Source organism: Saccopteryx bilineata, chromosome 10 (genome assembly GCF_036850765.1).
Source record: "Saccopteryx bilineata isolate mSacBil1 chromosome 10, mSacBil1_pri_phased_curated, whole genome shotgun sequence".
Classification (NCBI taxonomy): domain Eukaryota; kingdom Metazoa; phylum Chordata; class Mammalia; order Chiroptera; family Emballonuridae; genus Saccopteryx; species Saccopteryx bilineata.
This window is the reverse complement of record NC_089499.1, coordinates 34,301,498-34,589,855: the sequence shown is the minus strand read 5'-3', so window position 1 is coordinate 34,589,855 and position 288,358 is coordinate 34,301,498. Positions and strand designations below refer to the sequence as shown.

The 288,358-nt window shown below is 40.1% G+C and overlaps 2 protein-coding genes and 1 pseudogene across 3 annotated transcripts; 1 reads left to right on the top strand and 2 right to left on the bottom strand.

The window, feature by feature from the left end:
* Positions 1–57,033: 57,033 nt before the first annotated feature.
* Positions 57,034–129,657, top strand: PIK3R4 (phosphoinositide-3-kinase regulatory subunit 4). Of its 2 annotated transcripts, none has more exons than XM_066244899.1 (20): positions 57,034–57,503; positions 58,600–59,376; positions 70,743–70,876; positions 73,880–74,462; positions 77,985–78,119; positions 79,730–79,951; positions 85,862–86,035; positions 89,623–89,768; positions 91,625–91,828; positions 101,920–102,121; positions 103,889–104,076; positions 104,860–105,070; positions 108,635–108,800; positions 117,943–118,107; positions 121,229–121,440; positions 123,080–123,211; positions 126,311–126,411; positions 127,379–127,467; positions 127,787–127,895; positions 129,105–129,657. In XM_066244899.1, exons 2-20 carry the CDS (start codon positions 58,644–58,646, stop codon positions 129,273–129,275), a joined length of 4,077 nt encoding a protein of 1,358 aa, XP_066100996.1. In that variant the 5' UTR covers positions 57,034–57,503; positions 58,600–58,643; the 3' UTR covers positions 129,276–129,657. The 2 variants fall into 2 exon arrangements, with proteins under 2 accessions (XP_066100996.1, XP_066100995.1); XM_066244898.1 differs by having other exon boundaries at positions 57,034–57,545.
* Positions 129,658–130,738: 1,081 nt separating this feature from the next.
* On the bottom strand, positions 130,739–258,630 carry COL6A6 (collagen type VI alpha 6 chain). Its single transcript, XM_066244667.1, has 38 exons — positions 258,542–258,630; positions 258,300–258,397; positions 255,216–255,812; positions 253,336–253,956; positions 251,697–252,257; positions 250,359–250,916; positions 246,436–247,011; positions 243,625–244,194; positions 235,963–236,306; positions 235,804–235,882; positions 232,038–232,192; positions 228,181–228,273; positions 226,893–226,946; positions 224,671–224,742; positions 224,557–224,583; positions 224,179–224,223; positions 224,033–224,086; positions 222,253–222,315; positions 217,821–217,886; positions 215,717–215,770; positions 197,588–197,623; positions 195,947–196,009; positions 194,175–194,237; positions 186,137–186,199; positions 182,289–182,351; positions 181,485–181,535; positions 179,345–179,380; positions 178,627–178,689; positions 174,057–174,119; positions 172,281–172,316; positions 172,120–172,156; positions 169,962–169,973; positions 165,240–165,733; positions 154,485–154,581; positions 150,552–151,223; positions 147,269–147,362; positions 137,891–138,416; positions 130,739–130,873 (listed from the first exon to the last, which is right to left on the bottom strand). The coding sequence occupies exons 2-37, from the start codon at positions 258,358–258,360 to the stop codon at positions 138,227–138,229; spliced, it is 6,783 nt and encodes a 2,260-aa protein (XP_066100764.1). The 5' UTR covers positions 258,361–258,397; positions 258,542–258,630; the 3' UTR covers positions 130,739–130,873; positions 137,891–138,226.
* Positions 258,631–266,688: 8,058 nt separating this feature from the next.
* LOC136314432 (26S proteasome complex subunit SEM1-like) lies at positions 266,689–267,011 on the bottom strand (annotated as a pseudogene).
* Between the last annotated feature and the right edge of the window lie 21,347 nt (positions 267,012–288,358).

Here is a 288,358-nt window from a genome sequence, read left to right as displayed (position 1 = left end):
TCTCCGTGTTCCTGTCTATCCCTATCTATTACTCTCTCTGACTCTTGCTCTTTGTAGAAAAACAAAACAAAACAAAAACTCCCAGAACTCTTGGAAAATGAATATTTTAATTCTCCTGTATGCATGCCTTGCTCCTGCAATATTACTTATAAGAGAAGAATAGAACTGTTAACTAATTCTCCTCCAAATAGCACATGGTGTTAGCATTTGAAATATGTCTATGGTAGGAAAAATTATGCTTGAAATAAATGTGATGAGCATAGTTCATCACATGCCATAGGCTTCACAGATCAGTGTTGAGTGAATGTCAAATCCTCATCCTGTGTACGATCCTACAATGTCCTGCTATTCCCAAATGTTTGGGCATCCCGGTCATTGTTAATGTTTCTTCCAAACAGTCTTCTTATATAGCTAAAGTCACAGGAATGCTTTCTTTTTTCTCCTCCCACATAAAAGCTAGTGACCAAAAGCTTTTGTAATTAATTTATGCACACATGTAATAATAATTTTTTTTTTCATTTTTCTGAAGCTGGAAACAGGGAGAGACAGTCAGACTCCCGCATGCGCCCGACCGGGATCCACCCGGCACGCCTACCAGGGGCGACGCTCTGCCCACCAGGGGGCGATGCTCTGCCCATCCTGGGCGTCGCCATGTTGCGACCAGAGCCACTCTAGTGCCTGGGGCAGAGGCCACAGAGCCATCCCCAGCGCCCGGGCCATCTCTGCTCCAATAGAGCCCTGGCTGCAGGAGGGGAAGAGAGAGACAGAGAGGGAAAGCGCGGCGGAGGGGTGGAGAAGCAAATGGGCGCTTCTCCTGTGTGCCTTGGCCGGGAATCGAACCCGGGTCCTCCGCACGCTAGGCCGACGCTCTACCGCTGAGCCAACCGGCCAGGGCTGTAATAATAATTTAGCTAACTCTTTTCATTCTCTGAATCCACTTTGACATAAAGAGAGTTATCTCCATCACTTTTCATTGTAAAAGACAAACACAATTTAAATAACAGTTCCATCCTTTCCCCTGACTGGGATTCATATCTAATTCTAGGTGGGAAGTTGTAGGACTCAGGACAAGTTACAGGAAATGGTTTGTAGGACACCTTTTGTTAATAGAATTGGAGTTCTCTGTGTTTGCACAGAGCAAATAAAGAGCAAGGGCTGACAAAGGGCAGGCTTGTTTCCAAGTTCCTGACCTTTTAAAGACTTGCAAAAATGGTAATGTGTTCTCAGCATAGTGAGGATTTGAGGCCACAGGGGAAAAGAAACTCCAATTACGACAATAATTTTTCCTCAGTGTTCACAGTCCCTTTCTGAAGCCATCTTACAGCCTTCAGTAAGATACTAAATTAATTAAGTTCTTAAGCTTTTCTCCTAGCTCCCCATTTGTAATAATCAGCCTGGTTTCCTGGTCACACGGCCCCTCCCCCCATACCAGTTGCAGCCTCCACCTTAAATTAGCAGTTGACACTTGCACCACGTTTACCATGTATGAACCACTCCTCTAGCCACTTTGCATTTATTAACTCAATCCTCCTAATAACCCTACAAAGTATATACCATTATTAGCCCCTAATTTGCAGATTGGGGAACTGATGCACAGAAAAAGTGTCCAAAATAATATACCAAGCAAGTGGTACAACCAGGATTTGAACCCAGGCAGATTAGATCTAAGAGTATATATCTTTAACCATTACGCTCCACAGTCTTACACCTGACTTCAGGTTCTGAGATCAAACTGACCAACAAATAGAAAAAATTATAAGGTTAGATTAGCAACCCGTCAGACCTGCAGGTCAGACTTGGTCCGATTTCCCTTGGAACTCCGTTTCCATGATTAAGTCGGTACCTCAACATTGCCTCTTGCTCTCCCGAGGCATACTCCATGCCCACTATAGTTAATTCTTTGGAACTAATGTCTGGGATGGAATCCCAAGGACCAGATGTTGGAGCTGCCTGATTCTCGCTTGCTAAGTACTCTGCCTCCTTACCAGCTGTGGACTCTGCCGCTTGCTTCTGCCTTTTGTTCATCACCTGACCTCCTTGTGCCTGACTCGGCCCAGTCTTTGCTGTTTTTTAGTTATCTGCCTTTCCCAGGGCTGACAGGACAGCTCTCTGAACTTCTTTCATTACTTACATTACATTACATTACATTACATTACATTACATTACATTACATGACTTCCTTCCTGTCCATTACAGAGATATTGTAAGAGTCGCATAAGATCCTGTATTGCAAAGCACTTTGTAGACCGCATTACATTAAAAAAAATGTTAGGTATTATTAGTACAAAGAATACTATAGAGTCTCTAAAATATGAAAAGAATAAGTGATTTCTACTCTGTATCATAAACCAGCCCAAGAATTAATCCTTCTGTTCCTGTCCCCTTATCTTTATAGCAGGTTTGTTTATATAGAGAGCAGAAAGAACCGAATACACTAGGAAAACTAAGAGCTGGTAGCAGTCATAGGCATTAGATATACAGGTCTCTGGAGTCTTTCAACATGTTTTCAAATTCTTCGGCATCCTCTTTAGATCTCTGCTTTCTTCACTAGACTGGGAAAAAAGCTTTTTATTATATTAAGCCAGAAATTGCAAACCGGTGGTTTACTCACTAAATTTGTTTTTCTGATATACTTTGTTCAACAGAAAAATAACTATTTTAAAAAATTGCTGATGAGGTCCTGGCCAGCTGGTTCAGTGGATAGAATATTGTCCTGGCATGCTGAAATCACAGTTGGGGGCAGGGCACGCAGAAGAAGCAATCAATGAGTGCCCAACTAAATGGAACAACTAAGTGAAATGAGTTGATGCCTTTCCCTCTCTCTCTCTCTCTCTAATTAATGGAAAAAAATGTAAACATTTGCAAATGAATACATTCAGATAGTATTATAGTTTGGGTTCTCTCAGAAACAGTCTTGAGCCAAGGATTTGGTTGGGAGTGATTTATTAAAGTTCTTCCAACAGAAATCAATAAAGGGGTCTTGAAGCAGAATAAAGCAAGAAGAAAAGCCAAGTAAGGATTGATTTCAGGTGATATCCCAGACCCAGCCTGGTCCCACAGGGAGCACTAGAACGTTAACTGATACCTCAGAGTTTATCCTACCTCGAGGTAAAGGAGCCAGGCTTTTATACCCTTACTCCATTGGCTGTGGACGGCAGGAAGAGGGGAGGGCATAACTTCAGGCACTCCTCCTGTCCTTATCACGGATTAACTCTAAGGCCCATGAACAAGCCTTTAATGGTCACGGTGGCGAAACACTAGCAGCAAAGCAAGAGGAGCTGAAAAATGGGCACACACAGAGGTGGTAAAGGTGATCTGAGGGCTCCTGTTGGGGTACCAACAGGGTCAACTGCAGCTGGGATACATGCTCTCCAGATAGCCACAGCCTGAGCATTCCCAGTGCTTGCCCTTGACTGGCTGAAGCTCCAGGGTTTCTATAATGGAAGGGTGTGGGTATGACTCTATGGTTGGAAGGGAGTTGCTAGTACAGAAGCCCTGTCTTGAGGCTGTGTTTACTTAGCACTATATACAAGATGAAAAAACAACAGTTGTCCATATCTGAGAATGGGGAATGTAATGAAGATTGTGGAAGTTGGTGTTAAAGTCCTGCTTTCCTGAGACCCTCCCCACCCCCCACTGTCTTCATCACCATATTTAGCCACTTCATTTATTTGGCCTGGCCCCAAAGGTATTTCAGTTTGGTGATGTATAACTCGTGTGATGGAGGATTAGTGGGGTCATGAAATGTCAAATCTGGAAAGGTTTAGAGGTTTGGACCTCTCTATTAACGTTACAGATTGCAAAAGGAGGCTCCAAGAAGTTGTGACTCTCATAACAGCACAGAGTTAGTCATGGGAGAAACCACAGTACACCTGTGTCCTCTGACTCCCGTGGGGTTGCTTGGTCTGGATACCAGTGCCATCCTGTGCCTCCACACGTGAATTACAGGGTTGACTTTACAGAGAAATCAAGTTGAATGAGTTTATTAAATCGAACAGTGCAATGTAAATGTTTAAGTGTGTTTATAACCTTAAGAAATATCTTCTCCTGCTGAAACTTATGAGTTTTAAGGGGTAGCAGCTATAGGTTATTACACAGAAAATGGATGACACTAAACCTAATTCTCTCTATGATGCCTTCCTAATGTCTCTTAAATGTGTTTTATATCCTTAACGTTTCCCACAAACTCATCTCTAAAGATCTTGCTTGATTTTTGTCCACTAGAGATAATAACTGAGGCAGCTCAGGAAATTGGCTTATATAAGTATTTCACATTTTTTAGATGTAAATAATTTTATAACTCTAGCCTTCTGAACTCTTCCAAGCATTAGCTTATTGAAGATATATCCCTGGAAACATGGATATGCCAGTTCTATAAAATAATACCCAAACTAACATTTAGCACTGTGGTTGGCATTAAGAAAGCAACCACTAAAAATTTTAAGCAATAGCAAAAATTATGAAAGTAACTATATACCACCAATTTAGGTTGGAGGAATATCTTCTTGAGATGGTTTTCATTTTAATATTTTTGAACATCTGCATGGGAAATTTGAGTTGGATGATTATTGAGACAATTCTTTTTAAATTTTTTAAAAATAGATTTTAGAGCCTGACCAGGTGGTGGCGCAGTGGATAGAGCGTCGGACTGGGATACGAAAGGACCCAGGTTCGAGACCCCGAGGTCACCAGCTTGAGTGTGGGCTCATCTGGCTTGAGCAAAGAGCTCACCAGCTTGGACCCACGGTCGCTGGCTCCAGCAGGGGGTTACTCGGTCTGCTGAAGGCCCACGGTCAAGGCACATGTGAGAAAGCAATCAATGAACAACTAAGAAGTCGCAACGCGCAACGAGAAACTGATGATTGATGCTTCTCATCTCTCTCTGTTCCTGTCTGTCTGTCCCTATCTATCTCTGCCTCTGTAAAAAAAAAAAAAAAAAAAAAAAAAAGAAGATTTTAGAGAGATAGAAAGGGAGATAGAAATATCAATTTGTAGTTCCACTTATTGGTACATTTATTGGTGACTCTTGTACGTGTTCTGACTGGGAATTGAACCCACAATTTTGGTGCTCTACTCAACTCAGTTACCTGGCCACGGTCAGACAATTCTTGAAAGGTGATCTAGGGAGGTCAGGCTGGACAGTAGACAGTCTTAGAACCTGAAACCAGAACAAAGAGTGAGAATGAGCTAGACAACAAATCTGTGTGTTGAAATAGGAGATCTAGGGGGACTGAAGCTGGAGATGGGTACAGTACAGCGGGAACCTGGAAAGGCATTGCAGGGGATCAGAGAATGAGAGGCAGAGTAGAGATTTGAGGTGGAGGTTTAGGACTCTCAATTCAACGATCTTATAGCCTGGGGGAGCTGTCCTGCTCTGGGGAGAGGGCTAAAAGCAGCAGGATCTGGCCTGAATGATTCAGGATCACACACTTTAAAAGCCTGAAAGTCAAGTGCTGCCTGCAAACTCTGCATTTATTCTGGGCAGCTAACAATTAGCCTGATGAAAACAGCTCTCTCATTTATCTCTCTTCACAATTGACATCTGATGGGGTCATTCATTCACATCAAGCTCCTTGACAAATGATGATGGGTACGATTTATTTGACTCTTAAACAATGCAAGTTCAACCCAGATGGGTGGTCTCCCTCCCTTCCACTTTTAGCTATAGGGACAAGCAGAAGATTCTGTACTGCCACAGCTGCCCCGGATCCTGGCTCTCCTTCTGTTCCATTAGCCATCCTCCTCCTTCTGTGGGCAGTGCTTCTGTCTCTGAGGTTCAGTACACAGGATGGCTGAGCCAGCACGAGGATGATGCGGTTCAAGCCCCCTTTCTTCCATGGATCGTTCAGTTGTCCAGAGATCATCATATAACACCAAGCAGGTATAAGGTTAAGCCATTTCAGCACAAGTTTATAAGGAAGGAAGGTAAAGAGTCAACTTCTCACTTCCCTGGTGACTGGGTAATGGTAAGAAGTGGCTTTCTTTTCACAATTCTCTGTGTGAGGTATGGACAGACTACTTCTGTTTGTTAATAAGCCTATTATACTGAGTACAGATATACCTCCCAAACACAGACATTCTCTTTCCAGGCTGGAAAAAAAAAATTACTCCTTCTGGGGAAGGAAATTTTCCTTCAATTTGTAGTCTTTTCCATCCCTTGGTGTTAGTGGGCCCCATTGATGGTGTGTGTTTAATTTTTCTTCTGTTCTGTTCCTCTACCTACTATACTAATACAGAAACTATATTTGTTTTTTGTTTGTTTGTTTGTTTGTTTATGCAGGAGGTGGGGAGGCAGAACGATAGATTCCGGCTAGTGCCCATAATGATGAGGATCCATTGGGCAAGCCCTCTATGGGGCGATGCTCTGCCCATCTGGGGTTTGCTCAGTTGCTTGGTTCTGATTGTCCTATTCCTCTCCAGCAAAACTTGTTTTTGGTTATCTGTTATAGGGTTAATAAGAACTTACAGTTCCTTTCCAATTCTATGAATAGAATAGAGGCTACCAACTAAAATTCCCAGTGGAGTAGACAGAGGTAAATGAGCTCCTAGTCAAGTCCTGACAACTGTGAAAATGAATGAATGCTGACCTGATATTGCCAAGGCTTTCAGTCTTTCAAGAAAAGCTGGAAAGTTTGATTTTATGTGAAATCTCCAAATTTTTACAGTGTGATATGTAACATGATACCATTTAGGTAAATTAGAATACAAGCACACGATCCCATTCTAGGCTATCTACCAAAGAGAATTGAGAGAATATATTTATTAAAATAATCATGTACAAGAATGTTCACAGCAGCTTTATTTATGAAAGCCAAATTTGAGAAACAAGCCAATACCTTTATTGAATTCTGGTTCTGTGAAATCATCTGTTGATAAGACAAAGTCAAATCAAGAATTACCTTGACAAAGTCTTCTTAGTGAGTATCTCAGATTGGGAAGGGCAACATTAAGATATTTATAGAGTTCTGAGGCTGGCTTTAACGTAAGTCTTTCAATATGGAATAGGTCTTGGTTAAAACTGGGTAAGGGTAATGATATCATAACTTACGATTGATGGACACAGCAAGCCAAGGAAAAGGTTTAAGGAGAGCATGAGTGTAAATTATTGTTTGGCACTTTGTGTTGACGAGTTTCTTTCAGGAAGTTTCTAGAGTGAATAAAAAAGTGGTTTGCAACTTTTATCTTTCTAGGCAAGAGTTTCCTACAATTATATGGATGATGCCAGTGGAATAGTAAAGTCATGTTAATGTTTGAAGCAAGATGTATGAAAGTAGGTGGCTTGGCTTTTCACCTTCAACAAGAGAATGGATGAATTGTGGTATATTTATAAAAGGAATACTACTCAGCAATAAAAAATGAATAAACTAAACACAGTAGCATGGATAAATTTCACAGGCATAATGATAAGTAAAATAAGGCAGATGCAGAAGAGAACATACTGCATTATATGCTCAAGAACATATATGAAGTTCAAGAACAGGCAAAACTAATAATTAGAGATAGAAGCCAGAATAATGGTTAGCTCTGAAGAAGAGCGGTGATCATTGTGGTATTACTTGGGAAGGGAACAAAGAAATTTCACATGGTGTTGGAAATATTCTCTATCTGGGTGGTGATTACAAGGAGATATATAAAATATACAATCATTGAGCTCTAGATCTAAGATTGATACACTTTGTGTACTTTAATATATTTGTCTTCTCTCAATTAAAAAAAGACACAAATCCACCCAAAGAAAAAAATATGTATTGTGCACATTAAAATAGTTGTTCATGGTAGGGATAGAGAGAGAATGGGAGTGAGGTATGGGGGTAAAAGGAAAGTATGGAAACAAACAAGCAAGAAAGGTACCTTGCAAGAATCAAAGGTGACAATGTGTCACGAACTACAGTAGTATAACAATTCACCCAACTGTCTCCTCTTGAGATCCAAAATTGTGTATATTGGTTTATTTTTTAATTGAATTTATTGGGTGACACTGGTTCACAAAACCATACCAGTTTTAAGGGTACACCTCAATCGACCATCACTGCACACTGCTTGTGCACCCCTTGCACCAAGCAAAGTCTTTCCGTTCCCATTCCTCCTCCTCCCCACACCGCCTTCCCCAGCTCCACTTGGTTCCCACCCCCTTTCCCTCTATCACCACATTGTTGTCCGTAACTATGTTTTATGTATATATGTTCAAAATGGTGTATAGTCAAAAGATAATTTTTTAAAAAGGTACAACAGCTATAAAGGGTACATGTGCCAAATATTTTCTTTAACTCATTGTTAAGTGTGGTAGGCAGCAAGATGTTACAACCAGTTCAAAGGGGAGTTTAATGAGCACACTTTCAAGGGATAAAGAATTCTGGAATGGGCCTGACCTGTGGTGGCACAGTGGATAAAGCGTCGACCTGGAAATGCTGAGGGTGCCGGTTTGAAACCCTGGGCTTGCCTGGTCAAGGCACATATGGGAGTTGATGCTTCCAGCTCCTCCCCCCCTTCTCTCTCTCTGTCTCTCCTCTCTCTCTCTCTCTCTCTCTCTCTCTCTCTCTCTCTCCCTCTCCTCTCTAAAATGAATAAAATAAAAAGAATTCTGGAATGCATTTTAAATAGATGCAAAATGGATCTATCTATCCATTATGCAATAATTGATTGCATTTCTTTGGACACAATTAATTTGAATTTCTCTGGACAGAAATCCTTTATTTTATCAGTTTTCTATAACCAATAGAATTATAACAAAGACTAATGATAATGAAAGAACAGGGTAACTTAAATGGATCAGCTAGAGAGTATATCACCATTCAGTTTTTATACTTCTGTACATACATGTTCAGAAAAAATACACACACACATTTAACACTTGACATATATACAGGTGTGTTTTAACCCATGAACCCAAGTCTTCAAGTGCTGGTTTGCAAAGGTCATCTATTTTTTAAAAATGTCTCAAGATACAGGAATAGCACTTTGTGGCAGAGCCTTGGCCACCGGTCAGCCGGAGGGATACATTTTCAGAGAGAGCCCGTTTCTTCCAAATGTCCAGAAATTACCTCCCCTCGGCCACCAATCTTCACGCTGCTGTGGTTGGCCCCGATTCTGAAATCTGGTTTCAGTGTGGATTTCTGACAGAATACCACAATGTCATGTTCATGGTCATTTGTTAGGTTTCTATCTCAGGCAGCAGGAGAAGATGCAGCCCAATTCTTCCTCGTGATGAGCGGGAGGAAAAGCAGAGAGCTCTCAGTTTCACAAAGGGAACAAAGCTTCCTTTTCAGCACTCCACTGCGCAGGGTAGAATTTCACAAGTCAGTCGATAAGATAATTAAACAGTGTAGGTCAAGGACTAGACACAATCATTCAACCTCCTGAAAACCCATTAGGCAAAAGCTTGAGAAGCATTACTTAAAAGCTTCAATAGTTAATTGTTTGTGCATTAGTGCTTTGCTGCTGCTAAACAATGATGAGAAAATTATAAAGCCCAAATTCTTAGTAACGTTACTTTGTCAGGAAAAAAAAATCAACTCTAAAACATAGTCATCTTTTTTTTTTTCTTCCACTGCGTGAATGTCCTACTCTGATGCTTTGCTCCTGTGGTTTCCTCTCCCTGGGCTGGCTTCTCTCTTCTTTAGAAGTCCTTGGTCCAGGCGTTAAAATCCTCTCTGGGTACCTCAACATGTTAAAATTTTTTTCTCCGTCCTGAATCCTGAGTCCTTTTAGCGCTTTTAATACAAAGCTTCTTCAAGTAGTCTTAAAAATATCAACTTTATTGATCTATAATTAAACATATAGAAATGTTAAATGTAAGTTGGATGGGTTTTGACAAACATTTATACACCGTTATAACTACCACTATAATCACAGTAGGGAATATTCACATCACTTCAAAAAGCTTCTTCATGCCCTTTGCAGTTAATTCCCATGCCCCATATCTGTCCCCCGGCAACTGCTGATCTGCTCTCTGTCACTGTGCATTCGTTTGGTCTGTCTGGAGTTCCACATAAATGGAATTATATAGTATCTACTATCATGTCCAGCTTATTAGACTCAGCATAATGTTCTTGAGATTTATTTGTGTTGTTGTGTGTATCGGTATTTTGTTCCTTTGATTTCTAGGATGTATTCCGTTGTACAAATATACCACAATTAGTTGATCCATTTCCCTATTCTTGGAGATTTGAGCTATTTGCAGTGAGTTGTTGCTATCAGTAAAGCTAATATGAATGTTTGTATGCAGTCTTTGTATGGGCATATATTTTCACTTCTCCTTGCTATACACACACACACACACACACACACAATTGTATGATACATATATGGTTCAAGAAAACTGCTGAACCGTTTTCAAAGTGGTTATATCATGTTCCATTCCTGCCAGCTGTGCATGAGATTGTCAGTTCTTCCACATCCTCATCAGTACTTGCTAGTGTCATACTTTTTGATTTTTGTTACACTAGTGCAAATGTGGTGATATCTCATTGCAGTCTTAATTTGCATTTACCTGAATGCTAATGATGGTAAGCATGTTTTCATATGCATATATTTTTGTGTATGTGTGACACTCAAGTGCTATTTGAATTGAAGTTTGAGGCCTTTTGCTACTTCTCACGCTAGTTCCTCCTCACAGTTGTTGACTTGGTATTCCTCTCTTTCATGTTCTTTCTCTGTCTGTAAGGCTGGTGACCATGGCCATACAAGTTCACATTGGATTCAGGCAGACAGTAGAGAAACTGTGGAGCCAGAGGATGGTGGGCCATTCTGTTTATTAGAGTCTCTCAACGGTGGATGAACAAGCAGGCAAGGAAACCCGCTTCTCTCTCTCTCTCAGGACTCACAAGCAAAACAGGCAGGGGGGATGGGGGGACCCCTTTTCCGGCAAACGATGGTCCCTCCCAACTGCAACTGCCAATCCACAATCTACAATCTGCAGCCCTGAGGGCAAGCACCTGTAGCCTTACATAGACTATACATGTGAGATGCTGCCCCATGCTCATGCACCAATCAAGCAAAGTGCAAGCAAGCAAGCCTAACATACTTGTTTGCCCAACATTGTCACAGGCAGGCTCCTTCCCCTCAGTAAGCTCTTGTCTCAACTGCTGCCTCCTCACAGAAGCTTTTAATTGCTCTACTACATCATCTTACCCTGTTTGGTTGCTTTCATAACACTTTTACGACTGTCTGAAGCCATCTTATTTACATATTTGTTTACTTCTGTCTATCTCCACTAAAATCCTCAAGAACAGGGTCTCTGTTTAGTTTGTGGACAATCAGGACAATTAAACAGTATAGATCACAGACTAGATAAAACTATTCAACCTCCTGAAAACCCATTCTTCAAAAGCCTGGGGAACATTATTTAAAAGCTGCAATATTAGATTGTTGGTGCATATTTAAAAATGCTTTATTGCTGCTATTAGGATAGTGTATGGAACACTGGAAATGCTCAATAGGTATTTTCTGAATCAATAGAAGTGTAGACATCACAAAGTGCTCTCATAAGAGTCTCACTTCAATCATTCATTTATTCAATGCACATTTCATGAAAAGAATGGAAATATAACAAGTGTTATGAGGATATAAAGAAGAATACTTATTCCTACTCTCAAGTTACTTATGATCTTCCTTATTTTAATTTTTTAAATTTATTGATTGATTGGGTTTTTTTAGAGAAAAGAAAGAGGGAGAGAGAGAGAGAGAGAGAGAGAGAGAGATAAACATTGATTTTTTTTCCCACTTAGTTGCGCGTTCATTGGCTGCTTCTTCTCTGGGACCTGACCAGGGATTGAACCTGCAACCTTGACATATTGGGATAATGCTCCAACTAACTGAGCTACCAGGCCAGGCCCAAGTTATGTATGATCTTATGGTGGAGACCAGGGTTGCCAGATTTAAGAAATAAAAATATGGAAGCCCAGTTCAGTTGGAAATTCAGATGAACAACAAATAAAAAATTTTGGTATAAATACATCCCAAATATTGCATGGAATATATTTCTACCAAAAAGTTATTTGTTTCTTTTTTAAAGAAAGATTTTATTTATTTATTTTAGAGAGGAAGAGGAGAGAAAAAGAGAGAGAAGGTAGGAAGGAGCAGGAAGCATCAACTTCCATATGTGTCTTGACCAGGCAAGCCCAGGATTTCGAACTGGCGACCTCAGCATTGCAGGTCGATGCTTTATCCACTGTGGCACCACAGGTCAGGCCAAAAATTATTTGTTTCTTAGCTGAAATTCAAGTTGAACTGAGCACCCTGTATTTTATCTGACAACCCTTGGTGGAGACAGATGTTCAAAATGGTGAAGTTACAATACGGTACTGTACTTGCAGTCACAGAACTCAAGTCACAGGTTAAGGGACCACAGAATGAGTAATTCTTTGGGACAAAATCAGGAGAAGCTTATAAAGAAACATTTGCACTGGGACCCAATATATGAATAGGAGATTGTCATTGGAATTAGAGAAAAATGGCAGGAAAGAGAATATGCACAGGACAGAGTTGTGGCAAGACTGGGTGAATTTGGAAAATATTATGACATTTAATGCCATAAAGGTTTTAGTGTCCAAGATGTTTGTGGGGATAAAATAACTGGAATAAGAAGAAACTGGAGGATAGGTGGGGTCAGATTATAAAGGATCCTATGCATGAACTGAGGAGGAAAGTTATTCTCCTCTAGTCCAGCATTTGCCAGACTCCTCCTATTTCTGCCTTTAAAAGAGAAATTCTGGAATCTTTTTTACAAAAGTATGTAATCTTACAAATCCTTTTTTAGATTTATTTTTTAAATATTGTTTTATTTATTTTTAAATATACTTTTAATTTTAGACCAGATTTAATTTTATTTATTTATTTATTCACTTTATAGAGGAGAGGGAGAGACAGGGAGAGAAGGGGGGAGGAGCTGGAAGCATCAACTCCCATATGTGCCCTGACCAGGCAAGCCCAGGGTTTCGAACCGGCGACCTCAGCATTTCCAGGTCGACGCTTTATCCACTGCGCCACCACAGGTCAGGCCTAGATTTATTTTTTAAAAACATTTTATGGCCCTGGCCGGTTGGCTCAGCAGTAGAGCGTCGGCCTAGCGTGCGGAGGACCCGGGTTCGATTCTCGGCCAGGGCACACAGGAGAAGCGCCCATTTGCTTCTCCACCCCTCCGCCGCGCTTTCCTCTCTGTCTCTCTTCCCCTCCCGCAGCCAAGGCTCCATTGGAGCAAAGATGGCCGGGGCGCTGGGGATGGCTCTGTGGCCTCTGCCTCAGGTGCTAGAGTGGCTCTGGTCGCAACATGGCGACACCCAGGATGGGCAGAGCATCGCCCCTGGTGGGCGTGCCGGGTGGATCCCGGTCGGGTGCATGCGGAAGTCTGTCTGACTGTCTCTCCCTGTTTCCAGCTTCAGAAAAATGGAAAAAAAAAAAAATTAAAAAAAACAAAAAACATTTTATGGTGTATTATAATTGAATATTGAGGCAAAATATATAACTATTGTGTTATAGTTTATTTTAAATACACTTCTTAATGTCAGTAATATATGAAGACAATATATGACTATTCCCTAATTAACAATGAATGCACACTGTTTTAATTTACTTTTAACTCTGTAATAAGTGTGATTTATTAATTCTGTAATAAATTAGGATGTGACATATTATATTGGGTCTGACTTTGAGGCAAAATATGATACATACTGACATGTGGAAATTAAATTAAATTTTGTTCTATGGCATACAAAAGAGTTCAAATTCTTTTTCTGACCTGATGCTTGGAATTTGTGCATTTTTTTCAGATTAAGATATTTATAGGCTATGTTCATCATTTTATGTTTTACCTCTTAATGATATGATAGGAGACAAGGTTTCAGACTGCTCTTGATAAATAACATGGCATTTATGCATGGTATTTACATACAGCAAATTAATTACATCCCAGCCAATGGATTATAATTGCCACTCTATTCCTCCTTTTAACACTCTTTTTATAATTACTTGATATGCTCTCAAAGCTTTTGATAAGAATCATGTGATTCTATGCAGGTTCCACTTGAGGCAGATTAACATATTATTATTTTTTTCCTCATCATCTTGTTACCCTTCAATATTTACTGTCTTTAACCAATGGGCCATACAGCTTAATACAGGCTAATGTCTTTGAAACCCCCATTTATGTCAGAAGGCGGATTTTCTTTTTTTGGGTTTTTTTTTTTTTTTTTGTATTTTTCTGAAGCTGGAAATGGGGAGAGACAGTCAGACAGACTCCCGCACGCGCCGGACCGGGATCCACCCAGCACGCCCACCAGGGGCAATGCTCTGCCCACCAGGGGGCAATGCTCTGCCCCTCCAGGGCGTCTCTCTGCCGCGACCAGAGCCACTGTAGCGCCTGGGGCAGAGGCCAAGGAGCCATCCCCAGCGCCCGGGCCATCTTTGCTCCAATGGGGCCTTGGCTGCGGGAGGGGAAGAGAGAGACAGAGAGGAAGAGGGGGGTGGAGAAGCAAATGGGCGCTTCTCCTATGTGCCCTGGTCGGGAATTGAACCCGGGTCCCCCCGCACGCCAGGCCGACGCTCTACTGCTGAGCCAACCGGCCAGGGCCAGAAGGCGGATTTTCTAACACATGTCCTGTCCCAGTCTGAGTTCACCCATCCCTCAAGAGTAAACACTATCTTGACTTTCTGTTACTTGCTTTATAGTGTCATAATCCAAATGTGCTAACTCTAAACTAAACCCTGTAATTTACTTTTGCCTGTTTTTTTTATTTTTTCAAGATTTGCCTTGAGAGTCTCTTAATTGACAGATTTCCTCTTCACCCCTCCTTTTTTACCCCTTGTGACTATTCACTGTAGAAACACAATCTCAGGTAGTTGACTACGGCTGGGATTTGCTGGTTTTATTTCCTTTCACGCGTGTTCCTCTGTTCTTTGTGTTCTTCTAAATTGGTATGTGGATCTTGAGCTTTGTCAGAATCAGATTTGATTTTTTTCAGCAAGATTATTCCATAGGTAGTGGGACATTTTTCATCAGGTGGCACACAGTGTCGGATTATCCCTCTTTTTTTGCCTTGAGTAGCTGCGGATGTTTAATGTTCAGATGGCTTAATTTTTTAGGGGTTGCAAAATGGCAATAGTTGCATTCTCACTTTCCTTTTTCCTTCTTCATTTATTTGTTGGAAATCGCTTATAAAGAGAAACTATGCCTCACATATTATTGGATTTTACAGTGATGTAGTTCATATAGGGAAGGCTGAATAAAGAATTCTTTCCTTTTATTAACCCATTTTCAAAATGAATAACATCTTCAAGGTGACCAACTAAGCTGTGTGTGTGTGTCTGGGTATGAGAGAGAGAGAGGGGAATGAATTCATGGATTTAAATCCTATTTGATGCGTTGGCCCTCCTGCAGATATATATTACCCTTACTTATAATAAAATTGCCCCATCTTTGGAACAGCTCTTCAACTTGGCTCCCAAATCCTAGAAAAAAACAACAACAGCCAACAACAAAACTGTCAAGTTATTTTAACAAGATGTAAGAAAAGATCACAAAGGAAATAAGCATTTTGCACCCAAAGGATTTGGTTTGGCTCATTTAAAGAATTTTGTTTTGTAGTCACACAATCTCTTAGTGGAAATTGAATTTTGCTTTAATATTGTTCCTCTCCTGCCTGTGTGGGTGGCAAGATTTACCAAAGACAAGCAATATTAGAATGTGAATCACAGAAACATCACCTGACTTGAAGAGAAATAAGCGGTTGTCTGACAGCTCTAAACTATCTTTCTTGCTCGGAAATAACCATGGCTGCCCTTGAAGAAGAGCCACCCTCCATTTAGGTGATGCATAGCTGGGCTTTGACAATAATTCACCGTCTCTGGAGCATTGGAGCTGTCTGGGTCCATTTATGCCCCCAAGCCTCTTTGTCCTTAATTGCAGCCTCTCTTACTAGACTCTATGTTTAACTCTTTTGAAACTGGAGTGTTTTGGGGTTTTTTACTGAAATATATTAAACATACAGAAAACAAAGAGTGACATTAATAACCTCCAAATAGTGACTAGAATTCACAAATTTTATTTTCTCATATTTATTTCAAACTTTTTTTGAGAGGGAGGGGGGGAGATAGAGAGAGAGAGGGACAGACGGGGACAGACAGGAAAGGAGAGAGATGAGAAGCATCAACTCATAGCTGTGACACGTTAGTTGTTCATTGATTGCTTTCTCATATGTGCCTTGACCAAGGGGCTCCAGCCAAGCCAATGACCCCTTGCTCAAGCCAGCAACCATGGGGTCATGTCTATGATCCCACACTCAAGCCAGCAACCCTGCGCTCAAGCTGGTGAACCTGTGCTCAAACCAGATGAGCCTGCACTCAAGCCAGGGACCTTGAGATTTCGAACCTGGGTCCTCAGCATACCAGGTCGATGCTCTATCACTGTGCCTTCTCCTAGTCAGGCTGTTTCAAACTATTTTTAACAAGAAGGAAAATGTTAAAGCTATGGTCCGTTTTGTTCTGTACACTGGTCCTATTTATCTCTCTCATTGCAGAGCAGCCAGCCACTATGCCAATGTTGATGTATGTCCTTACTGGGCATACTTTTATGCTTATGTTCTACAGGTACATGTCTATGAAAAACTATGTAGAATTGTGTGTTTTCCAATTTTATATAAATGTTATCATCCTGTATGGCATCTCATCTACTAACTTGCTTTTCTCACTGAACATTTTTTTGTAGAATGTAACCACATGCATATACTGTATCACTTATCGACTTGACTGCTACATAGTAGACTATCATTTAAACATATATGAATTTATTCATTCTATATTAATATACATTTATATTTCTAATTTTCTTCCTATTACAATATAATGCTCCAAATAACATCTGTGAATATGAATATGGAAGAGTTCCTCTAGGAGTATGTGTAGAAGCAGAATTTCTGGGGTACAGAGTATCATAAGTCTTCTTCATTAGATACTGTGAGAAAACTCTCTGATGTGATTATGTTAATTTACATGTCTACCAGCAGGAGTTGACAGTTCCTGTTTCCCCATGCTCAGTGTTACTAGACTTTAAAATTTTTGCCAATCTGACAGATATGATATGGTATCTCACTGATTTTTTTTAATTTGCCTGATTACTAATGAAGTTGAATATCTCTGCATGTACTTATTGGCCATTCTTTTATTTTCTTCTGTGAGTTGTATGGCAGTGCTCTTCAAATTGTCAGAGGTGGTGACTGCCCTAGTGACAGGTGTAGGAAGTACATTCTGGCGGTGCTTCCTATCCTCCTATTCAACTTATATCTTTACCTTAAATTGATGTATCTCCCCATTCTACCGTAAATTTTTTGTCAAGTATCTGAGAGAACAATATAAGGCAGATGAACTAGAATAAAGAGGAAAAATCAAAAACTAAGCTCAAGATTAACAATAAAAAGAAAGATAATAGAGACACTGGGATCTACTTGGACTTAAAAGCATTATAAGATTCTCTCACTCCCCAGTTTGTCCATTGCATCGAGAAGACCACTGGTACCATGTTTAGCTAAGGAACTAGCTAGGGAATCATAGAATTCAGATTTTAGGCTTTGCCCTTACACTTCATAACTTTGCCATCTGGGGTCTTCACTTCTCTCTTTACAGTCTTTGAAGGAATGTCTTCATTGTCTGGTGTTTCAGGTAGAAGAACAGATTATTCTGAGGGGTTATGTTGTGGGTAAGCAGGAGCTCTGGAATCAGGTACTAGGTTGATTCCTGGTTCTGTCACTTAACTAGCTTTGTGAACTTGGAAAAGTTTCTCAACTGTCCTAGATTTACTTTCTTCAAGGGAATAGTTCCTACTTCATAAGATTGTAGTAATCATTTATGGAGGCAATATATATAAGTACTAAGAATAGTGCCTAGGTCCCAGTTCAATTCTTAACGTCAATTATAATTATTGATCTAAAAAAATAACATATAAATGAAAATCTAGTATATGAATTCAACATTATTATCTTGAGTAGAGGACTGTGAAAGTTCATAGGACATTCCTAGAAGTAGATGCGATATTTTCCATGAGTGATAGACGTGCTAGTAACTTTAGGGTGATTTAAGTGGAAATAATTCAACTGCTAATAGAACTTCAGCCTTATGTTGGAGAAAAGATGTTTATATTATATAAGCATTCATTCATTCATTCATTCAGCATTTATCGAAGACTTACAATGTGCCATGAAGGCCCTGTGCAAGACAATGGGAAAATAAGAAAGTTACAAGATAACTTAAGATCTGTCATTAAGAACCCGACTAGGGGAAATGGACACATAAACAAATTAATTCAACAAATTTTAAAAGGGCGCAGAGGGAGCACAAAGGGGGGAGTTGTCAATTCTACATGAACATGTTAGGAAAGCTTCCACAAAGAAACAAGCAATAAGGAAGGAGCCCTGGCCAGGTAGTTCAGTTGGTTAGAGAGTGCTGTCCTGATACACCAAGGCTGCAGGTTCTACCCACGGTCAGGACACATACAAGACTCAACCAATGAATGTATAAATAAGTGGAACAACAAATCAATATTTCTCTCTCTCTCTCTCCACTGTCCCCTCTCTCTAAAATCAATCAATAATTTTTTTTTTAACTAATAAGGAAGGTGACCTCCCAAATGCCTTTCAAATTCCAACAGGTAGTTGCTGTTGGGTAGAGTTGATGGAGAACTCTATGGTGAAGGACGATATTGGGAGGAGAGGCCTGGGAACATAGTCAAGCTAGGAGGCTTCTTGAACTAGGTGGTCTGGGGATTCATTGCTAGACCAGGGAAGCTGGGTCGTCATTGGTCGGACCCAAAGTCATATGAGTGGGAATGTAAAAGCATGGTCAAGTTCAAGGCAGGGCCAAGGCCTATTTGGAAATAATCAGTGGAGTTAGAGGTCCAGCCTAGAGAGATAAGAGGAGGTTTGTTACTCGGATCTCCCTGGAGATTCAGGCTCATTCCAACAACAAGCCTCCCGGCTGTACTGAGTGCCAGCCTCGAGATAGTGTGAAGTTACTTCAGGGAACCCTGCCAAGTCAAACAGATGCCGCCTGATTTGCATCTCCTGCGCCTGGTTTTCTGGTTATTTTTCCTTTTTATTCTAGTTCATGTGGGTACTCATGTCCTTAGCACAATTTTTGCTAATAAAAAAGAAAATCCTGCTTAAAAAGCGTCTCATTTCCATTGAGCCATCTTCAGGCAGTAAACAACATGACTTATCCATATCACGTGAAATGTGTCCTATGGAAATTGTGACAGTGAGTGAGAGATAAAATTACATCATTCTATTTAAGAGCTTAATGAGGGATTCCAAGGGAAGGTGACTGAACTGTAATGATTTAATGTGGAGGGTGACCCAAAGGGGAGAGTTTCTTGATGACCCAGTACTGGATTAATGTGTCAAATTTAAAGGCTGTAAGCACGTCCAGAGCTGATATCTATCACAAAATGCATGCCAGGACAATGGCCTACTTGGCAAATAACCCACATCATATGCCTTGCCCTCCTACTTGTACTATTAATTTGCTGTCCATGAATCAATGACTGTAAAGGGTGATGAGAATTCTGGCCAGATCAAGTGTGATTAATCAGTCTCTACTGGAATAGCCAGCTTACTGGTAGGGCAGTAGCACTTCTGTAATTTTGCCAAAGTTCCCAACATGGGAGAGATAATTAAACCCAGGCATAAAGCTCAGAAATCTTTGAAAGCTTCCTGTAAGGTTATGTTCTGCTTTGGGATTTGAAGCTAACTTCAAAGGTCGTCCTCGGAAAAATCAGACACCATTCGAATGGGCACATTAAAAATGCTACTCATAACCTCCCAGACAGCTTTATTATTATTAATTCAAAGAACACCTGTCTGTCTCCCTTCACATCTTCTCAATAAATTATTTTTGCCCCAAGACAAAGATATCCTCTGTCACTCTGCCAAGCCCTTACCCACACACTGGATACGCAGTAATAGAAGAATACAGATGGGTGTTAATTGCTGCCATAAGTGAACTTAGCCTTCCTGGACATGAGAAAAGTAACTTCTTTGTGGTTTAGACCTTTCCTGAAATCTATAGTCAGACGTAATACAAAACTACCCTGAATCTAAGGTATTAAACTGTGCAGGAAGAACCTTGCTCACACACTAAGCATAGTCTTAGAATTCCACAGACTCTATTTCCTACCTGCAGCGGAAAAGCTTAGGAGGGAAGAGTAAGGCTACCCCAATTTGTTTAAGTCCTTATGACCTAACGGATAAAAGCAAGTGGTGTGTGTGAGGTGGGGTAGGTAGTGGGAGGACATGCTGTGGTACTCAATGTAGTTGAGAGAAAACACAGAACAAAAGAGGAAGATCTAAGTAAATGTCACAAAGACATGTGTTGAGGACATTGAGGCAAATCATGAGCTATGCTGTTGCCAGTTGTGTGCATTCCTTTGTCCTCTGTGGGACATTTGCATCTATTTAAAGGGACAGCCTGGGATGTGTTTCCTTTGAGTCCCTCTGATCATCTAGCCTTCTATGATCTGTTGTATTCTGTTTCCAAGGTGAAGGGCAGAATTCCATGATTGTTCTTTCACTCATTCCCTTCCTAGCCAACCAAGTTCCAGATGAAGCTTTGAGGTCCTCGGGAGCCTACTACACCTTCACAATCTTGGTTCCCTGAGGCTTTCCAGTGAAGCAGATGATAGGCTTTTCATGGCCAGTAGAAAATAGTGCCATTTTGGTGGAGGCACATGGAACAGAAGTGATGGGATACAGGTGAGGGGGAAGACTTTTTCTGTTATCCAAAAGTGTTCTTAGCAGAGGCCCTCTGGTCTTTGGCATAGGTGGGGGTATGAGCAGTGGCAGAGGGGTCACATGGTAGCTACCACTTTGAGTTTCTCTGTGCCTGCTGGCATGTCCTTTAGCATTCAGGTCTTCTTGTACTGTAGGTGTCTCACTTGGCACAGACCAGCTCCTAGTTGTTGTGGAAGATAAAATTCTGGGTAGAGGTTGCTGCAAATTGCATCAAAATGCCATGGTAACTATGTAAGCTGTTAACTCTAGAAGTGCTGTCTCAGCAACTATAGAAATGGAGCAATCTGAATCCACATTTTGTGCACTATTAGGTAAATGGTTAATAAAGGGTGGGAAGTGGGAAGGCGGATGAAATTCTTTGAGATCTTTGAGTAGTACCCTACAAAATAAAAATAAAAAGAGGTTGCTAGAATCAGAGATTGTGTGGTTCACTCTTCCATAGAAAGGGATGATTTCTTTAATGATTAAAGAAGTAGCTGATACACATGACGGAGGAGGACCGTGGTGGAGATAGGACATATCTATTTTTTTTTTTTAATAGTCACAAGTAGAAGCGTCCTTATATGGGGAGAGGCAGTCTGAAATGAAGTCTATTGCCAGAATGTTCCCATTTATATTGAGAAGTGGGAAAAGATATATCAGATCCTTCTATCACCTTAGCCTATTCCAAACTCCCAACGTCTTTGATGATTAAGGTTTTAAATAGAGTCATCTAGAGTAGTTCTTGGATGTGAGTTTCTCAAGCTATGAATCAGAGCAGATCATCCTAGAAGGTTAGAGGCCTCTAAAATCTTTTACCCCTGGGTCTCCTTTGCATAGCACTGGAGCTCTGATAGGAGCTACTGCAACTTTTTGGTCAGATGAAAACCAGGGTTGTATGGCCAAAGATTTCTTGCACCAACAATTTTTCAGGTCCTAGTGCCTTCTCATTATCATCCATTTTATTTTAATTTGAAATTTTTTTATTAATTTTAATTTATTGTGTTAACATGGATTCAAGCATCTCACTGAATATAGCACCCTTACCCCCCCCACTCCTGTGTCCCTATTTATACTCCTTTTGTCCCCTTCCCTCTGGGATTTGCTGTCCTGTTTTCTGTATCTCTGTGTTATGTATATATAATTTCACTAATCCCTTCACCTTCTCTGATCCCATTCCCTCATCCCCCTTCCCTCTGACAGCTGTCTCTCTGATCCCTGTGGCCCTGCCTCTGCCTGTATCTTGTTCCTCAGTTCACTTTGTTCCTTAGATTCCATATATAAGTGAGATCATATAATATTTGTCTTTCTCTGCCTGGCTTATTTCACTTAGCATAATAGTCTCCAGGTCCACCCATGCCATCGCAAAAAGTAAGATTTCCTTCTTTTTCATGACCACGTAGTATTCCATTGTGTATATGTACCACAGATTTTTAATCCACTCATCCAGTGATAGACACTTGATCTGTTTCAGATCTTGGCTATTATTGTAAACAATGCTGCAATAAACATGGGGGTGCATATCTTCTTTAGAATCAGTGATTTGTTATTCTTAGGATATATTCCTAACAGTGGGATAGCTGGGTCAAAAGGCAGTTCTATTTTTAATTTTTTGAAGAAATGCCATACTATTTTCCACAGTGGCTGCACAAGTGTGCATTTCCACCAGTAGTGCAGGAGAGTTTTCTTTTCTCCACATATCATTTATTTTAGATTGAACTTTCTGCCTGGTGGGGCTAGAGTTGGGCAAGGAGGAAACAGAGATTCCATCTTAGGCTTTCAAAGATTTCTTATTCTGGCTCCATAGTGGTCCTATTGTCATCAAAGAATACTCAGGTCAGATTGAAGAGATGATATCTATGTCCTGTGGTGCTCAAGCATAGAAGGTCATCACAATCACCTGGAGAAGTTTTTAAATTATAGAATTCCAATCTTCCAAAACTTGTTTTTTATTTTTTTGGGTTTTTTTTTATTTTTTTTATTTTTTTCAAAACTTGTTTTTGGAAACAAAAATATTAGCCTGGGCCCTGGCCAGTTGGCTCAGTGATAGAGCATCGGCCTGGCGTGCAGAAGTCCCAGGTTCGATTCCCGGCCAGGGCACACAGGAGAGGCGCCCATCTGCTTCTCCACCCCTCCCCCTCTCCTCCCTCTGTCTCTCTCTTCCCCTCCCGCAGCCAAGGCTCCATTGGAGCAAAGATGGCCCGGGCGCTGGGGATGGCTCCTTGGCCTCTGCCCCAGGCGCTAGAGTGGCTCTGGTCACAACAGAGAGACGCCCCGGAGGGGCAGAGCATCGCCCCCTGGTGGGCAGAGCATCGCCCCTGGTGGACGTGCCGGGTGGATCCCGGTCTGGCGCATGCGGGAGTCTGTCTGACTGTCTCTCCCCATTTCCAGCTTCAGAAAAATACAAAAAAATATATATATATATATTAGCCTTCCTCAGGTGGTTCTTATTATCAGCCAGGTTTTAGAAAACCACTGTATGGAATAACTTTTGGACTCAGAGTATTGAACAGAATCCTGTAATTCAGCAAACTATTGCTCTGGCTAACTGGTCATGATTGTTGGTACCCTGAATGTCCAGCTTTATGTAGGTCAGGGTCACCAGAAGGGCAAAGATCAGAGGGTAATTAAGTTGAAGCCAATGTCATATTTTATACAGTGTATCAAGTTTCTTATTCTTCCTTATACTTATGGAAGCCATTGTTTCTGAAATACTCTCTAGTGATAAGAACTTGCCCTGGCATCCACCAAAGCACATTTGTGATGACTAGTAGACTGGAGGACAGCTCTTCAGCTTTCTGGTATCATGATATTTCCTATGGTCATTATAAGCCTGATATTTCAAGAATCTATCCTGGTTTAGATATGGAGCTGATTACCTGCCATTCTTAGTTTCATAAAAATATATTTCCATTTATACCTGAGGTTAAAATACAGTAAGGGGAGATTCCAAGATGGCAGCAGAGTAGGCAGACATACAAACTGCCACCTGATGGAACCAAACTGGATTACAAATTAATTTAAGAACAATCATGTGAAAAAACCAGCTTTGGACTAAAAGAATAGGACTCAAAAACCAAGGAGCACAGAAGAAACCACACCAAGCCTGGTAGGAAATGCGGGGATGCAGAGAGGGCTCCCCCTCTCCCAGGAGCAAGGAGTGGCTGAGGTTTCAGAAAGTTTCTCATTGTGGGGAGAGAGACACTGAGAGGCAGGGGTCCTCAGTCCCAGGACTGGAGCCTAGAAACCCAGAGACTGGAAGAGACAGCCTGACAACATTGAGTGGGGAGAAGAGCAGAATTTCTGTCTGTGGAAAATGACTGGTGAATAAGTTGCAGCCTTAAAGGTCCAGCACAGAAAATACTGCTAAAAGCCACTGGTCTGGGGTTCTGGGGGCTAAGAGGGTTGAGAGGACTGGTCTTGCATGAGGAGAGTGGGGGAGATTGAGACACGGGGACACAAATAGTGATGGGGAGAAGAATACCTGAGCTGAGTCATTCTCCAATACCGAGGCAGCCATAGCTAGGGGGAGGGCCACTCCCTTTGTACAGCATAACCCTAGCGTAAAGCCAATTGACCCACCTCCAAAAAGCTCTTCAGCTCCAATCAACGCAAAAGGCTGTTTGGAAAGGAGAAGTAAAGGGGAGGGGCAGTGATTCAGGTTTCCAGGGAGACCTGAGCTACACCTCCCCCTTCTGATACAGAGAACACAGCCCACCACCAGAGAGTAACTGGGCAGACCATACCATATGGTTCTCAGAGGTCACACCCTCTGCATTTCTGGATAGAGTTTCAACTGGAGCCCAAGAGCAAGATATACCCACTACCCTTGTCCTAAACACAGAAGTTCCCTGCTGGGCTCAGCAAACAAACAGCAGGGAAATTAAGACTTTTAAATAGTTCAACTTGTTAAGGAGAATTAAAATCCAAGCAATAGGCAGAGGCTGAGGGATAAAGCCCTGGAGGAGGGGCCACATTCCATATACCAACCTCAGATGCACAACCGCAACAAACTTGCAAACCACAAACAGAAAAAATGGGAAGACAGAGAAATGTAATTCATATGAATCAACAAGAGAAATCCCCAGAAAAAGAACTGAATGAGATGGCAGTAATCAAATTACACAGAAACAGAGCAGCAAAAAGAAAAGAGGCTCAAAAAGTCTGAGGAAACTATAAGAGAACTCTGTGACAATATGAAGAGAAATAACATCTGCATCAAAGGGGTTCTTGAAAAAGAAGAGAAAGAACAAGGGATAGAGAAGCTGTTTGAAGAAATTATACCTGAAAACTTTCCTAAATTGACGAAGGAAAAAGTCACACAAGTTCAAGAAGCAAAGAGAGTTCCGGTAAAGAGAAACCCAGTGAGACCTACATCAAGACACATCATAATTAAAATAGCAAAGTTAAGAGATAAAGAAAAAATACTAAAAGCAGCAAGAGAAAACAAGTCAATTACCTATAGAGGAGCCCCATAAGGATGACATCCAACTTCTCAACAGAAACACTTGAGGCCAGACGGGAATGGCAAGAAATATTCAATGTAATGCAACACAAGAGCCTATAACCAAGACTTCTTTATCCAGCAAGATTATCATTTAAAATTGAAGGAGAAATAAAAAGCTTCCCAGACCAAAAAAAAAAAAAAACCCTCAAGGAATTCATTCCAACAAAACCACTACTGCAGGAAATGTTAAGGGGCTTGCTGTAAAAGGAGCAAAGGAAAAAAGAAATCTAGAAAAAGAGGATTATAGATTTAAAGAATAAAATGGCAATAAACAACTACATATCAATAATAACTTAAAATGTAAATGGATTAAATGCTCCAATCAAAAGACAAGGTAGCTGCATGGATAAGAAAACAGGACCTGTACATATGCTTTCTAGAAGAGACTACCTCAGAACAAAAGATACATATAGACTAAGAATAAAGGGACAAAAAAATATTTCACAAAAATGGAAAGAAAAAAAGCTGGGGTAGCAATACTAATATCTGACAAAATAAACTTTAAAACAAAGGCTATAGTAAGAGATAAAGAAGGCCACTACATAATGGTAAAAGGAGCATTACAACAGGAAGATATAACTATTATAAATATATATGCACTTAATATAAGAAAGAGCACCTAAATATATAAAACAGATTTTAATGGACAAAAAGGGTGAGATCAACAGCAATACTATAATAGTAGGGGATATTAATACCCCACTAACATCAATGGATAGAACCTCTAGACCAGGGGCCTCAAACTCAACTCAGCATGTGGGCCGCAGAGCAAGATCACAGCCATTCGGCGGGCCGCACTAGGTCTATAAAAGGCAACTGTTACGCAACACTTTTCTCACTGCAGTTGAAAACAAAAAAAAATCAGTACAACAAGCACAATCGTACATGCAGTTTACTCAGTGTCACAAAACGACCAGAAACTGTAGTTCGCATCACAACTGCTGTTAACTAAGCTAATATCTAGCTAGGATGCTAGAGAAATGAAAAATACAAGTAGGCCCCTAGGCTTACTTAATTTTATCCAAAATATTTTGAACTTCGTGGATTAGTCTGCGGGCCGCACAAAATTGTTCGGCGGGCCGCATGCGGCCCGCGGGCCACAAGTTTGAGACCCCTGTTTTACCCCAAAGCAGCAGAATATACATTCTTTCCAGTGCTCACAGTACATTCTCTAGGATAGACCACATGTTAGGACACAAAACAAGTCTCAATAAATTTAAGAAGATTGAAATCACATCAAGCATCTTCTCTGAATACAATGGCATGAAATTAGAAATCAACTACAATAGAAAAACTGAAAAACATTCAAACACCTGGAAACTAAATAGCATGCTATTAAATAATGAATGGGTTAACAATGAGATCAAAGAAGAAATAAAAAACTTCCCTGAAACAATAAAAATGAACATACAACAACTCAAAATTTATGGGACACAGCAAAAGCAGTCCTGAGAGGGAATTTCACAGCATTACAGGCATACTTTAAAAAGTAAGAAAAAGCTCAAATTAACAACTTAACCCTGCAACTAAAAGAACTATAAAAAGAATGGCAAGTAAAGTCCAGAGGAAGTAGAAGGAAGAAAGTAATAAAGATCAGAGCAGAAATAAATGACACAGAGGAAAAAAGAAAAAAAAAACCCACAGAAGATCAATGAAACCTAGAGCTAGTTCTTTAAAAAGGTAAACAGCCTGACCAGGTGGTGGCGCAGTGGATAGAGCGTCAGACTGGGATGCGGAAGGACCCAGGTTCGAGACCCCGAGGTCGCCAGCTTGAGCGCGGGCTCATCTGGCTTGAGAAAAGAGCTCACCAGCTTGGACCCAAGGTCGCTGGCTCCAGCAGGGGATTACTCGGTCTGCTGAAGGCCCGTGGTCAAGGCACATGTGAGAAAGCAATTAATGAACAACTAAGAAGTCGCAACTTGCAACGAGAAACTGATGATTGATGCTTCTCATCTCTCTCCGTTCCTGTCTGTCTGTCCCTGTCTATCTCTGCCTCTGTAAAAAAAAAAATAAAAAAAAAAAAATAAAAAAGGTAAACAAGCCCTGGCCGGTTGGCTCAGTGGTAGAGCATCGGCCTGGCGTGCAGGAGTCCTGGGTTTGATTCCCAGCCAGGACACACAGGAGAAGCGCTCATCTGCTTCTCCACCCCTCTCCCTCTCCTTCCTCTCTGTCTCTCACTTCCTCTCCCACAGCCAAGGCTCCATTGGAGCAAAGTTGGCCCTGTGCTGAGGATGGCTCTGTGGTCTCTGCCTCAGGCACTAGAATGGCTCTGGTTGCAACAGAGCAACGCCCCAGATGGGGAGAGCATCGCCCCCTGGTGGGCATGCCTGGTGGATCCCGGTCGGGTGCATGTGGGAGTCTGTCTGACTGCCTCCCCATTTTCAACTTCAGAAAAATACAAAAAAAAATTTTTTTTGAAAAACAAAAATAAAAAGGTAAACAAAATTGATGAACCTTTAACCAGACTCACCAAGAAAAAAAGAGAAAGGGCTCAAATAAATAAAATTAGAAATGAGGCCCTGGCCGTTTGGCTCAGTGGTAGAGTGTCGGCCTGGCGTGCAGGAGTCTCAGGTTCGATTCCCGGCCAGGGCACACAGGAGAAGCGCCCATCTTTTTCTCCACCCCTCCCCCTCTCCTTCCTCTCTATCTCTCTCTTCCCCTCCCACAGCTAAAGCTCCATTGGAGCAAAAAATTGGCCTGGGCGCTGAGGATGGCTCCATGGCCTCTGCCTCAGGCACTAGAATGGCTCTGGTTGCAACAGAGCAACGCCCCAGATGGGCAGAGCATCGCCCCCTGGTGGGCATGCCGGGTGGATCCTGGTCAGGCGCATGTGGGAGTCTGTCTGACTGCCTCCCTGTTTCCAACATCAGAAAAATACAAAAAATAATAATAATAAAATAAAATAAAATTAGAAATGAGAGTGGAGATGTAACAACTGACAGAGCAGAAATTCAAAGGATTGTAAGAAAATACTATGAAGAACTGTATGCACAAAAATGGGACAATGTAAATGAAATGGATCAATTCCTGGAAAAATATAATTATTTAAAAATTAATCTGGAAGAATCAGAAAACCTAAACAGACTGATTAAACCAGTGGTTCTCAAAGTGTGTACCAGGGCACACTGGTGTGCCCTATAAGATTTCCAGGTGCATCCTATAGTATTCCAGAGAAATATGTGCCTGTTGGGGACCAAAAAACCATCAGGGTTTTGGAGTTTAGAGTTTTGGAGGACAGAGGTGTGAGGAATTGGCTATAAGCTGACAGTCTGCCCAACCCCCACCTCACTTGCCTGATTATGTTGCAAGAGGTGTTAAGCTGTGGTGCTGGATTGTTTACACTACCCCCCATGTTCCCCAGAAAGACTAGAGGCAAGTTTTTTCTTCTATCCTTTGTTTGGTGTAAAGTTAAGATGATATTATGGTGGGGGTTTTCTGCACTCAACACAATTAAGAGTAAAAAGAGAGAAATTCTTCAATGTATTGATGAGGAAATGAGAGTTTGCCTTTCAAATATATGCCCAAACATTGAAGAAATCGCTAGGAAACATCAGGCTCATGTTTCTCATAAACACAAGAATGAAAAAACTTAACACGTTTGCGCTGGGACCTGTCAAATTTACTGAATGTTACCAAGAATGTATCTATATATATATAAAGATAAGTTTTTGTCATTTTTTATTTCTTAACCCCTCTTTTTTACAAATTCTAGAAAGCATAACTCAGAAAATGTCATAGAAAAACATTTTTTAATGTCAGAATAAATTTAATTTTGTCATATTTATTTTTTTATTACCATAAAAGTACACTTGGACTTTATATTTTTTCTTTAATATTTGATTTAATTATTATAACATACTTCTCAGAAATTTGTTTATTGTGTGCCTACAATTATTTGTAGGATTTTAAATGTACCCCAACTTCAAAAAGTTTGAGAATCACTGAATTACACCAAAAGAGATTGAAACAGTTATCAAAAAACTCCCAACAAAGTCCTGGGCCTGATGGCTTCACAGGCAAATTTTACCAAATATTCAAAGAAGAACTAACTCCAACCCTTCTCAAGCTATTTCAAGAGGAGGGAAAACTTCTAATCTCCTTTTATTAGGCAAACATAATCCTCATTCCAAAACCAGGCAAAGACACTACAAAGAAAGAAAACTATAGGCCAATATCTCTGATGAACTTAGATGCTAAAATCTTCAACAAAATATTAGCAAATCGGATATAGCAATACATGAAAAAAATCATACATCATGATCAAGTGGGGTTTATACTGAGGAGGCAAGGCTGGTACAATATTCGCAAATCAATCAATGTGATTCATCACATAAACAAAAGAAAGGGTAAAACCACATGATAATATCAATAGATGCAGAAAAAGCATTTGATAAAATCTAGCACACATTTTGATTAAAACTCTCAGCAAAGTAGGAATACAGGGAACATGCCTCAACATGATAAAGGCCATCTATGACAAACCCACAGCCAACATCATACTCAATGGGCAAAAGTTGTAAGGAATCCCCTTAAGACAGTGGTTCTTAACCTGTGGGTCGTGACCCTGGCGGGGTTGAATGACCAAAACACAGGGGTCGCCTAAAGCCAATAAATATGTATTTTCCGATGGCTTTAGGTGACCCCTGTGTTTTGGTCGTTCGACCCCCGCCGGGGTCTCGACCCACAGGTTGAGAACCGCTGCCTTAAGATCAGGAAAAAGGCAGGGGTGTCCCCTTTCACTATTCTTATATTCAGCATAGTTCTGGAAGTCCTAGCTTCCAGCAATCAGACAAAAAGAAGAAATAAAAGGCATCCAAATTGGAAAAGAAGTAAAACTTTTATTATTTGCTGAGGACTTGATACTGTACATAGAAAACCCTAAAGTCTCAGTCAAAAAACTACTGGAACTGATAAAAGAATTCAGCAAGGTGGCAGGATATAAAATCAATATTCAGAAATCAGTGGCATTTATATTCACCAACAATGAACTGTCAGAAAGAGAAATTAAGGAAACAATTCCCTTCACTGGTGCAACCAAAAAAATAAAATATCTAGGAGTCAATTTAACCAAGGAGGTTAAAGACTTGTACTCAGAAAATTATAAAACATTGATAAAAGAAATCAAGAAAGATACAAACAAATGGAAGCGTATACTGTGTTCATGGATAGAAGAATAAACATCATTAAAATGTCTATATTACCTAAAGCAATCTCTAAATTCAATGCAATTCCTATTAAAATACCAATGTCGTACTTCAAAGATATAGAACAAATATTCCAAAAATTTATATGGAACCAAAAAAGAACACGAATAGCTTCAGCAACCTTGAAAAAGAAAAATAAAGCGAGGGTATCACACTTCCTGATATCAAGCTATACTACAAGGCCATTGTACTCAAAACAGCTTGGTACCAGCATAAGAACAGGCATATAGATCAATGGAACAGAGCAGAGAACCCAGAAATAAACCCACACCTTTATGGCCAGTTGATATTTGACAAAGGAGGGAAGAGCATAAAATGGAGTAAAAACAGCCTCTTTAACAAATGGTGCTGGGAAAATTGGGTAAATACATGCAAAAAAATGAAACTAGACCACCAACTTACACCATTCTCAAAAATAAACTCAAAATGGATAAAAGACTTGAATGTAAGTCGTGAAACCATGATCATCTTCGAAGAAAACATAGGCTATAAGCTCTCCCACATCTCCCGCAGCAATATATTTGCTGATTTAACTCCACTGGCAAGTGAAATAAAGGACAGAATAAACACATGGGACTACATCAAACTAGAAAGCTTTTGCACAGCTAAAGACAATATAAACAAAATAAAAAGACAACCCAGACAATGGGAAAACAATATTCACCAAGAAGTCTGATAAGGGGTTAATAACCAAAGTATATAGAGAACTTGTAAAACTCAACACCAGGAAAGTAAAAAACCCAATCAAAAAATGGGCAAAAGAAATGAATAGACACTTCTGCAAAGAAGACATACAGACGGCCAATAGGCAGATGAAAAAATGCTCATCATTAATCATTAGAGAAATGCAAATTAAAACCAAAATGAGATACCAGCTCACACTTGTCATAATGGTACTCATTAACAAAACAACACATAACAAGTGCTGACGGGGGTGTGGAGAAAAGGGAACCCTCCTGCACTGCTGGTGGGAATGCAGTCTGGTGCAGCCACTGTGGAAAACAGTATAGAGATTCCTCAAAAAATTAGAAATCGAACTGCCTTTTTACCCAGCTATCCCACTTCTAGGAATATATCCTAAGAATAACAAATCACTGATTCAAAAGAAGAAATGCACCTCCATGTTTATTGCAGCATTGTTTACAATAGCCAAGATCTGGAAACAGCCCAAGTGTCCATCAATAGATAAGTGGATTAAAAAGCATTAGTACATATACACAATGGAATACTACACAGTCACGAAAAAGAAGGAAATCTTACCCTTTGCAACAACATGGATGGACCTGGAGTCTATTATGCTAAGCAAAATAAGCCAGACAGAGAAAGAAAAATATCATATGACCTCACTAATATGAGGAATCCAATGAACAATGTGAACTGAGGAACGTAAGAGAGACAGAGAAGGGGGTCAAAGAGTCCAGAGGGAAAGCAGTCAGAGGGAAAGGGGATGAAAGGAAGGGATCAAAGAAAGGAAAGACATTAGTGCAAGTATATCCACATAACACAGAGAGATAGAGGGCAGGATAGTAAATTATGGAGGCAAGGGGTAAGGAAGAGGGGAGAGGGCAAAGAGGGTATCAAGGAGAACATGGTGGGGGGAGGGAGGGAGATATATTTGGGGGAACACTATGTAAACACAACAAATTAAAGTCAATAAAAATACTATGAGGAGATTTTATTGGAGATCAAAAAAAATACAGTAAGTTACAAAAAATCCTTAATCAATTTCCTTCTTCTCTATTAAACTGGCCAGATGGTATCAAATAAATAGGGAGATGAAAAAACATGTACAATGAGTTAATCAAAGAGGAAGAATTAATAGTGATGGTGATGGTGATGTTGGTGATGGTGGAAATAGTGGTCATCTTAGTGACCTTGGTAATGGTTACAGTGTAGGAATGATGGTAATAATGTAGGCAAAGGCCTGAGATGGTACCTACTGCCTGGAACTGGCTTTTATTTGATCTTTTTCGTATGATGGATGGTGGTGAGCTGGCTACTTTTAAAAGACTGAGAACAGAGTGAACAATGTATAAATCAAAGTTTCATAAATTAAACATTTCCAGTTGGACTCATGCTATAATTTCAGAGGCATTAAATCTTTATTTCTGTATGAACTTTCGTGGCAGTGATGGACTATTTTAGCCTTATGTTGCTCTGCCATATTTGCCTCTGTAAAGGAACTTCTAAATGATTACCAGAACTCACATGTAAAAAATCACTTTGTAATGAGTTGTTGGCATATATTACAATCTAGTAAATATTTCTATGTTTCAGCAGATAATTTTTTACACTGAGGTTCCAAGAGAAATACACTGTACCCTCCCTGAGGCTACATAGCTTTTGCAGAATAACATTTAGAAGCATTAAAAGACAAATTATGTTTATGTTCCATTTTTTCTTTGGGATGTTGACAGAATATTCAGTTAGAAAATGAAAATAAATAGCAAAAATGTGATAATGCTATTCTAAGCATTAAAATGACTAACATTTTGTAGCAACATGAAAAATTTTGTCTCTGAAGTTTAAGAATGCTGAAGAAAGGGTATTAGGAAAAAAACCAGAATATTTATCAAAGAGAATAATTTCATTTAAATTTAATTAAAAATATGTTCCACCACGAACACTCCAATGTAATTTTAAATAAAATAAGACAAGTCAATAAACCTATAAACAACTCAGTCCAATAACTAAAATTATTTCAGTTTTCCTATGCTCCTTTTTATTATTTGTTTTTTCATTACCCTCATCATCCTATTTTTTTTTTTTTTTTGGACCACTATTATATGCTTGGCAACACGCTGGGCATTTTACACATAGGATCCCTTTTAATGCTCAAAACAGCCCTATTTGGTATTTGTAATCATCCCCCTTTTACAGATTAAAAATTGAGGCTCAGAGATTTTGAAGCAGTTTATCCAAGGACACATAGTGGTAAAGACAGGGATGAATTGAAGATCTGATTAAGACCAAAATTAAGTTCTTAACTATGATTCTTGTCCATAAGCATACATAATTTTTACAGAGTATTAGAATACTAATTTTTTCTCACTTAACATTATATCACATTTTCTATGTTCCACAGTCTTCTTAATTCAACATCCTGGGACATTGGCCCTGATCCTCCACTGGGATGCACTGCCCTCTAGTGGAATTATGTTTATAAAGAGCTTTTCACCTTCTCCCCAGACCCAGAGTGTAAAGCAGTTTTCTATTGTATAACTATTGTTATCTTTTTATCTTAAACATGATAAAATGTGGAGGTCGCCTGACCAGGCGGTGGCGCAATGGATAGAACGTCGGACTGGGACGTGGAGGACCCAGGTTCGAGACCCCAAGGTCGCCAGCTTGAGCGCGGGCTCATCTGGTTTGAGCAAAGCTCACCAACTTGGACCCAAGGTCGCTGGCTTGAGCAAGGGGTTACTCAGTCTGCTGAAGGCCCGCGGTTAAGGCACATATGAGAAAGCAATCAATGAACTACTAAGGTGTCGCAATGAAGAACCGATGATTGATGCTTCTCATCTCTCTCCGTTCCTGTCTGCCTGTCCCTGTCTTTCCCTCTCTCTGACTCTCTCTCTCTGTAAAAAAAAAAAAAAAAAAAAAAAAAAAGTGGAGGCCTTTTTTTCTGTCTCCTGTCTCCTTTAATGTAGGGAGATACAGTTATTTCCAATTTTGGGGGGTGCTGGATGAAAAAATAAAGTGAACCCCAGATAAATTCATAAATGCACTACAAGGAATGAGATAAGATTTTTTGTGTGTGCGTGTGTTGAAGTCAACATGGCTGCTTTGTTCTCTGAAGTAACAGGACATTTCAAGCATCTTCCTTCAAATTACATTTAAAGGCTTGAGAATATGTCAAATTGGATTAGGACTAGCACTGAAAGACAAAGTAGACTTTCCTGGGATCCATAAAGGACCTGGAAATATATTTAAAACACAGGCAATTCAAACAGATCAGGATATGTTTTCCTCTGAGCTCATGTTAATTCCTCAGTTTAAACATTTCTCTAACTTCCTTCACTTTGATAGTATTAAAATGCATAATTGGATAACCTTGGCTTAATTAGAAAGAACTTTGGTTAATATTGGATTGTTTTAGAGAAAACAAATAGGGGTTTAAAGTGAATTAAGCCATTATTTCTGCTACTGTTGATCAAAAAAAGAAGCCCTGAGCAAAATTGCTGATGCTATTACATGAAAAAGAGCTGACTAGTGAGTTGTAATTGTTTTGTGTGTAGCCAGTGGGGCACACTGTGGAGAGGAGGGGGAACCGGCCAGTTTCATCTTTATTAGAGAACTGGCTCTTAAAAATTAGATTCCTTTTTTTTTTTTTTTTTTCTGAAGCTGGAAACAGGGAGAGACAGTCAGACAGACTCCCGCATGCGCCCGACCGGGATCCACCCGGCACGCCCACCAGGGGCGGTGCTCTGCCCCCCAGGGGGCGATGCTCTGCCCATCCTGGGCGTTGCCATATTGCGACCAGAGCCACTCTAGCGCCTGAGGCAGAGGCCACAGAGCCATGCCCAGCGCCCGGGCCATCTTTGCTCCAATGGAGCCTTGGCTGCGGGAGGGGAAGAGAGAGACAGAGAGGAAAGCGCGGCGGAGGGGTGGAGAAGCAAATGCGCGCTTCTCCTGTGTGCCCTGGCCGGGAATCGAACCCGGGTCCTCCGCACGCTAGGCCGACGCTCTACCGCTGAGCCAACCGGCCAGGGCCAGATTCCTTTTTATGCTTAGTGAATGACCAATATGAAAAGGAGAAGCAGCAAAAAAAAAAAAAAAGGCTTACATGGCATGTATAACATTTAATAAAAGAGCTGTCCATAAGTTTTTAAGGAAATTACATCTCTTCATGACCTACATTAAAATTGTTGATTTCCTCTAAGCTTAGATGTCAGAATAGGGGAGAAGGTGATCAAAACCTAATGCAAAAACAATTTTTAAGAAAAATATTGTTCCAAGTAATACACAAATAAATTTCCCACGCAAAGGGTATAAAGGTCCATGACAAAATGCTCTTTAAGTATAGAGCTATAACATAAGTAAATATCATGGAATAGACATTTAATAAACTCCTTTTGTTCACTGAGAAGTCTTTTTCTTTTTCAGCTTTTTAAAGATATATTTGACATGCAGTATTATGTGGTGTAAGTGTACAACATGTTGATTTGATACATATATATTGCAAAATGATTACCTTCATTGTGTTAGCCAACACCTCATCACCTCACATAATTATCATTTCCTTTTCATGGTGAAAACATTTAAGATCTTCTCTCTTAGTAACTTTCAAGTATATAATACAGTAGTATTGTTAACTGTAATCACCATGCTGTGCTATACATTAGATCCCCAAAACTTATTCATCCTATAACCAAAAAGTTTTTACCCTTTGACTAAAATCTCCGTTTTCTCCACCTCTAAGCCCCTGATAATCACCACTCTACTCTTTTTTTGAGTTCAGCTTTTTTAGATTCCACATACAAGTGATATGACACAATACTTGTCTTTCTCTCTCTTATTTCACTTAGCTCAATGCCCACAAGGTCCATCCATATTGCCACAAATGGCAGGATTTCCTTTTTTCTCAAGGCTGCATTGTGCATATATACCACATCTTCTTTATTTACTCATCTGTTGATGGACACTTAGGTTGTTTCCATACGTTGGCTATTGTGACTAATGCTACAATGAGATCCTGACTTCATTCCTTTTGAATCTATACCCCAGAAGTAGGGTTGCTGGATCATATGGTAGTTCATTTTTCTCCTTAAGTGAGAAATGGGGAGGCAGAGAGCAGACTCCCACATGTACCCCATCCAGGATCTACCTGGCAAGCCCCTTATGGGGTGATGCTCTGCCCATCTGGGGCTGTTGCTCCATTGCTGGGCAACCAAGCTATTTTAGTGCCTGAGGGGAAGCCATAAAGCCATCCTCAGTGCCTGGGGCCAACTTGCCCCAAAAGAGCCATGGCTGTGGGAGGGGAAGAGAAAGATATATAGAGAGAAGTGGGAGAGGGAGGGGTGAAGAAGCAGATGGTTGCTTCTCCTGTGTGCCCTGATCGGGAATTGAACCTGGGACATCCACATGCCGGGCTGACACTCTACCACTTAGCCAACTGACCAGGCCCCCCCCTTTTTTTGAGAACTCAATTTACATTATCACCAATAGTACAAGTTTCCTTTTCTCCACATCCTCACCAACATTTGTCATTTGTCATCTCTTGCCTTTTTGATGATAGCCATTCTGACATGTATGAGGTGATAACTCCTTGTGATTTTGATTTGCATTTCCCTGATGATTAGTGATGTTGGGCATTTGTTCATGTACCTGTTGTCATTTTTATGTCTTCTATGGAAAAGTGTCTATTCAGTTTCTCTGCTCATTTTATAATTGGATCAATTTATTGCTATTGAATTGTATGTTATTTATATATATTGGATATTAACCCTTTACCAAATATATAATTTGCAAATATTTTCTCTAATTCTGTATATTGTCATTTTCTTTTCTTTCTTTTTTTTTTTTTTTGTATTTTTCTGAAGTTGGAAACGGGGAAGCAGTCAGACTCCTGCATGCGCCCAACCAGGATTCACCCGGCATGCCCACCAGGGGGCGATGCTCTGCCCATCTGGGGCGTTGCTCTGTTGCAACCAGATGGGTGGAGAAGCAGATGGGCGCTTCTCCTGTGTGCCCTGGCCGGGAATCGAGCCGGGGACTCCTGTACGCCAGGCCAACACTCTACCACTGAGCCAACCGGCCAGGGTTCATTTTATTTTCTTGATTGTTTTTTCTGTGCTGAAAATTTTAGTTTAACATAGTCCTGTTCATTAATTTTTGCTTTTGTTGCCTGTGCTTTTTTCTGTTTCTGTGAAAAATGTCATTGGCATTTTGATAAGGATTGCATTGACTTTTCAGATGACTTTAGGTAGTATGAACATTTTAATAATATTCTTGTGATCCGTGAATAGGAATATATTTTCATTTATATGTGCTCAGTGAGAGTTGATATTCAATGTATCATATTTGGAATCAAAATTTGCCTAAGTAAAGGCATTTGTTATTTGTACACCATAAATCTTACATAATACCAAATCTTAAATAGAACATTTCAGTTGGAAGACTTTTAGAATTTTGTTGTTTTCTCTAGATCCCTGTACCCTCTAATTATTCTAAATACTTGTAGAGTATTAATACTCTCATACAAATTTTATTTCTTTCCTTCTTTTAAAAGATTTTTTTTATTGATTTTAGAGAGAGGAGAAAGAGAGAAAGGCAGGGATAGTGGGAAGTATCAGTTCGTGTAGTTGTTTCTCAAATGTGCCTTGACCAGGCAAGCCCAGGGTTTCAAACTGGCAACCTCAGCATTCCAGGCTGATGTTTTTTTATCCACTGTGTTACCACAGGTCAGCTCTAGTACAGATTTTCTCAACCTCTATTAAAGCAAATTCTCTCTGTGTGTGTATGTGTGTGTGGCTGAATTGTGTATAGTAGGATGTTTAGCAACATCCCTCTAACTACTAGATGCCAGTTGCAACCTCTGCCCTCCCCCTCGAATTGTGGACATTGTCAATATTTTGAAAACATTTGTACATATGGCATGGCTGTTCATTAAGAAGGTGAGGTAATAGCACAATATGGCAGATTGTGTTTTCCAAAGATGCTTGCTCATATATACATACTTCCCATTCCACTTGCTCTTCTTATAATGTGACCCTGACATACCTCACCTCTCAATGGAGGTGCATGGGCAAGGGAGGGAGATCTATGTTCCTTTTCCTTGGACCTGGGTGGACTTTTGTAACTGCCTCACCTAACATAAGGTGGCAGATGTGACACTGTGTCACTGGGGCTAGATTATAAATGGCAGTACAGCTTCCCCTTGGCTTGGCTCTCTCTCTGGATGGTTTCTGTTGAAACCTATTTACTATGTTGTAAGGAAGCGCAGGTCACACGGAGAGCCTATGTGTGAGTATTGCTGCTGATGGCGGCAACTATGCCTCTACCACAGCCCACACTGACCTCCACGCATGGGAATAAAAGAGCCTTCAGATGACTTCAACTTCATGCCTTCAAGCCTTCAGCTGAGGTCTCAGACATTGTAGAGCAGAGACAAACTTTTTCCGTTCGAATTCCAGATCCGCAGAAACCATGAGAGATAGTAATTAAAAATTTTTTTTAATTTATTTTTTTCTGAAGTGAGAAGTGGGGCAGCAGAGAGACAGATTCTTGCTTGCACCCCACCGGGATCCATTCAGCGTGCCCACTAGGGGGTGATGTTCTACCCATCTGGTGCATTGTTCCGTTACAATGGGAGCCATTCTAGCGTGGAGGCATAGGCCATGGAGCCATCCTCAGCACTCGGGCCAACTTTTCTCCACTGGAACCTTGGCTGCAGGAGAGGAAGAGAGAGATAGAGAGAAAGGAGAGGAGGAGGGGTGGAGAAGCAGATGGGTGCTTCTCCTGTGTGCCCTGACTGGGAATGGAACCCGGGACATCCACACGCTGGGCTGACGCTCTACCACTGAATAGTAAATTGGAAAAAATTTTAAGCCTCTATGATTTTTTGTTTTGGGTTTTTTTTTCCCCCCAGAGAGGCTCAAGGGAAAGGGGATGGAGGTCATCATCTTCTGTAACTTCTTCTTGCTGAGTAGGGGAAGAGAAGGTATATGGCCTCTCTTTTTTTTTTTAACAGCACTTTAAAAAAAATTATTTATTCATTTTAGACAGAGGGGAGAGAGAGAGAGAGAGAAAGAGAAAGCGGGGAGGAGCAGGAAGCATCAACTCCCATATGTGCCTTGACCAAGCAAGCCCAGGATATCGAACCGGCAACCTCAGCATTCCAGGCTGACGCTTTATCCACTGCGCCACCACAGATCAGGCTAAGCCTCTATGTTTTGAGATAATTTCTTACAAAGCAACAGATAACTAAAACATGTAGATTAAATCAGATCCCTCTCCCAATATATATAACACATATAAATAAATAATAAAGGGAGTCTAATATTACTTGATGAGGATTAAAATTAGCCTATAATACTGATGTGACCCTGTCCTTTCCCTCAGTGCACAGATATTCCAAAAAAGAAAGGAATCTCAATCTTCCTGAGTTCCATTAAAAGCAAAACAACCATGTCTATCCCATAACTACCAGATTATTCCTTTTCTACCACGTTCATCACTAGTTCACAGAAACACTATCATACTGATTGATGATATGGCAAGCACTGTCGAACTGAATCAATTAACATTTCAGGAGAATTTTCATTTCTGTAAGCAAACCACATTCAGTTGCTGGAAAACACATGAACTAAAGGCCATGAGTTTAGTTTTATTTTTCAAGCCCCATGGGCATACCCACGTGCTACAAACAAGAGACCTTGTGAAGGTCAGACTGTAATATAAAAGTCATCTCCAGCACAATTGCAAAGTCTGAACAGTGATGTTCCCTGGAATTAAGTGACTTTAAAATATTAGAGCAAGATAAGTTAGTTAACTTTTTACAGTACTTTATCAGTTAAGAAAGATTTTTGGTTTCAAGTAACAGAAATCCATCCCAATAGTGGTTTAAATAAATGCTTATTTTTCTTTTTTTTTTTTAAAAAATAATTTTATTTTTTTAATGGGGTGACATCAATAAATCAGGATACATATATTCAAAGATAACAAGACCAGGGTATCTTGTCGTTCAATTATGATGCATACCCGTCACCCAATGTCAGATTGTCCTCTGTCACCTTCTATCTTGTTTTCTTTGTGCCCCTCCCCCTCCCCCTTTCCCTCTCCCATTCCCCCCTCCCCCCCGTAACCACCACACTCTTATCAATGTCTCTTAGTTTCACTTTTATGTCCCACCTACGTATGGAATAATGCAGTTCCTGGTTTTTTCTGATTTACTTATTTCGCTTCGTATCATGTTATCTAGATCCTACCATTTTGCTGTAAATGTTCCGATGTCATCATTTCTTATGGCTGAGTAGTATTCCATAGTGTATATGTACCACATCTTCTTTATCCAGTCATCTATTGACGGGCTTTTTGGTTGTTTCCATGTCCTGGCCACTGTGAACAATGCTGCAATAAACATGGGGCTGCATGTGTCTTTACATATCAATGTTTCTGAGTTTTTGGGGTATATACCCAGTAGAGGGATTGCTGGGTCATAAGGTAGTTCTATTTTCAGTTTTTTGAGGAACCACCGTACTTTCTTCCATAATGGTTGTACTACTTTACATTCCCACCAACAGTGGATGAGGGTTCCTTTTTCTCCACAGCCTCTCCAACATTTGCTATTACCTGTCTTGCTAATAATAGCTACTCGAACAGGTGTGAGGTGGTATCTCATTGCCGTTTTGATTTGCATTTCTCTAATAGCTAAAGAAGATGAGCATCTTTTCATATATCTGTTGGCCATTTGTATTTCTTCCTGGGAGAAGTGTCTGTTCATATCCTCTTCCCATTTTTTTATGGGATTGTTTGTTTGTTTGTTGTTGAGTTTTATGAGTTCTTTGTATATTTTGGATATTAGGCCCTTATCTGAGCTGTTGTTTGAAAATATCATTTCCCATTTAGTTGGCTTTCTGTTTATTTTGTTATCAGTTTCTCTTGCTGAGCAAAAACTTCTTAGTCTGATGTAGTCCCATTCATTAATTTTTGCCTTCACTTCTCTTGCCATTGGAGTCAAATTCATAAAATGCTCTTTAAAACCCAGGTCCATGAGTTGAGTACCTATGTCTTCTTGTATGTACTTAATTGTTTCAGGTCTTATGTTTAGATCTTTGATCCATTTTGAGTTAATTTTAGTACAGGGGGACAAACTGTAGTCCAGTTTCATTCTTTTGCATGTGGCTTTCCAGTTTTCCCAGCACCATTTATTGAAGAGGCTTTCTTTTCTCCATTGTGTGTTGTTGGCCCCTTTATCAAAAATTATTTGACTATATATATGTGGTTTTATTTCTGGACTTTCTATTCTGTTCCATTGGTCTGAGTGTCTATTTTTCTGCCAATACCATGCTGTTTTGATTGTCGTGGCCCTATAATAGAGTTTGAAGTCAGGTATTGTAATGCCCCCAGCTTCATTCTTTTTCTTTAGGATTGCTTTGGCTATTCGGGGTTTTTTATAGTTCCATATAAATCTGATGATTTTTTGCTCTATTTCTTTAAAAAACGTCATTGGAAGTTTGATGGGAATTGCATTGAATTTGTATATTGCTTTGGGTAATATAGCCATCTTGATTATATTTATTCTTCCTAGCCAAGAACAAGGTATATTCTTCCATCTCATTATATCTTTTTCAATTTCCCTTAACAATGGTTTATAGTTTTCATTATATAAGTCCTTTACATTCTTTGTTATGTTTATTCCTAAGTATTTTATTTTTTTTGTTGCAATCGTGAAGGGGATTATTCTTTTGAGTTCATTCTCAGTTGTTTCATTGTTGGCATATAGAAAGGCTATTGACTTCTGAATGTTAATTTTGTATCCTGCGACCTTGCTGTATTGGCTTATTGTTTCTAGTAGTCTTTTTGTGGATTCTTTGGGTTTTTCGATGTATAGGATCATATCATCTGCAAAAAGTGATACCTTTACTTCTTCTTTTCTGATATGGATGCCTTTTATTTCTTTGTCTTGTCTGATTGCTGTGGCGAGAACCTCTAGTACCACATTAAATAAGAATGGAGAGAGTGGACAACCCTGTCTTGTTCCTGATTTAAGGGGGAAAGCCTTCAGTTTAGTGCCATTTAATATGATGTTAGCTGATGGTTTATCATATATGGCCTTTATCATGTTGAGATATTTTCCTTCTATACCCATTTTGTTGAGAGTCTTAAACATAAAATTGTGTTGTATTTTATCGAAAGCCTTTTCTGCGTCTATTGATAAGATCATGTGGTTTTTGTTCTTTGTTTTGTTGATATGGTGTATTACGTTAACCGTTTTACGTATGTTGAACCATCCTTGAGATTCTGGGATGAATCCCACTTGATCATGATGTATTATTTTTTTAATATGTTGTTGTATTCGATTTGCTAGTATTTTGTTTAGTATTTTAGCATCTGTATTCATTAGAGATATTGGTCTGTAGTTTTCTTTTTTTGTGCCATCCTTGCCTGGTTTTGGTATGAGGGTTATGTTGGCCTCATAAAATGTGTTTGGAAGTATTGCTTCTTCTTCAATTTTTTGGAAGACTTTGAGTAGAATAGGAACCAAGTCTTCTTTGAATGTTTGATAAAATTCGCTGGTATAGCCGTCAGGGCCTGGACTTTTATTTTTGGGGAGGTTTTTAATGGTTTTTTCTATTTCTTCTCTACTGATAGGTCTGTTTAGGCTTTCTGCTTCTTCTTGACTCAGTCTAGGAAGGTTGTATTGTTCTAGGAATTTATCCATTTCTTCTAGGTTGTTGAATTTAGTGGCATAAAGTTTTTCATAGTATTCTACAATAATTCTTTGTATATCTACGATGTCCGTGGTGATTTCTCCTCTTTCATTTTGGATTTTGTTTATATGAGTTCTTTCTCTTTTTTCCTTGGTAAGTCTTGCCAAGGGTTTGTCAATTTTGTTGATCTTTTCAAAGAACCAGCTCCTTGTTCTATTAATTTTTTCTATAGTTTTTCTGTTCTCTAATTCATTTATTTCTGCTCTGATTTTTATTATCTCCTTTCTTCGGCTAGTTTTGGGTTGTCTTTGTTCTTCTTTTTCTAGTTCCTTAAGGTGAGAAGTTAAGTGGTTCACTTGGGCTCTCTCTTGTTTGTTCATATAGGCCTGAAGTGATATGAACTTCCATCTTATCACTGCTTTTGCTGCATCCCATAGATTCTGATATGTCGTATTGTCATTTTCATTAGTCTGTATAAATCTTTTGATCTCTGCACTTATTTCTTCTTTGACCCATTCATTTTTTAAAAGTATGTTGTTTAGTTTTTACATTTTTGTGGGATTTTTTCCCTCTTTTTTGCAGTTGAATTCTAGTTTCAAGGCTTTATGATCAGAAAATATGCTTGGTACAACTTCAATTTTTCTGAATTTGCTGATGTTGTTTTTGTGGCCCAACATATGGTCAATTCTTGAGAATGATCCATGTACACTGGAGAAAAATGTATACTCAGTCACTTTGGGATGAAATGTCCTGTAGATGTCTATCATATCCAGGTGCTCTAGTGTTTTGTTTAAGGCCACTATGTCTTTGTTGATTCTCTGTTTGGATGACCGATCTAGAGCCGTCAGCGGTGTATTGAGGTCTCCAAGTATGATTGTATTTTTGTCAGTTTTTGTTTTAAGATCAATAAGTAGCTGTCTTATATATTTTGGTGCTCCTTGGTTTGGTGCATATATATTAAGAATTGTTATGTCTTCTTGATTCAGTGTCCCCTTAGCCATTATGAAATGGCCATTTTTATCTCTGAGTACTTTTCCTGTCTTGTAGTCAGCATTATCCGATATGAGTATTGCTACACCTGCTTTTTTTTGGATGTTATTTGCTTGGAGTATTGTTTTCCAGCCTTTCACTTTGAATTTGTTTTTATCCTTGTTACTTAGATGAGTTTCCTGTAGGCAGCATATAGTTGGATTTTCTTTTTTAATCCATTCTGCTACTCTGTGCCTTTTTATTGGTGAGTTTAATCCGTTTACATTTAGTGTAATAATTGATACTTGTGAGTTCCCTATTGCCATTTTATATCTTGCTTTCTGTTAGTTTTGTGTCTTGTTTGATCCTTCTCTTTCGTTTTTCTATCTTTTGTTTTTATTTGGTTGTATTCCATACATCTTTCCTCTGTTGCTATCTTTTTTATCTCATGTGCTTCTGTGGTGGTTTTTTCAATGGTGGTTACCTTTGAGTAATGAAAAGGGTCCCTACCCTGTTCATTGTAGCGAACTATTTTGTGAGTACTTTTGCACTCCATCGTCCTTTGCTACTGTTAATCTCCATCTTCTCCCCCTCTTTCTTTTTGTTGTTGTCACAGTTTAAATTTGGTTTTATTGTGTTCTTCTTGGAGCTTTTACTTGTGGCTCTGTTTTTTTTTTTTTCTTTGTATCTGATTGGAGAACCCCCTTTAGTAATTCCTGGAGTGGGGGTTTTCTGATGATAAATTCCCTCATCTTTTCTGTATCTGTGAATGTTTTTATTTCTCCTTCATATTTGAAGGATAGCTTTGATGGGTATAGTATTCGTGGCTGAAAGTTTCTCTCTTTCAGGACTTTAAATATTGGGGTCCACTCTCTTCTAGCTTGTAGAGTTTCTGCTGAGAAATCTGATGATAATCTAATGGGCCTTCCTTTATATGTTGTATTCTTCTTTGCCCTGGCTGCCTTGAGAATTTTTTCTTTGCTGTTGGTTTGTGTCAATTTCATTATGATATGCCTTGGAGTAGGTTTGTTGGGGTTAAGAAAACTCGGTGTTCTGTTTGCTTCTTGAATTTGAGGCTTTAGTTCTTTCCACAGGCTTGGGAAGTTCTCATCTATTATTTGTTTGAGTATGTTCTCCATTCCATTTTCTCTCTCTTCTCCCTCTGATATACCTATTATTCTTATGTTATTCTTTTTGATGGAGTCAGATAATTCTTGTAGGGCTATCTCATTTTTTTTAATTTTTGAGTCTCTTTCTTCTTCTCTCTGTTGTGCCTCAAGTTGCTTGTCTTCTATTTCACTAATCCTCTCTTCTATCTGACCTGTTCTATTAGCTAAGCTTGTTACTTCGTTTTTCAGCTCGTGAATTGAGTTTTTCATCTCTGTTTGATTTGTTTTTATAGTTTCAATTTCTTTGGACATATATTCTTTGTGTTCATTGAGTTGTTTTCTGAGCTCCCTAAATTGCCTTTCTGTGTTTTCTTGTATATCTCGGAGGATTTTTAGGATTTCTATCTTGAATTCTCTGTGATTTAGCTCCAAGGTTTCCAATATATTAAATTTTTTCTCCATAGATTTTTCCTCATCTAGCTGTGTTACCTCTCTTTCTTTTGTATCCATGATATTCGATTTTCTCTTCCTTAATGGCATCTGAGGGTGGTTTTGTTGATAGTATTAATGAGATTTAATAAAGAATAAAAAGTTTAAAAAAAAATCAAAAAGAGTTGTTTTTTTTTAAAAAAAATTAATAATGAAATAAAGAAAAATAAAATAATAATTTTTTAAAAAAGGAAATTATTCCCCCCCTCCTTTTTTCCTCTCCTCTCCCCTTTTTCTTGAGAAAATCTTGTGGTGAACTGTGAATTATAACAAACAATGCCTGTGATGGAGGTCCTGAATTGGGGAAAAGTAATAAAGGGGCAAAAAAAAAAAAAAAAAAAGAACAAAAAAGGAAAAAAGAAAGGGGCGGTATGGACCCACAAAAAGCAAATAAGGAAAAAATTTGGGTCAAGAATAAAATGATTTGCTTTTAGGTGTTGGTGTTGTCTAAGAGTTATGATGAGAGGAATAAGAGAACAGAAAAATGGGGGGACAAATTAAAAAAATACTATTGTATTTAGTGGAACAAGAACTAGATAAAATGGAGAGCCAGGGATGGGAGCACTGCTAGTGAGTTAAAAAGGTGAAGTAAAAAACCCCCAAAATGCCACAAACATAAGTTTGAGTCCCAGATAAGATAATTTGTTTGTTATTGAGGTTTGAATGAGAGGAGATGTAAAGGAGAAAGGAAGAAACTAATATAGAGGGAGAAAAGAAAGAGAGAGAGAGAGAAAAAAAGAGGGAACCACTAAAAGAAGAAAAAAGAAAGGAGAGAGAGAGAGAGAGAGAGTTAAGGGTTTTGGAGTGCAACCCTCATAGAGAGAAAGGAAGAGGAGAAAAAAGATAATGGGAGATGTAACACTTATGGGTAGTGTAGTTCAAGGAGAGGAGAGAGTAAGACCGGCAGAGAGTTAATCGGCCAAATTGGAGGAGGAAAAAAAGTCTCAAGAATGAAGATAAGAGAAACAAACGAACAAATATAAGAAAATGGGATAGGTTATAAAGTCTGCAGATTATTCTTGATTTTGAGAGGTTATCTTCTTGCTTTTTCTTTTCTCTCCCTCTTCCTGGTCGGTGACTCTATACCCCGGGTTCTGCCCCTTTGGCACGCTCAGGTAGAGGTTTGCAGTTGATAAGTCTCCATGGCAATGTCATGTATTGTGCTTTAGTCTCGTTGGCAGTCGAGGCTCATTAGCATTTATAGGCTCCAACAGTGAGAGAGTCCGTGTTCCTGGAGCCTTTCTCCTAGTCTTTCCTTCCTCAATTAGTAGCCTGATAATCCAGCTATGGGGTTGCTGCTGCCTCTGCCTGGATAGTAAGAGGCTCAAAGAGCTGGCAACTCCCCACTCTATTTCCACTCAGCACAGGGCTCTGGGTAAGGCTCAGTCAGTCAGAGCTGCTAGCATAATCAGGCGGGCTTTCCGCCCACTCAAAGACCTCTGGCTCTGCCACTCTGTCCGGTAACACAGGCGGGCACCCACTTCCGGGGTGCTTGGAGGAAACTCTCATTCACTATCTACGTGCGCAGACCAGGATATCCAGCCAGCAGTCTCACGCTCTGAGTGAAACCCCCAACCGCATGGAATTTTGCAGCGCTGGAATTCGCTCTCACTCCGTCCCCGTGCGCAGCTTTTGCAAGGCGCTGGGGCGGCCCGAGATTCCGCTTTTGCCCACACAAAGGTCCCTGACTCTGCCCCTCTGTGCGATAACACGGGCGCGCACTGCCGAGGCACTCGGAGGAATCGCTCACTACCTATCTGCGTGCGCACACCAGGATATGAGGCCGGCCGCGTTTCCCTGAGTGAAACCCTCACCAGCACGGAAAATTTCCACCCTTGGAATTAGTTCTCGCTCCCTCCCGTGCGCGGCTTTCCCAGGGTGCTGGGGCTGCCCAGAGATTCTGCTTTCGGCCCACAGAAAGGCCTCTGACCCTGCCTCTCTGTGGGGCAACATGGACACCCACTTCTGGGGCTTAGGAAGAGATCTCTCGCCCACTAACTGCGCACCAACCAGGAGAACGGGTAAAATGGCTGCCCCGCTTGTCTTTCTTTGTTTGGGTTTGGTGCGAGTGTTAGCTTGTATTGCCCGGCTTGCCACAGGAACAGTTTTTCCTCCGCTAGGATCTCCGTGCCACAGCCTGGTTCGGCCTTTTGTGCGCGGCCTGGATGTATTCACCCCCTTTGCCCGCCTCAGTTTCTATATTCACAGTTACCAGAGAAAGCCGCCCTGTTTAGGTTAGTGAGGAAGGCGGAGCATTTCTTACTCCCTATTTCCTTCAGGATTTGGTTATATATTTAGCCAATTTTTCACTCGACCATACCTTCGGGTGTATTGTGAAGCATCTGGAGGCTCCAAGTATAGGTTTTTCTGTTTCTGGTTGAAGATCTTGTTGAGTTTTGGGGGAGATTTATCGGTATCGCTTCCTACTCCGCCATTACTCTGACGTCATCTCTATTTTTCTCATGTAATAAGAAATTTAGAGATCGAGGCTATTGACATTGGTTCAGAGGCTTGACCATTATCTGGCCAGCATTTCTGTGGTTACCTTTCCCTTATGCCTCTTGAATTGTGGTCACATTATGGCTACTGTAGCTCTGGACATTGCATCTATGGTCATGGTTAGAAGAAGGTCAAAGGTAAAAAGGTGGGCCCTGGCCGGTTGGCTCAGTGGTAGAGTGTCGGCCTGGCGTACGGAAGTCCCGGGTTCGGTTCCGGTCAGGGCACACAGGAGAAGCGCCCATCTACTTCTCCACCCCTCCCCCTCTCCTTCCTCTCTGTCTCTCTCTTCCCATCCTGCAGCCAAGGTTCCATTGGAGCAAAGATGGCCCGGGTGCTGGGGATGGCTCCATGGCCTCTGCCTCAGGTGCTAGAGTGGCTCTGGTCGCAACAGAGTGATGCCCCAGATGGGCAGAGCATCGCCCAACTGGTGGGCGTGCCAGGTGGATCCCGGTCGGGCGCATGCGGGAGTCTGTCTGACTGCCTCCCCATTTCCAGCTTCAGAAAAATACAAAAAGAAAAAAAGAAGGTAAAAAGATACTGATAGATTTCTCTTTAAATCTCATTGGGAAAAGCATCCCAAGTGTAAGTGTGTATGTGTGTGTGTGTGTGTGTGTGTGTATGTGTGTGTGTGTGTGTTCATCAACAGATGAATGGATAAAAAAGATGTGGTATATACACACAATGGAATATTATTCAATATTAAAAAGAAGGAAGTCCTGCCATTTGTGACAACTGGGATTGACCTTGAAGGCATTGTGCTAAGTAAAATAAGTCAGACAGAGAAAGACAAATACTGTGTAATGTTTCTAATATGTGGAATCTAAAAATGTGTTTGGCTTTCATAGACTCTATAGTAGAGGCAGACAAGAGAAAAGTTGGTTGGAATGGGGTGTTGAATGAACTTGCACTGTCTGAAATTACTATTTAAATGACATTTTGCCATGGTCAAATACTCATAAAATCATTGACCACTAGGCTATACAGATATATAAGGCCTCTATATATATACATGAACTCATCCATGTGATTATAACCTATATATATACATAGACATATCAGGTTCCAAAACTGTGGGTTTTTCATTGGTCAATGAGTATGTACAGTATATTCTGATTTTTGTGAAAAGTAAGTATGAACAATTAGGCATTCAAAACAATGTTGTAGAATAGATACTAAAATATTCCTGAAATTATGTGTCTTCCCCTTTTTTACATCTTTTCTCTTTTCTACAATAAAACGTACTAACCATGAATTAGAAAAAAGAGTAATACATATAGAGAATTAGCATTCAAATATTTTAATTTTTAAAAAGAAATCAATGAGATAATTTCTGTTAACATTGCTATATGGCCTTTCAAATCGATACACACATATATTTGAACATTTAATATGTTTCAAAGTCCTAATATATGTTAATATTATCTTACTTAATTCAAAGTCACATGATAAAGTTAATACAGAAAATCTTCATTTCCCATGTATTTATTATATAATACCCAAACTTATATATTGAACATGAAAATAATAATCAAACACATTCAGTTACTAATGAACAGATGACCAACAAATTTAAACTTAAACTGGTCAAATATTTTTCTCTACTCAGAAATGACACATATTCTTGTAAACACATCAATGTTTTTATGTTTCTCATTTCTTATTTTTGACTTAATAAGAATATGATCTCCAGAAAAAAACAGGAACTGCATTATTCCATACGTAGGTGGGACATAAAAGTGAAACTAAGAGACATTAATAAGAGTGTGGTGGTTACAGGGGGAGGGGGGAAAGGGAGAGGGAAAGGGGGAGGGGGAGGGGCACAAAGAAAACTAGATAGAAGGTGACAGAGGACAATCTGACTTTGGGTGATGGGTATGCAACATAATTGAAAGACAAGATAACCTGGACTTGTTGATCTTTGAATATATGTATCCTCATTTATTGATGTTGCCCCATTAAAAAAATAAAATTATTAAAAAAAAGAATATGATCTCTGTGCCTCTATTATTTATTTGAAAAATGGGGATGTAAATATATCTACTTCATGGAATTCATAAGCAGTTTATATGAAAAAAATTGGCACATTTTAAGCCATATATTTAAAGGTGGTAGCTTTTAAAATTATTAGTACATACTCATGTATAAAGGTGGAATAGATATTTCATACATGAGCTCTGGGGCTTTGTACAGGTTTGAGAGAAAAAAAAATAACATTATCAGGACATTGATGATATTTAAAGCCACAGAACTTTTAGAAAAAGTCACCTAGAATGGGACTTTTTGATCAAGTATCTAGAAAAACGAAAGCTGTGATAAGCACATTATTGAATTGGTCTCCAGTGTTAGGCATCTTATTTGCTGAACCACTGACCTAACTCTACAGAAAAACTTTGCTCATGATGCTTACTTAACATGTTAGAATGTTTTTTTTTTCTGTAAGGAGTCAAAGGAAACATTTCAATTTGAAGTTGGTCTAGTGAAAAGGTTTTGTTTTCATGTTAATTAGCTTATTTTCCTTTACTGGACAAGGGGAACTATGTGAACCACAAATCTCCTTTTTGGGATTAGTTGCCACAATTTTAAATGTAAATTGAAAATTCATCTGAAGTGCAGTTCACCAATTTCAAGTACTATTTTTCTGATCCTTTTAATAAATAGTTATTCTTTCTATTTTCATTGTCTGATTTAATTCTGTAAAGTCACTTCAAATTCTTTGTAAAAGAAAATTGGTAGGAAAACAGTGGCAGAGTAGAGGAATACTCAGGCTTGAATATATGGCTTCTGTTTATTCACTTCCCCCACTGGAGTTGGCATCACTCACTGTCCTGCTCAGCTGGCCTTCTCTTTGTCCCTAACCTGTCAAACTTTTCTCCACCACCAGGCCTTTGCATTCACTTTTCCTCTGCTTAGAACAGTGGTAGTCAACCTGCTCCCTACCACCCACTAGTGGGCGTTCCAGCTTTCATGTTGGGTGGTAGCAGAGCAACCAAAGTATAAATCAAAAGATAGATTTAACTATAGTAAGTTGTTTTAGAAAGAGTTATTCTGCCAAACTTAGTGAAAATCTGACATAAAGTACTTGGTAAGTAATTATTATTATATGCTTTAACTTGCTGTAACTCTGCTTTATAAATTTTATCAAGTAAAGTTACTTCCCTACTTTATAAATCACCATTACTGTGGAACCGGTGGGTGGTTAGAAAATTTTACTACTAACAGAGACACAACAGTGGGCAGTAAGTATAAAAAGGTTGACTACCCCTGGCTTAGAACACTCCTGGCCCTACTCTTTATGTAGCCAAAACCTGCTCATCTTTCAAGTCCCAGATTAAACGCCAACACTTGAGGAGGGTCTTTCATTTTTTTCCCCATGGCACTTATCATTAAAATTATTTATTTATTTTTTGGATAACCATCATCTTCTTCTAAAAACTTTCTTTAGCTCTTTTGTTCCCATTTATTCAAGAACAAAGTCTCACCCAGTATTACACATTCAGAATTAACTGGAGTCTAGCTCCCTCTCCTCTATGTTCACCAGGTCCTTGGTGTGCAATGGTGAAATAGCTATAGGTCAGGCAACTTAAGTATTTTAAAATAAGATCCTGAGAAGCAACAATGGAATGACACAAATATCAATTTAAAACACATTTTTGTCATTTTTTTCTCTCTGAAATACTGAGTCCATATTCAAATTTCCCCAGTTATACATGGAATGCCTTTTGTAGCTGTTTCTAATCCTAGATCTGGTTGAGATTTACACATTGCATTTGAATTTTATGTCTCTTTAGAGTCTTTTATGCTAAAAAAAAATCTTTTCATGTCTTTCGTAGTATTGACTTTGAGGAATCTGGCCTAATGTTCCATTTTCTAGATTTGTCACATTGTTTCCTGATGGTGTTGCTTAAATTATTCCTCTATCTCTTTTATTATTTTTTTAAGCTGGAAGTTAGATCGAGAACAGGGCTATCTAATAAAAATATAGCATGAGCCACATATGTAATTTAAAGTGATCTAGTAGCCACATTTAAAAAAGTAAAAATAAACATTAAATTAATTTTAAAAGATGTTTAGTTAACCTAATATATCCAAAATATGATTTCAAAATATAATCACTATTAAAAAGATATCAATGAGACATTAAAAAAAATTTTTTTTTCTTCTACATTCTTTAAATTCTGTGTTTTTTACACTTAGAGCACTTCTCAATTTGGAGTGGCTACATTTCAAGTGCTCAGTAGTCAAAAGTAGTTAGTGCCTAGCTATCACATTGGACAGTGAGGACTGGAGGCTTGACTCGATTCAGGTTAAATATTTTTGGTAAGAATGCTTCATGGGTAATCTTGTGGACTTCTGTTACATTGTATCAGGAGCCTCATAATACCTGTGTCCTACTATTTGTGATGTTAAATTTGATCACTTGGATGAAGGGTTTGTTCTCAGAGTTCTCTACTATAAGAGATTCATTTTTCCCCCCTTTCTAAAGTGGAAACTAATCTATAGGTATTCCTTAGCACAATGAGCCTATCTTGTTGTCTCACAACCTTTCACTCAATGATCTTAGGATTCATTGGTAATCCTTGTGGGAACCAATTATTATAATGCCAGTTATATAATGGTAATTTCCTATAATTCCATTCACATCATTAGCTGGCAATCTTCTACAAAAAGAGAAAATATTTAATATTAACTGGAAGGTATTGTTTACATTAGGGATTCTCTTTACTTTTTTTTCTTAGGCTGCAAGAGTTGCAGAGAGTCTGTGTGGACACCTCACAGGATTGGAAGTGTACTGCTGAGATAAGCAGCCCAAGAAAGGTAGGGAATACATAGAGATTAGGAAGATGAGTGTTAGGGTAAGGCTAGCTGCTTTTCTTTCTTCTCTATATAAATAAAAATGTAAATGTTTGTTCAAAATCTTAAATCTTCGAAAATTCTTCACCGATTGCTTTGAAATTTTGACACAATGTTGCATTTGAAAATGCGTGTTTTTATATACCTACTATTATATAGATGTTACACCTGTGACAGGTAAAAACATGCTTTTTTAAAAAACAGCGCCATCTGTTGGACGTAAAAGCCACTGCTGTATTCGGAAGTGCCTACATATTACATATGGAATGCAAGTAGAAAATCATTTGAACAATGCAAACAAGGAGAACGAGTCGCTGGACAACCTGGCATATTCAAAGGAACTACGATAGGCAGACTGTACACCGTGCGTCCCAATCAAGATGAATGCTTCTTTCTTCACATACTGTTGGTAAATGTGCCCAGTCCAACGTCTTTCCAGCAATTGAGGATTGTCAACAGCGTTACACATGCCACTTTCCACAGCGCATGTCAAGCTCTGAATTTATTGGAGAACGACTGACACTGGGATGTTTGCATTAATGACGTGTGCAACACGTCACATCCAAATCAAATTTGTGCATTGTTTGCAATCATATTGACCACCTGCTCTCCTTCATCTCCAACAGAGCTATGGGAGAAATACTAATCGCACATGGCTGAAGATATTTTCCGTCAAATAGCAAGGAAAATTCAAATATGAACATGGATTTCACAGCAGAAATCTACAACAAAGCGTTGATAATGCTTAAAGATTTGTGCTGAGAAATCACGAACAAAGTTCTCAATCAATTGGGAATGCCATCACTGAATCGATCTGCTGCTGCTTTGTTTGATGTAGAATTGCGTCGTGAACAAAATTACAACACAGGTGATCTTTTGTCGTATGTGCAATCAAATATTCCTAAGCTAACGCTTGATCAAAAGGCATTTACGATCAAATAATGCAAACTGTCAATATCAGGGTTGGAGAAATCTTCTTAGATGCGCCAGGAGGAACTGGTAAAACGTTCCTAACTAGATTGATTCTGGCAGCAATTCGATCCCAAAATGACATAGCCTTAGCTCTGTGTTATCTGGAATAGCTGCTCATTCCACTTTGAAATTGCCATTGAACATGCAATTCATTGAAACTCCCATATCTGCACAGACAATGGAACAACAAAAAATATTGTATACCCACAAGCATTGTGAAATTAAACATATTAGAAACGTGTGCTTTCTCTTTTCTTTCTTTTCCATTTAACCAGACTGAGCCACAGCAATGTGTGGCCGGGTACAGCTAGTAGCAAATAAATGTCAACATTTCACTGGCTTCACATATAATTGTTTACTTTTGCTTATGGAAGAGTCCTATGTGGGTGATCCTGGTTTAACAGAAGGCCTTTTTCTAGGTTGTGTGATTCAGGGACACAGGCTTCTACCATCTTGAGCTCTGGCATTACTTAAGGCTTTGAAGTCCTTGCATCTAGGCCCGTGATGGCGAACCTTTTTATAAAAACTGCCCACTTTTGCAGTGCTGGTCAACCTGGTGGGTGGTAGCAGAGCAACCAAATGCGCAGTGATTGGCCCACCATGAAAGCTGGACTGCCCACTAGTGGGCAGGAGGGACCAGGTTGACCAGCACTGCAAAAGTGGGCAGTTTTTATAAAAAGGTTCACCATCAAGGATCTCTAGGCTAAAGGGCAAGAAAGTTAAGCAGGTCATTCACTTCTTAACTGCCTTCGCCTGGAACTGAAACAATTTTCACTTGTACTTCATAGTGGGAATTTTTTAAATGGCTGCACTGATATGCAAGATGTGGGGTGGGGCTGGAAAATATAGTTCCTAAAGTGCTGCTACTTTCCAAAAACATTTATTTTCTGTAAAAGGGACAGTTAGCCATCAATGCTACAATAGAGTGGAGAGGCCATTAGCCAAAGGGTAGAACACTAGCTTTTTCTTCTTTTTACTCCACCAGTGGCAAGCACATTTTATTTTTTTAATTTACTCTGAGGAAAAATACTTCAGAAATTTAAGGACGTAAAATGATGTCATAAATGACCCAGTGGACATTATGGGATAAGTATAAAAACAATATATAGTGGCTGTGGAATGCCTTTTCTGAGTAGATTTTAACATCTAGACATCTTAATGATGGTGAGTTGGCCTTAGCCCTGGAGAGATAGCAGTGGATGGCTTTAAGGCATATTTTGAAGGTAGAATCAGCAGGGGCAGGTGATTATTGAATGGGGGCAAATGAAAGAGTGAGAGAATAGAAAGATCTCAAGGATGACTTAATGACTTTCATATTTGTAGTTTGAGGAACCAGTGGGTAGAAGTGCTCCTTAGAGAGACTGGAGTATAGGGAGCAGGGGATGTTGCAGCAATGGTAAAACAATTCAGCTTTGAATTTAAAACATTTTGTGCTTTAAAGGACACCAACAAGAAGGTGAGCCCTGGCCGGTTGGCTCAGCGGTAGAGCGTCGGCCTGGCGTGCGGGGGACCTGGGATCGATTCCCGGCCAGGGCACATAGGAGAAGTGCCCATTTGCTTCTCCAACCCCCCCCTCCTTCCTCTCTGTCTCTCTCTTCCCCTCCTGCAGCCGAGGCTCCATTGGAGCAAAGATGGCCCGGGCGCTGGGGATGGCTCCTTGGCCCCTCCCTGCCCCAGGCGCTGGAGTGGCTCTGGTCGCGGCAGAGTGAGGCCCTGGAGGGGCAGAGCATCGCCCCCTGGTGGGCAGAGCATTGCCCCTGGTGGGCGTGCTGGGTGGATCCCAGTCGGCGCATGCGGGAGTCTGACTGTCTCTCCCCGTTTCCAGCTTCAGAAAAATACAAAAAAAAAAAAAAAGGTGAAAAGGCACAGAAAAATTATCTGCAAATCTGATAAGAGACTTATACTATTTAGAGCGGTGGTTTTTAACCTTTTTACACTTGGGTACTGCTGAAAATAGGAGAATTATTTCAGAGACTGCTAAGGCAGAAATCACCCGGAGCATAAGTAAATTCAACTAAGATCACCGGGTGTATAATCTTCATACAGCAATCAGGGTGGTTAACTCTTTTGTGAACTGGCATGAAATTTCTGGCAGTGAAAAACACTGCTCTAAAGTATAAAAAGAACACTTAAAACTCAATAATAAAAAGACAAGTAACCCTATTTAAAAATAGCAAAATATTTGAATAGACATTTCTCCAAAGAAGATATATGAATGGCCAGTAAACACGAGAAGATACTCAACATCATTAGTTGTTAGGTAAATGGAAATAAAACTACAATAAGATACTACTTCATACCCATGAGGGTGGCAATAAGTAAAAGGGTAGATAATAAATGTCAGTAAGGATGTGGAGAAATTGGACCTCTCATACTTTGCTAGTATGAATGTAAAATAGTGCAGTACTTTGGTCATTTTTTAATATGTTAAACATAGAGTTACTACATGACTTCACAATTCCACTCCCAGGTGTTTACCCAAGAGAAATGAAAACATGGCTTCACATAGCCTTGTACACAGATGTTTATAACAGCGTTATTCATAATAACCACAAAATAGAAACAACCCAAATGTCCCTCAGCTAATGAATGGATAATAAATGTAAAGTATTCATACAATGGAATATTTGGTAATAAAAAGAAATGAAATACTAATACTGATATAAGCTACAACAGAGGTAATCCTCAAAAATGTGAAGTGAAATTAGTCAGTTACAACGACCATATATTGTGTTTTTAAAAAAGAGAGCCAGAGCACATTTTGTGTACCATCTGTATGAAATGTTCAGAATAGGCAAGTAGAAACAGAAAGAAGATTAGAGATTGTTTAGGACTAAGAGGGGGAGGAGGAATGGGGAGAAGAGAGAGTGACTACTAATAGTTACAGGGTTTCGTTTTGAGGGTCACGAAATGTTCCAAAATTAGATTATAGGGACAATTGAACAATTCTGTAAATATATATATATTAATCTGTGTATTTTAAATAGGTGAACTTTATAGTATGTAAATTACATACTTTCCTAATATAAGTCTGTGAATTCTCTTTAAAAACTATGTTCTTGTGTACTTGCGGTAAAGCGGTGTCTGAATACGTTCTGGGGAATTTCAGAAGCCCCAGAGTTTAGGCAACGATAGGGAGAAGAGAAGAACCCAGGGGACTACACGTTATCAAAGCATCTTACTTTCTTCCTCTAAACTCGCGGGGCGAGACCACGCCCCTTCCCGGTCTCCTAGCAACCAGCGCCCTTAAAGCTCTCTTCCTCAAGCTTCACTGTCACGTAACTTCCGCTCCGCGGCAGGAAGTGACGCCATAGAGGCCGGCTTTCCCGGGAGTTCGGCGTTTGTTGTGCTGCAGCCTCTGAAGAAGTGCTTTCCTGGAACTAGTGGTCTCTCGCTCTTCCGAATTCCACCGTCCTGCCCGGTGGTGAGGGCCTCGAGGAGTACGGAGGGCCTCGAGGGTCCAGAAGTCCGCGCGAGAGGAAGGCGAGCCCCGAGATCGCGCGGCCCGTAGGGCAGAGTAGGGGGCTGGCGGGGGCATCTGCCTGGGTATCTGTGCAATCGCTTCAGCCTGGCTGCTTCTGTCTGCTGCGACCCCGAGAGCTTCCCCAGTTCTCCCCGGCGGACAGCTGGGGTTTCTGGAGATTGGGACATTGCTGCGTCCCTTCTCCCAACATCCCACCTCTTGCTTTTGAAGGAAGACCCCCCTCATAGAGAAGACGCACCCGGCTGCCGACTCCCTTCCCCGCCTAGACCCTGAAATGACCCACCATGACCTTAGTGTGAGCTAATGACCGACTTGTGACACTTTCCAGAGTCCTAGGGTAAATGTTTATATGTGCGCATGGCCGTGCGTATGTCCCTTATTTCCTGCAAAACCTGAGCTAGGAGAAAACCCTGGGCTGTGTTTGGCAAGTGTGTATTTTGGTTTACCTTTTTTCTTTAACATCTTTGTCAAGGTTTCTCCCCAGTGGTTATTGCAAACCAAGACAACTTCCTGCCTGCTATTAGCTGGGTGGGAAAGCACCCTGAAATTAGGCTTGAAAGGCCCGGGAGATAGCCATTTTTTAGGTCTTAGCCTGACCTTTGAGAAGTTCAGTGACCTATCTGTATTAGCCGATTCTTAGTTTTAAGTTTTTAATGTGTTTGTGCTTTATGTCCAAGATTACATATAGTTCTTGGACAAAGACTGTATTGTATAGTACTCTTGTGACCCTCATAGCTCCAAACACAATTCTGAATATACAGTAAAGGTTTGGTAATTTTTTTTTTTTTTTTTTGTATTTCTCCGAAGCTGGAAACGGGGAGAGACAGACAGACTCCCGCATGCGCCCGACCGGGATCCACCCGGCACGCCCACCAGGGGCGACGCTCTGCCCACCAGGAGGCGACGCTCCGCCCCTCTGTGGCGTCGCTCTGTGGCGACCAGAGCCACTCCAGCGCCTGGGTCAAATCAGAGAGAGACAGAGAGGAAGGAGGGGGGTGTGTGTGGAGAAGCAAATGGGCGCCTCTCCCATGTGCCCTGGCCGGGAATCGAACCCGGGTCCCCCACACGTCAGGCCGACGCTCTACCGCTGAGCCAACCGGCCAGGGCCAAGGTTTGGTAATTTTAAAAATCAGAAAATACACATTTTGACACTTCCAACTTAACATTGAAGGGGCTAATTGAAAAACAATTCAGCTCCTGGAAAGAACATAAAATAGCAGCTCTTTAGATAAATATGTCTGAAATTTAGAAGCTGCCTGGAAGGGGAATGAGGTCAGGGAAGGGAAATATGGTGCATCACTGGAATCATGGCCCAGTTTAATGTGGTCTGGGAGGAGACCAAATAAATAATGGTGTTTCATTGCTCCTTTTCTTTTTTCTTTGTTTAATAGGTGGATTATCCTAAGTTACTGATCCAGGGGTACTTGGTGCCATTATGGGAAATCAGCTGGCTGGCATCGCTCCTTCCCAGATCCTTTCTGTGGAGAGCTATTTTTCAGACATCCATGACTTTGAATATGATAAGAGCCTGGGGAGTACTCGTTTTTTCAAAGTCGCTAGAGCAAAGCACCGAGAAGGCCTGGTGGTTGTGAAGGTCTTTGCAATTCAGGATCCCACATTGCCTCTCACCAGCTATAAACAAGAGCTGGAGGAACTGAAAATTCGGCTTCATTCTGCACAAAACTGTCTCCCTTTCCAGAAAGCAGCAGAAAAAGCATCTGAGAAAGCAGCCATGCTCTTCAGGCAGTATGTGCGAGACAACCTGTATGATCGCATCAGTACCCGTCCGTTCTTAAATAACATTGAGAAGCGTTGGATTGCTTTCCAGATCCTGACAGCTGTGGACCAAGCACACAAGTCTGGCGTCCGTCACGGAGACATCAAGACTGAGAATGTAATGGTCACCAGTTGGAACTGGGTCCTTCTAACTGATTTTGCCAGTTTTAAACCCACTTACCTTCCAGAGGACAATCCGGCAGATTTCAACTATTTCTTTGACACTTCACGGAGGAGAACTTGTTATATTGCTCCTGAACGTTTTGTTGATGGTGGATTGTTTGCCACTGAGTTAGAATATATGAGAGATCCTTCAACTCCACTTGTAGACTTAAATAGCAATCAGAGAACAAGAGGAGAGTTGAAGCGAGCAATGGACATCTTTTCAGCAGGTATTTTGAGTTGGCTAAATTTGCTAAGAGGGGATGTGCACATAATTTAACAAAAATAGAAATGCACCTTGAAAAAAATTCCTATGTATTGAAAAATTAATTTGTTCTCATATACGGTATTAGATAGGTGCAGTGTTCTTTTGTTGGATATATTTAATTGCCCCCAAACTGCAAGAGCTGTTCATTCAAACATTTAAGAAATACTTAGATTCTTCTTCATGTGTTGAGTACTATCTTATATACTAGAGACATAGATAGGTAATTATGTCCCCCTTTTTTAAGGAGCTTATACTTTAATGGGGAGATAGATAGGGTTGAAAAAGGACATTTCAGTGTAATGTGGCCTTGCTATGATGGTAATAAGCATAGGGTATTCTTTTTTTTATTTTTGACAGAGAGAGGGACAGCAAGAGACAAACAGAAAGGGAGAGAGATGAGAAGCATCAATTCTTTGTCTCAGCTCTTTAGTTGTTCAGTGTTTGCTTTCTCATACGTGCCTTGACCAGGGGCCTACAGCAGAGCAAGTGACCCCTTACTCAAGCCAGCGACCATAGGGTCATGACTATGATCCTGTGCTCAAGCCAGCGACCCCGCACTCAAGCTGGTGAGCCTTGTACTCAAGCCACGACCTGGGGGTTTTGAACATGGATCCTCTGCGTACCAGTCCAATGCTCTTACCTACTGCGCCTCCACCTGGTCAGGCAAGCATAGGGTATTCTTATAGGAACATGTAGGTACTTATATTAGTCTCCACTGTGGTGATGGGTAGAGAGGCAGGATCAAGAAAGTCTTTATTGAAAGTATGACATTTAAACTGAGACTTAAAAGATGATTGGGAGCTAGCTATGGTAAAGAGAAGTTTGTTTCAGGCAAAGGGTGTTGCTTACACAAACACTTGAAGACCAGAGTGTGATGCACTGCTTTATTAGGGCACTTTAATTAGTATAGTATATCTGGAATATAGAATGTTAGGTAAGCAAGTCCCCAATCAGAAAGGGTCTCACATGCCTATGCTCGTCCTGAGAGACATTATATGTTTTAGATAAAACACTGATTATAGCCTGGAGAGTGGATTGCAGGGGTGCTACATGGGAGATGGGAAAATCAGTTAGTAAACTACCACAGTCCAGGCAAGGCGTGGGCCTGCCCTGGCTTAAAGTTGTGACAAAATTGGAAACGGAACAGAGAGAGCTACAGTTGACCTTTGAGCAACTCAGGGGTTAGGGGTACCAATCCCCAGCACAGTTGAAAATCCACATAAAACATTATTTTTTAATTTTTTTTAATTTTTTTATTTTTCTGAAGCTGGAAACGGGGAGAGACAGTCAGACAGACTTCCGCATGCTCCCAACTGGGATCCACCCGGCACGCCCACCAGGGGGCGACGCTCTGCCCCTCCGGGGCGTCGCTCTGTTGTGACCAGAGCCACTCTAGCGCCTGGGGCAGAGGCCTAGGAGCCATCCCCAGCGCCCGGGCCATCTTTGCTCCAATGGAGCCTCGCTGCAGGAGGGGAAGAGAGTCAGAGAGGAAGGAGAGGGGGAGGGGTGGAGAAGCAGATGGACGCTTCTCCTGTGTGCCCTGGCCGGGAATTGAACCTGGGACTTCTGCACGCCAGGCCGACTCTCTACCACTGAGCCAACCAGCCAGGGCCCACATAAAACATTTGATGCCCCCAAAACTTAACTACTAATAACCTACTGTTAACTGATAACAAAACAGTCATTAACATTTTTTATGTCACATTATTATGTGCTATATTCTTATAATAAAGCTAGAGAAAGAAAATGATTAGAAAACTATGATTCAAGTGAGTTTTTAAAAATTGTAGGTCTCAAAAAAAAATTGTAGGTCTCTAAAATTATTTTCATTATATTTATTGAAAAAATCTGTATGTAAGTGGGCCCATGTAATTCATTGACTTGTGTTGTTCAAAGATCAGCTGTAAAGCTTAAGAGAGAATTAGTAGGTAGATTGTTTTGACTTGGTGGTTGATTGGAAAATGGAGTCAAGAGCAGCCCTGTCTCCCAACGCCTTCCCTCTACCCCTCGCCCTTGGGAAACCTGGTAGGTGGTGAGGCTGGTCACTGGGATAGGAGATAGGAGGAGGAGCAAGTACGGGTGGGAAGGTGATGAGGCCTGTATTAGATATGTTGTTGAGTTGAAGGTGTTTGGGGAATATCCAGGAGAAGATGTACAACAGGCAATTTATAAAGGTTTTATGCATAGAGATTTGGGGTGGAGATGGAGATTTGGTAGTTATCAGGAAATGCAAGTAGTAATCGGGAGTGAGTTTGTAAAGAAGTGATTCTTAAGCTTTTTTGGATCTCCTTAAGGAATTTGATGAAATTAGTGACATCCTTCCCTGGAAAAAAGTACCATGCATTCATGTACATTATTTCACATCTACAGACCACATTAAACTGGGCCATGATTCCAGATTGTGAACTTCTGGAAGGAGAAGTGTGCTGAGGATGGTATCCCTGAGGAATACTTTGTAAACTCTAGCATCAGGGCCATTTTTATGTAAATTTTGGAAAGGTTGGATTTAATCATTTTCTCAAATGTAGGTTTACTACAAAGAAAACAAGTATTTTAGATTACTTAGGAAAAGTAACATACCGTATTTCCCCATGTATAAAACGCACCTTAATTTGGAGGCCTGAAATTTGAAAAAAAATGTATTACATAAAGTTATTGAACTCAAGTTTTAGTCATAAAATTCATACAACTCATCACTGTCAAAACTCTCTTCCATTAGCTTGTTCTCATCTGTGTCTGATGACGAATCACTATATTCATATATTGCCTTGTCCTCAGTTCCATCTATGGCATTTGAAATGCCACACTTCTACAACCACTGTATAAGACGCACCGTTTTTAGACCCCAATTAAAAAAAAAGGTGCGTCTTACACATGGTGAATTAAGAAAGGCCAGTATTTCATCTAGGGGGAACGAATAATTGTTACGGAAGATTGGACTTCAGTTGGTCCATTCAGCTCACTGATCTGTGTCCCATGATAATACTGAGGGCTGTTTTGATAAGATAGGGTCAGATTCTATGCTGTAGATATAACGATATTAAAAATATAATTCATCAAAGTCCCAACTTTCTTGATCAGTGAATTTATCTAAATTTTTCCTGAACCATTTTTACATTTTAAACTTACTGTTTTGTAAACAGGACTCCTTTAGCTTAGAAATGGAGCCACTTTAGCTTTAGGGAGTCATTTATAGGTTTTTGTTGGTGTTGAAGTATAATTGACATGTAATGTTGAATTAGTTTCAGTTGTACAACATAACAATTTGATTTGTGGATACTGGGAAATGATGTCCATGTTAGTATAGTTAACATCTGTCACCATATGTAGTTATAAAATTATTTTTCCTTATTATGAGAACTTTAAAAATCTACTCTCTTAGCAACTTTCAATTATGCAATACAGTATTATTAACTGTGGTTACCATGCTGTGTATTACATCCCATGGCTTAGTTGTAACTGGAAGTTTGTTACAGTTTTAGAATTTCAGGGGTTGATGAAAGATTATATTTATCTTTTTTGTGCACATTGTAGTTTTGTAAATTTCAAGAAAAATTTATTTATTTTTTGTGACAGAGAGACATAGAGGGACAGACAGACAGGAAGGGAGAGAGATGAGAAGCATCAATTCTTCATTGTGGCACCTTAGTTGTTCATTGATTGCTTTCTCATATGTGCCTTGACCAGGGGACTGTAGCAGAGCAAGTGACCCCTTGCTCAAGCCAGCAACCTTGGGCTCAAGCTGGTGAGCGTTGGTCTAATCAGATGAGCCCAGGCTCAAGCCAGCGACCTCGGGGTTTCGAACCTGGGTCTTTTGTGTTCCAGTCTGACGCTGTATCCACTGCGCCACCGCCTGGTCAGGCCTAAGAAAATTCTTACTCAGCATTTGTTTTTTCAGACTAAAGAGCCCTACATTGTTTTGGCTGCAGATAGGCCCTTTGATTCCTTTGAAAGAAGTGGGTGGGGTGTGTCCAACTCCCAAGGCTCCCAAATTTTTTTATTTAGGCTCTTTGGGTTTTGAATGTTATATTTCCCCATCCTGATGCGTAGCCATGGTTCTGGTTTTTTGGGAGAAGTATATACATTCTCTGTGTCTGGCCATCTCTATGGGCAGCACTTATTTTGCTGGAGATCTTCCATGAATTTGCTTGATAAGCATTTGAGTGTATTTTATGTGTGAGACACTGTGTTGTGTAGATGTTGTGAACACAGCTGTGAATATAAGCCAGACAAGGTTTTTGCCGTCATGGAGCTTGCATTTTTCGTGGGGAAGAGATAGAATAAACAAGTAAAAAAATAAGCAAGTTCATTTTGGCTAGTGATAAGTGCGGTGACAAAGTGCTGTGACTTGTAAGTGCTATAATAAAGGCTGATAGGAATTACTTTAGATAAAATGGTCAGATAAGGCCTCTCTGAGAAATTAACATATGGGTGGACATCTTAATAAGAAGGACTCTGATGATGGAGACAACTTGAACAAGTTGTTCCATAGGGAAATACCACCCAATAACACCTCTTCCAGAATAACATTCTAAGGTTGCAAAGGAAAAAACATCCTGTATTTCACCTGTGTATGAGCTGTCTGTAGCTGCCACAACAAAATACCCCAGACTGGATAGTCTAAAAAATTTATTTCCCCCATTTCTGGAGGCTGAAAATTGAAGATCAAGGAATCAACAGTGTTGCTTTCTCCTGAGGCTACTTCTTGGTTGTAGATGGCCACCTTCTCTCTGTTCTCACATGGCCTTTTTCCCAGGCGTTCCTTCTTACAAGGACACCAGTCTTAATGGATTAGGGCCATGAATGGATAAGGCCATTAGGCTTTATAACCTTATTTAACCTTAGTTATCTCTTTAAAGTTCTATCTTCAAATGAAGTCACATTCTAAGCTACTAGTTTCAACATATGAATGTGGAAGAAGGGGAATGATACCACAATTTAGTTCATAACAACTTCTATTTAGTTGTAAATAGTCATATGTAGATATGTTTCTTTCTGGATTTTTATTTGGAAATAATTTCAAATTTGTGAACTTAAAATATCTGCAAACTTGCAAAAGAAAAATAGTATATAGAACACCCATATAGTTTTTTACTCAGATTTGACAAAGGAACCCAAGAGTTAGAAATTTGGCTTCAGTAAGGGTAGCTTTTAGTTGTAATCAATAGGAAATTATGTAAGGGTTAGGAATTCGTTAATTAGTACATTCGCTTTTTATTCTCTCTTGATTTCTCTATAGCCGTTCTCTTTGAAATATGGTGAGAAGCATATCTTTCATGCAGCTGCCGGGAAGCACCTGGGATGAACCCAGAGATTAAGAAAGGGGACAGACAGTAGACATATTTCCAGTATATTAACCTTACATGCTATATTGTAGATTTGTCTGACTTGTTTATTTCAGGCGTAGGGATGCTAGTTAAATTGCTTCCCTAGGCTGAATAGCAGGCCTTGAAAACCAGATAAAATACAGGAGTTCACAGCCCTTGCGGCAAGTGCTTGGACCTGATCCAAGTCCTTGAGGAAAGTAACAAGGCCAGAAACCTATCTCCAAGGAAGGGGACATGCCATGGCCAATGAAGAATAGGATCCAGACCTGAGAAAGGACACTCACCCACATTCCTTTCCCATCCCTAACTAGCCCTGATCACACTATATAGAAGAGGCCTGCAAACTGAGGATATTAAGGCGGTTCTTTGAACTCAAAGTCTGCTGCCTTCACAGGTTGCTGGCAATTTGATTAAATGCACTCATATTCCACTTGGTCCTCGTCACTCTGTATTGGCTCTGGGGTGACGGGCAGCTTGAACCCCAGCATGTTCTGGTAACCGATTTCACCCGTTAATATTTTGCTCTGATTGCTTTTGACTTGTACCTTTTCTCTGCACTCCTGCCCCACTCCGCTCCCACTCTCCCGACTCTCCCCCGACTCTCCCCATCTCCCCTCACTCTCCCATTCATGGTTTTTTTCCTTAATAAGCTACATACATCATGGTCCTTTACTTCTAAATACTTAAGTATATATTTTCTAAGAGGGATAGGCTTTTACATACTATTTTTTATGTAATTGTGTGTTACAGTGATCAGCTACAGCAAATTTAACATTGATATAATACTTTTTAAAAAAAATTTTATTTATTCATTTGAGATGAGAGAGAGTTAGAATGAGAGAGAGAGAGAGAGAGAAAGAGAGAGAGAGAGAAAGAAAGAAAGGGGGGAGGAGCAGGAAGCATCAACTCCCATATGTGCCTTGGACCAGGCAAGCCCAGGGTTTTGAACCGGTGACCTCAGTGTTACAGGTCAACGCGTTATCCACTGCGCCACCACAGGTCAGGCTGATATGATACTTTTAATTTACACTTTTTATTATAATTTTGTATTTGACCCAGTAATGTGTCTTATAGCATTTTTCCTGCTCCAGGTCAGAACCTATAGTCTAGGGTCAGATATTGCATTTAGATGTCGTGTCTCTTTAGCCTCCTTTAATCTGTAACATTTCCACAACCTTTGTCATTATGACATTGACAGTTGTGAAGAATACTTCTCCCCTTAAATTTTAAGAAATTATTTTTATACTTTTTATTTTTTAAATGGTAGACTTGAAGAAAGTTGCAAAAATTGTGAAGAAACCTTTCCCCAATTTCCTCCAGTGGTGACATCTTATATGGCCGGTGTAGTGTCGAAATCAGGACTCGACACTGGTGCATTACTGTTAACTAGAGACTAGTATAGACCGTCTGCAGTTTTCACCAGCTTTCACATGTACTCTGTACGTGCCACCCCGCCCTTTTGTTTTCCATTTTGGGTTAGTCCGCAGTTTCCTTGAGATTAGGTTCAGATTATTTATTCTCAGTAGGATAGTGCATAGCTGATGGTATTTTTACAGTATCACCTCTGCAGGCAAATGGTGTCTGATGGTCAAGGTGTTGCCTTTATTAGTTAATTTTTTTAAATCCCTTGCAACTATAAGCAATCTGTGGGAAGAAACTTTTAAGATCATGCAAATATCCTGCCAATGATCACAAATTCTTTCTTGATTATTCCTTTTGATGATTCTAGCTTACTCCAGTCTTAACTATGATAGTTCAGCACTTTTTCCACATTTCCCAGTAGGCCCTCAGCATTCTATTATAGTAAGATGTTCTCTTTCTCCTCATTTATTATTGGTATGGACTTCTACACTTAGTTTGTTCATACTTTTTTTGGAGAAGGTTTAACATCTATATTCAACAGGAATATTGGTCTGTAGTTTTCTTGTGATTACTTTATCTGGTTTGGTACAGGGCTAATATTGGCATCATAGAGTGATTTGGTAGATGTTCCCTCTTCTGTTTTTTGGGAGAATTTGGGTGAGTGTTAAGTCCTTCAACATTTGATGGAATTCACCTGTTAAGCTATCTTGGTTTAGGCTTTTTTTTTTGTAGAAAGTTTTTCATAACTAATTCAATCTCTTATAATGCTCATTCAGATTTTCTATTGCTTTTTAAGGCAGCTTTGGTAATCTATTTCTAGGAATCTGTTCATTTCTTTTTTCTTTTTTACAGAGACAGAGTCAGAGAGAGGGATAGATCAGGACAGACACAGGAACAGAGAGGAATGAGAAGCATCAATTATCAGTTTTTCATTGGGACTCCTTAGTTGTTCATTGATTGCTTTCTCATATGTGCCTTGACCGCGGGCCTTCCCCAGACCGAGTAACCCCTTGCTCGAGCCAGCGACCTTGGGTCCAAGCTGGTGAGTTTTGCTCAAACCAGATGAGCCTGCACTCAAGCTGGCGACCTCGGGGTCTTGAACCTGGGTCCTCCGCATCCCAGTCCGACACTATCCACTGCACCACCGCCTGGTCAGGCGGAATCTGTCCATTTCATTTAGATTATCTAATTTGTTGGTATATAGTTGTTCAGAGTACCCTCATAATATTTTTCATTTTTATATGGTTGGTAATAATGTGCCTTTCCCCCTCAATCTTTGTTGTTCCCTTCCTCCTCTGTACTTTGGTTTGAGTTTACTCTTGTTTCTTAAAGTGAAGGTTAGGTAATTGTTTTGAGTTCCTCTTTTTAAATAGAGGTGTTTATAGTTACACATTTTCTCTAAACACTGCCTTCGTTACAACCCATAATTTTTTGAATGTTGTGTTTTCATTTTCATTCATCTCAAAGTATTTCATAATTTCTCTTTGATCCACTGGTTATTTAGAGTATGATTAATTTCTACATATTTGAAGTTTTCAAAAATTTTTTTCTGTTGCAGATTTCATATTTCATTCTGTTGTGATTTGAAGAACATAATTTGTATGATTTCAGTTCTTTTAAACCTTTGGAGGCTTGTGTAATGGCCTCGCACACAGTTTAACCTGGGAAGTGTTCCATGGGTACTTGAGAAGAGTTTTGTGTTCTGTTGTTGGGTGGAGTGTACCTTTGATGACTGTTAGATCTAATTGGTTCATAGTGTTGTTCAATTCTCTGTCTTTTCTGGTTGTGATGTTTGTAATAGTTATTTTTAGTCTTTTATTCTAAAACTTGACACTGTTTAGGTGCAAGTTAATGGAATAAATTTATTGAGTGTTTATTATGTGCAGGAATTGTCTTAGTTGCTAGAGATTTTTCAGTGAACAAAATAGACAAAAATCTCTTCCTCATGGAATTTGCATTCTAATGGATATATAGACAATGCAGAAATAAATGCATAAAATACATAATTTGGCAGTTGATGCTGTGGGGTAAAACAGCAGGAAGGGGGAAAGGGAATGAAAATGCCAGGTGAGGAGTAGGGGGTAGTTGTGCTTGTGCAGCTTACAGTTGTAAACTGGGCAATCAAGAAAGGACTGACAGCTAAATGACATTTGAGTAAAGATCTGAAGAAGGTGGAGGTATAAGCGTGAGGATACTTGGAATAGTGTTGGAGGCGGAAGGACCAGCAAATGCAAAGGGGTGAGCTAAGGCTATTTAAGGATCTCTGTAAGAATTGTTAAATACAGGCCTGACTTGTGGTGGCACAGTGGATAAAGCATCAACCTGGAAATGCTGAGGTCGCCGGTTCAAAACCCTGGGCTTGCCTGGTCAAGGCACATATGGGAGTTGATGCTTCCAGCTCCTCCCCCCTTCTCTCTCTCTGTCTCTCTCTCCCTCTCTGTCTCTCTCTCCTCTCTCTCCCTCTCTGTCTCTCTCTCCTCTCTAAAAATGAATTAAAAAAAAAAAGAATTGTTAAATGCATGTCAAATAATGATTCAGTGAAACTACTCTGTCCTTTCCATGATGTAGCTAGGTTCTTTTTTTATTCCTGCTGAAGATCATGTAAGCGCAAATGATTGGATTATCACTTTCCCCTTTCTAATCAGATAGCCACACTTCTTAGCACTTTTTATTTTATAAATGTGCGTGCGCTCTGGTTTATTTTATGTCTTCCTATAATGATAGCTTTATGAGGGCAGGGATTTTATCTATTTCATGCGCTATGAGAGCCTAATGTATAGTTAACACCTAATAATTTTTTGTTTAATGATGAATAAATGAATTGTCAGCTATGATTTCTTTGTAATTCCTTATGAACTTAATTTCTATAAATTCATTCTTTAAAAACCAGTGTATTTCTTGTGGCTTTTAATCTATCTCTAAATGTATGGTGTGTATATTTTATATAGCGTATGCACACATTTCTTTTAAATTATAGAACTAAGAAGTAATTTTTTTTTTTCCAAAGTGAGAAGTAGGGGGTGGCAGACAGACTCCCACTTGCACCTGACCGGGATCCACCTGGCGTGCCCACCAGAGGGCGATGCTCTGCCCATCTGGGGCATTGCTCTGTTGCAACCAGAGCCATTCTAGCACCTGAGGTGGAGGCCATGGAGCCATTCTCAGTGCCTGGGCCAACTTAGCTCCTATGGAGCCTTGCTGTGGGAGTGAAAGAGAATGGTGGAAGGAAAGCAGAGGGGGAAGAGTGGATAAGCAGATGGGCACTTCTCCTGTGTGCCCTGGCCGGGAATTGAATCCAGGACATCCACACACCAAGCCAATGCTCTACTGCTGAGCCAACTGGCCAGGGCCTGAACTAAGAAGTAATTTTAAGGTTGTTTTTTTTTTTTTTTTTTAAAGGGGCGGAAAATAGAATGGGCCTTTTTGACTTTACACTGAGAAACTGATGATTAGGCAGTAAACATTTTCCCTATCTTGACTAATTGTAGTTACCACATTGCCCCATGTATAAGACACTCTTATGTATAAGACACACCTTAATTTTGGGGCCCGAAATTTGAAAAAAAATGTATTACGTAAAGTTATTGAACTAAAGTTTTTATTCATCGTAAAATTCATACAACTCTTCCTCACTGTCAAAACTCCCATCCATTAGCTTGTCCTCATCTGTGTCTGATGATAAATCTCTGTCTTCAACAATGAGCACAAAAACAAGTGCGAAAAAGCGGGAAATGCAAGTAAAAAAACTATAACCACAGTATAAGATGCACCCAGTTTTTAGACCCCAAATTTTTCGAAAAAAGGTGTCTTATACATGGGGAAATACAGTATATATTGCATTAAAATTTTTATTCAGTTTACTTGGTTTCTTTTTTTTTTTTTTTTTTACAGAGACAGAGAGAGGGATAGGTAGGAACAGACAGACAGGAATGGAGAGAGATGAGAAGCATCAATCATCAGTTTTTTGTTGCCAACCTTAGTTGTTCATTGATTGCTTTCTCATATGTGCCATGACCATGGGCCTTCAGCGGACCGAGTAACCCAGGGGTACCCAAACTTTTTACACAGGGGGCCAGTTCACACTGTTCCTGAGACTGTTAGAGGGCCGGACTATAAAAAAAACTATGAACACATCCCTATGCACACTGCACATATCTTACTTTAAAGTAAAAAACCCAAACGGGAACAAATACAATATTTAAAATAAAGAACAAGTAAATTTAAATCAACAAATTGACCAGTTTTTCAATGAGAACTATGCTCCTCTCACTGACCACCAATGAAAGAGGTGCCCCTTCCGGAAGTGCGGCAGGGGCCAGATAAATAGCCTCAGGGGGTCGCATGCGGCCCGCGGGCAGTAGTTTGGGGACCCCTGGAGCAACCCCTGCTCAAGCCAGTGACCTTGGGCTCAAGCTGGTGAGCTTTGCTCAAACCAGATGAGCCCGCGCTCAAGCTGGTGACCTCGGGGTCTCGGACCCGGGTCCTCCCCATCCCAGTCCGACGCTCTATCCACTGCAGCACCACCTAATCAGGCAACTTGGTTTCATATTTTGAGTTTTATGACTTCTCTGAATTCTTGATCTATACTAATGATATCTTGTATTTTATTTTTAATGGAATTATATCTGCTGTTTTTCAGGTTGCGTGATAGCTGAGCTTTTTACAGAAGGTGTACCATTGTTTGATCTTTCTCAACTTTTGGCTTATAGAAATGGACAATTTTTCCCTGAACAAGTGCTAAATAAAATTGAAGATCGCAGCATCAGAGATTTGGTAACTACTATAAATATTTGCCATAAAGAATGTAGTAGGATTGTGTTCTTACTTTTTGTATTAGTCTGCTCTATAGAATGTTATAAATTTGTAATAAAGCAATGAAGCTCCAGAGACTGATACAAACACCTTATTGTTTTTACTTTGTTAGGGAGAATTGTACTATTCTGCCCCTCCCCTTCCAGACACAGAGCTCGTTTGACTTAATATTCACACACACACACCCCTACACACCCCTTTTCATTATTTTTAGCTCTGCTTTGATAGATTTACAAGGAGGTAAGGAGATGCCAGGGGGTTAAAGAATTTGTCCAGGATAGTTTGCTAGTAAGAAACGAAGAAGACATTGAAAATGAAGGAGGCAGGAAACAACTTGAATATAATGCAGCAGTGTAAGGGCGTTTCACAAGGAAGCAAGTAGCTTTGCACACCTCCCTTGACCCTGAGGGTGGCTCTGGAAGGGGAGCTATAGAATTATTAATTAGTATAGCAGAACAGATACAAGGAATTCTGTGTAAAGCAGTGGTTCTCAACCTTTCTAATGCCGTGACCCCACAATACACTTCCTCATGTTGCCAAAAAAATAATTTTGGTGGCTACTTCATAACTGCAATTTTGCTACAGTTATGATTCGGAATGTAAATACCTAATATGCATTATGTATTTTCCGATGGCTTTAGGTGACCCCTCTGGGGTCGCAACCCACAGGTTGAGAACTGCTGGTGTAAAGTCATGTAGCCATATATCCACATTACTGTTTGATGGGGATCTTATTTTTTGTTATTTTAATTTTTTTAGAGGGGGAGAGAACGGGAAAGAGAGAGAGAGAGAGAGAAGCATCAACTTATTGTTCCACTTCTGTTGTGCCAGTGATGTCTTCTCATATGTGCTCTTCTTGGGGCTCGAACTGTTTACCTTGAGGATCAAGCCTGTGCTCTTAGGGTTGAGCCCTGACCTGGGCTTGAATTGGCAACCCCAGACTTGAACCAGCAACCTCGGTGCTCCAGGGCAGTGGAGTGTGCCAGATGAGGAGTATGGGGTAGTTGTGCTTGTGCTGCCAGGGTGAGGGGATGGTTTTTTGTTTTTTGTTTTTGTGAGAGAAAGAGAGAGAGAGAGAGCAGAGAGAGAGGGACAGACAGACAAGAAGGGAGAGAGATGAGAAGCATCAATTCTTCGTTGTGGCACCTTAGTTATTCATTGACAGCTTTCTTATATGTGCCTTGACCAGGAGGCTACAGCAGAGCGAGTGACCCCTTGCTCAAGCCAGTGACCATGGGGTCTTGTCTATGATCCCATGCTCAAGCCAGCAACCCCACACTTAAGCTGGTGACCCCATACTCAAGCCGGTGACCTCGGGGTTTTGAACCTGGGTCCTCTGCATCCCAGTCCAACACTTTATCCACTGTTCCACTGCCTGGTCAGGCAAGGGGGCATTATTTTTTCTTTTTTTGGGGGGGGTATTTTTCTGAAGTGAGCAGGGAGGCAAAGAGACAGACTTCCTCTTATGCCCGACTGAGATCCATCTGGCATGCCCACCAGGAGGAGATGCTCTGCTCATCTGGGACGTTGCTCCATTGCGGCCAGAGCTATTCTGTGCCTCAGATGGAGGCCATAGAGCCATCCTCAGCGCCCGGGCCAACTTTGCTCTAGTGGAGCCTTGGCTGTGGGAGGGGAAGAGAGAGTTAGAGAGGAAGGAGAGAGAGAAGGGTGGAGAAGCAGATGGGCGCTTCTCCTGTGTGCCCTGGCCGGGAATCAAACCAGGTACTTCCACATGCTGAGTTGATGACGCTCTACCGCTGAGCCAACCGGCCAGGGCCAAGGGACCATCTTTTTAAAGTCAGTCAGTATAGGATCTGATGCTTATCATGAAGATGACTCTGAGTCATGGAAAAGATTTGGTATATTTAAAATATCAGTAAGGTAGAGGAATACATACTTTCTCTTATAAATGGCAAATGTTAAAAAATATGCTTCAGAGGAAGCCAATTGAGCTCATTTTCAAAGAACAAGTACACTGAATTAGTTGGCATATTTGGCTGCTGTGTCTTTGGGTATGGTACTCATCATGTTACATTGGCATGAGTTTGGGGCTGCATTTTCTTAACCGCAGAAGGAGTGAATTTGACTAGTCTTTAAGGCTTAATCCAAATGTAAAAGTAATTCTGTTAAGTCACTTTTCCTTATTTATAATACATTTCCCCAAAGTTCAATGTGAGGCTCTTACTTAGAATGTAAACAGAAAGTTCAAATAACTAGATATGTTTATAATATTTTGAATATTTAAATAATATATACTGTGAGGACCTAGGAAAGATTAAACCATACTCAGTATATTGCAAAAAATTATTTCCTTATGATGCTAGAAAACATAAGATAAATTTAAATCAGGTATGTCATTTCTAGTGTTTTCAGGATTTAACATCTCTTTTACACTACTTGAAAAGTTTAAACCACGATTCTCTTTTTGAACAGGTCCTAGAGATACATTTAAACCATGCATTTACTTGGGCTTGTGAAAATAAGTCTGTGAGTCAGAACTCTGATATGTAAAAGATTTCATGGGATCTGTGATTCTTTTCAGAATTGTGTGTAATTTTGTTTGCAAAAATTGTGTGTATACATTTTTCTCTGGAGAAAATCTCATTGCTTTCTTCAGATTCTCAGTGGCATCTCCTGCTCAAAAAGTTTAAGAATCCTTGAGTTGTGGGCAGGGATAGTACTCCTCTTTCTTAGTTAATGGGGAATGTTGATCAGGGTACACCTTCTCTTTATTTGTCTGGGCCACCCGTAATACTTTAGTATGGAATTTCTTGTTGTTCTTTAGAACAATAGTAGAGTCACATATTACTCAGGAGTTAGGTTGTGAGAGTAGTTTGAATGATAAAGATTGAGAAGAGTGAGAATTTCCTCGGAAATCCTTTAAATCATGCCCTTGTAGCTTTCCTCTGTTTTAATTTGCTGTTCTCAAATCTATTGTTTACTCCTTTTCTTCCCTTGGTATAGGTAACTCAGATGATTCACCGTGAGCCGGATAAACGGTTAGAGGCAGAAGATTACTTAAAGCAGCAGCGTGGCAATGCCTTTCCTGAGATATTTTATACTTTCCTTCAGCCCTACATGGCCCAGTTTGCCAAGGAAACATTTCTTTCTGCAGATGAGCGTATTCTGGTTATACGGAAGGATTTGGGCAATATTATTCACAATCTCTGTGGACACGATCTGCCAGAAAAAGCAGAAGGAGAGCCTAAGGAAAATGGGCTGGTTATCTTGGTGTCTGTTATAACCTCCTGTCTACAGACCCTTAAATACTGCGATTCCAAACTGGCTGCTTTGGAACTTATTCTCCATTTGGCTCCCCGCTTAAGTGTAGAAATTCTTTTGGATCGTATTACCCCATATCTGTTGCATTTTAGCAATGACTCTGTTCCTAGAGTGAGGGCTGAAGCCTTGAGGACGTTGACCAAAGTTCTAGCTCTTGTCAAAGAGGTTCCTCGCAATGATGTCAATATCTACCCAGAATACATTCTGCCGGGCATAGCCCACTTAGCCCAAGATGATGCTACTATTGTCAGACTAGCCTATGCTGGTAAGAAATTGTTGTCCATGTAAAAGTCACTCATGTTTTTGGAGGTAGTGACTATAATACCTCTTGTTTCCTGATTTCTTTGGGACTTCCAAGAATGGACTTGGGTCCTAGAACTATTTGTGTACATTTGAGTAATATTTATAGCTATCTTGTTCCTGGGACTAAACTATTGTGTGTACTCTCATTTTCAAAGTGATCAGAATTATTGAGTAAAAAGTCTATAATACAGAATCTTATAATTTCACTGAGAGTATTACATTTAATTTGAATTACATTTAATTTAATGTTTACAAGTATTTGCTTCTGAGTCAGTGTCTTTAGGCCTTTATAAAGTTTCTCTGAACGTATAAGCTTGTTTGAATGTCAATTTTTTAGATATTCAACGATTTGTTACCCAGCAAATTACCTGGCAAAATAACACTTTATTGTTGTTGAAAAAGATTTATTTTGCGGATAATTTGGGATTAAAAGAACCTAGCCTATGAGCTTACTGAACTCTATCGTCCTTTCAGTTACTACAGTGCATAGGGTGGGTGGCTTCCCTGTGTGAGCTGGGTGTGTCACGGAACACACCTGCATGTTCTACTTGTAACTCTCAGTTATAAAATCAAGTGATACAGATTCATGTTTTTAGCTCCCAAAATTAATTCTGAATGCTTATTTCTACATGCAGATGTCATTGAAACATTTATGTAATTCCATAATTTCTAAAATTTAATCTAATGGAACTCAGGGAGTCTTTTTTGAAGTATTATATATAATGTGTAGTGATGATATTGTCACTTTTTTGTAAGCTACTTGCTTAAGTTTCTTCTAAGATTTGCCTATCAGTATTTTCATGAAATGTGAAAATGGTCTTTGGAGGTTGATGGGTTTCTTTTTCTATGTGTGTATTTTTATATTTATCCATCTCCCTATTTACTTATGTATGGTTTCTGGTTTCCTTAACTGTATAGAGGCAAGCTTCAGAAAATCCAGGGTTTCTCTATGATAGATCTGAGTTTATTATTTGTAACAAAGCATATTTACAATTTACTTGGTAAATATAAATAATTGAGCCAGATAAAATTAAACAAACATTTTTAGGTTTTAAAAACAAGCTGTATCTTTAGAGTTTCTTGTTGGCCCAGGGTATCTTAGTCCGTTCTTGATTGTGTTAAATAGGTGAGGCTCTGATGTGTAGGTGCCATACGAACATACTGATGTTTAGTTACTAATAGTCGTAGCATAAAAATAATGTTCTTCTTTATTGGAAAACGCTCTACATCAGAACATTTATTGCTGAAGGTTGTTGGCAAGGGTTAGTTGCAAAAGATACATAGATTCTAAAATAAATTCTAGATTTTAAGATTGTAAGATCTATGTTTCTTTCACAACTAACCCTTGCAAGAACCCTGAGCAGTGATTGGTATGTTACCTTCGTTTTACCGGTAAGGAAACTGGGAATGAGATAATCTAAAGAACGTGACCCAAATGTACCTGGTCTAATTCTGTCTCAGTTCTCAGAGCTACTGGTTTAGACTTTGACTTTGAAACAATCTTGCTTTTCTTTGGTCTTCTGGGCCTTTAGATGAGAGTCCATGATAAGCCAGGGTCAGTGCTGGGACCTTACAGTGTCTCTTCGTGCATGATAAAGGTGCCTTTTATAATAGAGCCAGAAGTGTGTTTGAACTTGTATGATTAAGTTTTCATTAAACCATATGTCAGTAATTGTAAAAGTTTAAAATCAATTTGTAAATTTCTTTTACATTTTATTTTAACTCAGAGATGTTGGTACAGATTTATATCTTTTCTAAACTTTGAAGTACATTGTGGTTTACAGACTTAAACGGGGAAATAAGCATAGATCTACTTAGACTTTGGAGGTTCAGAAAGTAAGAGACTTTTCTTAATAAAGACATGTTTATTCAAGTGGGGTTATTCATCTAGAATTTTGACTTATCAGAGAATAGCCAAAAATTTTCCTATCATGAGGGTGAGCAGGTATTAATATCTTGCTTACTTAGAGGTAAATATTTGTTCTATTCAGAACAATTTTAAATGGGGAAAGGTAGAAGGAGTCACTGCTTTTGATAGACAGAATAATCTCAGATTTTGTGAGATGTATCTCAATTTTGGAGATGGGAAAAGTAAAGAAAAAGTGAGTCTTAGAATTAATAAAAGGGCCCTGGCCAGTTTGCTCAGTAGTAGAGCATCAGGTGTGTGGATGTCCCAAGGTTTGATTCCTGGTCAGGGCACACAGGAGAGGTGACCATCTGTTTCTTCCCACTCCCTCTTCTCCTTTCTCCCTCATCCTCCTTCCCTCCCTCCCTCCCCCCTCCCCCTCCCCTCCCCCTCCCTTCCCCCCCTCCCCTCCCCTCCCCTTCCCTCCCCTCCCCTCCTCTCTCCTGCCCTTAGCTCTGCAGCCATGGCTATATTGGTTAGAGTTCACTGGTTCTGAGATGGCTCCATGGAGCCTCCACCTCAAGCACTAAAAATAGCTCAGTTACCAGAGGCTCAAGATGGTCAGCTCATCGGCGTCAGACAGGGTTCCTGGGTGGATCCCAGTCAGGGTGCATGTGTTAGTCTGCCTCTCTGTCTCCCCTCCTCTCACCTGGAAAAGAAAAAAAAGAATCAATAAAATAAAGTAGTTAAAATTTATTATTAGTGCTGTTAACTGCTAAGAAGGAAAGGAGTGCAGTCTTTGGCTAAGCAGAGGAGGAGGAGGGAAAGGGGTAGAGACAGGAATAGATAAACATGGAAGGAAGAAGAATGTATAAGTAATAGAGTAGATAGAATTAATAGCAAATGTGACAGCAGAATTTAGACACTTTCACAGTGGTGGAAGTATCAGTTTCATGAGATTATCAGAAGGAGAAAGGAAAAAATACAACTTGCGGAAGTGTTGCAAACAGTCTCACTCTTGGGTTCCTTGAGAACTTCAGAGTATCACCTGTAAAGCAGCCCAGCAATGGTTGGTTCAGTTTGGTAATGGCTCTTTGAAGTTTGGTTCCTTAAGCACTTCAAAGTATCACTTGTAGAGCAACCCAGCATTGGTTGATTCAGTCTGGTAATAGCTCTCCACAGTAGATGTGACTCATTTATGTGTGAAGAAACTGGAGTTCAGACTGGTTCAGCAGCCAGCTAGTCTGCAGGGTAGAGCTGAGCCAGGATATGTGCGATTCCAAAGCCCAGCTTGATTGATTATTGTTTTTTTCTCATGTGAATATTTATTAGTCTAATATCAAGATACTGCTTAAAGGGTAAGACTCAGGAGATTTTTTTTTTTCTCTCAATAGATTTAGGTTATTTTTGTCTTTTTAAAAGATACTTAGGTTTTATTATTAAAGTTGGTAGTTTGGGGGTAGTTGTAGATTATGAAATTAGTTACTAAAATATAGTATCATTAGGTTAAGTGCTGAATTTAAAAGTTCTGCTTTTCCTCCTTGGTTTTACAGTTATTTTTATGTATAAAGAGGTAAGAAAAGCTGTAAGCATTATAGATATTTAAGAAGAGAATTAAAATTTTTCTTCCTTTTATAGAAAACATAGCTCTGCTGGCAGAAACAGCTTTGAGATTCCTGGAACTAGTACAGTTAAAAAATCTCAATATGGAAAATGATCCAAATAGTGAAGAAATAGATGAAGTTACTCATCCCAATGGAAACTACGACACAGGTAGTGTGATTTTCTGTTCCAGATTTCCTGTTACGTAGAATGAATTGCTAGTGTGAACAAATCATCATTTCTATTTTTCATGTAAGATGTAATAATACTGGATGTATAGATTGGAAGGGTCCTTGGTTTCTGATTCTTCTACTCTTGAACACTTATCTAGCCAGAGAATGATCAGCTTGTGGCCACAGATTCCAAGCTCAGTTGTTTTTCAGCCCGAATTGATTTGTGTCAACAGTAAAGCTAACTAAATTGTATCATTCTTATGATAAAAGAAAAAAATCATTGAAAATATTGTAGCTAAAGAATATAAACCTTTTCTCCTTATGTGAGTATATTCTGTGTATCGTCAACCATAAACTTGTGTTTTCTTCATAGTATCTGTGGTTTACATATTAAAGCCTACACATTTTACTGTAAAAGGACAAAGGTGATGGTGAATTCTTTGAGGTCAGAGTTCCTGTCTTAAGTTTCTTAACATCCATACCACTTTTAACAGGTTTGTAGTTAATATTTATTAAGTTAGAGAATTGAAAGTGGAATAATATGCTTAGGTCTGGTCTAAGATGTTTCTAGTTGACAAAAACTAAAGAAGTTTAGTTTTCAGATTTTTACGCTGTGGATAGCCGCAATGACTCTGTTGAAATGCGATCACTTTTAGGCACCATAATTATCTGGAGTTGAAGACAATGAAATAATTTTGAACTTACAGAAGGATAGATCAGAAAGGAAATACTTTTTCCATGAATTACTTAGAAAATAATACTGTTTCAACCTTCTATAACCATGTACTTGGATCTTTTTAAGATATTGAAATTAGGTGTTAAAATTTTGGGGACGTTAAAGTTTTTCTTAATGTGAACGTTGTAATTTTGTGTGTCAGACTTTCTTTTCCCTTAACGGTGGCTGCACCAGGAGTGGCCTCTGCCCTCATTCATTTAGCCAACAGATAATTGTTAAAGATAGCTTCATCAGGCAATTCTGTGCCTGCTCTAAGCACTAGGGATACAGTGATGAATAAGACAGAAAAGATCCCTGCTCTTGAGCTTACATTTGAGAAAGGGAAAGGCAGGTAACTAAGTAAATTAAAAGGGGAGGGTAGATAGATAAAGTCAGGGAAGGGAAGGTGGCAGTGACCAGATCATGAGAAGCCTTGACAGGACTTGCAGTGATTTCCTGGCTTTCTGAAATATGATAATCCAGCCTTTAAAAATACTTTCTAAAAGTATTGCCCTGCACCATTTGATTATATCCTGAACCAGTCTAGTGTTTTCAATTCTTGATTAAGTTGATCTTATTGGAGCAGTATGATCTCCCTCGGTGCTTTCCCACACTTTTCTTCTTAAACCTCATAAATAGAGCTATTTACTTAGTGAGATAGTAATAACCATGCTTGTGAAATCAACTTATTAGGATGTCTTTCAGTTTTATACTTCAGCTTCCCATCTATCCTTTAGACTAAACTTGGAATAATGGAAAAACTTAGTGATTATAGACTTTCTATAGTAGCCTCTGTAATCATTCCATTTCTCTGAGGAATAAGAAGGAAGACTGAGTATATATATTTATGGAAAAAAATTGAACCTATTTTTACTTTTTTTTTTTTTTTTTAGAGCTCCAAGCCTTGCATGAAATGGTCCAGCAGAAGGTTGTCACTTTGCTAAGTGACCCAGAAAATATCGTGAAACAAACCTTAATGGAAAATGGAATAACACGGCTGTGTGTCTTCTTTGGACGTCAGAAAGCCAATGATGTTTTATTGTCCCACATGATTACTTTCCTAAATGATAAGAATGATTGGCATCTGCGTGGAGCTTTTTTTGATAGTATAGTTGGTATGTTTTTTATTTTTGATTCATCTTTAAGATTTTGAATTATCTTTTCAAAGAAATACAATCTGAAAGGTGACAATACTACCTAATTATATTAATAATGAAATGAATTCTTAGTATTTCTGTCTGTCTTCATGCTGCTTTTGGATGTTAAGAATATCTTAGTTGATCAAGGGATTGGTTAATTTAACTGTTATAGATCCATATCAACTAATACCACATGGTCATTAAAAATTATGTTTTAAAAGAATAATGATCTGGGAAAGTATCATGAAATATTAAAGTGACTAAAGTAGACTGTATATCAACTTTATAGTTGTATAAAGGTAACAATAATAAATCATGTATTTATAAAAAAGTTTGGGATATATATGCTAAGGTGTAAATAGTGGTTAACTTTGGGACTGGGATTGTAGGTGATTGTTTCCATATTTGTCAAATTTTTTAGAGTAAACATACATTACTTTTGCAATGAGAAATAACAGTTAAAGTGTAATTATGATTGTAAATCAGTATAATCAGAAAATTTAGATTTGGTCAATTATGAAATAGTATATGTTAAAGCCATGTTGTTTTTACCCACTAACTGTCTTTATATTATTTTGGACATGACTATAACAGCTTGTCTGTCTGTTAACTCAGAAGGTTTAAAAACTCTTTTACACTTTGGAAGGCTTTGCTGGTACTCAAACTTTCTCATATTGTAGCAGGAAGTTGTAGGGTTTAGATTTTGTTTCCCAGTAATTTGGGAAAGCAACTGTGAAAAAGCTTGCTGTGGAATGGATTTTCCTAAAAATTAAGAGAAGGAAAGAAACTCGTGTGGCAGTGGTATTAATGCTCCTGCAAATGCTACCATACAATGTTTTGCAGAAAAGGGTACTTCCCGTTTTTCAATTGCCTGCTCTTCTTCCTTTGTTATTATTGAAGATTACTGTACCTCCTCTTTTCAGACATCTTTAGTTTGTTTTTTCATTTATCGATTCATCTCAGTTTTGCATCTGACTCCACCTTATTCAGTTTCTGAATACAGTAATACTTTGCTCCTCACATCTTTCTGTCCTCTTGCTCTCTTTTTTCAAATAGTTTATTTTTATTTTCTTGAGTAAAGATGGTCCTTAGAACTTTCTCATCTATTGGTCAGTTCATGTGTATTTTGAAACATGGCATTATATTACTTTTTTTCAATTAAAAACAATTTCCATTGATTTTTTGTTTGTTTATCAAAGTAATACATGCTTGTATAAAATTTGAAAAATCGAGAAACCAAGGAGAAAACACTCTCTAATCTTAACCTCTATGAAAGTTTTGGTGTTTCTTTTCTATAGGCTCTTTCCTTCTCTTTCCATCCCGTCTATCCCATTCTGTCATACATGCTGAGAGGCACTACTGTGTACTAGTTAAGAGTGGGCATTACAGTGCCACATTGTTGAGTTTAAGTTGTGACTCTTTCACTTACTAGTTGTGGTTTTTAGAGAAATCATTTACTCTTTTTTTAAAAAAGATTTTTATTTGTTGATTTTAAAGAGAGGAGAGAGAAGAAAGGAGGGGGGAGGAACAGGAAGCATCAGCTTGTAATAATTGCGTATCGTATGTGCCTTGACCAGGCAAGCCTGGGTTTCAGATGGGCGATCTCAGCATTTCAGGTTGATGCTTCATCCACTGTGCCCCCACAGGTCAGCCTCATTTACACTTTTGTGTCTTAGTTTCCCTGCCTGTTAAATGGAAACAATAACAATACCTATCTATTGGTTGTTCACTGGTTGTTTTGAAGATGAGATGAATTAACATGTACATAAGCCTGATAATGCCTGGTACATAAGTGCTATGCATATGTTATATTACTTCTTTTTATTTTGTTACTTTATTGTTTTTTTCTTTTCTTTTAAATTTTTTATTAATTTTTAATGGGGTGACATTGATCAATCAGGGTACATAAGTTCAGAGAAAACATCTCCAGGTTATTTTGACATTTGATTATGTTGCATACCCATCACCCAAAGTCAAATTATCTTCTGTCACCTTCTATTTGGTTTTCTTTGTACCCCCCCCATAACTACTACACTCTTGTCCATGTCCCTGAGTCTCATTTTTATGTCCCACCTATGTATGGAATCATATAGTTCTTAGTTTTTTCTGATTTACTTATTTCACTCAGTATAATGTTATCAAGGTCTATCCATGTTGTTGTAAATGATCTGATGTCATCATTTCTTATGGCTGAGTAGTATTCCATAGTAAATATGTACCACATCTTCTTTATCCAATCATCTATTGAAGGGCTTTTTGGTTGTTTCCATGTCTTGGCCACTGTGAACAATGCTGCAGTGAACATGGGGCTGCATGTGTTTTTATGTACCAATGTTTTTGAGTTTGGGGGTATATACCCAGTAGAGGGATTGCTGGGTCATATGGTAGTTCTATTTTTAATTTTTTGAGGAACCAACGTACTTTCTTCCATAATGGTTGTACTACTTTACATTCCCATCAACAATGGATGAGGGTTTCTTTTTCTCCACAGCCTCTCCAACACTTATTGTTACCTGTCTTGTTGATAATAGCTAACCTAACAAGTGTGAGGTGGTATCTCATTGTAGTTTTGATTTGCATTTCTCTAATAGCTAATGAAGATGAGCATCTTTTCATATATCTTCTTAAACCTTTTTCTAGTAATGTATGTCATAAGCATTTTGGTTCAAAATTGTTTGAACCATAATTTAATATATCAAAGTATTTCATTATATAGTTTAACCAAAATTTATTTAACTCTTCTGTTGTATATTTAAAATTTTCCTATCCTATATTATACAGGTAGTCTTGCATATACATTTTGTTTCTGATTATTTTTTCAGTCTAGAATCTGGTATTTAAACTAAGGGTTAAAGAAGAATATATTTTTAAAATTCTTGACACATTTTATATGCTTTTAAAAAAGGTTATATTTTCCACTTTCATCAGCATTGTTTGATAGTACTCCACACTTACAGTATAGAATAGGTTTCAGTTAATCTTTGCCAGTTGGTAGGGTAAAATGATAACTTATTTCAATATAGTATATTTCTTTGCTTATTAGTGAAGATGAAAAACTTGTGTGAGTTTTGTTAACACTTAAAACAAAGTTAATCTTCCTCCTTTGGTATATCCATCATCTTGTCTTCTGTGTCTATGTGTCTGTTTCTATTTTTTTTCTATTATTTTTATTTTTTATTCTTTGTTTTGTTTTGTTTTTAGATTCCACCTATAAAAGAAATGATGGTATTTGTCAACTTTGTCATGTTGATTACTTATATTTCTTACTGTGAATTTTTATTTCGGCCAATTTTTTTTTTGGGGGGGTGGTACTATGCTTGTTGATATCTTTAAGCTTTTTATATATCTACATTAAGGACATTAAATAACTTTTTATCATTTGCATGGCAAAATTTTTTCTCTATTTGATTATTACTTTTTATGTTCTAAGTAATTTTTATATAGTCACTTTATTTGATCTTTGCCTTGTGATTTTTTTTAACTTTTGTGCTTACAGTTTTTCTTGTTCCAGAATTAGGTTAATATTCTGGGTATATGTCTTCTGTTTCTTTTTTAAATGTTTTATTATTCACACCACACTTAACTGTTTAATTGATCTTTATTTTGAGCTGTGGATGTGAAATCTAAATTTTTCTCAGAAATATAAGTAAGTTTTCTAACACTATTAAACATTGTATTTTTTTCCACATTGATTTGCAAAGTTTCTGTTATCTGTTGTATGTTTATGTTTTTTAGGTTCAATTTTCCTACTGGTGATGCTCTTTCCATCTGGGGCCACTGTTCCGTTGTTTGGTAACCGAGCTATTTTAGTGCCTGAGGTAAGGCCATGGAGCCATCCTCAGTGCCCAGGGCCAACTTGCTTGAACCATTTGAGCAATGGCTGCAGGAGGAGAACAGAGAGAGAAAAAGAGAGAGAGAGAGAAGGAGGGAGGAGTGGAGAAGCAGATGGTCACTTTTCCTGTGTGCCCTGACCAGAAATCGAACCCAGGACTACCAGGGACAGTGGTCTACTGCTGAGCCAACTGGCCAGGGCTGTACTCTCTATTCCAGGGGTCCCCAAACTTTTTACACAGGGGCCAGTTCACTGTCCCTCAGACCATTGGAGGTCCGCCACATACAGTGCTCCTCTCACTGACCACCAATGAAAGAGGTGCCCCTTCTAGCAGTGCAGCGAGGGCTGGATAAATGGCCTCAGGGGGCCGCAGTTTGGGGATGCCTGCTCTATTCATATAGCTATATAATATTTTAATTATTATATCTTCATAACTAGTTTTAGTATTATTTAGATAAGTTCCTCAGTTCTCACTCTTATTTTCCAAAATATTTTGAGCTGTCTTAGCTATTATACATTTCAGTTTGTGAAGTTTCTAAATATAATCCACTGGAATTTTAGATAGTATTTTTACTTCTATTACAGAAAAAGAATTTCTATATTATAGGAAAAAATATGTTTTTAGAAATTACTTAAAATTCTAAATTCATAAAGTAATGTATGAAAAGCGATAGTTGCACTTTCTAGAGGCATCTGTTCTGGTTTGTGGTTTTGGTTTGACATCCTCAGATGATCATTGCCATACCTCTCAATAATACTTTCATATTACTGTTTTATAATAATCAACTTTAGATTTTATTTCTTTACTTTTTTCTATACCAGATCCCTCTTCCCCCCCATTTTTGAAATACAGATCACTATTTTTAGTGCTTTAGTTTGTTACTCTTATAACTTTAAATAATTAGACCTATTTCTTATTGATTGCCTTCTGATTTGCACTACAAGAATATCGTCCCCCTTTCTTTCTCTCTACCTTTCCTTTTTTTTTTTTTGGTTGATAATTCAGGTACCAATTGCGTTGTCGTAGTTGGCAATATTAACATTATGCTCTGTAATCATAATAGTCTTTTGTGCTTTGTATACAGATTATAAAATTGCAAAACAAAATTTACGATTATGAATGTGTAATTTATTGACTGTAGAGCCAAGTAGTGTATTATTTATATTTGATTCACCACAATTCTAATGCTATGACTTCTTTATCCTTTATGAGAATGTTTATAGCGTCAGAGTCAATGGATTCGCCTTTCTCTCCTCTGTCAATTACTAAATACATTGCATATTTTAATTTATCTTATATGTATTCCATGACTTTCTTGACAAATTTGTTTGTCGTAGAGTTTCATATTCCTTTGTTTTCCTTTTATAGAGGGAAGTAATATACCTTCTTCACTTTATCTATAACATCTAGCCTCTTTCTTACCTATTTTATTTATTATTTGTAATTCCACTTTTTCTTCTTAATATTTAAAGATTTTATTGGCTTTTAGCTCTAATTTTGGCTGATTTCTAGATCTTTGCTAGGTATTATCCTTTTTCCCCCTTGAATTTTTGGGTTATAGCTACCATTTTGTACATTCTACATTTTCTTTATTTTGCTGGAGTATATCTTCAAGTAACTTTCTTAGAGTTGGTAGCATGGGAGGCAAACCTATACAGTTCTTGCCTGTCTCAAAATGATTTATTTTTGTTCTATTATTTTATTGACAGTTTGGGTATATTTGTTTCATAACCTTGAAGGTCTTGCTCTGTTGTATTCTAGCTCCATTGTTTCTGAAGATAATGTGATGCTAGTCATTCTTCTTCATTTTTAGGGGACTTAGATATTTCTTTCGGTAAGTTCCTAGGATTTTTTTCCCCTTGGTGTTTCAGAATTTCTTGATGATTTCCTTTGGTGTGGGTCTTCTCATTTATTGTGTTGGGTATGAAGTGTGATGTCTCCCCGATTATTGTTTAATATACTTGATTTTTGAATAATTTTATTGTTGTACTTAATGGCATTTGTACTTTCAGGTAAAAATATGTAATTATGTAACACTGCTTCTCTTTTTCAGGTGTTGCTGCCTATGTTGGCTGGCAGAGCTCCTCAATTCTTAAACCCCTGCTGCAACAAGGTCTTAGTGATGCTGAGGAATTTGTTATTGTGAAAGCTCTTAACGCCCTTACCTGTATGTGCCAGTTAGGGCTGCTACAAAAACCACATGTCTATGAATTCGCTAGTGATATTGGTAAGTTTCTCTTTCTCAATATTAGGATGGGAAATTAGGATGTGGCCAGAGAAATAACGATTGATAGAGCATTGCAAAACTTCTAGGCAATAGAGAGTCAGGTTTTCCACATTATTGTTCCCATATAATGCATGTGTTTGTGTGCACACACTTGTGCATGCTAATGCATGCGTATATGTGAGAGACAGGCAGGCAGCCAGGCGAACAGGATCATTTAGATCTCCAGCCCAGATTGGGAAATAGCTCTTAATTTTTATTTGTAGTTAAGTCTTTGTGGTCTTTGAAAAATGAAGATTTTGCTTTTGTTTGTTTTTGATACAATATAGAGAAAGTCTCACTGCTTTGAAGAGTCAATTTAATTTTTTGGACACTGGAGCACTAGTCAAGTTGAACTGGATGTAAAGGATTGTCTGTGATTTGCGTCATTGTGCTCATTGCCAGTTAAGAACTCTTAGTGTTGAAGTTACTGCTGTTAGTAATTTTATTAGCCAGTGAAAGGAATTAATCCTTTGACCTTTATAGCAATCACCAATTTACCTCAACTTAAAATTCAGAAGAAACGCCGACAAGTCAGTACAACACATTGTAAAATAAAGAATATTTGGAACTTTTAGTCTTCTTACCACTGTACTTTAAGAAGGTTAGCAAACTAAGATTACAAGTAGGCCTTGTCCAGAGAGAACATGAAATTTTAGAATATTGACTTCTAGACAAAATACTTAATTACTACTAAAGACTTTGCCAAGGAAAATTAATAGAAAATTATAATTCATTGATAGTTGTTTTTTTTTGAGGCACGCCTCAGAAAAAAGACAAAGGAGTTATTATTTATTTTGATTGTTGGGAAGCTAGATAGTAGCTAGTAGAGATGTTTGAAATTTCTGGAAATTTATAAAGCATAAATGTAGCTTTCTGAAATTTATTATGGAAAATTTAAGTATATGCAAGGTTTCTTATTTTTTACCCTTATATATATAATCATTCTTTTAGTATATATCTTTAATTTGATTTGAATGTTTTGGTGATTAAAAATAATTGAAAATTTAATAGAAAATTGTTGAGTTTTGGCAGTACAATCGTGATAAAATTGCCATTTCATTGATATGTTTTTGATTTTTCATATGAGCTAAAGTGTTGAACCTTGAGGGATTCATTATCTATTCTTTCCCATTTTAAAAAACTAATAATAGAACCAAAAATTATTAATATATAATAAAGCAAAAGATGTTAGAATTGATTTTGAATTTCTCTGTAGTGTAAGGCAGATACAGAAAGCACCCATTTTCATAATAATATTAATGGGAAAGTGTATTGTGTAACATGCACATCTTGCTACCTGGAATGTTTTCCTGCTTGTTCTTAGTTTCTGAGTTCTCGTATCAGTGCTTGCTTTTTTTTCCTGTAAGAGTGGCGTTACTTCCCAAAGATCGACTTTTTCTTGCTTTTGACTTTGGTTCTCTTTATTTTAATTAATACCTTCTAGGTACTCATAATACAGTCCAATTTCACATAATACATTCTGTTGACTAATTATTTGGAAATTACTTTTGATATTTAATGTTGCTTATAATTGGCATTTTATTTATCTGAGAAATGGATGATTTTTAAGCAAAAGTCATCATAAAGACAGTTCTTTACCCTTTCTCTTAAATTTTGTGGAGGTTTTTCTGGGCCCTGCTGTTTCTAGTCATTGATCACAGGATGAACACATGAAGTACTCAGGTAGCTTTAATTTAGCACCAAAATAAATTACTGTCTCTAGGTATAGAATAAATTCAGTGTGGTGCAACTTCTGGGCTGGGGAACTCCCTCAGAACTGGAACTGAATTTAGGTCCAGCATGGGGAAAAAGAAGAAACCTTGCTGAGAAAAATTAAGTAGACAATCATTTGTTGTCATTTTAAACTGTTTAAAAAAACCAGTTTTTAGTAACTTAGAAACACCTAAATGATAAACTGTACACATCTCTCTGTTAGCATAGTTAGTAGTGTTCGGTAGTGATTCTTAAAGGGCTGGTGGTGGTTGTGATGGTGATTATCATAATTTTTTTGGTAGTTCCTTCAAAAACTATTCTTTTCCCACTTAGGTATTCTGAGTACTCACCTTACCCTTGCTTGTCTTTAGATAATTATAATGTGTTGGGTGGAGAACAGATTGAGTACACTGTTTTATAAGACATCCTCTTCATTCTGGTTTCTTGTTTTCTTTGTATCTATTAGCTACTTATTGATAAAATAATGCTAGGTAACAGTCAACTACAAAATCTCAGTAAATGCCCAGTAAATTTCTTGTAATGCATCTGGAAGCCTTATGTGTAAGGCTTTGCATCTCTAGACTGTGTCGTGATGGATCCATCCGTCTCATTCGGGGGTAGTGTTCTGGGGGATGGCAGAGGCATGAGAGAGCAAGCCTCACTCTCCAGGCCTTTGTTTTGCTTTAACATCACACTGGCCAGAGCAGGTAATATGAGTGCGACAGCGGCATGAATACAAGGCAAGAGTATGGTTGGATAATACAGATAATGTAAAGAATTGGGACCAATAGTTCGGCCTCATACAGTGCCCAACTCGTGTCAAGTCATTCTGGGTTTACTTTTTGGAGGTTTTTCAGTCTTCATTTTCCCTGTTGTCACAGGGAAATTAGAGCCCTCCCTTGTCAGAGGTATCAGAGGCTGCAGGATGTCTATGTAATAATCAAAACCCTTTCTGTGTGTAGGTAAGAGAATTGGAATGAGAGAGCTTTGGAGACATATTTTGAACAATTTTTTTTCTCCTCCCTCTTTTTATACCATAATATTAGCATGTGACATTGTTCTTATTTCTCTGTTGGCATGAATTTTTTACACAAATAATATCCTCTAAATGCTGATGTTGTTAAGCATGCTCAGAACTAATGTAAATATTTTTTTTAGGAGTTTGAATTTTATTCTGAATCCTTGTTTAGTTGAAATCACTGATTTTAGGTATAATACACAAAGTAATTTAAAAAGGGTGAAAAGACATTTAATTTTCTGGTTTAATCTTATATTTTAAACTCTTTAGGAGTGGCATCATGTTTTCTGCTTTTTAGTTTTCATTTATATAATGCCTTGTGATGTAGTAAATTTGATTAAACTTTTATATTAAAAAGAATGTCAAGTGAAATGATTTCCTTAATCTTGATGCTATGGCTTGGAGAAGAGAAACTTACTTGTTTCTTTGTTTCTTAAGTTGAATAAGTAGATGTGTCCTTGGACTTCTTCAGGGAAGTGGGAGGGGCACTAATAGTTTGTTGAATAGTGCTGGGACTTTATATGTCTCTGTGTCTAATAGCTTCTGATCCAGACCTGTAAATGAGGAGATGCCCACCCATCTTCAGCCATGACTAAAAACTATAAATTCACATTCTCAGAAGGGAGGTAGCTGCATTTATTCTTGTATGGTAGGGAATAGTATATCAGTATCTTCACTTGGTTGACTTTACACCTCAGGTATAATCTTTGTTTTGTCACGTTACTATCAGGCGCCTGCACATAAAAATTTGTTCATCCCGGTAGTTTGAAACTATTTATGAACATGGTTTAATGCGTACCTTTATTTTCTTCTTTAGCCCCCTTTCTGTGTCATCCCAATCTTTGGATACGCTATGGTGCTGTAGGATTTATCACAGTGGTAGCTCATCAAATAAGCACAGCTGATGTGTATTGTAAACTGATGCCTTACCTTGATCCATATATTACTCAACCAATAATACAGGTAAATATGTTTCATCTTGGAATCAATCCTCCCTCCAAACTGTGCCATTTAAAGAAAGGTTTAGTCTTATTTTTATTTAAATATTTAAAGATTTAAATTGGGCAGAGCATTTTCAGATTCAAGCTAGTTTAATGTTAATGGAACAAACACTTTTGAAGATGAGGAACGTTCAAGAGACTAGTATGTTATGTGTCATGTTATGCATAATATAGCACCCAGTGGTTCATACTTTATTCCTTTATGTGTAATGTAAAAAATCTGCTGTTTAAGTGAAATATAGCAGAAAAGCATATTCACAGGCCTCTGATTTTATTTTTAAAAGTATGACACATTTCAGTTCAACTCGGCATTTATAATAAACTAGAAAGAAACCTTTCTCAAGTGTTTTTTTTTTTAATCTAATGATTACCCCGCACCCCCAGCCTCCAGCAGTATAGCACTGGATATAAACTTTGGGTCATTGGTGTGTACAAGGCAGTTGTTTACCCAGTTTGTTAATATTTATACCCTTTAGCTTGCTGGACAGCCAACTGTCAAAATAGATGTTTAAATCAAATGGACTGTTGAGATTTGATTCTGGTTGTTAAAACATCTTGAAATATTCTATTTTTACTAAAACTTTATTTCTCTTTTGCAAATTGACATGATTCTGGCTTTTTCCTGCTTTTATATCACAATGCACCTTCCCTTTTGTTGGAGAAGGTGGTGGTGGATATCCTCTGGAAATGAGAATTTGGTTGTGCCTTCAGCCCTTACTTTTCCCGTAGTCATCCATTTCTGGGGATCATTCTTCTTTATTTCATAGTTTGTAGAATTTTTAATTTTTACCCTAAGAATAAATTATTTATACATGAAGGATGAATAATATTACTAGAAAATATGCCCCCCTTTTTTGAAGTTTATTAGTTTCCTAGAAAATCAGGTCTAGAGATTCCTACTACTTTTGACCACTTATTCTGTTGAGAAGTTTGTTTATAAAATGTTTTAATTATACAATGTGAAATACCTCTGTGATTTAAAAATTGCATGCATTTTTTGTAATAACTTAGTTGTGGAATAAATATGACATATAAGTGGTTTGTTAGAAATCTGTACCATTCTGTTTTCTCAAAAATTATTTGTTTTGCTTTTAGCATTGTTTTACATTTTGAAAGGCCAGGATCAGTAGTTGAGGCTAATTATCCATATGTTTCATAAATCATACCTTCCTACAGTTTTCATTAGACAAAAGATAACCCCTTTGTGCTGATTTCCACTGGCCAATTCACCAGGTAGTTAAATGTATCTAAAGAAAGTCCTCTTGATTACTGTTGGTGCTCATCCTTTTTACTACAAATGCATTGACAAGGAGAGTGTTCTTGGGGATAAGAAGAGAAGGTTTTATGAACTTCATGGAGAGTAGTGTTTTCCAGAAGTGGTTGAAGCTACTGAGAAATCATGGTGGCTAAAGAGGAGCCCTTTGACAAATGAGCACCTTTTCTGGATCAAAACCTTTTGGCTGTTAAACCTGTGAACTATAGGTATTTTTTAGATTTAAGAAGTGATCTGACATTTTGGGATCTAGAAAATTCTTTTTTATTTTCTAAACTTTTAGCCCAGGTATTTATTAATAGTCTTTCAGTATCATAGACACAGATGTGTACTCAGATGTTAACAATAATAAGAAGAAATACCATAGCTCCTTTATTGTCACTAATATTCTTTTTTCTTCTAAGCAAAAATTGCAGATGAACATATCTTGCATTTTTTAAAGAAAATAAACACCTATGTTAACTTTACACAAGTTGCATCATATTTGACAATAACTGTATAAAATGTTGTATTCTTGGCTGATTCTTTTTATTTTTTTGATATAGATTGAAAGAAAACTTGTTCTACTCAGTGTTTTAAAAGAGCCAGTCAGTCGTTCTATATTTGATTATGCTTTGAGGTCGAAGGACATTACCAGCTTGTTCAGACACCTTCACCTGCGTCAGAAGAAACGGAACGGGTCTCTTCCTGACTGCCCCCCGCCTGAGGACCCTGCCATAGCACAGCTCCTGAAGAAACTGCTCTCACAGGTGGGTCACCTTTCTGAAATCTGACATGTAAATGTCCATTTCACCGAGACATGACAGCATTTGTTTGCTATGAAAACTCTATTTTGTTGATTAGGTTGCATCAGAATAAATAAGTAAATAAACCTGGCAGCTGTTTTACGCCTTTGCAGGGTCCTTGGAGATGGAGGGTAATGAGAAGTCGTTGAGTTGAACTGAGTGAGGAATCCTGGGAGACCTAACAAGTTTTTGTCATTATTGGTTATGTAAATGAAAGAAAGAGTAGAATTAAACTTCGATTTTTTAAAATATATGTATTTTGAACATGATCATTAAACAGTTATTTTATTTAGAAAATTAAAATTAACGGGGGGCCATTGATCAATAAGAGTACCTAGGTTTCAGGTAAACATTTCTGTAGCATTTGAACTGCTGATTGTGTTGTGTGCCCATTACAAAACAGCTTAAATTTAAGTAATGGTCTTGATTCAGTTCCATATTTCACTGAAAATATAATGAAATTTAATTAGAAGAAACATTGCAAAGCACAGATGCAATCCAGAAAATTCCTAGTTTATCTCGTTCTAAATTCACAGAGTTCTCACTGCATGCAAACAGCTGCAATAACGGATTTATAATGTAGCTTAAATTGAATATACCGGCAGTTTACTGCTATGTCTTAAATGCCTCTGAATTTGGATCAGTTAACAAATCTTATTAGAACTAGGGAGTAATCTTTTTATTATACATGGCATTAGAAGGGCCTCTTTAGAAATATTAAGTCTAGGTTCAGCATCTTGTTTTAAGAGAATTCAGGAAGGGGGAAAAAATAATTCGAAATAAAGAGTAACAAGTTCTGAATAAGTGCTCCATGAGCCGTAGAGCAAATTCTGAAGGACAACTTTAATGATTGTCCTTAAGTCTGCAGGATGTTTCGGTTCAGAGAATGCTTGTCAGTTATGTCTTGTCTAATGTGAAAAGATGATGAGGAAATGCTTCAATTGCAGAGAGAATTTGGTCAGTTTTAGGGTGTAAATCCTTTCATGTATTGTACCTGTCACTGAATATCTAGTACTGTTTGATGCTTAAACATTGGTTTGGGTGATTGAATGGATCAGGCTCCCAGGGAAGACCAGTCAGTGACCATTTTGGTTCTTTTAGTTCTAAGTTTTGCTGGAGGCCAGTGCTGCCTCTGTGTCCCTTCCAGGCCAGCGGTTCTGTTTCCTGTATATTAGGAGGCTTAATTTGATGTGACTTGAATTGCTAAAGAGCCTTTTCTTTGGGCTTTCTGTTAACCTTGGCTCCTTACAGTAGATTTATTTTATATTTTAGAAAGCAAAATATGGAAAATTTGGATAGAGAATCACATTTTTCTGTTGTTTCTCCTGAGTAAGTAATTCTTATTAAAAAGATTTCAGCATGCAATAGAACCCATCCCAATTTAGATGTTTCTTTGGGTGTGGATTGTGATGTCTTTGTATTTCTCTCTTTCCTGCAAATCCTCTATATTAAATTAAAAGCCTCTGTACTGAAATTTGCTTTTCATTGTAAGTCACTAGTTACTTCACGGAGCCACTCTGGCCTCTAGTTCTAGCTTGAAACTTGCTGTGGGTATAGATTTTTGCCACTGACACGGGTAAAAGGAGGGAGAGGGAAGGAGCGTTTCTATAGCCTCATTACTTCCTGCTGTTCTTCTCCCAAGCCCACCATTGCTGCTCCCTCAGCCTCCATGATGAAATCACTAAAACTCACTGACTTCTGTCCCTCTAAATGTTTGCTTGATGTATTCATTTATCTGTCATTATCCCCTTGTTTGTATGAGTGGGGAAAGAGGAACATGTAATCCCCTGTTTCATGTTTCTGTTAGTAATTATTTTAGGAAACTCCTAAGTGTTGAGTACTCGGTTTTAAGAGACAGGTTCTGCTAGTTTAAGGAAGAGCAGGCCAGAATCTCAGAGGCCCTTGGAAGGAGTAACAGCAGAAAAAACACAAGCTTTCATTTTTTGAGGACCTATGAGTTTACCATTATAGTTGGTATTTTCTGTAGTTTGTGACTGTTCTTAAAATGAGCTTGAACAACTGGTGTTATCCCCACTTTATAGATAAAGATACTAAGAATCAGTGAGGATAGATAAAGATACTAAGAATCAGTGAGGGTAGTTAACTTGACTGTGCTCACAGAGTAAGTTACAAAGCTGAAATTAAAACCTAAACTTGCCTATCTCCGAAGCCCATGCTCCTACACTGCACCATCTTGCTTCTCAAGTCAACAAAGGACAGGGATCCGAGACTGAGAAGCTAGCGTTGGTTTTGTGTGGACTTAGGAAGAAGTCCATGTGTAGCTTATCTCTTCCACTACCTGCTAGTCTTCTCTGTCTCCGCTCCTTCTGGTCCTTGTCTGCCTGAGTTGTTTGGGATTACTGGTAGAATGAAGTCCTTGTTCCTAAAGTCAGGACTGCAGAGGGAAAAGACTTGTTTATAACCTCCACAAGTGGGAAATCTGAACACTCCTACAGATTTTTATTTTACTTGGGGTTCTGCAGGGCTCTTTTGTATAGAACTACACTTGAGATATGTCATGTGTAAAATAGGTCTTTCTAGACCAGGATGCCATTGTTTCTATGTTCAGAGTTCCAGATAATAGACTTAAAGTATACTTTTGGAACCTTACCCGTATGGAAGTTGGAATCTGTCTGTACTCCACTTTTTCAGTAGGGCTTAGCATCTGGAGATGACACATGGCAGGGCCATTTTAGATAGATGTTGTCTACAAGAGCTGCCTGTTCTATTCATAGCCATTTGATCAGGCACTAACAGAATACAAAATGATTCCACTCCTTATTTTAAAAGTGACCAATACTTTATATTTTTAACTTTTTAAAGATTTTTATTTTGATATTTGACTGTATAGTATATATACAAGGTGTAAAATTGAAAAAGGTATAAGAATATGTGTAATTTGTAAGTTCTCCTCCAGTCTCTGACCCTTAGCCACCCAGTTTCTTTCTCTGTTGATTGTGAATTTTATATTACTGGGTGCTGAATTCCTTAATATAGTGTTAGATTTGTTCTGTTGTACTGTTAAGTTACTTGGAATCAGTTTGGTCCCTTTAAGCCTTGCCTTTAAGCTTTGTGAGGGCAGATTTAGAGCAACCTTTGGCTGATGGCCAGTTTAGTCCAATTATTAAGGACTTCTGAGGACCTGATGCTCTGTGTAGTAAGAAGTCCTTCTTTTCTTACTGGTGGGAATGTGAATGAGCCCCACCCCTATGTGAGGTCTGGGAATTTTTTGGCTTATTGCTTTCTTGTTGCTCTTTCTCGGCCTCAGGTAATTGTTTTGTAGTTCAGTACAGGCATACCTGGGAGACGCTGTGGATACAGTCCAGACCACTGCAGTAAAGCAAATACTGCAATAAAACCAGTCACATGAGTTTTTTGGTTTCCCAGTGCATGTGAAATTTATGTTTCTACTACAATGTAACCTATTAAATGTGCAATAATAGCATTATGTCTTAAAAAATATACTGTGTACACCTTAATTAAAAAATGCTTCATTGCTAGAAATGCTAAGCATGATTAGAACCTCAGTGAGTTGTAACCATTTTGCTGGTGGAGGGTCTTGTCTCCATGTTGACTGCTGTTGACTGATCAGGGTGGTGGTTGTTGAAGGTTGATGCTGGCTGTGGCATTTTCTTAAAATAAGACGACAATGAAGTCTGACACACTGGGTAACTCTTCCTTCCACAAACGATTTCTCTGTGGCATGTGATGCCATTGGATAGTGTTTTACCCACAGCAGACCTTCTTTCAAGATTGGAGTCAGTCCTCTTATACCCTGCTGCTTCTTTGTCAACTAAATTTATGTAATATTCTAAATCCTTTGTCATCATTTCAACAACCTCCACAGCACCTTCACCAGGGGTAGATTCTAGCTCAGAAAAGCACTTTCTTTGCTCATCCGGAAGAAACAACTTCTCACCTGTTCAAGTTTTATTGTGAGATTGCAGCAATTCAGCCACATCCCCAGGCTCCACTTTAATTCTAGTTCTCTTGCTACTTCCACCGCATCTGCAGTTACTTCCTCCACTGAACTCTGGAATCTCTCAGCGTCATCCATGAGTGTTCAAATCAGCTTCTTCCAAACTCCTGCTAATGTCGATATTTTGATCTGTTCTTATTTAAAAACACTAATGTTTGTAATGGCATCTAGAATGTTGAAATCTGACCTGGAAATGCTGAGGTCGCCGGTTCAAAACCCTGGGCTTGCCTGGTCAAGGCACATATCGGAGTTGATGCTTCCAGCTCCTCCCCCCCCCCCCCCGTCTCTCCTCTCTAAAATGAATAATAAAAAAAATAGAATGTTGAAATCTTTCAAGAAGGTTTTTAATTGACCTTGTCTAAATCCATCAGAGCAGTCACTTCTATGGCAGCTGTAGCCTTCCAAAATAATGTACCGGTATTTCCTAAATTGTAAGACTTGAAAGTTAAACTTAGTGTTTGATCATGGGCTGTAGAGTGGATGTTGTGTTAGCAGTCACAAAAACAACATTAATCTCGTGCATCTCCATTAGAGCTCTTGGGTTACCAGGTACCTTGTCAGTGAGCAGGAATATTTTGAAAGGAATCTTTTTTACTGAGCAGTATTCTCAACAGTGGGCTTACATATTCAGTAAAGCATGTTGTAAACAGATGTGCTGTCATCAGGCTTTGCTCCAGTTTTAGAGCACAAGCAGAGTAGATGTAGCATAATTCTTAAGGGCCCTGTGGTTTTCAGAATGGCAAATGAGCTCTGCCTTCAGCTTAGAGTCAGCAGCTGCATTAACCCCAAGCAAGAGAGTCAGCCTGTTCTATGAAACTTTGAAGCCAAGTATTGACTTTTCTTCTCCAGCTGTGAAAGTCCTAGATGGCATCTTCCAATAGAAGGCCGTTTCATCTGTATTGAAAATCTATTGTTTAGTGGATCCACCTTTATTATCTTAGCCAGATCTTCTGGATGACTTGCTGCAACTTCTGTATCGGCACTTGCTGCTTTACCTTGCACTGTATGTTATGGAGACAGCTTTTTCCTTAAACCTCATTTCTGCCAGCTTCAAACTTTTCGTCTAGCTTTCTTTCCTCTCTAAGAATTGAAGAGAGTTAGAGCTTTACTCTGGATTAGGCTTTGGCTTAAGGGAATTGTGGTTGGTTTGATCTTCTAGTCAGACCATTAAAACTTCCTTCATATCAGCAATAAAGCTGTTTCACTTTCTTATCATTTGTGTGTTCACTGGAGTAGCACTTTTCATTTCCGTCAGAAACTTTTTCTGTGCATTTGTAAGTTGGCTGTTTGGCGCAGGAGGCCTGGCTTTTGGTCTCAGCTTTGGACATGCCTTCCTTCTGAAGCTTAATCATTCCTAGGTTTTGATATAAAGTGAGAGACATGAGACTCTTCCGTTCACTTGAACACTTAGGAGCCATGCAGAGTTATTAATTGGCCTAATATCAATATTGTTGTGCCTCGGGGAGGAGAGGTAGAGAGACAGGGAACAGCAGGTCAGTGGAGCGGTCAGAACACACACAACGTCTAGCCATTAAGTTTGCCATTTTATGTGGTCACCGATTTGTGGTGCCCTGAAACAATTACAATAGTAACATCAGAAATCATTGATAACAACACCATAAGGAATATAGTAATGGAAAAAATTGGAATATTGTGAAAATTACCAAAATGGGACACAGAGACACAAAATAAGCCAATGCTATTAGAAAAATGGCACCAATAGACTTGTTGCCACAGGGCTGCCACACCTTTCAATTTGTAAAGAAGGCAGTGTTTGCAAAGTGCAGTGGAAGGAGGTCTGCCTGTACTAAGTCCGAGACTGGTGGAGATGCCTCTGTAGTTCTTGCTCTCTGCCAGATCCATCCTCTTGTCCAGCTCTTGGCCTCTCACATTTAACCTTCATGGCTTCCTTGAACTCTGTCTTTTGGACTCTGCTCTACTGAACTGAGTTTTCTCTCCTTGTTCCATGGCCTGGTGACCGTCTCTGGGACAGTTATAGGACTTAGCCTTATTTTGGAGATCACAGCCCTGTGCTGCCTGTTTTCCAGTGCCTGGAAAGTGTTGTTTCATATTTTTTGTCCAGTTTGAAAGTTGTTTAAAGTGGGAAGGTAAATCTAGTCTCTGTTATTACATCATAGCCAGAGCAGAATTGTTGGGTATATATTATATATGGGCTTATATACATAGAATTGCACTTTCATCTGACCAGGTGGTGCTGCAGTGGATAGTGTTGACCTGAGGCACTGAGGACCCAGATTCGAAACTTGGAGGTTGCCAGCTTGAGCACAGGCTCACCAGTTGGATCACGGGATCACTGGCTTGAGCATGGGATCATAGATATGACCCCATGGTTGCTGGCTTGAGTATGGATCATCGACATGACCAATGGTCACTGGCTTGAGACCAAAGGTCACTGGCTTGAAGCCCAAAGTTGCTGGCTTGAGCCCAAGGTTGTTGGCTTGAACCAAGGTCTCTGGCTTGAGCAAGGGGTCACTGGCTCAGCTAGTGCTCTATCGTTAAGAGATGTATGAGAAACAATCAATGAACAACTGAAGTGCTGCAAGTACAAGTTGATACTTCTCATCTCCTTCCCTTCTTGTCTGTCTCTGTCTCTCTCTCTCTGCCTTGTGCTTAAAAAATGAAACAAAACAAAACAAAAAAAACCCCTTTCTTAGACTTGATCTCTGGTTAGAGCAAAATCTCCCTGTTTATTTTTCTTTGTCAAGATTGCCTTGGCTGTCCTTAGTCCTTTGCATTTCCATATCTATTTTTCATATGATATTTCCAAATCAGCTTGTCACTTTAGACAAAAAATAAATTGTTGGTATATTGAGATTGTATTGGAATTGACAATATTGAGTCTTCTAGTTGATGAACATGCTATATGTCTTTAATTAGCTGTGTTTCAGTAAGGTTTTATGGTTTACTTTGTAGAATTTTATACATTTGGGTATTTTATTTTTTAATGCTATGATTGATATATTTAAAAAACTTTCTGTAGCTGAAAAATTTTTTATACTGGTTTTGTATCCAGCAACTCTGTAAAACTTATCACTTCTAATAACTTGCTGGTATGTTTCTTTTGAATTTGTACATTTATAGTCATACTATGTGTGAATAGTAACAGTATTATTTATTTTTCCAATCTAAATATAAATACTTTTTTTTCTGCTGCCTTACTTAAATAGGATTTTCAGTATAGTTTTAAATAGAATTGGTGAAAATGGGCATCTTTGTCTTGTTTTCTGTCTCATTGGGACAACTCTCAACATTACACCAATTTGGGTTATGTTTATACAATCTTTTTATCAGATTAGGGAAATTCCCTTTCATTTCTAGCTTGCTAAGAGGATTATTATGGAAGAATGTTAAGTTTTATCAGTCTTTTCTTTTAAAAGTCTTTTCTTTATTCAGATCATTGTATGGTTTTTCTCTTCTGATGTGAATTACACTGATTGATTTTCCTGTTATAACCTATTATTCCTGGATATTTGGACTAAATACAACTATCTATATATTCAAATATATTTTTGTTATAAAATGCATAAATATATAATAAATGTAAATATAAGTATATAAATAGTATTTTATGCAAAATGAATTTTAAATAGGCTGGATTGCTTTATTGATACTTTAGTGAATATTTATGCATGTACTTTTATGAACAATTTATCCTTCAGTTTTCCTTTTTTATAGTGTCCTTGTCAGATTTTTTTTTTGTATGGTGCATGCCTAACATTTTATTGAGATATAATTCACATACAATGAAATTCACTCTTTAGAATAGTGGTAGTCAGCCTGGTCCCTACTGCCCACTAGTGGGCGTTCCAGTTTTCATGGTGGGTGGTAGCAGAGCAACCAAAGTATAAATTAAAAAATAGATTTAACTATAGTAAGTTATTTTATAAAGATTTGTTCTGCCAAACTTAGTGAAAATCCGACATAAAGTACTCGGTAAGTAATTATTATTATATGCTTTAACTTGCTATAACTTTGCTTTATAAATTTTATAACGTAAAGTTACTTTCCTACTTTATAAATCACCATTACTGTGGAACTGGTGGGCGGTTAGAAAATTTTACTACTAGGCCCTGTCCGGTTGGCTCAGCGGTAGAGCGTTGGCCTAGCGTGAGGAGGACCCGGGTTCGATTCCCGGCCAGGGCACACAGGAGAAGCGCCTATTTGCTTTTCCACCCCTCCGCCGTGCTTTCCTCTCTGTCTCTCTCTTCCCCTCCCGCAGCCAAGGCTCCATTGGAGCAAAGATGGCCCGGGCGCTGGGGATGGCTCCTAGGCCTCTGCCCCAGGCGCTAGAGTGGCTCTGGTTGCAACATGGCGACGCCCAGGATGGGCAGAGTATCGCCCCATGGTGGGCGTGCGGGGTGGATCCCGGTCGGGTGCATGCGGGAGTCTGTCTGACTGTCTCTCCCTGTTTCCAGCTTCAGAAAAATGAAAAAAAAAAAAATTGAAAAAAAAAAGAAGAAAATTTTACTACTAACAGAGATACAAAAGTGGGCAGTAGGTAAAAAAAGGTTGACTAACTCTGCTTTAGAAGAATGGATTTTACTGTATGTGAATTGTATCTCAATAAAAAGTTTTACAGTTCAGTGTTTAGTATGCTCACACAGTTGTGAAACCAGAGCAACTATCTAATTTCAGAACATTTTTATCATCCCCAAAAGAATCCCTGTGTCCATTAGCAATCATTCCTCATTCTTTTGGCTCTCCCTCCAGCCACTAAATTTACTTTTTGTCTCTACAAACTTGCCTATTTTGGATGTTATATGAGTGGAATCATATATGGTCTTTTTTATCTGGCTGCTTGCACTTAGCAAAATATTTTTAAGGCTTCCCCATGTTGTGGCATATATCAGTGGTCTGAAACAGAGCTCCCTTGCTCTGTAAACTGAAATAGAGATTAGCAGAAAGACTGGAACTCTGACTATAGGTAACAAATTGTTTTATGAGAAGTGAAAATAAGTAAATTTCAAGTTAATATTAAAAGACCGTCGAGATTCTCTCTGTGATTATTATACTTTAATGCAATTTTCCTATTTTCTAGTTTTCTAACTTACTAGGGTTTGTTTGTCTTACTGTGACTCTGGGTTGTGAACATTGTTTTAAACTCTAATGGGATCTAGATTGAGGCCTTGGGAATTTCCATTTCCATTTTATTAAGTTTTTATTTGTATAATAGAAATATTCTAGAGGATATTGTGCATGGTTGGAAAGTTAAAAAGAAAACGCAGAACTCGGTTCCATTTACCATAATTTTTAAGTTGCACATTAAATTATTTAAGTTAATTATTTAGTATTTATTAGCTCTTCATTTCAAGCATTCTAAGTGTCTTGGGTGGATTAAATTATAAAAAATTCACAATAACTTTGTAAGATGGGCTCTAGCAATTACCCTCATTTTATAGATAAATAAATAGGGGTGCATAGAAATTGAGTATCTTAACCATGGTCACAGGTAGGAAGTAATGGATCTGGGATTTGAACCTAGGCAGTCTGACTCCAATCATAGTGGGTCTTGCTCACATTCGCAGTTTAGCCACCATGCCTATCCATTCCTAAGATGTAGAATGTTTTCTATATCACAGCACGCTTTCACATACAGTGTTTCATGTAATATTCTCAACACTTCTAGGAGCAAGGTGGAAGTAGGTATACATTCTTTTGCCTAATACTGTTTTTCTAGAATTTTGGTTTAGATGTTAAATGTTTATTAAAAGTTATATATTAAAGATCTACTAGATACCAGGTACTGCATTAAGTTCTTTGAAGAAAAATGAGTTATACTTGATTACCCCCATTTAGAAAAGAAGTTAACATGTAAATCTTGATATAAAGGAGAAGGTGCCCCAGTGGAGCGGGTATGTTTTGGGAGATCAGGGTAGGGAGAGGTTGTTCTCTGTTGATACCTTCTTTTTCTTTTGCTGTTGCTTGCTTCCTTTTACCATGCTGACTCTTAGAATTTTAAATTGGGTGGTTTGACCCTTCAGTTGTTAGTCATTCTAAGGCCAATTGTTATTACTGGCAAAAATAACCTAGAACATATGGTTTTATTTGGTTTTAGGGAATGACAGAGGAAGAGGAAGACAAACTTCTGGCACTAAAAGACTTCATGATGAAATCTAACAAAGCGAAGGCCAATATAGTGGACCAGAGCCATCTTCATGACAGTAGTCAGAAAGGTGTAATTGACTTGGGAGCCTTGGGCATAACGGGGAGACAAGTAGATCTTGTTAAAACCAAACAGGAACCAGATGACAAGCGAGGTTAGTACATTTATTTGTGCGTGTGTATTTAGCTTGTGTTATTAGTTATTACATAAAGCTAGTTTTAGCTAAATAGTAATAAAATAAAAGTCACATATCCCAGATATAGAACTTTCATATACAGTGAGTGACTCCGTTATGTAGCAGGAGATTTGGGGAAGAAGAAGTGGAGAAGTGAACTAACAGTTAAGAAAGTAAGTAACCTGCCAAAATCATGCTCTGTATGTTTCTCAGAATCAGGATTCAAATCAAAACCTGACACCAGAACTCTACTCTTGTAATAAAATTATGTTGCCTCTGTGGAGGTGTATGATGAAGATGAAATTCTATTTTTTTAATCTTATAAACACTAACACAAATTCAAAAGTTTATGCAAAATGAGATAGCTTTCTAGTTTATTATTAGTAAGAAATGTCCAGTGAATTAGAAATAGTCTTGTTATTAATAATGAAATACAAGCGAGTAGAGATCAGAGAAGCCTTAACCATTTGAAGGCTCGAGATTTAGAATTGCCAGCTCTTATAATGAAGATATTGATATTAATTGTATGAGGTTTTAAGATCTCTGTCCTTTTCCCCTTAACTCTTTTTTGAGATGTACTCACTTCCAAGTATGTGCCTTTAAAAATCCCTCTATTCAAGTATCAGCTTATGAAGGGAGCTGATGAATTATATTTAAAATAAACCTCTACTTGCCAAATTTGGGATAAAGTATTTGCGACTTAATTATCAGTGGCTTGCATCCATAATAGGTAAAGCATTCATATAGAGTAATAAGAAAAATGCAAGCATCCCCACAGAAAAATTAGTGAAGGATTTGAACATACAACTGATAGAAGAATAGAAATGCATATGTTTGAAAAGGTAAATAAGGAAATGTGAATGAAAACAATGAGGTACCATTTTCTGCCTATGTCATTAGCTGAGACTGAGGCCCAGGGTTGGTAAGGGTGTAGGGAAATAAGCATTTCATGCACTGTAGATGACAGTATACATTGTACATATTCTTGTTAGAGGGCAGTGTCCTTACTCTTTGATAGTTTTCAGTTTGGGAAATTTCTAAGAAAAAACGGATGTGCATGTGAAGAAATATGTATAAGAATGTTCCCAGTGAAAAAAATGGAAATAATTGAAATGTCCATTAGTAGAGGAATGGTGAAATAAATGTTCAGCATATATTGTTCAGTAGACACAAAAGCAAGTTGTAAACAGTATGTATTATTTCTGTAAAATAATATGGCATATATCATTAAACTATGTCATTTATGATGTATACAAACTTATGGGGGTAATTCACGTTAAATTTTGGTAATACTAGAACTTGACTTTTTGTAATTGAACAAAGTTTAAAAAAATGAGGAATTTCTCATCTATTTATGGTCAGGAGGTAGCTGTATATCAGTTGATTTTTTAATTCTCTTTTTACTTTGTTTTCCTAAGTAACTGATACTAGAAACAGAGAAGTCATATTTAGCAGTGTGGAAAAAGATTTTATTACTGGTTTTTCAGATGACGTGGTTACTTGAAATTGAGCTAGCCTTGTGAAAGTAGGAAGCAGGTGGGTCTAATTATTAACCCCACTGAAAGTGCATCTGCTTCGTCTGCCCTAGGGATGAAGCGAGAGTTAATGAGTTGTTATATAAATATAAATAAATTGGAGATCATAAAGGATAAATGGGAAGTCCATTGTTGTCCCTCCTCCAACAAGCAATAAAAGCGCGTGCTGGTTTTGGAACTTCCTTCATCTGTTCTGACTCTGTTTTTGTAGCTAGAAAGCACGTGAAACAAGACTCCACTGTAAATGAAGAGTGGAAGAGCATGTTTGGGTCACTGGAGCCACCTAACCTCCCGCAGGCCCTGCCTAAGGGGAGTGACCAGGAGGTGGTTCAGGCTGGGAAGCCGCCTCGTTCTGAGTCCTCTGCTGGCGTGTGTGTCCCCTTGTCAACTTCTCCGCAGGTACTGTCACTAGGCAGTAATCTTCCTTTTGTCTTTCATCCCATTCTGCCGTTTTGGATGTTTAAAGGCTGTGTGCTGTACTGGGAAAATCAATATAGTGACTTGTCCTGTAGGAGGACATGTTTCTTTTTAAGACAGGTTTATGTTTAATTTTATAGCCGCATGGAAATCTAGCTACTGAAAGCATCAGAAAGGTCTTGTTGTAGTGCACTCACTGTAAAATGATCTGAGATTTTGGATTGAAGACGTCATTATGAACTGTGATTTTAATTAGTCTGCCGTGAACCTTTTAAATCTCCTTTTGTTCTTCTTCTAATATAACATGATTATGTCTATAAAATATCAAAAATACTTCTGGGAAGAAAAGTTCCAGATTTGCCTTGTGTAAGAATGTCATGGTGATTTTGAAATATTTGAAATAAATGTGTCATTTAAGGTAACTCCTTCCTAACCAGTCATAGTTTAAGTGAAAATATTAACTGAACAAAGTGGTAATATTCTATTTCTTCTTTTCAGTTTACTTAGTGAGTATTTTAGTTTAATGTTATTGCTTCACTGATAATTTTTTCTTTTAATGTAGAAGTTTGGAAATGTAATGTTTTAAACTTCATTTTAACTAGGTTTTCATCAAAAACATGTCATTGTATTTAAATGAACTTAAAAACTGGTACATTAATAAGGACAGAAAGCTGGTATAATGAATAAAGAGAACATAGGTCCCCTGTTATCATCAAATATATTTTGCTGATGACCTAAATACCTATAAGTCTGTTTGTTTTGCAGGTTCCCGAAGTGACAAATGTCCAAAGTAGAAAACCAACAATACAGGTTTTAAGTAGTACGATTTTACCGTCCACCTACCAGATTCGGATCACAACTTGTAAGACGGAGCTTCAGCAGCTCATCCAGCAGAAGCGGGAGCAGTGTAACGCTGAGCGGGTAGCGAAGCAGATGATGGAGAATGCTGAGTGGGAGAGTAAACCGCCGCCCCCGGGTAAGGTGCCCCTGCCTGGGCGTGTGTGCAGCCTGGGTGCCGGAGCCTGGAGCCTGTGCAGGGTACTGACAGTGAACTGCCAGGCAAAGGAAGGACAGACTCACTTTGGAAGCCTAAAGGAAGAAGCAATAAAGTGAGAAATCTCAAGTCATTATTTGTGGAGTTTGGCTTTTCATAGCCGGAGGGGCAACTGCAGTGTCTTGTTTTGGCCACTTACTGTTTCACCCTGTGTGTGGTCCATTTTCCCCATTTATTGTGTTAGGTTTCACCTGCCTGCTATAATGCCATGCCACTTGCTCAATGAATGTCAGGCTTCTGGGAGTAAACGTCAGCTTTTAATTTCTGAAGGGTTTGACATCTTAATTTTCTTTTAAAAAAGGTAAAAAAAAAATTAGAAAAATTATGAACGCTCTGAAAAGGAAACCAAATCTCCTATATCCCTACCATAATTCAGCAATTATCAACATTAAGATTTTAAGGAAACACTCCTATATTCTGAGAAGACTTACAAAAAATTTAGATATATTTCAGGTGACAGTGTAGCTCAGTTATGTTGACAGACTTGCCCAGTTTAATGTGGTAAAGCTAGTCTTTGATATTGGATTTGCCCATTTTGAAAAACATTTTTTAGTGAGCATGTATAGAAACTGGGGGAAATGCATAGTGTGCTTATGCGTAGAGATTTAAAAATTATGTGAATTTCCATGGGTTCTATTGTGAACTCAAAGAAAACGCTGGTAGAGATAAATGATTTAAAGATTTAGAAAATGGTGTTGAGTGGTAAGTGGCATCTGAAGTCGCATAAATTTTATTTTTAGAATAAATATCCTGAAATATTTAAGTTGTTTCTGTAACATAGTTCAATATCATTTACAACCTGTTTCAAAAGAAAAAATTGACCCCAAACTATCTACTTTATTTTATGGTAGAATCTGTCCTTTAAAGTGGCATTTTATACTTAGCGGAGCTATACATTTTATACAGCAGTCACAGAAATGGTGTCAAATTTTGTGGTTTAAGAAATGTGCTGTGACTGTTGGGTTCTTAATTGCTTTCTTTCTTCACTTGAGTGGTTGTGTGAAATTTTCTCTATAGAAAAATATTTCACCTAGCCTGGGAGATTATCTAGACTTCATGGCAAGGTGTTTTTGATCATTTTCAAATCCAGTATGCCCTCCTGAAAAACTGTATCCAGCTGTTTTTCCCACTCATGTGGGCCAGCGATCCAAGGGGAAGCACTGTCAGCCAGCTTTGGAAGTAGTATTGTTTCATTTTATGTCTTGGTAAAAAATAATTTTATTCTAAAATGATACCATTATTAATTAAGCACAGTGCTAACTCCTAATATAGTATGATCTTAAGCATACTTTGTTTTATTTTATTTTAAAATTTTAAATATTTAAAATTAATACTAAATATGATTACATGTCACGCTTAACATAGAATTTTATTCATTAAACCTTAAAGATGCTTATGCGTGAGGACATGCTAGGTTCTGTGAATGATTCAGAGTGGCTAAGCATGGTCTCTTGGCCTCAGGGAACTCACAATTTATTAGAGGAAATTAATCTTACACAAAAAATATATAATAAAACAAAAGGGTATAGATGTCATAAAGAAAGTACTAGATAGCCTGACCAGGCGGTGGCGCAGTGGATAGAGCATCGGACTGGGACGTGGAGGACCCGGGTTCGAGACCCCGAGGTGCCAGCTTGAGCGCGGGCTCATCGGGTTTGAGCAGTGCTCACCAGCTTGGACCGAAGGATGCTGACTCGACCAAGGGGTCACTTGGTCTGCTATAGCCCCCCCAGTCAAGGCACATATGAGAAATCAGTCAATGGACACCTAAAGAACCACAATGAAGAATTGATGTTTCTCATCTCTCTCCGTTCCTGTCTGTCTGTCCCTATCTGTCCCTCTCTCTGACTTTCTCTGTCTCTGCCACAAAAAAAAAAGGTACTAGATCAGAGGTAGTCAACCTTTTTATACCTACCGCCCACTTTTGTATCTCTGTTAGTAAAAATTTTTTAAAGATGTTATTTATTCATTTTAGAGAGAAGAGAAAGAGAATGAGAGAAAGAGAGGAGAGAGAGAAGGGGAGAGGAGCAGGAAGCATCAACTCCCATATGTGCCATAACCAGGCAAGCCTGGGGTTTTGAACTGGCAATTTCAGAGTTCCAGGTTGACACTTTATCCACTGTGCCACCACAGGTCAAGCACTAGTAAAATTTTCTAATCGCCCACTAGTTCCACAGTAATGGTGATTTATAAAGTAGGGAAGTAATTTTGCTTTATAAAATTTATAAAGCAGCCTGACCAGGCGGTGGCGCAGTGGATAGAGCATCGGACTGGGATGCAGAGGACCCGGGTTCACGACCCCAAGGTCGCCAGCTTGAATGCGGGCTCATCTGGTTTGAGGAAAGGCCCACCGGCTTGAACCCAAGGTCACTGGCTCCAGCAAGGGGTTGCTTAGTCTGTTGAAGGCCCGTGGTCAAGGCACATATGAGAAAGCAATCAATGAACAACTAAGGTGTTGCAACGCGCAATGAAAAACTAATGATTGATGCTTCTCATCTCTCTCCATTCCTGTCTGTCTGTCCCTGTCTATCCCTCTCTGTGACTCACTCTCTGTCTCTCTAAAAAATAAATAAATAAATAAATAAATAAAAATTAAAAAAAATTTATAAAGCAGAGTTACAGCAAGTTAAAGCATATAATAATAATTACTTACCAAGTACTTTATGTCGAATTTTCTCTAAGTTTGGCAGAATAAATCTTTATAAAACAACTTACTATATAAATTTAACTACTATAGTTAAATTTATCTTTTTATTTCTACTTTGGTGCTCCGCTACCGCCCACCATGATGAAAGCTGGAACGCCCACTAGTGGCAGTAGGGACCAGGTTGACTACCACTGTGCTAGATAATACTGAGGGCATTCTGAGGCTGTAATTTATAGTACCATTTGTGCTAACATGCTGTACCATGGAATATGTGATTGCAGGTAGAGAGGAAATCAGCATTGGGTGTTTACCATGGGCCTGGGACAGTGTTAAACTCTTTATACATCTCATTTATTCATGTTGGACTTTTGGTTTAAGTAATAGTCCCCTCACTTTACATTCGAGAAAATTGAAGCTCAGAGAGTTTAAATAAGTGCCCTCAGGGTAGGCATTTATGGTTGGTGGATTTGGGTATTTGAGACTCTCAGTCTCAGGCTGCCTTCCTACCACCCAATTTCTCTAGGTCAGGATAGTCATTACCTCTTGCTACTGAGCAAGTAGTCAGGAGTTTTCTGGGTAGCTAGTTACTATTGTGCCTTCTCAGACACTAGTGAAGGACTCGAGTCTTTCTAAGGCTGCTTGAGTAACACTCGCTATCTTGGATTTCTTAATAGTATCAGTCATGGTCCAGTAGACCACTCTGTACTGGCTGGCTGTTGGTATTCGGTTAGTTCTTATCATTGTTCTCATGCTGGTTGTTGGTGATTGTAATGGGGGTTGAGGGAAAGATTGTATTTATAAAGTATAGTTAAAGACAATACTCCTTTGCTTTTCCTTAGGGTGGCGTCCTAAAGGGCTACTAGTTGCGCATCTTCATGAACACAAATCTGCTGTGAATCGAATTAGAGTCTCTGATGAGCACTCACTTTTTGCAACGTCTTCAAATGACGGTACTGTGAAAATCTGGAATAGTCAAAAGATGGAGGGCAAGACCACTACCACCAGGTAAAACGTGCTTAGGAGGAGAGTCAGTTCATTAACTCAGTTAACACCTATTTATTGATTGCTTACACTCTGTGTAACAGGCATCTTAGGTGCCAGGGATACAGCAGTGATAACTGGAGAGAATACTTTTCATATAGGAGGTGATAGACATTTAACAGTATAAATAAAACGTATAGTATGCTAGATGGTAAAAAATGTTACGGAGAAAAATATAGCAGAGAAGAGGGAATGCAGTAGCATAGAATTGTAAATAAATTGCCCAAAGAGAACACCTTACAGAGAGAATATATCATTTGAGGAAAGACCTATAAAAGGTGAGGAAGAGAGCCATGTCGATATCTTGGGGAAGAGCATTTCGGGCAGAGGAAACGGATTTCAAAGGCCCTGAGGTGGAGGGGTGTTTGGCATGTTTGAGGAACAACAGAATGGTCTGTGTGGCGGGAGCAGAGTGAACAAGAGGGAGGACCAGGAGGGGCCAGATTACATAGGGCCTTGTAGGCTGCTGTAAAGGACTTGGACTTCTACTCTGAGTGAGATGGGGAGCCTTCGGAGGGTTCCGAGCAGAGGAGGGACAGGACCTGAATTAGATGGTTGAGTATAGACTGAAGAGGGATAGGACAGAAGCTGTTAGGCCTCTACAGTAATTCAAGCTAGAGGTGGAGGTATTGGGAAATGATCAGATTCTGGATATGTGATATTTTGATGGTAGAGCCAAACTGATTGGCTGAACGGATTAGATGGAGTATGAGCAAGAGAAAAGTAAAAAATGATGAAATGGTTAGCTGTGCAAGGGAAACACATACTACCATTGCTCCACTGTTATGGTCAAAATGGAGATACTTTATGACTTGAAATACTGAAAACGTTAAGTGTGCATGAAGTGATTTTGGTAAGTATAATTATAGAAATATTTTAGATTTGTGCTACTTTATAGTGATGTTCCCACTTGATACGCAATGTGTTTGCCACCCCATCTTCTTTCCCCGCTCCCCCGTCCCCATCAGTTCTACCATGTTCATATTCTGTGCTTAGTTTACTCTGGGTCTGAGAAGAAAACAAGTAGAAATGAAAGTTGAGGCATATGTGCATGACGTGGGGAATCTCTGGGGCTTCCTTGCTGTCTGTTCATTGACCATAGTTAACCACAAAATAATCAAACAGCAAAATATTTTAATAAGGAAAAGTTTACTCCTTACCAATCTGATATAGTTTTATGCTGTTTATTTTTTAAAAAGAACTATATTTTTACACCATGCTTAATTATTGTTTTCATACTCATTCTCTATTGGCATTTCATACTCATTCTCATCACATTGGTCAGAACATAAGTCAAAAACTGATAAAAGAATCCTGGCTCCAGGTAGCAATTTTTTGTCAATATTTTATAATGAAATTTTCAAATGTATAAGAAAAGTTGAAAGAGTCTCACGGTGAACATCTATGTACTTGCCACACAGATTTTATAATTAATAATTTTGCTATGTCATAATTATCCAGCTTTCTATCAATGCCTCTTTTTAAAATGTATTCAGATAAGTTGCAAATATCAGTACACTCCCCCTAAAAACGTCAGCATGCCTGTCATTAACTAGAGCTCAATTATTTGGTTTTGGTTTTGTTTTGTGAGAGAGAAAGAGAGGGATATCGAGAGAGAGATAGGAAGGGAGAGAGATGAGAAGCATCAACTTGTAGTTGTGTCATTTTAGGTGTTCATTGATTGATTCTCCTATGTGCCTTGACTGGGAGACTCCTGCTGAGTCAATGATCCCTTGCTCAAGCCAGTGACCTTGGGCTCAAGCCAGCGACCTTGGGATCATGTCTATGATGAGCCCGCATTCAAGCCAGTGACCTCAGGGTTTTGAACCTGGGGCCTCAGTGTCCCAGCTTGACTATCCACTGTGCCACAGCTGGTCATCCTCAATTATTTGTTTATAGTTTTTTTTTTCTTTTTTCTTTTTGGCATCAAATTCATTTTATGAAGCACATAGGTCTTAAGTGAAACATACTACAAGTTTTAACAAATACACCTGTGCAACTTAAACTGCTCTAAAGATACAGAACATACGCATCACTCTGGAATGTTCCCTCATATTCTTCCACATACAGTCCTTGTCTCTTTCCTAGTTACAACCATTTAAAAAATTTTTACCCACTGATTAGCATTTTTATAAGTAGTTTAAGCATCTCTTCTTTTTCTTTTTTTAAATTTTAGTGAGAGGAGAAGAGGCAGAGACAGACTCCCACATGTGCCTCCACTGGGATCCACTGCACAAGCCCACTAGAGGGCGATGCTCTGCCTATCTGGGGCCCTTGCTCCATTGCAGCTGGAGCCATTTTTTAGCGTGTAAGGTGGAGGCCATGGAGCCATCCTCAGTTCCCAGGGCCAACTCACTCCAATCAGGCCATGGCTGCAGGAGGGGAGGAAAAGAGAGAGAAACAAGAGGGGGAGGGGTGGAGAAACAGATGGGCGCTTCTCCTGTGTGCCCTGGCTGGGAATTGAACCCAGGACATCCATATGCTAGGCCAGCGCTTTATTGCTGAGCCCACCAGCTAGGGCAAGCATCTCTTCTAATAATAGCTTTCCAAACGTTCATCTGCATTCATTGTCCCTTTTATTAGGAGGGTAAGTCTAATTGACATGAGTAAACTTCTCAAGAACTTGGAACCATCTGTTAGCTTTGCAAAGCCCCACTTGCTAATTCCCCAAAGACTTTTTATCAAGAGATAGATGCCTTCTGTATCCCAGTGTCTTATTTTAGGCAGTGGTATCCAAGTGTCATATTCCAGACTGTTTTCCCAGAAATGGAGCAGTTTAGCTGACTGTGTAGTCTTAGGGAAGTTTGTATGATGGTTAGGAGATTGGACTTCACCTGGAGGCATCGCTCTCTGGCCGTTAACACTGCCCTTGCTGAGTGCGACAGGCCTTGGCTTGGAGGCGCTTCAGTCCAGGTCCGGGGGTGGGGAAGAGAAGACGGGAACAGAATGTGTTGCTCTGGTCACATGCCTCCCTGAACTGATGAGGGAGGAGGAGGCCATTATTATTGGCAGAAGCAAGTGGGAAACAGCTGGTGGCAAGGATAGAGCAATAAAACTGAAGTGTTTTCTTAGGAAATGTTCCTGGTACATTCTGACTACTGAGGCTTTTCTCCTCTGTATTATGTTGGCTGACTGACTTCCCAGTCCTACCTTTCTAATTGAATTATGTTTGGTGATTTAGGCCACCTGCCATTTTCTTCTTGAGTTGTACTTTTAGAGTGTCCCTTGAGGACTACTTCTTGAAAAATTGCTGTTTTTTAAACTTTCGCATAGATATTTTCAACTTAATCCTTTATAGTGTTTTCGATTATATTTTTCATATATGCTTCTTTTATCTTATTTTTGACTCATTTGGTTTCTCAATTTTAGGGAGTTTGGTGCATTTGGTACTTGTTGAATTTGATGGTAAAACATCTAAGTGGAGTTTTGGCCCTATGAGGAATTGAAACAATTGAGGGATGTGCAAGAAAGTTGCCAGTTTTAGGGTTACATATTTTAGATTCACTGGTAGTGTTGAAAGTTGAAGTTTACGAATTGTACAGCTACTTTGAAGAAAATGGAGTATGAAGGATTATAAAGACCTGAGAAGACCTGAGACCTGAGTCTTAGGAAATTGAATTTTGGGGATGGGAAGAGAGGGATCAGAAAAGGAGAGAGAAGAAACCATTGAAGTTGTATTAGACTGCAACAGAAGAGAGTTTTAAGAAAGGAACTTATAGGCAGCTTTCAAATGCAATAAAAAAGCCAACTAACATGTAAACCTAGTAAGACAGTTGGGCATTTCCTTCCTTCCTTCCTTCTTTCTTCCTTTTTCCCTTCCCTTCCCTTCCTTTCCCTCCCCTTTTCTTTTCTTTTCTTTTCTTTTCTTTTCTTTTCTTTTCTTTTCTTTTCTTTTCTTTTCTTTTCTTTTCTTTTCTTTTCCCTTCCCTTCCCTTCCCTTCCCTTCCCTTCCCTTCTCTTTTTTCTTTTCTCTTCTCTTCTTTTCTTTTCTTTCTCTCTCTTTCTCTTTCATGAGAGGTGGGGAGGCAGAGATAGACTCTTACATATGCCTCAACCAGGATCCACCTGGCAAGCCTCTATCAGGCAATACTCTGCCTGGCTGGGCTGCAGCAGCTCCATTGCTTGGCAACTGAGCTTTTCTCAGTGCCTGAGGCTGAGACCAGGGAGTTATTCTCAGCACCTGACTTTTGCTTTAACCACCAGAGAAAGGGAGGGGTGGAGAAGCAGATGGTTGCTTATTCTTTGTGCCCTGACTGGGAATCGAACCCAGGACATCCACACCCGGCTGACACTACCACTGAGCCAACCGTCCAGGGCCAGTTGGGCATTTTCATACAGCACCTTTGGTGGAATATAGTTGATACATTTATTATTCCTAAAGGACTTTTTGACAGTATGTATCATAGCCTTTATAATGTCATTATTCTAAGGAAATAACTAAGAACCAACTCAGAAATTTAGTTTTAAGGCTATTTAAATTGTCCATCTTTATAATAGAAGAAAATTAGGCCCTGGCTGGTTGGCTCAGTGGTAGAGTGTCGGCCTGGTGTGTGTGGATGTCCCAGGTTAGATTCCTGGTCAGGGCACACAGGAGAAGATCCCATCTGCTTCTCCACCCCTTCCCCCTCTTGCCTCTCTCTCTCTCTCTCTCTCTCTCTCTCTTTCTCTTCTCCTCCCCTCCTACAGCCATGACTTGATTAGAGTGAGATGGCCCAGGTGCTGCCTCAGGAGCTAAAAAAAATGACTGCCTTGCTGAGCAACGGAGCATCGCCCCCGAGTGGGTTTGTTGGGTGGATCCCGCTCGGGGTGCATGTGGGAGTCTGTCTCTCTGCCTCCCCTCCTCTAAGGAAAAAAAAAAAGGCAAACTAAAGGTTTAGTAGTAGGAGTAGGAGTGAAATTGGATAAATAACTGATGGTGCACATATAAAACAGATGTGGAAATAAATTTTTTGAAATGAAATATAAAATGTAGGTTTAAGAAGAGCATGTAGGGTTTCTATGTTTGGAATGACAGTAAGGACTTACAAAAATCTGCTCCAGCACAAACACAATGAATACACTAGCAGAAACTATCCCAGTCAACATTTTCAGAACTCTGTAAATTAGCTTAAGTCCTGCATCAACCCAAAGAGTGTTGTTATTCAATAAAAACAGCCGATTTTTTAGAACAGTGAGCCATGTGGTCTCAAATTTCATCCCCTTCTCCCAAGCTCTGCAGTAGCTTTTGAAGACAGTCCCACAACTACAGTAGTCATGAAAAGAAGCAGCTTAATAGCCACTCAGTGGGTGGGAAGGTCTTGAAACTCCCCAGAAACTCCATTTCCAGAGAATTGTCATTAATTGACCTTTCTGACAGTTTGCTAAATAAATAGCTCCATTCTCAGGGCGTATCTTTATTTTATCTGACCCCTACCTTGTTCTTTGAGGAAGACTCTGTCCACAGGACATTTGTTGAAATTATCAGTGCTATTTGTTTAGCCGTGCACCTGCTTGAGATAGCATTACCAGTTGTAGCTAACAAGACAACAATTTTTAAAAAGAAGAATTAGGGAATGAGATTTCCACAGGGGCCTTTGAAAAGTTTCGATGTATTCGTAGTTGTCTATACAGCCGTGTGCACATGCAGAGTACAGCCGTGTGCACATGCAGAGTTGTGCACGTGCCCAAGAAAGAACTGAGAAGACCCGGAGTTCTCACCTCCGGTTGATCTTGAGACTCTGCAAGCAGCAAGTGAAGGATAAGGCAGAGTTGTAAGCTGCTTTATTAAAACACAGAGAGCCTCAGCAAAGGCACACCCAGTTCAGGTCATGAAAGGAAACAAATGTCCGGTCATTTGCTGACAACTAAACTATCTGAACAACAGAGACTTCAGAGGCCACACATTAGAGAGAATATGGACTTTGTAGACTCAGTACAGGGAAGGCACAAGATGAATAGCAACAGCATTGGATTTTATTTCCAAAGTTGACACATATTAACTAGAATGTGCAGTTTTGAACAGAAAATTACAAGCAAGGCAAAGGAACAGAAAAGTATGGGCCACATTGGGGGGGGCAGTGGAAACTGTATCTCAGTAATCCCAGACATTGGATTTACTACATAAAGATTTAAATTAGCCATTAAAATATATTCAAAGAAAACATATATTCAAAGAATTAAGAGAAACCCTGTCTAAAGAATTAAAAGGAAAATGAGAAAAGTGTCTCACCAAATAGTATCCATAAGGACATAGAAATGATAAATAGAAATTCTAGAGTTGAAAAGTATAACTGAAATGAAAAAATCACTTATGAGGCTTCACAGCAGATTTCAACTGGAAAGAAAAAAGCAAGGACTTGAAGATAGATTAGTTGACATTATCTAGTCATAGGTACAAAAACTGAAAAAGAATAAAGAAAAATGAACAGAGCTTCAAAGACCTGTTGAACACTATCAAATGTACCAACATACATATATAATAGGAGTCCCAACAGAAAAAGAAAGAGGAGCAGAAGATTATTTGAAGAAGTATGGCTGATATACACAAGATACACACTTTAGATTCAAAGACACAAATAAGTTGTAAGAGAAAAAGCTGAAAAAAGTTACCCCATACAGATGGTATGGTGAGACTGTAATAATAAAAGACAAGATAAACCTTAACATAAAAATTGCTACCAGAGACAAGAACATTTAGAATGATAAAAGGGCCAGTGCCTCAGGAAAACATAACAATTACAAACAAATGCAGCTAACTTTTTAAACTCGATAAAAGGCGATAAAAAAATAAACGATTCAAATAAAATTTTCTCCAAATAGGATCAAAAAGTATATGAAAAGATGCTCTACATCATTAGTCACTAGGGCAAGGCAAACCAAAACGAAAATGAGATACCACTTCATACCCAATAGAACGGCTATAATCAAAAAGACAATAACAAGTATTGTAGAGAATATGGAGAAATTGGGACGTGTATACATTGTTGGTGGGAATATAAAATGGTGCGTTAACTTTGGAAAACAGTTTGGCAGTTTCTCAAAATGCTAAACCTAGGTTTACCTCATGACCCTGCTATTTTACTCGTAGGTATAAACCCAAGACAGGTGAAAACATTCACACAGAAATCTATACATTAGTCTTTATAGCATTTTTCATAATAGCCAGAAAGTGGAAACCACAATGCCTACAAACTGTTGGATGGGTAAACCAAATATGGCATAGCCATACAATGGAATATTATGTAGCAATAATTCATGCTGCAGCATAGATAAATCTTGAAAACATTATGCCAAGCAAAAGAAGCCTGATTCAAAGGCCAGCTAGCATATTATCTGATTCCACTTATATGAAATGTCTAGAAGGCACATCTAGAGAAAGTAGATTGGCAGTTGCCAGGATCTGGGAGGAAGGAGCATTGAGGAATGACCGGTAATGGGTACAGGGTGTCTTTTCGGGGTAGTGAAAATGTTCTGGAATTAGATAGTGGTAGTGGTAGCCAAACATAGACTATATTATAAATCCCTTTAAGAAGAGTGAATTTTATGGTATGTACGTTATACTTCAGTATTGAGGGAGGGAGGGAGAGGAGAGAGAAGGAGAGAGAAAGAGAGAGAGAGAAAGAGAGAGATATTGAGCATACTGGCATTTTTATCTCCCATTACCTTGTTCCTGGCTCTCTTTACTCATCTACCATGCTGGGCCCTTGTAGACACCGGTTTAAGACATATCCACACAAAGACTTATACACTAATGTTTCTAGTAGCATTATTCATAGTAGCTAAAAGTGGAAACAGCACAAGTGTTCATAGCTGATGAGCGGATAAACAAAATGTGTACAAACAAGGGAAAATAATATTTGGCCGTAAAGAGGAATGGATGAACCTTTGAAAACATTAAGAAGCCAGGAACAAAAGGTCACATAATGACTGACTGTATTTATATGAAATATTCAAAATAGGCAAATTCATACAAAATATAAGGGGTATGGGAAAGGGGGGTGTGAATGCTTGTGGGTGTGATGTGACTTTTTTTCGGGATTTCTTAGGAATGATGGCAATATTCTGGTTAGATACTGATGATGTATGAAGCATTCTGTTGTTATACTTTATGGTGCATGAATTGTATCTCAACAAAGCTGTTAAGAAGAAATGAACTAGAGAGATATGATTAATAAAATATATAAAATATAACTATTTATATAGAACACTATTTGGAAGGATATAACACAAAATGTTAATGGTGTTTTTTTCTGGGTAGTAGAATTATAATTGTTTTTACTTTTCTGTATTTCAATAATTTTTGTACATTTAATATGTAATAACTTGTATAGTAAAATGAAATAGAAAATATAGAGGTGAATAAATTTGGTGATCAGGGGCTGGTGACCTTTTAAAGTATGGCCCCTTAGAAGGGTGAGTATGCCCCCTATGTGTAGGGTAATGAAGGAGGGAGTCAGTAGTAATGGCAGGCACCCTCTGTAGAGCAGATATTTAAGAACTTTGGCAGTGAATATAAAGAAGTAGGGCAGACAGCTTGAGAGGTCAGCATGTGTATGGGAGAGACGGAATATTATAGTATTTTGCATTTATGAATGTTTCGTAGTTTGAGCTCCACTATGTCCCAGTTAGGTAACTGGGCAGCTCTTGTTTTGTAGATTAAGGAAGCTGAGACACAGAGTAGGTTAGTGGCTTGACCAAGATCATGTGGGTGGTCAGCAGTGGGACTCAGCTCTTTGCTTCCATGCCAGTGGTTGTCCTGCTGTGCCAGGAGGCATCTTAGCGATTATAGAGTAACTGCAGGGTATATGAGTAGGGTTTAAGGTATTGCAGGAATGGAAGGGGGACTGCATCAGGATCACAAGTATGGGAGCTCCAGTTGGAAAGGAGGATGGACAGTCCTATGAGAGAGAAGTGGGTAGGGATGGCTATTTGAAAATATCAGAAGAAAAGGTGATTTTGTCCAGTGCTATTGAGGAGGATTTTTGTTTTTGTTATGAGATCAAGGAGATGCACTGAACCTCAAAGTAGTAATTTTTTGTTAATAGTCGTGTGGATATTTATTTACTATAAGCAATAATAATGCTCTCGTGGCCCTTCAGAAATGCAACCTTATTTTTCTTTTGTGCAGATCTATTCTTACATATAGCCGAATTGGAGGACGTGTCAAGACTCTCACGTTCTGCCAGGGTTCTCATTACTTGGCCATAGCCTCTGATAATGGTGCTGTTCAGCTTCTTGGAATCGAGGCTTCTAAGCTGCCCAAGTCTCCTAAAATTCACCCTCTACAAAGCAGGTATCTATCTTTTGTGCTTTTAAACTCCATTTAATGCATTAGGGTAATTTAACTGTGCCTTCCCACTGTAGTTGGGATCAACTGAGGACTTATTGCATTGCACTTCTTTTTTTAAGCACATGAAATATAACTGTTTCCAACTCAGATCTATTACATGTAGTTAGTTTTAGAAAACTATGTCTGCATCTTTTATTTTTTGCCAATTTGTCAAGAGCTCAGAAGGGCAACTTTGAATTTGGGGCTCATCCCAATCTGGAATGTGTCTGAATGATCTCATTATCAGTTACATCTTCTGTCTCAACTACTAAAAGCCAGTACTCTGGCTGGCTGACTGAGAATATGGGTGTTCTTCATTAAAGAAGACTCAAATGTTGTCAGTAGTTTGTCACTTGGCATTAAAACCTCTGAAATTGATGGGAATATGGAGTGTAGCTTCAGATGATTAGCTTACCATTGTAAAACAAAATATTGCCTGGTTTTTATTTAAGAATTTCTTTCACTAACAAATTGTGGTTGTCTACAGAGTCAACACTTGCAAGGTAAGACATTTAAAGATAAAGCAGAACAATTTTTCAACTGACCAGTATGCTCTACACTGAGGGTTCCAAAGACAAGTGAAGTACGTTAAGCTCTCCAGAGAACCACAGTCTAGCGGGAGAAACAGACCAGTGGACAGATGATTTCAGTGCAGTTTGATCTGTGCCATGTTACAGGGATGGGGAAGACAGCTTGTAGGGAATAGGGAGGAAGGCCTGAAGGAGGTGTGGCCAGGTGTAACTACACTAGCCAGCCAGAGGAGGGATGGCAGGCAGAGGGGCTGGGCCCGTGAGCAGATGCTTACAGTGAAGTGCATTGTAAGTCATGGCCAGTGAGGTAGCTAAGGCAGGAAGAGATGTTTGTTGAATAACCTAGGTTTTTATTATTTGTTTTGTTTTGCCCTTGCAGTTAAAAATATGTTATTTTCGTCATACTCATTAAACAGATTTGGGCAGCTTTTGTCCAGGACATAATGATATGTATGACCTTGAACTAAAAACCCATTATCTGCCATTTTCTTTATTGGCAGAGGATGACTGTACAGCAGCATACCTGTTGAGTTCCATGTAAATGAACAAAGAGCCACGGGCAGTGTGTGTTGGGTGGTGCTGTGGCAGGACACACACCGGCAGGCTCACGCTGGGCACACATACTCTCAGAGCTGTTCCCTGTGAACGCGCTGTCCTTCCCTCAGCGAGCACTGGCATTCAGGTTGGGAGGCTGTGCCAGGGTGGTAGATTTCACTCTGTCTGACAGCCTGTCTTCCAAAGAAACCTTTCCCTGAGACCTGCTTTACTGTGTTTTTTTTTCTTTTTGTTTGCTTCATTCAATCAGACCAACTGTTGTCTTAGCTCTTAATAATTAGAATTTGTGATACCTTTTTACATTTTATTTGGCATTGGGCTTGCGTCATTACTTTAAGGGGAATATAGTTTGTATTGGAATGTTTGTGAATATAATTATTTATCTGGGACAGGGGTCAGCAAGCTACAGCCTACAGTATGGCCCATGAACTAAGAATGATTTTTGCATTTTCAAAGGGTTGTAAAAAAAAAAGACCACGCATAGAGACGTATATGACTTGCAAAGCCTAAAATATTTACTGTCTGGCTCCTTACAGAAAATGTTTGCTGACTCTTGACCTAAAAGATAAAACTAAATTAGTGTGTGTAAAAGCATGGTATGTACTGATGAAGAAGGCTGGGCAGTAGGATATTCTTTTTAGTTTAAAAATGCTGAAGCTTAAAAAAGCAGTTTACCCATACAATGGACTAGTACATAAAAAGGAATAAAAAGGAATCAGTAGTATTTTATTGCTTTTATTATCAGTAATAAAAATGAGTAAACTGTTGAATTCATGCAACAACATCGATGAATCTTAAAGTCCTTTTTTGTAATGAAAGAAGTCAGATGTAAAAGGCTGTATATTATTGTTGTTTCCATTATACAGCAGTCTGGAAAACATAAAATTGTAAGGGGGACAGCAGATCAGTGGGTTGCCACAGGATGGGGTAGGGGCTGACGACAAAGGGGCTGCACAGGATCGTTTCTGGGGTGTGAAATTGTTCTCTATGGTTCTCTGGTAGAAGATAAATGGCTGTTCATTTGCTATTAAAATTTTTTTTTGCATGTATATTTGCATAGGATGGCTATACATAGAACTGTATACCACAGAAAGTGAATTTTACTATACCTAAGTTAAAAAAAATAAATCACAATAGTATTAGGTAATAACTCAAAAAATAATGTAAATGTCCATGAGTCTGTACTATATAAATAAGTAAATGAACAAGTTAAATTTTTGTAGAAGTGACAGCTTTTCCTTATAGAAGAATTCTAATCTATGACTGTAGAAGGAATGAGGGAAATAGAAAGTTACCATTAGAACACCACAGGCATTTCCCCTAAATAATAGTTATATATGGAAAAATAGGAAGCTACAGTGGAGATTCCTGGCAAACACCACCTTAGCCAAATGATCAAGCTCAACACCACTAATATCAGGTATTCCCTCAAATAAGCACTGAGAAGGGCCAGCCACTTTGGTGGCCTCCTTCCCAATAAAGCATAAACTCAGTACTTGTGAGAACACTGGAGGCACACCCAGATTGAGGGACAGTCTATAAAGTAACCCACTACTCTCCCAAAAGGTCATGAGAGAAGCGGAAAGACTGAGGAGCTGTCAAATTGGAAGAGACTAAGGAGACACGACAACTAAATTCCATGTGGTATTTTGGATCCTGGAATAGTTAAAGGACACTAGTGGAAAAACTGATGAAACCCTTGTATGTCTGCACTTTACTAGCATTGTACCAACATCAATTTCTTAGTTTTGATAAAAGTTCTGTGGTTTTTATAAGGTATTATTAACAGGGGAAGCTGGATGAAGGATATACAGGAATTCTATGTACCATTTGTATTTCTTCTTCAAGTCTAAAATAATTTTTTAAAAAAATTTCTCAGCTGTCGTCCTGATGGGTCCGAGTTTTTATTCTTGACCATGATTAGGATATAAATTCATCTTAATGGAGACTGGTATGTTTTCAGTGACTGGGAAGTCTTTGCCTTTTGTGTATTTCTTTAGAATTCTAGACCAAAAGGAGGACGGCTGTGTCGTGGACATGCATCACTTCAACTCTGGGGCGCAGTCTGTTCTGGCCTACGCCACTGTGAATGGCTCTCTGGTTGGCTGGGACCTCCGGTCTTCCAGCAACGCGTGGATGTTGAAGCACGACTTGAAGTCGGGTCTCATAACTTCCTTTGCTGTGGACATCCACCAGTGCTGGCTCTGCATTGGTGAGCTTACTCTCAAGCCACTGAGTTTTGAATGCCACTAATGTCTGGAATTGTGTTCTTATGAAAGCATTTTCCTTTTTCTTTCTATCTTTTTTTATATATAATTTTTATAATCACTTGCAATTTAATTTCTTATTCATTAAAAAGCAAATTTGAAAGAGTGAAATTAGTATACCAGTGCATAAGACAATTTATTTCTCTTTGTTCTGGAATGAGCCTTGTTATAATCAGTGTAGTGATCAGATTTGCTGGCATTGCCTCATTCTGCCGGGGAAGCAGCAGGCCTGGTTTATGAATGAGAGTGTTTCAGTTTAGGTGAACTCGTTTTAAATCCCAGTAACCACAGGCAGGTTACTTCACTCCTCTGAGTTCTTCATCTTTAAACGGGGCTGATCCTTCAAGGGCAGCTGGGAGCTTTGATGAGGTGAGAGCATCTCTCCTGGGCCTGGTGCAGGAGGAGAGCTGCAGGCTGATCCTGCCTTACTCTTCCTCCGGACCCCGACCTCAGGGCCGAGATGTGCCAGGCGATCTTGCTTCTTTTCCTGTTTTAGTTTCACATTTCCCCCATAGGGCTTTGAACCTGCCCCTCGAGAAGGTACCGCATCTTTTCTTTCCCTACCTGACACTCTTTTTCAAAAGAACCTGCTGTGCTTAAATTTTGGTTTTTAAATTTCCCAACTTGCATTTATGATTGTGAAATAGCTACCCTTTCTTTTATTCCTTTTTTATAGAGTTTATATGGAATGCATGATTTTTGCCTTTTGTGTGAAGAAACTGCACAGGTGCAGGAAGATGCAGGCCAGGCCAAGAAGAGTAGCCACTGAAGGCTTAGTGATGCAGTAGACGGCGGGGTTGGCTCTGTGGCACCCTGGCCAGCTGTGAGGAGGGCAGCCAGTGCCACCTGTGCTATTTGAGCTGTTGTCCTGGAGTGGGCCTGGGTGACGAACAGAGGGACCCTGCTGCCCCTTTTGTTATTACCCATCCCGTCTCCGCTGGAATCAGAGACCAAGCTGCGAATGTGCTGTGCCTTTGTCACAGCTAGCCAAGTGTTAGGGTAGACGGTCTTCTAGGATGGGGCATTCTTTCGGTGGGATTTGAGTTGTGGTCAGATGTGCAGGAACTCACTCCAGTTTCTGCTGTGATTGGACACCCATGCCTATCTCCAGAATGTTTTGTAGAAAAGAACCTGTGAAAGTGATTGAAATCTGAGGATAGCTACAGAGCTCTTTGTCACTTTGGGGTTGATAGAATGATCATTACGTGCCAGTAAACCCCTCTGGTGATTTAGGGCTTCTGAACAGTTTGAGTATCAAATTCATTTTGTCTCTTCTCTAGATTTTCTGTTTCTTTGTGACCGCCTTTGTTAGTTAATAGCAGTGCCAGTAATTAATGAATTATTCATTTTCAATGTACATGTGTTAGACATTTCTGTAGTAGTATTGTGATGAGCACTTTATATCTTTAGTTATTAAATAACAAGTATTATTTGAACCTGGGAGACAGCTGCATGAGAAAAAAGCTTTTCTAAGTGACTAAGTCAGTTTTAAAACTGTAAATACATACAAAGCTAATGTTACTATTTCTGTAAATTAACCTGATATGCTTTAATCATTAGATGGTAATCCTTTTTCTCTTTAAGGTACAAGCAGTGGTACCATGGCTTGTTGGGACATGAGGTTCCAGTTGCCAATTTCCAGCCACTGTCACCCTTCCAGGGCGCGGATCAGACGCCTGTCGATGCACCCTCTGTACCAGTCCTGGGTGATCGCAGGTAAGTGGCGGCTGCCTTTCAGGTGTGGGGGCTTCTTAGTGCATAGGACCTGCTGCCAAGGCTCCTGTGCTTCCAGAGTGTTTCTTTTACATGTGAACAGGTATTGCTGTGCTTTCAATATCTCACTATCATTTCACAGTTATGTTAAAAAATAGTCTGATCAGTTACATCACCTTCCATTCCTGTCTGCACTGTTTCCCCTCCATTTGTTTTCTCTTACAGCCCATGTTTTTTTAATTGATTTTAACTTACTGTGTTTACATAGATTCAGGTGCCCCCTCCCCCCTCCCCTCCAGGACTTGCTTTTCTGCTCTCTATAACGCTGTTGTTAAAGCTGCCGCCATGTTTCTAGAAATCCCAGACACCGTGGCTCTTCCTTGTCAGTTGTCATTTCTTATCGATCTGTTTCTGCTGTAATTCTTGCAAACTTCCTTTCCCTTCCCTCCCCTTACAGGGCATTCAGATTTTCTTGTATGGATTCTTGGGCAGGACACTTGGGCATGTCTTTGAAACTCACTTTCCTCATCTGTAAAATGTGATTAAAAATATTTACCTCACAGAGTTGTACGAATTTGAGATAACACATATAAAGCACATAGCCTGGGGCAGAATTCGTGCTTAATAAATAAGGTCTTGTTGTTGTTTCCTCACTGGACCTCTTGCATCTAGGCTCTCTCTGGTCCCTCTCACACACACAGACCGTCTCATACCAAGTGTAGTGGCCATGGACTTATCATTTGGTCAGTTGTTTTCTTTTCTGAAATATTTCCCTTGCCTGAATTCAAGGACATCTGTCTCTCAGTTCTCCTAGTCATTGATTTGCTGGTTCTCCATCTTTCTATCTGTCTATTTAAAATGTTTTCTAAGGGTTCTAGCCCTGGGCAGGAGCTCAGTCAGTTGGAGCGTGGTCCCAGAGCACAGAGGTGGCCGGTTTGATTCCTGGTCAGGGTACATACAGGAATAGCTCGATGTTCCTGTCTCTTTCTCCCTGCCTCTTTCTCCAAAAAAAAAAAAAAAAAATTCCCTAAGAGTTCTAATAACCATCTCAATGAAAACCTGATATGTCCAAATGGAACACTTGTGCGCTCACTGGCTCCTCCTCCACTGTCCTCTCAGTAAGTGGCAGCTCTTTCAGGCTGGGTGCTCGGAAAGAAGCCTTGAGTCGTGCTAGAGTCTTGTCTCTCTTATGCCACCTCTAGTCTATCTGCCAATCAAATGTTCTATCTTAAAAGATATTCAGAATCTGACCACCTCGATCACTCTCCCTAGTCCAGACCACCATAATAATCTCTTGTCCTATTCAAGCAATATCCTTGTAACTCCGTCCTTTTATCCTTACCTCTGAAGACTGTTCTTTCCTCTGCTCCGTACCTCTTAGGACTGTTCTTCTGCTGAATACCCACCAGTGGCTTCTCATTCTGAGTAACAGCCACACTCCTCCCGTGGCCCACAGGCTCTATGAGATCTGCCACTGCTACTCCCTCTGACCTTTACCAGTCAGGGTTTCAACTGGAAACAGGTGGTAACCCCAAGGGTAGGATAATTTGAGGATTTATTTTCAAAGGAACTACTTACAAAGATGTGTGTGTGTGTGTAGGTGCATCCTGACAGGCCATGTAGTAAAATAGGGCTGGTACCAGCAGATCAGCAGTGGAAGGCAGGAGGGGAGGGGATGGTTAGTTTCCTGTGACTACTATAAGAAATGACCACAAACTGCTAGCTTGAAACACAGGTTTATTCTCTAACAGTTCTGGAGGCCAGAGTTCAAAATGTGTTTTCGCTGAGCCCAAATCAGGTGATGGTCAGGCCACATTCCCCACGGAGGCTCTAGGGGAGGATTCACTGACCGCTTCTTCCCTCCTCAGAGCTAGCACCGTAGCATTGTGCTTCATTGTCACACCTGCCTCCCTCTTCTAAGGACACTTGTGTTTCTATTCATGGCACACCTGGACAATCCAGGTTAAAGCCCTCTCCCATTGCAAGGTACTTAATCACATCTGCAAAGTCACTTTTCCATATAAAGTAACATCCACAGGCTCCAGAGACTAGAGACTAGAACCTGGTTATTTTGAGGGGCCGTTTAGCTTACTGCAGGCCCAAACCATCTAGAATCTAGGTCACAGGAGCCTGCTCGTGTGGCTCACGGGGGCCAGCCTAGCACGGTGGGTGGGCAGTGCCCAGCACTACCGCCCTTTTCCTGCCACCTCCCGGCTCAGTCTGCTCCAGCCACTGGCTGCCTGGCCTTTCCTGGAGCTGAAAGCACGTTCCTGCTTCAAGGCGTCCCAATGGTTTTGGTTCTTGTCTCCATTAGCATGTAGGTGCCATGGAACAGGGCGTTACTGGGAATTGTTTGCCTTCTTTTCCTCAGTGCCTAGGACAATGACTAGCTCATAATAAGTATTGTTGGTTCAGGTAATAATAATGCAGCTGGGGTATCCTCACTCCCTCTGCTCAAAAACACCTAGAGAATGATGGCCGTTCCTCAGGCCAGCAGTGTCCTTTTCTGTACTCGCCCTTCCGCCTTCTGTCCCGTCTCTGCCTTCACCTCCCCCTCTTCGCTGTCACACTGTGCTGCCGCAGCCCCGCTTCCTGCTCCCCCAGAGCGCACCCACACCGGGGTTTTGTCTTTGCTCAGTCCACTCTTTCTGCCTGAAGTGACTTACCCTAGGGAAGCCCCGGCGGCTGTACTTGTTCCTTCAGTCCCAGCGCATCTCCACGGGCCCGACTCTTGCCCCCTGGGTGTGACCTTTGCTTTCCTTGAGTTCAGGTGGAACTCAGTGCTTTTCTTTTTCCTGTTTCTAGACTGGAGGTTTTTTTGAGGGAAGACTGTTTTATGATTTGACTTTTCACCTCACAATTCTTTCCACTTGGTTAGACAAGACACCAGTAAATATTCACTGGTAGGCTATTAAAAACATCTTTTTGCATTCCAGTCTGGTGTGATAGAGTCACGAAGTTCTTTACTAGTGAACATTTTTTGCTGGATGGGAAAAAAGGGAAATGGGTACAGGCTGACTTGGGTTATTTATTTACCGAGATGTGATTGTTATGAGTGCAGAGTTCTCGTCTGAGTAATGGTCTGGCCTTTGTTTCCCTCAGCTGTTCAGGGTAACAATGAAGTGTCCATGTGGGACATGGAAACTGGTGACAGAAGATTCACTCTCTGGGCCAGCAGTGCACCACCACTTTCTGAGTTACAGGTTTGGCTCCAGTTTTTATTGTAAAGGCTAATATAATTTCCCATATCCCAGGTACTCCCAGACATTTTAGCAAACATGGTATCAGTTGGGCTTTTAGGTTCCATTTTAAGGAAGTATTAGGTGTCCGCTGCTGCTTGGGTGCTTTCATTGCCTTAGGCCATGTCCCTCATTGGGTATTTTGGTTGCTAGCTCTGTAAGGTTTGTGATACTTTAGAACCCCACTAAAAATCTGGGTTAAATAGGAAAAGCCTAGAGTGATGTTTAGATCATTAAAAAAATAGAACATGACCCTCTTACACACACTTTTGTTTGTAATTGTCATGTTGCCAAGACAGGTAGGAAAGATTTTCTTTTTCTTTGCTTGTTGGGGTCCTTTTTATCCAACACAGAAAATTTTTAGAAGCTGAACAGTCTGCCTCCTTATTTAGAATGGTACAAAGCAAATGCATTTTGGCCCTGGCCAGTTTGCCCAGTGGTAGAGCATCAGCTCAGTGTGTGGATGTCCTGGGATCAATTCCTGGTCAGGGCACAGAGGAGAAGCACCCATCTGCTTCTCTACCACCACCCCCTCTCGCTTCTTTCTCCCTTCCCCTCCCATCGCCATAACTCAATTGGAGTGAGTTGGCCCCAGGCGCCGAGGATGGCTCCATGGCCTCTGCCTCAGGTGCTAAGAACAGCTCGGTTGCTGAGCAATGGAGCATCGTCCCCAGTGGGCTTTCCCAGTGGATCTCAGACACGGCACAGTGGGAGTCTGTCTCCCTCCCTTCCTCTCACTTTAAAAATGCATTTGGTTTTTTTTTTACGTCCTAAAGAAAGAACTATATCAGACATACATATCAGTCTCTTATTTCTTTCATTAGGCAGGTGCTTATAAAGCCACTGACAACTGATTTAGCTCTGGGACTGGCATTGTCATTAATGGAACACACTAGTACCTTTTATTTGACTCATATTTCTTCCATTAAAGCCTTCTCCTCACAGTGTTCATGGTATCTACTGTAGTCCTGCAGATGGAAATCCTATCCTGTTAACAGCTGGCTCAGACATGAAAATAAGGTAGAGTATCTGGTAAAGACTATTTTATGCAACAATTAAAAAAGATCATAAAATGTGGATGGATGCTATGGTTAACACTGGTGTGTTATTTATTATGTATATTAACAATATAGTAATGTTCAAAGTCATCCATATCTTGCAAGGACAGCTGTTAATATTTCATGTGTAACTTATTTTGTAACTAATTTTATGCTGTTCTAGAAAACTTACTTTTCCTAATGCAAAAGAAAATAAGCAGTGAATCAATAATGTAAGCCCATGATCATTAGTTCCTCTCTTTTCCTTCAGAGGTGCTCACCATTCATTTGCTCTTCACTAGGTTTTGGGACTTGGCTTACCCAGAGCGGTCCTATGTTGTTGCAGGAAGCACTAGTTCCCCGTCTGTGTCCTACTACAGGAAGATCATTGAAGGCACTGAAGTTGTCCAGGTACAAGTAGTCTTTCTTCAACTTCTTTCTGTAGGTATAAAAATGGCTTTCACAAACATTGAGTTAAATAAGGGGCTTTGGCCAAGAGTGGCAGCGTTTCCTCAAGTTTAAGAAATACATATTTATTTTCTGTTGGCTTTTATGTATTTTTTAAAGTTAAATTTTATTGAGGTATAAAAACATATCAAAAGTGCGTATATAGGCCCTGGCCGGTTGGCTCAGCGGTAGAGCGTCGGCCTGGCGTGCGGGGGACCCGGGTTCGATTCCCAGCCAGGGCACATAGGAGAAGCGCCCATTTGCTTCTCCATCCCCCTCTCCTGCAGCCAAGGCTCCATTGGAGCAAAGATGGCCCGGGTGCTGGGGATGGCTCCTTGGCCTCTGCCCCAGGCGCTAGAGTGGCTCTGGTCGCGGCAGAGCGACGCCCCGGAGGGGCAGAGCATCGCCCCCTGGTGGGCAGAGCTTCGCCCCTGGTGGGCAGAGCTTCGCCCCTGGTGGGCATGCCGGGTGGATCCCGGTCGGCACATGCGGGAGTCTGTCTGACTGTCTCTCCCCGTTTCCAGCTTCAGAAAAATACAAAAAAAAAAAAAAAAAAAAGTGCATATATAAGTATACCACTTGAAGTAAGCACTTTATACCTTGCTCAGTCCTTCAAGGTACTTCCTTATAAAGTTATCTTATTATTTTCCTTAAGATCATCAGCTAGCAAGCAGTGAAGCTGAGATTCAAACCTGGCTGTTGGGGCTCTAAAACTTGTCTTCAAGTTAGACAAAGACTTCACATGAGATAACATACCTGAGAGTGCCCGGGCCCGAGTCAGTGCCAGTAAGTGAAAGTGCTTCCTTCAGGGCAGGTGGTAATGAGCTCTAGAAATGCTGAACATCTGATATTTACTTCTCTGTTCTGGTCATTTTTACCTCTTAATTATATGCTTCCCCTTTTGACTTTGACAAAGGAAATATGTACAGTTTAGCCTGTTTATAAGTTTCCCATATTTGTAAGTGGCTCCTCGTGGAATCTAATGACTGGAGATCTCGAATGTCAGGTTGGACTCTTCCTGCTTTTGCTCAATGTATCTATGAAAGCATGGCTACTCCATAAGAGGTATTAGCTTCAACAGCACATCCCCAAAGCAGGAATACTTACAAGAGGCAGAATGTGGTACAGGCTTTTGATTTCTGGCTTTCTCCTTGATTTTTAACCATGAAACAGGAAATTCAGAATAAGCAGAAGGCAGGACCAAGTGATGACACCCCTCGGAGGGGCCCGGAGTCTCTGCCTGTGGGACATCACGACATCATCACAGATGTTGCCACGTTCCAGACAACACAGGGCTTTATTGTAACTGCTTCTAGAGATGGGATTGTTAAGGTGTGGAAATGAAAACCTAGTGAAATGTATAATTTGTATAAATATACTGTAACTTTAAAGGTATATTTAGAGACAGATAGTGAGAATTGATCCCTTTGCTTAATTTTCAAAATCATGTCTCTATAGTCATGTTTCATGATAAAAGAAATCCCACCCAAGGTGGTTAAAGAGGTTGCATGTGACTAGTACACGTGTACATACCTCTGAGAATCAGCGGACAGTTTCGGGACTTTTATTGTATATGTCAGAGGTGAGGGATCTAGAATGCTAAGACTTACATGATCTCAGTTTACTTTGTATTGAAAAATATGGTTGTAAGCTATTAAAATGTAAACACATTTTGCTATTAAAAATGCTATTCAAAGCAGCTAATAAAACTATTCAAGCATTTTAAGGGTTTTCATTTCTTTTTGGTGGTGCTTTTACCAGTAAATCTTAGCAGAAGAATAAACTCTGTAGCAGCATTTGTTCAGAAGAAATGTTCTCAGTGTCACAAAGAATCAGTGACAGAACCAGGCCTTCTACTCAAATCTCTGGATAGCCGGTATTCTGCTCTGTCTGCTCCAGTCTTTCTTCCTGTGTTTTATAGTCTGCCTGGTTAGTTATTTAGTGCTGGAGAATTGATCTCCTGTGGATCAGCTCCCGAAAAACGTGCCTCTTCTTAGCCATCATTCTGGTTTATAGGCTCTACCATAAATTCTAACACTTGGCTCAACAGCTTGCTTTCATCCAGTATAGATTATGTATTAAATGTATGGAAAAGAAAGAAAAATAGAAGGATTAAACTTTGGCATGTTAACATGCCAAAAATTTATATTTTTAAAAGACCGAAATTGGCCTTTCCCAGTAAAATATAGGTTCAAGGTTGTTGATTATTGTTAGTACATGAACCTGATTCTCTCTCCACATTTAATTGTCACCCTAATTTGCAAAAGAGTTTATGGTATTCAAAATATTTTAGTTTGGAATTAGTTCCATGAATCTGTAAAACTAAAAATTGGAATAGAAAACCTGAGTCTGGGGAAAATACTACTTGTTTAAGAAATGCTTCAAAAATTTAAATTGCTATAATTATATAATATAGTTATGGTACATGGCAATTTTATGAATATGTCTGGGTTCATGATTCAATACACTTAGTGTTTATTTATTTATTTATTTATTTTGGGGGGGGGGAGAGAGAGAGAGAGAGAGAGAGAGAGAGAAGGGGGGAGGAGCAGGAATGTTCAACTCCCATATGTGCCTTGACCAGGCAAGGCCAGGGTTTTGAACCGGCGACCTCAGCATTCCAGGTTGACGCTTTATCCACTGCGCCACCACAGGTCAGGCTACACTTAGTGTTTAAACAGGTAAACAACTAAAGCATCGGAAAATCCTGTTACTCAGAATGGTCAGGAATGAAGAGGTTCCTAGACGGTAGCCTAGGAACACCCCAGACTCACCTGTGTAGAGAAGTTTCTCCTAAGGAACTGAGGGCCGACTAACAGCTGCTTCACAATGAGAGCAGGACCACATGGAGAAGGTAGGAGAGACAGGAGCCCTACCCCACAGGCTGACTTGCAGCAGGGAGGGATAATCCTGAGGGGCCCGCATGGGCAGACTTGCCTGCGCTGAGACAGTGATAAAACGGTGATAAAACTATACATGAAAAAAATCTATTTACTTACCCCAGGGTGCCTGCTAAACAGAACTGTGAGAACTGTCTGGAATCAGAGGTACCGATTTCAATAGGGGCGTTTTTGTTTACGTTCCCCCTCCACCTAGAGCGTGCAGGAGGGAGCTAGGTCCAAGCACCCTAGCTGGCCTGTAATGCCTCCAGAGCTTTCCTGACCCACTCGGCCAGCACATGCTGCGGCTCTGGCCAGTGGCCTCCCAGCAAATGCCTGCTACATCCTTGGGTGGCCAGCCCTTGAGTCCCGGGCCCTGAGCCTCCTCAGCCAGCACCCAGGGCACCACACCCACCCACACAGCTCCAGCTAGCCTGGCAAAATCACCCAGCTCATGCCGTTTACATAGAGGTTGCTCCTATTCAAGGCCACTCCTTCAGGATCAGGAGAGAGCTGTTTTGTCTCATTCATAGCAACAAACACAAAGTCAGATTGAAAAGACAGAAGAATATGTTTCAAATGAAGGAATAAGAAAAAATACAGGTTAAAAACTCAAATGAAACAGAGGTAAGGAGTGGGGAAGGTACCAGACTTCGGGTCCAGGAAGTACGGAGCATTCCAAAATGAACCTAACGAGAGCCAAGACATTGTCACAGACAAAGGAAATCCCATAAGGCTATCAACTGATTTCTCAGCAGAAGCTTTACAGGCCAGAAGGGAGTGGCAGGATATACAGATATTTAAAACTGCTGAAAGGAAAGAAACTACAATGTAGAATATTCTACCTGGAAAGGTTAGCATTCAGAATTGAAAAAGAGATACAATTTCCCAGACCAGCAAAAACTAAAGGAGTTCCTCACTGGCTTTACAAGAAATAATAAAGGGTCTTTTTTAAGCAGAAAAATAAAGGCCATAACCAGAGATTTAAAATAAATATATATATATATATATATTTATTTATTTTAAATCTCTGGTATATATGAAAATAAATTACATGGGTAAACAAATATATAGTAAAGGCACTAAATTAGTTACTTAAAAAGTTGTTATGAAGGTTAACGCCTGACCTGTGATGGTGCAGTGGATAGAGCGTAGGCCTGGGTTACCGGTTCAAAGCGTGGGTCTTGCCCGATCAGGGCACGAACGAGAAGCAACTACGACTTAATGTTTCTCACTCCTCCCCCTGCCCTTCTCTCTCTCTCTCAAATCAATAATTGAAATCTTTAAAAAAAAGTTATGAAAGTTAAAAGACAAAAAATCAGAAAATCAACTATAATTACAATACTTAAGGGGCACACAACAAAAAGATGTAAACTATGACAGCAGATAACTGTAGGGGGAAGTAAAAATAGCATTTTTAGAATGCATTCAAACTTAGGCTCCTATCAGTTTAAACTGCACTGCTATACAGACTGATATAGATGAATCTCATGGTAGTGAGAAAACAAAAGGTACACAGAAAATAAAGAGAAAGGAACTCAAACGTAACTTTAGTTAAACCCCAGCAAACCACAAAAGAAGAAAGGAACAGAGAACAACTACAGAAACTACCAAAAAAAAAAAAAAAAAATGAACAGAACAGCAGTTAGTATTTATCTATTATTCCTTTAAGTGTAAATGGAATAAGTGTTCCAATAAAAAGCTATAGGGTGGCTGAATGGATGATAAAATAAGACCCATATATATGCTGCCTACAAGAGACTAACAGATTGAGAGGCACACACACTGACTGAAAGTGAAGGGACTGAAAAAAGATATTTCATGCAAATAGAAACAGAGAGGTCATATAAGACAAAATAGACTTTAAAACACACTGTAAAAAGAGATTAAGAAGAGCATTACACAGCGTTAATGGGGTGAATCCTAGAAGGGGGATATAACAATCATAAATATTTACAATTGCAATATAGGAGCACCTAAATATAATATTAACAACCATAAAGGACATTGAGTCAATACAAATTGACAGTAATACAATAATAGTAGAGGACTTTCATCAATGGCTAGCTCATCAACAAGGAAACAGTGGCCTTAAATGACATATTAGACAAGAAGGATATTAGAACAGAAGTAGATATTTATAGAACATTTCATCCCTAAACTGCAGAATACAAGTGGACATGGAACTTTTTCCGGGACTGATTGCAGTAGGCCACAAAATAAGTCTCAATAAACTCATCTTCATGACTTAAATCGTGTCAACTATATTTTATGCACAACGTGTTGGAACTAGAAATCAGCAAGAAGGAAACAAACACATGGAGATTATACAAAGTGCTATTTAACACAAGTGGGTCAAAGAAGAAATAAATATCTTGAGACATACGAAAATGGAAACAAAACTTTCTAAAAACCTATGGGATGCAGCAAAAGCAGTTATAAGAAGGAAATTTATAGCAATACAGGCTGGACTTTAAAAACAAGGAAAATCCCAGATAAACAATCTAACTTGACACCAAAAGGAACTAGAAAAAGAACAAAGCCCAAAGTGAGTAGAAGAAAGAAGATAATAAATAATAGAGTAGAAATAAAATAGACTAAAAGAAACGATCAATGAAACTGAGCTAATTCTTTAAAAAGATACATGAAATTGACAAACTGTTAGCCAGACTTAGTAAGAAAATAACAGAGGACTCAAATAAATGGAATCAGAAATGAAAGAGATGTTACAACTGACATCACAGAAATACAAAGGATTATAAAAGAATACCATACCAACAAATGGGACACTGTAGAAGAAATGGAAAATATTTCTAGAAAAATGCAACCTTCTGAGAATGAACAAGGGAAAAAATAGAAAATCTCAACAGACCGACCTTTCATAACAAAATTGAATCAGGAATCTAACACCCAGCAAAAAAAAAGTTCAGGACCAGATGGCTTCACAGATAAATTCTACCAGACATTTAAAGGAAAAGTTAATACCTGTACCTTTCAAACTATTCCAAAAAATGCAAGAGGAAGCAATACTTCTGAATCAGTTTTATAAAGCCAGCATTACCCTGAGACTGAAACCAGACAAGGATACTCAAAAATAACCCCCCAAAACAAACAAACAAAAAGAAATGACAATGTCCTTGATGGACATAGATGCAAAAATTCTCAACAAAAGGATCATACACCATGATCAAGTGGGATTTATTCCAGGGATGCAAGGATGGTTCAACATTCTAAACCAGTACACAATATACAATGTTAACAAAACCAAGAATAAAAATAGGGATAAAAATCATGATCATCCCAATAGATAAAAAGCATTTGACAAAATTGAACATCCATTTATAATAAAAGTCCTTAACAAAGTGGTTATAGAAGGCACATACCTCTACATAAAACTGAAAAATTAAAATCAGAAATCTGTTGTATTTCTGTACATTAGTAACAAGCTATCAGGAAGAGAGATTAAGGAAAAAATCCCATAATATATCCAAAGAAACCTGAAATACTAATTTGAAAGAATATACGCACCCCTATGTTCACTGCAGTGTTAGTTACAACAGCCAAGATTTGGAAGCAGCCCAAGTGTGACCACCAGTAGATGAATGGATAAAAAGCTGTGGTACATATACACAATGGAATACTAAGCCATAAATAAGAAGGAAGTCTTACCTTTTGCAACGGCATGATGGACCCAGAGATTATTATGCTAAGTGAAATAAGCCAGTCAGAGAAAAAAAGGAACATATAATTTCACTTATATGTGGAATCTAATGAACAAAATAAACTAACAAATTAGAAACAGACTCATAGATAACAGAACAAATTGAAAGCTATCAGAAGGGATAGGAATTGGGGATAGGGGACTGAGTAAAAAAGGTGAAGAAATTAAGCAAAGAAAAAAAATATACACACAGACAATACTTTGGGGATTGTAGGAGGGAAAAGGGTGAGGGAGGTGGAAGAGGGGAGGGGGATAGATGGTGATGGAGGGAGACTTGGGGTGATGAACACACAGGGCAGTACAGATGACGCAGAATGGTGCACCCAAAACCTGTATAATTTTATTAACCAGTGTTACCCCAATAAATTCAATAAAAATGTAAAGTACAAAAGTTAAGAAAAATCCTATTTACAATTTCATCCAAAAGTATAAAAGGCCTAGGAATAAATTTAACCAATGAGCTGAAAGAACTGTACTCTGAAAAACTATAAGACATTGATGAAAGAAATGGAATATAACGCAAATAAATGGAAAGATATGCCATGTTCATGGATTGGAAGGATTAATACTGTAAAAATGTAGTCTACAGAGTCAATGCAATCCAAGTCAAAATACAATGTCATTTTCACAGAAGTGTAACAGATAATCCTAAAGTTTATATAAAACCATGAAAGATCCTGAATTGCCAAAGCAATCTTGAGAAAGAAAAATGATGTTGTAGGTATCATGCCCCTCAATTTCAAACTGTACTACAAGCTGTAGAAATAAAAACAGTATGGTACTGGCACAAAACCAGACACATAGATCAATGGAACAGAATTGAGAACCCATGTATACACGGTGAATCTGTGACAAGGGAGGCAAGAATACACAACAGGGAAATAAATGACAGTCTCTTTAGTGAATGTTGTTGGGAAAACTATACATACATGCAAAAAAAAAAAATAATAATAATCTGGACCACTTTCTTGCATATACAAAAATGGACTCAAAATGGATTAAAGACTTAAATGTATGACCTGAAACCATACAACTAGAAGAAAACAGGCAGTAAACTCTTTGACATTGATTTTAGCAACATTTTTTTGGCTGTGCCTCCCTGGGCAAGGGCAACAAAAGCAAGAACAAACAAATGGGACTACATCAAACTGAAAAGCTTTTGCATTGTTATGTTGCGTTGCCTTTGACTCCTGTCAAGTCTGCTAGGACCTTATTTACAGTTTCTAGCTACTAAGTCAGATTTTGAGTCTGCTCAGTTTAGGGGAGAACTTTTTTTTTTGGAGACAAAACTGTTACACAAAACTGTTACACTGAAGATGGGCTTCGAGCCTGGAGCTATTGAATTATCCAGGACTGATCAACCTGGGAAATGCTGAGGAAAATGGAGTGAGCTGCCGGAGCTAGAATTCTTTTCTCACTTGACCTTCTTATCATCCATTCTTCTCCCTCTTACACCTTCCCCCATTTTAAAAGAGGACATTTGGTTGAGTTGTTACTAAGTGTTACAATCTGATGCTGTGTTGAGTTGCATTTCTTTTCGACCTCTACATTTTTTTCTTCAACACGTTTAACGCATAACTCAGCACGGAGATAATAGGAGGCATGTACTTTACAATCAATTCATTTACACGTTAAATCAGGAAACATCACTGCTTTTTGTGTGCTTCTTTGTTGAATTAGGGTTTTATTTAACTTACACTTATCTTTTGCAGTGTTCCCCATTTAGGAGAAAGAGATAAATCATGAAAAAATGCTAACATTAGGGATTTATTTTTTAGAGGAACTTAATATTTGCGGTATGTTTCAGATCCTTCACTTATTAATGATTATAAACATGAGCCAAAATGCTAAAATAATCTCGATCACCAAGGGACTGTATGTTTGGTGTACTTTCCTTATCGATGTAGAAGACAAATACATTTTAAAAGTATTTCTAGCAATAAGCAGAAGAAAGGAGTTTTTGCTTAATCCAAAGTGAACTAGCCTTGGCTGGATAGCTCGGTTGCTTAGAGCGTTGTCCTAATTCACAAAGTTAACCAGACAAATCCCTTTTATTAAAATCTCTCTTAAATATTGCTCATTAATTTCCTGTACTTGGAACATAATTTTTTCCTAAAGCTTTAAGTCCACTCAGGATATGAAGAAACCTGATGTGCTCTATTTTTCTGTATTACCTGAGTATGAATATGACATTTAATTAAACTCCTTGCCTCCCCCCGAAGACACTGGGAGCTATCTCTGTGGAGTTGCCTTAGTAAGGATGGCAGGACACTGCAGAATGCCCTCCTTTCCCAGGTTTTATGAACAGCGGTATAGAAAAGAAAGACCGTACCCACTGGCGTTAGGTGTCAGAACCATCCGCCCCATGTTTCCAAACAGGGGCTCTCTCCCTTTCCGAATAGAGTGATACCCTGCCTCGCAGGGCAACTGCTAACAACTGTGGAGCCACTCTCACATTTGAGGTAAGGTCTGAACATTGTGTCTAGATTAAATAATGCTACTTTGGTGTTTCGGTGAAAATATCAGCCCCGTCGTAAGATTAACAATTAGTTATAAGATCTGGCTGGGGGAAGGAGAGAGCTGTCAGAAGGTGCTGGGTGAGGTGAGGCACATTGAAGACTTTCCCGATTTAACTCGCTCTGACCTCTTTTGCATCTCTGCAACCCCCATATATATTTAAAGATGAAACATTAACAACTTCTCTATCTTTCCACAGTTGGTGTGCTTTTATTTAAGGCTCTTTGCAGCGCTCTGCCACTCCTGCTTCTTGCTGTTTACTAAGTAGCTACCTGATGGGTAAAAGTAACTCAGAGCTCACCTGTGACAAGTTGTGTCTTTATTCTCCTTGTCTACAGAATATATAGATGAATAAAAAGTAATAAATGACCATAATGAGGAAAAAAAGGATAAAAGTTCATGAAAATAGCCAGGCAGGAGGCTCTATATAATGAAGAGGGAATTTACAGCTCAAAAGCAGTTAATTTATATTCTGGGGCATTAATGAGTTTCTCAGTGAGTTAGAGAGGATTTGGAGCTGGGGGAAAAATTACCCTCTGCTTCCCACCTGTCCAAGCTAACAACCACAGAAGATGGGAAGAAATCTTCCAGCACAAAGCTAGTGGAGGACTACTCAGTGATGTGTTTAAATGGACTCTTTGTGCAAGGCCAAACTTTCAAAATTATGATACACCACAGCATCAATTTCTAAGGTAAATGTTGGGGTCTTTCAAAACAATCTTTGATTCAACAGCACCAAACTGAGAAAGACAGCTCCATTTACAGGAATTGGACAGCGACCAGTAATCAAAAGAACTATCAATAGCACTAGCCCATGTACACACATGTAATACACTATTTACCTCCAATTATAATTCATCTTCATTAGACCTTTCAAAATTCTTCTTCACTCTTCCATCTTTTAATGATAACAGCTCTTGAATATATCCGTCTTAGCATGCTGGAATTCTCAGGAGTGGTCAGATAAATGGACATGATATATCTTAATACCAATAAGTGCAGGAGGTCGAGTTGCCTCGTATTCTACGACCTGAGGTTGTCCAGCCCTCCAGAGTGGAGCTCCGGAGATAGGCAGATATCTAACAGTTACCCAGAGTTTGGCAGTCAGTTTAGTTATGCAGGCCCAGAGTCTTACCATGCTTCTTCCTAAGGTTACGTTCTTCAAGCACTTGATCATGTCATTTGGGAACAGTTTTTATCACCTTTTTTCCAGTTTTAAAGGTACGGTATGTATTTCTGGTAAAATTTCGAACAGCATTAGCTCTGCTGTCTCTTGCTACTCTTGATGCATATTTTTTATCTTGAAAGAATTTTGCCTTTTGTAATGCATCTTCTTTAAGGGCAGCTTTATGTGGTCCAGTAACAGCGCTACACAACAACACAAAAAAACAACAAAGATAAATGCCATTTCAACTTTAATAAGACTATATCAGGGGTCGGGAACCTTTTTGGCTGAGAGAGCCATGAACGCCACATATTTTAAAATGTAATTCTGTGAGAGCCATACAACGACCCGTGTACGTTATGCATTACCCAATAAAAATTTGGTGTTGTCCCGGAGGACAGCTGTGATTGGCTCCAGCCGCCCGCAACCATGAACATGAGCAGTAGGAAATGAATGGATTGTAATACATGAGAATGTTTTATATTTTTAACATTATTTTTTTTAATTAAAGATTTGCGAGCCAGATGCAGCCATCAAAAGAGCCACATCTGGCTCGCAAGCCATAGGTTCCTGACCCCTGGACTATATTAATCTTCCTTATTAAATCAGTTGTTGTACCCACCTCTTATTGCATCTTTCTTTCAGGGTAATTTTATTAGGATTACTAAAGTGGGCATTATTAACCTGGCAGGTGTATCAGAAGCTGATAATACATCTTGTCAGAGTGTACAGAAGTATAATTCTAACAGCAAAGTTTCTTCTTCATGGGACATGTCCCACTCAGAACTTCCTATGGTGGGCTCTTGCTTATTCAGATTTGGTTCAAATAGTACCTCATCAGAGACCACCAAGTCTGACTCCCTCTTCTAGTCACTCAGTATATCATGCTCTTGTTTTTTCATAACAGTACTACCTACATTTTAATTTACTTGTAGCCTTCTCTGTGATCCGTTCTCTACCCTTTCGCCCTCCCAGACAGAAATTAAGTTTCACAAGCTCATATCTGGCCACCACAGTAATCCCAGAAACTAAGAAGTTTCTGAGCACCTAGTACACATTTAGTATTTGTCTAACGAAAGCATAAATGAATGTGATCTCTTTCTTTCCTCCCTCCTGTCCTTTCACCTATTTATCCATCCATCTCTCACACACACCACATACCTTCTTTCGTCTATAACGATAGGGGTGAAGGAGACATCAAGACATCAAGCCAACAAAGAAAACCTTGCCATTCACGTTCCACAGACCCTGAAGCCTCCATTGCATCATCTACTACATGTCTAGGCTTCTGAAGCTCAAATCCCAAAGTGTTCCTCAGTTCCTTTCCATCAAGGCTATCAGGAACGCCCTAAATTGATCAACAAACTTCTCCCAGTTACCAAGAAAAGCAGTCGTGGCTAAATTTCAGTACGAATACAATTTCCTCACACCCTCCCACATTTTTGCTCTTCTCTGTATTCTTTATTAATTTCAAGACTCAATATTTTGAACTCAAATTCCCCAAAGTCCTAATTGTCTTTCTGCATCAAACATGGCTCTGCTGATCATGGAGATTGCATCTTTTTAAGTCTTGAACACACTGTTTCCATGGCTTGAGTTTATCTTATCTGCATTGGTAAGTTTAGTTATCTTGGCTATATTCCTTCCTCTTTGTTAAGAAAAAGTTGTTAAAATGGTAAGTGCTTCTTTACTATATATAGCATTGCTATCTCCCCCCTCCCAATCATTTATATTCTTTAGGGTTGAACGTGATAAATATCATATCTCTGAATTCATTCCCCCCCCACTCTGTTGTATATCGGAGCTTGTACTGGTTAAACATGTGATAAGAATCATTTGATCACCTTGTTTGGGAATCAAATAGGCTTTATATATTTCTTTCTACTGCTCTATATTGTTCAGATACTTCTTTACTGATCGGTAACTCCAACAGAAGGTAGTCAAAATAAAGAAATAAAGATGAGCCCTGGCCGGTTGGCTCAGCGGTAGAGCGTCGGCCTAGCGTGCGGAGGACCCGGGTTCGATTCCCGGCCAGGGCACATAGGAGAAGCGCCCGTTTGCTTCTCCACCCCTCCGCCGCGCTTTCCTCTCTGTCTCTCTCTTCCCCTCCCGCAGCCAAGGCTCCATTGGAGCAAAGATGGCCCGGGCGCTGGGGATGGCTCTGTGGCCTCTGCCTCAGGCGCTAGAGTGGCTCTGGTCGCAATATGGCGACGCCCAGGATGGGCAGAGCATCGCCCCCTGGGGGGCAGAGCACCGCCCCTGGTGGGCGTGCCGGGTGGATCCCGGTCGGGCGCATGCGGGAGTCTGTCTGACTGTCTCTCCCTGTTTCCAGCTTCAGAAAAATGAAAAAAAAAATAAAATAAAAAAATAAAAAAAAAAAAAAGAAATAAAGATGAAGTACTCCATTCATTTTGCAACCTGTGCCCACTTCCAGCGAAGCCTGTGGAAAGATGTGGCAACTAGATAAAATGAGGTGGATGGCACTCATAGTAGATTTCGGTTCTCTGTGATCACAGATTCCTCCGTCTATGCAGGTCATCTGGGGTCAGCCACACTGCACTTACTAGTTGACTGGATGCACTACAGTAGAAAATGCAGACAAGATGGCTTCTATTTTGACAATTCTTTTTTTATTTTAACATACATATTTTGTGTCCCCAAAAACATACTTTGGAAGCAGAATTACAACAGATGTATTATTCATATGGCATTGGTGACGGTGTCCATTTTTACAGTTGAGTTGTTCTGGCTCTGGTCTGCCAACGCCTTCAAGTCTGGAGCAAGCACTTCCCTGACTGACTGAAGCAATAAGCAGGTGGCTTTTATTGCCTCCGAGCAGATCTAAGTTATGCTTACAGAGAGGCTGCCCTGCAATCCCACTCTCACTGGCCATCTGTGTCCTCGGCTGATTGTGCATCGGTCCCATTCCTTTCTTTTCTGTCTGGTAAGAACCAGCTTCTACCTAAATTTCTTACAGTCTCCCAGCAGAACCATCCCATCCTATGCAGGTCATTCTGAGGACTTGGCAGGTCATCTCTCTGACCGGACCTCCTGCCTAGCAAGCACGCTCAGCTTCCTCATTTCCATATGCCAGTTCGGCTTCACTTCCCGGGAAGGGCTCAGGCAGGGAGTTTCAGAAGCAGCTGTGTGGCTTGTTACCTTTCATTTCAGTCTTCGGTCATTTAGAGAAGTCCTGGGAAGTCCCGGCCTAACACAGCAAGCACCAGGGAGTTAGTTCATCAACAGAGATATGGGTTTCATGTCTTAATTCCTGACGCCCCTGTCAGTTCCTAACACTTCACCCATTTTGGATACAGAGGGGAAGCTGAGCCTCCAGGTTTATCTAAGGCAGTGTGGAGATGGGAAAAGAAACTTTCTGTCCAAAAGCACTGCACTGTGAATCCCCTCTCTTACTCATATTGCTCTTCAAACACAAGGTGGGAGCCGTTTCCAAAAATGCCTTTTAATTTTTACAAACTGTCTACTGTGTGGGCCCTCGCAGTTATGGCCAACTGCATATTGTGTGGAACCCAATGCAAATGCAAATGCAAAGCCCTTTCCCACACTTCCAGGCACCTGCAGCAGGGGGAGCCCCGCTCTTGGTGGACTGACCACGCAGGCGTGTTTTAGGCCTGACTTCAGAAAGCATTTGCTGCTGGACAGTTCCCGTTCTCCCAGCAAAGTGAGGAGAGCCATGGCAGGCGGAGGCTTCACTCTGGAGCGGGAGCTCCTCTGGCTCTGCTCACCACGCAGAAATGCACAAACTGCACAAGTAAAAGTCGGCACACTGCAGAAGGCCTCTGCCTGTATGTGATCCCCAGCGGCTGGTGCACGCACATCTGATTGCAGTCCGATGTGGGCAGGTGTGTGCGTGCTAGGACAGCATGATTTACCACGGAAACAAAGAAACCTCCTTCTACTTGATTTAAATTATTTCTAATTTTAAAATATGCAAGTAGTATTCATACAGGCAAAAGACGTGTTTATTAATTTTTAAAAGGACTAGTTTTTTCCTTTGTTGACACTTTTCTTTTTTAAATTTATATATTGATTTTAGAGAGAGGGGAAGAGATAGAGAGACAGGAACATCAATCTGTTCCTGTATGTGCCCTGACTGGGGATTGAACCGGCAACCTTTTCTTATCAGGAAGATACTCTAACCAACTGAGCTACCCAGCCAGGGGTGCCTTTGTTGACACTTTTTAAAATATCTTAAAAGTATTAAGTTCTACTTGATTCCTATCTTAGTGTATATTCCATTCTATAACATCTTAAGAGCAATGTTTAACTCGTTAATTTGTAGGGCTAAAAATTTTCCCTAATATAACAATTAAGACTATAAACTTCCCTAAATTATGAATTCTGATGTATCCCACAGTTTTTTAAATTAATTTTAATTTATTGTGTTAACATGGATTCAAGTGTCCCACTGAATATAGCATCCTCACCCCCCACCCCCTTGTCCCTATTTACACCCCTTTTGCCCCCCTCCCCCTAACTCCCTCTCCCCTTCCCTCTGGGATTTGCTGTCCTGTTATCTGTATCTCTGTGTTATGTATATATAATTTACTAATCCCTTCAGCTTCTCTGATCCCATCCCCTCATCCCCCTTCCCTCTGACAGCTGTGTCTCCGGTCCCTGTGACCAAACCCCTGCCTCTATTCTGTTCCTCAGTTCACTTTGTTCATTAGATTCCACATATAAGTGAAATCATATATTGGTTTTTCTCTGCCTGTTATTCACTATTATTTCACTTAGCATAATAGTCTCCAGGTCCATCCATGTTGTCACAAAAGGTAAGATTTCCTTCTTTTGCATGGCCATGTAGTATTTTATTGTGTGTGTATATCACAGCTTTTTAATCCACTCGTCCACTGATGGACACTTGGGCTGTTTCCAGATCTCGGCTATTGTAAACAATGCTGCTATAAACATGGGGGTGCATTTCTCTTTTTGAAACAGTGCTGTGGTGTTCTTAGGATATATTCCTAATAGTGGGATAGCTGGGTCAAAAGGCAGTTCCATTTTTAATTTTTTGAGGAAACTCCATATGGCTTCCCACAGTGGCTGCACCAATCTGCATTCCCACCAGCAGTGCAGGAGGGTTCCCTTTTCTCCACATCCTCGCCAGCACTTATTCTGTGTTGTTTTGTTGATGAGCGCCATTCTGACTGGTGTGAAGTGATATCTCATTGTGGTTTTAATTTGCATTTCTCTAATGATTAGTGATGTTGAAGATTTTTTCATATGTCCATTGGCCATCTGTATGTCCTGTTTGGAGAAGTGTCTATTCAGTTCTTTGACCCTTTTTTTTTTTTTTTTTTTGCATTTTTCTGAAGCTGGAAACAGGGAGAGACAGTCAGACAGACTCCCGCATGCGCCCGACCGGGATCCACCCGGCACGCCCGCCAGGGGCGACGCTCTGTCCACCAGGGGGCGATGCTCTGCCCATCCTGGGCGTCGCCATGTTGCGACCAGAGCCACTCTAGCGCCTGAGGCAGAGGCCACAGAGCCATCCCCAGCGCCCGGACCGTCCTTGCTCCAATGGAGCCTTGGCTGCGGGAGGGGAAGAGAGAGACAGAGAGGAAGGCGCGGCGGAGGGGTGGAGAAGCAAATGGGTGCTTCTCCTGTGTGCCCTGGCCGGTAATCGAACCCGGGTCCTCCGCACGCTAGGCTGACGCTCTACCGCTGAGCCAACCGGCCAGGGCTTTGACCCATTTTTTGATTGGATTATTTACCTTCCTGGTGTTGAGTTTTACAAATTCTTTATAAATTTTGGTTATCAATCCCTTATCAGATGTATTGGCGAATATGTTCTCCCATTGTGTGGGTTGTCTTTTTATTTTGTTAATGGTGTCTTTTGTTGTATAAAAACTTTTTAGTTTGATATAGTCAGTCCCATTTGTTTATTTTGTCCTTTATTTTACTTGCCCATGGAGATATATTGGCTAAAATATTGCTACGAGAGATTATCCCACAAGTTTTGACACATAATACTTTATTATACAGTTCTAAGTGTGTTTACATTTTCATTATTTTTAACCCATTATTTAGATTGTGACTTTAATTAAAAAATATATGGTCTTTAAAAATACCGTTCTTATTCATTTCTAACTTAATTGCAGTGTGATTAGATCATTTGGATGGATGGCACCAATTCTTACAGGTGTGCTGACACTTAGTTGGTAAGTTCAAAATTGCACAATGAGCACCGTAAACTCTACCTTGATTCAACAGCTGTTTGTGTTCCATGTGTTCTTCAGAAGAATGTCTCATTTTTCTGTGCAGGGTTCTAAATGAGTCTATTAAGTCAAGTCTGTCACTGATAATTAAATCCTTTACTTCTTCGCTAAGTTTTGTCTGCTTCTTTACTTCTCAACATTCAAACTGCTATACTGAAATCTCCCGCTTTGATAGTTCTGTGACAATTTCTCCGTGTAGTTTTTCAATTTCCACTTTGTGTATTTTGAGGTTTTATTACCCTCTTATAAATTTAGAATTGTTCTAACTTCTTCAGGATTGAACACTTTGTCATGTAGTAACCCTCTTTATTCCCACAAAATGGTGTTGTTTAAAAGTATATTTTGTCCGATATTAATATAGCTATTCCAGCTTTTTTTTAAAAACATTTGTCTGATATATTTCTTCCCATAATGTTTTTTTGAACTTTTCCATTTCTTATTTTGTAGCTATGTCTCTCGAAAACAGTTATAGCTGGATTTTATTTTGTTTCTTAAACCCATCAATCTCTGGTAGTAACTGACGTGTTTTGCCTATGTATTTGTGTCATTTTTTTTTAATCTTTGTTTTTTTCAGAGAGAGAGAGAGAGATAGTTAGGGACAGACAGACGGGAACGGAGAGAGATGAGAAGCATCATTAGATTTTCGTTGTGACACCTTAGCTGTTCATTGATTGCTTTCTCACACGTGTCTTGCCCGCAGGCCTTCAGCAAACCAAGTAACTCCTTGCTCGAGCCAACGACCTTGGGTCCAAGCTGGCGAGCCTTGCTCCAGATGAGCCCACGCTCAAGCTGGCGACCTCGGGGTCTCGAACCTGGGTCCTTCCGCATCCCATTCTGATGCTCTATCCACTGCGCCACCGCCTGGTCAGGCTGTATTTGTGTTTTGATTACTGATATATTTAAACGGATTTGATGCTGCTATCTTACTTTGTGCTTTCTCCTTGTCCTTTTCTCCCTTTCCTGCCTTTTCATTAAAATATTTTATATTTATTATGTTTGTTTGTTTCTAATAACCAAAGATGATTTTATTGTTTAATGCCTTTTCTCATGTTTAGGCAATATGTAATTAAGTATTTACTAACATACATAGTCCTAGTACAATTATTTTTTTCTGTTAAAATCAGGAGGTACCCAGTATTTCCAGAGCTTTGTTAACAAGTACAGCCATTTTGTAACCCCACAAATTAGATTCTGCTATTATTTAAAACTATAGCATTTGTTTATATTCATTGAAATATTGACAGATTTTTTTTAGCATTTATCCTTCTTGCACCTCAGCCTTTCATTCTGTGGTCATTTTTATTTTCCTTGAAACACATACTTTAGAAGTTCCCTCAGCAAGTATGTGGTAAACTATTGTTTTTTTTGTTTTGTTTCATTTGTCTGTTTACCCAAGTTGTCTTTGCTTTGCCATTATTTTTGAAAGATAGTTTTTCTAAGTTGAAAAATATTTTCTCCCATTACTTTAAAGGTTCTCAATAGCATTGTGCCTTCCACTATTGCTACTGATAATTCCTCTGCCAGCTTCATGGCGGTTTCTTTGTAGATGATCTTCCTAGCTGCTTTTAAGTGTCTTTTGGGCTTGGTGTTCTGCATTCCTCTACTTCATCTAATTGCTATTTCTTTTTATTTATCGTGCTTATTACAGCTTGTCTTTTCTTCATCTTTTAATTCATGTCTTTCATATTCTTGAGCGTGATCATCTCTTTGTCTTTCAATAGTCCCTCATTCATTATTTCTATTTTATCTTTCTAGAATTCTAATTAGATAGGTTAAATCTTTTTATCTGTACTGTCTGTAAACTTCTTACATTTGTCTTTTCTGTATTCTGAGTAATTTCTTCATCTTTATTTTCCAGCCCATTGCTTTTTCTTCAGATGTGTCTATTACTCTTTTTAATCCATCCATTGAGTTTTATAATTTATTTTTTATTTTGAAAATAGTCAAGTTCATGGAATATTATAAAGAGCAGAACCATGAATAAATACCTGTATACCTTTCACCTAAATGATTTTTCACTGTTACCATCTTGCTATTCTGCATGCACACACACACACATACATGCACACACATGTATATCTATATATACACATACTATATGCATACACAAACATACACACACACCTTTCTACTTCCCCTTAGGAGAACTGCCTGACAGAAGGCTGCAGACATCATGCATGTTACTCTTAAATACTTTAGCATACCTCTCTTAAGAATGAGGACATTCTTACACTGACATGCTGCCATTACCACACATAAGGAAATCCACGTGAATCAATATCATCAAGCATATTGTTCATATTCAAATTTCCCCAAATGTCTCCCACATATCATTTACATAAGGAGGAAGGAAAGGAGGGGGAAGAGGGGGAGATGGGGGGGAGAGGGAGAAAGGGAAGGAAGGGAGAAAGAAGGGAGAAGGAGGAAGAAGGGAGAAGGAGGGGAGGGGAGGAGGAGGGGGAGGGGGAGGGGGAGCAGGAGGAAGAAGAGGAGGAAGAAGAAGGAGAAGGGGAAGTGGAGGGGAAGGGGAAGAAGACGAAGAAAGAAGAAGAAGGTGGTGGAGAAGGAGGGGAAGGGGAAGAGGAAGAAAAGAAGGAGGAGGAGGAGAAGAAGAGGAGGAGGAGGAGAAGAGGAAGAGGAGGAGAAGGAAGAGGAAGGAGAAAGGAGGAGGAAGAGGAGGAGGAGGAGAAGAAGAAGAGGAAGAGGAAGAGGAGAAGGAGGAGGAGGAGGAAGAGGAGGAGGAGGAGGAAGAGGAGGAGGAGCAGGAAGAGGAGGGTGCATTCATTTATCAAGTAATACCAAGCAGACAGTACCTTCGCAACTGCTGTGGGGGCTCCTTCAGAATTGTAGAGCTGAGTCTGTTGCACTTTGTTTTGAAGTTTATTGGTGGATATTTGTTGATGGCACCTAGGAAGAGAAAAACTTGTGATGAGTCTCTTATTCATGGTTATTACCACACAACAAAATGCTCTGTATGCAAAGTGTCACTTCACTGTTTTCACCGTTCATGAGATGAGGGTCGATTTCTCAGAGGAGTGTCTAAAACTGGGTTCTGAAAATTCATCTCTGCCAAATTTATAGATGGAGAAAATTAGACTTACTTTTCAATAAGATGCCCTTAGCTTCTTAAATTGGTCAAAAATTAGAGGAGTTATTATGAGCTAGTTCTAAGAGTCTGTCCTCTAATTGACATGAATCAATCAGAATAGTTATTTTTATTTGCTCCTTTGAAATATTAAAATGCAAAGGGAAGACAATATTCCCTTTATGGTCTCTGTATCAATAACAACAACAGACACAGTAGTGCCATCTTGGGTTTAATTCATTAGTGACTCTTTTTTTGGGAGTATATTAATTTTTCATGATTAACAAAAGCATTCCTCTCACCACACCGTTTAAACATTTAAAAGCCATTTTTGATGGGAAACTTAAAAAAATGTATTACTTATTTATTTGAAGCATTAAGTTGAACAGACTTGTTAAAAATGATTAAATCTCTTCCCAGTGATCCAGGGTCATCAGAAATGGCAAGTTTGTCCTGGGCTGTGAGACCACTCTATTATAGACTGGGCTGTGTGCTTCTAGACTGAGTGACCCGAGGCTGTGAGGTTTCCCCTATTGTGCACCTGAATATTAATATTTTACCTGTCTTAACTCTAGGCATCAGATTTTTGGTCATTTTGTTTCTCTTAGAAAAATGTGTTGATTCTGATGTGGGCTGTGCTTCAATAGCCGACTCTATCACAGCAGTGTGTTCAGTAAGTCACACCTGAGAGAGGGAGCCAGACTAGAACTCAGGAGGGCAGCGACCACATCTGCATCGGTCACTCCTTGTTACTCGACACCTGCGTGAGGAGCTCCCATCTAACAAATACGTGTTAATATTGAATGGGTGTGAGTCTACGGGCCTGTTACGGAATTAAGTATGCAGGCTCGAATATGAGTATGTCAAAGCCTTTTTCAACTTCTTGTACTTTTACAGCTATATTTTAAAAATTGAAGATGTCTAGCCTGACCAGGCGGTGGCGCAGTGGATAGAGTGTCGGACTGGGATGCAGAGGACCCAGGTTCGAGACCCTGAGGTCGCCAGCTTGAGCGCAGGCTCATCTGGTTTGAGCAAAAGCTCACCAGCTTGGATCCAAGGTCGCTGGCTCAAGCAAGGGGTTACTCGGTCTGCTGAAGGCCCGCAGTCAAGGCACATATGAGAAAGCAATCAATGAACAACTAAGGTGTCGCAACGAAAAATTGATGATTGATGCTTCTCATCTCTTTCCGTTCCTGTCTGTCCCTATCTATCCCTCTCTCTGACTCTCTCTCTGTCCCTGTAAAAAAATAAAAAAAAAAAATAAATAAATAAAATTGAAGATTTCTAGATACTTAATTTCTAGAAAAGTGCTGTATAACTATGTCATGGTTATAGTTTTTCCCAAAAAGCTCTTTCTACCTCTCTCACCTACCCCAAGTCATTCTTAAAGCGTATCTTCCCCTTTCTCTGGGTGGTGGTGGGGTGTCATTAATCTAATCACACACAGGCATACCTCATTTATTGTGCAGCACAGATGTTGCATATTTCATAAACTGAAGGCAAGACCTTCCACAAACAAAATGACTGACTCACTTTATTGCAATAAATATAACTTTATTGCAGTAGTCTGGAACCAAACCCACAATAGCTCCAAGGTATGCCAGTAGTTGGACTATTGACCATGAAACACCAGGAAGAATTATGGGGGTCTGGGGAATTTCCTAAGAAGGAAATTCCATCTTAGACTTTCTTTCAGCTTTTTTGCCTCATGAGGAGTTTCTTTACAAATTTCTGTCTTTCACGGTATTCTTTTATTTTAGCCTTACAAATAGGTTCTGATTACTTCCTCCAGAGTGACCCTGAGCCCTCATTTTTTCATATTTTTTCTACCTCCTCTTTCTGGTTCCTATTCCAGAACACATCCATGTTAATTCCATTCTGGGAGCATACTGTTCCCACATCTGTGTTTCTACAATCAAGTGTGCACATGAGTCACCTGGGGAGCTGGATAAAGTGCCAGTTCCGGTTCGGAATGTCTGGCCAGGGTCTGAGAGTCTGTATTTGTCACAAGCTCCCAGGTGATGCCAATGACGTTGGTCCTAGACTCATATCATTCTTGGGAGTAGCAGAGTCCCATCAGCAATTTCCCGAGGCTCCTCAGACCTCACCTGCATGATCTAGTTGGTATCTTTGCAGCCTTAAACTGCTCTCACCATGTAGGGTCAGTGACAAGTTTGAGACACAGTCGGAACCTCCCAACACAAGGTACTCTTTTACCTGTGTGTTCACTTTTATTTATTGGAACTCCAAGGGTTCATTTACCATGAAAACATTCAGAAGTTCAACCAACTGCTTTTCAACCTCCAGAATCACCCATTATCAAGACACGGCTTCTTGTTATGCCTCCTGTTGCATTCGCAAATGAATTACATACTTTCGAGGCAAGCTCATCCCAAGAAATACAGCCATGTTTTTATTTCATTTTGTTTTTTATGGGCACTGTTACACCAATTACTGGCATCATCCTTAACAAAGCTGAGAAAGCTTTGCAAATATGTAGCTTTCATTCTGACAGGTAAAATTTTATCTCCTAATACTTCAAACTCTGCCTTTTGACCTTATAGAAGCAAAGCCAAGAATTGTTGCATTTTTCTTTGGCTCTCTTTTTTGATGTGTTAACTGATGAATCTTTCCATCCAAGGGTAGTGTGTGAATGTTACATGGCAAGGGTATCTATCGATACTTTGTTACTTTGTTGTTAAAGTCCAAGCTGAGTGTTCCCACCTGCAGACTATACTGCTCCATTCAGAAAGATATGTGAGCAACTGCCTGTTATGATTGCCTCTCCATAGGAACCAGAAACAAAAAAGAGGAGCCAGGAAATTAAATGCTTAGGAATCAGAGGCTTCCACTCTCCACCATTCATCATGACACAGTTTCCTTTCTGACCCTGCAGTACCCTTGAAGACATGAGACAGGCTTCCAAGAATCCATATCAGCTCATCCACCCTTCCTCTGGGAATACCAAGTACATGCTAAATGTATAAGAAAGAACGGATTTCATGACTTACGCCTGATTGAGTTGATAAAAGACTTCGTAAACTTCACACCGTATCTGTGGTCAGGTTTGTGAATTCGACCAAGCTGGACCAAGTGGTGATCGAGAGGGTGGCTGGCTAGATCTTCCAGTTCCTTGTCATTCCAAGTAGGGCCGAAGGAAAACACAAACAGGGCATAACCTTGACATTTGGCTTTCAAAGATTCTTTCTTTAAGGTGGCTCTGTCCAAGTGACTGGTTTCCCCAGCAGAGATCACAAATATGACTCTGTTTCTTCTCAGATTCGGTGCACTCAGAAAGACATTGTCCAGAGTCCACTGTAAGGCATGACCGATAAAGGCATCCCCATTTAGTTGTTGGACGGATTCCTCCACGTGCCTCTTCATCTGGCGCCTGCTGTTATAGGTGGTAAGGTTGAACTCCATTCTAACGGGACTCTCCTGAGTGTTGGGTAGGAAGTTGGGGGGAGCGTGGATTAACAGCGCCACCCGGTCTCCAGTGACAGAGGTCTCAGGCTCCGGGGTGATTTCGAAGTGATCTAACAGTGCTCCTAGGAAGTCTCTGAGGTCTTCAAAGTCAGCACTCCCCACATGCCGGGAGCCGTCCAGCAGGAAAGCCGCATCCATGTAAGACTGCACAGGGGGTGGTCTGGCCTGATCGCAGGAAGCATCTGGCTTGCACACATCTGCAGATCCAAAGTCGCTTAGGGTTACTAAACAGACACGGACAGGAAAGATAGCATCTCAACTATTGCAACATTTGGAAGGGGCACGATCTTGGATCTTAAAATAGCTACTCAGTGACTTTGCTATCAACACCCGGAAGATTTCCTAGTACTTGGTTTGCATCTATCAACAAAAAGCACAGATTTTATACCCAGCCTGTGTTTTAAATTCCACTCACTAACACTATCTGGCTTGTAAAACTTAAGCTGCTTTCAACAGAAGTTTCTTCTTAGCTGTTTTTCAAGTTTATAAAGATCGAAGTAGACAACTAGCCTCAGGCTTGTACGAGTATACTGTATCATGACATAAAAGCTAATATCTCTCCAGTTGACAATATACAGGTTACACCAATGACTGTTATCATCATGCTCACACAGTTTTTTGAAAAGTAATCTGCTTAACAAGTACGATTAAAGAAGCCTGGCTGGTTGGCTCAGTGGTAGAGTGTCGGCCCAGCATGTAGAAGTCCTGGGTTTGATTCCCAGGCCAGGGCACACGGGAGAAGCACCCATCTGCTTCTCCACCCCTCCCCCTCTTGTTTCTCTCTATCTCTCTCTTCCCATCCCACAGACAAAGCTCTATTGGAGCAAAGTTGGCCCGGGCGCTGAGGATGACTCCATGACCTCTACCTCAGGCACTAGAATGGCTCTGGTTGCAATGGAGAAATGCCTCAGATGGGCAGAGCATTGCCCCCTGGTGGGCATGCCGGGTGGATCCTGGTCAGGTGCATGTGGGAGTCTGTCTCTCTGCCTCCCTGCTTCTCACTTCAGAAAAATACCAAAAAAAAAAAAAAAAAAAGTGACGAATCCTTTTACTTCAATTTGAATAAAGGGTTATAATTTAGTGTCTGTATATAGGCATTAAGGACAAAGCTACTGCTTATGTTTGTATCTCCATAGTGATTATTAGTTGAAAGCCCAATATGTGTTTGTTAGTTAAATAAATATAAATATTGCATGTTAGGAGACTTTCATAGCATGAGATCATTTTAATAAATATGCATATCATAAAAAAGAATGTGTAGTAAAAACAGTAAATTTTACTGACTTTGACCACGTGAGTATTCAGAGAAAATTTTTTACAAATGCAAAGATCTTAAAGGTCACCTAATCTTCTAATTTTACAGATGACACTGAGGGCAGGAGAGGAAGATAATTTTGTCAAAGGATAGAGCAGTATTTCTAGAAGTTTCTCCATAGGAAGTCTGTGTTCTTTTGTTAAGAGACAGGCCATGGGAACAGTGGTGGGGTGGCCCCTTGGCCCGAGGACTGGGATACCTGGCTTTGGTGTCACTGCACCCAGTCACATGCTCTGTGACTCTATCCACGTCACCACTGGGCCCCAGTGCTGCACAACTCCTGTGCACAATTAGGTTGCTGGATCAGAGCCACCCAGGGACTTTTTCCAGGACAGATATTCTATAATCCTTGGTTTTCAGTCATAGTAATGGCTAAGGATGAGAATGGCCTCTTTAAAAACTGAAGAGAAGAAAGAGAATGGAATAACATGTGTGTGGACAGCTGGTACTTGGGTATAGGCCCGGACCACAAATAAAAGCAATTAGATGAAAGGTTAACAACCAGAATGCAGATCCTGAGGGATGCAGCCAACTTCCTAACTTTAATTCTTGTTCATGGACTTGATGTGACTCTGGACACACTATAGTTCCCTTACTAAAACTTAGTTAAAATTTCATGACCATATTTAATGGTCAGATGGCAGAAATGTCACCTGTGTGCAAGGCAGTTTCTAAAATCAGGGACAGCAGGCTGCCCATTTGCTCGATTTTGTGGGATTTTTAATTGCAGGAAACGACAGCCAAAATGTCTTTGCTTGTAGGCCTCCGAGACAAAACAAGGGTTCACGCCAAGAAACAAAGCCAAAATCTGTCCCCAGTCACATGTGTGCAACTTCTGACTGCAACATACCAGCACACTGCTGTAACTGACATGTTGGAAGGCCAACTGAGAACGGAAAGCGTGGAAGATACCTCCCCACAGAACGGTTAGTGCTTTACGTGCTTTGAGTAAGAAGGTCTGCGCGCAACCCTCTCTGCAACTGAGAGGGGCCAGAAGGAGGAGAGGCCAAGGGGGAGAAGGGGGGGAGTGAGAGGTGGAGAGGGAGAGAGGTGAGGGAGGAGGGGCAGAGACTGATTAGAGGGAAGCAGAGAAGACAGGAAGAAGAGAGGGTTATTTGGAAGAAATCCTGCTTCTCCCTCAGAGTCGCCACCTCCCTGTGAGGTCAGTTAGATGGCAAACGTTAGCATCTCATTGAGCAACATGGAGAAGAGAGGAAGTAAGCATTTTCTTCAAGGCCAAATACTATTTCAAGGAGCAGAATAATGGGATCTCTGTTACTCATAAAGTGCAAGTTTTGGAAAGCTAGTTTTCGTGGGTTTGATCTGGCTACAAGGCCATGAGCAAATTATTTCATCTCTCTAAGCCTCACCTTCCTCATCTGTATTGTGGAGCCAATAATAGTTCAAACATTTTAGGGATTATATTATATAGCGATTGAATGAAACAATTAGAAAAGTGCTTGGGACACAATAGACACAATAGCTGAAGTATCAGTGATCATCACCACCATCATCAGTGCACGGGAAAGCAGTTAGAACAGTGCCTGGTTTCTAGTAAGGGCTTGGTAACTGTTAGCGTATCACACCCACTAGTAATCCCAGTGGTTTTCACTCATTGCATAATTACTAGAACACTCAAATTATCAGAATACTCACATATAGATAGGTCTGGCCAATTCTCCACAAGAACATACAAACCAGCCCCGCAAATCATTTTGATGTTTAACAACATTTGGGAGTCCATGAAGCGTCGTTCCAATGAGAGATGCACGAATTTATGCTAATTTCCACTTTCACTTGAAACCATTTCTTTGGGGTTGTGAACATTTGAGATTTAGAAGACACATGAATAAACTTTATAGCATGAAACACTGGCTATATTTTTCTAAAAACCACTGCTGGCTCTGGAAGTTGCACGCAGCCCAGAGCCTGGAGTGCAATCCTCCTGCTGTGACACCGAGCAGGGTCGCGGCTGAAAGGTTCCATCTGCAGCCACCGCAGTGCGATGAGGCGAGCCCCGAGCCCCGGGAAAATTCTCCCGAGGCCACACGAGTCCTTGCTGTCAAGTTGCAGCGCTCCTGCCAAGGGTGACTCAGTGTGCTTAACAGCCCTGATCAAATTATGTTCTCCCTGTGGGTCTTACCATAGCAGAACGTGCACCTCTGCAGATCCTCTAATGCTGGCCTGTAGTCAGCCCCAGATGGAACCATTATTACTTGGAATGTGCCCGTGTCGTCGATCTGCAAGAAGCAGAAGCCAGAGAAAGAACAGCTTAGTGTGTGTGTGTGTGTGTGGGGGGGGGGGGGGCTGCGAGGACTTCCTGGGACTGTTCAAAGAACTGAGATGTGGAGAGCGCATCCCTGCTGCTGCTGCTGAGAGCACTGCCTGGCAGGAAACCCCGAAGCCCCCTCAGCTGTATGTATGGCAGTTACTGCTCTCCGTTTCCTCCTCTGTAAAATGGAATCGTCATACTACCAGCTAACAGGGCTACTGAATGAGCTCATAATTGAAAAGCATTTACTGGCACAGGGTGGGTGCCACATGAGTCATTAGGGACCATGAAGCTCTTTTCTATCCATTATATCAACAACCTAGTGAGTTGTTTCTTATGTTCACCATCCCTGTTTTACAGATGAGGCAAGTGAAGCTCAAAGAATGTTTAAAGTGTTAGGACAAAGGTCTCAAGGTCTGGGCGGTTCTTAACTAAATGCTAGTCTTGCTAAATGTTAGAATGTAGCACAGTACCGTATTTTGCAGACACAGCTGTAACAGGGCGAGCTTGAATGGAAACCCAACTGGATCAGTGTAGCCAACAGCAAAGAAGAAACCATCATATAATTAACCAAATAGGATACACAGTGCTTTGGATGTGAATCCCCAGTCTCCTTTACTTGCTGCAAGTAAATAAAACTACCTAAGGACAGTCACAACCACGTCTTGTTCTTGAATAGAATAACAGAAGGACTGATGAACTAACAATGGATACAGAAACCATTTAAGGAGGATCAGAGACACCCCCAGCTCTCTGCCATGCCCCAATCACCGAGAACCAAGTGAAATCACAGTACACACAACTGTCTGAGTCCTCACTATGAACCAGGCATTAAACCTGGATTTTCTTTTTTCCTTTTATTTTTAACTAGCTGTACCCGGCCACACATTGCTGTGGCTCAGTCTGGTTAAATGGAAAAGAAAGAAAAGAGAGCACGTTTCTAATATGTTTAATTTCACAAATCTTGTGGGTACAATATTTTTTGTTGTTCCATTGTCTGTGCAGATATAGAGATTGTTTGGTTTGCCGACTCTAGAACATGGAACATATAATTGTTCATGTGAGAAGCAATCCATGACTAGATCTAAACCACACAATTCTAAAGATTGGCCCTAAGCTTTGTTGATGGTGATTGCAAATGCCAATCAAATTGGGAACTGCAGTCTCTTAAATTGAAATGGCATATCTGTTGGAATCATAGGAATGTGAGAAATGAGGACATCTTCACCTTTGAAAGGTCCTGTCAAGTTGTTGCTTCTACGATGTTGCTCATTAATTTTTTTACTGCAAGCCGCACGCCGTTGCAAAGCTCTGTCTGGTTAGTATTTCGCAACATGATAATTGGCACGCCGATTTTCAATTGCAGTACATGCGGTGGCATCTCTGGCAGATCGAGTGAATTCAAAAATTCTGTTGGGTAATTAACCGCTTCATCTGCTTCTACAACAGTGTCGACGAACTTGTATGTGACCGCCTCGCTTTGAATGTTAGACTGAATAATATTGTTAAGTTCGTAGATGTCTTTGTTCTTGGCCACAAGAATAGCTCGTTCACTCAGCCAATCATGATTCTTATAATTGGTTTGAATATTGGGAAATACTTTTTCAACCAATTCTTCTTTTGACGTCACTAAATTGTAGAAGTTATGAGGCAATGAAATTTTTCCTGAGGTCAGATCACCTGGCACCTTTCCCAACTTCCAGCAATTGATGTGAGAATATCTCAGCTGATTGATCGTTTTGCAGCTGGACATGCATATTTGTAGTTAATTTTAATGTCTTTATGTGTCACCACAAAGTAGAGTATTTCAGGCAAGCATTTATTTCATCCACTGGTGTTGATCGAGGAATTACAGGTAATGTTTGCCTGAAATCTCCTGCAAGCAATATTAATGCGTTCCCAAATGGTCTGATGTTTTCACGCAAATCTTGCAATGATCGATCAAGAGCCTCAAGCAATTTTTTGTGCGCCATTGTGCATTCATCCCAAACAGTAAGTTTGCGTTTCTGCAATACTTTTCCCGTGCCAGATGCTTTGGAAATGTTGCACATGGGAGTTTCAATGAATTGTACGTTCAATGGCAATTTCAAAGCGAAATGAGCAGTTCTTCCACCTGGTAGCAATGTCGCAGCTATTGTGGACGACGCAAGAGCTAAGGCTTTGTCATTTTGGAATCAAATTGCTGCCAGAATCAATCTAATTAGGAACTTTTTACCAGTTCCTCCTGGTGCATCTAAGAAGATTTCTCCAACCCCGTTATTGACAGTTTGCATTATTTGATCATAAGTGCCTTTTTGCTCAAGTGTTAGCTTAGGAATATTTGATTGCACATATGACAAAAGATCACCCGTGTTGTAATTTTGTTCACGACGCAATTCTACATTGAACGAAGCAGTGATGGCATTCCCAATTGATTGAGAACTTTGTTCACAATTTCTAAGCATAAATCTTCAATCATTATCAATGCTTCGTTGTAGATTTCTGCTGTGAAATCCATGTTCATATTTGAATTTTCCTTGCATATTCAACAGAAAATATCTTCAGCCATGTGCGATTTATATTTCTCCCATAACATTGAAATGGAATCGTAAAATATTTAGTATAGCGTGTGTTGCTTTTATTTTATTTTATTTATTTTATTTTATTTTTTTCTTTATCATTTTTCTGAAGCTGGAAACGGGGAGAGACAGTCAGACAGACTCCCGCATGCGCCCGACCGGGATCCACCCGGCACGATGCTCTGCCCACCAGGGGGCGATGCTCTGCCCATCCTGGGCGTTGCCATATTGCGACCAGAGCCACTCTAGCGCCTGAGGCAAAGGCCACAGAGCCATCCCCAGTGCCCGGGCCATCTTTGCTCCAGTGGAGCCTTGGCTGCAGGAGGGGAAGAGAGAGACAGAGAGGAAAGCGTGGCGGAGGGGTGGAGAAGCAAATGGGCGCTTCTCCTATGTGCCCTGGCCGGGAATTGAACCCGGGTCCTCTGCACGCTAGGCCGACGCTCTACCGCTGAGCCAACCGGCCAGGGCTGTGTGTTGCTTTTATGTCCAACAAATGGCGCTGTTTTTCAAAAAAGCATGTTTTTACCTGTCACAGGTGTGACATCTATATAATAGTAGGTATATAAAAACATAAAAATACGTGCATATTTGAATGCAATGTTGTGTCAAAATTTCAAAGCAATTGGTGAAGAACTTTCAGAGATTTAAGATTTTGAACAAATGAACATTTACATTTTTATTTATATAGATTTATTTATTAATTTTAGAAAGAGGAAGAGAGAGAAAAAGCAAAAATATTGATCAGTTTTTGTATGTGCTCTGACTGGGGATCAAACAAGCAATCTCTGCACATCAAGACAATGCTCTAACCAACTGAGCTATTCAACCAAGGCTAAACCTGGCTTTTCAATGCAAACCCAGATCCACATCCAAGCAGCTCTCCTCTGGACAACTCCCACCCCTTCCCAATTTGGCTCCAATGTCAGTAACCTACTTGGGGAGTTTGAGGCTGGAGAGCAAGGAGAAGATAAGGAGGCTCCATATGATAAAGAATTATTAGCTTGTCAGTTAAGTGACTCAGAGATCACGGATAGTTGAAGGAACACAGTAGACATGATCCTTTCTAATGCCTAAGAGGACAGTTGGCATTTAGTGTCCCCTGTGAAATCTACTGGCTCATTACACTTTTTCTAAGGGAAGCTGCCTTCCCATATTTTATCCATGGGGTCGGTTGGGGGGAGTTTGGCAGCCATGTTCACACTGGGGGCTCCATCTCTCTATGCTGAGCAGTTGTGCCAGGGTGGACAGCTGAGCCCGCCAGATCCATTCTCTCAGGAATATGGACCTGGGGTCCTGCAGGCAGCAGTCTCTCCGTGCTCATAAACGCTAACAGAGCTGTAGACTGGTCATCTTCTATCTTGTGGACTGAGGAGCATGGGAAATGGGAAGAGGTGAGGGCCAGGGGCTTTCCCTGAGGCTCATCTCTGTTTCTGTCCATCATTTACTCGGTGCTCACAGAATTCCTCCCTGAGGGATCACCATGTTTGTCTTCCTGTGCTGTCTGGGTTAGAGAGGGAGACTCAGAATATGTGGTACCTAAAGCTATTAGCTAAGTTTCTAGGCACAAACTTGCAGAGAAAGGAATGGGAAAGACTGGGAGAGGAGTCACAGTAGTAAGGGTGAGCTCACACTGCGTGGAATGAGAGAAGAGAAACATAGAAAAGGCACTGTGACGGTAGGGCAGTGAAGAAGAGACAGCGTGGTGGTGACATAGTGGGGAGGTTTTGTAGGGGAATGCAGCACTCTGCACAATGCTACGTCCTGGTGACTCACTACCTTCTGTAAAATCTGCATTGCCCACTGATTCTCTGTACAAATGAATCCTTGGTAGAAATGCTGCATCATGTATCCAGGTGAGCACAGGGTGAAAGCAGGCTGCTTACCTGACTCAGAGGCAGAGGACCCGTGAGTTATACCCGGATCCTTATAATAAATTCCACCTGGGGCATATGCTTGTGTGTACTTAACTAGCGTAAAACTGGTTTTGGTGATCTATGAACAGAGTCTTGACTAATACACCAGCAATTAATACATTAATTGCATCTGAATTGTTAAAGGCTGTTAATAGGTCTCTGAGCACTGTTTGGAGTGAACCATGCCTTCACTTCACCGGGACTGGTGAGCACTGGGGAAACCAAGCCCAGAAAGCATGGGCTGACCATGTGGTGGGGGCAAAGTGCTTCCTTATTACCATCTATCAGAATCCAGAAAAAAGAAATCACAGAATGTCTGAGATAGAAGAAATCTCAGAAACCATGTGATCTAATCCCACCAGTTTACAGATGAGGAAAGGGAGCCCAGAGAGGGGTGGAATGCGGAAAGTTCCAGTTTCAGTTTTGCTCTCCCCAAATGAGACCGACCTTCCACCCTCCGCATGAGCTACCTTTATGACTGCAGTCTTGTGTCAGGGGGTTCTACTCTAATTTAGAGCAGTGTTCTCGCGATGTCGTCCAGGGATGGCTGCCATTTAACTGGTTTGTGTTCTGCGTGCCTACAATGTGACAACTTCCGTACTTCTGGTGGTGGCACTAGTTGATAATTTACGCTTCATATTTAATTGCATATCAACACGTTGGCGTCAATCTAAAACATCATTCTTTTCATTGATTTTGGTGCATTGCTTTACTGGGGGAGCCCATGGGGGAGTCTGTTCTCCCTGCACCCCTCCCCACTCCAAGTAATCACCTAGTCAAGAAAGCTCGCCAGATGTGGTTTTAGAGATCACTCACCCTCCCACACATCCCTGGAGCATCTGGTTAGCCTATACTGTATTACAGAAAATTCCTTGAACTGAATGTGGGTTGGGAATTTAAATAAAAGGGCCATATTTAAAAAGGGTCCTACTTAAAATTATTTAAAATAAAAAGATCCAGCCTGACCAGGCAGTGGCACAGTGGATAGGGCATTGACTGGGATGCAGAGGACCCAGGTTTGAAACCCTGAGGTTGCCAGCTTGAGCACGGGCTCATCTGGTTTGAGCACAGGGTCACTGGCTTGAGCAAGGGGTTACTCAGTCTGCTGAAGACCCACGGTCAAGGCCCATATGAGAAAGCAACCAATGAACAACTAAGGAGCTGCAACGAAGAATTGATGCTTCTCATCTCTCTCTGTTCCTGTCTGTCTGTCCCTATCTGTCCCTCTCTCTGACTCTCTTTCTGTCTCTGTCACAAAAAATAAATAAAAGAAAAAAATAATAAAAGGGTCCACTTTTCTTTTCACTTTCCTGTGGATTCAAAGAAGCACCAGCTTGGATGAAAGTACAGCTGTGAAGTCCACAGAAGGGCACAATGAGGCATTCTGTGTATGGTTCTGGGTGGTGCTCTGTTCTTTCTTATTTAAATATTATGGGGCTCCATAAATTGGTGAATTCAAGAAAAAATACAATTATAGGCAGTCCTGGGTTATAAATAAGATAGGTTCTGTAGGTTTGAACATGTTTAGGTACCTATATGCACAGAAAGATAAAAACAAGTACTCTATTAGGACAAATGACGAACATCTGTCTCAGTTGCATTTCATAGGTAAATGTACCCATTTCAACTTACATATAAATTCAACTTAAGAACAAACCTACAGACCCTATCTCGTTCATTACCCAGGGATTGCTTGTAACGTGTAATATTTTTTCTCTCCAGCTAATTCTATGTCAATGCAGAAAATCCTTTTAAAAATAAAAAGTTGGGTGCTCAAAGTGCTGACGTTTTCCATTAAAAATCCTACCGTATCCATTTCATCTCTATCTTCAATCACAAGAATAATCTGTAATGTCAAATATGACTCTTAATTTTTCTCTCATCTGCAATACTAAACAGCAGAGTCAAGAAAAAAAATAGGCTAGCTAAAAAAACTCAGATATTTCTTATAAGTATATTAGAAAGGGAGATCCACTCTATATTAAAATTCTTAATGCACAGCAAGTATAATAATTTCACCAGAAGAGGCAATTGCCAAGAAAATTTAGAGGAAAAACCCTAGTGACCAAACAAAAGCCGAGACTGAAGTTTTCCTAGTCAAAAAATGGCCTTCTAGCCTGACCTGTGGTGGCGCAGTAGATAAAGCGTCGACCTGGAACGCTGAGGTTGCCGGTTCAAAACCCTGGGCTTGCCTGGTCAAGGCACATATGGAAGTTGATGCTTCCTGCTCCTCCCCCTGTTCTATCTCTTTCCTCTCTCTCTCTATCTCTCTCCAATAAAAATGGATAAATAAAATCTTTAAAAAAAAAGGCCATCTATGTCAGCAGGGGTGAACAGCTGGTCACTGAGCTTCATACCAGCAGGAAAGATTACCAGAGGGTGATCCCAAGTCCGTTTGCTGAGGAACATGTTGCAATCAGCCTGCTGTCAGAGCAGCTGCCGCGGGCCCTGCCGCATGTCCTGTCTGCGCAGGTCCCACAGTCTGCACTGGACTACTGAACTCTCAGGTCAGTGCAGACTTAGAAGAGTCATGATATTTATAAAATAAACTCAGGTTTTAAAACATGGCCCCCCAAATAAAAATTCATTGTCATGAAATTTCTGAGTCCTATCCTTGAAATAATAATCAACCCAAGTTTAAGTGTAGGTAAGCGGAATGGAAGATGAATAAAAGAAGAAAAGAAGAAGAGGGCAGATGAACAACTAGTAATGTCATTTCCCTACTGTAATGTCACCTACTTGTGTGCACGCCTCTGTTTTTAGCCTTTCTAGACAGCCCTGTGTAGTTCCATCTTCCATGAGTCTGGGTACCCTGTATCTCTACTTCACTCTTGTGTCCCCAGAGCCTAGAACAGCATCTGGTATATATGAAATGCTTTCCCAACATTTCTTGGGTGAATGAACCTTGGAACCAGTTCTGATTTCTGTATGCACTTCTCACTCTTCTACCCAATGGGTGTTTGGAGCCAATTCTGCTTAGATTTTATGAGGGTCTCTGTCAAGAATGTGAATGTTCATTGGTGCCCTTTTGAGATAAACTCTTTAAAGAAAAGAGCAGAGAGTTTCTAGGTGATTTGCGTAAAGTCTTTAAGTGAGATTGTTAACACACCCAAAGGTTTAAAATACACCAACAAAATATGTTTGTTTGTTTTTTTACTTTGAGCAATGGACTTGTGTCAGTTTGTTTATATGACATGTACTCTCAATTATTTATTTGCTTTAGGATCTTGTTACCTCTTGTTTAGTGACTTGATCAAGCCAAGGGACAACAGGGGCCCTCAATAAACCGAGGGAATTATGAGGATACTGTGAGTGACCAAATCCACTTACAGAATTAGGAGCTCCTGCATCTCACGGCAGTGCCATTTGCATAGCCTGGCCCCAGGCTTTTCTAATTTATGTGCATTTTCTTTTTCAAGACTGATGATCAGCATGTGTATTTGCATAATTCTGAGTTAGTTCAGTGATGCTAAAGCAGTTTCAGTCACTTTAGACCAGTAGACTTCAATATTGTTTAACAGATTTTAGTTTAGTATTAAGCAAATGAAGGATAATAAAGCAAAAACTACCTCCTTGGGTGTTTATTCTGTACTAAGCACTGATGCACAGCGTTACATTGTTTCATCTTCATAACAACTCTAGGAGACAGGCACTGCTTTCTCCAGTTCAGTGGTTTTCTAAGCAGGTCATTGGGTCTATAATCTTCATACAGCATCAGGGTGGTTGACTCTTTCACGAACAGCACAAAATTTCTGGGGCACTGGCAGTGGTCCACGGACTGGCGGTTGGAAATCACTGCTCTATTTTATAGACAAGTACTCTATTTCAACTCAGTTCTTTGAGCACCTTCACAGAAAATTTTGAAGCTAGAAAGGTCAAAAGCCCAGTTAACCCTAGGCGTCAGGCTCCAGGAAAGAGAGATAGAAGTTACTGACGGGTGAGTGCCCCTGTAAAAGGCTTTCAGAAACAGATGACATCCTGACTACCTACATTTAGCCATTTTGTCCAAGCCAACAGTAAATCAATCTTGCCTTCAGAAAAGTCTTACTTAACTCTAATCTGAAGTTTCTTACTGCGATTGATCCCAGTTTCTCCAATATGAAATTTTGCTAAGTTGGAGTTCAGCCTGCTAATTTTCTCCAGTGGTAATTTTTCACATCACTTGATGACAAGTGATTCAGTTGCTTCTTACTTTCCTTCCTCCAAATCAGCGGTTCTCAACCTGTGGGTCGTGACCCCGGCGGGGTCGAACGACCAAAACACAGGGGTCGCCTAAAGCCATCTGAAACCTGTGGGTCGCGACCTCGGCGGGGGTCTAACGACCAAAACACAGGGGTTGCCTAAAGCCATCTGAAAATACATATGTATTATACAATACATTTTTAAATAAAATATGTATTTCCGATGGCTTTAGGCGACCCCTGTGTTTTGGTTGTTCGACCCCCACCGGGGTCGCGACCCACAGGTTGAGAACCGCTGCTCCAAATGAAATAATTTTTAAATGCTTGGCGTTTTTGTTCTGGTTGCATGTTCCAAGACCCTTTTGCTGCTGTGTGGGGCCCCTCATCACGGTTTCCACATGATGGAGAACAAAACACCATGTAGGGTCAACACAGATGAGTGGAAGGACACTGTTGGGTCCAGTGGGCCTTTTAAAAGAGCACTGCCACTGAGCCACTATTGGCACAGTGTTTTAAAGGTTAGAATGGCTATTGTCAAAAAAGACAAGAAGTAACAAGTGCTGGCGAGGATATGGAGAAAAGGGAACCCTTGTGCACTGTTGGTGGGAATGTAAATTGGTACAGCCACTATGGAAAACAGCCTGGAGGTTCCTCAAATAACTAAAACTAGAACTACCACATGAGCTAGCAATCCCACTTCTGGGTATATATCCTAAACAAAACACAACACAATACTAACTTGGAAAGATATTTGCACCTTCATGTTCGTTTCAGCATTATTTACAATAGCCAAGACATGGAAACAATTTGTGTCCAATAATGGATAAATGGATAAAGAAGATGTCACATACACACACACACACACACACACACACACACACACACACAATGGAATGTTATTCAGTCATAAAGAAAATAATACAATCTTGCCATTTGTGACAACATAGATGGAATTTGAGGGCATTATGCTGAGTAAAACAAATCAGAGAAAAACAAATGTCATGTGATCTCACTTAGGTGTAGAATCTAAAACCAAAAACAAAACCTGAACTCAGAGAACAGACTGATGGCTGCCAGAGATGTGGGGTGGGGGTGGGGTGGGTGAAATGAGTAAAGGGAGTCTACAAGGTACAAATTCCCAGTTATAAAAGAAGTGAGTCATGGGGATGGATGGTACCTCGTGATTATAGTTCATACTGTACTTCACATTTGAAAGTGGCCAAATAGCAAATTTTAAAACGGTCTCATCACCAGAAGAAACAAATTTTGTAAGTATGTATGGTGACAAATGTTAACTATGCTTTTTTTGTGGGGACCATCTTATAATATATACAAATATTGAATCGTTGTGCTGTACACCTGAAACTAATAATGTTATACGTCAATTATACTACAATTAAAAAAATAAAAAAAGGTCATCTTGACCCCAGGTTTATTTAGGAATGTTACACAGTAAGAATTTAATCCTTAACCTAAGAAGCTAGAACTAGAATGGCGTTTCCCTCACAATATTTGGATAATTACATGATTGGTGAAGTTACAAAATAAGTCCATTGGTTTTCATCATAGAGTACCAATTACTACTCTGGCCAGGAAGTGACATTCAGAAATGTTTATTGGCCTTCCTGATTGAGTATCTTTACACCCAGAGGCAACAAAGAGAGTACCTTGCAGAAGCACTGGAATAGCAAATCTGAGTTCGAGTCTTGACATTGCCACCTGTTAGCTGTGTGACCCTGGGCATATAGGTTAACTTCGCCAGACTCAGTCTTCTCATGATACAATGGGAATAACAGTGGTACCTATGTCATACACAGTACCTTTGAGACTCAAACAGGATAATGCATATGAAAGATTTCGCATGTTCCTGTAACAGTAATACACAGTATAATTCTACATTTTCTTATAAAGGCTTCTGAATATAGTCCTCCTTCTCCCCCCAAAAAAGTCACATGAAGGGCTTAACCCTCTTACCGTAAATGCACGCTTGATGGAGGGCACGTTGCTGAAGGCGATCACCACTGGAACGATGTCAAGGGCACTGAATTCCATGGTGGCCGTGGCGATGTTTTGGGCATCCGCAGATTGGCCGCTGCTGAAAAACGTGGCAATCTTTCTCGTGTGAGTCCCTGGGAGGGTCCGCTTGAAGATGTTTCTGGAAATAAACCTCATGACTTTGCCGATCTCCCTGCCATCTGAGGAACTCTTGTAAGGGATTGCTTCTATTTCCCTGAGGAGTCGGTTCTTCTTGAAGGCGTCCGAGAAGCGGATAAGGTGCTGGGGGTGGGAGTTGTAGGAGAGGACAGCCACGCGCATGCCCACGGGGCAGCTGTTCTCCCGGACTCGCAGGCCGCTCACCAGGGCAGACACCATCTTCTTCATCTGCTCGAATTCCTGCTCCGTCACATCCCGCGACTGGTCTAAGGCAAACACCAACTCGGTTGGGTGCATGGGGCATTCAGGTTTTCCTGAAAGGCAAGAACATGCCCCTGATCATGTAGCATTAAAAAAAAAGGCACAGAGAAGGCAATTTAAAATGTTACATATTCAAATATTTAAACATTACATAGGTATTAGTAATGTAAGTATTTTAAAAAGCATTTGAAATATTAAATTTTTAAATCTTGGCCCTGGTCAGTTGGCTCAGTGGTAGAGCATCAGCCCAGTGTGTGGAAGTCCCAGGTTCTATTCCCTGGTCAAGGCACACAGGAGAAGCAACCATCTGTTTCTCCATTTCTCTCCCTCCCCTTCTCTCTCTCTCTCTCTCTCTCTCTCTCTCTCTCTCTCTGTCTCTCTCTTCCTCCCTCCTATAGCTATGGCTCATTTGAGCAAGTTGGCCCCAGGCACCAAGGATGACACTGAGGATGGCATCATGGCCTCACTTCAAGCATTAAAATAGCTTGGTTGCCGAGCAATGGAGTGACACCCCAGATGGGCACAGCATCGCTCCCTAGTGGGCTTGCCAGGTGGATCTAGGTTGAGGTGCATGTGGGAGTCTGACTCTCTGCCTCCCAGCCTCTCGAAAGAAAGAAAGAAAGAAAGAAAGAAAGAAAGAAAGAAAGGTTAAATATTTAAATCTCGATTTCTTAAAACTACTACTCTAAAATCTGAATGTACTTTTTAAAATAAACCACAGGGAAAAGTCTATAATTCTAGGGTTAATGGCATTTATAAGTTAATTACCAAATTTCTTCTAAATGATAAAGAGCTCATGGGTATACCTTTTCTTTTATCTGCAGAGATTTGACCAATGGCATCATGGTTGTTATTGAGACTTCACTCACTTAAAGAAACTAAAACATATTTTACTTCATAAGGAAATGTAATGGGGTAAAAAGGAATGAATGCGAAAGCTCTGCTGATAATTTCAGAAAGATTGGAAGAGAACTGACATACCTTATACAGAAGAGACTCTTAGATGTAGACAGTAGGCACTCTAGGGAAGTATGCAGAGCCCTGGCCTAACTACTTACTAGCAAAGGGACCTTGTCCAAGTGACTTATCCTCCGTAGGCCTGTTTGCTCATCTATAAAATGTCAGTCTTGATATTACCCACCACATAGTCCTGTGTTGAGGATTAAATGAATCAACATAGGTAAAACACCTAGGATAACAGCTCCTGGCACATAGTAAGCGCTCAATTAATGCTAGCCATTACTATTATAATTATTATCCAGACATTTTCACTGTGAGAACTCTATTGTTTAAAAGAATGAGAAAAACTTTTAACTGGTTTTTTTTTTATGTAACAGCTAATATTCAAGTTTAATCAATCAATGTCTTATCACCTAGAGGAACTTTGAATTATGATTATTAAACTCAAATGTAAGCATTACTTTCAGATTTATTCAATGATCTCAATTCATTCATTCTAATCCTGGCTCCCTGTATTTATCACAGTTGGCCATTTCTACTTGTCTGATTATCTGATTAATGTTTGCCTCTCCTACTAATTTAGGAAGTGTGGAGACAGGGATTGTATCTTCTTGATCTGCCAGGTGATTAGTCCCAGCCATATATCAAGGATATAATAAAAGTTGACTGAACAAAGGGCAGTTCTTTGCAGCAGGTACTGGAAGAAGAACAAAACATTAATCACGGGGGAGAAGCCTGGCGTTGAGATGTGGTTGGTAAAAGGAAATCTCAGTGATGTGCTCTTGGAAGGGCGTCTCCTCTCCTTCAGATGCCAGCAAGTTCTACTCAGAGACAACAAACACGGCACGAGGCCCACCAGCTCTCACAGGGAGCTCAGCGACGCAGACCTGCTGGGTCCCGCCCAGGCTGGCCAAGGAGGGAGCCCCTTCACCCTGGCCGGCTGGGTCTCACCCTCCACTGTCAGTGCTAGGTTATCTCCTTCTGGCCCCAGACTCCATGACCTTCCCAGGCAAAAGGACGAGTAAGAATAAACATCCAATCCCAAATAAAACAGTGCATCTCACTGGAGAGAAGACAGAATTGATTAGCCTCCAAGTCTAATTTAGTGGGCTTAGCAGATTTTTAAAAATTAAGGCCGTGTCAATTTTACAATAAAACACGAGTAGAATTATGACCGAACATAAAAGTGGTCCTGCCAGCTTTATGTTTGGCCTGTTACTTGCCGGCGGGAATGACAACAAGGTAGCTTTAGATGTAAGTTAGAGATAAAGAGAAGAAAGATTCACAGCACTGGCGCTGGAGATAGAAACAAATGCAAGTTTTCTGGAAAAACACCAAAGGGCTAATTCAACTTGCCAAATACATCCTCTGAAATCCAGCAGGCTGCCAGGAACCGGAGGATACTGACGAACGCTGGGCTGGACTGCGGTGGCACCGAGGAGGCCTCCTCCAGGCCTCAGGGCCACACACCGGGACCAGCATGGCTCTGTGGCTACACACTGTATACTGATGGTGGCTGCTTGACACTGAGGAGGTGACAACTGAGGACAGAAGGAGGCAAACTAAACCACCTCTGTGCAACTAACACATAACTAACACCATCATCTTTGCCTGAAATGCCTCTGACTTTGACACTTATCCCATAGCAGCTCCAGTAAAGCTTCAAAAAATTGTCCATCAGTTCAGGCTCCATGTTTCATATAAGCTCTTTAATACTGTAGCTCCCAGTACAATGCAAGTAAAATGCAGCTGCCTCATTGTAACCTGCAAAGCTCAGCTTGACCTGCCCTTGCTTACTTCTCCATTTTTCCAAGTGCCATTCTCCCCTTCCTCACTGCGTTGAGCTCAGTCACTCAGGGTTTCCACCAGTTCCTAGAAAATGCCTAGGTCCGTCTTGGCTCATGGCCTCCGCCCTTGCACTCCACTCTGCCTGGCTCTTACAGACCTGCTTGTTTTTACTCTTCAGTGGCTTCAATGTCACTGCCTCAGAGAGGAGCCCTCCATCCAAAAGGGTTTCTCCCCGCTCCTCACGTTATTCAGGGACAGAGAATCCTGTGCTTTACCTCTTTCATAGCAACTACAGGAATCTGTAATTGTTTTTGTTTATTACGTGGATCCGTTACTGGAATGGAAACTTCTAAAGACCAGAATCACGTCCATCTTATTCAGTCCTGTGCCCTTAGCTCTGGGGATAGACTGGCACATAATAGGCTTTCAATAAATGTTTGTTGAATGAGTAAACAAGCAATCAGAGGGCATGGATTGGTGGGTTTACTTAAAAGGTATAAGGGAATAAAGGTTTAAGAGGGGCGTGATGGCTATATACAAAAACATGTAATAGGTATTTGCAAAAGACTTAAAAACTAGCACTGAAAGATATTAAACCAACTTGGCAATTACCATCAGCATGAACTCCATGGATTTTAGCATTATCTGAGCTGCACATCGTTAACTTGCTATCTGATCGCCTCTACTTTTATTATTATTATTATCTAAGTGAGAGGAGGGGAGATAGACAGACTCCCACATGCACCGCAACCAGGATCCACCCGGCAACCCCCATCTGGGGCCAATGCTCGAGTCAACTGAGCTATCCTCACCACCCAGGGCCACATTCAAACCAATAGAGCCAGTGGCTGTGAGAGGGAAAGAGAGATAAAAGGGGGAGAGGAAGGGGAAGAGAAGCAGATGGTTGCTTTTCATGTGTGCCCTGACCAGGGATTGAACCTGGGACATCCGCACGCTGGGCCAATGCTCTATCCACTGAGCCAACCAGCCAGGGCCTCTCTACTCTTATTTTCCACATTTCCTCCTCTATATCTTTTAAAAATTGATTTTGGAGAAGAAAAAAGAGAGAGACAGAAACATCGATTTGTTCTACTTATTTATGCATTCATCAGTTGATTCTTCTATGTGCCCTGACAGGGGATCGAATCCTATAACCTTGGCAACTGAGCTAACTGGCCAGGGCTCTCCACTGCATCATAATTCCTAACTTCTAAGATACAGAGACATTATGACAAATAGAAAACAAAGGGCAGGGGATATTATTACAAAAATAAAACAACAGTAAGATGAATGGTAACATATATTAGTCATTAAGATATTAATAATAAAAAAAAATCAAACCAATTGGTTGAGAAATAGCTGTTGAGACTCAGCTAACACGGAGAGACTACTGGAGGCAGGTCTTTGCTACCAGTATGAGGCAGCAAAGGCAGCCCAGGTGAAATTTGTATCTTTTTGCAGGCCACACTCATCTTTCCAGACATATGACATTTTGCGCTTGATTATAACACACTGTAAATAAAGATTACTCACCGTGTCCGCCAGCTGGGGAAGAAGAACAAAGGAGAGGAGGTTATTATTTGGTAGGAGAACAGAGTTCTGTACTGTGTAAGAAAATCATGGCAGCTGAGATTCTGCACTGTGTGCTTTTTGTAGATGACTCAGAAATCAAAGCAACAGATCGAGTTTGGAGAAAATGCAGACGCATCCCCGCATCTTGGTATAAGCACTACTCCTTCCGTCGGGGAATGGGAACGGAGGGGTGGGAAAATACACAGCCATCAATCAGCAGCTTGCAGCCGGGGGTCAGAGGACACGAACTGTTGCCTGGGAGAGAACATTATGCTGCAGAGAGGTACACTGAATTTGGAAAGTGAAAAGATCCTAACCTCTCTCTATTTTAAATTTTCCCCATGTAGATTTCTGTAGCTATCAATTATACACACACACACACACACACACACGTATGTGCATAAAATTAGAGATACATTTATTCTGAAGCAAATTAAGCTTAAGTGTTAGGTCTACACTGTTCAATATGGAAGCCGCTAGCCACATGTGACTTTAAATGTGAATTAAAATGAAAGAAAATTAAAAAATTAAAAATTCAACTTTTCAACTACTTCAAGTCATGTGGATAGTCAGAGGCAGATTAAGGTTGGTTGAGGCCCCGGGCACAGAAGAAAATATTGGGACCCTTAAAAAAAAAGAGAGAGATAGGGAAAATAAAAATACATGTTAACCATATTTTTAAATAAAAAAAAAATGTTATGTATTATTAATGTTAAAATTGCACATATGAAACCAAACTTGGTGTCTTTAGAAAAAAGTGTCAAGTTGAGGTTTTTCGGGGCCCTTCAGAAGTCGGGGCCCAAGGCACATGCTCAGTGTGCCCGCCGTTAAATACGCCTCTGTGCCTAGTGGCTACCATATTGGACGCTGCATCGGAACACTTCTGTCATTGCAGAAAGTAGTACTGGTGGCACTGCTTTTCATGTGTCACCTGCCAGGGCTCCTTGCAAGGCGCTGGGAGGCTCCCTAGACATGTGTTCATATGAACACATACTTTTATAACATGCAGAAATCATTGGCTGTGATTTCCTTTCTTGTTGTAGAGAACACTTACTTTTGAAATAATTTTGTACCCACCTTTGGATTTGTAATTTAGTATCACGCCCCTCAAATTTTAAAAGATCAGACCTCCTCACACTCAGGTCTAGCCTTGAGCTCACATGGCTGCCGCATCAGAACGCCTACTGTGCTAATTCAGACCCAAAACAGCCAGTCCTCATGACCCAATGTACATATTTTAACTCCCATCATGGATGGTTCCATTCTGCTACTTAAAGGCAGAGTCAAGATCAACTCTGCATTCAAAACTTTTAAGGTTGTGTTATTGAGACCACTCCTCTATATAGAAATGGGCTCTAATTTATCTAATTTACTCCCCCAAAATTCCTCCAGGGAAATTTTGACTCTTCCTGTCAGTCATAGAGTTTATTTGGAAAGTCGAGCATTTGTAGATGAATATTAAATAGTCAACTTTCTCTTTCCCTTGTACATGCAATTCCTTTGATGGTACTAACAGCTATTGTGACAGAACAGGCTACCACGAGGTTCTTCAAGCAAATTCAAAAGAGCATTTACCAAATCAAAATACCTTTTTGCTTTTAAAATTTTGATAGGAAAAAATATCGTCAGAATGAGTAATTTTACAAATAAATCAACCAGTCTGACTAAAAGTAATCAAACGTACTTTTCCATGTATTTCCAGTTTATAAACCAAATTCAGCGCTCCCAACCACCCAGACACCCTATTATCATGGTTGTCTCTGTCACACCAGGTGAATTCCATCTCGTTAATAATCACTTTAAAGAGTGTTCACTGTGATTGTACATTGATTGATTTCACCACCAAGAGAGTTCTGATCTCATATCTCAATTTCCCCTAGGTTAAAAGCACTAGATATATTATTCCCTAGGGCTTGAAACAGGTTCCATTAGGCATGTTGACAGCAAGAGAGGGAGTTAGTTAACAGTCCCAAGTCTATGCTGATTCAAAATATATGCAGTGACATCCCTAATTTTGAGAAATTGGCTGGTAAATTGTCTCAATTTTGAGGGCAGAAATTGCTGCCTTTCTTCTATGAATGCTGACAACTTGCATGATCATTTTAAGCAGGGTACTTACGACTGTGGTCCCGCACATACTGAATGAGCTCACATATCTACAGTCCAGAAAAAAAAAATAAAACAGGAAGGATTAACCAACATACTGCCAGTCCTGAAGTTTAAAAATAAAATAAATTTAATAGAGTGCTTAGAACACTGTCGGAGCCAGGAGATACATACGGAAAATGAAGCCAGTCCTTTGGCGCCTTTCACACCCTAGGGAAACAAAAAGAATGGTTCCATTGTTTTTTTAAAGTTTTGATTCTTATTAAGTCGGTGGGCAAAAAAGAACACATGTAGATTATTAACCTGATTTACAACATTCTAAGGGGAATAATGATAAGCAGCAACTTTGATGAACAAAACCCCCCAAAGTCCACTTTCCTCCAGCTTTAAGTCCAGATAAGGGTCGTCTGGAATCTAAGGGTGGAGCTGACCACTTGACACTGGCGAGCAAAGCGTGGGAGCCAGCCTACGGCTGAGAACTAGATAAGGCTGGACCATCCGTGTGCCTGCCCTCCTTAAGACAGAGGCTGAGAGTTCCTTGATTCCATGTTTTGCCTTGAAATCTGAATCTCTTCCTGTCATCGGCTGGATGTCAAAGGGACCAGACTCAATCTGAACATCTGAAAAAGTAATCCCAACTGTCTTATAAAAATGTTCTCTGGGTGAGAACAGAAGGAACAAAGTGGAATTGGTTGGAATTTCACGGGCTCAATCCCATCTTTGGAAGTGGAAGTCTGGCTAAGAGAAGACACCCAAAGACGAATGCAATGGTGCCCACCCAAATCCCTGAAGAAAGTAAGTCCTGGCCCTGGCCGGTTGGCTCAGCGGTAGAGCGTCGGCCTGGCGTGCAGGAGTCCCGGGTTTGATTCCCGGCCAGGGCACACAGGAGAAGCGCCCATCTGCTTCTCCACCCCTCCCCCTCTCCTTCCTCTCTGTCTCTCTCTTCCCCTCCCGCAGCCAAGGCTCCATTGGAGCAAAGATGGCCCAGGCGCTGGGGATGGCTCTGTGGCCTCTGCCTCAGGCGCTAGAATGGCTCTGGATGCAACAGAGCGATACCCCAGAGGGGCAAAGCATTGCCCCCTGGTGGGCATGCCGGGTGGATCCGGTCGGGTGCATGCAGGAGTCTGTCTGACTGTCTCTCCCCGTTTCCAGCTTCGGAAAAATGAAAAAAAAAGAAAAGAAAGTAAGTCCCATGTGAATGCAACTTCGATCATTTACTCACGATTTATTAATTTCCTCTTACCTTGCTTTTTTTGCTGACAGAGACAGAGAGAGGAACAGATAGGAACAGACAGACAGGAAAGGAGAGAGATGAGAAGCATCAATTCTTCTTTGTGGCTCTTTGGTCTCCTTATGGTCTCCTTAGTTGTTAATTGATTGCATTCTCATATATGCCTTGACAGAGTGTGTGTGGGGGGGTTTACAGCAGAGCTAGTGATCCCTTGCTCAAGCCAGCGGCCTTGGAGTCATATCTATGATCCCATGCCCAAGCCAGTGACCCTGCGCTCAAGCTGGTGAGCCAGTGCTCAAGCCAGATGAGCCTGCGTTTAAGCTGGCAACCTTGGGGTTTCGAACCTGGGTCCTCTGCTTCCCAGTTCAACGCTCTATCCACTGCACCACTACCTGGTCAGGATTACCTTGCTTTATTTACTGATCATTTATTGAATGTGTGAAGAGGACAAGGATTGGACAAGTAAAATTTACTAACTGAGAAATCTCATTTCAGTCTTAATACTTTCCATTTCCTCCCTCAGTTCCTTCCACCTCCCAAGAAACGGTAATTGATAGTTAACTGGCATTTTATTTCACTTCCTCCGAGCATGTAACAGTGAACAAATAGCTGCCAAGTTGCAGACACAGAAAGCATGTACATTTGGACAATGAAGACCCCATGTACTGACTTTTTATTTGAAAAAAGGATGTGATGTGATTTACGGCTTTTCAGCTTACCTTGCGTCCAGGAGGTCCCAGCGCCCCAGGGGATCCCGGTTCTCCTGGAAGCCCAGCGGATATCTCAAAGCAGAATTTATTGACTTTAAAATTATGTTTATACATAATTTTATACATAAGCATACATATGTGTGCTTTCATTTTCAAAGGCAATACACTTTTACTTTAGAAAATTTGAGAGATTTCCAAAAAGGCCCAGAAGAAAAAAATGGTCCTTAGCAATCCCTTCTCCCCCAAATAAGGCTTGCTAACATTTTGGTGTCTTTTATTTACTCTTTAGGTGTAAATCTGTATGTTCTTAATATAATTTTCTACCTTTCTCCTGTTGCCTTTTAAACTAAATATATATCTCTGACACTTTTCGTGTGTGTGTGTGTGTATGTATATATTGTATAAACATATATGTATATATATAAAACCAAATATATATACACACGTGTGTATATATATTTTCCCCATGTATAAGACACACCCTTTTTTGAAAAATTAGGGGTCTAAAAACTGGGTGCATCTTATAGAGTGGTTGTAGTTTTATTTTTAGTTGCATTTCCCACTTTTTCACGTGGATGAGGAGTTGAATGAATTTTATGATGAATAAAAACTTGAGTTTAATAACTTTATGTAATACATTTTTTTTTTTCAAATTTCAGGCCCCCAAATTAAGGTGCATCTTATACATGGGGATATACGGTATATATTATATGTTTTGCAAAATCACTTTTCCTGGCTGGATAGTATTCTAATCCTCGGATTACTATGATTTATTTAATCAGTCTCTTACTAATGGCATTTTGGCTTGCTGTTTCTGTAATAAGCAATGTCACTATAGAGTTATATGTGCAATTCTGATTATTTCCTTGGAGAAAATTCCTTGAACTGAAATTGATGGGTTAAGGGAGAAATTTTTATTGGAATGAAATTTTATCTAAATTTAATTAAATTTAATTCATCACTAACATGAAAAACAAATGAACAAACCCCCCATAAAAACAAAACCAAAAAAATTTAAATATAAAAGCCCTTGAAACAACAGGAAGAAACATTTAACAGTTGGCCTGACATATTTGTAGTGAAATGGGGAATAGCAGCAGTCATAAAAACAACAGTTGTTCAATCTCAGTGATGAGAGCAATAAAGGCATCTTCTTATGCTAAATACAAAGAAACAGTGGTCGACACTCACTGTATGCCAGAATTTTTCCCATGTTCATGCAACAGTTTATCACAAAGAAAGCTAGAATTCAGTTTTAAAATTAGAACAATAATCCTCTATTTATTCCAAATGCCACAGGAATAAAAAATGAAGTTGTCTAAAATCAATTTCCTTTGTAAAGGCATTTCCCATGGAATAGAAAATAATTATTGATGTCCTTTGTGTACTCCAATGAGATTCACAGCATGCTGGGTTAGTGGGACACACACACGCACACACACACACACACACACACATTGATCATCTTGTATAAGGAAGATATAGATTAATCTCCCAGGGGAAAGTGGTAGATTAAGCATACGTATTTACTTTTAAGCCCTCCCAATGTCTTACTAAAATAATAGTGACTTTAAAAAAAATAAAAGAAGGAAAAACAATACCCTGACAAGCACGAGGAGAATGAGGAAGGAGATAACAGCCATCAAACTTTGGAGGCTGGAAAGCAGATGTGTAAGTGTTAAACAACTTAGCAGATCTGAAAAAACAGAATCCTAAACCAGCAGCAGGGAAAGCCAAGAATTCGTGTGTTTTATAACACATTCCCAGAAGGCCCAGGAATTGTTAGCACCAGGTGTCTCTAGAAGGAGAAGTAAAGGGGAGAGGCTGAATGAAGAGGACTGGGTGAAAACCATTTTTGGAATCCACCCATCTCCTCCCTATTCTCTCCAGCTGGGTGAATGTCCTGCTTCTACCCTAACACCAGACAGAAGTAAAACGGAGGGTTCTACACTAGGGACCTCCAGAGGAGGTGAAGGCCAATGGAGCCATCCCGAGAACAGAGAGATCAAATGAAGGTATGTGAAACAGGCGTGAGACCCCTTGGCTCTCCTTCTCCATGTGGTTCCTGGAAAGCTGGCAGTCAGACCTCCGCCCTCAGGCAGGAAAGGAAGTGGAATCTTCTCAGGAGAATCTGACTAGACAAAAAAAAAAGAAGAAAGACCAGAGGTGCTGGTATTGGAGGGTTGCTAGAAACTCAGCCAGTTCAGTGAAACTGGTGGTTAAACCACTCCAATGTCCTTGAGGCCTCAATCAGCCTTTTCAACCTCAATTCTTAATTAGGAAGAGATAGCCCATTCTCCAAACATGTGAGGAATATAGAGAAAAGCAGGAAAAAAACCCCTGCAGAAAACAGACTATAGTATTTGGGCAAAGAAGACTTCAAAATACTGATTTATATCCTCAAGAGGGGTAGGAGAAGCCATTTCAGCCATAAAAAAAGGACAGGATAGTATAAGAAAGGAATATTCAAGAGAGGGGAAAAAATGAGCTCTTGAAAATTAAAATATGAAAAGAACATTATGAAATAAAGTCAAAGAACTCTCCCAGAAAGCAGAGCAAAAAAGACAGCTTGAGAAATAGGAGAGAGGAGGCAAGGGGTAGAGAGATTGTCCTTCTATCTGAACAAATCTTGTGAAATTACTTGACACTTTCAACCTGTGTTGAAAGAATTTTGTACCCTCCTCACCTCCTGCAGGGGCCATTTGACAATGTCTGGGGACATATTTGGCTGTCATGGGGGGAGGGAGACAATGGTGGTGGTTGTGGCATCTAGTGGGTAGAGGCCAGGATGCTGCTAACTATAGTACCAAGCACAGGACAGTCTCCACGACAAGGATTATCCAGCTAAATATGTCACTACACAGGTTGGGAAAACCCCACCTTAAAGTAGGTGCATGTGTGAAGTTAATAAAAAATATATATACATACAAACAAACACACACGACTACACAAAATAAGACAGGTTAAAAATCATGGCAAATTAAAAATAAAATTCTTCAGTTGGTAAAAAAAAAAAAAAAGCCAAGGTGAAGACTTAGGATACTTAAACTAGGAATGTAAGCGTGTCAAGAGAGCTGAAGAGGCACTCAACATCTAAGACAAAGCTTTACCAAAATCTTCCAATAGAAACATCAACCCTTTGAGAGGGAAAACCTGGAAGTTTTCAGTGACTAAACTCCAACTTCAAATTCAACAAGACTCACGTAGATGAAAAGCCAGCTTGGCAGGTGAAATAAGCAAGTTCCAAACAGTGATAAATTGTCCAGTGTGGGAGGAAAAAAAAAAGAAATTCAAGGAACTGAAGGCCAAGAGAAAGAGCTTATATATTACCCACTAGTTTATTGTTTTTAAAAATGATTAATGTGCCAGGCGGGAAGGGATTCCAACAGGCAGCCGAACTTGTTAGCAGGTTTCTGATGTTCAAGGGTAAACGGCTTCATTAACAAGCCAGGGGAAAGAGGGTCCAGAGATCCTTCGATTCAACTGACATCTAGATGAATATGAGTCTTTTCCAATCATCTTTCTAATTATATCAGCCTTCATTTCTTTTTAAAGCGCATAATCTTAAAGGATAGTCATTCAAAAATATGTATGAAGAGAAGAATTATAGCTGGGAAGCAGTTCTATTGGAAGAAGCAGGATGAAGAAAAAGAGCAGTTTCTTTATTTTGTACCACAAAGCTCACATAAATAATCCCTAAAATTCTTGCTATATTTTGTAAAAAAAAAAAAAAAATCTAGAATAAAATGAACTCTGATGATAAAACTGAAAAACCATCTCAAGTATCAGGTTCTACCAGATTTTGTGCTTTTATTTTCCTGCTCGAGATGGTAGTAAGATCAGTTTACCTGATCAGTAGACAAAGAATGTCTCTGGAGACAATTATCATAAGCTTGTCTCTGTTATAGAACAGCCATGTCCTACTACATCTAAGATACATAAAGAGTCAGCAAATGCAAAATCCATTCTTAAGCCACGGAACCCAAAAAGGCAGATAGATGCCTGTGAGATGTTCTGGAGACGCGTGTGTTAGTCTAATGATTCATACCATTGGGCAAGGTTAAACCCTTCCATGGAATACTGGAGACATATTCAGTTACATAATAAATGGAAACTCTCTCAGTAAAGAGAAGGTCTTTTAGGGTACACATCTCATTCAAGTAGTTTAACAAACCCTTCGTTTGAAGATAAAATGCCTTTGGACATTAGGTTGCACTAAATCTGCTGGGGAGATGTGCTTAAACTGGCCATATTTTGGCAGTACAGATCCTGTTTTGATCCACTAGAATTCCATTAAAAAAACAACAACACCAAAAAACAAAAATCTTATTTCCAGTGTTAGGGATGGTAGGTTGGCAGCCAGAACAGGTGAATGTGTTCACTGAAAGCAGTCATTGCCTTCTAGCTGGCATAGAAGGATGAGCAATATATCCACTTCCCTTCCCCAAGTTTGCCTTAAAAAAAAATACACTTTACATTTTACAAGGCTTTGGGAACAAGTGACAAACTCAAATGATTGGAAAAACATTGAAAAGGACTTCCCAAAGTAGCCAAGATTGTAAGCAGCGAAGAAACTTACCATCTGGCCTCTAGCTCCCTGGGGTCCAATTTCTCCTGGACCACCGGGGTCTCCAATCTCACCCTAAATAAGTTTGGAAAAATAGTTATTAGAATCAGAGATATCTGATTTTAAACTAATTACAACATGAAGACATTCTCATATACAGTTTTATCTTTAACAGTCTTCTGTGAGGTGTCCCCCACTCCATTTTTATAGCTCCCTGCACAGCCTCTGGTGCTCATTGTCCACGCCCCCCAACCCCCCTGTCAGAACACAGCCTCTTTGGAGACACGGACAGTGCTCTTGATGTTGTCCTCGGATCTGATCACGGGACTTGGCATTACCGAGCTCAGTCCATGTTTCTGGCAACAGTGAAAGCCTGAAGGTAGAGGACAGCATTGGTAACTTACTTAAAGGTGATTTATAAACACATGGGGAAAATTGGGCCAGGTGAGATCAGGTAATGTTAGTTTTCCTTACATTTTACTTTCCTTTGAACAAAGAAGAAAATAGACATGATAGAGGAAGAGGAGAACACGTGCAAAGGAAAATAAATAAGGATAATTTCTCCCTTTACCTATGAAATCAAATATGAATAGAATGTCTGCTGTCTTCCCTCCTTACCCCCATAAAGGTTTTTTTAATTCATTTATAACTGTCCTCCTATTGTCTCTGGTCCATTTCATACCCAGAAGTGGTTCTGTCTGGTTTCTGGTTAATACAAAGCACACAGTACCTTAGATCCACTTTCTCCGGGGAATCCTTCTTGTCCCTACAATTGACAGTATGGAAAATTAACATAGCATCTATCACCAAGATAGGTTTATACTGATTTTAATTTTATCCACTGCCTTATTTTGTTTTAGTGTCTCCAACCAAGGAAGAACCAAAACAAATGAAAAGAAAACTGTACGGTACTATTTGAGAAACCATCCTCAGCTTCTAAATTGAACTATTGACTGATGCCTCCAGAATATCACGCGACCTAAGAAAAGTGGGTAGCCGCACACTACTGAGGAATCACAAACCAGCTGTGCCACTACTGGAGGCGTATCACAGCTTGGAAGCTGCTTCCTTGGCCATGTGTCTCTGAAGGTCTTCTCAGAATGGATTTCAGTGGAGACATGTGGGAAGCCTAGAGTCTAAACTTGATCCTTCATTTTCTGGCTCTCTGCTCACCTTACTTTAGACACAGACTATAGCTGAAGAAGTATGATAATCCCCAGTTGATGAAAAATCAATTTTTTTAAAAAACCAAGTTTATTTTCTGATGATTAAACATAGTATCATCTCTTCAAACATATATAAAGTAGAAAAGAATAAAGAAAAGTCATCCAACTCTCATTACTCATTATAAATACTTTGTTATATTTTCTTTTAGCTTTTTAAATTGCATTTGAGAAAAATTGGGATTTTTTTTTCCCTGATCATATTTAGATTATTTTTTTACTTGACATGTCACATAATGAAGTCTTTGCATAATAATAAACTTCAAATACATTCATTATAAAGAGTGGCTAATATTTATATTTCAATGCTATAGATAGAGTACTCAATATTTCCCTTTTTACGAGATAATAATGTTGTTTTCAATTATTCTTTATTGTAAAGACTATTTCACTGAAAATCACTCATTCAACAGTTTCTTTTGCAAAGAAATTTTAGCCTTTGTTTATTCTTCCAGACAGCCTCCTGCATCATTCCCACTAGGATTTCACTTGGAATGACACTGATTCCTTACAATGCTTTAGACTTTTCAACATGAACTTGGTATGTCTCTTTATTCACCAATGTTTCTCTCTCTCTCTCTCTTTTTTTTTTTTTTGTATTTTTCTGAAGCTGGAAACGGGGAGAGACAGTCAGACAGACTCCCGCATGCGCCCGACAGGGATCCACCCGGCACGCCCACCAGGGGCCATGCTCTGCCCACCAGGGGGCGATGCTCTGCCCTTCTGGGGCATCGCTCTGCCGCGACCAGAGCCACTCTAGCACCTGGGGCAGAGGCCAAGGAGCCATCCCCAGCGCCCGGGCCATCTTTGCTCCAATGGAGCCTCGGTTGCGGAAGGGGAAGAGAGAGACAGAGAGGAAGGAGGGGGGTGGGGGTGGAGAAGCAAATGGGCGCTTCTCCTATGTGCCCTGGCCGGGAATCGAACCCGGGTCTCCCGCACACCAGGCCAACGCTCTACCGCTGAGCCAACCGGCCAGGGCTAATGTTTCTCTTTTATAGCTCAGTAATTCTTCATCACGTCTCACATATTTTACATAAAGGCTATTCTGTATTGTTTTCATGGATATTATTATGATTTCTAAGTAGGTACTATAAATATATATAAATCACTGGTTTTGATAAACTTATGTAGTTTACTTCCAGATACTTAAATATTCAGTGACAATATGAAACTATCTTCCTGCTATAGTTAGAAGTTTTAAAGTTACAACTCGGCCCACAGGCATTTTTAAAATCCCTGTGCAACCTCTCACTAATGGCTAAAGTAAACAGAGTAAGAGGGGGACACATTTTGGAATGCCTCCCTTAGGACATTAAGCAGCTCAGAGCTGGCTGGATTCAACACTGTGCGGGCTGGAACAAGTCAGGCCTCTGCAAGTCACATCTCTGCAAAGACCAGAACATTCATTTCCAAATTTCAAGTGCTGCCTACACCTTAAAACCACCAAATTTTTCTTCTACCACATTCCCCACAGGATATCAGCAAATGCATTAAAGAACCTTTCTCCAAAACTGCCTTGTTCACTGCTTTCTTTTTTCTCTTAAATGTGGCAAATAAAACACAAAAACAAAACAAAAAAACACCACCCCAAAACCAAGCATCAGAAGATCCATGGAAAACGTCCAGCTTGCCGTCGACAAGTCCTACCTTTGCTCCTTTACTTCCGATGCTACCGTACCCTGGGTTGCCATCGTCACCCTGTAAATGAAGCAATTAATTACAAACATCCCAGACTACAGACAGAGACAGGCTTATTCACAAGAGCCCAAGACAGCCAACTTTTGGGTTTGATTAGGAGAAATTAGGAAGCAAGATTCTCTGGGGCAGGCCACTGACAATTGGTGATGGCGGTACTAAAGACAATTCTCAATGGAACCTACAGCACTGTCCCTTATTCTCACTGTCTCATCTACAGAGTGGGAATAATAATTATATTCACTCATGGGGTTATCATAAGAATTAAATGAGAGATTTTCCGGCATGCAGTGATCCCAGTGAAAGGAAGAGTGGTGTGATCTCTTCCAGATAACACTTGCATTTTAATACCTTAATACTTATCCATTTTCACTTTGCTAGATAAAAATAAGACTTCTGAAATGCCTAAGCACTGGCTACTGTTGGCCCCTTGTGGAAGGTCTTAGTGAGAAGTTCTGAGCTGGGGAGGCATGGGTTGGGCTTCTGATGATAGGGTTCTGATGAGAGGAACACGTCGAAGAAGGACAAGTTCTGTCCACTTTTTAATTTGTCTTCAAGAGCACCCTGGCCAAGATGTTTGGGACCTGGGAAGTTGCCAACCTTGGAAAAGCTGGCCAAGGAACTAAGATAATATCTCAATTTCTAGGAAGATTTGGATATCTTTAACACTCTCTTCAGAGAACCACGCCAGATATCACTGAACTCAACTTGCAATCTTTTTATTTAGAAGATAGAAAGTATTGATGGAACACAAACCGGTAAGCCTCGAGGACCAGGAAGGCCAACCGCTCCTTTTTCTCCCGGGTCCCCGGGTTCTCCCTGGGAAAGGGAACAATGAAATGTATCCTCGTTAGGTTGTTTTTGTAAATGAAATTTAAAAATGAGGGCTCTAAGATCACACTTCCCAGCTGCACCCATGTGTATATATCACACAGTCACAATGTATTTGTTGCCAGGACTATAAGTCGTGCAACCAATACCCCAGCAACTGCTATTACTGCCTCCTGAGGACTTTCTATTCGTAAATGGAGCCTCCAGATAAACACCCTGGTGTACCATTTACTGCAAGTTGCTATCTTAGCCACTCAGTGCCATGAGCCACACCCTTGGCGATGCCTTGTCATGAGTCAAAGAGAGAGCTCTGTACTATTTAAGGAAATGAACAAAACTGTTTTCCATGGTGATGTATGCAAATCACCTGGCTGCTGCAAACACAACAGACTTATTAATTGAATTTTAAGGTTTGAAGTGTCAATCAATATCACCAAAGTAGCAGGATATCCCACGCAATGGCTTCTGACTTCTAACTACCAGAACACCCACTGTGGGTTCTAAATCAATTTCAGTGTCATGTTGAGGAAAGTCCAGCTACCTAGGAAAGTCAGCATAGCTTTACAAAAGAAGGTTAATTCCTTTTTTTAAAAACAAAACAAACAAACAAAAACTTTTCAAGTTTTAGATTTGAGATTTACAGAAACGTGAAGACGGTACCTAAAGTTCCTATACGTCCCACACCTATCGTATTTCCCCATGCATAAAATGCTCCCATATGTAAGATGCACCTTAATTTTGGGACTTGAAATTTGAAAAAAAAATGTATTACATGAAGTTATTGAACTCAAGTGTTATTCTTCATAAAATTCATACAACTCCTCAACAAGCGTGAAAAAGTGATAAGCCTACAAGTTAAAAGTCTACAACCACTGTATAAGACACATCCGGTTTTTAAATTTTCTGGAAATGGGTGCATCTTATACATGGGGAAATATGGTATTTTCCCCCATTGGCCATTTCACCAGTTACATCAGTAGAGCACATTCCTCACATCTATTCATGATCATCAACAAAAGCCCATACTTTATTTAGCTTTCCTTACTTTTTACCAAATAGTCTTTTATTATTATTATTCCAGGATCTCATGTTATATCTCCTTAGGCTCCTCTGGACTATGACAGAATGTCAAATATCCCTTGTCTCTGATGAACTTGACAGTTTTGAGGAGTACTGGTCAGGTGTTTTATAGGCCATCCCTCAATATGGGTTTCTCTGATGTTTGTCCTCATGATTATGTTGGGTTTTAGAGATAAAGGCCACAGAGGGAAAGTGCCCTTCTCATTACATCACATCAAGAGTATAGCCTGTCCACGTGGCTGTCACTATGGACACTCACCATAACCATCTGGCTGAGGGAGTGCCGGGAGAGTTTATGCGCTGTCTAGTTATGCCCCCCTGCCCTCTGCAGAACGTAGTAACGTAGTCTTTGGAAGAAACAGTGTGGAAGTGGTGTAGCCCACATTGAGAAGGAGTGGTTAACTTATTTTTAAGGCTAAAAGGCAACGCAGTACGTGTGGGAAATGCAAAGGAACAGAAGTCCACCGGCACTGAGCTCTGGGGTGAAACAGAAGAGGATTCCACGGAGGGAAGCAGATCATTGTCCTGACGCCCTTCCTCTGGGCAGTGGCTCTCGAAGTGAAGTGCGTACCAGCTGATACTCTTGGCCTCTCCTGAATGCTTCTCCTCAGCATCCAGTATGCTTTTCTGTTGCCTCCCCCTCCTTTCTAGTACTGTATTTCCCCATATATCAGATGCACCCCTTTTCAAAAACTTTGGTGTCTAAAAACTGGGTGCGTCTTATCCAGGGGTTGTAGATTTTTCACTTGCATTTCCCGCTTTTCCACGCTTGCTGTCTTTGCGCTCATTGTTTCACATTTGTTACTGGTATATTATGGTAGGTTACGTTTTGCCACGTTCTGCCCAGAAATGGCTCAGAAAAGATTTTCGTACAGTGCTGAATTCAAGTTAAAAATGATCCAACTTTGCAAAAGTGAATGGAAATTGTGAAAATATTCTGGGATAGTATCAAGATTAAGATCGTTGTCAAGTCATTTAAGAAGTGTGGCATCTCAAATGCCATGGATGGAACTGAGGGCGAGGCAATATATGAAGAGAGTGATTCGTCATCAGACACAGATGAGGACAATCAAATGGATGGGAGTTTTGACAGTGATGAGCTGTATGAATTTTATGACTAAAACTTAGGTTCAATAACTTTATGTAGTACATTTTTTTTTTCAAATTTCGGGCCCCCAAATTAAGGTGCCTTATACATGGGGAAATATGGTAATGGTCTGTCTTCTTTTCCCCTTCTTACAAACAGACGACATCCCCAAGAGTGCAAGTGACCCTGAAATCTGCATCTTCATCTAACCTGAGACCCCTTTTCTCTCCCCCCCCCCCCCCACACCGAGTTTCTTCACTCTCACGTCTACTCTCCCTCACAACTTCTCTACTTCAGTGGTAGTGTTGGCACTCACGTTGGAAGCCCGTGAGTTACCCAGCCCTCTTCCCTCTGATTCAGTTTCCTACTGTAAGAGTCCCATAACATCATCATGAGCTGCTGCTGTCCTCACACTGTTAAGTCACTCAGTTACTTGGAAACTGTGAGCATACCGACTAGTCTCCTAGCTTCTGATCTCTCAGTCTTCAAAATATTTCTACCCTGAGTTGCTTATTTCAAATCTTCCAAAGTCTGGCTGTGATCATACACTCCATTCAAAAATTGTAAGTAGCACTATACTGGATACCTAATAAAGTCAGTCACCACAAACTTTCTTACTCTTTATGTGCCCACCAGACAGGATCATTGTTTACTCCCCAGTTACCCGTTCCCAGATTTTCCAACCCAGTGCTTTTCTTCACCCTATTTCTTTCACCTGAAGTATCCCACGCTCCCTCTCTCTGCTGACCAAGGTCCTTCTTATCCTCTCGGGTCCATTCAAAGTCTTCAGCCTCTATGATGCCTCCTTTCCCAGTCCAGAAATAAATACTTCTTTGAATGCTATATTTAAACCTCCACTCAGTCCCCTATTTCTGCCTACTTTATGACATCGACTGTTGTCCTGAAAATATTCTAAATTCTGTGGGGTTAATTCCGTGTCATATTTATCCTTATACAACCCAGAAACTCTCTCAGGAAACAAATATTTACTAAGCACTTATGTGCTGGGTACTGTTCTAAGGACTAGAGATGCATCTGTGAGCAAAACAGACAAAGATCTGTACTTTCCTGGAGCTGACTTTCTCGTCCAGCTGAATGCCAGCCAGTCCAATGTCTCTGTCTTAAAAGGTGTTCAGCAAAGGTTTCTATGAATGGAGGGGAAAAAAATGACAGAAGAAACAAAGATGTGTGTGAATGGAGAAAAAGAGGGAAAATGGAGGGAGGAAGGAAAGGAGGGAAGGAGAGAGGGAGGAAAAGAGGGAGGAAAGAAAGGAGGGAGGGGGAAGGTGGGAGGGAGAAAAGGAGGGAAGGAGGGAGAAAGGGAGAAAGGAAAGAGCATTCCCAGAGGAGGCCCCCTTCCCTGAGGTTCCTCAGCTCAAATTGGGAGTAGCCCCTGGTAAGATTACGCTGAGCTGGAATCCCTGACCTCATTCTGGTCCACACCCATGTCCTTAGATGTTGCTGGCTCTTTAAGAATCAAGCCAGGGTATAGGGGCAATGAAATATGTTCGCTTTTCTGTTGAAAGGACCCTGGCTAATACAACCAGAAACTTTTCCTTTGAGGAGAAAATCCTTGACTTTGGTGGGTATAAAGAATGTGACCTACTTTATTTCCTTGGCTTCCCAAATGGCCTTGACTCCCTGCCTTTCCTTCTGGTCCTGGAAGTCCCTGAAACAAAACAAGAATTGTAAATATAACAGAACGTAAAGCAACTTTCCTTGAAACCATTTGTGTCTCTACTAAGTGGAAAATGAGCCCCAGATGTGAGAAGACTTGCAGCTTTATTAATTTCTTCTCTCTGGAAAGTATCGCAGCTGTCAAATAAAACTAGTAAATAAAGGAAAATTAATAAAGCAATTCATGCCAGATGTTGTCTAAATGATTGTGCTTCCTTGTGAATCTTCTCTTCCAAAGAGATATTAGGTTCTCACTGTTTTGCTGTTAGAGCAGATGTTGCTAAAATGTCAAACATTTAAAGTGGGCATTCCAAATGACATTTGCCTTGAATACGTTCTTCCTGGCCCCTTGCTTTGGTGGAAAGCATGTGTGTGCGTGTGTACACGTTTTAAGGTAAACATCTTTATTTACAAATAATATTATTTGTACAATAGGAAGATCAAGAAACTTTACTAAAATAATTTGCAGTAACAAGATACGTTCAGGTAGCACAACCTGCTGAAATAGGGTTCTCTTTCCTAACAATAAGTTAGAAAAGTAAATGAATATCCACTTACCAATGGGGAAAATACTGTAAAATTCTTAGAATTAACTTAACAGGAAAGACCTTAAGAAAACTTGAAGATCTTATTGAGGAAAATAACAGAACTTAAACGATGGATAAACATACCAGGCATCTATATGGAAAATCTATTTGATATACTAGAAGCCTCTCCCATATTCTAAAAGAATGCTTTATTGGAACAGCTTTAGAGCCGAACATTGAAACAGCCCAATCCAGAGACAGCCCAAATGCCTTCTCCTGTTGTTCACTCTTGGGATCAGATTTTTCCTTTGGGTTATCAACACATATGGCAACAGAAATCTCTTTTGATTAAACTGTTTATAAGTACTTGTAAATAATCCCAATATAAGTGAATTAAAATCACTTTCACAATTCTTTTATTTTTTTTACCATGGTTACTATAATTTAAAAATAAATAAGCCAAATCTGTGTAATAAACATAATACTTAGCAAATTGTGTCCAAAAGAAAAAAAAAAAGATGACATTAGTTTTTTCATTTAATTAAAAAAATTAAAACTGTAATAAGTTGAATATAAGAAAATTTCCTAACAGGAAAGATTGCTGAACAATGAATTGGTTACTAAGAAAGATCACGTGCTATTTCCACAGCCTGCCATCTTCCCCCTCCCTTCTTTGTCTTATGAGTTACAATGTTGTCCTTCTCCATAGATCTCAACCATTTTCCTTCTTCCACGTCCACCGCTGCATGGAGCTATTGCCCATGACCTTTGTGTTCAGTCCGGTTGCCGTTTGTCATCTTACCTTACTTGAATTTGATTATGCATTCGTTGGGACTTCTCCATGAACTCTGTAACACCAAGTTGCCAAGGTCTTCTTGGTCCCTCTGGTCTCTTCTCAAGAACCTTAGAAATGCTCCTTCTTCTATTTGCATCTTATGTCTCCACGTGCCCTGGGGCTCCATTCTCTGACCTTATGTTCTTACTTCATCTACTCTTCCTGAGTGACAGTGCCACGGATTCACATTCTCCTTCTACAAAATGACTTTTAGGTACATGGATCTCCAGTCCAAACCACTCAACTGAACACCAGACTCATACATTAAAATACCTACTGGCTCCCCCATAGTAATTGATTACCAAAGATAATCATATTTACCATAAGTCATGCTTTGTCTCATTTTTTTTTCCCATTAGGAAATAGTGCCACTTTTACTTCCCCAGAAACCTAAGACTCATCTAGATGCCGCTAAGACTCACTAGACACCTCCCTCCACCTCATCTCTCAAAACCAATCAGCTATTAGCTACAATTCATACAGACTGTATCCCTTTTCTGTATCCATCTCTCTTCCACTCCCACTGCCGTCACCTACCTTCTGGCTCTTGTATTCTGTCTGAACTCCTGGCTTCCCCAACTGTAGCCTAGCTTCCTTCTAACTTGTTCTCCACTCCTTTCTCCTTTTGATTTAAAACATCAGGCTGATGCTGCCACTTTGTCTGAACTTCTGAATTCTGAGTAGCTTTCAGAATAAAGTTTTAGTACTTTATTAATATGTAAAATTCCTCAAACTGTGGGCACTGTATGCCTCTGTAGACATTTGTGACTACTTCAGTCATTCTATGTTCATGCTCATCAAATCATCCGAAGTCACCAAATACTTCCTGTCTTACATCTCCACATTGTTCAAGTTGGTCCTTTAGAGTAGGTCCATTTGTTTTTTCCCATCCAGGGAGAAGAATATTCGCCCTCTTCTGGAAAATCTTACTTTTAGCATCACTGTCACAAGAATACTAACCCTCCAGCCATGCTGGATCTTACAGTTGTCCCACAGACTCCTCTACTCTGTATGTATAATTGTTCACTTGTTTCTCTCTCTCATCCATTAGGTAATAGCTTCTATACTTCTTAAAGGAAGGGCCATTCCAGCTGCCTTCTTATCCTTATCCCTGGAACTTTGTATAGTACCTAGAACCCATCAGTTCACCTATCTTTTATTACTTATCCAACCCCCTCTCCAGGAATTGTTCTCAGGAGATAAAATCATGTGTTTAATTTGTTGGTTTTCCACATGAAATTGTCATGTACATCACAGAAGAAAGAAGGAGAGAGATTTTAAGTGTTCTTGACAATAAGGGATAAACTGGAAGTCTTGCCTCAGGGTCAAATTCTGTGCTTTTTTTTTCAAACATAATGAGTTCCATGAGATGAAGAATATTTCTGGGAGATTACTTCATATGTAGTCGCCTTGAGCGCGCATGAGCACAAGGGGAGTTTCCTGTTTGGGAGCAGGCCAAAATAAAAGATTTCCTGGCTGGAGGAAACAGGGCCTTTTCGTTAGAACATCAGAAAACCTGATTTTATTTCCTGTGTAGGACTATACAAAGCACCAAACTGGGGACTGTGGCTGCTTGAATGGGGCTCGGGCTTCTGAATTGTTGCCCAGATAAATCACCTATCAAATACTGCTTGTTGGAGAAGTAACCAGGTTTCTAAAGGAAAGAAGAAAAATTCCCTGCCACCCCCAAAAGACCAAAGACTCAAAAAGCTGCCTTGATCCAAGATCAAAGGTAGCTGTGAATTAAAATAGAAGCTTAGGGCATTTAAAGGGAAAGGGCATCAGCTAGAGGTCAAATCTCCACTGGCTTTGTCATGGTGTCCTTTCATCAAACACTAATTTTGTGCAAGGCACTGTGACAGGAGGTATGTATTATACCAGGGGTCCCCAAACTACGGCCCGCGGGCCACATGCGGCCCCCTGAGGCCATTTATCCGGCCCCCACCGCACTTCCGGAAGGGGCACCTCTTTCATTGGTGGTCAGTGAGAGGAGCATAGTTCCCATTGAAATATTGGTCAGTTTGTTGATTTAAATTTACTTGTTCTTTATTCTAAATATTGTATTTGTTCCCGTTTTGTTTTTTTACTTTAAAATATGTGCAGTGTGCATAGGAATTTGTTCATAGTTTTTTTTATAGTCCGGCCCTCCAACGGTCTGAGGGACAGTGAACTGGCCCCCTGTGTAAAAAGTTTGGGGACCCCTGTATTATACTTAAACTTCAATCCTTACAACAACACAATGCGATACACATTGTTAACACCATTTTACCAATCAAAAACAGATTCTCAAAGTGTTTAACCCCAAATCACTCAGTTGATGAGAGGATGAGATAAGAACCAAACCTGATTCTGACTCTAAAGACTGAGCTCCCAGCCACTCTGTCTCCTGCTCTGAGGCCCCTGTCTCGGGCAGGATTCCCTCACTCTTACCATCCATGCAACAGTTTAAGACCGGAGTTTTAAAAAGGTGAATCTCCAAACTGGACGTAAGAGGCGGGGGCCAGCTCTAACCTCCAATAAGGTGACTTGGGCTGGGGGAGTTTTTTTCATTCTCAGACTCTGTCACAGAGTTCTTGGCACTTACAACTACTTTAATGTTAAGCGAGGACAGAAGGGTGTTTAGAATTTAATTGTTTTTTAAAAAAAATATTGTCCTTAGATTGCATTTTATCAGGTGGGATGGAATTAGGTGTTTGAAATGAATGTCTGGGGCATTGCCAAGGACAAGTTAATTTTGGATGGAATACACCAGGGCAAGGAAAGGGATGCAGATTCATCTCGCCTTTAAAAGGAATCCTATTCATTATTATAGTCATGGGGATAAAACCTTGCCTACACTCACAACCAGCAAGTGTCAGGCTGGGATGAAACCACCCAAGGAAGTTAAATGCTCAGCCTCTGTAAGTCTGAGAAAAAAAAAATCCAGAGGCCAGCAAGGGGTGGGCTGACTCAAGAACAGAGCCCCAACACAGCTGAGAAGACGTTGACCTCGACACTGCCAGTCTAGCCTATGTTCCACACACATTGGACCATGTGCGGTTCCCCAGGTTCACCTTAATCTCTCTTTTCATCTAACCTGGTTCCTTTCCTTGGGTGCTTGCCTTTCTCCTCTGGTCACCAGGAAAACACCTCCTTACCCTACAAAGCTAAGCCATTCTTCTCATCCTTTAACTCCATTCTTCTCCAGCCACTCCACCTTACGTATAATTCTATTTCAATATTTAACTCATCACATCTCAATTGTCTGTCTGCTAGAGTCTCCTTTATGAGACTGGGAGCACGTGAGGCTAGGGTCTGTGTCTCATTCATTTTATCCTACTACAGGACCTGACAGCAGAAAACACTCAGTCAACACTTGCCAAATGAGTAAAAGGAATGATTGATAGATCATCTAATCCAGTGGTGGTCAACCTGGTCCCTACCACCCACTAGAGGGCGTTCCAGCTTTTATGGTGGGCTATAGAGGAGCAACCAAAGTATAAATAAAAAGATAGATTTAACTATAGTAAGTTGTTTTATAAAGATTTATTCTGCCAAACTTAGCAAAAATCTGACATAAAGTACTTGGTAAGCAATTATTATTATATGCTTTAACTCTGCTTTATAAATTTTATAAAGTGACTTCCCTACTTTATAAATCACCATTACTGTGGAACCAGTGGGCGGTTAGAAAATTTTACTACTAACAGAGATACAAAAGTGGGCAGTAGGTATAAAAAGGTTGACTACCCCTGATATAACCTAATACAGACTAATAAAAATCAAAGATTAAAATACAGGTTATATATTATATTGTTATTATTATTCTGGCTTTCCTGGGATTGGTTACAAGTATGCTTTGAGTATAAAATATCCCTGTCAAATCAGGTAACATTGATGCAATCTAGCAGTAATAAACATTTATACAGTGCTTACCATATTCCAAAAACTGTTCTAAGCACTTAGTATATTAAACCATTTCATTTTCACAACACTCCGATGAGACAGCTACTATTACTATTCCTATTTTACAGCAGAGAAAATTGAGGCACAGAGAGGTTAAATAAATTACTGAAGGCCACATAGTTATGAAGACACAAGGCTGGCCATCACACTCAGGGGCCCTGGCTTCAGACTCTATGCCAGGGGTCGGGAACCTTTTTGGCTGAGAGAGCCATGAACGCCATATATTTTAAAATGTAATTCCATGAGAGCCATACAACGACCCATGTACGTTCTGCATTATCCAATAAAAATGTGGTGTTGTCCTGGAGGACAGCTGTGATTGGCTCCAGCCACCCGCAACCATGAACATGAGTGGTAGGAAATGAATGGATTGTAATACATGAGAATGTTTTATATTTTTAACGTTATTATTTTTTTTATTAAAGATTTGTCTGCGAGCCAGATGCAACCATCAAAAGAGCCACATCTGGCTAACAAGCCATAGGTTTCTGACCCCTGCATGCCCTTGACCACTATTCTATGCTTTGTAAAGACGAAATTCTACTTTGTATCCCAAATTTCCACTGAATAGTTTCAACCTTCTTTGATGTTGCATACGATACTAGTAATTATTTCACCGAACACCCTGCGTATTTAAAGATAATTCTAGCTCAAGCTGGAATTAATATTTTGAGCCTGATTTTCCATTCCTTTTCAAGGCCTTGGTTATATGACTGGAGGACCTTTAGCTAAACCAGAAAGAAAGGGACAAAGGAAGAAACAAAAGAATATGCCATGACTTTCAAAGTTCCTTCTTCCTTTTCATGGTGCCATGGGTCACTTTTCCTTTATATCACAGCCATCTACTTGGCTGAATTAGCACAGGCTAGATTTATGCAAAATGCTCCAGCACTCCACAAATTAACAAGCCTTCAGAATACCGTCAACAGACATCACAGCCCTTTTGCTAAATGTACATCCTCAGAACAACTTTCAAGTTTGCAATTAGAAAAACACTCCTGTGATTGCACCCGAGTGGCTGGTCCTTGCGTGCTACAAGCAAATACAGAGACTGAGTCAGTGGACTTAGAGCCAACAAAGAAGAACACCCTTTTGTATACCTGATTGCGTTTGTCTCCGTGGTTTTCCCTCATTGAGAATCTCATTCATCATGTCCCGAACATAGAAAATTCTACACATCTTTGAAATAGTACTTTCACTGTGGTGACAAGGGTATTTAAAGAAAAGCAAGCAAAGAGAGAAAACCACGCTTTCCAGCCAGATAAATGGAAGAGCTAGAACAGGGAGCAGTGGTGCCTTTGACTGCCTCTGGCAGTGCCGAGAGGTTGAATGATTTATGAGTATGGCCGATCTTGCCAAGGAAAGATTAAAGGGGACTCACTCAGAAGTACACTACAGGGCAAATGAAATAATTTATTGGAGTAACAGCCATTTGGATACAATTTTGTATTCTAGAGCAAGGGAATTACTAAGCTCTTTGAATTTCAACCTCTCTACATCTCAATATTTTATATAAACAGATGAGATAATCACCCAATATATGTTTCCCTTGACATTTACTTTATTTTTAAATCCCAATTGGTGGTGCCAGCAAGCTTTTAATGATTCAAGGATGTGAATACAAAAATAGTTACTTCTCATCAATTTAATCCTATCATAAAATTTTAAATTTTTCATGGTTTTTGAAGGAGTACATTCATCAAAAGATGGGAAAAATGTTCTCATGAGCAATAATTAATGTGCTTTAAAATATTGTGTCATGAGATACAAGTTTATGCAAATATCCTCTTACATATTTTGATGGTGGCCACATCCACTTATGTGTTGGACCACTGCCCAGTTTAATTAATAGATACAAAGTAATGGATTCCCTTTATCCTCCTGTTATCCCAGAGTACAAGTCCCAACTATGTCTCATTCATTCGTTTGCTAATCAATTCATTATACAAATATGCATTGAGCTCTAGTGTGTAGCAGCACTGTTGTTCTGGGCTCTGGAATATAGTATAAGCAAGACAATGATGTGACCTTTGCTAAGCTTACAATCTAGGAGATGGGACAAAACCCAACAAACCAAAAAACAAAAATGGCTAAACAAACAGATGTATATTATGATATCAGGTAGACCAGGGCCAAATCATGTAGGGCCTCATTGGGTATGTATATCAGAATCACCTGGAGAGAATTAAAGTTACTGAGACCCCGGCCTCACCTCCACACAGAGAGTCTGATGTCAGTGGTCTGGGGAGGGTCCCAAGGGGTGGAGTGTTCTACAGTCTGTCTGAGAGACTCACAGGTGTGGCTAGGTCAAGGACCACTGGAACAGGTTGTATTTGGGATGCATGGGGAGCTCCCACCGGTTGAGATAAAGGAAGTGATGTGACCTGATTTATACAGAAGAGGAATCCCAAACCTAACAACAATGGCTGAGCTGCCGAGGAAAAGGGTTAGAAACCAGCTCTGTGTGGGACAGAATGACAGCCTGCTTAGCCAGGTAGGGACCAGGGTGTGGTGTGGCCCTATCGAGCAGTGAAGCCACACCTAACACACTTTTCCTACTTCACAGACAATATAATCTGTCTGTAAGGAAGAAACCAGAAGGACATACAAATTAAAGCCAAGGTCAAAGCCGGATGTGGTCGCCTCCCCTCATTACATACCTGGGGACCTCTACTTCCCAGACCTCCTTTTTCTCCTTTCACACCGGCCTCTCCTCTCGAGCCCTAGGCGCAGAGAATTAAAGCATTATTTTCTCCTAAAAGAGAACACTCGAATATTCACCTGAATATTAAAATGGAAATGCTAAGTCAGTGACATGGACAGAAATTGGAAAGAGAAGCCCACTCATGTCTTTGGTTCTGTCTTGATCTGTCAAGCTCTCCCTCTGGGCCGGGACACACATGTCCAATCTGACATTTAGACAGTTGGGCATTTGCAACCCAAGTGAAGAAATACTGAACAGGTGCGTTTTTTCAGTATTGCTTTCTAATTATCCTAAGCATCTTCATACTCCAATTGCATGCATTATGTTAAAAGAAGATAACCCTAAAAAAAAAAAAAAGAAAATAATGCTTCATTATATAAGCTTGAAACTGAAATATTTAAATAGATGTTTTATTCAAGAACCACACTGAAGACCAGTCATGAATAAGACATGGCACGCGCTAAGATGACATTTGGATGTTTCTACTTCTGTAATATTATACTGCTTATTAACTGTGGCCTCCGGAGGTTATGCAGAGAAACTTCCAGGCTGGTTTGGTTTTTGCATCTCTCTCTCTCTCTTGAAACTGTCATGAAACAAGGATCTACAAAATGGAAGAAGGGGTGTAATAGTGGCATTGCTTGTTTAGCACGAAATAAAGCCAGCCAATCTATTGAACTGCTTCCCCAAAGCCCTAGTGGCAAATAATTCTCACTTGAAGGTGGGAAAAATGGACTTTCCTCAGCTGGAAGCAAAACAAAGAAAAGCAATCAAGCTGGAAAGAGATCGAGGTCCAAGGGGCAGACTATCTACTGCGCTGAAACCTCGTAACATGTGAACGGAGTTTCTCTTCTGACGTCTAAGGATAGTTTGCCCAACTTCCATGCACCAAGCAGCCAGAATATAATAGTTACTTTAGTTTTTTTCTTTTTTTTAACCATGTGGGTTAAAACTTTGAAAAACTGCAGAACTGTTGATTGTCTTACATTTGCCAAACAGCAAAATTATTTCTCAAGATTTCAAAACTAATAATTGAGAGGAAGAGAAAAATATTCTCAAGTCCTGTTGTCGGACTTTTTTTTTTTTCTTTCCTCTCAGCCTGTTCTAGGACTTCCCTTCCCTGCTCACTGTTTCAGGCCACATTTGCCCCATCTGGCACCGCGCTGCCCTTCTCCTCATGTGACCAGGGCGAGTGCCAGCCACAGCGTGTCCCTTGTGAAGGGGAACGTGCCGGAGGCAGCTCCCAGGAGAAGTGAACTAGAAAGCACAGGCTGAGTGCCACGCTACAGATCACCCTGCTGAAGACTCAGCTGTATTTGGAATAATTGTTTCCTAGAGGGGAGCCAGTTTTTCTACAGCACAGGCGTCCAGATATGTAACACTAAGCGCTTACTGCGCTCAACTGACCCAAATTCCCAGGTCTGAGGCTCAGTGTTTTCTTTAGCTCAAGGTCTCTTTAGAATACCTTAGATGAGAGCCAGAACCATCGCTCAGGGACCGTGGCTTGGCATGGTCAGTCTCGTTTCACCTCCTGAGGAGGACGTAGCTTATGTGAAGGAGACCAAATACTGTACAAGTCAAGACTGTGGCGCTTCCCTACTCTATAGCCCTGAAAATACTGTAAACAACTATGATTCTGCAAGGGGGAGCTCGGTCAAGGATCCAGGGAATTCTATGAAAGGCTTCAGATTCTTGAAGTTTCACATCATGATTCATCTTAATGCCTACCTGAGGGCCGTTAGGTCCCAGTGAGCCTTCGGTTCCATCAGGGCCTGGGGGGCCTGGTGTCCCCTGTGGTGAGAGAGAACCTGTTAACACTGTTTCCTGAGAATTTTGTCACCTTTCAGCGTATGATTATAAGTATTTTTTTTCAATAAAGGAAAATACAAAGGAGGCAAAAAAATTTTTCTATAATCTCATCAAGCAGAAATAACCACAGCTGATCTGTTGGCGTATTTGCTTTGAGTCTCTCTTTCTCTCTCTCTCTCTCTTTCTCTCTCTCCCTTATTATCCTGTCACACTTATAATATGCCATCTCAAACTTGGGTATTTGACCTGAAAAACCTCACAATTTACTTGGCATTTTCTTCAAAAATCTCTAGGCATCCTCCAGCTTTGTATTTACATTCAAACAGCTCAAATATCTAAGAATCAAGCTCAGCATTCTCCTCCCATTGCCCTTGAACTCTGCCACAGATAAGAATTCCAAGAAGAGTAAGAAAGGATTAAGGAAAGTTCAATTTAGGTGACTACGAGGACAGACCAAACATATCTCAGTTGTTAGACAGTTGGATGTGATTAAATGTCCCTCACTGATGCCTTTCTCCAGGACAGAGAAAGGACATTTCCCAACACTTCATTTTCCCAGTCTCATTTCATTGATTTCATGACATTTTTCTGGATTTGCTTTTTTGTTGGTGGTGGTGTTGAAGACCCACCTTGAAGTGTGTGTGGATGGAGTAATCTCTATGGATGGTAAATACATGTAAGTCTTTATCTATCTGAAAATGTCGATTTTCCTTACTTACAGTCTACCTGTATACAGAATTCTAGGTTAATGGCTATTTTCCTTCTGCACCTGCAAGATATTAATTTGTTGTCTTTTGGCCTGTATTCTTTGTGAATGGAAGTCTGTTGCAATCTAAATTGTTATTCCTTTCCTGGGTAAAGCTGCCTTCTCTTGGCTGGTGGTGCTAAGATGTTTTCCTTAACATTCTAGAGTTTCATCATGATGTGATTAAGAGTGGATTTATTATTTATCCTCATTGTATATATTATTAATACGAGGAAGTGTGTTTCCTCAATTTTGAAAAATCCTAAGTCATAACTGCTCTTTCATAAGTGCTGTAGGCTTATGAGGCATGTATAATGTATCACCAATGTTTACAATAGGATGTGATTAGGATATTTGCTGTAGTCCACTTTTAAATAAAACATTCAGAAATTCCATTTATATTAGGGTTTTATTGTACTCTCTTGGCTTAAAAGGAGTTAATGTAAATCTAAATAAAGTGGCAGAGTTAATTAAGGAAAAATCTAAAGGAAAATCACCCACTGAGTTACCACAGTTTGCATGTGTCATCCAATCAAAGTTCAATTTAACAATAATTGGGCCAAGTAATGTCTCTTATCATTAATTTTTATGATTTTGAATAAAGTGTCCCAAATTTCATTTTCTTTTAAGATTTGAGTTTTTAAAATTGTAGCCTAACAGTTTTCTAACGTTTTATTCCACAACCAGTATCATCAAAAAGAAAAGAACTTCTGGCCTGGAAGGGACTTTACTGAGCGTTTATTCCGGCTCTTTGATTAGACAGAATATTTATCATTTAAAGTTAAGAAAGAAAGAAAAAAAAAGAACCACTGTACCTGTGGGCCTATATGTCCCCTTTGGCCATGAGCTGCCTAGAACAAGAGGAAAAGGTATATATCAGTAATGGGGGAAAAATGCTTGTTACAATTCATTTAAATTAGTAATGGGCACCTTAAGGCACTGACATTAAAAAAAAAGTTTCCATATATTGTCCAAAATATTACACTACCCACTGAACCATGAAAGCAAAATTCTGCCCATTCTGAATTTCTATCAAGGCAATAGTTAGTAATTAAAATCATAGACAACTGAAAGCTATAGATGCTTATGAGAACAGATTATGGTCAATAATTCATCCTTCACTAAACTGTTACTAGAGTTGTTCACACGAGCTCCAAAAAGGACTGATTTGAATTTTACTTCCTTTCATTTTTTCCAAAGTACTACCACGTAAGTCAGAAATCAGGAACAGAGTGGCCAACAGGCAGGAAGCCAGAAGAAAAACTGGAAGAATTGACTTCATGAACTTTATCATAGGTTAATTTCAGAAGCTAAAGATAGCCTAATTTTCCCCATTCTCGACTCCAAAGCCAAATGTCTGTCAAAGATGAAAGTGACCACAATCATTTAAGTTACTCAATTCAGTTTGCTAATAAAAACCCATTCAAAATAATGGTGCTACAAAATCAAGTGGGTTTTTCCCTGTTACCCTCATATGTAAGATTAGTTTCCAGATTTATGCCAGATCAAAACTTCATAGATCTGGAAATCAAGAGACAAAGGCATGTTATTTTCTAACTTAGATCTCTTGGTAAAGTAATAGCAGTACTGACGTCCAGGATTTGCAGAATTCAGTAACTATCATACAATATTTTCTTGATGGAAATTTGAGATATTTATGTCACATTGAGAGGCCAGGATTGCAGACTTTAAATTCTACTAATCTTATTTGAGTCAGAATTTATTATTTTCTAGGAAATAGACTGCATCTGGGGAAATGGTTGAAGGCCTACTTCTTGAAAACCCTGCTGATTAATCTGCTGGAGATGAAAGTCCATATCCTTTCTATCAGAGAGAAGGAAAGGAAGATTTCTCTACTCCTTTGGCACAAGGGCTTATCTGCTCTGAATCAGTTCATTTAAGTTCCATTAAGAAAAATATCTACCAAGGATTTACTACCCAGAAGGCACACTGGATGGGAAGCAGAGGAACATAAAGATGACACACATGTGTACACATACACAGAGTCCTTATTTCAGGGTGCCCCCGCTCTTTGGGTCTGTGGGGTGTGGGAGAGAAATATTTACAAGGCAGAGTAGGCAAAAGCCACAGGAAAGGAGAACAGCAGAAATATGGGTTTGGAAGAAAGCAATAACTTCCAGTTGGTCAAATCAAGAAAATCTTCCTGGAGAAGGGATTTTTAAAGATGGGCTTTGGAGGATGAGTAGGAGTTTTAAGGGAGAAGATATAAGAAGTTCTTTTTCTAGTAGAGCCTGAGTCAGGCGTGGCCAACAGTTTTTGCCCCCGGGCCAGATTAGAAAAGAACTTTTTCACAGGCCGGACAAAATATTAAAATTAAAAAATGTTAAATACAAAAACAATTTGTTTAAGTAAACAAAATTTTATTATGTAATTTGTTTATGAATAAATGTAAGTAATTTAGTACAACAAATTAACAAAAAAACTAATGTGACGTGTTGAGGCGCTTTGCATTGCCTATTATTTTTTTAGTATCTGGCTCTGTACTTGTAGTAGCTATTCTTTCTTTACTTATTTTTTTTCATTTTTCTGAAGCTGGAAACAGGGAGAGACAGTCAAACAGACTCCTGCATGCGCCCCACCGGGATCCACCCAGCACGCCCACCAGGGGAGAGGCTCTGCCCACTAGGGGGCGATGCTCTGCCCATCCTGGGCGTCGCCATGTTGCGACCAGAGCCACTCTAGCACCTGAGGCAGAGGCCACAGAGCCATCCCCAGCGCCCGGGCCATCTTTGCTCCAATGGAGCCTTAGCTGCAGGACGGGAAGAGAGAGACAGAGAGGAAAGCGTGGCGGAGGGGTGGAGAAGCAAATGGGTGCTTCTCCTGTGTGCCCTGGCTGGGAATCGAACCCGGGTCCTCCGCACGCTAGGCCGATGCTCTACCGCTGAGCCAACCGGCCAGGGCTGTAGTAGCTATTCTTAACACAGCCTCCAAATGTAACTCATTCAATCTTGATCTTGTACTTTATTTAGAGTCATTAAATAAAAAGTTAAGTTCACAAATATAAGTTGAGCTGAAGATTACTAAATATTCCTTGGAAAGTTTTTTTTAAATTTCCATATTTTTCATTATTCAATTGCTTATAAAAATTGCACAGATGAGTACAAAAGTTGTAAAACTTTATAATGGAATTTTTTTAAAAAAATAAAGAAGTGGAGGGATGACGTCAGAGTAATGGCGGAGTAGAAAGCGATACCGATAAATCTCCCCCAAAACTCAACAAGATCTTCAACCAGAAACAGAAAAACCTATACTTGGAGCCTCCAGATGCTTCGCAATACACCCGAAGGTATGGTCGAGTGAAAAATTGGCTAAATATATAACCAAACACCGAAGGAAATAGGGAGTAAGAAATGCTCCGCCTTCCTCACTAACCTAAACAGGGCGGCTTTCTCTGGTAACTGTGAATATAGAAACTGAGGCGGGCAAAGGGGGTGAATACATCCAGGCTGCGGCATAAAAGGCCAAACCAGGCTGTGGCACGGAGATCCTAGCCGAGGAAAAACTGATCCTGTGGCAAGCCGGGCAATACAAGCTAACACTCGCGCCAAACCCAAACAAAGAAAGACAAGCGGGGCAGCCATTTTACCCGTTCTCCTGGTTGGTGCGCAGTTAGTGGGCGAGAGATTTCTTCCTAAGCCCTGGAAGTGGGTGTCCGTGTTACCCCACAGAGAGGCAGGGTCAGAGGCCTTTCTGTGGGCTGAAAGCAGAATCTCTGGGCAGCCCTAGCGCCTTGGGAAAGCCGCGCATGGGAGGGAGCAAGAACTAATTCCAACGGTGGAAATTTTCCGTGCTGGTGAGGGTTTCACTCAGAGGGAAACGCGGCCGGCCTCATACCCTGGTGTGCGCGCGCAGATAGGAAGTGAGCGATTCCTCGAGTGCCTCGGCAGTGCGTGCCCGTGTTATCGCACAGAGGGGCAGAGTCAGGGGCCTTTGTGTGGGCAAAAGTGGAATCTTGGGCCGCCCCAGTGCCTTGCAAAAGCCGCACACGGGGATGGAGCGAGAGCGAATTCCAACGCTGCAACTTTTCCATGCGGTTGGGGGTTTCACTCAGAGCGTGAGACTGCTGGCCGGATATCCTGGTCTGTGCGTGCAGATAGTGAATGAGAGTTTCCTCCAAGCACCCCGGAAGTGGGCGCCCGCCTGTGTTATCGGACAGAGTGGCAGAGCCAGAGGTCTTTGAGTGGGCGGAAAGCCTGCCTGATTATGCTAGCAGCTCTGACTGACTGAGCCTTACCCAGAGCCCTGTGCTGAGTGGGAATAGAGTGGGGAGTTGCCAGCTCTTTGAACCTCTTACTATCTAGGCAGAGGCAGCAGCAACCCCATAGCTGGATTATCAGGCTACTAATTGAGGAAGGAAAGACTAGGAGAAAGGCTCCAGGAACACAGACTCTCTCACTGTCGGAGCCTATAAATGCTAATGAGCCTCGACTCCCAAAGAGACTAAAGCACAATACATGACATTGCCATAGAGACTTATCAACTGCAAACCTCTACCTGAGTGTGCCAAAGGGGCAGAACCCGGGGTACAGAGTCACCGACCAGGAAGAGGGAGAGAAAAGAAAAAGCAAGAAGATAACCTCTCAAAATCAAGAATAATCTGCTGACTTTATAACCTATCCCATTTTATTATATTTGTTCGTTTGTTTCTCTTATCTTCATTCTTGATACTTTTTTTCCTCCTCCAATTTGGCCGATTAACTCTCTGCTGGTCTTACTCTCTCCTCTCCTTGAACTACACTACCCATAAGTGTTACATCTCCCATTATCTTTTTTCTCCTCTTCCTTTCTCTCTATGAGGGTTGCACTCCAAAACCCTTAACTCTCTCTCTCTCCTTTCTTTTTTCTTCTTTTAGTGGTTCCTTCTTTTTTTTTCTCTCTCTCTTTCTTTTCTCTCTCTATATTAGTTTCTTCCTTTCTCCTTTACATCTCCTCTCATTCAAACCTCAATAACAAACAAATTATCTTATCTGGGACTCAAACTTATGTTTGTGGCATTTTGGGGGTTTTTTACTTCACCTTTTTAACTCACTAGCAGTGCTCCCATCCCTGGCTCTCCATTTTATCTAGTTCTTGTTCCACTAAATACAATAGTATTTTTTTAAATTTGTCCCCCCATTTTTCTGTTTTCCTCTTATTCCTCTCATCATAACTCTTAGACAACCAACACTTAAAAGTAAATCATTTTATTCTTGACCCAAATTTTCTCCTTATTTGCTTTTTGTGGGTCCATACCCCTCCCTTTTTTTTTTTTTGCCCCTTTATTACTTTTCCCCAATTCAGGCCCTCCATCACAGGCATTGTTTGTTATAATTCACAGTTCACCACAAGATTTTCTCAAGAAAAAGGGGAGAGGAGAGGAAAAAAGGAGGAGGGGAATAATTTCCTTTTTTAAAAAATTATTATTTTATTTTATTTTTATTTCATTATTAATTTTTTTTTAAAAAACAACTCTTTTTTATTTTTTATTTTTTTTTAAACTTTTTATTCTTTATTAAATCTCATTAATACTATCAACAAAACCACCCTCAGATGCCATTAAGGAAGAGAAAATCGAATATCATGGATACAAAAGAAAGAGAGGTAACACAGCTAGATGAGGAAAAATCTATGGAGAAAAAATTTAATATATTGGAAACCTTGGAGCTAAATGACAGAGAATTCAAGATAGAAATCCTAAAAATCCTCCGAGATATACAAGAAAACACAGAAAGGCAATTTAGGGAGCTCAGAAAACAACTCAATGAACACAAAGAATATATGTCCAAAGAAATTGAAACTATAAAAACAAATCAAACAGAGATGAAAAACTCAATTCACGAGCTGAAAAATGAAGTAACAAGCTTAGCTAATAGAACAGGTCAGATAGAAGAGAGGATTAGTGAAATAGAAGACAAGCAACTTGAGGCACAACAGAGAGAAGAAGAAAGAGACTCAAAAATTAAAAAAAATGAGATAGCCCTACAAGAATTATCTGACTCCATCAAAAAGAATAACATAAGAATAATAGGTATATCAGAGGGAGAAGAGAGAGAAAATGGAATGGAGAACATACTCAAACAAATAATAGATGAGAACTTCCCAAGCCTGTGGAAAGAACTAAAGCCCCAAATTCAAGAAGCAAACAGAACACCGAGTTTTCTTAACCCCAACAAACCTACTCCAAGGCATATCATAATGAAATTGACACCAACAGCAAAGAAAAAATTCTCAAGGCAGCCAGGGAAAAGAAGAATACAACATATAAAGGAAGGACTATTAGATTATCATCAGATTTCTCAGCAGAAACTCTACAAGCTAGAAGAGAGTGGACCCCAATATTTAAAGTCATGAAAGAGAGGAACTTTCAGCCACGAATACTATACCCATCAAAGCTATCCTTCAAATATGAAGGAGAAATAAAAACATTCACAGATACAGAAAAGATGAGGGAATTTATCATCAGAAAACCCCCACTCCAGGAATTACTAAAGGGGGTTCTCCAATCAGATACAAAGAACAAAGAAAAACAGAGCCACAAGTAAAAGCTCCAAGAAGAACACAATAAAACCAAATTTAAACTGTGACAACAACAAAAAGAAAGAGGGGGAGAAGATGGAGATTAACAGTAGCAAAGGATGATGGAGTGCAAAAGTACTCACAAAATAGTTCGCTACAATGAACAGGGTAGGGACCCTTTTCATTACTCAAAGGTAACCACCATTGAAAAAACCACCACAGAAGCACATGAGATAAAAAAGATAGCAACAGAGGAAAGATGTATGGAATACAACCAAATAAAAACAAAAGATAGAAAAATGAAAGAGAAGGATCAAACAAGACACAAAACTAACAGAAAGCAAGATATAAAATGGCAATAGGGAACTCACAAGTATCAATAATTACACTAAATGTAAATGGATTAAACTCACCAATAAAAAGGCACAGAGTAGCAGAATGGATTAAAAAAGAAAATCCAACTGTATGCTGCCTACAGGAAACTCATCTAAGTAACAAGGATAAAAAGAAATTCAAAGTGAAAGGCTGGAAAACAATACTCCAAGCAAATAACATCCAAAAAAAAAAGCAGGTGTAGCAATACTCATATCGGATAATGCTGACTACAAGACAGGAAAAGTACTCAGAGACAAAAATGGCCATTTCATAATGGCTAAGGGGACACTGAATCAAGAAGACATAACAATTCTTAATATATATGCACCAAACCAAGGAGCACCAAAATATATAAGACAGCTACTTATTGATCTTAAAACAAAAACTGACAAAAATACAATCATACTTGGAGACCTCAATACACCGCTGACGGCTCTAGATCAGTCATCCAAACAGAGAATCAACAAAGACATAGTGGCCTTAAACAAAACACTAGAGCACCTGGATATGATAGACATCTACAGGACATTTCATCCCAAAGTGACTGAGTATACATTTTTCTCCAGTGTACATGGATCATTCTCAAGAATTGACCATATGTTGGGCCACAAAAACAACATCAGCAAATTCAGAAAAATTGAAGTTGTACCAAGCATATTTTCTGATCATAAAGCCTTGAAACTAGAATTCAACTGCAAAAAAGAGGAAAAAAATCCCACAAAAATGTGGAAACTAAACAACATACTTTTAAAAAATGAATGGGTCAAAGAAGAAATAAGTGCAGAGATCAAAAGATATATACAGACTAATGAAAATGACAATACGACATATCAGAATCTATGGGATGCAGCAAAAGCAGTGATAAGAGGGAAGTTCATATCACTTCAGGCATATATGAACAAACAAGAGAGAGCCCAAGTGAACCACTTAACTTCCCACCTTAAGGAACTAGAAAAAGAAGAACAAAGACAACCCAAAACTAGCCGAAGAAAGGAGATAATAAAAATCAGAGCAGAAATAAATGATTTAGAGAACAGAAAAACTATAGAAGAAATTAATAAAACAAGGAGCTGGTTCTTTGAAAAGATCAACAAAATTGACAAACCCTTGGCAAGACTTACCAAGGAAAAAAGAGAAAGAACTCATATAAACAAAATCCAAAATGAAAGAGGGGAAATCACCACGGACACCGTAGGTATACAAAGAATTATTGTAGAATACTATGAAAAACTTTATGCCACTAAATTCAACAACCTAGAAGAAATGGATAAATTCCTAGAACAATACAACCTTCCTAGACTGAGTCAAGAAGAAGCAGAAAGCCTAAACAGACCTATCAGTAGAGAAGAAATAGAAAAAACCATTAAAAACCTCCCCAAAAATAAAAGTCCAGGCCCTGACGGCTATACCAGCGAATTTTATCAAACATTCAAAGAAGTCTTGGTTCCTATTCTACTCAAAGTCTTCCAAAAAATTGAAGAAGAAGCAATACTTCCAAACACATTTTATGAGGCCAACATAACCCTCATCCCAAAACCAGGCAAGGATGGCACAAAAAAAGAAAACTACAGACCAATATCTCTAATGAATACAGATGCTAAAATACTAAACAAAATACTAGCAAATCGAATACAACAACATATTAAAAAAATAATACATCATGATCAAGTGGGATTCATCCCAGAATCTCAAGGATGGTTCAACATACGTAAAACGGTTAACGTAATACACCATATCAACAAAACAAAGAACAAAAACCACATGATCTTATCAATAGACGCAGAAAAGGCTTTCGATAAAATACAACACAATTTTATGTTTAAGACTCTCAACAAAATGGGTATAGAAGGAAAATATCTCAACATGATAAAGGGCATATATGATAAACCATCAGCTAACATCATATTAAATGGCACTAAACTGAAGGCTTTCCCCCTTAAATCAGGAACAAGACAGGGTTGTCCACTCTCTCCACTCTTATTTAATGTGGTACTAGAGGTTCTAGCCAGAGCAGTCAGACAAGACAAAGAAATAAAAGGCATCCATATCGGAAAAGACGAAGTGAAGGTATCACTTTTTGCAGATGATATGATCCTATACATCGAAAACCCCAAAGAATCCACAAAAAGACTACTAGAAACAATAAGCCAATATAGTAAGGTCGCAGGATACAAAATTAACATACAGAAGTCAATAGCCTTTCTATATGCCAACAATGAAAAAATTGAGAATGAACTCAAAAGAATAATCCCCTTCACGATTGCAATAAAAAAAATAAAATACTTAGGAATAAACATAACAAAGAATGTAAAGGACTTATATAATGAAAACTATAAACCACTTTTAAGGGAAATCGAAAAAGATATAATGAGTGGAAGAATATACCTTGTTCTTGGCTAGGAAGAATAAATATAATCAAGATGGCTATATTACCCAAAGCAATATACAAATTTAATGCAATTCCCATCAAACTTCCAATGACATTTTTTAAAGAAATAGAGCAAAAAATCATCAGATTTATATGGAACTATAAAAACCCTGAATAGCCAAAGCAATCCTAAAGAAAAAGAATGAAGCTGGGGGCATTACAATACCTGACTTCAAACTATATTATAGGGCCACAACAATCAAAACAGCATGGTATTGGTAGAAAAATAGACACTCAGACCAATGGAACAGAATAGAAAGTCCAGAAATAAAACCACATATATATAGTGAAATAATTTTTGATAAAGGGGCCAAGAACACACAATGGAGAAAAGAAAGCCTCTTCAATAAATGGTGCTGGGAAAACTGGAAAGCCACATGCAAAAGAATGAAACTGGACTACAGTCTCTCCCCCTGTACAAAAATTAACTCAAAATGGATCAAAGATCTAAACATAAGACCTGAAACAATTAAGTACATAGAAGAAGACATAGGTACTCAACTCATGGACCTGGGTTTTAAAGAGCATTTTATGAATTTGACTCCACAGGCAAGAGAAGTGAAGGCAAAAATTAATGAATGGGACTACATCAGACTAAGAAGTTTTTGCTCAGCAAGAGAAACTGATAACAAAATAAACAGAAAGCCAACTAAATGGGAAATGATATTTTCAAACAACAGCTCAGATAAGGGCCTAATAACCAAAATATACAAAGAACTCATAAAACTCAACAACAAACAAACAAACAATCCAATAAAAAAATGGGAAGAGGATATGAACAGACACTTCTCCCAGGAAGAAATACAAATGGCCAACAGATATATGAAAAGATGCTCATCTTCTTTAGCTATTAGAGAAATGCAAATCAAAACTGCAATGAGATACCACCTCACACCTGTTCGATTAGCTATTATTAGCAAGACAGGTAATAGCAAATGTTGGAGAGGCTGTGGAGAAAAAGGAACCCTCATCCACTGTTGGTGGGAATGTAAAGTAGTACAACCATTATGGAAGAAAGTATGGTGGTTCCTCAAAAAACTGAAAATAGAACTACCTTATGACCCAGCAATCCCTCTACTGGGTATATACCCCCAAAACTCAGAAACATTGATACGTAAAGACACATGCAGCCCCATGTTTATTGCAGCATTGTTCACAGTGGCCAGGACATGGAAACAACCAAAAAGCCCGTCAATAGATGACTGGATAAAGAAGATGTGGCACATATACACTATGGAATACTACTCAGCCATAAGAAATGATGACATTGGAACATTTACAGCAAAATGGTGGGATCTTTGATAACATGATACAAAGCGAAATAAGTAAATCAGAAAAAACCAGGAACTGCATTATTCCATACGTAGGTGGGACATAAAAGTGAAACTGAGAGACATTGATAAGAGTGTGGTGGTTACGGGGGGGGGGGAGGGGGGAATGGGAGAGGGAAAGGGGGAGGGGGAGGGGCACAGAGAGAACAAGATAGAGGGTGACGGAGGACAATCTGACTTTGGGTGATGGGTATGCAACATGATTGAACGACAAGATACCCTGGACTTGTTATCTTTGAATATATGTATCCTGATTGATGTCACCCCATTAAAAAAATAAAATTATATAAAAAAAAAATAAAGAGGTATCGCAAATCCATTCGACCAATTATTGGAAGTTAACCCTAGATTAGTCACATGCGGAATTCTTTTCCGTGTTTCACTATCTTCTTAAATCTCTCGATTTCCAATAATCAAAGACGCTTCTGCTTCTGAGTAGCTGACATTTTAACTTTCATTGTTGTATAATGGTTAGATATCATAGTTTACGTATAACGATTTAAAAGTACCACTTATTTCCACAGTGCGTCGTGTGGAGAATATTAAAAATTTAATTGCAGGCCCTGGCTGGTTGGCTCAGTGGTAGAGCGTCGGTCTGGCGTGCGGGGGACCCGGGTTCGATTCCCGGCCAGGGTACACAGGAGAAGCGCCCATTTGCTTCTCCACCCCCCCTCCTTCCTCTCTGTCTCTCTCTTCCCCTCCTGCAGCCAAGGCTCCATTGGAGCAAAGATGGCCCGGGCGCTGGGGATGGCTCCTTGGCCTCTGCCCCAGGTGCTAGAGTGGCTCTGGTTGCAGCAGAGCGACGCCCTGGAGGGGCGAAGCATCGCCCCCTGGTGGGCAGAGCTTCACCCCTGGTGGGCGTGCCGGGTGGATCCCGGTCGGGCGCATGCGGGAGTCTGTCTGACTGTCTCTCCCCGTTTCCAGCTTCAGAAAAATACAAAAAAAAAAAAAATTAATTGCAGACAGCATCAACTCATTCTGTCGGCCAGATCTGGCCCACGGACCATATGTTGGCCATGCCTGGGTAATAAAAGCAGGAAAATAGGAAGTGTGTTTGACGGTGGAAATTTTGGGTCAAAGACATGAGAAGAAAGGTAAGAAGCAGGATTACTAAGGCTAAAAGTTATAAAGGAAGGGTTCATACTTCACTGAGCAGAAACCACTGGGGTTCCTGCAGCAGAAAATATAGATAGCTAGACTGGGGTTTAGGTGGATACACTTGGTTGTGGTGGAAACAATAAATTGGAACTTCATATTGAGGCAAAATAAAGAGTTTCCAGTATGATAAAGGGCATGAAACAGGTCTCCACGTCCAAAAGCTGGTCCTCTGTCAGTGTTTGGAACATCATTAATAAACACTGGTTCTGTCTTGAAGGTTTGACTTCAAAGAGTTTCATTAAAAATCTTATCTTAAGACATTATTTGTTGAGCTCCTGCTTCCTATGAGGTACTTATCTATGCAGTGGTGAGGACAACCTGACCCCTGTCCCTCCATAGAAGTTTATAAGCCTAGAGGAGGAGACAGATCTTAATCTACCATTCACACAGATAACGGAAATATCTCCAGAAGTAATCAGCTGGCACTATCATCAACAGCATCTGGGGACTGAAACTTGAAAGTCATGGTTTTAAATGCCCTGGGTAGGTGAGAGAGAAAGAAAAGCAAACAAGGAAATAGGGGAGATGACTTTTACAGTTTTGCCTCAAACCGTCAAATGTTTTAGATGGTTTACCTAAAGGTTTACAGTTGTCTGGTAACACATCCAGACAGCCTTACTCATCTGTGAAAGGGTGTGTGAATGGGCACAGCAAGAAAAAAACTCCCTGAAGAAGATCTGAGCATAAGAAGACCCAGAAGAGTCCTCAGTCTCTTGGTCCCTCATAGCCTGGCTTTCTGGTGGGTTACCATGACCCACTTTCCCAGAGAGGTATGGACTAATTTGGGACACAGAATCCCCAAGAAAATAAAGAAAGGTAATCTTAATGGTGAAGTATCCCAATTGTAAAGCCAGTGGCCAGGGCCACCATACACCCGGCCCATGCAAGTTCGCGTTGGATTCGGACAGTCGGTAGAGAAACAACGGAGCCAAAAACTGATGGGCTGTCATTTTTAATTCTAGCTTGCACCCAGCAGGCAAGTAAAAACACACACTGGGCTCCAAAACCCACTCACATTCAGTGCTCACAAAGCTACTGACTTATCCGAGTTTCCTAGAATCAAAGGTTCCTAGCTCACCAGACTTATTCACCTCTGTTCCCCATCTCCTTCCTTCTTCCTGCACAAACTCTGCCCAAACTGGCTTCTCACTTAACACTCCGCCATCTTGGCTGCTTCTCCTGGCCACATGGCTTCTTTCTGCTCTCCCTTCTGCTCTCTCCTCTACTCATAATCTCAGGAACCAAGAGAGCAAGCTCCCGTTCTGCCTCTATTTTATAGTGTAGAAATCCAAACCTTTAATCCAATATCCAAAATAGGGAAGTCTCTAATACAAAGTCACTTCTCTGAGGCATGATTGGATTGTATGGCCCCACATCAAAAAGGGTGGGAAAGGCTTAATCCCAAAACCAAGCCCCAGGCTACAAGGATTCTGCCTGCCCACAGCCTGCCCCCAAGACACATTAATATCACCTGGGCAACGGCCTCCACGTGGGCAGTACCATCTTTAACAAAGTGAGCGTAATACATTTTATCCGCCCAACACCAATCATATAGAATCTTAACCACAAACTCATTCACAGTGATAAATGATTGTCCTAGAGCACTTCAAGCTATCCCTAAAACAGTGCCAAGAGAGAGGAGAGGGGCAAAGTATAACTAACAAACCCTCAGGATTTAATAGGACTGAAGACCATTCTTTAGTGTGAGGCTAGTTTCTTCTCACTAGCCATGGCACAAGGATCTATTCTTATTTTTGGTAGAGTTTGGATCAGAAAGAGCCAACCTCCCATTCCCATCCCCACCCCACACTCAGCGCTGCAGCTTTCTGGCCTCGAGTCTCCCTCCTCCCAACCACTCGATCCATTACAGACTCCTGGCACATTGCTCGTTATCCCTACAGCTCTGTCCCCCTCTGTAACAGTGGTTCTTAACCACAGAAGATGTTTCCCCCTCTTTCCTTGAAAACATCTGGCAATATCTGGAGATATTTTTCTGTTGTCACATGTCAGGGGTGCTACTGGCACCAAGTGGGTGTAGATCAGGGACGATACTCAACGTCCTACAATGCACAAGACAGCGTACCACAACAAAAAAATTATTCAGCCCAAATGTCAATAGTAGGTTGAAACACAGGGTTCTACAGCATAATTCTAAGTTCCTTGAGAGCAAATGATATGTTTTATTTGAGTTGGTAGCTCTAGTAGTTAGTAGAGTTACTGGTACAGAAGAGGTGTTCAATAAATGTTGACCAAATGAATAAAGGTCAGATTTGGTCAACTGCTGGAATTTCCCTGTATGCCACACCCTACCACTGGCCACCCTTCGATCTCTGATCAACTCAGCAGAATCTTGTTGCACTGAGGAGTTCTTGATGCTCATTATCTCTACCTACGTTTTAGAATTCCTCACTTAGTGAGATAGATTTTCCTTCTTTCTGAAAGGAAAATGACTTTACTGTTATTATGAAAATGATACATGTTAATTTAAAAATATTCAAATGGAGAAAATATGCAGAATAAAAATTTACAAGTCACCGCACAACTTCCATCTAAAAATAACTATCATTAACATTTTGTAATCATGATTCCTGCATCTTTTTATGCATGTTTACAGATGGAGTTCTAAATAGTGGTACTTTTGATTAAAAAGGGATCATGCTGTCCATGCTGTTTTGAAATTAAAATATTACACTGAATTTTATTTGAATTTAATAGAGGAAACAAGATGAATCAGAAATGTTAGGTGGTAACATTTCTTGACAATGAGAAATTAAATATATCCCTAAAAGAGGAAAGAATGATTATGGAAAAAAAATTAGGACATTAAGGTATCTTTGTAATATGTATTGTAGCTTAAAATGATGCTTAAACATTGACTCTCTACAATAAACAACGAAGACATAGTATATTGGCACTTTCTCCACACCTTTTCCTACTTTTTAATTTTCATATAATTTTTAGATTGTCAGATGTCTAAAATTTACACTTTGTTGTGTAATCATAATTTCTATGGTTTTGTCTTATTGCTACACTTAAAGGGATTCAAATTTATTATTGTAAAATTGTAAAGAAAGGAACATGAGGGCTATATTGTCTGAGATTATGAAGGCTTAATCATATTGAGTACTTACATGCTTGAAGTACAAGTTGGGTGAGAATACAAATCTTGGAACGCTTTATTTCAGAACTCTGTAGCCATTCTAATGTTATTACCTTTTGTCCCTGGAGTGTTGGGAAGAAAGCTGAAGGCAGACTGAGTTTTCTATATTTTTCTACCTGGAAATTCTCATAATTCTTTCTTTACATGATAAGTTTGGTAATTTCAATAGGATGTGACTCAGTGGTGATATATTTGTATTTTTTTTCTAAGTCAGACGATGTCTTTTCTATCTGCATATTTGAGCTTTTGCTTCAAGATGTTATATTTTATTACATTTCTGAATTATTTTATACTGCATTTGATTTGTGTAATTTAGTAATGCAAATTCTACATTTGTTGGCTCTTCACTGTTGATAGTCTATCTCCATTACTGCTTTTGTGGCTTCTTGTTTACAAGATGCCTCTGTATATTTTTCAGTTATATGAATTCTAATTTTTTTTTCTCTAATATAACTTACATTCTGCATTTTTTCCCCTTCCCATTGCTCTGCAAGCACTACCAGCTTGTTTTAAATTCACTTTCTATTGTCTTATCAGTTCTTTAACTCTTTTAAGAGCAGCCATGTTGTCTTAATTTTTTTGAGACTTTGGAGAACTACTTGCCATAGTTATTTTACCTTTTCAATAAGTAGTTCCTCTTCTAATGAGGGTTTATCTACTCTGTGCTCATGTAGTTTTCTTGCAATTTCTATGCATAGGTCCTGATTAGTAGTTATCTGATTAATAATGAAGATTATTAATTTTTTTTCATAAATGAATTTTTATTTTAATGGGGTGACATCAATAAATCAGTGTACATATATTCCAGGTTATAAGAAAACATGTCCAGGTTATCTTGTCATTCATTTCTGTTGCATACCCATCACCCAAAGTCAGATTGTCCTCCGTCACCTTCTATCTAGTTTGATTATTAATATTTTTCATTATTAATCACCTTTGAAATGGGCCATCTATTTACTGAATAACTGTCAGTGCAGTATATAGCTAGACTTGGGTCAATAGCTTTGATATAGGAATGTTGTCTCAAACACTTTCTCATCAGAAATAATTTTACCTTATGGCTTCCTCTTCCTTCAAATGTTGGCATTTATGAGATGCATGGAATCACACAAAACCCTGTAAGTCAGGGGTCCCCAAACTACGGCCTGCGGGCCACATGCGGCCCCTGAGGCCATTTATCCAGCCCCCCGCTGCACTTCCGGAAGGGGCACCTCTTTCATTGGTGGTCAGTGAGAGGAGCATAGTTCCCACTGAAATACTGGTCAGTTTGTTGATTTAAATTTACTTGTTCTTTATTTTAAATATTGTATTTGTTCCCGTTTTGTTTTTTTACTTTAAAATAAGATATGTGCAGTGTGCATAGGGATTTGTTCATAGTTTTTTTTATAGTCTGGCCCTCCAATGGTCTGAGGGACAGTGAACTGGCCCCCTGTGTAAAAAGTTTGGGGACCTCTGCTGTAAGTCATTGTTTCTCTTCCTGTCTTTCCAGCCTTCATAGCCTACACTGCTAAACTGTGTATATAAAAATAGAACAGGCTTCAGTTTCTCACTTCTGTCCCCTCTGCTGAACTATGTTTCTATCAGCATCTTCCCTGGTCCTCTCAAAATTTATAGCACCCCTACATTTTGTTGACCAGCTTTTTCAGGAATATGGCAGCTCCTTTTTGAAAAATCTGATCCCTGCTTGAGGTCTGGGATGATATGTGTCAGCTCTCCAAAGCCTCCCTCATTAGGATCCAGGTTTTAAAATAACCAGTCCATAGTTGTCCTGTGTAACTTAAAGTTGTGGCCATCCTGTGTTAAACTATTCTAAATTTCAATTGTTATTTTGGTGATTTGCACAAAAGGGGAATAGTATTCAAAAAAATGCCTTGACTTTGCCATCTTCAGCTGGAAGTCCTACTTTTACTCATGAATGACCCTGCTGAATCTAAAACCCAGGAAGGCACCATATTTTTCAGGAGTTGTGCTGTTTAAATAACACGTGGTGATACTGTATTAGCCTCTAGGGAGACTATTGCCTCTGTAAAATAATAAAAGTATACCTCTCATGCCAGGATTTCTTGGGTGGTGTTCCATATGTTCAAAATATGTTCTCGGGGTATGTAAGCTGGTTACACCCTTTTAGAAGGTGAAATGAATAGCAAATGTATTTTTTTTTAAAAAATCTTTAGATGCATTAAAATAGCAGAAGTGCTTTCCTAGCAATCAAATTCTGCACAATTTAAACATAATCTCTTTTTATTCTATTTCTCTGCCTTGCAAAGAAAGGAGTGTATTCCAAGATAGAAAAATATTTTTTGATGGAGTATAATAGCTATTTCTATGAACTTTAGCTCAGAAAATATAATGCATAATAAATGCAATATATTAAACTAGTTCTTATTTGTGCTCAAATTTAAAACATTCTATATTTTGGGAGCGGGGAGATGAAGGAAGTTAGAGGCTAGAAAACTAAAGAAAGAACAAAAATGGTGCAACATAAGAATCCAATGCTGGTATTTAAGTCTATTTTTTCAAAGTTATTTCTTTTGATTGGATAAAGATTTTTTTTTTTTACAATCTATGTTTTTCCAAGAAGTCAAGCACAGAATCTTTTGTTTAAAGTACTCACTAAACAAACAAACAAAAAGATCCCAGAAGGTTTGTTCCACAAGTAACCTAATTTCATTCTCAGGTATATATGTTTATGTCCCTAAAAATATATGTTTTCAACAGTACAGGGGGTCCTAAAAAATTAAAAATAGAACTACCATATGATCTGGCAATTCCACTTCTGGGTGTTTATCAAATGAAAATGAAAACACTAACTCAGAAAGATACCGCCAAGTTCACTGCAGCACTATTTACAACAGCCAAGACATGGAAGCCACCTAAGTGTCCACTGATGAATGGATTAAAAAAAATATGGTGCATATATGCATAGTGGATTTCTTTACACAATAAATAGTACTCAGCTATTAAGAAAGAATGAAATCTAGCCATTTGCAACAACATGGATGGACCTTGGGGGCATTATGCTAATTGAAATAAGTCAGACAAAGACAAACATTGTATGATCTCACTCATATGTGGTATCTTGAAAAAGATTCATAGATACAGAGAAAAGACTGGTGGTTGCCACAGGCAGTGGGTACAGGGAGAACAAGATGGGTGAAAGTGGTCAAAGGTACAATTTCCCAGTTATAAAAGAAATCAGTCATGGGATGTAATGGGCAGCGTGGTGACTATAGTTAACAATACTGTATTATATATTGGAAAGTTGCTAAGAAGAGTAAATCTTAAAAGTTTTCATCACAAGAAAAAAAATCTAACTATGCATGGTGATAGATGTTAACTAGATTTATCGTAGTGATCACCTTGCAAAATAGACACATATCCAATTATGATATTATGTTGAACACCCGGAATTAATACAATATAATATCTCAGTAAAAATAATGTTTTTAAATTGAGCACAATTAAAAACTAGTTTAAGATATCATATTTTTATGCATTGTATTTTATGGGCAGAAGTTCAGAGAACCTGCCATTATATTCCCTCAAAAAAATTATGTACAAGTTGAAAAAAAATGGAAGAACAGAGAGAGGACTTACACCAGGACTTGCTTTTCTAAGTACATAGTTATAGTTTGGCAGAGAAATGGAGCTTTGCACTTGAAATGGCATCACTGGCCACCTCAGTCAGCCTAGTGAGTAGGCCAAACTCTGACAACTCTTCCTCTAGATGGCCGCTTCTTTGTTCTCTTTGCCCAGCTCACTTTCCTTGGTAATGTTCCTGCAGCCAGCACTTTCCTGCCTGAGCTTGAGGGGCTTTTCCAAATCCTTTCCTAGCTGTGTTCTCAGAGATGTCCCAGGTCAGCTTCCCCCAGGTACTGAGCCAGCAGAACCATCCCTCCCCTCGCCACAATCAGCCATCTTGATCACAGTTTAGGCTACCGGAGCAGTGGGTCTCCTTGTCTAGAAAGGCTCTTACTGTCTCTCTTCTGGATCCTGGTGTTCCAGGGGGGCCTGGCCAGCCTCTTCTACCCTGTCAAATAAATAAACAGATGTCTGACAGTCATTACACAGCATCAACACATTTTTGCTTCAACCTCAGCATGTTTGCTCCAGGGAGGCAGGATGGGTACCCACCAACTGGAGAGTTATTCTCCCTTTGGAATGCAACAGTACTTCCACTGGTCATCAGTCACATCTCTATGTGGGTAATAAAGAACTACAGGACAAAATGCTAATAACATGGCTTCATCACCATTGTCAAACTTGCAATTATGGTGTAGAGCAGTGGTAGTCAACCTGGTTCCTACCGCCCACTAGTGGGCATTCCAGCTTTCATAGTGGGCGGTAGTAGAGCAACCAAAGTATAAATAAAAAGATAGATTTAACTACAGTAAGTTGTTTTATAAATATTTATTCTGCCAAACTTAGAAAAAATCTGACATAAAGTACTTGGTAAGTAATTATTATTATATGCTTTAACTTGCTATAACTCTGCTTTATACATTTTATAAAGTAAAGTTACTTCCCTACTTTATAAATCACCATTACTGTGGAATCGGTGGGCGGTTAGAAAATTTTACTACTAACAGAGATACAAAAGTGGGTGGTAGGTATAAAAAGGTTGACTACCCCTGGTGTAGAGTATTTAAATCAAAGTATCCCCACCGAGTGGCTAATTAAAGCATGACATGTATCTAGTATAGATACTACTGGTTTGTGGATTTTACCTTTGGACTTCTTGTTCAGTTTGGCTAACCTGTATAGATTACACCCTAGTTGGAATAAAATCTCACAATACTCACATGTCTTCCCAAGATAATGAAGGAAGGAATAATTGTGAGTTAACAATGGGACTTACACATGACACTTTATCAAAATGGCAGGTACATTTCCTGAAGGTTTCTGATGTGGTATGGTTAGTCATTGAATTCCCACCAGGAACTGTCAAAAGTAGGCTTTTGGTCCTATTTTGCAGATAAGAAAACTGAGGTTGACAGGAAGTGACCCCAGGCCACAGGGATGATGAGGGACATTGTCTGAAACAGGAACCAGCCTGTCCCCAAAACAAAGTCCTCCCACCACCGTCAGACCTCTCCCCCAGGTGGAATCACCAAGAAAACTTTCTCATCAAGAAGATCCAGCCCTGGCCGGTTGGCTCAGCGGTAGAGCGTTGGCCTGGCGTGCGGGGGACCCGGGTTCGATTCCCGGCCAGGGCACACAGGAGAAGCGTCCATTTGCTTCTCCACCCCCCTTCCTCTCTGTCTCTATCCTCCCCTCCCGCAGCCAAGGCTCCACTGGAGCAAAGATGGCCTGGGCGCTGGGGCTGGCTCCTTGGCCTCTGCCCCAGGCGCTAGAGTGGCTCTGGTCGCAGCAGAGCGACGCCCCGGAGGGGCAGAGCATCACCCCCTGGTGGGCAGAGCGTCGCCCCTGGTGGGCGTGCCGGGTGGATCCCGGTCGGGCGCATGTGGGAGTCTGTCTGACTGTCTCTCCCCATTTCCAGCTTCAGAAAAATACAAAAAAAAAAAAAAAAAAAAAGAAGATCCAGAAACACACATTATCCAGATAATAATTTTTTTTTTTTAATTTTAAAAAACAAGTTAGGATAATCAAATTGTTACTTGGGAAATTTCAGAAGATGAATCCCAGGAGACTTGCCTTGAGGGTGCACAAAGGCTGTATAGATTTACCAGAGCCTGTAGCGTGTACTTGGAAGAGTATGATGCTGTTTTAGGGTATGTGTCGTCTGGATCCTGGGCAGGCCAACAACAACTCTTTGGCTAGTTCTATTAGCTAGCGCTACACTTTCAGTGAGAGTTTAGATGTTTACATTCATAAATAATAACCTCAAAGGGGATGGCTTAGTGAATCAAGTCACCCCCAATTCAGAAGAAAATCTTCCTTAGACCCTAGAGTAGTAGATAAGGAGTAAAAGAGCCTTTTGCTCCAAAATATAATTTTTATATGAAGTCTATCCCCTCTATTTCAAATTGTTTATATGTAGTTCATATTCGACCACTAAGAACTCAAGTTTCACAGTTGTGACATTATTACAGGTTAATTTTCAAATGCCCCATAATTACCTGTCTTCCACGTTCTCCTTTCAAGCCCTTGGATCCTTCTATGTTGTTATCAAGTCCAGGAACTCCCTAAAAATTAGGGGGGAAAAAGAAAAATTAGATTTTGAACATTACTCCTTAAAAATGTGACTTGTGTATAACATATTTAGCTGCTACCAAAAAGTAGACAGGAGAAGTCCAACCCAATTGAAAGTAGAAGAAATAGGTTTAAGATTGTTAATGGCTTACAAGTGTGTTCTTTCTGTGCTTTGTATTATCAGAAGGGAGTGGAAACCCAAGGTGTGGGGGGTGGGGGTGGGAATCCAGAGTCACCATAGAAGGCATAGGCAAGGGAAAAAAGGGTGAGATGACTTGTGCTCATGACAACTCTTATCCTGGGTCTGGAGTTACCCCTTCTTGATACTGCTATCCTTTCTTGACTTTTGTTCTTTTTTCTTGGGGGGCCTAGGCAAATTTATCCTTGAGGGCTGGTAGACTTTACTCTCCCTGATCACTGGGGGAAGGCAGATGCTCGTAATAAGCTCTACCCCAAGTAAGTGCACCGCACAGTGCTGAGGACTGCCTCTGCCACCCACTCACCCCCTCCTCTGCTTGGATGCTGGCTGCTTTCTTCCTGCATGTGCTTCACCCCTGCTTTTCTGGTTTTCAGAAAATCCTGGAGTTTTCCCCAAAATTCATATAAACGTTCCAGCAGAAACTCGTTGAAAACAGGCACACATTGCGGGATGTCACCCTACGCAGGCCAAACTGAAAGCTTTCTACCTTGGGTAGTTGAGACCACCCACAGAGCGGTGTCACCATGATGCTGGGACAATCGATGGAGCCAGTCACTTCAGTCGATGCTCCAATAAATGGAGAGGGGACGACGATTATCCAGTCCTGCTGAGTGCCGGCTGCCAGGCTGTTTGGCTGACAGCAGCCCAGATTACGTTCATCAATCAATAAGTAATTTGTGATCACCCACAGGGACATGTCATTGTCCCAGATACTTAGTAAGCTTTTTAAACAAGTAGTTTCTAGCCTACAGAGCTTATAGGCCAAGAGAGTGTAAAAGGTGGCTTTAGCATTTGTAACTGGTGTTATTAAAACTTAAATGAAAAATTATTTCTCTCCAACATAGCAAAGCCAAAGATTATTTTTAACATTTTTTTGTTTTTTTTCTCAAGTTTAAATATTTCTCTGTTAAGTTCTCCAAGCAGGGTATACCTAAAGTACAATATTAGAGAATTATATTTTGGTCAGAAAAGTGTGTAAGGAAAAGGAAGGTAATATAAAATCCAGAATTTAATTCCTCTGGGTGTACAAATTTCTTATTGTGGTCTAACTCTGAACTATTTAATCAAAGAGAAGACATTAAAAAAATCATATTCCAACACACTCTACTGGCTAAAACATCCTAATTCGTATGTGGGTCAATTGTTTGGCTAGTCTGAAAGGGATCTGGTTGAGTCTTTCAAATTCTATGAAACCGGACAAAATTTATCATTAAACATGGGCTTCTAATAACGATATGTTTTAAAATGATGAACTCTATAACAGATAAATGACCTAACTCAGTTTCCTCCCAAGTTACATGAGACTTAAAAAAAAAATATTTAGGTCAAAATGGGAAATTTCAGCCAAACTAGCTTTCATGTGACTGGACATTCTCTCTGAAACAGGACAGATTTTTTCAGAAATTTGGGTAATTTGCATATCTCTCTATAAATAATCTGATCGTGTGTGTGCTATTTATTCTATCAATCTTATTTTAAAATATGTTTTCTTAAATTTCTCTTGCAATAGTAACTCACACAAAGCACTGAGTTGTCTTTGACTTGAGATGTATACAGTGTTCCCAAGTAGCTGGGAATCACGCACTGAAAAACCATCTAAAGTTAGTATAGTGAAAAACAGCACAGCACAGAAAGCTCTAGAGGGTTGAATTTTCAGCCATTTTGGAGTCACAGAACATTTCTTTTTAAATAAAAACCCTTTTATGTTATTCAGATTCTTCAAAGGTATTGCAGAATCATACAGACAATTTAGCAGATAATTAGGGGGAACTCTGTGAATGGCAATTTTATAGCAATAGCCCAAGTGAATTTTTGGCCATAATATACCGATGACTGAAATGTCTTTGTATTTGAACTACCATTTCTTAATTATTTGTATGTGTAGATAGTTTTTAATTAGATTAAAAGCTGTTTGAAAACTCTCAGGTCACCAGACTATTGTCAGGAGATGTCACTTAGTAAATAATGTTGTCTTCAAATGCAAATTCCTCTGCTTTGTAGAATTATCTTTAATGCATACCTAACACTTATAAGTATTTGTCAATATATAATGCACCAAATTCTTTCTCTGATCAGCCCATGCGTACTGGAGGAGGAGCTATTAAAGACAAAGTCCTGTGGAATTCCCAGCTGCCCCGCATCCTTATCAGCATTCAGCATTGTCAGTCTTTATAAATTTTAGCCATTCTTCTGTGACATCTTGCTGGTGGGAGTGTAAATTAGCACAAAAATTTCTGTGAAGTCTTTGGCTGTAAAAACTTGAGCTGAGTACAGGCATTTAAATTAGCACTCAGACATTCTACTCCTGAAGTACAGACCCAATAGAAATCTGTGCGAACCTGCACCCAAAGACACGTTCAAGAACGTTCATAGAAGCCCTGTTTTTAATAGTAAAAAACAGCAACAACTTAAATATCTGTCAACAGGAGAACAGATAGATAAATCATGGGATAGTCACACAGCGGAATACTATATAGCAGTGGTCCGCAACCCCTGGGCTGCGGACGATACCGGTCCGTGGGCCATTTGGTACCAGTCCACAGAGAAAGAATAAATAACTTACATTATTTCTGTTTTATTTATATTTAAGTCTGAATGATGTTTTATTTTTAAAAAATGACCAGACTCCCTCTGTTACATCCGTCTAAGATTCACTCTTGACACTTGTCTCGGTCACGTGATACATTTATCCGTCCCACACTAAAGGCCGATCCCGTGAAAATATTTTCTGACATTAAACCGGTCCATGGCCCAAAAAAGGTTGGGGACCACTGCTATACAGCAATGATATAAAATGAACTATTGTTATCCACAACCACATAAACGAATCTCACAAGCAAAAACTTGAGCAAAAGAAGCCAGAAACAGAGTATATCATAAATGATTCACTTACACAGAGCTCAAGAATGAATAAAATGAATTCATGACTCTAGGATAGTGATGAACTTAGCAAGGGCTGGTAGTAGTTGGAGTGGACATAAGAGGCATTTCTCAGATGCTGTGTTGTTGTTTAGTGTTCTATTTCTTTACCAGGGTGGTAAGTACACAGTTGTATTTACATTCATTAAGCTATACATTTATAATCTGTGTACTTTTCTGATGTATTTTACAGTTCAGTAAGTTCTGGAGATCTAATGCACAACACAGTGATCACAGACAAAGATACTTATTGTATATTATATAATTCCAAGTTGCTAAAAGCCTAGAGAGTAAATGTTCTCACCACACGCACCCACAAAAATGATAATTGTGTGCCATGAGAGAGGAGTTAACTAATGCACTGGTGGTAATCACATTGCAATAGAGGGTAAGGCAAAAGTAGGTTTACAGGTCTGTGTGAAACACAGAGTTGACTCTTTTATTTTTATTTATTAATTATTGTTTATTTCCCATGTGAATGCTATAAACCTACCTTGCCCCACCTTGTATATAAATGTATCAAGTCAACAATTTGCACACTTCAAACTTACAGCGTTATATGTCAATTATATCACAATAAAAACTTTTAATAAACATTTAAGAACAAACCTAAATCTTAATTCATGAAGGTTTTGGAGACTTCCTTACATGTGAGCATGGTGGAGAAAGGCCTACAGTACAGATGTCCCATCTGAGCTGGGCTATTCCCTCTGTTGGTGTGGGTCATGTCTCTTTGGCTGGGGGCTTGCCTGCTTAATTGGGTTGTGTCCCTGTAAAAGCAGGCACTTTTGTGTCCTAGGTGTGGCCTAACATCATCTCAGCTGGCTTGGATTTAAGACATGAAGCTAAAATGCTCAATGGAGAAAGACTCTTAGAAAATAGAACAGATGTGGCTTTGTTTCTTCTCTTCTGTCCTTCCTGAGGTAGCCAGAGGAAGATTCGGAAGCAGACTGGAGTCCCTTCACAGCTCTGAAGCACGAGGACAATTCTGAATGTGTACTCTCAAAAATATATGTGCACAAGACGTGCAAGGGCTGTTCACTGTCCACACTCATTCCGTATATGACGAGGACCTCACAGAATGAACTTGTCTTTTAAATTCTACAATCATGCCTGTGACGATCTGAGCTCAGGATTGGTACATAGCACCTTAAGGTAGAGACGCCTCTCCGATTCAACGCCCTTATGCTGGGAACCACGCCCTGACGTTAGTTTACCGCCCACGTGGCCCCAGCACTTACAGGCTCTCCTCGCAGGCCCTTTGCTCCATGGTCACCAGGATTCCCTTTCTTTCCTGGGTTCCCCTAAAGTTAATAAAAATCAGAAGGACAAGGATTTTTAATAACATTAATAAAAACAAAGAGCTCATCTTCTCCCTGATTTAAATAATTAGATATTTTCCCCCAAAGTTATTATTTTTTAGATTTTATTTATTGATTTCTTTAGAGTGAGTGGAGGGGGTGGGGGGAGAAATGTCAAGCACCAACTCATAGCAGTAGCTTCCTGGGTGTGCCTTAACTGGATAAGCCCAGTGATTCAAACCGGGACCTCAGCGTTCCAGGTCAATGTTTTAACCACCACAGGTCAGCTGCCCAAAGTTATTTTTAAACTAGAGAGAACAACTAAAAACTAGTTCCAGGCATCATATGAATAATTTAAGAGTGACCTCAATTCTTTGCCACAGTGGTGAACTCTGCTCTAGATACATTCATCATCTTGTTTAGTTTTTCCAACTACTTTATAAACTGGGTATTGTTTATCTTCCTTTTAATGAGGCAGCTGAGATTGAGAGAGAGTATCCATTTTCCCCAAGGTGGTTGCCTCAGCTAGAAAGTGGGATTCTGATTCAGTGTTCACACTCTAAAGACAGATGAAGTGCCCTGGCCGGTTGGCTCAGTGGTAGAGCATCGGCCTGGTGTGCAGGAGTCCCAGGTTCGATTCCCGGCCAGGGCACACAGGAGAGGCGCCCATCTGCTTCTCCACCCCTCCCCCTCTTCTTCTTCTCTGTCTCTCTCTTCCCTTCCCGCAGCCAGGGCTCCAATGAAGCAAAGTTTGCCCGGGCGCTGAGGATGGCTCTATGGCCTCTGCCTCAGGCACTAGAATGGCTCTTGTTGAACAGAGTGATGCCCCGGAGGGGCAGAGCATTGCCCCCTGGTGGGCATGCCGGGTGGATCCCAGTTGGGCACATGCGGGAGTCTGTCTGACTGCCTCCCCGTTTCCAACTTCAGAAAAATAAAAAAAATAATAAAAAAGAAGAAAAGAAAAAAAAAAGACAGATGAAGTAGATGAGATGACAGAAATGTGGCTGCTGTTGGGATTTGTTCTAGAAGGGAATGATGAGTGGCATGTGCCTTCAGCGTGCTGACCTGTACCACTGGCTTTGTCACACCCTGCTACCTACTGTTCCTAATGCGGTAGCTGCTTTTCATCAATGACCACAGTTCTTCACTCCTCTCTGAATCCCTGCTCTTTGCCATGTAACTCTGCAATGTCTTCCAACTGTGTGCGTGCGTGCGTGCGTGCGTGCGCGCACGCACCAGCGGGTGGGGAGTAAGATTCCCTACCCCTGAATTTGGCTGTCACTTGGTTTGGCCAACAGAAGGAAATAAAACATCTTTGTAAGAGTTCCAAGCCTAGGTTTCACAGGATCTTGAAAGAACCTTATGTGTTCCTACTTCCTCTCTTGTGCTTCGGCTATGGCCATGAAAAGGTCATGCTCAACAGGGACAGGTAACTCTCTAGTCCCAGGAGCAGGATAAGAGATTTGTGGAACAAAGTCCCCAATCAACCTGCAGACACATGAGCCAAAGTTAACCACGCTCAACTTATATCAGTTGAACCTCTCAGACACATAAGAAGTAAAAGGTTATTATTGCATGTGATTGAAGTTTTGTGATTGCTTGTCGCAAAGCAGGTTTGTGGCACCAACTGACCGATACACCTAGGGGGCTCTCTATTCTGTTAATCACATCTTTAATTCCTAGTACAGGTTTCGTTAGTGTCTACTTATTGAATCCCTACCTGGGTTCCTTCATCACCCTTTTCTCCTTTTCCTCCAGGAAGCCCATTGGCACCCTAAAAAATAGAGAAGACTAAATTCAAATTCCCATTTTCTTAATGACAAAATAGCTCAGAATGGTCTTTATGTCACAAAGAGAAATCTCTACCTGTACACCATTTAATCCATGAATTCCGTTTTCCCCACCTTCTCCCTAGAAAGACAGATGTGATCAGAATAGAGTGCATTACATTTATGTGGAAAGAAGTCAGACACCAAACAAAAAGTCTAATTTTGTGTTCTATATACAGCCTCTTTGTTAGGCAGGCCTTGGGTAATATCAAAGATTACTTAGTAATAGAAACTGTCAACAAATAATATACATTGCTTGTAATAAAAGACAGGAATAAATGAAATTAAACCATTGACAATAAAAAAGGAAGGTCAACAAAAACTTTATTCATACCATCTATTGGTCAATTCTCTAAAAAATAAATTATCTCTAGATAGCAGATGAGGAGATAAATGAATATGTGTGGTACCATACCTCCTGTCCATTTAGTCCTCTGGTTCCCTGAAAGTAGAAAGGAATAGTAGTGGTTAGTATAAGAAAATTGAATTAATGTTGGGAAGACCTCACAATGTCTTGTGTGACTCCTACCTTAGGACCTTTGGCGCCATAGCATCCCTTAGTACCTGGCTCTCCCCGTGGTCCAGTGGCTCCTCTTTCTCCCTGAAAAGAACAGAGACCCAGGTGAACTTTTTCTATTGTAATCTGGAATCTACCTTGAAAATTTGACAAGTTTTGTATTGGAAAAAAAATGTGTGATTGCTCATGGTTTACAATAAAGAATTCATATTTATAAAAAGTAAAAACAGAAGTAAATCAGAGCTATTCTGCTGACTGCTTTGCTTCAGGTCCAACGTGGACCCTGCCATGGGTGGAATAGTATCTAAATAAAACAGGCATACAAACAACTGGCAACTAAGATGTATAAATATTCTTAAGAGTTCAGGAGGTATTCCAGCAACAGATAACAAAAAATTGGTGAAGACATCAGAGAAGAATCTCCGGGTGTGATCTAAGCAAGAGTCATGATTTCCAGACCAAAATCCATCATTCTTCTCTATTTTTCTTAAATAAATACTGTTCCTGTAGTCCTTGTCATTGTGACTCCACAAGTCTGTACATCTTATGAGCTGGAAACAAAGATGTTATCCTCAACTTCTCTCTCACCAAGTGGCCAATCAATTATGTTCATTCTACCCCCATTCATACTGCCCTAAACTATTCATACTGTCTTACACCTACTACTGTATAATTTCTACCAGTAATCTCTACCTTATCATCATCCATAATACCACCTGGGCATGCTTTCTCAACATATAACCCTCATTTTTACTTCTATGCATAACATCATTCAATGATTGCTCACCAACTGGAAGACACCATTCAAATTATCCAAAGGGTATACAAGACTCTCTATAATCTAGAATTCTAGATCTTACTTGACATATAATCTCCTCTCACTATGTCCTGGGCTCTGGCCATGTTGGCCATGTGCCATTCTACAAACACACAATTCTCTGCCCTTGAACACACTGTTCTCTCTGTAGTAAAATGTTCTTCCTCAGAAACTTTGCCTGGAGAAATTTCTATTTGTTCTTCAGTGCCTGTCAGAGCATTACCACTTATTTGTAACTTTCTCCTTCTAAGCCCTAACTGCCACCAAGGTTGTTATTTGAGGTTGTTAGGTTTTTGTTCTCCTACATCCTGTCACACTGCATCTCACTGTATCTCTAGTATAATCCTTGTGTATAACAACTGGAACCACAGTTGTCTCATCTGCCTTTTCACTAGTCTGAAAGTTACCCGAGATAGAAACCATACTTATCTTTTATTTTTTTATTTCTAGGCCTAGCACTGTACCTGGCAAATGGCAATATGCTTTTATATATATGTTAAATAAATAAATTTTGAATGAGGACTTTGATAAATAATGGGGTAAATGGTAAGATCCTTAATATATAATTGTTAAATGGATGGATGGATGAAAGGATGGAGGATGGATGGGTAGATAGATGGATGAAGGCATGGATAGGTGGATGGATGGATGGGTGGATGCATGCATGCATGCATGCATGGAAGGATGGAGGGATGGAGGGATGGAGGCATGGAGGCATGGATAGATGAATGGACAGAGGCATGGATGGTTGGCTGGTTGGACAGAGGCATGGCTGGCTGGCTGGCTGGAAGCATGGATGGAGGCATGGATGGATGGAGGCATGGAGGGACGGAGGAATGGAGGCATGGAAGGATGGAGGCATGGAGGCATGGGTGGATGGATGGATGGATGGATGGATGGATGGATGGATGGATGGATGAATTAATGGATGGATGGTTGGAGGCCTGGCTGGATAGATGCATAGATGGATGGATGCATGAATGCATGGATGCATAGATGCATGGATGGATGCATGCATGCATGGTTGCATAGGAGGGGGGAAGAGAGAAAAGGAATGGAGGAGAGTTGCAAGAAATACTGAGATCCTTGATAAACAATGTGCTGAGTTGGTTTACCTGTGCAAAACAGATCAGGAAGGGGGAAATGGCAGTGGTTTGACTCCCCTGGTGAGGAAGATAACTGTGGCATTGACTTCACTGTGCAATGTTGGTGGATGTGAAAAAGGAGACAGTAGGTTAATAGACCACTAATGGCCACCAGAAGCAAAGCCTGATGAGGATTAGGAATGACTTCTGATTTTGCACACAAATCCTTAGACTCTGACTTTTCTCATGTTTCTCTGAATTGACACAAATGACTCTATATTGTAGAAATATCCTTAGGAATAAATGAGGCTAAAAAAGAAACCATGACTTACAGCAGTGCCCTCCTCTCCTAGGTAGCCTCCACTGCCTTTAAGACCTGGGGGTCCCTGGACATAAAAAAAGGAAGAGTACGTTACACTCCACAGAGCAAAACCCAGAGGCAATCAAGCAAAATTCTTCAACTTTACAGTTTTACTTCGGTAAAGTAATAGTTTGAAAAAATTAGTTTTCTGCCACAACCTAGTCTACATTTATAAACATAAATATAAATGGAATTCTGAGACAAGTATCCAGATAACTCAAGGGTATGTGGGTGTGTGAATCATAATATAACCCGTAAGTCTCTCTGGGGTTATGTATAGTGCTGGAGTTTTGTCCAGACAGATGCTCAAATGAACACAGCTCTATTTGCCCTTGACAGACTACAATCATCCTCTTTTCATTATAAAAACCTCCATTAGGATTTATGCTACATATAAAAAATAGGCTACCCACATTTCTTTCCATTCCTTTTGAACTCTATTATTAAAAGAAAACTCTACCATTCTTTTTACATGAAATGGAAGCAATCAGGAAATAATTAGTCCAAAATCTTTCTTCAGAGACACAACCATGGTGATTTCAGAGTTATAGCACTATCTATAAATTATTCAAAAGTCAAACACACATGTAAACAACAGAATTGAAATGATTATTAAACATATCCATAGTAAGTTTGTACATAGTTGAACGTTTCCTGAACCCCCAAATCATAGTTTTAAAGAAGGGTACATAAATTTCTTTTGGTTAGGAAATATCTAAATCTGTTATTGGTTACTCTTTTCATAATTGGCCTGTTTTTGTCTATATACCTGTGGTAACATTTTGGTGTGGCTAAAGCTGAATGAAACATCTGAACATCTTTTGCTGATAGGGTGATCTGATCTAGCTTGATTTTAGCAGACTATACAAAATATTCCCTTCCTGATTGAAATGAATCTGCAGTCATTAAAAATGGAAATTAAAATGACAAAGATATTCAGGATGTTTTCATTATTCAACATGAGCGATGACAATTGATTTTTCTGCATCACTGTCATCAATGTCAGAACATTGGATAATCAAGGATCTTGGCAGTTGTTTCTCCTGAGACTAGTACAAAAAGTTTTTAGAAAGACTCCAATTTAGAATGCCAAGGAAAAGCCATGACTATCTAGTTTGACGTATAAAAAAATAAGTATAATAATAGGTTACCTCAGAGTCTCTACCTGGAAGTTAAAATCACCCCTTATTTCTACCTAAACACATGTCCAAAAAACATTACTACATACAAAGAAAGTGAGCCATAAATCTTAAAATTACCTTATTCCCAGGTGGTCCTGGATCACCCATTGTGCCATCTTCTCCAATACACTTGCAGAATAAACAGCAGCACGTCCTTTCAGCAACATTGACCTTGTGGAAAGGTAGGAAATACGTCACATTTGGTGACATTGCTTTCCATCACACATATAAGCTCACCAATTTCAGAAGCCTGTTCACCACTAAAGTGACTGCGCTCTAGAGAGGATGTATGAGACATTCCTTAACGTCCATCTTTTCTTCTGTGACCAGCTTTCTCCACCACTTGAGGAATTCAGAATCAACTCAAAGGTGGCTTAGTGTTCTCAAAATGGTATCAGTTTAGACATGACCAACTCATTATATACTAACGTATGTGATTTCCGGTTCCTACTCCAATCCCAGCATTGAGCATGGTGTTCGATCACACTATATATGTATAATTCTGCCCCCAATATTTTGTTCAAGAAAATGAATGCATGCTGTTTTGTTTCCTGTCTTGTGAATTCTTTGTATCCTAGATGATTTAGATCTCACAGTGTTTGGAACCGAGTCCACTGGTAAATGCTTCCAGAACAGTTTGGGGGTGACAGGGTTCAAAAACACCAGTTGCATGTTCAACATTTCAGAAGCACTTGCTTTAAAGGATGGGGGCATGAGGAGAATATTCCTTTATCCACGGTGGTCAAAAAAATCATATTCTAATCAGATTATATTCTATTATTTAACATGTGAACTTCATCCTGGACCTACTTAATCATCCCCTGAATAACAGACATGTTCTATTTCAGTTTTACAATTAACTTCCAAAATTTATTTTTGGAAAAATTCTGTCTATAGCAAATACCATGATTTGCCTTAGTGAGGTAGAATCAATCTTTATATTGAGAATTTTTCATAAAAATTCTAGTGTGATAAAAATTAAATCTTTTGCTATTACTATTTAGCAATTTCCCTTCTTTGTCTCTTTTTATATACAGTTCCTTTTCTGATACTAGAAAGTCTTTTTCCTCCTGAAAATTGCAGAAAAATCAATAACACTTGAAACATGTGAAACCAAATAACAACAACAAAATAGATTCTTGTTTTTTATTAGATATTTTTCTTTGGATCACCTAAATCCTACAATACCAAATCTCCTAATAACATTAAAATTAATCTATGTCAAAATTAAGTTTTTCTTGTTGCATTTATTTAATATTTAAAACCTGAAAGGTGTCCTGGTCAGATAGCTTGGCTGATTAGAGCATTGTCCCGAAGTGCAGAGGTTGCCAGTTCGATCCCCAGTCGGGTCACATACAGTAGCAAACTCAATGATCCTGTCTTTCTCCCTTCCTCTCCTGCTAAAATCAATAAACAAGTTAAAAAAAAAACCTGAAAGGCTTGCCTTGAGGAATAATTTCCTCCCTCTATGAATTACTACTACAGATTTCAAAGAGTAGTAGACAGATAAAATACATTTTAAGAAATGGACACTGTCTTCCCATGGACAAAGAAATTCCCACATAATATTCATATTCTTTTTTTCTTTATTTTTGACAGACAGACAGAAAGTCAGAGAGAGGGACAGATAGGGAAAGCCAGACAGGAAGGGAGTGAGATGAGAAGCATCAATTCATTGAGGCATCTTAGTTGTTCATTGATTGCTTTCTCATATGTGTCTTGACCAGGAGGCTATAACAGACCGAGTGATTCCTTGCTCAATCTAGCAATCTTAGGCTCAAGCCAGCAACCTTGGGCTTCAAGCCAGCGACCTTTGGGCTTAAGCCAGGGAACATGGGGTCATGTCTATGATCCCACGCTCAAGCCAGTGATCACGCACTCAAGCTGGTGAGCCTGAGCTCAGGCCGGATGAGCCTACATTCTAGCTAGTGATCTCAAGGTTTTAAACCTGAGTGCTCTGTGTCCCAGTCCGATGCTCTATCCACTGTGCCACCGCCTGGTCAGGCTCCATATTCTTTAAACAATTATTTTATATAATTACTATACTGAACAAATTGTGTTTAAGCATTTTTTATATACAAATTCTACAGGTATAACATAGCAGGAGCTCTCACTTTATTGGAAAATGTCCCAATATGCTGAGTAGAGGTTTTAGAAATGATAAAGCAAATGACAAATTATTAGCCACTTAATAATGTGAAAGTAGAGCTACGTAACTTGGTAACACTTAACCACGGTAGTAGGAATTCTTGGACGTTTCTGAAAGAAATATGATTGAGCCTGACCAGGCAGTGGTATAGTAGATAGAGTATCAACCTGGGATGCTGAGAACCCAGCTTTGAAACCCCAAAGTTGCCAGCTTGAGCACAGGTTGATCTGGCTTGAGTGTGGGCTTGCCAGCTTGAGTGCAGGATCACCAGCTTGAGTGTGGAATCATAGACGTAACCCCATGGTCACTGGCTTGAGCCCAAAGGTTGCTGGTGTGAAGTCCAAGGTCATTGGCTTGAGCAAGAGGTCAGTGGCTCAGCTGGAGCACCCTGGTCAAGGTATGTATGAGAAAGCAATCAATGAACAACTAAAGTGCCACTACCATGAGTTGATGCTTTTTATTTGTCTCCCTTCCTGACTGTCAGCCCTGTCTGTCCCTCTCTCATGCTCTCTTGGTAAATAAATAAATAAATAAATGTAAAAAGAAATATTGAGATGCATCTCATGTAGACATTAAGTTCTAAAAATAGATCATAAGACAAAAGTCTCAGTCAAGACAGCTTTCAAAAATCTTTTGACCACTCATAAAGTACAACATAGGAATCACCACATCACTAGTTTCTTGTCAACATCAAAGAAACTCTCTTTCTCCAGTGAAACCCTAACTGTTATTGGCTCTCATCCACAGGCCAAGTTGCAGCAAACTACACATCTTAGGCACTAGAATCATACTCAGTGGGGTGAGCTGTGACACTTAGGATCCACAGGGATGTAAAAACTGACTGGCTGAGGGAGCAGCTGATTGGCTCTTAAATCTCAGATTCTCTTTGGCACTTAGGCTCCTAAGTTCAGAGACTGTAACTTGAGCAGGACTGTAGGTGCTATTTAGTTTCTTCTTCCTTCTTTTTCTGCGAAGTCTGTAAACTAAACAAGCTTTGACATACCTTCACTATATTATCCTCCTTCCCTCCCTCCCTTTCCTTCCTTCCTTCCTTCCTTCCTTCCTTCCTTCCTTCCTTCCTTCCTTCCTTCCTTCCTTCCTTCCCTCTCTCCCTCCCTCCTTCCTTTCTCTTTCTTTCTTTCTTTCTTTCTTTCTTTCTTTCTTTCTTTCTTTCTTTCTTTCTTTCTTTCTCTTTCCTTCTTTCTCTTTCTGTCTCTTTCTTTCTTTCTTTCTTTCTTTCTTTCTTTCTTTCTTTCTTTCTTTCTCTCTTTCTCTTCATTTTTCTCCCTTCCATTCTGTTCCATTCTCTTTCTTTTCCTTCCCTTCCCTTTTTTCTTTTTCTTTTTTTAAGTGAGAGGAGGAAAGATAGTGAGACAGACTCTCTCATGCTCCCCAACTGGGATCCACCTGGCACCCCCCATCTGGGGCCTATGCTCAGACCAACAGAGCTATCCTCAGCACCTAAGACTAATGCTCAAACCAATCAAGCCACTGGCTGGGAGAGGGAAAGAAGTTGAGAAGGGGAAGAGAAGCAGATGTTCTCTTTTATTGTGTGCCCTGACCAGGGATTGAACCTGGGATGTCTGCATGCCAAGCTGACACTCTATCCTCTGAGCCAACTGGCCAGGGCATTTAATATATTACATTTCTTTCAAAACACCCTCACTAGTTCAGAAAAATCTTCACTCTTGAGATGACAAAATTAGTTCAAATTCATAAGCATAAATACTAAACCTATACACAAAACAAATAGAAAATTTAAACTCACCTGCCTTTTCTAACTTACCAGCTGCTTTGATAGTTGGCTCCCAAGATTCCTCATTCCAATAGTGAACTGGGTCCTGTACTCAAATCCTTTCCCCAATTCAATGTAGAGAAGATCAGCCAGGTCAGTATCATTTGTGGCTCCATCCAGAGCAATGGTTATGAGGGCATTCAGGCCTAGCCAACACAATGGACAATGCTCCAGGTGAGGTGGGTTTGGTTATTTTAATCTTTTTGCACATGGGTATCTATACTTTTATTCTAGGAAAACAGTTGCAAGAGAAACACTCATTTTATTGTCCACTTCCTCTAACCACACCGTGTAAAACTGACAAGTAACAAGACTAATCAGAGAACAAAAGGAATTACACTTTTTCAGAACTAATTAAATTGGAGAGGGGAAATTATAACAGTGGTATAGTGAGTTTAAAATCCACAGAGCATGCTAAAGTACAGAGGAATTTCTGTGTCAAGAAAGTAAGTGTTCTAAACTTTGCCACTCAAAGGGAGATCCTTGGAGCAGCAGGGCTGACATCACCTTGGATCTTACCAGAAATACAGATTCTCGGGCCCCACCCCACTCCTATGGAGTCAGAATCTGCATTTTAACAAAATCCCCAGATGATTTGCATGCACATTACAGTTTCAGAAGTACAGATCATAAAGACCTCATAAGGAATTGATAATCTACTTGGAATTATAGGTAGCAAAGAACAATAAAAGACCTCTTGTCAGGCACTTAGAAACATATGATATATAATCATCAAGAGCTATGGCTCATAGGCTTTGGGATTTTCATAGACCAGAATATTTCAAAGAAAACTTTTAGGGACTAACAAGGTAGACTTATTTTGCGAAGAACATTAAATAACAATAGCAATAAACCTGGCAATCATTATGATGGAGGTAACTCTAGCAACTGTGCTTTCATTTATTAATAGCTATGTGCTTAGAGGTTGGTTGAATGCTTAACATGCATTATTTTATTTGTATAATACAAATACCACTGAATAGGTATGAACAACAATAGCCCAATTTTATAGACAAGCAAAATGAGCTTTGCAGAGGTTAAATGACTGGCTCCGTGTTGTTTTTAAATTTATACCCAGATAGCCCAATTCTAAAGCCTAGACTCACAGGGAATTTTAATAACAAAAATGGACTAAGGATATAATCACAGAGTAAAAAGAAGTCCTAAAATTGAATAAACTTAGCTTTCTAAAAACCTGACTCCGCTGGCATAAGTTGACTCATTTTTGTTATGGATGGGGAAAGAATTCTTTGGAACACAGAAAGCAATGGACTAGAATGAAGGAATATTCAAGGACTTGACTGAGAGTTGGGAATGCCTTTTCATATAAGTTTATATATGATTTTGAATGAAGTGAAGGGTAGATAAAAACGATAATGCATACAATAAAGTTTCAGGGACATACTGGGGAGGCTCAAGTTCTAGGAGAGGAAAACAGAGTGGTCAGCTCAAGTGCAATAAAGGAAGAAACACCAGAGAATAAGACGACAACTTCTCCTGATTTGCCTTGGACTTTTCTGGTCTTTGTGGTGATAGTGTCTGGCTTATCTCAAGCACACAAGGATGGTTAGCTCCTCTTTTAAAAATGAAGACGAAGAAGATAAAAGGGATAGTGGTGTGGGTTGGGATAGGCAATGAGGAATGCTGAGTTCACCAACTGAAGTAAATGATCAAGAGAAGCCATGCTAATGGGTGAATTTAGAAGGAAAAAAAAAGATCTCACATCTGATTATAAATTCCAGGAAATTTAAGAGAACCATGGAACTGTTGATTTGCAGGAAATATTCCTATGACTATTATTTGTAACTGCTTTTCTCAGGATGGGGACTCAATCCTGCTCTTTTTAGACTTATCCAAGAAATGAGTCATATGATCATAAATGCAGTGCCTTCAATTCCTAAGAATAAGTGACGGAAGAAAAGATTTCAAAAATTGGGAACATAAATAATCACTGTGCAGATTCTAGAGAATTAGATCTTTAAAAATTAAAAAATGAATTCAAACCCCAAACCATATGGATAGTTATAAAACTTGTATCCACCAGTGAAGATCTTTTCCTCCTGGTCTCTCAGTTCCATGTTGACTGCATAGGTTACATGTGTAAAATATATCAGTTTTCATGGCCTCAAGTTAGGGAGACTCTCCTAGGTCAATAGATCATAGGTCCCAGCAGCTCCTGATATCAATGTGTTTAAATATGGGAAGCCAGAGCTAGAGATACTCCTTGTCCACTTGATACATAATGAAAAAACATTATGGACATCATCCCTTTATTTCTCCCCAAAGGTTTTAAATTTCTGGGTATGAAAAATCTAGCTTCTGAAGTTGAAATCTATTTACTAAATTTTCCTTGGGAGTTGGAAGAACAAAGGTTGGTCTTAGGAATCTAGGTATTCCAAGAGAAATGTCCTGAAGAAAACTCTGATGTTTGTAAGAGACACTTCTTTGCTCACGAAAGCTGAAAAAAACAACAAAAACAAAAAACCTAAGCACACACACTAAGCCTCCTAGGGTTAAAAATTTCACTACAGCTCATGAAAGAAATGCCAAGACTTGATAGAATATAGAGAAAGAAGCATTAGTAAATAAAGGGCAAAATAGAAATCCTGATCCTCCGGCTGTAAACTCAGTGAACTTTGCAATCTGTTTAATATGGAAGAGAGAACCAAATAGCAAAAACAAAATCCACTCCATCTCTAATAATTAACCTTGGAGGCAGACATCTTGGATCAGATTGTCCAGAAACTGAGCCTGTGACTTGGCTGTACACAATTTATTGAGGAAGCATTCTTAGAAGGGGTGAGGGAAGCAGGACAGGGCAGAGACAGGAGCAGAGCAAGACTGTTTCAGCTGGAGTCTAGTGTCAGCCTGAACCCACAAGGAACTTGGAGCATAAATCGTACCATGTGGTGCTATTTTGAGGCAAAGGTCCAACTCTTTGCGCTACCTGCTGCCCAGGGCTAGGACACAGAATAACTTCCTAGGTGAGGTGGCTCCCACTGACCAAGGAAAATTCCTTAGAGAAGGGGGACTTGTGAGTTGTCAGCAGCCAACACTCACAGCTAAGCAGATGGGGGAACTTGGCTGGAAGAGGGAGTTGGGTGGGGCAAAAACTGCCTCCACTTACAAGAAAGTTTTTTTATTCTCAAACATTTGGATATATTTTTCTCGCACCGATCCATAGTTTAGTAAGAAATAAAAATAAGCCAGATTGGGCACTGGCTCTTGCATGGTGCCAGAACTTTAAAAACTCATAAACTCCATGGTTGATCTATCTGTGGTCTGAAGGAAGGAACTAGTTAGTTAGACAGTCTCAAAACATGAGTCAACTTGTCCAATGGTGCTTGCAACTCTGAAAATGTTGAGTGTTGAAGAAAATAATCCCATTCTCCCATTCTTTGGTAAAAAAAAAAAAAATACATGGTTCACACCTGCTGATAGTAAAGAAGACTATTAGATAATACTAGATAACGTGAGGCAAGGTTAGACAGGAACACTCTCCAAGCAAGCTTAGGAAGAGGAACTACAGTAATACTAGAGGAAGAATAGGACTTTGTCTTCAGAGCTGTTTCATATATATAGGGCATGAGGGAAAAAGTAGATGCCAAAATGTTCTGAAAACTCATTTGCTCTGTCAAGCACATGCAGAGTGGAAAGGCTGGCACACTCAGGGTTGGAAACTAAAGAGCCAGAACTGAGCTTTGAGATTATCAAGTTAATAAACATTTCTTTCTTGCTCCTCCCCCATGTTCGATACCTTCCTTTCTAAGTTCATCAGATTTCTCTTCAAGTTTTTCGATATCGTCATCCAATCCATCTGAAAATAAGAGAATCACCTAGGGAAGTATTAAAAAAAAGGAACATGAGTAAAAAGAAGGTCATTGCAACCACAGCCCAACAAATAAAATCAGGTTACCTTGCCTCGAGCAGCTGATTTATTCTGAAATGCATCCCACAGGGAACTCAAAAAGTTTGCGTTGAGAATAGATGGTCCTTTGACTGTTACATCCTTCAAGCTGTTCAGTATGTTTTCACTGTAGATCTCAAACTTGGGAGAATATTTTTCCATGGCATTGGTCACTTGAAAAGCCACACTAACCTGAGTCTTCGTGCCCACCTCACAGCTAACCCCATTAAGGGAGCTGATGGCACGTAAGATGTCTTGAAGGTAGGTTTCCATCCAAGACTGACCATCAAAGAAAGTCTTCCCCTTCTGCTGAGTTGAGATGTCAAATCCTACCACAATGTCCACAAAACAATCTAGGGTTCAAGGGGAAAAATATATCTTGTTAAATCAAATAATTCCCTTATTTGACTTGGATGCCATGTTTGAACCAAGGGACTTAAAAGTCTTATTTCTAGTCTGGTTACAAAGTTAGAAAACAAGAAAGAGCATTAAAGAATAATGGAAGAGTCTCAGAATCACTCTTTTATAACCTGTAAAAGTAGAAGTATGCAGTATTATTTTTAGCTGGCATAAAAATCTAGATGATTCTATAACAAAGTTCTGAAAGATTTTATTGTGGCTATCGAAAAAGCTATGCAGAGTCATTTAAATAGATAAAGCAGATCGTGGAAATGTTAGTAGTCTAAAATAGCAAATTCATATGATGCTACTTATCAAGTCAGGTCACTCAACCTATACTAATGTATAAGGGAATTAGATCTTTAAAAATTAAAATTATATCTTTAAAATTAGAATTAGATCTTTAAAATTATGTATAAGGGAAATATAAAAACATTTGCATAGAGAAAGAATCATTTAGGAAAAGAAATCACAAAGAACTTGTCTAAAGGAATGATTTTGATGATTTATCTTTCCAGGAAAAACCTGTTTCCTCTGTTTGTCTTCTAATGTCTACTCAGAAAAGAAAAAAAAAAAAAAAAAGATAAACAAATGCTCCAAGAGAGCCTTTAACATCTTTCTTGGTTTAAGTCCTACAAGTGAAAGAACTGGGCACCAAATTAGCCATATTTAACCATGTTCAAGATGGTGCTGCCTTCAGAGCTCAGCTACTCAGGAAGGCAAAGCCAATGTCATTACTGGGTTCAGAAAATATGTACTTGGAGAGATATTGCATTTAAAATGCTTCACTCTTATTCTTATTAACTCCAGGGACATTTAAGCACTGAAGAAACTAGAAGGGGCTGGTGTTTTAAGCTGAGCCTCATAAAAGGAAGATAATGAGAGAAGCATAATCATGTGACATACATACTCTTCTTAGGAACTTCTGGTTTGGTTAAACACTTCAACCTTCTTCAATACAACACATATAGCTTGCTTGGTAAATTAAAGGGGAGAAGTGTATATTTTTAACTTGCTTTGTTTGGATAAGTAGTTTTTCAGATATTTGTTGTATGGACAAATGCCTGCCTTAACTACCTCCAGACATGCTGACCAGTTGAACATTCGCAAATCTTTGAAACAGAAATGTTCATTTTGATTCTCAGAACAAGGGCCAGTAACTTAATTGATTTTTAATAGAAATCAGTGCGGGAAAATAAAAGCCTTATTTGATAATCAATTTTCATCATGACATTTGAAGTAAATCAGTATGCTATCAACAAAACCTGAAAGGTGAGTTTTCTTCTTTCATTGGACTTACTTTATCGGGAAAATCTCTTTTTTAATATTCAGAAAGTGAGATGAAGAGAAAAGAACTAGTCAGAAAGAAGCATCGAAATATGTCCTTTCCAAAATCCCTCTTGCATCTATATTCTATCATTTCTACCTTAAAATTGAAAATTTGCCACTTGGATGAACATTGTTTTAAGCCCTGGACAGAAAACCATTTGGTAACCAATATATGTTATTGCCTTCAAGGAAAACAGTCTCTTTTGGAAAAAAAAACAAAAAACAACCTTGACAAAAATGCCAAAGTGTCACTGAGTGATCCTGGGAACTATCCCCTATAAGAATTGAGTACCGTCGTCCCTTGCCATATCGTGGCTCATTGTATTGCAGATTTTTAAATTGTATATATCTAATTTTGTATCGCAGATTAATCGCTATATCGCGGGATTTTGCGGTATATAGGTATTTTTATGTATTTATTATTCTAATTATTTTTTGTGGTAAAATAAGCAAAATAAGTGTGGGAAAGGTTTATAAGAGTGTGGGGAGGGTTTATAAAGCCTTTATATATATATGTGTGTGTGTGTATATATATATAAAATAAATATAAGGTCTCTACTTTGTGGTTTTTGCCTATCACAGGGGTTCTTGAACTTAATCCCCCATGATAGATGAGGGACCCCTTGTACTTTAATTTTTGGTCTAGATTGCTAAAAGTACATACCCCAGTAAATATGTTCCTTATGTTTAATTCAAATTGGTAAATAATTCCATAATAATGTGATCCAAGGAACAGAATTTGGGGAGCAAGTCCAGAGTTAGCAGCTATGTGTCTAAATCCAATTAGAGGAACTAGGCCATATTAAGTGGACTGTCATGCAATGGCCTTGCAAACTCTACAGTTGTCTGCTCTCAAATCGGGAGCCTTTGAAGTTAATAAGTGGAAGAAATGGTTTGGGAATTGAGCTGGGGAGCAGGCTAAAATTGGGTTTTCAAAGAGAAAGGAAGGATTAAATTAGAATAGCAGGAGTGAGAATAGAAAAGGGGCAGTAAGTGCAAGGGAAATGAAGAAGGTGATCTACAGGACTGGCTAGCGAGGGTTACAAAAAGGGGAAGGGGCCTGGCCTGTGGTGGTGCAGTGGATAAAGCGTCGACCTGGAAACGCTGAGGTTGCCGGTTCAAATCCCTAGGCTTGCCTGGTCAAGGCACATATGGGAGTTGATGCTTCCTGCTCCTCCCTCCCTTCTCTCTCTCTCTGTCTCTCTTCTCTAAAATGAATAAATAAATTAAAAAAAAATTAAAAAACAAAAAAACAAAAAGGGGAAGGAAAGCTAGTGTTCTACGTGTTTGCCTGGTCCTCACAAACAGCCCGTGAAAGCCTGGAAGCAGGAGGTTTCGGAGTGGGAAGCACAAAGTTTAGTGTTTGTCATGTATCAGTCATCACTTTGTTACCACTAAATAACTTGGCAAATCTTTTAACTGTTCTCTGAAATATTAATTTTTTTCCATATAAAAAATAAGATCATATATTTCAAAATAAAAATACAAAAAGAACAGAAAAGAATGGAGTGATAATTGTAGTCTTATGGCTCCCTGCCAGGCCCAAAGCTGATTTTAAGTATCTAACTTGTAAAAAAAAAAGTCCCTAATTGGAGTTGATGGTAGATTCTTAATAAGAAATACTGTCAAAAGGGGAAGATAAATTAGATTAGGAGGCAAATTCTTGAGAAAATAAAGAGAGTCAGACTGTTGGCAGTTATTAGCTAGGAATAAAAAAATATGTAGAAATATGTTTGTGGCTTTTGAAAGGAGTCTCAGACAAAAAAAAAAAAAAAAAAAAAAAGAAAAAGAAAAAGAGAATGACCTAGAAGATATAGTTACTGCAAAAGACCTATGGTAGTTTATATACCCAACCCCCAGATTATTTGGTCCTCCTAGCCTCAAACATATACACCCAAGGACCTGGACATCTGTCCAATGGAGACTCAGCTGCCATCACCCTTTTCTGGTCTCCCAGTGCTGTGTGTTGGTCAGGGGCAGGGCTTTGACATGGCCTTCATCATGCTCAGTGCAGTAGGGTCAGAATGATTCTGGTGCCCATCTCCAACCCACCTGAACTCATGCAGTGTAGACCTTTTCCACCATGCCCAGCCACAGATATAAAGCACTGTGTGCTCTGTATCTGGTTTCCCCAAAGGGTAGAGAACACGACACAGCAGGGTGGGAGGAGGAACTCTGTGGGATAAACTCTGAACGATGAGATGGGAAGGATCTGGCAGATTAATCTCCTCCTTTATGCCCTGGAAGGATTGGTCTATACCAGGGGTCGGGAACCTTTTTGACTGAGAGAGCCATAAAGGCCACATATTTTAAAATGTAATTCCATGAGAGCCATACAATGACCTGTGTACCTTACGCATTATCTAATAAAAATTTGGTGTTGTCCCGGAGGACAGCTGTGATTGGCTCCAGCCATCCGCAACCATGAACATGAGAAGTAGAAAGTGAATGGATTGTAATACATGAGAATGTTTTATATTTTTAACATTATTATTTTTTTTTTATTAAAGATTTGTCTGCGAGCCAGATGCAGCCATCAAAAGAGCCACATCTGGCTCGTGAGCCATAGGTTCCCGACCCCTGGTCTATACAGTGGTGTACAAACACAGAAACACATGATGTAACTTCACAAATGAGAAAACGAAGAAGGCATAGTGACATCTCCAAAGTGATATGTATTTTAATAAGAAGCAAAGCTAGATGTTTGGGCTGTAAATTGGGTTTGATTTGAGCCACACTAAGCTCCTGTCTGATTTCCTTGAGTTGAGAATTTCTAGTTTAAGAAGAACAGGCATTTTCTGATCTATTTGCACATGCCTTTGAAGCTTTATCAGTTTTCATTCCAGCCTCATCAGTCCTCAGCCCACGGCTTGGCTACAAAGACCTCTCACATTCTTGCTTGCTGCAGTAATGACTTCAAGTTTATCTTAGAGTACTTTCCTTATTTGTTTGTTTATTTTTACACATACAGTCCTTTCCTTTAAAGATAACTCCCCACTACTTGGAGCATATACTCCTGCTTTGACTTTCCACATGGTTTTCTATTATTCTCTCAAGTAGAGACTAGATGGTTCCAACATAATTTTCTGCCTAATAATGGGAAATGGCTATTTCATGGGAAACAGGAAGTTAATATGGAAGGCTTGGCTGGTTGGGGTTTCCAAAGTATGGGGAGATCATGAAGCAGGATTTAGAAAGACAACAGCCCCTGATCAATTATGGCACCCTTAAGCTTTAGCCTACACATTGGGCCTTATGAAAGGTTTGAACTTGGAGTTCAGAAGAGCATTTTTTATTTTATTTTTATGAGACAGGCAGGGAGAGACAGGAACATCATGCTGCTCCTGTCTGTGCCCTGACCAGGGAATCAAACTGGCAACTTCCACACTCCAGGACAAAACTCCAACCAACCAAGCTATCTGGCCAGGGCTCATAAGAGCATTTTTGGAGAGAGCTGTATGTGCGGTGAGTTCTCCCACCACATAAAATATACAAGAAAAGGAGATTAATTTCCTCTTTAAGGCAAGACAGAGGAGCTTTAAGAGATAACAAGTTATCTCTTCAAGAATCTAAGAATGAGATACAGCAGGAGTCCCTAAACTTTGTACACAGGGGGCCAGTTCACTGTCCCTCAGACTGTTGGAGGGCTGGACTATAAAAAAAAACAAACTATGAACAAATCCCTATGCACACTGCACATATCTTATTTTAAACAAAACAGGAACAAATACAATATTTAAAATAAAAAACAAGTAAATTTAAATCAACAAACTGTTCAGTACTACAATGGGAACTATGCTTCTCTCACTGACCACCAATGAAAGAGGTGCCCCTTCCAGAAGTGCAGCGGGGGCCAGATAAATGGCCTCAGGGGGCCACATGCGGCCCGCGGGCCGTAGTTTGGGGACCCCTGAGATACAGAATGGCATACTACTCTTACTGCAAAGAATGCATCATCAGTTCCATTGTTTATCAGGGAAATTGTTATGTTATTGTTTCTCCACGGAGCTGCTGTGGTCGCGTGTAAGGAAGAGCTATTGTGGGCTCCTCTGACCTCCAGCCCAACAGGGCTACCTGGAGGGACAAGGAGACAACAGCAGAAGAAAGCTGAAGCCATCGCATAATGCTAAGAGGCTGAGGGAGGCATAACGGAGCATCTGGAATTGAGACATGTTTATCTTCCTCAAGGGAATGATGGTGGAAAAATCCCGACAAACGTGCTTTGGTGGGGGTGGAGATAATGGGGGCAGGCAGAGAAATCTTTGAAGGATCCAGGAATGGATCCAACTTAAGACATGGACTACTATCGAAGAAAACCAATTCCTGACAGGTGCCATCAAGTGCCAACTCCCCTGTACCTCTTTAGCTCTTCTTCCTTCCCCGGCCCATTCTGGGGAGGCCAGAAACCATGTTGGCAAGAAGCGGGCAGGGCTTGGGAGAAGGGGGTAGAAGTAAGAGGTGGGCACAATGGGTAAAATGCCAACCACATGTGGCCTCTTCTCTGTGACAGGCTAGGAAAGCAGAGTAACCTTGAATGAAGTTGGAAGTTTTCACAGGGACACTGGGATGAATATTTAATCAGCAAGAAGAGGTTCCCTTATCTCCTGAAAGTGAAGAGGGGCAAGCAAGAGAGGAGCTGGCCCTTATGAATAAATTTAATGGGCCAGTGATAGACAAAAAGAGAATGTTTTATAATTACATCCCTGATGTCATGCTTAATCGAAGTAAAGTTTAAATTTGCATTTTCTCATTTAAACTTCACCATGATCTCTTGAATTGGGTGTTGCTATTGTTCACATTTCATAAATGAGAAAATTCAACTTATAGAAGTTAAGAAACTCATCCAAGAAAAAATGGCCATTGAGTGGGAATTTGTAGCCAGGTTGTCTCTCGCCAGAGCTGCCTCTTACCAACCATGTAAATTTTTCTCTCCCTGGTGAAAATCCAGGGATAATGTTTATCATGGTAGTTATAGAGAATCACAGCCAAACTTTTCGGCAATTTAGTGAAAATAAAAAAAGTTATCCTTCCTTCAAAATCTTTCCTTTCATCTGTTGGTGGAAAGAAATGTCAAAATGTGCTGATTTTTTTTTTTTTTCTGAAGCTGGAAACGGGGAGAGACGGTCAGACAGACTCCCGCATGCGCCCGACCGGGATCCACCTGGCACGCCCACCAGGGGCAACGCTCTGCCCACCAGGGGGCAATGCTCTGCCCCTCCCGGGCGTCGCTCTGTTGCGACCAGAGCCACTCTAGTGCCTGGGGCAGAGGCCAAGGAGCCATCCCCAGCACCCGGGCCATCTTTGCTCCCATGGAGCCTCGCTGCGGGAGGGGAAGAGAGAGACAGAGAGGAAGGAGAGGGGGAGGGGTGGAGAAGCAAATGGGCGCTTCTCCTGTGTGCCCTGGCCGGGAATCGAACCCGGGACTTCTGCACACCAGGCCGACGCTCTACCACTGAGCCAACCGGCCAGGGCGAAAATGTACTGATTTTTAAGAAGTTATTTCATTTAAGAAGAATGTTTCATACTGAAGACATTCTCTCCATCCCTGTAGCATGCAGCACTTGACAGTGCTGTGGGCCCTATTGCCAGGCAACCAAAATCTGTCCAATAGTTTATTTCTTTGCAACCTGTTCTCCAGCCTCTGAAACCAACCAGATTGTAAACAAAGGCTTTTTTCTCACACCTTCTGAAAGTGAAGGATTCCCATTCCCAAAGGGGGCATGCTCTCCCGGGAGACCAGAGGGAAAAAAGACCCGAGTCTTAGATGCCTTGTTTCTCAATCTACACATCACAGGCAACAACAACACTTCAAAACTGTAAAGTTCAATTTGAAATCCAGAGGCACAAATCTAAATTCTCCCACCAACTGTAAACAGAGCTTGAGGAAAGTCTCCAATGAAGACAGGGAAGGAATAAACACGAGGACCACACTGGAATACTTACTGCTCTCTCCCTCCGTCGTACAGATGTTGCGAATGACCCTTTTCTTGACCTTACTCAGTTCATCGAAGTTATCAACCGCAAGTTTTTTGCTTGCAGTCCCAGTGATCTGAATGAGCTGCTGGTCATCCACATCCCCGATGCCCACAGAGTAGATGTCGATACCTTTGCGTCTCAGGTCTTCAGCGGCCTGAGCCACGTCATCTTGGGACTGGCCATCTGTGAGGACCAGCAACACCTGAGGGATACCTACATTTATGCGGCTGCCCATTTCTGGCCGGAAGTAATGCATCACGTTCCGCAGTGCAGCGCCAATGTGTGTGTTTCCAAAGGTCTGGCTGATATTTTCAATCTGAAATGATACCTTCTTTTTGCCTATGAACCTTCCCAGTGGAAACTCTGGCTGATACCTGTGGCTAAACTGGGCCACTCCTATACGCACTCTGTTATCACTGACATCAAAGTCTTGAACAACAGATGCCAAGAACATCTTCATCTTTTTGAAGTCATCTGGGTGAATGCTAGTTGAACCATCCATGAGAAAAACAAGATCTAGTTCTTCACTTTCACAATCTACAAAGCCGACAAAAGGGAATGAAGACAAAATTAGATTGTTCTTTCACTCATCCAGAGTAACTTAAAACGTTTGCAGCTATATAGAAATGGTATTTCTGAAAGCAGTTTCTTATCTTATGCCATCTTGTGGTCACATTAATTGGAGAAGAAATAAAAACAATCAGTTCATAAAGATGGCACAAACAACTCTTACATCTTTTTATGCTTCTCTTAGATTTTTCATTTGGTCTTACACCATTTTCTTTTCCAAGATGACAGAGAACTGGGGGCAGGGGCTGCTGCTACAGAGAACTTGTTCTTACCTGTCGTCTAGTCTAACCTTAACCCTTCCAGAAAACAGTGACAGCAAGAGCACAGCCAGAAAAGAAAACAAAATAGCACACACCCATTTAGAGATTCAAACAAAGAGACAGATGGTCTCTAGTACTGATTTTGACTCCCTGGCCAGTTGAGCCAGTAAGTCCCTTTCTGGTTTATGAAGACAAATTGAAATCATGCCTTCTGACCTATATCTAATCAGTTTTCCTCTCTATCAACCCCCTTTCTGGGGCATATAGGCAAAAATATTTACTTGAAAATAATATTTTTGAACAATCAATGCAGTATAGTTTAGAGATGCTTCCGTTCTGTTAACACAGAAAATACAAAACAAAGAGTATCAAAGACCATTGCCAGTGAATGAGTTATGCTTGGCACGTGCTCATGTGTATCCCTTAGCCTTTTGCTGCGCATGAACATTTCCCTGAATTCCCCAGAGATCACACTGCTGAACTAACTCACTTAAATCTCATTTTAGCCTCATGATAAATTAAAGGTATCCAAGGGTACCACAGTTGAGATAAGCACAAAAAAAGATAAAAAGAAATATGATAAATAGATCCTTTCAGGAATTGGTTAATTTATTACATTTCTTGTTGTTTCAGATTCAGATAAAGAAAATAAAGTACTTATCTCTGCCCAAGGGAGAACTTTTTATTTAAAAACACAGTGTAAACTTCTATAGTGAACTTGAAAAGGACAGATCAGATTTTAGGCTTCAGCCACGAGAAGGTGAGAGATTTGTCCCAGTTTTGTTGGTTTTGTTAAAGACAAAGATAGAGGTTACTTTCTTAGGAGGCAATGTATTGAAAACCAGAAAAGTTAATTTTTAAAAAGAATTTTATGGGCCCTGGCGTGTTCGCTCAGTGGTAGAGTGTTGGCCCAGTGTGTGGAAGTCCTGGGTTCGAGTCCCAGTCAGGGAACAAAAAAGAAGTGCCCATCTACTTCTCCACCCCTTCCCCTCTTACTTCTCTCTTTTTTTTCTCCTCCCCTCCTGCACCAATGGCTCAATTAGAGTGAGTTGGCCCTGGGAACTGAGGATGGCTCCATTGCCTCAAGCAGTAATAAATGGCTCCAGTTGCAATGGGGTGAGGCCCCCAGATGGACAGAGCATCGTCCCCAGTGGGCTTGTTGGGTGGATCCTGGTTGGGGCTCATGTGGGAATCTGTTTCTGCCTCCCCACCTCTAACTTAAAATAAAAATAAGAACTTTACCAAGATGTGGGAATTCTAGATTAGTAGCAATTTATTTAATAAAAAATATTCAGTATTTTTAGTATAATACTTAATAAAAATAAGAAATTTTAATAGACCATGATCTTCCTTTGAAATGGTATAAAATGACAGCTGAATGAATGCACACATACATACATACAGAAATGTGACAATACAATCTTCAGACACTGGAATATAAACACAGTAGGCAAGGGAAGTCCTACTATACTGTGCGCTGAAAACATCTGGAGCCAGAATAGAATGTTTATTATTGGGCTCCATGTCTGAAATGAGCTTGTGTCATAAGAGAAATAGGTGATGGAACTGGGGACTCTCCAACCTAGAGGAGAGAAGACTTCCAGCAAAGGTCACTGGTTGTTAGGAAGGGATGGAATTTGATTTTTTGTGTAAGGAGGAGGAAGAAGAACTAATGGATAGAAATGACATGGAAACAAATTCATGCTCCAGTAAATAAAGGTTACTCCAAAACATGGTAAATTCCCTATCATTAGAAGAGTTTAGGCAGAAGTGAGTAGGAATGTTGTAGAATGTATTCCTCTTTGGAAAAGAGGACGAATGAGAAAACTACAAAGCAATTAGGGCTGTGTGCCTGTCCTGTTTGGAGAATTTGTTCTGAGGGATATTGCTTTCTCCCTCAGTCGGACCTCTGCTGATAATTAAAAAAAACTTCATTGACAAACCTTACCTACTTGTGAAAAGGTACACACACTGGCTGACACATCTGAAAATATTCCCGTCAGGTTTCCAAAAGTCTCCACGAAGAAGTACTTGTCACTCGATCCTGCCATGCCTAGCAACTCTGCAGCATTGGCACCAGCAATCCCCACGGCCAGGACAAGAATACCTTTGTCTCGCAAGGCCTTGGCTGTGGCATTGAGCTTGTCTGCATCATGGGATTCCCCATCAGTGATTACGATGAGGACTTGGGGGACCCCTTGCTGCAGACGGCTGCCCTGGGCTTCGGTGAACATGTGGTTTGAGAAACGTAGTGCCTCGGCAGTATACGTGCTGCCCCCTATGGATCGGTCATTCTGGATTGCTGAAATCACCCCCGATTTTGTGTCATGGTCATTCAAATAAAACAGCACCTCTGGGTAAGCAGCGTACTTCAAAGCCCCAAAACGGACTTTATTCTTGCCAACGTCAGCTTTTTTCACCAAGTCTGTCATGAAATCCTTCATGATATTATATTCATTTTCATCAATGCTGCCAGAACTGTCAATTACAAACACAATGTCTAAAACTTCAAATCGCTTGCATTCTAAGGAGAGAAAGGAAAACCATGTGGTTAGCTCTGGACATGGGGGACTCACCTGTCCTCACTTGCATTTTAATTGCCAGTGTCTCCTCTCCATGGGATCAAGTTGTCAGATTAGAATGTCCTTTCCCTAGAAGACATACACAATACACCAGGGGTCGGGAAACTTTTTGGCTGAGAGAGCCATGAATGCTACATATTTTAAAATGTAATTCCATGAGAGCCATACAACAACCCATGTACGTTCTGCATTATCCAATAAAAATTTGGTGTTGTCCCGGAGGACAGCTATAATTGGCTCCAGCCACCCGCAACCATGAACATGAGTGGTAGGAAATGAATGGATTGTAATACATGAAAATGTTTTATACTTTGAACATTATTATTTTTTTTTTATTAAAGATTTGTCTGTGAGCCAGATACAACCATCAAAAGAGCCACATCTGGCTTGCGAGCCATAGGTTCCCAACCCCTGCAATACACATATATTTGTGTTGCTAGTACATAGTCATGCTCAATCAGATGAGTTTTTAGGATAAGACTGATGTAAAGTGAAGCCTTCTGTAGGGGTGAGGGGGACATGCTTTTAGACTGAAAAACAATCAGTTCTGTGGAATTTTTTCTGTATAACCGGTTCCTTTGACATGTGCTTTCATTTATACAAATTAAGCCATGGAGTTCACGAGATTTTATTCTTAAAATAAACCTTGGGGAAATGACCAAATGAAAATGAATTTGGCAACACTGTATATTCTCTCATGGTTACATGATAGCTGACTTTTCAAGGTTATGTTTTCTCCTTTTTTTGACATTGTGGAAACATTATCTGTTTTCATTATTGGGCCTCATCATAGAAAGAAGCCCATTTCACACTTGGCCCAACTAAGGTGTCCTAGCATGATGCTTTCATTAACTTTTTACTCCTTGGGTCAATGCCATGGGAAAATAAAGCAGGAAAGACCCAGTAAATTCTTAATCCATGTATATATGATATATTCTATCTAAAAGTACAGAGGTCAACCCTAACTCATTCATTCTGGAGAAGTAGAATTGTAAGATGTTTAATGATTTAGTCCTTATGTAGCACAAAGTTTCTGCAGGCCTTACAAAGGAGCATTCCAATTGTTAGCTCATCTATTCTGGAGAAATGGAGTTGTGGGAAAGTCCTCCCCGACACCCCCACCAGCAGCTCACCACAATTCCTTCTTTAGCCAGGCACTAGCTTGCTACGCGGTAGGGCTGTTGAAACCCCTAGCGCCAATATATTTCCCCCCAGTGACTTCAAGAAAAGCTGTGTGAGATCATAGAAAATACATACGGTATTGGTTTCTGTCTGTATTTCCTGACACAGAGCTCCTGAAACCCTTGTAATTTCCTGGGTGCTGGGAGCATCTTTTGTTCTAATGAGGTGACTCTGGGTGGGCCCTCACTGTGTGACCTTTTCCTGTTGTCTCCTGGAAGAAATGGCTCCTGGATTAGGGCTAGTCACTGGAAAGACCCAACTTGGAATTTTCAGTCCCAACCCCCATTTTCTTGTGAAGGGCTAAAAACGGAGTTAAGGATGGATCATCTCAAAAGTATGGGGTTCAGAGAGCTTCTGGGCTTGGTGAACATGTGGAGGTGCTGGGAGAGTAGGGTGCTTGGAGAGGGAACAGAATATGCTATGTATACATGGAAGCCCTGCACAGCTTCCCTCATAACCTGCCCTACGTGTATCTCCCATCTGCATGTTCATTTGTATCTTTTATCACATTCTTTAATTAAATGGTCAATGTGAAGTATTTTCCTGAGTTCTGTGAGCCTCTCTAGCAAATTAATCATACCCAGGGAGGAAGTTGTTGAACCCCCATCTATAGCAGGTCAGTCAGAAGCACGGGTGATAACCTGGGCTTGTGGCTGGAGTCTGAGTGGAGGTGGGCGTGTTTGTATGGGAGTGAGCCCTCAATCTGAGGGATCAGATGCTATCTCCAGGCAGCTGAGCCGAGTTCTTGGCCACCCTGCTGGTATCTGAGAAGTGTTTGTTGATATGGGGGGAAAACTCCACATATTTGGTGACCAGAAGTGTCGGAAGCAAAGTGTGCCATGTGAATAGTAAAGACAACAGGAAAGAAACCTAGTAGAGAAGAATTGGTTTTTTCCCTACACAGGAAGGATAAAAACTGAGTTTTTTTCTTTATAGGCTGATTCCACATAAGAAGAAACTATGTCCTCTTGGCCTTTAGCCACCTTGGGGAGCCTGCCTCGATTACTTGGGGACTGGGAGTGGATTACTCAGGGCTGAGCACCCTTCAAAGAGTTCAGATTTGCTCCCAGTAGAATTACCAGGAAATATAAGGCAGGTATATTTCTCTTACCACAGAACACAGACAATGATCAACCTTCTAGTGGGAGTTGAACAGAATTGTTTTTTAAAAAACGGAATAAAGTTTCTCCCTTCCCTCAAAACTCCATTAAGACCATCTCCTTCATTGAGATGTTTTCAGAATGCTTCTGTCATCAAGCGCCACAGGTCACAGCAGAAACGAGCTCCTAATATTTGCAGAACTCTTGTTTTATCACTCGTATTCCTCTGTACTGTCATGCGAGAAGGATTGGGACTCTACTGTTTATTGCCTTTGAAGCATCCATTGCTCAAGTTCCCCTACAATAGTCCTCCTTTATAGAAATGAAGAAATATGAAAGTCTTTTTCACAAACACCATCTCAATTAATACAAATTATGGCTTTTAAAAACTGTTAATAAACTAACACAGAGTAGATGTTAGGGTAAAGAGAAGCTACCTTGCCTGGTAGGGTATGCTCACTATGCCCTGCCTTGGCAACCCATACATGGCCCAAGGATGCAGGCTGGGCCCTTTATTTCAAGGTAGAATGGACTCTGGTGTAATTCCTGTTCTAGAGTTTCACATGGGATCATGCTGAAGCTAGATGCCAGCTAAGACCACCTTCTTGCTTAGCTCTTACCCTTGTTCTGTCCTGCTTTCCTTCCTCCCCTTCTGAAAACATCTCCTCTATGAACCCCTTCCACAAGAATCCCTGACTCAGCTTCTGCCTCTAGGGAACCTGACCTAGGACCAGTAAGATCCCACTTTTCTTAAACGGAGGCCACCTCACCCTAGTGCTATTTGGAAAGGATATAGATGGGCCAAAAGTGTTCCTTTCTGACGCTTTAACTCCACAGTTCTGCGGAGGAAAAGTCACCTTTCATATGCAGGTCAAAAGCAACTAGAATAAACATTTCAACTAAGCAAAAAGTTTACAATGTTCATAGTCTACTTCATTTGAGAAATAACGACTAATGTAGACACATGGTCTTTGGCTAGTCCCAAGAGTACATATGCCCAGGCCTACCTTCACGGGGGCTGCATATTCCAAATACAAGATCATCTTCAATGTGCTGCAGAATGTCAAAATTTTCAACATAAAAAACCATCTCTGGCCTCCCGCTGATCTCCTCCAGCTGGGTGACGTTAGAGCCAAACACCCCCACAGAGTAAATAATTACGCCGTCTTGCCGAAGGGCTACTGCTGGGTCCTTGACTAAGTCATGAGCTTCGCCATCCGTGATGAGGATGAGGAACTTCCTGACGCTGGGCCGGGCCCCTTTGGCAGGGCTGAAGTACTGAGACACAAAGGTCAGGGCACTCCCAGTCATTGTGGTTTGTTCCAGGTGAGCCATTCGGTCAATGGCATCTGAGATTTCACTTTGGGACCTATAAGTGTTGAGCTGAAACTCCTCCTTATTGACATCACTGAACTGGACTACGCCAATGTGCACCCGATCTGCCCCAATGTGAGATTTGCTCACCAAGTTTTTCATAAATGTTTTCATTTTTTCGAAGTTCTCAGGTCCTATACTGCCAGAGCTGTCCACCAGAAACATGATGTCAGCCTTCATCTCTTTGCAGGCTGCATGGGAGAAAGCGAAATGTTTACTCGTGTAGAAAACAGTCAGAGTGAACAGGAACCATCCAAAACACAAATAATTCTACATTAAATTTAAGTGTGTGCTTGGTAAGGCTTGTTAGCACGTAAATAAAACATTGAGGCAATGACAGTAAGGCTGCTCTATTAGTTATTTAGTAATTTGCTCTAGTATATTACTCAGGGTTTCTCAACATCAGGACTATTGACATTTTGGGCCAGAAAACTGTTATTGCAGAGGGCTGTGTATGCAATGCAGGATTCTGTGGGATGGCAGCTACCTGTTAGATGCCAGTATTACTCCCTTAGCTATGACAATCAGAAATGTCTTTAGACATTGCCAAATGTCTCCTAAGGGGGGAAAATCCTCCCTGGCTGAAAACTATTGATATAGCTTTAAAAGATTTTGTAAAAGTTTTGTTAGAAAGCAATTTAAACAAACCCAAAGTACTCCTTAAAATAAGAAATCATTTGATCATTTACATATGAGGTATTTGAGCATATATCTATGCCAGGAGGGATCTGAAGGAAGATGCTAATTAATATTTATAAGGGAGAACTCCCCCAAATATCTTTATGCCTCAAGTATGAATTAGAACAACGCTATCAGGGGCCCCCAGTTTTGTTCTGGAAACAAACACAGCTACACAAGTCAACAAATCTCAACCTAGAAATTCATGTTGTTTCTCCAAAGCTGCAATGCTAAATATTGCAGGAAGGCAATCTGTGAGCTGAAATCTCAAGGTAAAGTCGCCATTCTCCTACCTTCTTCTGCACAGATATCTTGAACAACCTGGTTTCTTATGTCTTTCAAAGCGTCAAAGTCGTGTACATAGTACACCTTCTTTTTCTCGCCCGCAATTTCTTGCAGCTGTGTCTGGTTGGCGTCCTTGACCCCGATGGCATAGACATGGATGGACTCTTCTTTCAGTCTGTTTGCGGGCTCTAGGACGCTGTCCTTGGACATGCCGTTCGTCAGGACAACGAGGTGAGACGGCACTTGGTTTCCTCGCTGCTGCTTCGCTTTTCGCAGCAGCCCCAGTGTGAAATTCAGGGCTGCCCCCGTGTTCGTACTCCCGCCCACCTGCCTGATGTTCTCAATGGCCTTTCCCAAATCGTGCTTGTTAGAGTATTTATTGATCTCAAACTCCAAGTCCCAGCTGTCTGCGTACTGAACGGCCCCGACCCGCACCTTCTGGGGAGCAATGTTGAACATCCTGACGACCTCTGACAGAAAGGTCTTCATTTCTTGGAAGTCGGTGGCCTGGGTGTTCGAGGAGCCATCAATGAGCAGGTAGATGTCAGCTTCTTCAGTGTCCACACAACCTAAAAGGGAACCAAGACGATGAATGTGACACTGGGGCAAATGTGAAGAAGAAAGGGGAGCACATCTATAGTAAGAACACAAATAGAGAGTGTCCGCAGGCAGAAAAATGAAACACAGCCTCTAGGTGTAAAGGACATGCTCCGCTAGCTGAACGCAGGGGAATCGAGCATCAGTTGGACCAAATGAGTATCTTTCGATAGTTTCACACTATTTTGATATTCTCTGCCATGAATCAAGCTAAACTGGGATAGAGTAAGAGATTCAAAAGAAAACTTGCAGATGCTTAGTGAACAACTGCTTTACAAAAAGTCAAATGGTGTGTTGTGAAATGGAGAAGGTCTTTAACCGAACACTGTGGACAGATGTGCTCTCTTTCTTGAGCTCTTGAACAAATCATTTCCTTCTCATTCACTCCTGGTCATTTAACAAAACTAGAAGTATTGCCAGGGGCCTTACTTGTGTTTGACAACGATGCTTTTATAGAAAACGTGCTATAAGTATTTATGGAGGAATGGAACATATATACTTATCTGTGTACACACACAAAATATTTAGAGAGCATACATGTGCATATGTAAAGAATATAAAATACATCCTCTCTGTCTCTCTGAACTCACAGAGACTAGAAGAGTACTGCACAACAAATTTAGTACCATGTCTGCAATCCAGACCATGCTTCCTGTTCATTCTTTAAATTAGAACTTGAGGATGAGGAGGGAAGAAAAGGAGAGAAGTTACAAAAAGGAAAAGAGTAGGGGAACCTGAGAGGCAAAGGAGAGGGGAGGAAAGTGAAGGGAGAAAAACAGCAACGGGTGGTATCCCGGGGTGTTCGTAACAAAGAATCCCATGGTGGAAGCTACACAAAAGAGAGGTAAAGGGGAAATTCTTTCCACTGTTACAGTAGCTTTTATTTCCCCCCAATTACATCGCATGTGATCAAGCTCAAGTAAAAAATCAGGATCTGATTCTCACTCCCCACCTCATACCCCACCAATCGTGTTTGTAGATAGAGTACCTGAAAGACAAGAAGAAAGCAAGAGGGTTGAATAACACTTTTCTCAGCAAAAAATGCTTTACCGGATTTGAGGTTTTCGGTTCGTTCTGAAAAGACGGAGACAGTGTGCGTTATTTGTTTCCGCAGCTTCTTGAGAAATGTCTGGTTGTGAGCGGCCAGGTCGGAGAAGGTTTTCAGTTTGGAGGTGTACTGCTCCGCAGGGTGTGATGCTATCTTTTCCAGCTGGGTGTCGCTGGCCTCCTCTATGCCCATGGTGAATATGGACACTCCCTCGCGCCGGAGGTTAACGGCTGCCTCGGTCACGTTGTCTTCCGACGGTTGGTGGGTCACCAGCACGGTAATCTGGGGCACCCCCTGATTCTTCCGACTGCCATTCTGTGCACTGAAGACTTGCTCCCTGATCGTTCTGATGGCAGCCCCGGTGTAGGCCTTCCCAGCCTGCAGAGAGAGGCTCTGGATATGCTGGAGAACCTCCGACTTATTGATGCCCCTGCTCAGGGAATTTATCACCTGCGTTTCATTGCTGTAGGCCACAAGGCCAACCCTCATGCAATTTTCCTTTATGTCAAGAGTAGATACACTTTCTTCTAGGAAGTCTTTGAGGTAGTCCAAGTTCTCCTGGCTGCCGTTGGTGGACACGTCCAATAGGAACACGACATCAGCCACTGAGGGACCTTGGCAAACTGTGTGGGCCAGGAGAGAAGCAGCACAATTTTAGTTGGAGGATTGGTATGTCTTCTCAGCATGAGAAGGCACGGAGAATGTCTACCAGAGCTTGGTTAGGCACTTAAAGAAAGAAGGAGGTACACAAAACGATCATGAGCTAATATCAGAGGATCCTGGTTTCAAATATTGGATCTTAACTAAATTTCCAGCTTCAATGTCCTCCTCTATAAATTAGAGATAATGGTAATATTTACCATTATTTGTTACAGGAATTAAATGACAAAAGGTATTTATCATGGGGCCTGGCATATAGGAGTCACTCCATGAACCACTGCTGATTATATTAAAATCATTAAGCATCATAGCTGTTAAAATTGGCATAGTCCAAATATTCCTAAGGGATGGTACTGGGATTCCAATTGTACTTCCCCCATTATTTTACTTGGGAACGACGCTAGTAATAGGATTCATATTTTCATAGATCACCACAATAACAGCATTCTGTATTAACAACAGATAATTTTATATGTTGAGTCATTCAAACTGATTTAACCCAGAATTAATGGGAGTGCCCTACATTGCTTGTACCCTTTGAGCAAATTGTTTTTTTTACTGGCTCTCCTCTGCTCCTCACCTGAATGATGTTCATAAATGCTTGGCCATTAGGGATAGAAAAGTACAAGGCTCCCTGACAGCAGGTTGGAGGTGGAGCAGAACACAGCTGATTTAGAACCAAAATCGAAGGGAGGCAGCATGGGGTAGAAACGGCCTGGGCCAGGGAACTGAGAGACCTGACAGAACTGCCGCCTGCCCTGGCCCAGGTTATGTCATCACCTTTAAGGACGCCTTCAAGTTCCTCCCCACAGAATACAGGGTTTGGGCTACTTCAAAGTGTTTCCACTAACATTCTGTATTCAAGGATTTCTCTAGGAAATGAAATCACTTTTAAATGAACCAGGAATAAAACCACATAGAAACTGAAGCCCAGGGAGATAGCTCAGAGATAAGCTGGTGGCAGGGAGAAGGCATCCCTGAATTTTAAGAAGCCTGTGAATTAGGTGAAACGTGGTTCAAGGGACATGAAGCACCAACACTTGTACAGGGTTCATTGGTTTTAAAATGGTCACAATCAGTGGGCCCTTTTGAACATACAGATATTTAACAGCTAAAAATACAGCCCAGGTTTTGGGGATAGGGATACTCACAGAGTCTCTTTCCACGTTGGTTTTTTCACAAACATTTTATCATCATTTCTATACATGCAATCTAAGCCTACCTTCGACAACAGTGTCATCGGCTGCTTCTTCCTTGTACTGAACCGCGTCCTTGATGATCTGCGTCATGTTCTGGGAGAACGTGCTGAGGTCTCTGGCAGTCCGGAGGTGGAAATGAAACTGAGCGGTGGCCATGGCCTTCAGGTTCTCCTCAGGAGCCGCCTGCAGCCCCACGGAGATGATCCTCACCCCGTCTCTCCGCAGAGCCTGGGAAGCCTCTTCCACGTCATCCTCGGACTCGGCTGAAGCCAGGACCACCAAAATCGGGGGAAACAGCTTCGTGTCCCTCCCATTCACAGGGCCAGAGAAATAGGTGCTGTGAACCTCCCGGAGAGCGTTTCCCAACCGCAGGGAGCCGCCCATGAACGCAAAGTTCTTCTTGAGGTGGTTCAACATTGGGTTCCTGCTCTTATAGGTGCTCAGCTGGAACTCACTGTGGAGCCTGTCGCTGTACTGGGCCACGGCCACGCGGTATTTGTTGGCCTCTATGGGGAGGCTGTTGATCATTTTGTTGATGAAAGTTTTCACAAGAGGGAAGGACTTGGCTCCCAGGTGATCGGAGCTGTCCACCAGAAACACGACATCTCCATACTCAGGGCCTGCAAACCACACACGAACAAATCAACGAAGCCGAAACTTTAAAAATATATTACCGCGTTTAATGCCCACCACATGGGGAAAAACATATTTTCCTCTTTTATCTGTATTTTTCATACTGTCCCAATAAACCAGAAATAATAGCCTGAAATTACATATACTCTCAAGAAAAAGAATTTGTTACTTGGGCTAATTCTTTTATATTTCCCTTCATTTAAACTGATTACCAAATTAAGCATCACTTTTGCAAGGGATGAGTTAATAAGAAATAGATAAGTTTAGAGTAAAAACTCCCAGGTTTTTAGTGGATAATTTCCCCTTATATCTTTCCTGCTTTTGTTTTCAGAATTTGACTTCACTTTATATCAAGAGAATAAAAATTTTAATTGAGAATGAACAGTTTCAAATTTTTTTGAATGGAGAAAGCTGAAAGAGAATCTTTTATTGTGATTCCAATTTAAACACTCCAAAAAAGAAATCTGATTAACTTATAAATATATTAGTTTTGTATGTCAGTGTCAACTTGATGAAGTTTAAGAAGTACCTAAAAATCATTAAAATATGGATTGCCTTAATCCACTTTAAAGTTACTTATAATATCTTTTGATAAATCATGAGTGAGCATTATAATTGGTAAATTTATTCTCACATATGTAAAATGTGGCAGAAACCAATATACCTTAAGCTAGGAAAATGATTATGGTTTTAGTTTCTATTAAAATATATTTTTCATATTGGAATACAATACTTTGCTGAACTTTTAAGGCTTCATTTAATACCAGATTCAAGGCTGGGTATGCAGAACTATATGTTTGTGTGATAGGGAATCATTGGGTTCAAGAACAAAACGCTGTTGTTTATTGGTGATCTGCTGGTTTGAATTCAGAGCTCTCACCACTTAGATATACGATCTATTTATTACACAGGGAAGGAAGAAAAATGTCTGTTTGGATGGTGTATATTTAAGAAAACAGGATGCAATTGACAAAGTGACAGAAGTCCTGACTTTGCTGTCGGCTGACTCTAACAGCTCTGTCAAGCCAGTGAATATGCTTGGGCCTCAGTTTCTTTACCTTTAAAATGAGTAGATTCAACGAGGAGAACATCTAAGGTCCCCTCTCACTCTGAGATGCCGATTATCTTAAAAGATTCCTAGATACATTCTAATCAAATTAAAATAGCATCAATCTTTCCCTATCAACAACTGCCAGGAAACCAGCTTTGGCACCTTCGCATCTTATTCTCTTTCTAGTGGTCTGACTGAGGCGTAGTGAACCTAATTTCAACAAGTCTGAGCCTCCTTTAATGATCATCTAGCCAGTAGCATTTTACGGGAAGAAATAAGAGAAGATGAATTAGTATCTTCCTCCAAGAGAAGGCTGGAACCCTTATGAGGACTGGCAGGCAAGCTCTGTGCAGAATGGCTTGACTTGTGACCCAAAGTGACCTTTCTATTCATGGATAAACCTCCACATCTTGTGTGGACAAAGGTAATGTAGACACCTGGCACATGAACTAGAGACAGGTTCTGATAAGGCCCTTCACTATGTCTACAACATAGAACAACTGGGGAAAAAGTATTGCCTTTCTTTAAAAAGCTTAATACCAGGCCCAGAGAAACATCAAAGGAAGATGTTTTCAGGGCAAAGTCTTAGTTTATCTCTTCAGAAAACTTGCTACCAAGGTCAGAGGCCTTGAGAAAGCTGTAAAAGCAAACATAGGTGGCCCTGAACATGAAGTGACCAGTAGGAGAACTAATCATTTAAGAAGAGGTAGAGGGTAGGCCAGTATTTTGAGTTCAAGTCCACCGGACGTAGACTGCTGACAGACAGCAGACAGCTATGGTGTTGTCTCTTCAGATAAATAGTTTAAATTGGAGAAAAATCTGGATGCTTAACCAAAATGATGTGTTGGCACAAATGAATTAGGAAGAGGTGTTCCAAAACTTCTAGGCCTGAACCTAATATTAAGAGACAGAACTTTATGCAACCTCCCAGAAGACCTAAATAGGGTTGAAACCGAGGACAAAATAATGGCTCTCAGGTCTTTCTATCATGAACAAGGAATAAGTCCCAGAGACAGATGATTTTCAAAAAGAAATTCAACTACCATCCCACCCTGATCACTATCAAAGTCAAAACAAAGCAAAACAGAACTCAACTTTTTAAGTCAATCAAAATCACATATTTTCTATTTTCAAAGTAAAAATTAAAATTACTTTTTAAAAATTTTTTTATTTTTTATTTATTCATTTTAGACAGGAGAGGGAGAGACAGAGAGAGAGGAGAGACAGAGAGAGAGGAGAGACAGAGAGAGAGAAGGGGGGAGGAGCTGGAAGCATCAACTCCCATATGTGCCTTGACCAGGCAAGCCCAGGGTTTCGAACCGGCAACCTCAGCATTTCCAGGTCGATGCTTTACCCACTGCGCCACCACAGGTCAGGCCTCAAAGTAAAAATTAAAGAATCCTTTTCATTTTATTTCCCTTACCAGAATCTTGGTTCACAGAAACATGGGAACAAACGATTACGAGGAACAAAATCAGCAGCATTTTGGTATTACGAACTGCACAATGTCCAATTTGAAATCTGAAAAGATGAAAAGAAAGATATCGAAAATTGTTTTAGATATAATTATTTGGGAAACAAAAGTCACATGTCTAAGAGAATACAAGATTATATAATATATTGGATGTAACAGGGGATAAGGAACTTTTGAGGTTCCTTCCTGACCTTCTGGTCCGTGAAGTGTCTTAGAGAAAAGTGAACCACCAACATTTACAAAATCACAAGTTCCTCCTGGTCCACAGAGCCTGTAGAAACACAAGATTTAGATTGTCAATAGAGACAGCCAGGAGCATTCTAGTTCCAACAACATTATGTGTTCCTATTAGTCATTTTTCCTGTACCCTAGCCTCATTCTCTGTCTGCTCGTTGCCAAGACAATTCAGGGGTCATGTTTGGGACAGTCTAGACTTGATTTTGTAATTTTTCTATCATGAACATGTAGGTGTATTTCATCTTTGAGGTTATTTCTAGATGCAGTCAATTTAAAAAAATGTTTCCTTTTCCTACATAATTAGTCAGAAAGGTAACCATTTCCCTTCATTCTTAAATTTGAAAGCAGACAAAAAATTAGTAGTGATTCTCCATTTTCCATACAATGTCTTCTTGTCTCCTCAGATTGACTTAATTTGTACTCTTTTGCTTCACAAGGTTAAGAATTTTCCAATTTGAATTTGGCCTAAAGCATTTTTAGTCACCTTCAATTATTCATTTCATGGGATGAAACAGAATATTATTAAAGCTATTTGAAAATAAATATTTTAATTAAGTGTTGGCCTCATTCATTCATTCCTTCATTCATTGAGTGAAAAAATGAATTGATCCATATTAATAAACTAGTCTCTGTCTCTTACTTTATTTTTACCCAAATGTGTTTGTGTTGTTATAGATGGCTGTCTCATTCCTTGTCAGGCAGGCTCCTGGTGCTTAATATTTTACCTCTTCAAAAAGGGGACCTTTGCCGTGAGAAATTCCGCCCCTATTTTCTCATCTACTTCATCGTCCACCTGACATTCCTGAATTTCGGATTCTGTTCTATTCCTTCATAAGAAGCCTAGATGGGATAAATTTCACAGGCTGTAAGTCAATTTATCAATCTTTTTCCAGAGGTAATCAGTGAGCTAGAAGGGACTCTTGAGTGGCTGTTTATTGTTTGTTTTTTAAATCAACCCTATCAATTTAGAGGAACTTAGTTACAAAGTGAATTGCCCCAAGAAAAAAACCAACTCATACCAGTTGTACAAATTTTCTATTAGTATGTATGACAATACAAAGTCTACCTGTGTTGAGCCTTTAGTATGTATCATGTCCTGAGCTGATAGCTTTATTTATGTTGTTCTCTTGTTTGATATTGATAAGAAACCCAGTTACAAGTGATATTGTTGCTCCTATTTTACAGATGAGGAAATGGAGATTCATAAAGGAGATGCAACTGACTCAAGGTCACATTGATAACACACGCCACGGTTGAGACGGCAGCCCACATCTGTCTGGCTCTAAAATCTGTACTTTCCCTCAGATACCTGGCGTCCTAAACTCAATATTGTGAACACAAAGTGTCTCTAAGTTTCTTTGTTCTGTTTTTTTCTGAGTATAAGGAAATAGTGGTATTTGTTTTCATGCCTTTTTACTTTTGCTTTTCAAAACTAGGGCTTTATGCTAATTTTTTTTTTTTTTTTTTGCGAGAGAAAGACAGAAAGGAAGAGAAATGAAAAGCATCAATTCTTTGTTGCAGCACCTTAGTTGTTCATTGATTGCTTTCTCATAAGTTTGCCTTGACTGGGGGGCTCCAGCAGAGCCAGTGACCCCCTGGCTCAAACCAGCAACTTCGGGCTCAAGCCAGAGATCTTGGGCTTCAAGCCAGCGAACTTTGGGCTCTAGCCAGCAACCATCGGGTCAAGGCTATGATCCCATGCTCAAGCTGGTGAACCCACTCTCAAGCTGGATGAGCCTGCACTCAAGCCAGCAACATTAGGGTTTCGAACCTGGGTCCTCAGCATCCCAGGCCAATGCCCTATCCACTGTGCCACTGCCTGGTCAGGTTACATTATGAGCTTTATAAAGAAGTGCCATCTTTAGCAGTCATGAAATAGAAAATTCTTCATGAAGAATCCATAGGATAAATGTTAAAGATGGGAAGACAGGTGTAATGAATGAAAGTTAAAACCTGGATAGAAAAGTGAGGATTAGGTAAGGCCAGGACACTCCCAAAGCAGTATGTAGGTAGCACTTAGGAATTCCCTCGTGTAGATGGTCAATGCCATTAGTACATTAGAAATTAAGTTCTTTGAAATAGCATCTAGTAAAACAATTTTCCTGCAGTCTTTTAATGGAATCCCAAATTTGGTGTTCTCTAAGGCTATATACTACATCATGGAAGTTCAATGAAAGGTTATTTTTATGTGTCTATGTGTCCTGCTTTGTGTGTGTTAGGACCAATGATGGGACTAAACCTCCAAGTCCATGCTTGGGACATTAAAACATAGGTGGATTGCCTATAATCTGTATGTTGTTTTACCACTAGACCTAACCAGGATATACATAATTAAAACTTTTAAATATCTAAATATTTAAAATAAAATTTATAAATACTTGAAGACATAGGGGGACAATGAAGGAGAAATTTTCTTAAAGGAACAGCAAAAAATTTAAATTCATGGTATACTCCATCTTAATGCAACAACAGTGAGATTGATTGCTTCTCATTATGGATACATTCTCAAAGGTATGAGTCTCTTTAATCTCAATTTCGTTGTACTGCATTTACTCTGAATCAAGCAAGCTGAGGCTAATATACCTCTTTGGGGAATTTTATGCTATCAAAGCGTTTTTAAAAATCTGCATCTCTGTAAACTTTCCATTGAGAAGGTAGGATGTTTCTAATTTAAACTACAGCTGCAGAAGAAACACAGCCAACCATCTCTTGGCTTCAAACCAGAATATTTAGAACTTGTGCAACACTTCTCTTGAGACTATCAAAATTCACGGGTTTTAGGGAGACCTCTATTTCTTAGAAACCAATTCATAATCTGGTACACATCTTTGAAAAATAAATATTTAGAGCCCAGAAGGAATACAAAAGAAACTTCAGCAGAATTAAGATAAATGCCATTTCTTTCCTTTAAATTGAGCAGGCAGGATACCTCATTTCTAAGTACTAATTTTATTTTTCTTCAGAAGCAAGAGTATTGTCAGCTGTTGCACTGTAAAAAACAAAACTGGGTCTATGCCACACAGTTCAAATAAATGATTCTTTGCTTATTTAACCCCTGACCTCTCACTACTTCCTTTCCCCAAGTCCTTTCTACTTCTCAGAAGTCAAAAGGTAGAAAGAAAAATACTCAGAGTAAGACTTAAGTTTGCATTTAACACTGCAGGATAAATCTTTGACATACAATAGGAACAAATAAACACTGAAACAATGATGGTGAGCAAAACCACACACACACACACACACACACGTAATTGCAGGGCTGGCGAGTTGCATTGTTTTACTGTTAATGTTGCATTTCCCCCAGTTGCATTTTCAGGAATCACAGAAAGGGGGTGTGTATGTGGATTATATAGAACAAGGTCATGCAGGTGACCTTGACACATTATATAATATAATGAACACTCTTCCACTGAGTGCATGGCTCAGTGGAAAGAGCATAGGCTATAATGTCTCATGACCTGGCTTTCATTCCTTTCTTAAAGCCTGTGTGTCTTTAGACGATACCACCTCACTTCTGTAGGTTCCTCATCTGTAGCACAAGAGGTTATATTCTCTCTCAATTTTAGCAGCTCCACACACTAACAGTTCTTTGACCTAACAGACAAACCTAGAAAAGAAAAGTATATAAAAAAATATATAAACAATTAATCCAAGAGCACGATGAAATATTGAGCACATGTTTTGAAACAGTCCAATAAAGGACGCTGCTCCTCAGACAACTTCCTGTGTGGGTCTTTCATTGGAAATGTAAACATCAGCAAAAGAAAGACTGTGTCTTGACTATTAATCCTTTCTGGGTCAAAATCTTCCATGGAGTTTTTCCAGACCCAACTACGTGAAACTAAGGAGACTAAAATTCCAACACATCAGACCCACTAGAAATTTAGTGCCCAATTTAGAAATTAGAAAAAGTACAGAATAAATAAAAAATAGACATGTTAAAATAGTAAAAATTTGAGGAGAAATTAATAACCTAAAAAACAAAGATAAAGAAAATTAAGTTTTAAAGCACCAATCTCAAAATAAACTGATAAAAAAGGGAGAGAGGACACAAATAGATAAATGTATGAATGAAAAAGGAGACATAACCGCACATAAGACAAATACGTTTTTAAAATTAAAGCAATAGTGGCCCTGGCCGGTTGGCTTAGTGGTAGAGCGTCGGCCTGGCATGCAGAAGTCCTGGGTTCGATTCCCGGCCAGGGCACACAGGAGAAGCGCCCATCTGCTTCTCCACCCCTCCCCCTCTCCTTCCTCTCTGTCTCTCTCTTCCCCTCCCGCAGCAGAGGCTCCACTGGAGCAAAGATGGCCGGGGCGCTGGGGATGGTTCCTTGGCCTCTGCCCCTGGCGCTGGAGTGGCTCTGGTCGCAACAGAGCGACCCTCTGGAGGGGCAGAGCGTCGCCCCCTGGTGGGCGTGCCGGGTGGATCCTGGTCGGGCGCATGCGGGAGTCTGTCTGACTGTCTCTCCCCATTTCCGGCTGCAGAAAATACAGAAAAAAAAAATTAAAGCAATAGTTTTAGCCTGATCCGTCAGTGGCGCAGTGGATAGAGTGTTGGACTGGGACATGGAGGACCCAGGTCTGAAACCCTGAGATTACCGGCTTGAGTGGAGGCTCACCAGCTTGAGCGAGGGGTCACTGGCTTGAGCGTGGAATCATAGACATGAAACCATGGTCACTGGCTTGAGCCCAAAAGTCACTGGCTTGAAGCCCAAGGACGCTGGCTTGAGCAAGTGGTCACCCGCTCTGCTGTAGCCCCCTGGTCATGGCACATATGAGAAAGCAATCACTGAACAACTAAGGAACTGAAACGAAGAACTGATGCTTCTCGTCTCTGCCCCTTCTTGTCTGTCCCTATCTATCCCTCTCTTTGACTCTATTTCTGTCTCTGTCCCAAAAAAATTAAATTAAATTAAAGCAATAGTTTAAAGTATTCACAGAAAGAAAGCTTCAGATCTATATGATTTATTGGAAAGTTCCACCAAACTCTGAAGTAGATCATCTGAATTTTTACAAATTATTTCAGAGACTAAGGAATATGAATAGCAGCCATTTCAGTTGTATGGGGCCCAGTATTCTTGATACGCAAACAAGAATAGTATGAAACAAGAACAGTATGAGGAAGGAAAATTAAAGGCTCAATTGAATCATGAATCTAAATCTGAAAAATCCGAAATGAAACATTAGAAAATCAATTCCCTCAGTGTATAAATTAAATTAATTAATTAGGACTTTCAGAGACACATAAAAATTGAGGGAATCTGTTGCCGGCAGACTTGCCTTGCAAAAAACATTTAAAAATTTCAGTAGGATGGAAAATGATACTCATAAATGCATTTATAAAGAAAATAAGAGCACTAGATAAGAAATAAGTAAAGATAAAGTAAAAACTTATTTTTATTATTCCTAATTGATCTAACAGATAAAAGTTTGTTCAAAATAACAGCAACAATATATTCAATTATGTATTTTACACATGTGTGTGTGTATATATATATATATATATATATATATGCTTCTGTCTATGTGAAATAAGTGACAGCAATGCTATAAATGGATAGGAGGGAGAAACTAGGATTATTTTATTATAAGGTGTTCACACTACCGTGAAATAATATAGAGTTATTTAAAGTAGACTTGAATTAGTTGTAAATATATATTGAAAATTCTAGTGTAAACACTAAAAATAGTAAAAACTAAAGTATTCCTGATATACTAAGAAAGAAAAAATATAATAATATTAAATGCTTAATGAAAACATTAAAAGCTGTAGAAAGAGTGGAAGGCAAATATAGGATATCGATGCTCTTAGTGCACTAATTAGAGGACAGAGGTTGTCAGTGGATCAAAAAACAAGGCCCAACTTTGTTGTCTGCAAAAAACCCACTTAAAATATAGACATGTAAAGATGAAAAGTAAATGGATATAGAAGAATATACCATGTTAACATTAGTCAAAAGAAAGCAGAAGTAGCTTTATTAATTTCAGAAAGAGTAGAACTTCAAAGCAAAGATAGTTATCAGGAATAAAGAAGGCATTGCATAATGATAAAGGACTTAATTCTCTAAGAAAACATAGCAATCCTTAGCATGTATGCAACTATCAATAGAGCTTCAAATACATGAGGGAATAACAAAGAGAAATGCAAGGAGAAATAGATGAATCTATTATTGTTGGAGAATTCAACACCTGTTCATCAAAAATGGACACATCCAGCAGGCAGAAAATCAAGAAGGGCATAATTGAACTCAACACCACTATCAATCACTTGGATATAATGGCCATCTACTGACTACTTCACTTAACAGCAAAATACACATTCTTTTCAAGCTCATATGGATTATTCACCAAGATAGACCACATTCTTGGTCATAAAACACCCCTTACAAGAATAGAAATCATACAATGTCTGTTCTCAGACCACAATGGAATTAAACTAGAGATCAATAACAGAAACATTCTTTATATATCCCCAAATTGTTGAAGATTAAACAAGACACTACTAAATAATAGATGGTCAAAGAAGAAACCTCAAGAGAAACTGAAAAATATTTAGAACTATAATGAAAATGAACACACAACTTATCAAAATTTGTGGAATGCAGTGAAAGGGCTTAGAGGAAAATTTATAGCATTGAGTGCATATATCAGAAAAGAAGATCTAAAATCAATAATCTAAGCTTCTTAAGGAACTAGAAAAAGTATATTAAATCTAAAGTAAGCAGAAGAAGTAACAAAAATAGAGCAGAAATCAATGAAACTAAAAATAGGAAATCAATTCAGAAAGCCAACAAAACCAAAAGCTGGTTTTTTGAGATCAATAAAATTGATCATCCTCTATGTAGGCTAACTAAGATAAAAAGAGAGAGGACACAAATTACTAATATCAGAAATAAAAGAGGGGACATCACTACAGTCCCCATGGATATTGAAAGGATAATCAAGGAGTACTATGAACAACATTATACCCTTAGATTCCATAAGCTAGATGAAATGCACCAATTCCTTGAACACCACAACCTATAAGAAACATACAAAAAAGAAATAGACAACCGGAATAGGCTTATATTTAATGAAATTAAATCAATAACTAATAACCTTCCAAAACAGGAAAGTTTTGGGTTCAGTGGTGAATTCAACCAAAACTTTAAGAAATAATAGCAATGTTCTACAATTTCTTAAAGAATATGGAAATAAAGAGAATAACACCTAACTCATTTTATGAGGCCAGCATTTTCCTCATACCAAAATCTGACAAATTATAAGTACAAAGCAGTATCACTCATAGATGCAAAAATCCTCAATAAAATATTAGTAAGTCCATTTAACAATGTATAAAAAGAATTACACACCATGATCAAATGAGATTTAGTCCAAGTATGCAAGACTGGTGCAACATTGGAAAACCAATTAACATAATCCATCACATCAACAAGCTAAAAAAGAAAAATCACATGATCATATCAATAAATATAGAAAAAACATTTGACAAAATTGAACACTCATTCGTGTTAAAAAAAAAAGACACCTCTCAGTAAACTAGTAATAGAGGACTACTTCAACTTGATAAAGACTATCTACAAAATCCTACAGCTAATATCATACTTTTTCTTTTATTTTTTAGATCAAAATATTTATTTTTGGTTTTTTGGGGTTTTTTTTTTGTATTTTTCTGAAGCTGGAAACAGGGAGAGACAGTCAGACAGACTTCCGCATGCGCCCGACAGGGATCCACCCGGCACGCCCACCAGGGGCGATGCTCTGCCCCTCCGGGGCGTCGCTCTGCCGCGACCAGAGCCACTCTAGCGCCTGGGGCAGAGGCCAAGGAGCCATCCCCAGCGCCGGGCCATCTTTGCTCCAATGGAGCCTTGGCTGCGGGAGGGGAAGAGAGAGACAGAGAGGAAGGGAGGGGGGTGGAGAAGCAAATGGGCGCTTCTCCTGTGTGCCCTGGCCGGGAATCGAACCAGGGTCCCCCGCACGCCAGGTCGACGCTCCACCGCTGAGCCAACCGGCCAGGGCAAAATATTTATTTTTTGTGTTACAAAAGCAAAAATAAAGCCAAGCGGGTAATGAAATAAACAATTTTTCTAAGTGTCCCATCCTGGATTCTCTGTCCTAGAATTTAGCAAGCAATTCAAGTTTAGATTACTTCAACACTTCTTCTGGATGCTATGAGGTTTCTATCTTACAACCATGTTTCTCTAGTTCAGCTCATAACTGATTGGAGAAGTTATCCTCTACATTGTCATCATCTCAATTATCCTCCCAGACATGTGCATCTTCATCTTCATCTAAACCAGTCCAGTCTTCTGCAGGGAACTCCTCGAACTCATCATGGTCTTCCAGGAGCCCCAAGTCTGCTGACTTCTTTTTCTCTGACATCGCAACTCTCCATGCCTGAAACCTCTCAGGCCAGTAGGAAAGTTGGAGCCCCTCTTCTTCACAACTGTCAGCACCATGGCAGCCTCTGAGCTAACGTCATATACATAATGGTGAGAAACTCAAAACTTTCCCACTAAGCAAAGGAACAATGCAAGGCTGTCCCCTCTTGCCACTGTCTTTCAACATCATATTGGAAGCTCTAGCTAATGCAGTAAGAGAGAAAGTATGTGGCATCCATGCAATCCCTATCAAAATCCCAATGACATTTTTTAGAGAAATAGAGCAAATAATTCTAAGATTTGTTTAAAACCACAATAGAACTGAACAGCCAAAGCAATCCTGAGAAAAAGAACAAAGCTGGCAGTATCATGCTCCCTGATTTCAAACTATTACAGAGTTATGGTTATTAAAACAGTATCATGTTGGCATAAAAAACAGACATATAGACCAATGGGACAGAATGTAGAGCCCAGAAATAAATACACACACATGTGGTCAATTAATTTACAACAAAGGAGCCAAGAATATCCAGTGGGAACAATGGAAAAAGGGTGGTCCCTTTAATAAATGGTTTTGGGAAAACTGGACAGCCACAGATCAAAGAATAAAACTGGATCATTATCCTATACCATACACAATAATTAACTCAAAATGGATTAAAGACATGAACATAAGACCTGAAACCATAAAACTGCTGAAAGTAAATATAGGTGGTAAGTTCCTTGACATAGGTCTTGGTGATGATTTTTTTAATCTGACACCAAAAGCAAAACAAAAAAAGCAAAATCAAACAAGAGGGACTATATAAACTAAAAATTTTCTGTACAGCAAAGAAAACCATCAACAAAATAAAAAGGCAACCTCTTGGATGGGAGAAAATATTTGCAAATCACATTATCTGATAAGGGGTTAATATCTAATATATATAAAGTACTCATACAACTCAACAGCAAAATAATAATACTGATTGCCAACAGGTCCATAAAATGATGCTCAACATTCATCATCAGGGAAGTGCAAATCAAAACCATAATGAGATATCTCACACCTGTTAGAATGGCTATTATCAAAAGACAAGAAATAAGCATTAGTAAGATTGCAAAGAAAAAGAAACCCGTGTTTACTGTTGGTGGTAATGTAAACTGGTGCTACTATGGAAGTCCCTAAAAAAAAAAAAAAATAGAAATACCATATGATCCAGCAAATCTGGAAATATATTTGAAGAAAACAAAAACACCAACTAGAAAAGATATATGCACCCCAATGTTTCCTGCAGTACTACTTACAATAGCCGAGATATAGAAACAACCTAAATGTCCATTAATAGATGAATGGACAATGGCACTGTGGTGTATAGATACAATGGAATTATTCAGCCAGAAAAAAAAATCCCAAAACGAGGAAATCCTACCATTTGCAACCACATGGATGGGCTTTGAAGGCATTATGCTAAGTCAGACAGAGAGAAAGATAAATACCATGTGATCTCTTTGATATATGGGATTTAAAAACCAAACAAACAGAAAAATTTAGGCTCATAGATACAAAGAACAGATTGGTGGTTGCCAGAGGTAGGGGTAAGGGTTGGAAGGAATTAGCAAAGGAGCAAAAACAATACAATGGAAAAAGAAGATAATCTTTTTTTACCAAACAGTGCTAGAACAACTGGACATTCACATGCAAAATAATAATAATAATAATAATCATCATCATCATCTAAACACATATACCCTGCACAAAAAACAACTCAAAATGAATTATAAACCTAAATATAAAATGCAAAATTATGTAACACTAGAAGACAACGTAGAATAAAATCTGGATAACCTTGGGTTTGGCTATGACTTTTTAGATTTAACACCAAAGGCACGATCCATGAAAGAAATAATGGATAAGCTGGATTTCATTAAAATTAAAAACTTCTGATATTGAAGACAATGTCCAGAGGATGAGAAGACATGCCACAGACTGGTAGAAAATATTTGCAAAAGACACATCTGATAAAAGATGTATCCAAAATAAACAAAGAACTCAACAATAAGAAAACTAACAGCCTAGTTTAAAAATGGGCTGAAGAACTTAACACAGTGTTTTTCAACTGCTGGCCCACCAGAAATTTTATGCCAGTCCACAAAAGAGTTGGACACTACTGGAAGAAGAGCCATCTCTTAGTTACAAAGCTATTAAATTTTTTATTGTATTTTCTCCTTGTGTGAGAAAACTTTTTCGGCCCTATCACTAATCAAAATCAAGGAGAGAAACCGAATGGATGTCAATGCGGCGCTTCGTCTCTCGGAAACAACACTGCAGCCTCAGTTATCAAGTATTCTCGCAAAGAAGCAGCAGCAGATTTCTCACTGGCTTTACTTGAAGTAAATATTGCTCTCTAGAAATTTTAACTGTATTCTATTAAACTTTTTTTTTTTTTTTTTTTGCCTGACCAGCAGTGGTGCAGTGGATAGAGCATCAGATTAGGATATGGAGGACCCAGGTTTGAAAGCTTGAGCGTGGGCTCATTCGGCTTAAGCGTGGGATCACAGACATGACCCCATGATGGCTGGCTTGAGCCCAAGGTCACTGGCTTGAGCAAGAGGTCACTCACTCTACTGGAGCCCCCGGGGTCAAGGCACATATGAGAAAGCAATCAATGAACAACTAAGGTGCCGCAATGAAGAATTGATGCTTCTCATCTCTCTCCCTTCCTGTCTGTCTGTTCCCATCTGTCCCTCTCTCTGTCTTTCTGTCTGTCTCTCTCTCTCTGTCATAAGAAAAAAAAAGAAATATTGCTTGGTTATTTCAGATAATTTTCATTTTATAGCATTATAATTAAAAGATAATGCACAACATCTAATAATGGTTTGTATTTCTGCCTTAGCGGTCCCTAAAATAATTCTCCCCGAGTGTAAAAAGGTTGAAAACCACCATTTTAACAGACACCTCAAAGAAGATTTACATTAGACAAATAAGCACATGAACACATATTCCACATCACATATTATCAGGGAATTGCAGGTGAAAACAACTCAATACCACTACACATACATTAGAAGGGAGAAAATCGGGAAGACAGTGTGTCTGTAAAGTCATGGTGCACTTTTGACCGGTCACAGGAAAGCAACAAAAGACGATAGAAATGTGAAATCTGCACCAAATAAAAGGAAAACACTCACAGTTTCTGTAGGATGATGTGGCAGCATGTGCGCATGCGCAGATGATGACGTAACACCATGTATACAGCGGAGCAGCCCACAGCCATGCCAGTCGAGATGTGGATGGTACAGAGGAAAGTACAGTGTGTTCTGTGGCTCGCTAAATTCGAATCTGTGACCAAAGTGCAACGTGAATATTGGTGCATTTATAACGAAGCGCCACCACATAGGAATAATATTACTTGGTGGGGTAAGCAATTGAAGGAAACCGGCAGTTTGGTGGAGAAACCCCGTTCTGGTAGGCCATCAGTCAGTGACGAGTCTGTAGAGGCTATACGGGATAGCTACCTAAGGGGCCCTAAAAAATCTGTGCTTGAGCCCACATTGAACTGCACTGAATAGATATGAAACTGGGAGAGTTTTCCTTTTATTTGGTGCAGATTTCACATATCTATCATCTTTCGTTGCTTTCCTGTGACCAGTCAAAAAAGTACACCATGACTTTAAGGAAACACTGTAGTGACACCACCAAACGCTGGTGAGGGCATGGAGCAGCAGGGACTCACACAGACTGCTGTTGGGTGTGTAAAATGGCACAGCCACTCTGGAAGACAGTTTGGCAGTTTCTGACAAAACTAAACATACCCTTACCAAATGATCCAGCAACTACGCTCCTTGGTAATTACCCGAAAAGGTTGAAAACTTATGTCCCCAGAAAAGCCTGCAGGCAGGTGTTTACAGCAATTTTATTCATAATTATCAAAACCTGGACACAACCAAGATGTCATTCAGCAGGCGAATGGGTAAACTGCGGGGCATCCAGACAATGGAATATATTCAGCAGTAAAAATGAGCTATCAAACCAGGAAAAGACAGAGACTTAGATGCAGATTACTTAGTCAATGATGCCAATCTGAAAAGGCATCTAACTATGAATCTAACTATATAACCTAACTATATAATATGAATCCAAATATATAATATTCTGAAAAGGCAAAATTATGGACACAGTTTAAAGATCCATGGTTGCCAGCGGCTGGGGAGAAGGAAGGATGAATAGGCAGAGCACAGATGATTTTTAGGGCAGTACAACTACTCTGTGTGATACTGTAATGGTAGGTCCATGTCATTATAGACTTAGCCACACCCACTAAATGTACAACAAGAGTGAGCCCTAATGTAAACTATGGACTTTGGTTGGTAATGACGTGTTAATGTAGATTCATCAATTGTATAAATGTACCAGTGGACTGGGAGATGTTGATAATGGAGGAAGCTGGGTGTGTGTAGGGGCAGAGGATATACAGAAAATCTCTGTGCCTTCTGCTCAATTTTGTTGTGAACATAAAACAGGTCTAAAAAATAAAAGACTGTTTTGTTTTGTGTTTTGTTTTTTTTTTTTTAAAAAAGCAAAGGAAGAATAAACACAAGATCCAGGAATGTGGTTACATAGGATGTAGGAGGGATGGGAATGGGAGAGAACTTACTGTAGATATGGTATTAATCTTCTGATCTTCATATGGGTAGTTTGATGGGCTTATTGTTAATAAATAAGCAAATAAATATTTAGGAAAGTCTTGCAAGGGCCCATGGATAAGAGTGTGTAATGAACAAATGGTGAGGATCAATCCTATTCTGTGTACTTGATATCCAACAAATGTATAGAAAAATAACCATATTTTTGACTAATTATATATAGTTAGAGGAGAGGGGAAAAAAATCAAGTAATGAAGTGAAAAGCCCAGTGATGGTTACAGGGAGAAATTTGTCCCCCTGAGACTCATCTGTGATAAGTTTTCTGTTGATGGCAGGGGAAACAGGGAAGCAAGAACATGTTTTGGCTAAGACCTCTGCTCAAGTTCATAACTCCCATGGGGCACTCCTCCAGGTCTTTCCCTCCTCCAGGGTGGACATAACCTCAAGAGCCAAATGTCTGAAGATGGCACAGTTATTCTCAGCCTGGGGACCTGAATGACTGTGTGCAGTGGGGCTGCCCCATGCATTTATCCACCTACTTCTGTTAAGTTAGAAACAATGTAACTTACCCTTGTTATTTTCTAGTACACACTTTTGGGTTTATTTGCTACAGCAAATAAAAAGGGGGAAAATCAGGCAGTTAAGTGACGTGTTGAGGACAGGTATGGGACAGTTACAGGGAGAAATATGTCCCCCTGAGACTCATCTGTGATAAGCTGTGTATTCACAGGATGAGAAACAGGGAAGCAAGGTCTGACATTTTTTTAGGTGTTACATTTTGCACCTTTTCATAAGTCCTTTCACAGCCATTATCCCTCCGACTCTTGATAGCACCCCTGTGAGCTAGGTGGGAGTTATTCCCATTTTACAAAAAGAAACGGCTGAGGCTGAGCCAAGTCGAGCACTGCCCCGGGTCTCAGCCAGCCCTAGCATGGAGTCCATTGCATTTTCAGTGACATTTACTGCCTTCCTTGAGGCAAAGCCAGTTCTCAGGATGAAGATTTATCTATTGTGTTAGAATGTAACAGATAACCTCCATTAATTATTTTTTCTACTGGAAATTATTTTCTTTAAATTGTCTTCTTTTTCATTGAGTATCAACTGCTGTGACTTTCTGTTTACAGCTTATCCCATTAAGTCTGAATAGAGGCTCCTCATCTTCAAGATGCTGTTTTTCTCTCTTTGGCTAAAGCTACAAAAAGGCAGCCATGCTGACATGATTTACAAAGCCAACAATGACATCAGCTAGTCTGAGATCTGTCCAGCAATACCCAGAAGGACCAGAGAGGTAATAAAATATTTATTCATGCAGCTGAGTCAAAAGCATCCATGGCTTAGAATGGCAAGAAACAGGAATCAGATCTGACTGGTCCTCTTTAATATCCTAGAAGTTAAGTCCAAAGTAGACATTTAACAAATTATCTACTAATTGTCGATCTTCTAAGTTTTAGGCTTGGAAAAAGCAAGAGGTAACTAAAGAGATTCCAACACAGAGTGGCCTTCTAAAGTTGGCATGGATATTTTTCTATGTGCTTTGAAAAATATTAGGTACTTTTGAAAATTATTCTGACTTTACTTTGAGCAGAATGGAGAGTTCTTCATAAGATCCCTGATTTGACTTAGTCAGGGGCAGAGTGCCCGGAATGAGTAAGAAGAGCTAATACTGAGCACACGCTCCAGGTGGTGTTCTAAAAACTACACTTAATCGTCTCAACAACCCACTATGTATCAATAAATACTTGACTCATTTGAATCAGAGACTTAAGTAGTTTGCCAAAAGTCACACGGCTGTTAACTGATAGAAGTGGACTCAAATGTGACCGTCGTGTACCCAACGATGTTTACTTGTGTTGAGGGACATGGAGTCATCATCTAAATCTTGAACTGTCACCAATAACAGATGTGAACAAAAGTAGGTTTATAGTTGTAAAGCAAATAAATAAAACAGTAAATAACGATACAAAAATAAACCCTGTGTTTTGCACATTCACAACTGTAAGTCTACTTTTGCTCACTTCTGTATACCAAATAATGAAAGAACAATCAACTGTTAAATTCTGCACAGTGAAGCAGAGCTACCACCTCAGTAAAATGACACCACTTCTGCAGTTTTAGGCTAGAAGCATAAGAGCTTTTGTTTTGTTTTGTTTTGTTTTTGTATTTTTCTGAAGTTGGAAACGGGGAGGCATGTGCCCGACTGGGATCCACCCAGCATGCCCACCAGGGGGCGATGCTCTGCCTATCTGGGGTGTCGCTCTGTTGCAACCAGAGCCATTCTAGCACCTGAGGCAGAGACCACAGAGCCATCCCCAGCGCCCAGGCCATCTTTGCTTCAGTGAGCCTTGGCTGCGGGAGGGGAAGAGAGAGACAGAGAGGAAGGAGAGGGGGAGGGGTGGAGAAGCAGATGGGCGCTTCTCCTGTGTGCCCTGGCCGGGAATCGAACCCTGGACTTCTGCACGCCAGGCCGACGCTCTACCACTGAGCCAACCAGCCAGGGCTGAAGCATAAGAGTTTTATCACCAGTTCCCCTCTTTATTTTCATCCTCATAAGCAAATATTGTTGTTTTTATTTTATTTTTTAGATTTTTATTTAATCGTGTTGAGAGGGGTGGGGGAGAAGCAGAAAGCATCATCTCTCATATGTACCTTGACCAGGCAAGCCCAGGGTTTCGAATTGGTGACCACAGAATTCCAGGTCGATGCTCTATCCATTGCGCCACCACAGATCAGACCTATTGGTTTTATTTTTAAAAGTGGATCTTAGATCCAGCCATCTTTCAACACTTTTAAATCCACTCTAACCTAAGACACTATTGTTTCACCTGGATTTTAGCAAAAGCCTACTAATTGGACTCCTTGCTTCCTTCTAGGGTACTTTATTTTAAACTAAAAAATGAGATATTACACATCCACTCAAAATCCCTTACCATGTCCGTCAAGGCCCTATGTGGTCTGACTCCTATTAATCCTTGGACCGCATCTCCCCCCCCTCTCCTCCTTCCCAAATCATTTCAGCTTTCCCCATCTTGCTTTCCCTTGAACAGGACAAGCTAGCTCTACCTCAGAGCCTTTGAATTTTCTGCTTCCACACTAGGCTTAGATATTTAGCTATCATGTCCTCCTTAGACTTTAGTTAATGCCATATTGAAAATAATTTCACCTTACATACTTGTCCCAACCCCATCACAGTACTGACTGTGAAAAGATAAAATAACTCAGAGTGTTTTAAGGTAAACTGCAACTAAAATATTCAACAACATTATGGAAGATGGAAGAGAGATGTTATTCAAGAGAAACATAGATATTTCTGAAGGTTAAACTCTGATAGAATCAAAGGCTCCTCAAAAGTGATACAACAAAATACAAACCAAAAATCATTGTAACTCTGGAAGAAATTCTTGAGGATAAAAACAGTACAGGCCATAAAGGAGTGAATGTAAGTACATTAAAATGTTAGATGTTGGCCCTGGCCGGTTGGCCCAGTGGTAGAGAGTCGGCCTGGCGTGCAGAAGTACCAGGTTCAATTCCCGGCCAGGGCACACAGGAGAAGCGCCCATCTGCTTCTCCACCCCTCCCCCTCTCCTTCCTCTCTGCCTCTCTCTTCCCCTCCCGCAGCGGAGGCTCCACTGGAGCAAAGATGGCCCGGGCGCTGGGGATGGCTCAGTGGCCTCTGCCCCAGGCGCTAGAGTGGCTCTGGTTGCGACAGAGCGACGCCCCGGATGGCAGAGCCTCGCCCCCTGGTGGGCGTGCTGGGTGGATCCCGGTCAGGCGCATGCGGGAGTCTGTCTGACTGCCTCCCCGTTTCCAGCTTCAGAAAAATACAAAAAAAAAAAAAAGTTAGATGTTGACATCATAAATAAGAAACAAGCCACTAGCCAAGAGGAAGAACACATTTAGCCAATAACAGATTAACATCCGGAATATCTGAAGTATTCTTACAAATCGATAAGGAACTATTAAATCCAACAGAAAAATGAGCAGTGGATATGGACAGGCAATTCACAGGAGAGGTAATCTGAATGGTCAAGTAGACACAGGACAAGATCCTTAACTTGACCAGTAACAGGGAAATGCATATTAAACAATAATAAGATACCACGTCACTCTTATTAGACTGGCAAATTTAAAGAGACTGATAATGTCAAGGGTTGATAAGAATGTAGAAAAATTTGAGTTTATGTACATGGCTGGTGGGAGCATAATTTGATATACTCACTTTGGAGAGCAATTTGGCAATACCTACTAAAATTAAAGATGACCTATTTAATGTAAATGCCCTAGAGAAAGTCTGCTACAGGTGTGTCAGACTTCTATGGACATTTATAAAACTTGAAAATCATCTAAATGTTCTTGAAGAGGAAAAAGGAGTAATAAGTCTGGTGCATACTCATACATGGGAATATTATCTAAGCATTAAATAAATGATTTAGCTTTACTTGCTTTAACAGGAATAGATCTCAAAACAGAATGAGAAACTTAATTGTGGGTTGACATGGCTAACCCATCCCTGGATCAGAGGATCAGAGAAAACAGTCCCAGAAGAAGTAGAATGCCATCCATGTAAAACTATTACAACACACCAAGACGCTGTTTTTTCAGAGCATATGTATTGAAGCAAAGCTGGAACATGAATCAGCTTAAGAACAGTGGTCCCCTCTGGGAAGGCAAAATGGAAAAGAGGATCAGAGAGGGGAACACAGGGATTACAGGGATTTCCACCCACCTGTGATATTTATTTCTAAAACAAACATTGCAAGATGTTAGTGTTAAATTTGGGTAGGAGATATTTATTACAATAGTCTTTGCAGTTTCCTACATATCTCAAAGAAATCATGAATAAGGAAAAAAATTCTAAACAATATAATGAAAGAAGAAGGAATCAATAGAGACCACTGAAAAGAGAGTGTTCATGTCTTATGATAAAAACAAAAACAAAAAACCCAACCTGGTAAGGAAATTAAGTGTCCCCACAAAATTAATTAATTTCTATTTCATTCCAATATGTTTTCTTTCAAAGAAAATCTTGAGACATAGGATACAAACATAAGTTTCTTGACAGAGACAAGAAACTGAACTTGTCAGAAAATGTGGTAGGGTAAGTATGGCCATGAATTCTTTGCTACTGCTCCCACTGTGAGGGAGGTCTAATTTCCCTTGCCTTGAACCCAGGTTAACCTTACGACTAACATGATCAATAGACTGTGGCAGGAGCAATGCTTTGAGACTTTTAGGACTGTGTCATAAGAAGGTTTACATTGTGTCCATCAGTGGACGAGTGTATTAAAAAGCTTTGGTACATATATACTATGGAATACTACTCAGCCATAAGAAATGATGACATCTGATCATTTACAACAACATGGATGGACCTTGATAACATTACACAGAGTGAAATAAGTAAATCAGAAAAAACTAAGAACTATATGAATCCATACATAGATGGGACTTAAAAATGAGACTCAGAGACATGGACAGAATGTGATGGTAACGGGGGTGGGGGGTGGGGCGAGGAAGGAGAGAGAGGGGTTGGGGAGGAGGGGAGGAGCACAAAGAAAACCAGATAGAAGATGACGGAAGACAATTTGACTTTGGGTGGGGGGTATGCAACATAATCAAATGTCAAAATAATCTGGAGATGTTTTCTCTGAACATATGTACCCTGATTTATCAATGTCACTGCATTAAAATTAATAAAAATTAAAAAAAAAAGGTTTATATTTTCCACCCAGGCCCATGGAGCTCTTGGAACATGAGAAGCAGCAGCTACTTGCCATGTAACGAGTTGCACTATTCGAGGGCCACCATGTCATGAAGAAGCCCGAACTAGCCCCACAGAGGGAGTAGGAGGGGAAAACAGAAAGGGCGAGGTGCCTGAGCAGCCTTCAGATGATCTGGCCATCCCAGCGCAGGTACTAGACATGTGACTGTAAAGCTTCCTGCTGACTCCAGACCCAGCCATCATGTAACTGAGACCTTGACCACCAACTGTCCAGAAAAACCGAGTCAACTCACAGAACCACGCGAGATAAATTGCTGGGTTTAGGTCACTATTTTGGAACGGTGTGTTTTTCAACATTAGATAAGGAGGATTCAGGCTTAGTCTTTTTTGAAATGCTGTGTTTGAGGTGTCCACGTGGCATGGCAGTAGAAGCATTCCTGCAGTCAGATGGACATAGTATTGGAGTCCTAGTGAGTCATCGTAATCCTCAGGAGTGGGGTCACCTGCTTTGGCCACAGAGTGCACCCGCCCCTGGGAATACGAAACCCAGAAAACACAGCCCTTGCCGTCATGAACTCCCAGACCAATTGGTGGGGAAGGACTGTGACAGGGTGTCAGTGGGCAAGCCCAGAACTGCAGGGATCAGAAAAGCAGCAGCATGGAGCAGGAGGGTGCGGGTGAGGGGCTCAGAGATCGTTCTTCTGGAAGCGGACTGCTGCAGCTGATTCTGAAGGACAAGTGCTTGGTCTCTAACATGGCTGTTCCCAAGGAAACAAAGGCATAGACTATGAGGGTAGGTAAATTATGGATGAGTGCCTTCATTTCTGAGGACTTGAAGTCAATAAGCAAATTGCATTGCCTTGGCAGCTGCCCCATTAGGTAATTTATATATTAATCTCAGAAAGACTAGAAAGAACCCCGCCTACATTACTTTAAAATATATCGGAAGAGAATAAAGCAAAATGCAAAATATGATATGCAAATTTATTTGTTCATTTAGCATTTTCCAAGGTCATATTTCATCCTAAACCCTCCTGTACTGGCTATCCTCTCATAAAAAAAAAATTATACATATGATATATATATGTGTATGTGTTTGTGTGTGTGTGTGTGTATGCACGCACCAAGATTTTCCTTTTAGGGAATAATCCTATTATTTTATAGTTCAAAAGTGTTTGTACTTCATTACCCCTCTATGAAGTACACTCAACTATTTCCATTTTATAGATATTAATACTAAAATTAAGAAGAAATAACGATCCTAGCAGAATTTGGACTCAAAGAAAATAACCTATTCTTACTAGGACTACCGTTCCTTCAAGGAGGCTCAGTAGAAGTGGGCAAACAAAATCCTGTGTGAGGCTGTGGAAAGACCACGGGAAAACAGGACCACGAAGGGAAACGGGCACAAGTAGAGAAGTGGGGGCTGGAGGAGGGGAAGTGAAGACTCTGGGCCAGCTTTGGGGTGTGGGTTCTTAGCCTGTTTTGTGGAAAGTGATAAACTTGTTTTTTGTTTTTTTATTTTTCTGAAGTTGGAAACAGGGAGGCAGTCAGACAGACTCCTGCGTGCGCCTGACCAGGATCCACCCGGCACGCCCACTAGGGGGCGATGCTCTGCCCATCTGGGGCATTGCTCTGTCGCAACCAGAGCCATTCTAGCGCCTGAGGCAGAGGCCATGGAGCCTTCCTCAGTGCCCGGGCCATCTTTTGCTCCAATGGAGCCTTGGCTGTGGGAGGGGAAGAGAGAGACAGAGAGGAAGGAGAGGGGGAGGGGTGGAGAAGCAGATGGGCGCTTCTCCTGTGTGCCCTGGCCGGAAATTGAACCCAGGACTCCTGCACACCAGGCCAATGCTCTACCACTGAGCCAACTGGCCAGGGCCGGATAAACTTGTTTTGATGGGGAAAGGGAAGAGTGTGGGTGACGTGGCCAAGAGGGCAGCCCTGGTTTAATTGGGAGTGAACTAGGCAGAAACGGCACCTGCATTTTCATAGTTCTCAGTGGAGATTTTGTCCCCAGGGGACATTTGGCAATGTCTGGAGAGGTTTATTTTTTTATTTTGACTGCTGGGTGACGGGTGCTACTGGCATCGAGTGAGTAGAGATCAGGGATGCTCCTAGCACATCTTACACTGCACAGGACAGTTCTTCACAACAAAGAATTATCTGGCTCAAAATGTCAATAATTAGGAAACTACACAAGTTGAGAACTGCACATGTTTAAAACATTGTGTGAGGGCTCTCAAGAGAAACAGAACCAACAGGGTGTGTCTCTATGTATCTATACACACACTATATCAACTTCTTTAGAGATAGATCTCCCTCTGTGTGTGTATGGGACAGGAGCTATATATAGACTATGTCAACACCTGTATCTGTATATATATAGCTTATATGGACTATATCTACATATAGAGATCTACACTATATCTCTCTATATAGACTATATCTCTGTATCTATATAGATGTATGAAGGCGTTCTAAGAAATTGGCTCATGTGCTGTGGGGACTGGCAAGTCTGAACTCTGCAGGGCAGGCTAGGAATTCTAGCTGGAATTGATATTGCAGGTTTGAGTCTGAAGGCAGCCTTCCCTGGAGACTCGAGGGACCTTAGTCCTTTCCTTAAAAGTCTTCAACTGATGGATGAGGCCTGTTGGGAAAACAGCTGTGTTAGGCTTGCTCGCTGGTTTACTGGCTGCAAGCACTTTTCTGGATTAGTGCGTGAGCACGTGGCAGCACCACGTGTGTGCGGTCTATGTAAGGCCATGGGTGCTATGGGTGCTTGTACTCAGGGCAGATTGCAGATGGTAGATTGTGGATTGCCTGCCCACCACTGTGAGGGGTGGTTTTGTTGTTCATTTGCCTGAGAAGCACTTTTCCCCACCTGTTTGCTCGTGCGTGAGAATCTATTAAACCGTAATGGCCCAATGCTTTCGGCTCCGCAGTTTCTCTACCGTCTGCCTGAGTCCAGTGTGGACCTGCCTGGCCTCGGCCACCAGCATTACATAAAGATTTGCATTACTAACAACCTCCCAGGTGACGCTAGTGGGACAGGCCTGGGGACCACACTGTAAGAGTCCTCGCTCTGCTATAAATAACAGTAAGCAGTTTCACAAATATTCCTGACTGCTATGCTTTATACATACATTTCACAAATATTCCTGAGCCCTTGCTATATAGCAGGTGTAGTGTAGTGGGTCTGGTCACCAATTCCGATGTATGTATATGTGTGTGTGTGTGTGTGTGGTGGGGGGGTAGTTGCCACACTTCCAAAAAATTCTCTTAACATCAGCTAGATGTCCCATATCCAACACAGTCTTGACACACTGCCTGGTGACAGCATCAAATCCCACAGGGCAAGGGCTCCGCCACACAAGACTCTCACTCTCCCCTCACTTCAGATGCCACTCACAACAAGTCCAGGTTGTCACCTGTGCTTCTAACCTACAGGCTGTAAGTTCCCACAACCCTCTCCTCAGATTCAATTAGTTTGCCGCAGTGGCTCACAGAACTCAGAGACACATTTTACTTACTATGTTCCTGGCTTATTATAAAGGATACAAGTCAGGAACAGCCAGGTGGAAGAGGTGCCCTGGGCAAGGGGTGGGGAAAGGACACGGAGTTCCCACGCCCTCTCCAAGCTGCCACACTCAGGGACCTCAAGCATTCACCAACCCGGAAGCTCTCCAAACCCGGGCCTCTGGGGGTGTTATGGAGGCTTCATTACACAGGCATGATTGATTAAATCGCTGGCCACAGGAGACTGGGACAACCTCCAGCCTTTTCCCTCCCTGGAAATCAGGGGGTGGGACTGAAAGTTCAAACCCTGTATAAAGGGTTGGTTTCCTTGGCAACCAGCCCCCATCCTTAAGTGTTTTGAAAAGTCAATCATTAACATAAACCCAGGTGAGATGGAAAGGGGCTCATTGTGATTAACAAGACACCATTTCACCTTTATGACCCTGAAGCTCTTTCAGGAACTGAAAGTATTCTCCCATTGCTCTTATTGCTTAGGAAATTCCAAGAGTTTTGGGAGCTGTGAGCCAGGAGCCCTGGATGAAGACCAGAAAATTCGTATATTAGCTATCAGAATATCATGCTAGGTGACAGAGAGAAGATGACAAGCAGCCAAGGTCCTTGCCCTCATGACTGCCCCAGGGCCTGAAGGATTAGTCTGTGACCAGGAAGAGATGAGGTTCGATGGGGGACTTCACTGAGGGCAGGGGCCCCTCCCCGGGATGTGGCACCAGGGAGGACACCCAGAAGTTAATGGCTAAACTGAGCCCAGAAGGAGAAGCAGGAATTAGAAGACGGGATTCTAAGGAGGAAGTGACGTGTGTCCAAGATGGGATGACCAGCATGTGCCTGCAGAAGCCCAGGGGAGGAGGTGTTTACACACTTCTGAACCACAAGCAGTTCAGAGAGCTAAGTCATCGCATTCTGCCTCTGTTTCCTTGGTGCATCATCGTACAATCTGTATAATACAGTGTGTCCGTAAAGTCATGGTGCACTTTTGACCGGTCACAGGAAAGCAACAAAAGATGATAGAAATGTGAAATCTACACCAAATAAAAGAAAAACTCTCCTAGTTTCTGTAGGATGATGTGGCAGAATGTGTGCATGTGCAGATGATGATATAACACCGTGTATACAGCGGAGCAGCCCATGGCCATGCCAGTAGAGATGTGGACAGTACAGAGGAAAGTTCAGTGTGTTCTGTGGCTCACTAAATTTGAAACATGACCAAAGTGCAACGTGAATATTGGTGCATTTATAACGAAGTGCCACCACATAGGAATAACATTACTCGGTGGGATAAGCAGTTGAAGGAAACCGGCAGTTTGGTGGAGAAACCCCGTTCCGGTAGGCCATCAGTCAGTGACAAATCTGTAGAGGCTATATGGGATAGCTACCTAAGGAGCCCTAAAAATCTGTGTGTGAGCCCACATCAAACTGCACTGAATAGGTATGAAACTGGGAGAGTTTTCCTTTTATTTGGTGCAGATTTCACATTTCTATCATCTCTTGTTGCTTCCCTGTGACTGGTCAAAAGTGCACCATGACTTTACGGACACACTGTAGATCTGTGCTTCATTTCCCCTCATTGGTGAAGCAGGAATGCAAAGACCATATTTCCTGGATTTAAAACTCACACTTCCCCCATGTTAACATTCATAAAAGCAGGATGGGTGTTACTATAGATCTGTACGGTTCCTGCTGTTTTTTCCTCCTTCCTTGAAAGCTATTGGGCAACTGATGGTATTTCAGAATTAAAGAAAGATGGAGTCATTTTTGCTCTACCTATCTCCTGGGGCTAAGAGAATACGAGACTATCAAATAAGGTCCAAACACACAATGGCTTGGCCCAGGCTGCACCTTCACATCACTTGGGGGGGGGGGGCTCTTAAATTCCACCAAAGCCTCAGCCCCATTCACAGAGATCCAGATTTTATCTACCTGGAGTAGGAACCTGATGGCTATTGTTTTGAAACTCAGGTGACTCTAATGTGCAGCTAAGGTTGAGAACTGATTCCACCTGATCCTATAGCAGGGGTCAGCCAACCACCACCTGGGAGCCGAATCTGATTCGCCTTTTTATAGAATACACTTTTATGGGAACACAGCCACAGCTGGATATTTACATGCTACCTAGGACTGCTTTTTTACTACAACGGCACAGTGGAATAGTTGCAGCAGAGACAGTGTGACTGAAAAGCCTAAAATGTATATCTGGTTCTTTCCAGGGAAGCTTTACCATCGCTACTTAGAGTATGATTAGGGCTTCGTGCCTCTGGGAGCCTGTTGGAAATGCGGAATCCCAGCCCTAGTGAATCAGCCTGCAGGGAGACACCGTCCCCAGAGGATTTGTGTGCACATCAAAGAGTGAGGGCCCTGCCCTTGCCCCTGTCTGTGTCCACCCTCTCTGGCCACTTCTCTGCCCCCTCCCATTGCTCAGGTCTTCACTGCAATGCCTCTTCTCGACAAGTTCCTCTCCTATCCTCACCAATTAGATCGCCTTTTTGTGATTTTTTTCTCTCATGGCACCTTATTATTTTCCTCCATAGCTCATCTCAAATTTGTGATTAAATTATCATTGGTGTGTTTATCTCATTAGATGTCTGTTCCCTCTACTAGACTGGAAGCCTCAGGAGGATGGAGACGGGGTCTCAGGGCCTAAGAAAGGTATACAGAACACTGGGTACTGCTTCTAAAAGGGGGTCATGGAAAGAGGAAAGGGGGCCGTGGAGGTCACGTGATGGGAAAGCCCAGAACCGATTCCTAAGCAGGTCAGGGAGGGTGCAGCCTGGAAGGCCCTGGGTGATGAGCAGCTAGGTTGGATTTAATTTCCTCCTTTTGTATTTCAGGGTTAAACAGTATTCAATCACACAGAAACACTGAAGCCCTCTGGTAACCTTCTGTAAAGCAAGGCTCCAATTTTGCCAGCTGTTCATTAAGTGAAATAGCCATATAAATAAATTGGGAATTTAATTAGAAAGGCAGAGGTCTAAGGATGTGATCATCATTTGAGAAAGTTACATTTCAGGCTTCCTTTCCCTTCAAGGGAACCAGGGAAGTCTTAGTTGCATTCTATTCTTTTTTCTCTCTTAATCACAGCTTGCCTCAACTTCCCTCCAAATGCCCTTGGGAAGTGAATTTTTTGAATGGCTAACTTCTTATATGAAGATTAAACACACCAGCTGCTCTCGTCTTAAGCTGTCTTTCAAACCAGAACACAAGTCAGATGGCTCAGGCTGACCTCCTCACCGACAGTGAGGTGAGATCAACAATTTTACTGGAGAAGGAAACAAGGTCAAAGAGGAAATGTCACAGACTCAAGGTGTCCCAGTAGGTGATTAGAGTAATGCTTGCTGCCATTCGTGGTGCCTCACCAAACAGTGAGTCACACGTTAGGAATATTTAAAGTACATCTTGGTAATCCCCCCTTCCCAAATAAAACAGCATAGTATTTGGAAGGGGCTCTACTGTCACAGGGAAAGTAGCCTGAATGAGGAGTGTAGAGACCTGGGTTCTCATTGGAGCTGAAAGGGCTTAGGCCAGTCCTTTAGCTTAAACTCTCAATCACTCATTTTCCTCATCTGTAAAGTAAGGTGATTTCAGCATACTTAAACATCTGCTCATTTCTTTGTTCTGAATACTACGTTGGGCAGCAGGCAGGCAATGAAAAGTAAAACCAGACATGGTCTTGGTCTTTATGGATCTTATAGTCCATTGGGGAAGCTACGTATTTTTTTGGAAAAATTGCATCAATAAATGTAAAGTTACAACTGTGTTACATAGTGTAAAGAAGAGGTTTCTCTTAAGACCCCACAGCCAGCCAATCCATCAGTAAGTCTGGTCAATAGCACCTTCAACATACATTTCAAATCTAACCACTTCTCACTACCGGCCACCCGTGTCCCTGCCACCATTGCTTCTTGCCTGGATTCCTGTATCAAGAGATCTCCATGCTTTGATTCCTGCCCCTCTCCATATAGCCTTTAAGCACTAGTCAGAGTGATCTGTGAAAGCCATACATTAGGTCAATATCCCCATGTTCAAAATTTCTGATGACTTTTCATCAGGCTTAGATGAAATTCCAATACCATAAGCATGGACTATAAGGCTCAATACCAGGGGTAGTCAACCTTGTTATACCTATCACCCACTTTTGTATCTCTGCTAGTAGTAAAATTTTCTAACTGCCCGCCGGTTCCTCAGTAATGGTGATTTATAAAGTAGGGAAGTAACTTTACTTAATAAATTTATAAAGTGGAGTTACAACAAGTTAAAGCATATAATAATAATTACTTACTAAGTACTTTATGTCGAATTTTTGCTAAGTTTGGCAGAATAAATCTTTATAAAACAACTTACTATAGTTAAATCTATCTTTTTATTTATACTTTGGTTGCTCTGTTACGCCCACCATGAAAGCTGAAACGCCCACTAGTGGGCGGTAGGGACCAGGTTGACCACCACTGCTCTATATGATATGGACCATACATACCCTATGATTTGTGATCTCATCTTTCTCTCTCTCTCTCTCTCTCTCTCTCTCTCTCTCTCCCTCTCTCTCAGTCCTTCTACTCTAGCCATATTGACCTCCTGCTTTGCTTGAACATGGAAATGTCTCTAGGAATCTCCAACTAAAGTTCCTCATGCAAAAAGCTGTGGTCCAAGGGCCCAGTGGACCTGGGTGCCCAGATCATGGCTGGCAGTGAGCTTGTCTGAGTAGCCAAAATTGACTCAGAAAGAGGCTTCTCATGAAAACAGACCAAGGGAGCAGGACCCTGGAGTGGGCTTCAGATATAGCTGGACATAAAACCAGCAGCTTCTCAGAAAGAAGTCAAAGTTTTTCCTGCCTGAAAATGTCTTTTCTCCCTAGGTAGCTTCATTTTGCTCCCATATTCACATGGGTCTCTGCTCAAATGTCACCTCCTCCTCGGAGAAGCCTTTCTGATCACCCTATCTAAAACAGCCTCTCACTTCCTTATAGTCAGTTACTAACCCCTTAAATAACTATTGTTCTCCTAGCATTTAATACCACCTGGAAGTTATCTGTTAACTTCTCTAGTGTTTATATCCTCTCTGGAGGTGAGACTTTGTCTATCTTGTTTTCCAGCATCTAAAATAAGGCTTAAACCTAAAAAGGTGCTTAATAAGTATTTTTGAATTATTATATACTGAGATGATATATAACAAGGAAAAATTGATTAACTCAGAGGGTCAGGAAAGGCTTCCTTAAGGGCCTGCTATTTAAAGTAGTGTCTGAAGGAATGTTGAGAATCCACCAGGCCAAGAGGAGTGTGGTGTTCCAGGACAGAGGAAAGGTAGTGTAAAGGTCCTGTGGCAGGAAAGTTAACTAAGTGGTCAAGGAACCAAAGGAAGTCTAGTATGAATAGAACACAGTGAAAGGGAACATGGCACTCAATGAGGGTGGAAAAGAAGTGGTCAGGCCATACATGGCTTTGCAGGATCTATTAATAATTTCAGTCTTTTTTCCCAAGATCAATGGGAAGTCATCAAATGATTTTAATTGTGGAGAAGGGTGGGGGAAGGATCAATCACTGTTATTCACAAAAATTACTTGAAAGGATTTGTAAGACCCACTTTTTGCTCTGAATTTCTGGGATTCTATGAAAAGTCAAACAGCAAAATGAGAAGGGACTTTTGAAAATATTAATCATAGTCAATTTCAGTGATAGACATCCAGATACTGGGTTTTGTAGCTACCCAAACATCTCCACTTGGGGACTTTATGTTCATGTTGAGTTCAGCACTCTCCCTTTCTTCCCTTCATGAAAAAAGTGTGTGTGCATATGTATGTGTGTGTGTGTGTGTGTGTGTATAGAGAGAGGATCAAAATTTCTTTTTAAAATGAAATTTATTACTTCTGGGCTATTATTCCAACCATGTGGGGATCTAAGTGGAGTGTTATCATCCCAAGCTTCTAACCTTTCAAAGCGTACCTCTTCCAGCTCACCCAGCAGAACAGACAAGAAGCAGGGTCAAGGCCTGGACTTTACTACTTCCTGAATTCAAATCGCTCCACTGGCCAACAACTGATACACCTTGAAACTCAGACCCTCGTATGTGGGAAGGAGAATAATGATGGTACTTTCCTCATGGGGTTGTTAGGGGGATTAAGTGTGATAATTCATACAAAGCCCTAAGTAAATTCTCGGTTAACTGACATAAATCCCTGGGTTAGAGTATTCAAAGACCGACCATGTGAAGAAACCTGGAGTCAGCCGTCTCCTTCTACTGGGGTGGTTCTAGACCAGTCACCTCTTGCTAACTGGCCGGAGCTACAGACGTGCATGCAGAGCACACGTCTCCTTCTCAACATGCCATGTATGTAATCACAATCTCTCTCTCAGAGTCCAGGGCATCGTCCAAATCAATAACACCTACAGCTGTAGATGGAGGTGACACTGGAACATCTGTGCCTCACTGCAACATTCTCCATGAAAAAGTTGAAAGGAATGACGAAGCACTGAGAACTAAAACAAATGAACACACAAATAAAACCCTCAAGCTTTGGGGGGAAAAAAAAAAAACAGGAATCTATGTAAAATATTTTGCATCTAGGAATACATTTTTATGGATTAATGAGATGGGTCTCTAACATAAACAACACCATCAACTATGTCAACTAATTTATTTTTTTCTTTGTATACATAATGACTGTTAATTATAAATGACTATGTGTGCCCAAACTGTTGGGGTATATAGAGACAGAAGGGGCTTACAAACTGTGTGTGCTGAAGTGGGGCAGGGCACCCCGGCTCCATAAGCTTGACAACTGGATTGCTATAGACTTAGGTAAAGTACAACAAAGCAGTATAGTAATTTACCAAATAATACCTAAAAGTCTTGAAAGTGTCAGATTGTCCTCTGAGGTGCTAATATCTTAATATCTACCTCAATTCTGTACTTAACTCACTCCCCACTACTAAAATTTTAAATGTCCCTTGCCTTAATCATTGACCCATGCAAGTCTTTTTAGTGTTTGCCTGTACCCAGTTAAATCACCGACAGATGTGTGTCAGGGATGGTGAGCATTTTCATAACAGGTCCCTGGGGGTCCAATTATTAGGTGCTAATGCTGCTGTTTTAGGGTGACAGCCATAATCCGGGAGGAGGGGGGAAGTCAAGGAGAAATGGCAGGGGGGAATAATTTCCGACGGCAAAACTCCTGGAAAAAAGCGCCTCAGTTTAGAAACGGCATTGTGGCGCTGAGCCAGGGAATGCAGATGTTGAAGCTTGGAAAGAAGGAGGGTTGTTTGGAAGAAACCTTGTGAGGGAATTAGGTGCCAATAGATGTCATTAGGTCGCTGACACTTCCAAAAGCACGTTCCATGCACGGTTTAAAAGGACATCAGAAAAGCAGAATGCTTTTGGATGACAAGTTTCCTTCTTCTGGGTTCCACCTGAAGCCCCTCTATCGAAGTGTCCATTTAACTTACACATACTGGAATGTGGCTTTATTATCTCAAAACAACACATAGTAGTTACCTTCCTGAATCCATAGGAACTGTCATTTA

Excerpts from the sequence above, each read along its gene's own strand:
- COL6A6 (XM_066244667.1), bottom strand. The coding sequence starts at position 258,360 with ATGCTGCTGATTTTGTTCCTCGTAATCGTTTGTTCCCATGTTTCTGTG. Across the intron at positions 179,381-181,484 it reads TCGGAAGTAAAGGAGCAAAG|GGACAAGAAGGATTCCCCGG; the intron begins GTAGGACTTGTC and ends TGTCAATTGTAG. Across the intron at positions 178,690-179,344 it reads CCGGAGAAAGTGGATCTAAG|GGTGAGATTGGAGACCCCGG; the intron begins GTACTGTGTGCT and ends AAACTTATTTAG.
- PIK3R4 (XM_066244899.1), top strand. The coding sequence starts at position 58,644 with ATGGGAAATCAGCTGGCTGGCATCGCTCCTTCCCAGATCCTTTCTGTG. Across the intron at positions 102,122-103,888 it reads GGAACCAGATGACAAGCGAG|CTAGAAAGCACGTGAAACAA; the intron begins GTTAGTACATTT and ends CTGTTTTTGTAG. Across the intron at positions 121,441-123,079 it reads CCAGTGCTGGCTCTGCATTG|GTACAAGCAGTGGTACCATG; the intron begins GTGAGCTTACTC and ends TTTCTCTTTAAG.